This window comes from Colossoma macropomum, unplaced genomic scaffold, assembly GCF_904425465.1.
Source record: "Colossoma macropomum unplaced genomic scaffold, Colossoma_macropomum, whole genome shotgun sequence".
In the NCBI taxonomy this organism is placed as follows: Eukaryota; Metazoa; Chordata; class Actinopteri; order Characiformes; family Serrasalmidae; genus Colossoma; species Colossoma macropomum.
The window spans coordinates 10,885,205-11,173,562 of NW_023494805.1; the positions used below are offsets into that span (position 1 = coordinate 10,885,205).

General features: G+C 38.4%; 1 protein-coding gene and 1 pseudogene across 13 annotated transcripts; one reads left to right on the top strand and one right to left on the bottom strand.

Moving 5' to 3' along the window:
• Nucleotides 1-8,008: 8,008 nt before the first annotated feature.
• On the top strand, nucleotides 8,009-188,129 carry LOC118825694 (adhesion G protein-coupled receptor L2-like). 13 transcript variants are annotated; one of them, XM_036596447.1, is made up of 23 exons: nucleotides 8,009-8,607; nucleotides 10,485-10,533; nucleotides 48,191-48,420; nucleotides 80,873-81,086; nucleotides 90,430-90,539; nucleotides 98,772-99,572; nucleotides 117,986-118,288; nucleotides 119,212-119,315; nucleotides 120,113-120,298; nucleotides 124,469-124,507; nucleotides 128,881-129,064; nucleotides 138,062-138,184; nucleotides 139,376-139,581; nucleotides 141,293-141,466; nucleotides 146,094-146,303; nucleotides 147,598-147,818; nucleotides 149,622-149,688; nucleotides 159,958-160,049; nucleotides 162,335-162,500; nucleotides 164,084-164,212; nucleotides 167,283-167,379; nucleotides 173,296-173,424; nucleotides 184,449-185,374. In XM_036596447.1, exons 3-23 carry the CDS (start codon nucleotides 48,348-48,350, stop codon nucleotides 185,372-185,374), a joined length of 4,554 nt encoding a protein of 1,517 aa, XP_036452340.1. In that variant the 5' UTR covers nucleotides 8,009-8,607; nucleotides 10,485-10,533; nucleotides 48,191-48,347. The 13 variants fall into 13 exon arrangements, with proteins under 13 accessions (XP_036452340.1, XP_036452344.1, XP_036452347.1 ...); XM_036596451.1 differs by lacking the exon at nucleotides 10,485-10,533 and adding an exon at nucleotides 182,073-182,126 and having other exon boundaries at nucleotides 184,449-184,552; XM_036596454.1 differs by lacking the exon at nucleotides 10,485-10,533 and adding an exon at nucleotides 182,076-182,126 and having other exon boundaries at nucleotides 184,449-184,552.
• A 99,114-nt stretch (nucleotides 188,130-287,243) lies between these two features.
• LOC118826158 overlaps nucleotides 287,244-288,358 on the bottom strand; it is a 2,730-nt pseudogene continuing 1,615 nt past the window's right edge.

Below are 288,358 nucleotides of genomic sequence, written 5' to 3' on the forward strand. Positions count from 1 at the left end.
TTCTGTAAGTCATGTAAGTCAGAAAACTACAACTCAAGGTTTCATGGGTTTGGTCCTACCTGTTGGCTACTATGTAATTAACACTAATTTATGTTACCACTACTGTTCCAGCAGCTCTTCAATGTAAGTTGCTCTTGGGCTAAAGCGTGAGGTCAGAAAACTACAACTCACGAGGTCATAGTTTTGGTCCACCTGTTGGCTCAACACTATTTTACTCTTGGGCAACTGTTCCAGAAGTTCTTTAACCTAAATTGCTTTAGGCCAAGCATCCGGTCAGAAAATTACAACTCAGGAGGTCATGAGTTTGGTTCACTTATTGACTGCTGCGCTTTTAGCACCAGTTTTTATATCTTAGAAAACCATTTCAGCAGCATTTCAATGTATGTTGCTTTAAGCTAAAGCGTCAGGTCAGAAAGCTACAACTCAAGAAGTCACAGGTTTGATCCACCTGTTGGCTCAACACTATTTTACTCTTGGGCAACTGTTCCAGCAGTTCTTTAACCTAAATTGCTTTAGGCCAAGCATCCAGTCAGAAAATTACAACTCAGGAGGTCATGGATTTGGTCCTACCTGTTGGCTACTGTGTCTTTACCACTGATTAACATTACCACTACTGTTCGAGCAGCTCTTCAGTGTAAGTTGCTCTTGACCTAAAGCGTGAGGTTGGAAAACTACAACTGAAGAGATCATGGTTTTGGTCCACTTGTTGGCTTAACACCATTTCACTCTTGGGCTAGCAGTTCCAGTAGTTCTTTAACCTAAATTGCTTTAGGCAAAGCATCAGGGCAGACAACTACAACCCAGTAGGTCATGGGTTTGGTCCACCTGTTGGCTACTATGTCATTAACACTAATTTATGTTACCACTACTGCTCGAGCAGCTCTTCAATGTAAGTTGCTCTTGGGCTAAGTGTCAGATTGGAAAACTACAACTCCAGAGATCATGGGTTTGGTCCTATCTGCTGGCTTAACACCAATTTACTCCTGGGCTTCTGTTCCAGCAGCCCTTTAACATAAGATCCCTTAGGCTAAAGTAGAGAATTACAACTCAAAAGGTCATGGGTTTGGTCCTACCTATTGGCTACTGGGGCTTTAACACCAATTTATGCTCACACTACTGTTGCAGGCATTCTGTAACGTACATTGCTTTGGGCTAAAGCTTCGGCTAAATGACTAAATGATTAAATGCAAGCTTAACTGTGACAGTCCAGGGGCTAAATGTCAGTGACTGACCCCGAAATGCACTCAAAATTCCTCAACCCTCTAAAACCATAACAAAGAATCCCAGCCCCTGTGTTTCGACGCACTGTTAATCCGAGGTTTTCATCTTGCTTTGGGCGTAATTTCCCTTTTTAACTCAGGGTTAAGACCGTTGGAGCGCTGAGGTGTATTTTCATTTCAATTTCGCCCTTAAGATTAAGGGCATTATGGAATCATTCGCATCGACTTACATGGATCAATCGTGGCAGGGCCGCCTGGGTTAAAGCTAACTTAATTCCAGCTTCATCACCATTTTCAGGCCCTCACGTCCTCCCGAAGGCCTGATGAGGCCAGGCTCAATAAGGAGACAAAGGGGTCAGCTGCCAGCAAGAGTTATGAGAGATGCATTGCGGTATGACGATCACACCGTGCTCACTTCATTTCTCATGGAAAGCTGTGGAAATGTGTTTCATTACGGATTTCTGACAGAATGTCATTTCTAAGACAGCCGGAGACTGGTCACCCCCACAAGCCAGCACCACCCCCCACCCTCGCCTTTGTTTTTTGTTTTTTTTTCCAACAAAAAGTCCTATTTCTCATTCTCTGGCTTGGGATGGCCTTTGAATATGTCTCGTCTGAATTTAATAAGCACAACCACCGAATAATGACTAAAGACATATTTCACCACAACACTCTCAAGGACCCTCTTATTAGCTGCATGAGGCTCTTCTGAACTTCTCTGTGAGGTTTTTCCTCATGCAGAGAACAACATATTTGAGAGAAAAGCACTTGTATGGGAAAAGAGAGAACAAAGCTGTGGCTGGTAAGGGTGGTAAAGTGTTGGGGGGGGTGTCTTTTTTTCCCTTCTGAAAAATTCCTTAAACACTTAAACTTAAACACGCTTCTGACGCTCCAGGAAAGAAGCTGTCATGTTTTTAATGAGCGTTTTCACACACAGTCACATCCCACACAGAAATATCTTTTAAAAGGTAAGTTTTTATCATTTTTTTTTCATGTTCCAAGCCTAGTAGCGCGCTTTGCTCTTATGCAGCTTGACATTTAGCCTCTTTGCTGCTCAAGCAGATGTCAGTGTTGTGAAGTACAGTGCAATCGCCTACAGCTCTACTTACATGACTTGGCTAAGAAAGCACCTCTTCTGTCGGGCACAAATCTATATGTAAGTGAACTGACCCTACCAAACTTACTTTTCTACTTCAAAATGCTAATCTAGTTCAAAGATCTATTCCAAGAGCAAGTATCTAAGAAACGGAACATGTTCTTCTGAAGTTCTCAGGCCATTTTTTTGCAGTTTGTGTTTTCCACATTAAAGGGGACAATGTAAATGCATGTTCTTGAGATAAAACAATGTACAATTTCTCATAAAGCTGTCCTTTATTTTAATATTTAAAAATCTAAATAAGCAAACAAGCGACCAGAGTCCAGACTTTTTAGAGTCCTACAACAGTTGAACCCCTTGAAGTCCCAGGCTTATTACATCCTCAGGCCGAAAGGCTTATTATTCAGTTTTTACATGGAATACAGTGCAAACTGACAGGGAGTTATTCTTGGACCCACCTGTCAATTAAAAGGGTTATATTTCACTGCAGTATGGTTCTGTATCCAAAACAAACAAACAAAAAAGCATGTAAAGACAGCAATACACCAAATAACTAACAAGAAAGATCACACCAAGGCCTTTTGTCAAAAATGTCAGGCTGATTATGACATTTGGAGAACAGCTCAGTGTTACAGTGTAACACATTACACCTCTGAGAATCATTGTTGGGCATAACACAGCCCAAAGTAAAGTCTTACAAAAAGGTAATGTACTTTTACCTGTAACGAGGTACTGTAGTGCTTTACAGTATAAACTCCTGTAATTATGTTAGTTACTGACTTTGTATTAATTTTGTTACTTGTGTTAGTCATATGTCTCTGACAGAGCAATATTAATTTTGTACAATGCACATAAAACATGAATTATCTCCATGCCCATTCTTGTACATTGCTTCCTGCAAATGATGACTGTATTACTTTGATTTGACCGCATGGCAGTAAACTTGGTGAGCAATCTCATCACACTAATATGAAACTGATGTATGAAGACACCATACTGAAAAAAGAAACATTCAACTTCACCTAAACAGACCAGCCTTAACATATTTTTTCATTCAGATTTTTTTACTCATAAAACGTTTTTGGGAAGCAGCTGTTTTTGTACTATTTTTACTGGCTAGTTTCTACAGTTTTTAAACAGCATTAGCTGTTAATAATTTTATTCAAGTGTAACTGGCTGTCTTGTTAAATGGTGACAGACCTTTTAAATGATGTTTTATTGGCTGTTTCTTTCTTAAAAAGGACTGAAAGGATTATGTTTTTTCCCTTTTACTTTCCAGCTGGATTTTAGAGAGCACCTTAGAAGTAAAGTAATGAGTTGTTAGGTTACTTTTCCAGGAGGTAACAAGTTTGAGAGATGTAATTAGTGATTTGAATGGATTTTTTGAGTAACTACCCCAACATTGCTGAGAATTGAAGAAAAGTGTTTTGTTCACAAATGCTGTATTTCTATTTGTAACAATGTTGGATACAGCAAGTTTTTTAAAGGCTAACAGCTCATGTATTATGAAAAATCAATTTTTATTTCTCTAATAAAGATTATACGAATCATAATATAGCACTCCCAACAACATATACCATGAAGAAAATTCATGAAAGTAATCTTTAATGCATTTTGAAACAAAACACCTTCAAATTTTCATAGAGGAAATAATCCATCTATGATGTTTTGCCTCCAAATCTTGCAGATGATCCTTTACACACAGCAGTAATAAGTGCAGTAGAAACTGATTGAACTTCTACTACATGGAAGCCATCAATATGATATTTTGTTTGTTGGACTATACAAGTTACCACAGACCTGCACATAAGTACGGTCTTAAGATGATTAACTGAATAGCAGGCCTGCAGGTTAAGGGGTTATTAAAGTGGGCGAGTTCTTATTGCGACATGTATGGAGAGAGAGATAGAGCATGGAAAAGAGTGAACGAAGGCCAGTCTGTCCCCTGCCCTGACCGGTCAGCCTGAATAAAGCCTTCACACCTCTCCCTGTTCCTGCTGCCTGGTGCATAAACATTTTTTGTGTCTCCCACTATGAGAACGTGTTGGTGGATTACCTGTGTTACATCTGTTTTCACTTACTCTGCTATTCTTTATTATGTAAAATTATGCCTCCGAATACATGAGCGCTCTCTGCTAATCCCCCCCTCTTTCCACCTGGTGAATTTGACCCCAATTCGTGTTTCCCTCCATCACAGCTCTAGAGACTGCTTTTTTTTCACCTTCCTTTTCTTTCTCCTTTTTTTCGTTATTGAAGCCACGTGTAAGAGAGCCCACTGACCTGGCAGCCTACTTGGGCCAGTGGAAAAAAGGGAATGAGTGGAAATTAATCTTCTGACAATAACAGTTTGAAACGGGCTTGTTTTTGTATTTGTGTAAGCGTGGTAGTGTAGAGAATGGCGGTTGGAATGGAGAAATATGGCGTGTCGGTGGTGTATGTACTTAACCCGGTTGAGGCAATCAAGACTGGGCTCTTTGAAGCTCTTTGAAACAAAGAGGGAACGTTAAGAGCGGGATAGGCCCAACTACAGCCCCCGCTTACCCACCACCCCTCAATGTTTTCTACTCACATTCCTTTTCTTCTGCATCTCCTCAAAGGAAACGTCGCACTCCTGACAACTGAAGTTCAAGAGCTTTTCCGCATCAGAATCTTCAAACTGAAAACTGTAGCGCTGCCTTTGTTTTCTATGAGGCTCACTATAGCTGAAGGTGTTCTCCTGCCAAACAGACCTTTTTTTCCTGAGGCCCTTCAAAAGCCTCGACTGGTCTTCCCTACCACATTTGATGTTTCTGCTTTTCACCTCACTTAATCCTGTTGCTTCCCGGAATTATCAGCAGGCCTGTGTTGCGGAGGTATGTCTTAGTGGGGGATAGCGGCCTGCATAAACATTTTTTTCGGCCCGAGGTGTTGAAATGGCAGCTCGGGGTTCGGATTGCAGTGCAGCCTGTGGCTCAGTTCCCTTTGTACCTCTCTCGATCCCTTTTTCTCCTTTTCCAGCTCTCCTCTGGACTTTCCTTAGCGTCTTTGTACTTTCCTCCTGCTGATTTTGTCCCTCTATTTGTAGTTCAGTTCATACATTTCAACCCTTAAATATTGAGAGTTATAACTGCCATTTTACTACAGTAGTTACCCATAATTTGTAATTACACATGTAATTACTTAGTAGCTCGTAATAATAACATTTACATTGCATTTACATTGTATATGGACACCTCTGAGTTTGCATTTCTGTCTTTTTTCTGTGTATTTCAATGTAAAGCAATGACAAAAAAAAAACAAACGAGACTTAACAATAACTTAAATCATAATAAAATGTCTCCCACAATTGAATGATTAGAATATGCACTTGTAACAGATTTTTTCTTCTTGTTTTTATGAGTTACACTGTAAAGAGTTTGCATAAATTTACAGTGGAAACACTGCAGCAATCTACTGTATTTTTAAATAAAGCAGATTGCTGTAAAATGATGCTCTCTGGGAGAAACTTGTCATGTTTCTTGCCAATGAAGTTAAAATGTTGAATTTTACAGTAAGTAACTGTTATTTGCTAAGCAAGTTGGGAAAGTGACAGTACTTTTTGTGGTCTTGAGCAGCCAGTCTCTGAACACTGTAGTGACAGGGATGGATCCTCTACAGTTCATTCCCTTTTTTTTTGTTTTTATTCTTTATACAAAGAGACTATGGCAGCTTTTGCTTCCTCCGTGCTGCAGAAGGGACTGTACAGCTATGGTATGTAAAGGTGCACCATGCGCTCTGTCCCCCCTACTGGAAAGAGACGTTAAATATTTTTGTTTAATGTTGTTGATGTTGTTGTTCTTCAGTTTAAAGTCTGCACATGTGTTATTTGTGTTTTGTTGTGTTTGGGTTTAGATAGTGTGGGCTAGTTGGCCACTGTAAATAGAACGGCTATAAGTGGCCTCCCTGCTGTTCAGGCTGGTTGATGTTGGCTTTTTCTGCTGGTTCTAATAAAGAACAAATTTCCATGAGCAAAAATGATGGCCTCACCTGACTCATCTTCTGCACAATGCCACAATATGTTTGAACAATATGTTATTCTAACCATGATGATGTTTGTGTTTCAGTTACTAGTTTGTCCTGTAATGTTATAATTAACAGATATTCGATTATTTTGTAGTCTTAATGATGGCATCAGTGCAGTAACTGCGGTAATGTGATGTTTAGTTCATGGTGTGATTGATAAACAGAACTATGCTGTGGTATCATGATATATCTCTCTAAAGCTGACCTTAAACAGCTGGGGGTTCACTTTAGAGCACAGATAATCTGTACCATAGAAATATAGGAATGCACTTAGAAATATAGTCCAGACTACTGTGAGTACAATAAATAAACAGTAAATTACTGTAATTGTACTGTTTTAAGTGTGCTACACTCTCAGAAATAAAGGTACGAAACTGTCACTGGGGCAGTGCCCCTCTTGTCACTAGGGTGGTACCCTCAAGGGTACATCTTTGGTCAGGGAACATAATTGTACCATAATCCACTGAAATTATATTTCCTAAGTTGTACTGACTCCACACACCCCGTCTCGTCTCCAGGCTTTTTATTTTATTGTTCTGTTTTAAAATATTAGGTTGTGAAAAGGTACAAATATGTATTTTTCACCTGGAAAAACTTATTTAAGGTTCACAATTGGACCCTAAAACCACTGTTGTACCTTTGAGGGTACATTTATATTGTTTATCTTGATAAACGAAAAATGTACCTGCACTTTATTCCTAACCGTGTAGAGAGATATAGTTTAACAAAATGTAAGAAAACGTGTGCTGAGGTGTGAACAATACAGGAACCAAAGAAGACCAAAATTCTTTGGCTGTGTGTAATATATCCACTAGTAAAATACTCCTAGTCATGCTTTTAAGACCTATTGTTTCTCTATTGCTGACACCTCCGTGAATGGTTTGTGGTGTCTTTTGTATTTCATCTTGTGTAGTGGCCTGTTTCACTCTTATTGTTTTTTTTTTCTTTTATATACTTGTTTTGGCACTAATTTAGCATTCCTGCCTCCTTATCCATGTAATCAATATTACATGTCACTTGTTTATATTATGAGTCATTGTACAGCATAATATCCCACATTTGCTGATTCTAAATGTTCTTCATAAATAAATTTATCATGACTCAACCTCAAGTCCACCAAAAAGCGTCCAACAATGGTTGTCTGAAACTGGATCCAGTGTGGACAGAGGCTGGGCCTAATGTTATATCATCACCCACTGGACATTTCTCTTTTTTCCCCCAAAAATAATCCCCCCCAATTATTGAGAAAAGGCGTTATGGATTTTCAGCCTCCACCACACAAGGTGTCTAATGAGACTGCACTATTAGACCAATGGGACTTCTTGTACGCCAATGTGGGCCGTATTACGTATGCATGCAATGTACTGTACATGTTGCATGCCTTAGCACATGTTCCTGTGCTGAGCTGCAGGATCAGATTGCTGCCTCGTGCATGCGTGCGTGCGCGTGTGCGCGCGCGTTTGGCGTGTAAACTAATGAAGTTGGGAGCGTGTGACTCGAGCTCCAGGTCCCGCTGCCTACTCCTTTCCAGGTTTTGTGGCAGGTTTTATCTCAGGCAGCTGCTGCGGAGAGACTTCAGCCACGGCACTGTACCCCTTTTTCACTCAAAATCCAGCCCAGTCTGCTCCGCTCGAGCTCGGTGCGACTGGGATTTCCTCAACTTGCAGCAAAACGCGCGCTCTCGCGCACGCATAGGCTCTCAGATAGAGACTGTTGGCGAGCCACGTCCGAGCTCGGGTCCTCTCCTCAGTCCCTCCACCCCTCACACACACACACATACACAAACACTCTCATTCGCGCACACACTCCGGCACTCCGTCTGCGGCTGCCTTTCTCTTTTTTCCCCCTCTCTCTCTCTCTCTCGCTCTCTCTCCTCCGCGCAGCGATGGCAAGACGACGCTTGATTTTGCCTCGCGCCTGAACGCGTGAACGCGTCTCCTTCGCTTTTTTGCACCTTACTGCCTTTTTCAACCCTCTCCGGTTCTCACTCTCGAGCCCGATAGCGCGGACATGGTGCGTTAGGGGGGCTCGTTTTCGTTTTCTACGCCCCTCTCTTCTTCTCCGCGCGCTCGGCTTTGGGCTTTGGGATGGAGTTTATGCGAGGAGCTCGTGCTGGAAGAGCAATGCAGCAGCGCGCAGGGCTTTGCGCCGCACATCGAGACTGAAGCACCACCAAAAAGACCACGACCACCAACAAGAACAGCAACAAAAGAAGAAGAAAGCACCAGAAACACACAGCTGGGACACTCGGTGAGTAAGCAGGCCTCCTGCTCTCTCTGTTTCCCTCACTTGAGCACATGCGATGCAGACAGGAGTTCTCCACTGTTGTCTTTTTGCAGCATTGTTTTCCGCCCGATTCGTTGCTGCTTCGTAATCTCACCATCTATCGGTGCAACAGGGCATCGGGCGCTTTGGCCGAATAGCGCACCCGCACACGCTGAACTGGATAAATGCGTCGGCAGTTGGGAATAAACGCATAGGATACGAGGCTGAAGTTGCAGGTCTCGAGGCTCCAGTCAGCCAGTCAGGTCTGGTGTAGCACGGCCGTGCTGTCCCGTTGGCTGCTTGACCAAAACAAGGACGTTTGACGTTTTTTTAAGCGTCTTTTTTTATTATTAAGTTTAAACACAGTTAAGAGGGCAGCAGGTTTTAATTCAGCAAATGAGCCCTGCCTTCCAGAGCAGGATGCCAGATGTGGCTTGACTGGGGCTGCTTAATCTCGCTTTGGATTAGATAGATGAGGAATTATAGATGAAGCATTCAATCAATGGAGGCCGTGTGTGATAGAATACACCAGCCAAAACATCATCTCTATCACCTATGTCTTGTTTTTTAGGGCATCTAGGACAGTGTGATATTTCCCTGCATTTTACATTTGTTTGTGTTTATATATATATATATATATATATATATATATATATATATATATATATATATGTATGTATATAACTTTACTCTTAAACAGAGAGTGTATCTAAACGAATCAATACCTGGCTGGATGAAAGAAAGTGATCGAGATTGTGTAGAGATGTTCACCATGAGCTCTACTGCTGCGGCAGAAATTAGATCATTTTACTGCACATGCATAATTCACTCAGCTATGAGCTGCCCATGTCCAGACGTGTGTGTTGTGACACACACACACACACACACACACACACACACACACACACACACACCGCTGTTTAGGCTAGCCTAAGTGCATGAATCAAAACAACGAACCATACCAAAGCAAACAAGGGCTATTTCTCCTATGTTGAGCACGGATAATGAGAAAAGCAGCCATTTCATATTCAAAATAAAGCCTAGACAAGTGGGCAGCACAAAAACAGAGCCAGAGCCCCTTCAAAAGCAAAGTAGAGTGGAGATTAGTAGTATTATTCTTTTTTTTCACTTGGAAAAACTTGCTGTTGGTCTATTTCGAGGGTAGACTTAAACACTTTGGTGACATTTTTCCTCTGTAGGCCAAAAAAAGTACATTATTTTTGTGTAATTTGGCCTTTGATCGGCCAAAGGCAGCCCACTGCTCAGTCAGTCGTGCTTTCATTCACTCATTCATTTCACCCTTTCTAACTGACAGAAAGGAATTCTCAACAAATGGGCCGTTGTTGGAGCTCCCAACTCCACCCGTGCTCGGCCATGCCCCGCCCACCTTTGCTGGGATTGGCTAGTAGTTCGCACTCACGAGCAGTTCACCCAATGTGAACTACGAACCAATCCTAGCGCAGGTGGGCGGGGCTGCTCCCAATACAGGTGGGGAAAAAAGAGAACCCTTCCATTTGTTCTGCTCTTCTTCATGAAAACCTTTTCGAGTTTGGTGTGATTTCTTGCGGGTTTCTTTTTGTTTGCCTAGTCGTCCATTTACATATCAAAAGTAGCTCCAAAAGTTGGGCTACCATCCCCCCCTCCCACCCCCAACACTTCAGTTAAGCCAGAGAGGTTTTCACATTTCTGTTAACACAGGAGGGAGACTAAAGATTTCATCTGTTTTGTTGTTGTTGTTGCTGTTGTTGTTTTTTGTTTTGAGACCCTCTCCCAGGGTCAGTTACAAAGACAAAAAAACAGAAAAGAATGCAGCCTATAAAAGTGATATTTAGACCTGTTTGTTTTTCTGTTCTGGGTGAAAGAGCTCGAGAGAGCTGGCTGGCCGTGAAAAGGGACTGAAAAGGCTGGCAGGTAAATTATTCCTTTGCACAGAATGTAAAAAGCAGCCTTTGTGCAATTTTAATAGCTCGTACCAGTACTGATGTTTCTTTCCCTCAAAATGTAGCACATTATGAAAGCACATATACATAAAACATTGATTTAGTACATACTATACTATATACTATATGCTATAACTTTTAAGCTGACTGTTAACATATTCCATGCATTTTTCATCAAGCTCAAATGATAGCATATGTGGTTTATTGATTGAAATATTTTTTAAGTAACTCACTATTTATTTATTTTAACTCTCAGTTTATTGATGTATTTTTTTAGTCGTTTACTCTTGCGGATTTGCACACATCACGTAAAACCCTCCCACGCTCGGCAAGCTGTGGTCCAGCCTTACCTCTATTAGTTTTACTACCTTTTCCTCTTTCATCTCTTCAATACAGTCTTATTAGCAGGTGATATAAATGTATCACCGCCAAATTTCTGACACTTAGAGTGGGCACTGCTGTGAAGACCGTTTAAACAGCACAGTTGTTTTAAAAGAGTGGTCCTCTTAGAGATCTGTCGTATTGGATGTTACTAATTGGGTTGTCCTGTCGCTATGAAGAGGAGTGCATGAAATGGCAGAGAGAGAGAGAGAGAGAGAGAGAGAGAGAGACATAGAGAAAGAGATTGTCTGTGGTTTCTTCTCAGTAAGCCAAATTCTGCCAGGTGCTCAAGGGGCGATTAGGTGAGTCGTTGAAACTACTTGGACGCTGTTGGGTTTGCAGAATGAGTCCACGAGCATAAGAGAGAGAGAAAGAGAGAGAAAGAGAAAGAGATGGATTTTCTGCATTTAAGACTAGAGCTGCACGTTCAAAAGCTTGTCCTTAATTTTTTTGCATCATTTGAAAACTGAAGTTACTCTTAAAATATCATGATGAACAGACCAGTAGAGATGGTTCAAAATTACTTGAAAAAATATTGTTATATTGACCATTATTTTTTTCTTCTCCTGTAAAGTTACTATTTTTTCAAAAATTAGGTTTTGTTCTAACAGCACCGATATTGTGATTTGAATATGATTTGGTCTATTCAACCACTTTGGCTATAAATACAATATTTGCAATATATTTAATACATTCAGTATATTGCCATATTTTGAAAATTGGGGTGGGTAAAATGACAATATTTCATTATCATGATAAATTATGTTACATTTGTCATCATATTGTCACATTTAGAACCTTGTATCTCTGTTTTTGCTGTTTTTTGTATATATTTTTGCAGAATTTGAAAACACCAGCTGCTTTTTACAGTCTCCTAACATTTCATGATAATTGAACCAATAGAAATACTTGGAAAAACCTTCTTACATTAACTTCCATTCAAATTTAAGAACTTTTTTCCTTCTCTGGTAAAGTTACAATATTGGAGATACAAGGTTTTCTCGCAACAATTACTGTGTGCTTTTCTGAGCATATTGTGGATTTTCTTAAATGTGTCTGAATTTTTTTGACTTGTTAGATGTCTTGCATATCGACAAATGTATAAATAGCTGCCATTATTTACTTAATTCCTTATTCAGTTCCTTACTCAACACCTTATAGTTTGTCTTAACTAGAATTATTTTTTACTTATTAGCAAAATTGTCATTATTTCTGGCTGTTGTTTTAAGAGATATTCTTGTTATTGATTGGCATACATTGTTTTGCTCAATAGAAGACTCTTAATTATAACTTTCTGGTTCACTCTCAGATCTTATGACTGATTTTAACCATCAAAGCTGTAAATATAGGCGCATTGAGATCGCCTGATGTAAATTTGAATCTTTTTACTCTGTTGAAGGCCGAAACATTGGCATTTTGACTTATCATTGACATGGCTTAATAAATTCATGTGTGTTTAAAGATATGATTAGTGCTTAACCTTATAATGAAGTAAGTGCTCCTCTTCATGTACTGTTGTGTTTTTTGTTTATATTGAATTGAGGAGTTAATATCTTTCAAATGTGGCACTACTGGTTCTTTTTCATCTTATAAAACCTCAGAAAGCATAAATATTGTGATGCATATTGAGAAAATGTCTTGGAGTATTGAAATATAACATTATTTTGCATTATGGCCTAATTCAGATGCATTGGCAAACCCATAATGCGACGTTTAAGATTTGGCCATCATTATTTTGACCAAAATTATGCACCTTTGTTGGGAATGTGAATGCCCCAATTCCTCAAACGCCACAATAAAACATTTAGCGATTGGATAGGGGCTCATTTGCATATTGTGGCCTCTGCATTATCAGCATTGCGAAGGTCGTTATTGTGATAGTGATTATTTTGTGCAGCTGTAATTCAGAGTCAGTCCAGTGTGAAGTGTGAGGGAACCGTTGCACTAGCGTGTGAGCCCCACCTGCCTGCCTCACTCACCGCATGGCACTTTGACAGCTGTCGCTCTGGTCCAGGGACACACGTCCAAAGGCCAAAAAGGGAGTGGTGTGTTGATGACTCGGCCGTCTGTTAAATGCAGATGTTATAGTGGTGTCAGTAGTGTTGAATCAGTTAGAAGTCAAACCCCCACAGGATATCTGGACTCGTGGACTTTGCCCTTTCTTATCCATTCAGTCTCAGCATAGGGGCGCAACTGCTACTCCTAATTCCACAAATGTTGACTTGCCTCTATGGTGTCTGTTGAATGTAGAGCAATCCTGGTGATAATGGGAGAAAATAAGGTTAAGATTGGGCATAAAACATTCTTTGCCTGGCAGACATAGCATATAAAGTTATTTAGCGCTTTCAAAATGAGCAAACAGTGTTTATGTAGAGTCAGTATTTATGCTTAAATAAAAAGCATAATTAATGAACACTTGCATGGTGTAATTTTATATTAATTATCTCTCTCTTGTAGCTTGGTGAACCAAGCAGAGAATATCTAAAAGTGAAAATTCTATGCTTTCAGTTGATGCCACATCCGTATTAGTAAAAAGAACAGATATTATATTATGAATTACATTTAATTGAACTTATCTTGCATGCAGTCTAGTTTTTCTTGTTGTTTTTCCTGGAGTCATTTTTTATATTGAAATTGCAATTTAAATTATTTTAATTTCAGTTTTAATAGTATTTAAGTTTTAGGTAGAGAAATTTAACATAGCATGGAGCTTGTGAAGTGGCAGTCTGGCACACTATATTCAGTATTCAACCCTGAAAAAATTAATGTGGTCGTCTTGCTGGTGGAAAAAAAAAAGTCCTTGAGCTTTATTTAAAGAAAATACTCACTGTTACATCTCAAAAGAGGTCTGAAAAATCCCAGTTCCATATTTTTCCCAAATCGTTCAGCCCTAGTTTGTCATTTTTGTGTGCAAATTCAAATGTGTTGACATAGAATGTAAATTGGATGTAAATATTTCTTATGTAATGTATTGTAATTATTCTTTAATTATTGTGTAATTACATTTGAATAGTGCAGCAAAATGACAGCAATTACTCTTGCAAATCCACTCGATTGATATTTAAGTTTACTTTATTACTGAAATTTTCTTATTTACATTTTGTAAAGTTTTAAATTAACCGTGGGCCGTAGGCGGTATTGCTCATTATAGTGTGTTTCACCTGTCAGTACATTTCCCACCTTTTTCCGGTGATCGTAGTGCCTAAGTGTAATCACAGAATATGAGGGGATGTTTTTGTCAGAGTAAACTGGAGTTGTATCGATTTGTTATCATACGCGCCTATTGATTTGCTACCAATGTGGAAATAATGGATAAACAACAAATAAACCAACAATGTCAAAAACTAGGAGAAAGTGCTGCAACACAGAGTGAGTTTTGGGCAGAAAGCGTGCGCGTTTTGCTCATGGAAACAAAGAGTGTGTGGGAGGACGCTGCTGTTGTAGTCAGCAGTTTTTGCGTGGTTTTTTAGCTCCTCGGTGGGCTCCTGCTGGGTGCGTAACTGCTGCCATTAAAGCGGACGCCGAGAGCTGCGAAAAAATGGCCACAGCAAATGTAACTACAGCTGACATTTTGGAGAGTGATAAAAAGAAAAAACCCTCGCATTTTCAGATAGATGTAGAGAGACCCATTTCAAAAGGCCTTCTCTCCATTTTGATACTACACCTCTATTGACTGCCATTCTTTCTCTTCTGTTCCCCTGCAGCCTCTGGGAGGTAACAAACGTGGCTGAGAACACTGTTAGGATTGTGTTAGTGTGCGTTAGAGGAGAGTCTGATGGAATCTTCCTGGTGCCGATTACCATGGAAACGCTTTACAAAAGTTTCTGTCAAAGTTTGGGTTCCCTTGAGGGCAAATGATGTTATATACATTAAATAATTCACACTGGTTGCTTAGTTGATGCGCCCACTTTTCTTCCTCTCTTCAGTTACAGCCACAGCGATGTCAGCTTATGATGCCCCAGTGCTAAATATAATGGGACAAATAGGCAAACCAAGGCAGTTATGATTTCTTGACACATTTATATGCCTAGAAATCATAATTGCATCTCTGACTCACAGGAACATTTGCAAAGACGTGAAATTGTCTAGCTGTGCTTGTGTTTAAAAAAATCTAAAAGTCTCCACCTGAATGTGTTATTGCTTTAGGCTTTAGTGCTTTCCTTTGCCAGTTCTGCTCCTGTTCCTCTGGTGTACGGAAGCATTATGCAATGTTTGCATTTTAACAAGACATTATGCAAGCACATTTAATACCAAATTGGTAAGACTCATTCATGAAAATCACTGGAAATGTGGGATATGTAATAGGATAACATCAAACTGAACCTGAAGCTACATTAAAAGTTAGGGAATAGTACAATTCAAGCAAGGAGGATTCCTCTGATTTTTCCAAATTGCTGCATAATTCAGTTGTTGCATTTCTTTACAGTGGTAGTGATAGGAACCAGGAGACTTGATGTCTATAACACAAATATAGCCATCTTATTCACTATCCAAACAACCAGTGAACCTGGCTTCTGAGGTTTTATATGTTATGTTGATAACAGCAAATTAGTGGTAAGTTTTCTTTGGGGACTATTTTGCCTTATAATGCTCTGCATGTACCATGAATATATTTAAAATAAGTATGATTTAAGCCAAAAGTTTCTCACAAAGCTGTTGTAACACAATATGTCAGACATCTGGCCGCATAATCAGAACCATTTTGTGTAATAACTTTCAGTAAGGCAGATTTTAGAGACATTAAAAGTTTCTGACGTCTGGTTCCTATCACACTTGACTTGGTTGAGACTTGGTTTCTCTACAATGAACCACATCGAACCACATTGACTAAACAATTAAATAAATACTATATAATTTAAATATGCAGAAATATTAAAATATGATACATAGAATAGGAGGAGATAATGTGAAATTAAATCTCTTAAAGTTTACTATATACTATACAAGTTTCAAGCAAATTAAAAAAAATAAAAATTTTACCGTTTCTGAAAAAACTTCAGCATAATTCAACCATTCAGATGCACACAAAGTCAATCGGAGTGGTTTGATCTGAAATGCTGTCTTCTTTGGAGACAGTTTTGCGTTAGAATGTCTCTTCACTGTACATGCACTTAAAAACTACACTTTAGGCCAAAAGTTCATTGCAAAACTACCTTTAAAAATGTCTCAGATACCATTTAATGTATTGCTATCCATGCTGCGTAAAACCTTTATGTGAGGGAGCTTTCAGAGGCATTAAATACATCAGATGTCTGGTTCCTATCACCACCACAATGAACCATTTGTGGGTGGTAAGTTTCTCTAGAAGAAAGCAATTCACATCAGACCGCTCTAAATGACTTTACATGGTAACAATTTGACTATGCAGAAAGAAAAAATGGTGCAATTCCCTTTAACACGAGACTCATTCACAAAAAGTTGTGCAGATCTGAGTTATGTAGCAATCTAATGTTACATTTAATTTCACTTACGCAAAAAGTTGATGTGGAGCTGGAACTAAAAATGGTAGACGTTCCTTCTATAAGTGTTTGTGTAGGTGTGGGTTTGTGTGTGTGTGTGTGTGTGTGTGCGCGTCTGGGCATTTGAGGCACAACAATACGCGCACACACTATCTGACGGCTGTCAGTGGACGAAGGTTTGTTTCCGTGATCAATCCTGCCCCCCCATTTTTAGAGAAGAAAAAGGGTCCAAACAGGCCCTGTTGGAGCTGTCAGTTTTGAGTGATGGATAGCTGGACGTCTTTTCGCTTCCTTATTAACCCCTGTGTGTCCACGCAGGACTCTCGGCTGGAGCTGCCGAAATGGTGCTTGATGGATAGCCAAAGGTCTCGGCACTCCATATATCAGGGGATTAGCGCAGGACGCCTCCGCCGGCCCCTGGGCTCCTTCAGCACAACAAATGGCTACTATTAGCATAGAGAGAGACTGCAGGATCTACAGAGGCCCGGGTGATAATATACTCCATCCCTCTGTGGGGGTTTCTGTTTTCACACCACTTTCAGCCAGTGGTGCGCACACACACACACACACACACACACACACACACACACACACATATACATACACCTAGCATGGTAGGACATGTCAGATATCTGTCAGCAGTACCACTAAAAAAACTACTGCGTGTAATGATATGTCACATCACAGTGTTGTCAGTATACTGTGATATACAGAGATCCAAAAGTCTTTACATTTTTTCTGATATAACACAAGGTTTTTTATTTTTCATGCAAATTATATTATATGCATAATGATTTGAGTGAATAGTAAAATCTTTGAAATTGGTACTGTATGTCCCTCTTTTCATTTAATGACAGTGTAGACTCTGATGAGCAGATCAAATCCACCTGAGAGCCATGTGAACATGTGCTTCAGAGGAAGGGATATCACTGAAGAACGTCTTTTTGTAGAAAGCCGCTGGTCACAAATGTCACGAATGTGCTTATATTTGACTAGTGACTGAGAAATAGCGCAGGATCTCGAATATTTCTTCTTCATTTTATTTGTCATTTTATTTCTCATAACTTTTCTTTGCTTTAAACTTATCAAAATCTGTGCTTTATGTATAGCTGTGTCCAAACGCTTTGGTCAAATGACACGTTTTGTTGATTTTCTCAGTGAAGGACACGTGAACACGTTCTCTACAGAGAACAAACTTTTTTTTTTCTGCAAATTTTTATTTATTTGCATAAATTTAACATATTGGAAACAAATAAAACAAAATATAAAATATGCCTTAAGTTTTGCACATGCTACATTTTATGTCCACAACCTGCCCCCCCCCTGACCCCCCCCCCACCCCAAATCCCCAAAACCATATATCTTCAAAATGATAACTTTACAAGAAAAGGCAAAAAAAACATCTTAACTTTTAATGTAAATTCATGGAAAAATATTTCATTCCGAAGTAATACTGGAGCATTTCTGTTGGTCCATTCATTATGAGATGTGCACCTTATGAAATGCAATGTAAAGGGCAGCTGCTGTGCTCAAATGGTGTAGAAAAATACAAATGGGAAAAAAAATGGACATGGAGGAGTTTTTTATGGGCAGCAATGATACACTGTACAAAGTGGCTCGTCAGATCAACCTAAAAATATCACTTCATGTAGTAACAAGCAATTGAACTCAAAAAATTACTTTGATTAAGAGAATTGGTCATTTAAAGCATTTATTTAGGTTGAAGAAAACCAGTTCATTTACTTGTTACCGCAATTTTTAAGTTGATCTGACAAATCATTTTTCACAGTATATATATATATATATATATATTATATATATATATATATATATATATATATATATATGTCAGGACTGTTAATATGTTAATGTGTTAAAGCAATAAATTATTAGTGCCACTACTATTTTTAACAGATTTCTTTGTGCATTTTCTGTTTTCTGGACCATGTGAACCATCTGTAGTAGTTGAAAGTTACTATGAATCTGCACTTGTGGCACCACCCTCGCTCAAACACAGCTTTAAAATGTCTTTCAAAGCGATACCTTCCATAGGCTACACTGGACGGGCTCGGGCGCTGTCTATGGATGAATCTATGAGCAGCAAACTGACCTAAAAAAGTAGAACGTTTCAGTTCCATGCACTGCAAAAAGAATCAACAAGCTGTAAGAACGAGAGTGAGAAGCTCTAATCACAGAGCCGTTGGAACCCTTGGCTGTATAGATGATATATGGTGTAGTAATATATGATTGTGATGGAAACTGTGTTCACCCTATAGAAATCACATGATTACCATTAGCAGGTTAAAAGAAGTTTTGAAACAATATACTGGCCAGTCGAATCAAAAGTAATTATAAATTAATGATGAAATGACTGTTTTTTGTACAACACAGCAATATCGGCCTATTTTTTTTAAAGAAATAATTAAGCCACTTGCTGACAACACAGACAAAAATATTCACTGTTCCTTATAGTGTGAAAGCAGCACCAAATGCAGTAATTAGAACAATAATTAGTTTGCCTTTTTTATAGGTGGGTCAATGTGTGCAAGCGTTTTACAGGCAGTGATGTCAGCAGTCTGCGAAAATAGCATTAAAGAACAACACTGGAGCAGCATTGCGGTTTGATTGTGCCCTTGTGTAGCGGGCAGAAAGGCTAATCCCTCTCAGACTGCAGCTCATATCACTGATCCTGAAGCCCCACTGCGTTCTCATGTGCAATCATTTCGAATAGGAGCTCATGTGATAGCAGGACGGTCCTATCTAACAGTGTCCCCCTCTCATCATACTGAGCAGCTGTGGATAATCTACTGAGAATGGTCACGCTATTTACCTGAGCCTTCCGCAGTGGGACGGTGGGAGATTATATGGACATCCCTGTCTGATCGGAAGGGAAATCAGTATTGGGGTCGATCAAGGCATATTTTAATGGATCGGTGTCAGCTATATTAAGCTCTTTATTGAAGCTATTTTACCACTGTGCACTATGTTTAAACCACTGTCGTAGAGGTGATATACAAGGACATTATCCAAAGGCACATTTTCAGAAGTGGCTTAAATGTCTGCAAAGTGAGGAAAATGAAAGCAGCCAGTTGTAATAACATTTTCATGGCTATTTCTTTGGTTGTTGTTAAAAGAAATGGAGTTAAAACTTTTAAAAGAAAGCTGTGCTGCAGGCTATTTATTCTTAATTTTTTATTTAAGCCATTTGCATGTCAATTATATCTTGCCTTTGGTTTTACTAAGTTTAATGTATCTTAAGTGTTCACTGTCCAGCTGTGTTATCAATAAAAACACATATCAGATCGGGATTAATGAAAATAGTAGTTTGGCCAAATTTCTAATTTACACATTTTTTTTCTAATCAGCCTAAACGTAGCTGATTAGCCAATGTTAGACATGTTTGGTGTACAAAGTCTGCTTCTTTAGATTGGTTTATGTAAAATAAATAGCATCTTAGCATCATTTTAAACTGCATCCCTACTTGCTTATGTGTTTTGTCACTGTATGACAAGTATGACAAAATTCAGACTTCAAGACATCAGCTGTCACTGTTTTTAGCTATGCTATGTAGTTTTGCCAAAAAAACTTGATCAGGACATCCCTAGTAGATTAGTCCAGCATGCACACGCCAGTCCTTCCTGCTATTGAGCGGCTGGCAGCCCGTGCTCCAGCAGGGGAGCCATTAGCGGTGAATGGGCTGCCCTTTTAACGAGCTAGATAAGGCAGGCCTGTTGTCCGGCCGTCCGGCGGTTTTTAGAGGGCCCTCGCTCTTGGCCCGGCGGATAATGTGTCAGTGGGGATGGAGCTGTGATGGATATCAGGTGGTTAAGGGGACGCATGCAGCCTCCCGGAGGAGCATTGATCACCTCCATAACTCAAACTCCCTCTGATGCATGCGCTCCAGTGTTCGGCGGCAGGCCATAGTAGCGCAAGGTCCTTGAATGGTCCTTGGGCCTTGCGGGCCAACGAAACTCAGGAGGGCGGCGCGAGATCGAGGTGCTGCTGTAAGGCCGTGAGGACGAGGGCAGTCACATCGTATAAATGTTTTTCCCTAGTAGGCATTAAAAGCACGTCCGTGGTACTATGTTACATGTAGGTATCGGGTTTTGTGAGTGTGTTGACATAGCAACACTCCAGTATTTCATACTTCAGCATCTTAAGGACACAAAGAAGACAGAGGTAAAATATTTCTGCCTGGTCTGCACTGCCTGTGTGTTGTTGGGGAATATCAGGCTCTTCTTAGTCAGATGTCAGACATCACATGCTTTTAAATTTCTTAGTCTCTCTCATAAGTAAACTGAGTCATTCTTAAATTATCACTGTCAGATTCGTGTTAATGTTCAAATCAAAATGCTATAATGTGATTATGTTCTAGACCAGGGCTGCACAAAGTGTGGCCCACAGGCCGGAGCTGGCCTATGAGGACGTTTGATTTGGCCAGGAAAGTTGCTTTAATCCCATTTCTTCACCAAATAATCTACATCATTTAAGCACAGTAGCTGCCCTTTACAGTGTGTGAAAATGTTAAAATCTTTTTAAAAGTAAAGAACCATTTTATTTTTGGAGATTTTTTTTGGAAAGAAAATCTTCTATGTTCAAAATCGTTTAGTAACAAAATACATCCTAATAAAAAACTAGTATAAAATTGCAGTAATTTACTGGAAGCAGTTTATCCAGTATACTGTTTATAGTATAGTTTATAGTATACTGTTTACTTATTCATTCATACTGTATTATACAATTAAAATACTTTTCAGTATTTTAAATATGGCTGATCACTGTATTCATAGAGTTTTTCCTGCTTTCTTTTATTTCCAATATACAGCTCAAATTTGCTCTAATGTGAACACACAGCTGTCTGAGGACCTTCAGACTGAACTGGCTACATTATACAGTAAACACCACAAATTTTCTATATAGCTTCTGGCAGATGTTTGTGCTGGTTTATTATATCATAAACCAAACACCACATTACAGCAGCTACATGCACATATACCATTAGATTACAAGGACTGCAGAATATCTATTAATATATCTATTAAGTATAGCAATACAGAATAAACAAGTTACTGAAACACAAAATGCCATCATGGTTAGAATAACAAAACATATAAAATGCATTCAAATATGTTTTTTGGGTAAGAAGAACATTAAAAAACAAAACAAATTAACAAAAACTAATATACTTTGCAAATAACAGCTAATTACTGTAAAATGCATTTTAACTTCTTTGAGAAGATGATAGATCTTACAAAATGCATTTAAAAAACTCAATTCAAAACCTGTCTGCCTTCTTTATTTGTATATGTCTTTTTGTCTCTTGGCCCACCACAAATATTGTACCTTGGCTCCCCAAGAAAAAATGTCTGGGCACCCATGTTCTAGATTGAAATAATACGTTTAGGTTGATAAAACCTGTGAGTAGTGAGTAGCCTAATACAGAATAGGCAAAACATTTCTTTCCAACTTGAGTTCATTTTCCCTAGTCGGAGGTGGTTTGATGCAAGAGTGAATGATGCTGATTGGAGGTTTCTTACATTCATAACTACATCACTTCATAACTAATTACTTCATTCATACATATGTCAGCCACAAGTCATGTTTATTTACAGAACACACAGAATTACCTGAAATTCTTTCCTATGTTTAGTAATGTTTTGTAACAGTGGGCAACAGTATAAACTTTGTGATTGTAATGTTCTAAGTGTAATCATAGAACATAGGAATGTAGTTTGCATGGTGCTAATTAGTGGTTTGAACATTCCTAGCTACAATAGCCTCACAGCTTTAGTATAAATCTAGGGAAGCAAAACTTCGGACCGCTAACATCTTGGTTGATGAGCAAGATTTTTTTTTGCCAAACTATTCCTTTAACGGCACAAAGTAAATACTGATGTTTATTTTATGTGTGTTTTCACAAGCACTTCAAATTTCAGGGAATACAGCAGAATTGTGAGAAATTCTGTGATATTCTAGTGTCTTATGCAAAGGTTTAGGCACCACTGGTCAAATTAGTGGTCAAGTTTAGCTGATTTTCTAATTCAAATAAGCGAAAAAACACTCTACAGTTAACTTAAATATAGCATTTTGTTCAGATTTTAGCATACAATGTCTGTTTATTGGCTAAATTTAACATACTGGGGAAAAACATCATCAATTGTAGCCCAAACTTTGGAACATGCCACGTTATATAAGGAACCTACTCCAGCGTTCATCGCGGAAGGCAGGAAACGCCCTGGACAGGCCGCCAATCCATCACAGTGCAGACACACAGACATACACACTCAGGGCCAATTTAGCATCTCCAATTGGCCTGACTGCATGTTTTTGGACTGTGGGAGGAAACCGGAGCACCCGGAGGAAGCCCATGCAGACACGGGAAGAACAGGCAGACTCCCCGGCTGGGGAATTGAACCCAGGCCCTTTTTGCTGTCAGGCAATAGTGCAACCCATCATACTGCCCTAACTCATGTTTTGTTTTTTGCAAATTAGTTAAACCAATATACAGCACCTGTGCACCAAAATTTGTTGTCCTCAGAGACTGTTTAACTTATGTGCAACTGGAAAATCAGCAATACATGTACTTTGACCAGGGGTGCCTAAATGTCTGCACAAGACTGTAAATAGCAGTGAAACACTGTTTTGAATGCATGGGTATAGGAGTGTTTTTCTGCCTGAGCGATCAATGCTGCCATTTCTCATCATCTGATGAACAGACACTGTTTGAGTGAGTGCAAATTTCACGGGGATTCTGTGTACAATCTTCCAATCATTCTCTTCTGCTGATACCTCATGCATACGATCTGTAGATCGCAGGATATGTGTAAAGTCACACTTAATGGAAAGCGCCATATGGGGTCTATAGCCCGCACAGTACACAAAAAGAGCGAAGAATATTTTCCTACAGTGCTGCAAAGCGCTGCCCTTCAGCTTTTGCGTGTCTGAGAATGCCATCCTCAGAGGCGAGGCTCCAGAGGTAAGCCGTATTTTATTGTTGTGGTAAGGCAGGGTAGCAGGGAGAGAACGCACTGATGCGCAAGCGTTCTGGATCCAGCGCCAACAAACCGTCTTCAGAAGCCGCTGATGCTAACCACAATACCTGAGTCAGAACAGGTAACTTTTTGATGTTGTTTAAATTGTGAGGAAATGACTGTCGAACATAAAGGTGCGCAGTAAGCTGGCTCTAACCGCCGCCGCAATTGTGGCTTTATCTGTGTTTATGGTGAAGGATTTTCCCAGGCAGTGTGAAGGGTTGGCATTTGATGCTAAATGCCTGGAGCAAATACCAAGCAGTTATGAATCACGGTTGCAGGCACAGTCACTTTGAGGTTCCTTCCAATGCCCTCGTTCCAGACCGGTTACGAGTGCAGATAGACTTGGAGTGGTGTGTGGCACTGATTGTGCTAATGCCCGAGAGCCATGATTTTCTGTTTTTAATCTCTGTGCTCTCTCCAGATGCACGCAACAAGTTTTATTTTAGCGTCCTTTACACTCAACCAGAGTTTATTTTGCAACTGACACACTTGTGAAAAAACACACCTGTGGAACAGTGAAGCGTGATTTTCTCCTCTGTATCGAAGATGACTGTTTATCTGATGGTGTCAGTTTTGGTGGTCTACCAGGTCTTGCATGGTTGGACAGTTTTAGGAACACCTGTTTTTTTTTTTTCTCTTTTTTCCTTTGACCGTTCTTTATGCATTAATGCCTTATTTCACATCTCAGAAAAATCTCGACTTTTGAAATAGATAAGTAAGGGAAGTGTACATGTTTTGTTGGTTGTCTAGGCAAAAATAAAATAAACATGTGAAACAAATCCTCTGATACAAACAAAGTTTATTAAACAGTTACTGTGTATTTGCTGAATTTAGCATGTATTTGCACAGGCCACATTTTAGGCTGTATTTTCTCTTACCAATATCTTAAATTCAGCCAATAAACAGTTCAGGTTTTCTCCCTGTAGAGCAGGGGGCAGGGCCATTTAAAAAAATCTCAACAAATCCATGGGCCAGCTATGTTTTTATTTCATTTTTTCTTAACATTTTGCTATGAACCAAACTGCCAATTGTTTATTCAAAGTATAGAAAAACTGCAACAGCAAAATAGGCACTGAATACTTGAACTATTCGCAGACAACTTTAAATAAAAGCAAATTGTTTTATATAAAAGAATCGGCTGCATTTTCTTCAGATAACTGTTATCTTTAATGTCCCCAGGTGGTAGTTTTTTAAAACTGCCTATTTGCTTGAACAGGACACCAGGCATCTTTTAGTTTTGTGTAACCACTGGCCCATAGAAGGGGGTCAGAGCGCACATTATGTTGCAATGCATGCTGGGAATTGCAGTGCAGCTTATGGTGAAATAGGCTAATATTAATAAAAAAAAAATAATAATAATTTTGCAGCTGAATAGGATTGTGCCACAGGCCTAACTTGGCCCATGGGCCGTGTGGGCTGTAGAGGATGTGTTAACTTATTTGCAATTAGAAAATCAATAAAACATGTACACTGTAAGAAGTGGAAGAGAGCAAAAGTAGATTTGAGGTTTGATTCGAGTAAATCATCATTTTGTTCATTTAACCTTTCTACTTTGCTTTGCATTGTTTCATTTTAAGTATTTTATTCAAATTGCTTTGAATAACATCGACATGATATTTTTAGGATGAACTGACGCAACATTTTTTACAGTGTAAGCTGATTATGACTGCCCAATTTTTTGCAAGTCTTTCCACTTGAATCCCAACACATCTTCTGACTTATAGTGGCCATGACTTCTTTTTTCTCCCTGTAGCTGCATGCAGGTTTTATTCTCCTGCTCTTCACACATTCCACAACTGAGGCAAATGCATCAGTTTAGATAAACAAATAATTTTTCCACTTGAAGTCCAACTGAAAAAAGTTTCAACAGAGAAAAGGGTTGTTTCAAGATGCATGCACGTTTTGTTCTGGCGTCCTTCACCCTGCACCTTTGTTCTGAATTGAAGAAAATCCATAAGTTTACTATTTGTAGATAAAATAAATAAACATTTCTTTCCACTTGCACCCACCAGAGAAAAGTTAGTGTTTTTCCACTTGAATTCTGTGGAAAAGGGTAAAACTTAATACAAGTTTCATTCTCATTCCCTTCACACCTCACCTGTTTATTTCACAACTGAAGCAAATGCAGTCAGTTTACTAGCTGTAGATAAACAAATAAGGTTTCTTTTCCACTTGAAGTCCAACTGAGAGTGGAGAAAAGTGAACTCTCTCCAGATGCATGCATGTTTTGTTACCAGTGTCCTTCACACTGTACCTTTGTTTATCTTAAAGTTGAAGAAAATAAATCAGTCTACTATTTGTTGCTTAAAAAATCATGTTTTTCCAAAATTCTGACAAACATCCAGGATCTTTTTACCCATTTTAGATGCCAGAATTTGCACTGTGCTGTTAAATGAACATGTACCAGTTTACCATTCGTAGGTAAAAGAATCTTGTTTTTCCACTTAGCCTTGCATTCCACGAGAAGTTACCAAGGCTGTGATTTCCGCTATTTATTTATTTTTATCATGCCCCCCATTCCAAGAAAACGTCTTGCTGTTAGGGTCTTATTGACACCCATTTTTTGTGTGTTTGGATATTTTCAGCACAGGAATAATAGCCGAGCTCCGTTTCTCTCCATGTTTGTGCTGAAAAAAGGTTTGCAGAATGATAACAAAAGAGCAGGATGAAATATTATAGTGTAACACGCAGCAGCGCTCTGGCTCATGGTGGGGGTGAAACGAGAGCCGCTAATTCAGCCACTCGCTCTGATTGCTGCTGATTGGTTCCGTTTGTAAAGGGCCTGTGACGGGGGAGCTGTGGCCGTCTGGGCTTGGAGAGAGAGAGAGAGAGAGAGAGAGAGAGAGAGAGAGAGAGAGAGAGAGAGAGAGAGAGAGAGAGCCTGCTCTCGCTTGACAAAATTGTATCTTGAATGATGTTTGGCAAGAGGGATTATGATTGCTGATTGCTCTGGGTTTTAATTATGGAAATCATGAGATGCTCCTTGCATCTCCACATGGCTAAGTCTTAAACACGCTCAAGGGAGTGGGCCATTATTGCGCTAATAGCTGAAGTCATAAAAACGGGAAGGAGAGGTGTGCTTTTTTTTGAATAACACACTCCAATTAGATGAAGTATGTTCCGTTCAGTCAGGATGGTAAACAGTGACATGGCTTCCACTTGGAACAATGTTAGTGGGTGTTAAGGCAGTGACTCCTTAGAGTTTGTACTGTGTCACTGTTGTTCCGATGGTGACACTTAATACCTACTTCAGTCTACGAATGATGGCTACACAGTCTAGAAACAGCAAACACATGGTGTCATTTTAGATGAATAACTCATGTCTCACTGAAACAAGTGGATATTCTGTAAAAGTGCAGACTATAAACTTTCAATCAGTACTTTATTTGTGTTTGTAAGAAGAAAAAGCATTTTCTATGAGAGTCATATGCTAAAGTTTGAATAATCCTGCTCAATATACGTTTTGTTAATTTGATCTGAATTTGATGTTGAAAAAAATAAAACATAAAATATAGAATGCGCCATAACTTTTGCACAGCCGTTTTATATTTTATTTGTTTTCCCCAATAGATTAAACTTGGCAAATAAACTTATGACTGTAACTCATTCACACTTTATTGTAATTCTGATTAAACAAATGAATGACTGAATGTCCAAATTGCACTCCAAATGAGCTTGCACACCTCAGGTAAAAAACAAACAAACAAACAAATAAACAACAAACAAATAAACAAACTTTTCAGAATTTGGTACATTTAACAATAGATAGAAAGCCTCTTGCATCTTTTACACAGTGATAGGAAACATTATTATTATTATTTAACCAGGAAAGAAACAATTCGAAAGGAAAAGTCTCTTTTCAGGAGTGTCCTGGACAAGGCAACAACACATAGCAAAATGTTCCTGCACAGCAAAATTACCCATTATAAACATAAAACAGAAAAATCAGTGATCAACAACCCATAATTAATCATTTAAAACACTGATCGTTTTACCTCCACTGTTTGAAGAATGTTTCAAAACTATTGAATGAAAAAAGTCCTTGAAGTTTTATGTCTTTCTATAACAAAGTCCATTCAGACGGTGGGGCATAACTAAAAGCTTGTTTTCCAAATTTGGCACGCATGATCGAAATCTTAAGACGATACACATTTTGACAGTGCCAACCATAAGTCCTGGTTCTTTTTTGATATATAAAATGACAAAGATAAGAAGGTCATAAACCAAGTATAGATCTATAAATTTAAGTATACCACTGAACCAGTCTGCATGTAATCAATGAGGACAAAGCTACTCTTTCTTGAAGACCACAGTGGTGAGTAAACGACTGACAGTTGGTAATAAATATAAAAGCACCATGATAAACAGTGTCAAATGTGTGTAAACAGTACAAAGGCGCATGCAAGTGCCGTCTCTGTAATCAATTGCTGGTAAAAAATAGCACAAATAGCACAAGTTTCTTTTTAGCTTTAAAGGATAAATAAGACTACACATGATGTAAGTCCTCTGGTGGCAGATTTAAATGAGCACCTTTCTTTATTTTAGCTTCAGTAAAAATGTCCCCATTCGTTGCAATATTTTGTATATCAGCTCAAAGTATGCAAAAGCCAGCTTCTTATAATCACTTCATATTTTCCCTTTCACTTTTGTTTAGCAAAGGCAAGTGGAAAGCACCAGATATCCTCATACATGAACATGTATGGGGGGTGGGGGATTGTGGGGTTGGGGATGGGGAAGGTGGGGGTTTATGCAATAATCCATGTTGTAGCAGCCCCGGAGCAACTTGGGGTTAAGTGTTTTTGCTCAGGGCCACAACAGCAGCGGCTGGAGGACGCGAGGGACAGAAGAACCTGTGGGAGTAAATCAAGGTTGGGCTGCTATGACACTTCATTTATCCAGGCCCGCTCCTGAGTCAATACCCTGCTATATGGTCTTATTATGGAGCTTTGGGGGAGTCGCGTGGTGCTTAACGGCTGAAAATTGCGGCTTTGGAGTTAATTCTCCTTATAACGGGTCATAGGTGAAGGGATCGCGCGGAATTCATTTCTAGATTCAAGTCAACAAAATATTGTGATTATAGAGTGTATTGTGAGGCCATAATGTTAAGGAGTGTATTTTGGGAATCTTTTTTTCTGATATTGCACAGCAGAATAAACACTACATGCACTAATGGTATTTCAGTATGCGATCTCAGGGGCAAAGAATTCGTTCTTGGATTCAAGCCAGCAAAATATTGTGGTTATAGAGTGAAAAAGTATTGCAAAGGCCTCATATTAGAGAACCAAATAAATACTACATATCATCAATGTCCAAAAAGGAGAAAGCGATAACATTCTTAACTTTTAATGGAAGTTAATGTAAAGTCATGTAATATAAGTTAATGTAAAGTAATGTAAAGTAAATGTAAGGTTGTGAAGCATTTCTGTTGGTTTGTTCATCATGGGTTTTTCACAATCTGAAGGAAAGCTGCTGTGCTCAAGTGATGTAGAAAAATAAATATGTGATATGTGTCGCAATAAATATTGTGATAAGTCACAATATGCTTTCCTGGGTGTGTCATCATTATAACAATAGGAAATCCGAACACTCTAGAACACTAAACAACTGCATGTTTCATAAAAAGACATACTTAGACCAATTATAGAGCCTGTAAACAACAACAACCAGTAAAGAGTCACTAAATAAACCACATAGTAACACGTAGCTGATTTTAGCCTGTTGTGATGTCATGTTATATTATATTATTTATTTATTTATTTTTATCAAATTGTTGAATTTTTTCTTGTCCTTCTTAAACTGTTTACTGTGGTCACAGTTGTTCAGCCTTTTTTATATGGGCGCGGCTCTTTTGCTGATGGATTTTATGTGTTGCAATTTGTTCACAAAAGTCCAAACTAAAGTAAATACCCTGAAACACATTGTGCATCGCAATAATGTCTTCGAGTGTCGTGATGCTGTATTTTTACCCTGTGTAGAAAGCATATTTCTGCAAACTGCATTATACTATTGAAAGCATTACTGAAATTTAGGCTGCCTAAATTTTTGCCTGCAACTGCAGCCTAGTATACATGGTAGTACACATGGTCTTATACAAAAGATATACAGTCATGTACAAAAGTTTGAACACCACTGCTCACATTATGTGTTCTCTAAGAGAAAATAAGTTAACACATCTTCTAATTATGATATTTTTCTGCAAAATTTAATACACAGTTTCTATTTATTTGCAGAGTTCAAAATATTGAAAAAAAATAATACATCACATATAGAATGTGTCAAAACGTTTGCACAGGCCACATTTTGTGTTTTATTTTTTCCAATATTATCAGCAAATTAACAGTAAATGTGCATTGAAATGTGCAGCGTGTTCCCTGTAGAGGATGTGTACTTATTTCACAAATCAACAAAATATGTCATTAGCCCAGGGCGCCCAAATTTTTGCATGCGACAGTGGTATACATGGTAGAACACACGGTCTAGTGATACAGTATATCTGATATCTGTTTCACCATAACAGTAGTTAATCTACAAGAGCCTAAATACAGGACAATTTGCAAATCTGAAGTTCATCCGAGGTACGGTATGCAAATTAGCTGAATGTCAGTTAGTTATCTCTTGCACTCTGCTGATGGAAATGTGCCTGGTTTTGTAGTAGAGATGAATTCAGTGAGCATGTAGAATAAATTGGTATTGTGCTGTGACAGTTTCTTGTAAATATCCAATTTTATATCTGTGAAGAAAAAAAAAGCAGAAATACTCCAGGTATTAGAGTAAGCTTCACAGCTCAGAGGTTGTATTAATGTTTTACTGCTTATTCTTTGTTTCCTAGCATGCGATCTCTCATGAATAGCAACAAGCAATAGGTTGGAAATCCACTGGTAGTGGTAGATCAGGAGCGGCCTGTAGTGTTATGAAAAACCACTTCTGTGACGTCTCCAGCGCACCAGTTCTGGGCGTTTTCGGGATACTTGCCAAGCCTAATTCCTTGGTGTCCTCACTGTTATTATCACCAACATCTCTTCACTATCTTAGCACTTTGCTGCTGGTGCCCCGCTTACCAGTTTACACAAAACCTGTGGTGCTCTCCACACGGGGGACCGCTGTCCTTGAGTTTACCAAACAACATGTTTTCAAATATTTGTCCAGTGTCCCTGCCGCTAGTCAGCGGCGTACGCTGTTGCCGAGCAGGTTGGGACGTAATTGCTAAGGAGGCACGTGCACATAAAAATGCCATTGCTTTGCATTGCTAAGCATGAAAAAGCCCTTGAATCAGGGCTTGCAGGTGGGAATACAGATAGTGGGCTGGTTTAATTTCACTCCGCGGCTCACTGTCTTCAGTTCAAAGACCTTTAGTCAGACATTTTAATTACTTTGGAATTGGATCTAATTGATCTTGGCTTAGATGGACTTCTCTTACTTCCACACTTGGTGCAGCGTTTCTCCCAGTGGAGATGAGCTTGGTGGTTAACTACTGTCCTCTGTCCTCCTCTCTTCTTCTTCCTCCTTTTTTTCTCAAATAAAAACTGGGCTAAGAATAGAATAAAAGAGGGAATGGATTTCAGTGCGCCTGGGCCCTGCGAGTTCATTGTATTAATAAAAATCTGTAGAGTGCTCAATTATCAATGAAGTTGAGTCAATTGTACTTGGTGTCAGAGTTAAGAGTCATATAAATAGCTGTCCTGTCTTGTCATTGTGACAGACATTGTGACATCTTCATATCAAATCACCATTAAGTTAATGCTTTTCATAATTTTGCCAATTTGGAGAAGATACAATGAGATTCAGTGGAACATGTGTAAATGTAATAGTGGGAGACATTACATAATGTCAAGGCATTTTTTACAGGGTTTTTCACAATTGCCAATACATGCCCTGTTAAAAATAACAGTGTCTGTCTAAGGCTAGCTTCCACTGTAATGAATGGGCATCTACTACCTTTCATCCCAAAAAGGCTTAAAAAGGCTTTGGATCAATGCAAGGATGATAACTAGAGATGCCATGATACCACTTTTTGTTTTCCAATACTGATACTGAAGCCTTGTGTATTGGCTGATACTGAGACTGAGCTGATATTTCTTTCTTCTTCTCTCAAAATTTTGAAAGCTTATTGAAAACCAAGCCTTAACTCCTTAAAACCCCAGGCTTATTATATACTAAGGCTTATTATTCAGTAACTAGAGGGACTTCAATGCAAACTGGCTGAGCTATTCTTAGATTATAGAAGTGTGTAATAAAACTTTGGGCCCACTGATGGACCCTGGCCATTATATTTCATATAATATACATATACCATATTCAGACTACCCACATATATCTCTAAGACCCCTTATTAGTATGTGACTTATATTACTTCTCCTTATGGTTTGCAGTCCAACAAGCATTTCTGTGCTGTTGAAGGCTCTTGTGTTGAAAACCCTATTAAATACATAGTGGTCTGCAAATGTGTGAACACCACTGTCAAATGATGGTTTGTTGACTTTCTACATGAAAATAAGTTAACACGTCCTCTACAGCAGGTGTCTCAAACTGAAATTATGTGGGGTCATTAGCCAGGTGGTCTTCTTCAAGGGGTGCTGGATGGAAAAATACAGGGGAAAAAAGAGTTCATTTTAAATGCATAAAATATATATTTACTTAGTCAATGTTTATTGTAGACTCTTCTGTCACTACAAACTACAACTACTGCTAACTATGACTACCAGTACAAAAAACATTATTAATAATAATAATAATAATAATAATAATAGTGATTATTATTATTATTATTATTATTATTATTATTATTATTGTTACTATTATTGTTACTATTATTATTATTATTATTATTATTATTATTATCTGAACATGAGTGAAGTTACTGCGAATGAAATGGTGGCAAAACAGTTCAGTCTGCTTTATCAGTGGATTTGTTTGGTAATGTCATTCATTCTGTGATGCTTTATCTACCACTTAGTCATTAATGAATCCACAAAGGCAGATTTAACTATCAGTTTAAATGGGAATAATAGCTAAGTTAGTTAAAGCTAAATTACAGCCTTGACCACATGTGCAGCTTTCATGCTGCATCAGTTTTTCATTTGAATGGCTCCTCTTTCATGTAGCACTCTATTTTTGCTTTTAACATCGTAAGCATCAGCCTAAGCTGAGTGTATATAGCTTGTGTTAGGTTACCAGCCACGGTTTCTGGTGAAGCAAATCTACTCATCAGATCTCAATATTTATCTGCAGAAAAATGAAATAAAGGATAGCCATATGAAACTGTCCAACGGGCTGGTAGTGTGAGAACCCTGCTCTACTTTCTGAGTTTAACAAATTGGGGAAAAAAAACCCATAAAATATAAAACTATGTGTCATAACGTTTGTTCAGGCCTCATTTCATGTTTTATTTTTTCCAATATGTTGAATTCAGCTAATAAACAGCATTTGTGCATTAAAACATGCAACAAGAGAGAGCAGCTATATGAGCAAAGATAAAATGTTATGCTACCATTTTGATCATCTAGGCTACATCCAGCACCCCTGTTTGAATGGCACGTAATCATTTAATAAGAAATCGCAAAGTGGGGCTAGCTAAAGTTTTGACATAAAGGCAGTTTATAATATTATATAATGTCCAAGGACCTTGACAGCCCTACTTAAATAAAAGATCAGAAATGTAGCTGTCTGTACACTTTAATATTGCAGGAGTTTTGGAGTAAAGGGAACATATTGCGCTTTACACTCCTGTGGAAAAATGGAGCTAATTTTTGTTTCATCCTCTCTTCAACTAATTTGCATCTGTTGTGAAAGCTTTTGTCACCCAGACGATCCTTTTTCATGCCACCCCCACCCCCACCCCCACCCCTCCTCTGATCCTGCGTTGTCACCAACCATGCTAAAAATTTTATCTGGCTGTTAGATAATGCTTCCCCGTGATGGTGAATTATTGAAGGCCTTGTTCTTGTGAGTGGGACAGGGGCGCGCTTTTAACTCCCTGTACTGCCGTGTCTTCTATCCAGTAACTAAGAGACGCTACACAAACAGCAGAAGGAGCGCAGCGGAGCAGGGGACTGGGGGGCCGAGAAGGAAATGAAAAGAGAAGCGGAGTCTGGCTGACTAGTGGGCCGGCCTGCAGAATGAGGCGAGCCAGAAAAAGAGCTGGGAAGCATTGAGAGGCACTCTGCGTGTGTGTGTGTGTGTGTGCGTGTGTGTTTTCTGCTGTGCTTATTTTACAGTGCATCAAACCAGTTCATGTTTTTTTACTTCTCGCTACTGTACCTCATAAAAAGGCTGTCTTTTTTAATTATACATCTGTTTAATAGACATAAACAAACTGACTATATGCTGGAAAAGCTTATTATAAGTTAATTAGTTAAGCTGATATGTAATTGGCAGAGGAGTCTAAAAGAAAACATGTGCACTTCATAAATCACCTCTGTTCTTCATAATAGGGAAACACTGATAAGAGAATTTTTGGCAGATATTTTTTATGTACATATCTTTTAGGGATGTGCGTGGGTACTTGAGTACTCGGTTAACCATTTAAGGTGCCAGTATTTGAATACTGAAATCACTATGTGCATATTTGTTGTTTCATTACGAGAAGATATAAAAATATGCAGACTATCAAGTCAATGAAACGTTGATGTTATGTTTCAACCATAAAATATAACAGTTTTGCTCATGTTTGTTAGTAAGTATGCATGTCATATTATACTTTACTACAGAAGTGAGTGCATTAAGATGGAGGGGTGGAGATAGCACAGCCAGCTCTGGCGCCTTTTATGCTAAGTAGGCTAACTGCTGATGTTAGCTAGGCTCAGAAACAGTGGAAAGACATTTCTGTCGCAAACTAACACATTGAGACATTGTCCACTGAAGAGAAAAGACCTCCTGTAGAAGACATCGAATCAACGTTACATCAGCATCCAACACTGTACTTAGAAGCTGTGGCGTCAGCTCTTTAGCTCATTTGAAGAGGCAGCCTTGACAGTAAAAACAAATGATTTCCCTTGGCTATTTTTGAATAGTAAAACATATTTTCAAATGTATTCTTCTGTGTGCTGCTAAACGTTTGTGCTACTGAATTTTGTAGCCTCTAAACACCAGTGCTACAGCCTAAAAAGTAAGCCTACCACCCCATGTTAACTACAACGTTTATTGATTGATTGATTGATTAATTGGTTGCATTTTCTTTCCTTGCAGTAACCGAATATTAACCAAATATTAAATCTCAAATTTCAAAATTACTCAGAATGCACCTCCCTATTATATTTCGCCAACACCAATGCTGGTACACACAATTTTATACGATGTTGAAATCGGGATAGGCTCCACCTGGGTTAGCATTACAGATAAGCAACACAATGGCTTAATAACGTCAGCTCATATAATCAGTTGTAAACATTATGTCTTCACTATAGAACTAGTTATGTTACTTTCTTCAAATAATGGGCTGAAACACACATTGCACTGACATTTCTTTTCAAATAGCGAAATGTTATTGTCTTTTCCCACATTTCTCTCCATCATTGAGCTGAGATGGAAAGTAGTTAAGGTTAGAACTAAACCCTGTAGATACTCACCCTGAGGCAATATATCAGAAATGCGAAATGTCGAAATGGAAAGCAAAATAAAAACAAATGTTTATCCAATACAGTTGTCGGTAAACCAATAGGGCAGTTAGTTTCGTCATTGCTGTGTGCTCATATTTGTTTTCGGCAGTGGTGCTTAATGCTGCTCGATTACGCCTGAGCAGTTTGAAGCGTGGAGCTCAGGTGCAGGAGCGAATATGACCACATCAGCATGTAAACAAACCTTAACCTTGCCTAGGGGTGGAGATCACGGCTCGGGGCCCGAGCAGAGAGCCCACACTGTTGATTTTTTGCTCTTCCCTCCGTTTCTTGTGGAGTGTTCTCCATTCTGTTGCGCTCCCCCCAAAAGACTGATGGCAAACATTGCTGCCTGTTCTGACAGTGGTAAACATAAGTGAGGTTGTCAAGCCAACCACGGTTTCTCTCCAACGCGGTGTGAATTGAGAAGGATCGAGTGAAGGCTGCGAGAAGGAAGGGTTAGCGTGTGTTGTGCACAGTTTGAATGAGCAGAATGGGCAAAGGGCAGAGGAGAAAATTCTTTCTTTTAGTCCATTGGGAAGAAAAAAACCTTGAGAAATCGAAGCATTCAGACGAGCGCCTCAGCAGCAAAGAGAAAAATTACAGCAGCGCCGAGGTGATTATTTAAAAAGAGCTGATTGATTCCATGTCTGTTAATACAGTGCATATACTGATATATACCCTAATGAATATGAATATATGTTAATATATGAATGTAAGCTAACATATATATGAATATCAACTGGTCAAAAGTTTGTAAACACCTTCTTATTCAGGTTTCTCCTCTGAAATCAGGGATATTAATAAGGAATTTGCTGCAGTAAGAGCCTCTACTCTTCTAAGAAGACTTCACTAGATAGATTTGTAACGTTGCTGTGAGGATTTGATTGCATTCAGCCACAAGAGCATAAGTGAGTTCTGTTATGGATGATTAGTTCTAGATCACAAACTCCAACTTAAGGTGGTGCACTCTTAGAAAAAAAGGCACTATACTGTGACTGGGGCAGTACCCCTCTTGTCACTGGGGTGGTACCCTCAAGGGTACATCTCAGTACCTTTAGTCAGGGAACATAATTGTACCGTAATCCATTGAAATTATATTTTCTAAGTTGTATTGACTCCACACACCCCGTCTCATCTCCAGGCTTTTTATTTTGTTGTTCTGTTTTAAAACATTAGGTTATGAAAAGGTGCAAATACATACTTTTCTCTTGGTAGAACTTATTTAAGGTAGACAGTTGGACCTTAAACCACTGTTTACCTTTATTTGTACCTTGATAGATGAAAACTGTACCTGCACAGCACCTTTATTTCTAACAGTGTGGATGGAGCTGCATCACTCCAGTGAACACAGTTCCAGTGCTCCACAACCTAATACTGTGGAGCTTTATACCCCTCTAGCTGGCATTGGGAAGAGAGTAAAACTGCTCCAAAGCATTCTTTCATTCCAGTAGCAATGTTTTTCTATGGAGATTGTATCTGCAGTGGGTGCACCCAAGTATCTGAATTCACTAGTGTATCCTCTTGGATATAAAATATAAATATGATAATTTTTAGCATTCATATTTTGACTCAGTATTGATTGAGCATTCTGGTCTTAAAAGGATAATAAAAGAAATGGTTGTCATGGCCATTTTTGTTCTGCTGTGTTTCTAAACATGGTATGGTACCAGTGAGTCACATTTCATTTATGTTGGCCTCAAGGACGTTCATGTCGAATATGGTGGTACTGGGAACACAAGGACACATGAATTCGACATTTCGTGCAAAAAGACAAAAGCTGTACTCATGTACACTGTATGTACATTATATGTGTAGGGGACTGGGCTCGGAGCCATGGCGCTATAAATCCTACCTGAAGAACAGTTCAAATATTTGCCAAGTGCTGCTTTTAGCTGCTTTATACCCTACCATGCTGTATTATTTTAACTATTTTTAATCATCTCTGCAAAGCTGCATATTATTAACCATATAGCTGACTATGCTACTTGTTACATGGAATTAAGGCAGGGATTATGACTCAGCTGCTAAAACCTTGAATATTAATAATACTGCACATATTATATTAGTAGGCTTTCACTTTCCATATGTGATCGTGACCTCTGTCTGACAACTGTAAGTTAAGGGATGGTGACCTAAAGCATTTATATGGGCCTGATAGACTAAATACTGTATGCCTTTTACAGAAAAAGATACCCCACTGGATTGCCGTCATGAAACAGGCAAAGCTCCCAGAAGAGAGCCAGTTTTTGCCTGCCAGCATGTTGAGATTTATTCTATAAAAGGCAACATGGAATATGATTAGCATGGAATATGATTTGCTAACCATGGCTTGCTAGTAGCAATGTTGACAGTTTTGCCTGTAATGCTAAATTTCAGATTATTAGCCTAATGAGGTAAATCATGTTTCTAGATAATCCTAAATCAATCTGTCCAAGCAAGATAAATACAGTTAATGATAGCAGTGTAAAATGTTAAATAAAGTACATTTAAGCTGTCTTTCATGTGGTGCATTGAGATTGTTTGCACTCTGATTACGTGTAAACTGCACTGATAAAATTCAAAGATGTATAATTCATGCCTGATTTGTACAGTAAACTGTAATTAATTGAATATAAAGCATAATATGAGCCACATTTCATTGCACTTGTGGTGGGTTGATATGTTTGCTGTCTGGGTGTGTTCAAGCAACTTCTTTCATTTCAAACTGTTGAAAATGAAAAAAAGGTGTTTGATAAGTGCAATGACACTCTCAAGGGTGCATGTACTACGTGTCTTATGGCACCATGGCGATGTGTGGTATATACAGTAAGAGCTGCTCTCTTATGTATTATTGCTTACATATGCTTACATCATGATATTCGGTCTCGGATGTTTGGACGTCTTTGTCATGTCTGTGAAGGCTTTAATAAATGCCTTTAGAACCTTCAGTGTAGAATGAAGTATCAGTAAAGCTACAGTATCAGGCAAAGAGAAGCATCTTTCTCTGTAAATGAATGTGACATTTAAATCATTTCCATTTTGGCCCATTCGTAGCAAATACTGAGATTATTGCCCAGAATGCATTAAGCCCTCATTAAGATCCCGTAACCTTTACAAATCAGTTCTGCACAAGGGCTACAGGAGAGTGTGACCTCGCCGAGTTAACGCCGGACAATTTCAGATCATCCCTTGTCATTAGGGAAAGCAATGTTAACAGGTAATAATGAGAAGGAGGTGATAACAAATATGACAGCTATGGCTCAGCTCGGCGTGAACGGGCCTCGAGAAGAAAAAAGAAAAAAAATTGGCAAGCGGGGAGCCTGATTGCTATTTAATCAGCCTTTAGAGAGAAAGGAACGGCGCCAATTAATTCCAAATATTCTGAGGTGTCTCCACGCATACATCATTCCAAGTAAGACTCAGCGCTCCGGTGATTGGCGACAAGCTTTGAGATGCGCCCCTCCCGAGCCGGCTTCCTCCCCTTCCACCTCGTACCTGCAGCTCAGTGACTTTTGGCAGCGTTGTCTCCCCTCTCAGCGCCCCGATGATGACAAGTTTTCTGCAACATCGCCGGAGCCAAGAAAATGACATTACATCCTTGAGGGGGAGGCACCGTCTGCCTTAGGCTCGTCAAGCACTGTCAAAGACAAAGTGCAAAGCAGTGCCTCCGGAAGGTCCCAGACGGGAATGCTGGGTGTATCCAAGGAGATCCGCTCCACTCCTGCCCCACCTCCCGTGACTCTTTTGTGTTGTGGATAATCATCCTCTGCTCTTTACTGACAGCACATCCTCTTCTTTAAATTGGTGGTGCCAGAATTCCTCGAGCGTCCCAACTCTTGCTGAGACGTCCGTTTGAATCGCTGCATCCTTAAAACTCTGAAGTTATATCGGTTAGGCAAGTTTGGCTCAGGGATCAGGTTAGTTTATTTTATTTTACACATTGGCAATACATTCAGAGACTCTGGCTCTATTTGTTAAAATCTGTCCCCAGAGTAGTTGGGCCACATTTGACCATAGTGAAAGAGATCAGCATACAGAGAGTTTCCTATCGCACAGTGACGCCTTTGTTGTTGCGATAAGAAAGTAAATAATACACAAAAGAAATCTACAAATGAGTTTTGTTAGATCATGTTCCTCACTGATCAAAATAAGTACAACAGCATGGAGCAAGAAGAAGAGATTCAAAGGCAGAAATAGCTGCTTCTTTTCCTTGGTGTTGACAGGTTAAACAGAAGAACTGTGAAGTTGCAGGCACTACAGAATGCAGGCCCACGTCTCCATTTCAGCTGTGTTTGAGCTTACACTTAAATTTCCTTTTTTCTTCCAGCCTCATTTGATATGCATGTATGTATGCATGCTTTATTTTTTCCTTGCAGGCTCAGACAATTGAAAATAAATTAACATTCCGGCTCTTTATGTTTCTCTTCTTTAAGCCGGTGGAGAATACTTGGAGGCGAACCCCTCAGAGGTCAAGCGATACTCAGGAGCTGTCAATCTTTCTCAGCGAGCCTCCCGCCCCCTTTCTTTCTCTCTCAATCCATTCTTTTCTCCCCCTTTCTTTTTCTCCCCCATTCTTTCAGTTCCTCTCCATCTTAGAAACAGGGACTGCTTCTTCTTGGCCATTCTTACACTGCTCGCCTGCCCAGATTGAGAGAGGCGACCAAGGCCTTTGTAAGACTCTCACGTCCATTCACGCTCCTGTCACAAACACGCTCATATTTCATGCCAAAGAGTGCTGGCTGTCTTTTTTTTTCCCTTCAATTTATTTGAATAATAATTTAATTGCATGATTTTCTGCCATTTTGCCATTCTTTTCACCCCATAGATTCATTATAGTAGTATAATAGTCATTTAATAGATGAGCAGAGGCTGTTGCTGCTGTCTTTTCAACTACATCTTGCATAACAAGACAGCAAAAACAGAATAAAAGGACTATAATTATATTAAGTATAACATATTTTGAATGCACTGCCGCTTTACAGCTTTAATAGGTTTTGTAACTAATCCAAATCTATTAACACAAGGACTTTTTACGAAGCACTGTGTGGATCTAGCTGTTGAGATTTTAGCCAAGTAGGATGCATGCAGAAAAGCAAGTGCCCATCCCTCAGGTATCAAGAGCATGGCCTTACGCAGCTTATAAAGTTTATCTCATTTGCCTACTTAAATCGTTTCATGCTTGGAGAAGTGAACCGTCTCTTCCCTCCCCCCCTTTCCTCCCCTTCCACCATCTAAAATTATGATGCGACCATCAGGAATGGTGCAAAGCTTCTTAATGCTAATCGGCTAATCCTTTTATTTCGAGTCGGACCAAATCCAGTCCGAAATCTGCCAAACAAAACGGTGTTTAGGGGGATGATAATGCTTGGCTCCTGCGCTTAAGCTTCGCAGACATGAAGTGAGTGTGTTTCTCGGTGGGGTGACGTCTTCAGCTCTTCAATGAGGATACAAATCACACCCCTGTTGCACACACACACTCCACCTCACCCCCCTCCCTGTGGCCTGCTGGGACCAGGGGTCTCAGCTGGCGCAGCAGGGAACGGGATTTTCCCGCAGCTTTCCGTGCATTTGTGTCGACTGCTGAGTGCTCCCAGCTTGAGGAATCCTGTCTGGCAATTACATCCCATTCTGGTTTAGAAGAAGAGAGATGGCTTGGGCTATATGTGATCACATCCGAGATTGCCTTGGCCTTCTTGGAGCACCTCATTTTTTGTGATGTGTTGCGTACTTGTCAAATTAAGACAATATGCATATTCTAGACCATCATTCATTTACATCCTTACAGTGCAGCAGCTGCTCATGGGATCTGTTGCATTGTCCTACTTCAGAGTTGCTAGTTGTTTAAGAGATTCTGAAGAATTCCCAAAGTCAGAATGCCTCCCGAATGTTCACACCTTGTTCACTCAGTGTGTTTTGCAAGCCTTCATGGAATTGTTTGGCAAAAAAGAAAGAAAAGAAAATTACACAGTTTTCCCCTTACCCCAAATGTAGTCGATCTGCCAAGACATGTTTGGTGTCCAAAATGTGCTTCTTTAAGGTTGGCTGGGGCTACAAGGCTGATGTTATCTGTTAAAATGGACAAAAGTAAGGGAAAAAATCTAACTATAAACTTTAAGATGGCTGAGACTACTATTGCTTACTATGCAAAAGTCAGAGACCACCATTTGGTTTCATTTCCATTATTCATTGGTTTTAAAGTAATTAATTTCCAGAAACACATATTTAAAAGAAAATCACATGGAAGCCTCCAACGTTAAGTGTAATCTAATCAAATCTATCAGTACTTCATTTGTTTACTATTTACTATTGAACACTCTGTCACTGTACGTTTTTCATCTTTTCAATCTTAAAACTAATGAATTAGAGTTGTGTCCTCCCAACAAAAGCTGCTCACAAAGCTCTCACTGACATTATGTTCCCCTTCAAAGAGACATTCACACAAGCAACTACCCAAACTCACCTCAGCTGCCTCATAGATTTCTTTCTCATGTGCATCTGAAATGGCTAAAAGAGATATGTCTGAAGAGATTAGATATAAAATAACAGTCTTGCATAAGGAAGAGGAATGTCAAAAGAAAATTAGGGAAAAAAAAACAAATTTCTTCCTAACAACAGTGCAAAATCAGTTTTGGTAGACCACCGAAACTGATCAACAAGACCACCATCAGATAAACAGTACAAAAGATTTCATCTTCAGCTATGGGTCTGAAAGGATGTATAGCTGTCAAAAAACCCTTACTGTCAAAAGGAAATAGACAAAAAACATTTGCACTAGAACTCTAAAACTGGACATCTGAGATTATCTGGATCATAAGAAGCAGAAAATGCAACGAACTTCTGACTCGGAACTTTGGAGGAACTGTGGAGGTGTGAAAGAATATCCCTATGTATTTCTTTGAAAGCAAGAAAGCAAGTCTCCTGTAAACACTGGAAGCTGTAATTAAGGTAAAGAGTGGACACACCATACTGAAGAAAAATGATATTATATTTAGTTGTTGAGGCTTCTGTGTAATTTTCTGATCTGATGCTGAAAAATGAATAAGCCTCTCTGACTTTTGCACAGTTCTTTTGTCTATTTTTATAGATACGAGTTTGTCAGACAGCATCAGAATCCACATAAGCAAGAGAATACCAATAGCATTGTTGGTAGGTATTCTCTTGCTTATGTGGATTCTGCTGCTGTCTGACAAACTCTTAGCTCAACTCATAGCTCTACTTTGCTAAAGAAACAAATTTCACACACAAACAGTTTTTAATCAGGGGTGAAACTGTGTAAAAGAGATTTTTACTAAACTGTCCTTTTAACAGGAGTTTTAATAGAGAATAGCAAAATGGTCTCGGCCTGTAAAGTTCTTGGGGTCACACATTCTTAGGAGAAAAAACATTTTCACAGAATATTGCTGTAACATTTGTGTGCTGTCATATCTGCTATTGCTAATATGATAACTGTTTTCTTTTTTTAAGAAACTAATTATTATTCTTAGAGGATTTCACAGTTTTTTGTTTTGTGTGTTCGCATTTGTCACATTTGATGAATCTGGCACGAGAGCTCAGCGCCTGCATTTAGAAATAACTGGATGAGCTATGGTGACAGACATTGGTTAATAATTGTAATTTATCACCTTTTTTATGAAGATCCTATGCAGATCATAATACAACCATACATTTAAACTTGAAAACTAGCCGCTTTAAAGTCTTGATTTCTGTTATCGAGTCAGAGTTTTTTTGGCTCCATCAATTAGTCATAATTCAGAACATGAATATTTTAGCCTGTGTGTTTTCAATAACCTCAGCAAATTTTAGAATTTTTGATACTTGACTCCACTTTTCTTCTAAATCTTTGGCTCTGTTCTTCTGCAATGTGGCCAGTGCTGACATTACATAGAGAGTAACCCCACAGTTCTCAGCTGTCTTTGTCCTACATTTTAAATACCTTTGGAAACAAAGGAAACCTCCTCCCGCCAGGCACTTAAGGAGCGAATTCATTACGGCAATTTGAATTCAGTCTGCTGTATGCTAATGCCCAAAGCTCCTTGTGTTTTGGTTCCAACTTTATCCCTCCCTCCTTTATCCTTTTTCTTTTTTATGTTCATTGTCTAAAAATATCTCTCTGCATTGAGAGTGATCTGGGCAGAGTGCATATTTAGGCTCATTATGAAATAATCAGGATGGTTGATGAGGGGGGGAGCTCATCAGAGGAGGAGTTGTGGGAAGTTTTTTTTTATTTTTTATGACTCACTTCAAAGTGTGAATGTGAGCGGGCGAGCAGGATGATTCTGCGGCCCACGGACTACCTGCACTCTCAGCAGCTACACGGAGGAGGAGTGGAAGGAGAATTGGGAGGGACGAGCTTGCTTTGGGTTTTGCGAGATGAAAGAATAATTTGGTTCGTGGGTGGATGCTTGTGTGTTTATATATATATATATACACACACACATGCACACACACACACACACATCTATAGCTATGTATCTACATATCTATATATCTATATGTGTGTGTGGGGGGTAAACACTATTAAGAAGTGTCTCAAAAATATGCAGAAAACATATTGTCACTGTCCAAAGAAAAACAAGTATCTCCAAATCGGCAACTTTTGAGGAGAGGGCAAAAACATTCTTTACTTCTAATGTACATTAATATAAAGAAATTTTATTCAAAGCAGTTTTGGAGCATTTATGTTGGTCTATTCATCATGAAACTTTTATACAATGTATAGGACAGATACTGTACTCAGTTGATGTAGAAAAATCAAAATCTAAAAAATGGAGATTTATATGCTTTTTTTGGACAGTGATGATATACTAAGAATAAACAAAATAATTAGTAGATAATAAGAAATATCTCCTGGAAAATTAGTAAAATTAGTAGCTCGTTCTTAATGGCCATTTTACTGGAAATTAAATAAATGCTGTCATAATCAATCCTTACATCTGTTACTTTAATGGAAGAATCAAAGTGTCATCAGTTTATCATGAGCTCCACTTACCATATAGGAGCACTTTGTAGATCTACAATTACTGACTGTAGTCCATGTGTTGGTCAGGACCCCCACAGGACCACCACAGAGCAGGTATTATTTGGGTGGTGGATCATTCTTAGCACTGCAGTAACACTGATGTGGTGGTGGTGTGTTAGTATATGTTGTGCTGGTACAAGTGGATCAGACACAGCAGTGCTGCTATAGTTTTTAAACACTGCATCCACTCACTGTCCACTCTATTAAACACTCCTACCTTGTTTTTCCACCTTGTATATCTAAACTCATATCTATAACTATATCTAAACTAAAATTTGTGTTGGTCATCCTCTAGTCCTTCATCAGTGGTCACAGGACGCTGCCCACAGGAAGCTGTTGGCTGGATATTTTTGGTTGGTGGACTATTCTCAGTCCAGCAGTGACACTGAGGCATTTAAAACAACTCATACCAGCGCAACACTCCACTGCAGTGCTGAGAATGATCCACTACCCAAATAATACCTGCTCTAACTTGGTCCTGTGGGGGTCCTGACCACTGAAGAACAGGGTGAAAGGGGGCTAACAAAGTATGCAGAGAAACAGATGGACTACAGTCTGTAATAGTAAACATGTAAAATGAGGGCAGATACAAGGAGGTGCACTTAATAAAGTGTCTGGTTGGTGTGTATAAATATATGCTCTTTCTTTGTCCACAATCACCAAAGATATGTTTGGAGAAAAGGGGCAGCATTTGATTAAAGAACACCTTGCCAAGTATTAGAGGAGTAGTTGAGCTTGCACAGTTTTTCACTTTCCACGAATGTGGTTGATTGACTGAGACATGTTTGGATACACTGAGATGTTATTTTTAATGTATTTAATTTATTCATGTTTTATATATTGAAACAAAATAAAACATTAACTATAGAACTTTTACACAGGCCACATTTTAGGTTCAATTATTTCCACACTATGTTAGATTCAGCAAGTAAACAGTAATTGTGCCTCAAAGTGTGCAGAAGTGTGTCTCTGTAGAGGATGTTAAATTATTTTTTCTTAGAAAATCAACAAAACATGATTTGATCAGGGTCACACAAGCTTTTGCATGCAATTGTATATACATATTTTGTTGCTTTCATAAACAAACCTTCATCTCAGAAATGAGAACTTTATAAGAGAAGTAAAAATATTCAGAATTTCACTTTAATGTCAATGTATCAAGATTTCATTCCTTGTAATTTTGGGCCAGTTCTATTGGTCCATTCATCATGCATGCAGCATATATGTTTGTGTATGTGTGAGTGTGTGTGTGTGTGTGTTGTGAACATGTTTGCGTCTGTGTATAAGCGCGTGTATGTCAGTGACTATGAATGCTCAGGACGAGTGAGGCTGACACGCCATCCATCTTCAGTATTTGACATATGTTATAACGAGGCCCCGCTTCCCCTGGGCCTCAGATGGTAACCTTTGCCAAACGCAGACAAAGCAGCGTGGGTTTGTTTGAGCTTCCCCTCGAGACGCGGGATGAGACGAAAGCGGAAAAATAAAAAAATCTCGCACATACACACACACAAAGAGAAGTGTTCATGCGGCCTTTTCATGTTACTACACAGAGGCCCTGTGTCCACCCAGTTGTGTCATCTCCGCCAACAAGTTCAGTTGTTAGATAGACAACAACAGGCTGCCCAGTAGCAGCTTGGCGTGCAACCTAATTAGCTTGGCAACATAGAGGAGACTGTGTTTGCAGCAGGTGAACTCAAAGTGCGCAAAAAGTACTTGCTTTTTTGACAATTTCGCTTGGCAGCCCACGAGAGAACGCTAAGCAGAGAGGGGCAGAGCTGCCAGCTGAACGCTGATGAATAAGAGAAAGTGTGGATTACATTGGCAGCGGAGCAAATCATCTGAGGTGGTCATGTTTGTATGGAAAAATATAATCATCTCATAAAAATGCTCAAATGCGCTTTGCTTGGTTTCACTGGTAGTCTGTGGATCTCTTTCTCAATCGATCTGCCACTTGGATTCATGATCGGGGGTCACCTACATGTTCGTTTTCACTATAAACTTGTAGTGAACAGTGGAAGGCAAAGCATATGACTCATATAGTTAGAAGTAACTGCGCCTGATTTGTCTGGGCCTGTTGCTTTCTGTATTCTAGCATACACTGCATAAACTTTCCAAAGGACCGAGCTATATGACATGTTTACACCCATTAAATGGCCAGGAGCCATTCATAATAATAGCATATACATCCAAAAGCTGATTATTCAGTATCATATTCCAGGCAGTTATTAGGTAATTGATGTAATAAGCCTGAGATTAAAAGGGTTTAACTTAAAACTCTTATTCTAATTGATATTCTGTAAGACAGTTGCTTTTACAAAATAAATGTACAGTAGCGGCCAAAAGTTGACCTGATTGAATACATGCTTTGATCAGGCTTACAATCATACACAAAAGCTTGGGCACCCCGGTCAAATCACATTTATTGAAGGGAAAATAAGTTACACATCCTCTACAGAGAACAATCATCTACACGTTTTAATGCACAGTTACTGTTTTTTTGATGAGCTTAACAAATTGGGAAAAAATAAAACACAAAATGTGGCCTGGGCAAAAATTATGGCACATTTATATATATTTTTTTCTAACAGGTCAAACTTAAAAATAGAACAATAGTGAAACAAAACAAAAAATAGGCATTTAAGTGTGCAGAAATTGCCATAACTAGGTTTGTTCTCTGTAGCATGTAACTGTTTGTGTACCTGGTTAAAATTAGCTTCTAAGAAAAGTTTTCTTTTTTTTATATATTAAAAAATGAATAGGCCTCAGCATATGTTTATCTTCTTCAATCCTTTTGTAAAAGCGTCTCCAGTGGCTCCACATGAAGCTGCGTGAGAGAATGCAAGGAGTGTGCAGAGAAACAAGATGTCAAGAAGTCAAAAGATGGAGGAGCTCATTTAAAGAGTTTAAAACGGAAGACAGAAGTTTTGATTCGGTTAACACTTTTTTGATCCCTGCGAAATGCAGAGATGAGTACACTGTAAAAGTGAGTATAAAAATACAGTAATTTTTATTGGCAGCAATTTCTCCAATAATTTGTACAGTTCATCAGGCAACAGTTCATGATGAACAATCATGCTATTTTTCACAGCAGCGTTGGACTGTTGATCAGTCTCGGCATGATCTGACTACCACTTTACAGCAGTTACTGCACTGATACCATCATTAAGACTACAAAGACTGCAGTAATCAAATATCTATTAATATGTAAAACATTAAAGGATGAACTAGTTACTGAAACACAAACACTATCGTGGTGGAAACAACAAAACACTACTATATTCAGAAACAGACTGCGCAAACTACTGGCTACTTTCCCAATATGCTTTGCAAATAAACGCTAATTACTGTAAAAGCTGACACTTTTTACTTTCTTTAAAAAGAAGCTGGGCCTGTTTCTACAAGAATGCTTACATTTTTGCAGCAATCTGCTGTATGTAAGGATTTCAATACATTACTGCAGTGTTTCTGATCATTTCTTTACAGTGTAGGTGTAACTGGTATTGTATTTTGGCATCCATTCCATTGCAATCCATGAAGATTTTGCTGTGGCTCTTTGGCTGAGGAACCAACAGCTGATTGTTTAATATTTTTAGACCAATGTGGAGAAACCGTGTAATCCACATAAGCTAACCCAGTTTTCCTACCAGAACCACACTTTATGACCTGTATGCTTTTTAACAGATGCTCGACATCGTATCTTAAATGACACCCGAATGGCTTCAGTTTAATCTTACTCTTTACTCGATACAGATGTTGCTCATGAGTGTCTTGTACGTGACTATGCAGTACAGAATATTAAAGGCTGAGAGCAAAGGGCCCATCAGATAGCAGGCCATTATCCACAATTTGGCCAAAACAACCCATTGCCTGTTTGCTTTTATTGTGCACAGACAAAATACGTCTCATTCTCTGATTTAAACACATCCTCTTCCTCTGCCTGCTGTTAGCGTTAAGGGACTCTCTCTGGCCTGAATGTCTTGATGGCTCTCCTCTTTCATGTTTTATAGTGTCAGGGAATAAAGTGATAATTGTGAGAGATTAATGTTGTGGAATGTGGTCATGTGGGGGTAAAACGCAGATGAAATGCAGATAACCTTTGCAGCTGGCTGACGCGAATTCCCACGCCGCTGATAATCGTCCTCTTTCCATGTGTTTGCAGATGAAAGATGACCGGTGAGGATCCTCAGCCCATGACCGATCGCTGACGCTCACCAGGCCTGGATACGTGCTTGTTTTTTGTTTTTTTTTGTTTTTGCTCATCCTCGTGATTATCCAAACCGTTGTCATCGTCCAGCATCTGGAGGCTGAGGAAGAAAATGACCTCTTCAGTGTGCAAATGCCTCCTAAAAGGCCTCCTGTTCGCTCTGGCCTTTTACCAGTGCTCCGAAGGTAAGGTCATCTCCTTTGCTCTTTTCTCCGTATGGACACATGTATTTACCTTAGCGCTTTCTCTGTGAGAATTTCTGTCGTTGCTATCCTGTGACACATCTTTGACATCGTTATGTGGACAATGGTATGTGGACACCTGCTAATCACACCTATATGCGCTTGTTGGACATCCCATTCCAAAACCATGAACATTAATATGGAGTTGCTTCGCTCTTTGCAGCTATAACAGCCTCCACTCTTCTGGGATGGCTTTCCACAAGATTCTTCAAGCTTCTTTGTTGGCGCTATGAATTCTGGTCGATAGCATTCCCCTTGTATCCACTAAACCCAGATTCGTCCATCAGATCGTCAGATAGCGAAGTGTGAATCTACCCTAGAGAACACGTTTCCGTTGCTCCACAGTTGTGTTGGCGTGCCCTTCCATTTGACAATAATAGCACTTACGGTTGACCAGGGCAGATCTAGCAGGGCAAAGGTGGCCTCCTATGGCAGTGCCACATTTAAAGAGCTCTTCAGTACAGCCCATTCTGCTGAGATTGCATTGCTATGTGCTTATTTTATACAACTGTTAACAATAAGTGGGCTAAAACACCTGATTTCAATAATTATGAAGAGTGTCCACATACTTTTGGCCATGTAGCATATCATATATGAAAACTCACATTGATTTTTTTTTTCTTTTTTCCCCCGACTTGTCACTTGTCACTCAAGTGAATCTTCTCACACTTGTACCATTAATGTGTTCAGATGTTGTTAAGGCGATTAAGGTCGAATTTCTAGACCGTTTTTTCCAAATTATCTGCAATCACACAGGGCCTTGAGGACTAAACCGGTTAAATCATGCAGATTAACTCAGAGGAATTGTCGTTATGGAGGATGAAGATGAGTTTGAAATGCGAGCGGCATCATTTTTCCCCTCATATCCTCACCCCACCCCCCCTTGCACCTGAGTGAACGAAATGTGTGATTTGGCTGCCTGCCAGAGTGACGACTTTGCGAGGTGAAAGGAATGTTTGTAATAATCTGCTAAGAAAACACAAGTCTTAATTCATTTTCTCCGTGACTCTTCGACTTTGATTAGCATGTTTGGTTGTAATTACAAGTGTAGCCACAGAATACATCACCCCCCCCCCCCAAACCCCTCACCCTGCTCACACACACCCCATCAAAAATGACTCATATGGACGTTTTTGTGGAACAACAATTATTTCTCTCTTTGCTCTTTCCCAGTCTCTTTTTTCCTCCGCTATTTTTTAGAACAAAGTTGATTTAATCATACACTTGTGTGCCAAACATTGATTACTGCAAAACACAAGTAAGAGAGGCTTTCTTTATAGTTGTGCTGTTTTTTTTTTTTTCTTGTTGTTGTACACTGCTGCGGCTTCCTGTTTTAGCTGGCATTTACCAGGGCAGTGGAAAATGGGTTTGTTTTCAATTGGTATAGGGTAATTAGCATATTTCCAGATATTTTAGATTTTCGGTTGGATGTAAGCTTAACCCTTTAGACCCCAGCAGGATTTTACAACACTCACGTGGATTCCTGCCAATGTTCAGAGTTAGAGGCTTTTTTTAAACACTGTTTTAAGCAAAAAGTTTTTTTTTAAAAAAAAAAAAAACAGCTCTCCTGAGGGAGAAAATGGTCTCCAACCATCATGCCAAATACAAGTGTACACATAATGAATAAGAACTTAGAAAGAACCGACTACACCAATGATGTTCAGGACCCTTTCTTAAAGAAGGACATGATATTAGGCTTTTAAAAAATCATATCATTCCCTTGTGATTTTATCTAAAGGCTGAACACAGCCCACTCTGTCTCCCACATACAAATTCACCAGATAAGTTAAGAAAATATGTTGACATGATGCACAACTTTCTAGCAAATACACCTTAATTTGTTTGCATGTAGTTTTGACTGTTGAACTAAATTCAGACAGGGAAAGCGAGCGCTTTCAGCCATTTGTTTAGCTGCTACAGAGCTGAGAGATGGAGACAAACAGTGATAGCAGGCTAGCTAATCAATTTAGATGATTCCTTTATGATGAGATACGTCCATAAATCTAAATGAACTTAGTATAAAGCATTGATCCCTTAAAATCTCAGGCTAATTACATACTAAGGCTATACATACTTCAAGGTAAACTGGTTGAGCTATAAAAAACAGGCCATTTACGGGGTTAAAATAACCTTCCAAGCCTGTCAAAGTCCCATTTCACTCATGACTGAGCTTGAATTTGGACTACCAAGTAAGCAATGGAATATTAACTTGACTGTCCATTCAAACAAGCTAAACTGACTATGAAAACAAGTCAATAAATAAAGATTTTTAAAAAATTACATCTTGAACTTTGTTCTGTGTCATCGCTGCTATCCAGGTATGCAAAAATCCAGTTAGACTCTTTTTTATCATAATATGACACAAAATTACAGCACATCTGAACAGTATTCTGGCATCTTTGGGACGTCCATCGAAAACAGAGATTTGTCACAAACAAAAAACTGGAATATTTTGGTTCAAAACAAAACATATAACTATCTAAGTAGAGCTTGTGAAGACAGTCACTGTAGTTATTCTGTTTTCTGTCAGAATTCACCGTCTGCAGCCATTACAGTCAAATGCAGAGCTGCTGTGGGGTCTGGAGGGTTAAGAAAAATTCTCAGTTCTTCACTGTTGGAAAAGCTCAATATAAGAGTCACATGCAAGTCCGGCTCAAGCCTTTCGTCTCGTTTTTTGAGGTACTTCCCTTGGTATGCAGCGAGTTAGGAAGCTAAGGTTTTCGGTTTCACTCGAAGTGAAGGCTTCCAGCTCCATGAATGATCATTCACCCATCCATCAGTGGTGGAATGTGTGTGGGTTTCTCACAAAACAATGTCTTATCCATCCACAAGCCATTTACCTTCTCCCAACTCCCTTGCAAGACTTGCATTTTTCTTTTTTTCTAAAATGAACCACAATCCTTTGGAGGCCTTCACAGAAAGGGCCTCTCAGTAATTGCTTCTTGCTCTGTGGTTGATGATCGTCTTTGTGATCCGTTGCACAAAAACGTACCAGACGTGCTTTGAAATCTCCAACGAAGTTCTCCAAAACCTCTCTGCTTTTGTTCCATTATACGTTCTCCTGGTAGCAGAACAGTCTTTAGCGTTTTAGATGGCATATCAGTATAACTTTAACTATAAGCAGGTTCTTCCACTGATTTTTCAAAATTTCAGTTCAATAATTGAGATGCAGTCATTCCTATTAGTGTAATGTGAAATTGTAGAGAAAATGACCAGTTTTCTTAACAGTGGTGGTGATAGGAACTATCGAAAATGACCAGTGAACCTACATGCCTTCTGAGTTTTATATGTAATGTTTATAATTGCAAAATATTGATAAATGTGAAAAAATAAGTTTTGTTTGAGACTATTTTGCCTTTCAACACCCTGCATGTATCTCTCCACCATTAAAAATGTGTCTTATGCCAGAATTTTCTCAAAAGTATTGTAAAACAATATCCCAAGCATCTGACAACATGCTCATGAATATATTGGATGTCTGGTTCCTCTCACCACCACTGTGAACAATTCTGACTTGTTAAGTTTGTCTAAAATGGCTCCAGATGACTTTGTTTAAATCCTAGTGATTTGATTATGGCCTTTTATACCCTTTAAGGTGTCAGCGCTGAGCATCTCAGTGGTCCGTCTGAACTGCGTTTCTCTTGGCCTCCATATGGCTGAATCACAGCTAGTGATCCTTTGTATTTTGAAATGAAAATATGAAAGAATCCGCTGCTACCTGATGCGTTACCCCCTGCCTATATCAGGAATGTTGCTTTCGGAATATTTTAAAGTTCTAGAGAATGCTAAGCACTGGCCTTGCTATACGCACCCCCCTGTTTTCTAATGCCTGCACTAATCCCTATCATACTTATTCACGTCTTTTGTCATCACGTCCTGCTGGCAGCAAACTTAAGAATGCCTTAAGGAGCCTTGTGACAGAGGGGGTCTTGTGTTCCTCGTGGGTGGGTGGGCTAGTCCATGGCTGGAGAGATTTACATTACAACGAGACAAAGGAGAAGCATCCACAAAGGTGTGACTCCATCACTGCCCTGCTACCTACCACGCCGGCATAAATACACGTAATTACGGCCTTCAAAGTGCCACAGAAGGTGCGGGAAGGCATATTTACGCCTTTATACTGTGTTTTATTTAGACATATGAACATGTTGTTCTTTAAATGCCGAGCTGAATGGGCCGATAACAAGGCTGTGTAAGACATAAAGACGGATTAAATGATCTGTGTCATCTTGGCGTAGACAAGAATCAGCATTAAGTCCCGGAACCACTGTTTGTTATGTGTTTTTAAAAATGTTTGGCTTGCGGACAGGAGGGCTGCGAGCCGTGTCTCAGCTTGAGTTCTGTTTGTTTGCCAAATGCATTTAAGTAGCGGGGAAGCAGGAGGTGTTAATGTATTGTGGAAATGAAGTAGCTTCGGAATGAAATTGCAGAAGTGTAATTGGGTAGAACACGTCTGCCCCTTGTGACACTGAGGTATTTCCTGGCCGATTTAGGGACGGCGAGACAGTGCGTTTCTTCTTAATCAGCTGCACCCAGCCACACTGAAAATCTCATTAGAGGTTTTGGTGTTTAATCGGAAAAGGCGTTGTGCTACGGAGCCAAAATCACAAGACGCATCCAGGCAAAAAAGACCTAAATCCTATCAAACACAAGCAAGAGAAGCCAAAATATGCACATACTTTATTGGTCACCGCCAATGGAACAGGTTCTTGGAATTGCATCAGATAAACTTTGTGAACTTTGGGTTTTAAATGCATTTGAAGAAAGCGCATTTATATGGAGCATCGTTTGGGTAGAGCTCCATCATGAGCTGCAGGGGTTTCTGGTTCACGTCCTGAGACTCTGACTTACTACAAGATGACTGTAGGTTCTAATAACCCTGGCTTTATTCTGCTGCTTGGCCATGAAGAAGCTCTGTTAAGGCAATACTTCTGGAAAAAAAAAAATCATATTCAAGACCACCGCTTTATAATACACAAGCAGGGCAACGTCCAAGAATTCAGAACCATTGTTTTTAATGAAGATACACACAGGGTTGCTGCTCTGCAACTTCACAGCACTGCTCAATGTCTCTGCTTGCCACTCAGCGTTTTTCTGTTGCTTCATTAAACTAAAATCACAACAAGACCGAAAAATGATAATAGACTATGTGGTTTGAAATTTACTCTGAGAAAGGCAGTCTAATATGTTTAAGATAACTAGACAAATGCTAATGGTGTGTTACCTCAATGAATATTGCTAGCCTAGTCTTTTTTCACCACATCTTTTGGCTTGAAAACAGCGAGTCAGTTAGCTGAAACTGAAGGTGATAAATTCACCGAATTATTTCACCAAATAATTATTAAATCTGTAAGTAGAGTGTAAAATGAACTTGAGCTTGATGTTTATTGGTGCTCTTACTGCAATGCACCTTATGTGGCATAATTACGCTTTGTGCTACTTGCTACGTGATGCTATGCAATGTTATGCTATGCAGTGCTATGCAGTGCTATGCTGTGTGGCGCTATGTTATGTAGTGTGCAGTGGCCTTTACATTGTTTTTACCCTTAGCCCAAATAATGGTCTAATGATCTTTTTTCAGCAGGGATGTTTAATGTCTGTAGTTTTGCACTGAAGCTACAAGGCTAATGTAACTACCCCAATAATTCCCTGCCAAAAAAGCCCATTAGAACAATTAGAATTAAAACCTGATGGTCTTGCTTCATGGGAATTGGCTTATTGGTTACCATTAGAGGCCTCTAGTTTCCTGTAGAGTACCTTTAGATCTCATTAGAAAACCATCAAATGCATCTAGAATCAGTCCCAGAACACCTGTTAAACCATAAGAATCCTTTAGAAAACACAAAATACCATCACTGACTATTGGACACCAGCAGGAACCAATAGATACTCTTAACATTTCTGTGACTCTTTCCAGCAGAGTTAGGATTGAGCAAACTGCATAATTCATCACAAACCTGCCTCTTGAAAGTTCTTAAGACTTTCAAAGACTTCCTTGTGTAATTTCTGATACTGTTTGATATGCAGTTATCTGTAAAAATGAATAAAAAAGAGGCGAGGCTTTGAGGCGTGCAGTTTGCAGGATGCTAATTCATGGCTATAAGCTGCCATTACTTGTTAGCTACATAGCCTTGTAGTTTCAGTGTAAAACTAGGGAAACAAAACTTGGACACCAAGCATGTCCTGGCAGATCAACATAAGGGGAAAGTGGTTCTAAAACTGTATAGCAAACTATTATTTATAAAAATGGACCAACAGACATTGCATAGCTAACAACATCCATAAATTTGTCCACTTTCTGTAGATAACAGTACGTCACAGTGCACTAATTGGTGCAGTCTTGGCTGATCAGCATAAGAGGATAACTGAGTATGTTTGACTTTTCTCCAAACTACTGCTTTAACCTCAAGATGCTCCAGAGTGCTGCAGCTTGGCACGTCTATCCCCCTTACCTCTTACAGATCGATGGCTTTAGCGTTATTAAATAAAGGTTTTTAAAAATCGAAGAGAGAAGTCCAGGCCTGTAAATCCACTGCCCTGAGACGGTTTCTTCTGAGGGTGGCTTATGGCTCACCGAAGCTTAACAAGCAGCAGGGCGATATTTCCAGTTCTCGTCGCCAAAAAGAGTGAGTCGGATTGTCATTAAGCGCGAGCCGTACAGCTGTCCTCCACCATAAACGTTCCCTCTGTCATCTTGCTTTCACGCTCGGGTTGCCTTTGTTTTGTTTCAGCCCCTTTTGTCGCTCATGTCTGAATCATAGGGGTACGTGACAAGGCTATCATGAATTATCGCCACATTGCCATGGGAGATTCGCCGGCGAGTGATGCGCCAGCGAGCCCAGAACAAACACGCGCACACCCACAAAAAAAGATATGACTTATCCATCTCGCTCGCCATTCTGGCCAAGTGGAAATCATCCATGAAACAAGAAGGGTCCTATCTGCAGCGCTGCAGTCTGCCCATGACGGACGCGTTAGCGGCGGCATTTCTTCAGTGCTGCTGCAAGGAGGGTTCCAGCCAGCACCTCTTGATGTTAAAATGCAGATTGCGTTCGTGTCAGAGAAAGCTTATTCATAACAAGCCACCCAAGAAAGATCTTGTTCTCGATGAGCTCCTTTCTTTTCTCTTTTCACAGCTTTCCAAAGAAACCTCGGCATCGGCAAACGTCTCTCTGATCTCGCTGTTGACGTTAAACAGAGAGATTATCTCCTCTCCCAGCTGGAATTAAAGGAGATCTCTCCTGCTAAAAGACCCTGATTATAACTCATCTATGCTATCAGTTGTGTGATCAGTGGCATTGGTGTTCTTTTTCATATTTCTGTGCTGTCTTTTGTTTTTTTTTATATAATCTAAATGAGAGCACAGGCCTAGATTTGCAACACTTAATTTCCTAGCAAGAGCACAGCAAAAGGAGGCACTGCTTCGGAAAACAAGGCCGCTAAGCACACCAACTGACGTGCATTAAAAAAAACACACAGAGAGTGATCCTCAGCAGTCGGATCCTTTTGGTTGATGGATGCGTTGGATCGTCTGATGCTGTATTTTTTTCGTGTCTTGGAATAAAACAGCCTGGAGAATAAACTTCGTACTGATGCATTGCAAACAAAACCATATGACATTTGGAAACAGTGCTGTCCGAAGAAGCCATGAGAAAGCCATGAGAGGAAATTGTGAATCCTTTCAGGAAAACTCTGCAATGTAACATCGCCTCGTATGCGGTCAAGCACGATCTAGTTAGGAGCGGGCTTGGGTAAACTGAAATCAGCAAACATTCTCCGGTAAGCCCCGAGGATTTAAGGGCCTCAAGGGTTCCTTGCCTCGATGCAGCTTTATTGTCTATTTACATCTGATTGTGAAACGTCCCCATTTCTTTTTTACGCCCAGGTGTTAAAACAGGCACTGCGTCTAAATAGGCAGGGAGCCATAGCTCTTGGCAGTTTGATTTCGGGGGACTTAGGCCGGCCTTAAATCTTAACCTCGCTGACATCATCAGCGCGTCTTGGGCCGTTCTTACCCTCGAGCCTGAAGATTACCACCTACTTAAGCTTTCCCCATGAATTGCAGGGCCTCCTTCAAGACCTCCTCTGGTCCTTCAAGGAGCTGCTTCTCTTTACATTTCTGCTGTCTGCTTTTGTACGAGCAGATAAAGAGCAGATAAAGCACAGAAGAGCAGATGGATATAAAAGAACACTTTGGCCTAATGTAAGCTCCCCGAGTCGCTTTCTTCCATTCTGCGGTCGGCTTCCTTGACAGCTGTTATGACAAAGCTGTATTTTTAATCTATAGAAGAAGCTTTTAACTTTAATCAAGTTGTCAGGATCGGCTTGCAACAGTGGGGAATAACTCTGCGCTTGTAAACCAATATTTACCCAACAAAGAGAGCAAGGCAGCCGAGAATATCTGCCTTGATTTTGCTCATTTAATAAATGCCTCTCTTATTAAGGTGGTTTTATTAAACCTGCACTGTAGAAGGCCTAAGCGTGGAATTAGAGTAGAACAAACTGCTACAAATCTATAAAAAAGCTCATAACGAAAATAGGCAATATATATTCTTTTCTGTTGCTGGATACCCAGTCTGCAGAGAGCATACTGAAGATGGTGGTGAAATGAGAGACTGTACTGTATTGAAACAATGAAATTAGAATGGTTTTCCAATTTGACCACATTTGCTGCAAGACCTGGTCTTCATTTACATAATGAAATTATGTCTGATCTAACCAACTGGAATAGGAAATTGTGTATATATATATATATATATATATATATATATATATAGTATATATATATATATAAATATATATATTGCCAATTGTATATGAAAAGCCCATTATATATGAAAAACTCTGAACACTCATGTAGATTCACTGGTCATTTTGTACAGTAAAATGGCCTTATTTGTATAGACATTGTGACCCCTGGTTCCTGTCTCCGCCACTGTAAAGAAATCTGACTCTACAAGTTTCTCTACAATGAACGATTTCACATCACACCACTCTGAATGACTTTGTTTACATCTTAACCATTAAATTATGCAGAAACAAAATAGTTGGAATTCTCCATGAACAGCTTGATGCAGTTTGTACTTGCCTCATACTGGAGCCTCATAGCTCCAGTGCAGAATTAAAGAACCAGACTTTGACCACCAAACATGTCCTGGCTGATCAGCTAGCTGTATTAAAATATGCAAATGGAATACATTAATTACTAGAGAAGTCACAATTGTGAACAAAACACCTCAGTGTAATAAGTGTAAAAGCAACAGTGTAATAACAATGGTATGCTAATTGGATAGAGATGAGGTTTCAAGGCCAGGTTAGCCCCTGCATTGTACATCACACTGTACTTATAATCCATGTGGGCTGCAGTCAGGCATGATGTCTTTCTTTTCTGAGCGGGGGTGGAATAAAGGGTCACATGAGTAAGGGTCACCTGTGAACAAAAGAGTCAGTGGGGCTGATGTTCAGGTATGTACAGTGCCAGATAACCCCCACACTCCCAGTGCGGCTCAGGAAATTCAATGAGTGCAGTTTGAAAGGGGTAGTGTTGGGGGGGGGTCATGAAAAATGTGCTCAAAAAAAAAGGACACACAAAGAGCACTCTTGTTTGCTTTTCGCTATCACTGTTGACCCCTCTGTGTAGCATATTCTAGAGTGAGTGGTTGGGTCAGGGAAGCTGATGGAGGGGGAGGCTGTGTTATCAGAGCTCCAGCCTGTTCCTCTCAGTGATGGCTGAAGGTGGGGATTGTGCGGTGGGGTCACATGTGGAGTGGTGGCAGGGGTTGGTGGGGGCTGAAATCGGGGGGAGGGGGCAAAAAATCAAATGTATACAATTTTCTCTACATTACACATGCTGTTGATCAGCCAAGGCATGTTTGGTGCCCAAATTTTGCTTGTTTAGTTTTGCACCAGATCCACACACACAGAAATGACTCCGTAATAATTCATGAACTCATTTATGTATTTATGTTGGTACAGGTTGTGCTAGGGAATCTAGCATGATATTCGATAGCTAGTTAGAGTTTACCTGCACAATACCCTTCCTTGACAGTGTATTATAAGCTTCTGTGATCCATAAGCCACCACCACCCTCAGAAGGAACTGTCTCCGTGCAGTGGATTTACAGGCCTGGACTTTTCTATTCGATTTTTGAAAAACCTATACTTAATAACACTAAAGCCATCAATATCTAAGAGGTAAGAGAGATAGATATGCCACACTGCAGCACTCTGGAGTTGATGATCAGCCAAAACATTGTGTGGTGTCTTCTTTAGTTTCACCCTGGTGCTACAAAACTAGTATGACACGCAATGTCAGACAGTTTGGTGGAGGATAGCAAATGGTAGTGAGTTTTGCACAATGCTAATTGTTTGAACAATAAAGCTTCCATTACTTGTTTGCTACATTCTCCTCAATGCATGACTAAAGACTAAAGCTCTAAGCAATTCAAAATCAAGGATGTTCACAGAGATAACCAGGCCTGCTGGAATGCATCTGGATTTCACCCCCCCATTCCAACCTCCCTCCTCGAACCACTTGCGTGCTGAAAGGAAAACAGTGAGGGACACTTTTAGCATCCCCAGTAAATCACGCTCGTGTCCTGCTGACATTTAAATCCCAGCTAAGTCTCGTCTGGCTCCTGTGTGCAGCTCTAACTCACCCTGATTTAGATGTTCTTCTATCAGTAACATGCAGAGAAGCTTCGGTCACGTGCCAAAAGAGATTCAGAGAAATCCCCCTAAAACTTGGTTCATTATAACGTTCACACTTACAGGCTTTAATTTTTGTGTCCGTGGAAATTGGGTGATCAGCAGCGTTCATCTCGCCGGCCTTATCTGCTTTTTAACGCTAATAAAGCAGACTGTTACCTCGACCGTAGATGATTAACTTACTTAAGGAATGCAGCAATTTATGCAATGCGTGCTTTAGTCCGTATGTCAGTTTGGAGTCACGGTTCGATTAATTTTTGGCGCAGTGGAAAAAGCTATGTAGGAGGGAAGAAAGTGCTCATTGTTTATTTACTAATCTGTAAGCTATCGTGCATGGAGAATACACTGGCTCTCAAAAGACTGGGGATACCTTTAAATAATGCTTTAAATAAATTTGAATTTTCTCTCAGTTGAGTAAGAAAATACTATAAACATAAACATAAGACAGCTCTTTGCTAATTGCTTTGATTATATTTCTCAACACACATCAAAATGTCTTCCTTGGTATGAAGTGCAGGTTTATACCTAAATAACAGTTATTAAAAGCATAAATCAAAAAGCTTTTGGGCCAAAAGTTTCAAAGCTGAAAGGTTTGACTGCTGGTGAGTGCTGACATCATAACAAGAGGATAAAATGTGTGGGTTTTGGCATCATTCCTGAGGTGGGACTACCACAAGCGCTGTCACAAATATTTACATGTGTGGTATTGTTTTGCTCTAATGCTGCATTCGGGTGCTCGTTGGGAGGTTCCAGATGGTTAACTAGTAAATACTTCACTCCATTTGGATGCTTGTTGAAAGATACGCCCACCATACGGAAAAAGAAAGCATGGAGGTCCAGAGAATATCTGCTTTTTCTTTGCTGTATTAAACAAAACATAGACACAGGTCACACGCACAACGTTGGGGGATATGAAATTTTAAGCAGCACATGTGTGATGATGTCATGTCAAATTGTAAGCCAACAGAATGAGTCATAATTTGCTATAATGTGGCATGAGACAACAGTACACACATATATCTGACACACCAAACTGTGCATGCAAATCCTGCTCTCTGTCATTCTGGACAAACTTTATGCAAATGAGCTGAACAGCGACTAAGCTGATTGTTGATATGTGGCACTGTAACCAATTGGGTCACATCCACGGTCAACACACTCCACTTGTTTCATACACATGCCGATACTCATCAGTACACACCGAAGCAGAAATACAATGAATGAAAAAATAAATCAATATATTCAAATATACCTCACTTTCTATATCACAGACGCACAGAAGATAATTTTTCACTGCTGAGTTTACCATTTTTCACTGATGGAAAAGATGAAGGGTCATGATCTACAGTTGGATGCTGAAGTTTGTGCACTCCTGGTCAAATTACATGCTTTGTTGATTTGCTAAGTGAAAGTATGTTAATTTATCCTCTACATAGAACACACTTCTGTACACTTTAATGCATAATTACTGTTTATTTACTGAATAAAACTTGTTACATTTTGTATTTTATGTTTTTTTCCGATATGTGAAACAGAAATCAACAGAAATGTTGTGTATTACATAGAATATCAAGTTTGCCCACTTGCCAGCTGTTTGAGTGCAACTTACTAGTTAGAAAATGAGTATTTCCTGGTTTCCAACGTCACTCAAATACAGCATATACAGTTGTATGCAAAAGTTTGAATACCCCAGGTCAAATTACATTTATTGAATTTTCTAAGTGATTTTCAAAACTTAAATATGGCATTTTTTGGCAATCATCAGTGCATAATTTCTATTTATATGCTGAATTGTTAAATATAAAATGTGCCATAACTTTTGCACAGGTCACATTGAATGTTTTGTTTGTTTTCCAGTATGTTAAGTTCAGTAAATAAACATTATTGTTGGTTCATTTTGTTAGTCAGCAACGTTGTGTTCTTCTGTGTGCTTGGTAGGCATTGTGTGTAATCTTTTAGTTCTGGGGAAGTTGATGGGTTGCAAACCTCAAACCATATTTTTGGAGGGTTGTGGCCCAATAGAATATTGTAGTATAATATGAAATAACATTATAATTGATCCACAAGACATTAAGTATATGGGTCATTAACGTGACATGCAGTTTTTGCGTCCAAAAATAATTAAATAAATACATATATAGCCATATATCAAATTATTCAACATTACCTAAAATGTGCAGACGTTCTCTGTAGAGGATGTACTAACTTAGAAAACAAATAAAACAATAATTTGACCAGGGGTGCCCAAACCTGCTTTGTCTTCAACGTAAGGTAATTGCAAATATGTGTATTAAGAACATGTTAAAAAGCTTGATGGACAGTGCATAAACCACTGTCTACTGCCAGTTCTTCCTTACTAACATCCTTTCAGTATTGCAGTTTTGCTAATGTTGCGACTGTAATGGCACTGGTTATATTCTGACAGTATGTTTTTTCAATACTGGAAGCCCAAAGGTTTTCATCACCCATTCATGAGCTGTGAACCATCATAACTACAGATTTAATGTGTTAATAATGCTCTAAAAATATAGACGTAGTTCAGCTCCAAAAACGCTATACTTATGTTGTAGTATCTGGAGGGCGTGAATCTTCACACTAACTTTGTGATATGTATCTGGTGTAACATAAAGAGAGCCATTCGTCGTATGTTTGTGTTTTAATTTTATACTGTGGCACCGCGGGGGCTGTCATTCAGCACATCTGTGTTACATCCTGCAGAGTGTTAATTAAAATCTGTTTTCTACAGACAAACTGGAGAACATCTCAGTTAACAGGATGTCATTCAATGCCATTAATGCTAACTTCCGTTTTTTAATATTTATTCATGGTTATCAATTAACAAAGCTGCAAATACTGCAGATGAATCTAAATTAGATCAGCATAATTTGTTAATTAAAGCTAAATGCAGATAGTTGTTGTTCCATTTTCTTAGTCAGCAATGCCGTGTTCTTCCATGTGTTTGGATGTGTTTGGTAGCCATCGTGTGTAATCGTGTGAAATTTTTCTTTATTTTTTTTCTGGGGAAGTTGATGGGTTGCAAACGTCAAACCACATTTTTGGAGGGTTGTGGCTCAACAGAATATTGTAATACATGATATAATAATTGAGTCACAAGGCATTATATGGGTCAATTGATATGCATCTTTTCATTCCAACAATTTAATAATACATGCCATATATCAAATTATTCAACAATAACTCTTTTATGTCAAACAATTTTCAGAGCATCCATATAAAATTCATTTTAGTTTCTTCTAGCCTTCAAAGTCTAAAAATGTCAGGTGGTGCAACCATCCAACCACATATGTTGATTAAGTAAACTTTTAAAAAAGGTAATTTCATTTATTTAATATATTAATTTACCCATTTAAAAACATGTCAGTATAAACTAAAGTTCAAGGACAAAGTTTTTTTTTGTTTTTTTTTACAAATGTCTAAGTAGATGCCTGTTTAATTTGAAATTAGTCTGAAAAGTCAGGTGGCACAGACAACCCTAACCCTAACAGAAGTAGGCAGTTAAAAGCCCTGATATAGATAAAAATGGAAATTTATATGCAAATCTAAAAATGGATGTCATGTCTGTTTTAATAAGATTTAAAAAAAAAATAGTCATTTGAAAACATAATTTGTCATTGACCCATATGACAATATATAAAACAATATAGACTTACATCAGGGTCTCTGCCCTTTTTTGTTAAAGCTGAAGAATAAAACGCTGCAATTCTGCAAGTTGCCAACAAGAGTACTTTTGATTGAGTGCTGCAAATAAGGCCTGGCCTCTCTGTTCAGCCCAGGCATTTTCATTACAGCCTTTATCATTAACGCTTTGATAGAACACCAGGAATTCACTTATTCAAAACAGTTTAATTGCAACTTAAACCTTAGTCCTTAAATCTATTTGTTTGTTTGTTTGTTTTTTAAAAGATACCATTTATGTGGAGAGAAGGGAAATTACTCTGGAAGAAGAAAGTGTCTGGAAAATAAACCAACTCTGACTCTTTGCAGGTTTAAAAACAACACTAATCTGGTTTATAAATTCAGAGATGTAGACACTTTCTAAAAATTAAACAGCGTCACATGAAAAACATCTCCTAAAGGTTAATGGCACTAAATCAAGCTTTCCAACAAGGCAAGGCAAATCATCAAACACTTGCCAAAACAACCATTATTGCAACCGAAATACTGAACTACCTCTTTCTTAATGTGATCTAGACTGTCAAAATGTGCAGTTACTTTCACCTTAGTTGACTTTATATTTAGATACTTAGCTCATAATGAATGGCTAGTTAGCTCAGTATTAGTCATTACCTTTCACTCAAATGTTCAAATATAAACATCAAAACATACCAATGATATCGAGTAGACTAGATATCCAAAGGAATGGCACCAAGGTTTGAGAAATTGACAAATTTTATTACCCATTGTGGAGTTTCTTGGCTGCTTTCACCGTCCAATCCATGGCGTACTGACAGGCCTTACTATGGAGATGGGGTGGCTGGACCTTGCTTTGATGTTCCTTTGGCTGAGAGAGCTGTAGACTGGACTTGAGTTTGTTTCAGCAGATACGTTGCTTCATGCACACACTTTATTTTACAAAGTAAAACAACTATATGCAGTTTGATTTGTGAGGGAACAGCCAATTTTGCACCCTTATCAAGAAGACCAATCTTAACCCATATCACCTCATTGATTTACCAATACATTTTTAATGTATTTCAGGGTATATCATGCTTGCAATCTATTTGCAGTATCAGTATTTTGTCCACATTGTTCAGCTGTATCGTAAATGTCATATTATTAATTTACGTGGGTTTTTCTGTCCTCTGTCTGCATTAATAGATGATCCCTGACTGTTCTGCTGTCTAAAAGAAGCCCTGCTGGAGACTGCTGGGACAGTCAGCATTTCCATAGTTCACTTGTCTCCTGCTGTTGAAATGTGCCTCTGTTGTTGATAATTCATTGCAGTTTCCTTTGGCAATAGCTCGCTCACTTGCCTTTTCTTCAGAACTCTTTCTTTTTGAGCCTCCTTGACCACATGGATTAGGCAGCGATTGCGCTATCATTATTATGAGAGGAGTTCAAGTGATATGCAAAACATATTGTTACCCCTTATATAACACTGCCAACTCCCACTGTGACTCAGCAAAGCCAGCTGAATAAGAATTTAGAAGAAAGAAGAAGAAAAGCAGTTACATTTTAAAGATGCAAAGCTTTAAACCTTTACAGCTTTGCTTGAAGAACTGATAGGAACAAAAAGATATATTTCTGTTGTAAAATAGTTTATTAGGACGTTATGAAAACCTTTGCTTTGAATTATGGCTGTTCCACCATTTTTGGCCTCAGGTGAAGAACCTTGATGCATTTTTCTGCACGGAGAAGCCGATACAATAAGGTAGAGCCATCTCATTTCCTGGAAGACTTCTAATGATTGTAAATTCTATGGGGTTTTGTGATGAGTCTTATTATGGATTACCTTTGTAATCCTCTGAGGATTATGAGCGTATGGTTCATTATGATTCATCCTCTGCTCAGAAAAGAGCTCCCGGTGATGCTGGTGGTGATGATGGTGAGGAAAGGTTAAAGGTCACGTGCCCTATTAATAGAGAAACGCGCCACAGATTATGGCGGCGTGCGATGCTGGCATAAGGGCCACCATATTGATCGCTTTTCGGAAGCCAGCATGGGTCGGCACCTAATCATATGCAGCACATGGCCTCCTTTTGATACACCAGATGTTGGTGGAGTTGGTTCTGGATGACGTGTTTAAGGTTGGGGATTTGAACATAAGGAAGGTTTGTTGACTAGCAAATTTGCAGTGTCCTAGTTGGACTTTTCCCTCTGGTGTTTCGTAATTTGCATACCACTAAAAATGACAGCCCCTCCTCCATTCTTTGATTGAATCACATATATCTTGTTTCCCAAGTGTGGGATGTCAACTATAACCACAAAGCAGTTGCCAGGATATTGTGTGTTATTATTGTCATATCTTTGCATTACTTGGTTTTTAAAAGGTTCCAATCTGCAAATGAGCCCCTAATCAATCACAGTCTTTCCTCACAGTGTGCTGTGAGCATCCTGAACAGTCATAGTTCTATGAGTGTTTCTATAGGTGTTTAGTTAAACCAAGCAAGCTGTGCAGTCCAATAGAAGTAAATGGTTTGGGAAATAGCATGCATACATTTATACAAGTAACTTTTTGAATAAACTGTACTTGAAAAAATGAGTTTTACTTAGATATGTTCATCTACATTCTTCCTGTTACATTTTTAAAGCGTTTTAATTCAAAATACACTCTATTTTGTTCTTACAGCGATTCTTCTTTCTGATTGGTGCTGTTGTTGGTTAGCCACACCACCACACGTATGTCCCATCATAATGAGCTCACATTTTACATCACTCTGTTTTGCTAGCAGTTGAAATCATGCTGTAAAAGTGAAGTATTGATTCCATAATATAACAGGATGACTGAAACAGGCGGCAGTTCTGCCAAAGGAGATCAATCCTGGCATCATATTCAAGATATGCTTCAATATAAGCTACCAAAACCAACAGTCACATGAGTGTTTGAATCAAAGGGAGCCAGGAAGAGCTTATCTGCCTGAAATAGACTTGAGCTCCCTCAGAAACAATCATATCAGAAGTTTGAGGGGTTGCAGATAACGAACATTGTATTATCTAATCAATATCTTATTTATTATAACACATTTCTGCCCTGTCTATCGTACAAGAAGGCACTAGTGTTGCTTATTGAATGTAAAATAAACATTGCACATGATAGAACACAAAATAAAGGCGTTTGATTCTAAGTTCCCCTCATAAGCTTGCTTTTTTCTGTCCTGTGGTTTATTTTGTTTGCTTAAAGGCAGGAAAATATTAGCTCCCATCCCTCTGGTGTTTACATGGATGTGTTAGGTGGTACACTGTGTTGTTTGTTGTTGCTCTATGGTCAGTCCTATTGTTAAGATGTGGTTATTGCCTTTAAATTTCATTTTAGAATGATGGCACCTGCTCACATTTGTCCTGTGTTGTAACTCGCTACTTGTGAGGTCTTTTCACTAAATACTTTCTTATTCTTTCTCAAGTAATTATTTACATGTGTACTTTTACATAACATTGAATATTATTTCTAAGTAATACTTGTCCTTGAGTACAAGTTTTGACTAGAATATGCATTTTTATGTTGCAAGGCCTATTCTTTGCTTTTATTGGGGCACATGATGCCATCTGACCGGCATGCATTCCTATTCATAACATGTGTATGTGTTCATAATGTGTTTTTTGTGGTAAGACAGCTGTGACCACAAAGCAGCTGTTAGTTGGTAGGAGAAGTATGTGAAACTTTTCACTTGTAGAAGAAGAATAGAAGTTTGTTAGACAGAGGCTAGTCTTTGCAGGCCCCCTTCACATTTACCTGTGAGCTGGAGGGCAGAATCAGGAGGGTAGATTCTTGGAGGGACCTTCCAGTGGCAGGACCTACATCCGCGCTGGCAGGACCTACCTGAGCGTTCTTCTCTATCACGCTTAGTTTGAGCCAGACAAGCAAAAGGGAAGTAAAAAAAAAAGAAAAAAACACCCAAAGAATACCTACTTCCCATTCTGGAGACACGAATCAACACGCACAGCATGACCCACTCTGGCTGTCTTGCAGGAGTTGGTTTGCAGAAGTGTGCATGGAAGCTATATGAAGAGAAAAGCCTTTGTCATGAATACAAATCAACGGTGACTGGAACCTGAGCCGAAGCCATTGTTAGTGGCACATAAGCCCGGCTGGAGGAAGATCAGCCTGGGGAAAATGGACTCTGGCTGCAGATGGAGCGCCCGCGTTTTTCCCCTCGCGCTATTTCCGAACGCATATATCGGAATTTCAGACTTCTCAATAGCACCTCGCCGGGAAAGGCTGGTTTTAGCCTTCAGGGTTAGTCATCTCGTCTCTCTGCTTCCTCCAGTAACTACTTACCACAAGGTAGTGCAAGGTGGCATGAATGTTACATGAGATGGCAGGGCAGTGGCATTGTTCTTCCAACACAGCCTGACCACGGTCAGGCATTTCCTCAGTTATAATTCCACTTTCCTGCTGACAACTGCCTTCACAAATCCAGCCTGTTCTCAACTATTATGTGATAGCGACTTGCCCAAATAACACAGATTTACGCCATATCTTATTAGCCGTATGGTTGAAATTGTTTTGGTAATGTGCTTTCCTTATCAAAAGTGCACAGTTGCCATCATTTGAAACGAGGTATATTGGAGATTTGAACATTAACTTTTCCAGCTTTGTTTATGTAGATACTTCTAGATATGTTGAAGTGTTTCGTTTCTGGCAAAAGACATTTTGTTTTGCAAAAAATCAGTTTGAGGTTTGTTTGTGAGGTACATAATACTTGTATTCTTCTTTTTTTTTAATGTTTAATTACTTGCTGTATGGCAAGCAGTTGTGCTAAGCGCTAAATCTAGTCGCTGAAGATGAAAGGAGCTGGGAAACAAAGCATTGTTGTGCATTGTTCTTGCATGAGAAGCGGCTGAAACATGCTCTTGATTTCGCCCCCCTTTTCTCTAAATCCCTTGGAAAAATTTTGACTTTGTCTCTGGCAGCATACAGTGCCGTAAGCTGTGCTTTTGCAGGGACGCTGGATTATGAAGGCATGAGCCCGATGGGGGCAGTGCTTAACTCTCGGGGTCTTCTTTTCTTCCCGAGATGTTCCTGGCTGGTAATATTCAGAATGAAATGACAAAAAAAAAGACTAACAGTCATGAGGGCTCTCCTGCTGAGCCCATGGTGGGGGCCTCTCATCCTCACCCTCCCTCTCTTTCTCTCTGTCCCTCTCTGTCTCTCCCTCCCTCTCTCCCTCCTTTCCCCTGAGAAACGTCCCCAGCAGAGGCTGAAGTCCCAGGACAATGGGAGAAGGTCCCGGGGGGTGGAAGGGGCGGCGGCCGAGAGATTTGCATGCAGCTGTTTGCCGTTTCCACGGCCACAAAGGCCAATCAAAGCAGCGTTAATGGAGGATGACAAGCGTCGCCCCACGCCTGGACCCCCTGTCTGGGCCGACCCTCGCCCACTCTGTTTAGCCAAGAGCAGCAGGCCGGACTTTTCTCAACCTCCCAGAGCTCTGCTGCGCACTGGGACTTAAAGCAATGGTTCAGCCAAAAATCTGTTTTCCCCTTATGCCACATGTTGTCAATCAGCCAAGACATGTTTGGTGCCCGAAGTTTGCTTCTTTAGTTTTATATTGGACTAATGTTGATGACAAGTAGTACAAACTTATAGCCCACCAGTTAGCATTGAACAAACTCTGTACCTAAGTGATCACACACTTATCTCAAATTGCGTGGAGTAGTTTGTTGTATGACTTCCTGTCTGTTATAATAATGGACATTTCGAAGTCTGAATTAGGCACAATACTTGTGTCCGTTTTTATAGATGACACTATGTTATATAATATGATGATGAACCACATAAGGGAGTCTGTTTGAAATTTGACTTGACACAGTTAGAGGCAGTTTGCATGTTGCTAATCGTGGGGGCTGTAAGCTTCCATTACTTGGTAGCTACATTAGCCTTCAGTGCAAAACTAGAACCATACGTCTTGGCTGAGTGACTGTGTTTGGTGATAAGGAGGACAATTGCAAACATTTGATGTTTGGCCAAACTCTGTTATTCCGGAGGTGAAGCTTGAAGGAAGCTTCAGAGGTCAGAGGCCACTTAACATTTGTGTCTTAATGACCAAGCGGCACACCACTGAACGAGACATGCTGAGGCCGGCCAAGAGACGGGTCAGCGTTAGCTCGTTACTGACCGCTGGCTTGGAAGATGCAAAGCAGTGTGTGGACATGTTCAGCCTTAAGATCCTGAGAATGTGACGGTGCAGCCCTGCCTGCGCCCGTTGTAATTTTTCTCTCTCTGTTGTTTTTCTCCCTTCCTTTTTTTCCCTTTCCAAATGCATTCATCTGAGCTCCAGTGCCACATCCAATTTCAAGGGTGTTGATAGAAAACAAAATTTGTATTATAGTGGGAGTTCTTACCCGTAAATTATGGTCCATGGACCGAAAGAAAAAAAAGGGAGGTGGCCAGAGTGCGCTTCATTGTGTGACTGTATTGGCTGCCGGGCTCAATAGGCAGCTTAGAGAGCGGGGCCAGAGGAGTCATAAGAAAGGCTGCGTTTTCCCAGCCACTGACCAGAATGCCTGATAAGGCTCCGTGTCAACAAGGCCAAGAGAAGTGGGAGATCACAGCCAATTACGTCACGGCCAGGGTAGATGCCATAGCAAATTGGATTGAGCATTCCACGTAATATATTATTTACTGCCTAGGATACCCCCTTAACATGATTTAATCTAAAACAGAGAGAAATAAATAGAGAGAGCAGCACTGTCTGGCTCACTTGCAAGCACCAGTGCTTCTTCTTCTTTCTTCCTTTTCTTCTTTATCTTCAATTTTGACTGCTACTGGCAATGTGCTGCTCGAGACTTGGCTGTGCTTGTAGAACCATGCAGGTGCTTGGAATTAAATAGAGTCAGAAATCAGCCTAGACTATTCCCAGTCTTCTTACAAAAGGAATATGGTAGCATATACGGATATATAAGGATATACAGCTACGAGTAAAGCTACACTCATTCTAACTGTCTTAGCTCCACAGGGTTTTTTTCTTTGGCTATTTTTAAAGTTGAATTCTGGGCTTTTGTACAACAAAGTGGTGACCTTGCCACTTCATTTATTATAAGGCTGAAAGCAGGAGGTGGAGGCCTGTTGCACCCCTCTGATTTACTGACGGAGCTCTGGATGTAAGAATCGATAGTCAGGAACCTAAAGAAACATGTTTTGAAGCTCAAGCTGTTTTGTGCTCTCTATATGGGGTCTAAGAAGCGTCTTATTTTGGCAGGTTTGACTGACTAAGAAAGTTGCCGTGAGCTTCTGAAGCATCGTCTTACAGAATTCCATGTAAGTTGATGTGAGTTAAGCTACTTCAAAAATCCCTGCGATGTTAAGATTTAGTGAGATGTGCTCTCAGAGGCAGCGGAGTGTTTTTGAGCTTGCTGCTTGTGGATTACGTTAACCTGCGGGTCTGACTTGATAAACTGACTGCCTGATTCTGAATGGCATTGTAATTAGTTGTCAGAGATAGGTTCCCAGGTTAGTCTAGATACTCCCCTGTCCCTGTTATTGATTTAACTTTTGTTTCTTGCCTCCGGGCCCCGGAGACATGCATCTTGCACGGGGGAGGCTCGTACTCCAGCACCGGGCTTCATCAATTCCTGGGCCTTCTGTTGACAGCTGTTTGCGATCAGACCCCATGCGCTTGATGGATGCGGGTAGCCTTTCTGCTGAAGGAGTTGGAGACGGTGGGGGAGTCGCAGTGACGGGTGGTCCCGCACAAAGGCAATATGTGCGGCTTGTTTTTATCTCTTCGGAGTTTTGAAAAGCCATGAAACGCACAGTCCCTCTCTCTGCACAGCGTTAAAGAGTGATAAACCTGTCACGCCCCACCATGAGGAACGAGCATCCAGCTATTCATCAGTCTTTGTGGTGAAGCAAGGGAGGGGCCTGGGTTAGCTCAGGCTCTATTCTCGACAGCTCTTTATTGCAGTTATGGATAGCTGTAGTCAGCTGGGGCAGCAACCAAAACGGTGGACCATTTTCTTTGTTTGGTTCGGTCACATATGCAGTGGACCGGAGGTGTAGCAAATGTAAACTTTGAAAAATTCACTATGAAATACATTACAGAGAGTGATGTCTAACTTTTGTTTTACCTGTACCTCAAGGAAACAAGCAGCGAGATTCTGTCAAAATTTCAGATGCCAAAATTTCAATCAATACCACATTCGTGTTCATAGGTAGAGGAGATATATGAATTTGAAAAGTTGTTTTTGTGTACTGGTTTAGGGAAAGAAACACCATACTTTATATTTTGGCCATGTTTTAGCCATTTTTGCTAAGTCTGAAGGGCATATTTACACTTCCCAATACAGAATGTAAAATTAATGTACATTTGCTTCATTATGTAACTAACAATATAATTCAGTTAGAGTTTATCTATGTAATAACTATGTAATTATATGTAATTGTGTATGAATAATGATTTAATTCATTTAATAAAACGTAGAGGAAAAATAACAATAACTGTAACTCTAGCCTCTCTGAGGATTAATATGTCTTTTGAAGGGATATTGCTTTCCTACAGAGATGTCAACCTTTCTACAGTGCTACTTTATCTGGGTTATTTTTCTCAGACTGCGCTTCTCTCTGACCTCTGCTGTGGTCTTCCAGTAGAGTGTTTGGCTTAGACAATCTGAAGCCTGCAGAAAGTGGTACATTACAGTACAGTGAGCTCTGTTTTCAAAGCCAATGTGCCAGTCATTCTCACAAGTGGACTTCATGCATTTCATGCTTATTAGGTGCTCATGAGGCATTCACTTCTAAAATGGACATATCACACAAAACATCCCGAATGCTCACGTCGGTTTTGAGGCTTTCAAAAAGCCACATAAAATGACTAAAGTATAGCTGTCGTGTTTACAGTGATACAGTAGAGTAACAGTGCGGCAAAATGCATTTTCTTCCTGTTAAAGGAAAAATCTGGCCAATAATCAAACTTAAACAACTTTCCACTCTAGTCAATTGTAGTTGATCACCCAAGACATATTTGCTGTCCAAACCTTTCTTCTTTGGTTTTGATATTGAGTTGTAAGGCTAGTGTAAAAATAGACAAAAGAATGTCACGTTCCTAAAAACAGGGTCCCACTATCTGGCAAAAATGTTTGATTCTCAACAGCATTAGGATTGGGATTAAGATTAATAGCTAGCTTAAGGACCAGGGTAAGAGTTAAGTTAGGGTTTAAGGTAGGGGTAGGGTTCAGGAAAATTGAACTGAATAGATTTTTATTTGAACGATATAGAGTTCAAGAAAATTTTACTGAACTTTTAGTTGAAATGCATCTATCGTGATGCTATTCACAAGAACACATGAGCTCAAGTGTTCTATTCCTTTTATACAACAGATCTACAAAATAAAGAAAGAAGTGAAGTAAAGAAGCCTGAAATTCAATTAGAAACTGCTTTAGTATTGGTAAAATTTGTGGCCCTCTGCTTTATGGATAAAGTGTGAAAATCTGTAAAACTGTGGCAATCTCAGGTTCAGCTCAGCTTTTTCAGTATTAGTCAGATTTACCTGTATAATGTTTTGTCCCAGCCAGTCTATGATCCATTTCATCTTGTTTGCCAGTTGTATTCTGTTCATTTCTGGCTAATTCCAATTTGTTTAGCTATTCTGCCATCACAGCTGCTGACTGAAAAGCTTTCTAAGGGGTAGCCATAGGTTCGGAATTTGATGTACTCCTGCTGCCACCCTCCTTCAGAATTTGACTAATGGGCTGCAGGTCATATATTATTGAATGTTTCATGTCCAGTTTTGTATGTGCTAGAGAATAAACACAGCTGTAGTAAAGAGAGTCACCAATGGTCAGTGGAATGATATATTGGTTGTGAAAAAAATATGCTGTTAGTTACAGCACTTCTCAACCAATTTAATTGTGCCATTGTAACTAACTGTTGTATAATCATAGATAACAATATGTTACATAGTGTCAGAAACTACATTAGAATCTATTTGTGTTAACTACTTAGTGTTAAGTTAAAACAATGCTAATTCATGACTATAAGCTTTTATTACTTATTATTAGCCTCATAGCTCCAGTGCAAAATAAACAAATCAAACTTCGAACACAGGTCTTGGCTAATTTACTAAGGAACCTCAGTAGGACGGACCTATGAAGACTCCTCTTTAGTAGCCTATTGGTCACACAAACGGAACAGTCTTAATGATGCTGAGGGTCCTGCTTCTTGCAATTGTGGCACAAAACTTGTGAGGGAACTGGTGAGCGAAAATGGAGCCTGTTGCATTGTATTTGTTCCTTTTTCATTTCTTCACAGCAGTGGAAGAGATGTTCTTATGTAGTACGATATACTACATTAGGGGTGCGGGAAAAAAACGATTCTTAGATGCATCGCGATGCGGACATGTACGATTCTGAATCGATTCACAAATGTCAAAAATCGATTTTCTAAATATTTAATTTATAACGTAAAGTTGACGGAACGCAAAAGGCGGAATTTGGAAGCGCGGAAGTGCAGCGCCTGCACAGTCTGTAGTGGCACATAACAAAAAACACTACTGGGTAAGCGAGAAATCTGACCGGCTCCCTCTGCTTTAAAGCCAGCTTAGGTCAGAAGTCACAACACAAATGATAAGAAGAGCCATTTTGTCGTTGCGAAACAGGGCTTTCTCGCTATGTTGCACATGCCCCGTCTCAAAGATACTTCACTGACACAGCGACCCCCCCCCCCGTCTCTACAACTAGACCAAAACTGAAGTGATAAAACCACTGAAGAAAACGGGTGGAATAGCTGTAACGTGCTGCGTGGTCATCATTAGCACTGGATATTATTTCACCATAACTGTGCATTTTATCACAGATGAGTGGCAGCAGCATCTCATGCACTCCAATCAAAAGCGGTGCCACATCACTTCCATTTGACTTATTAATAAAAGATATTGGAAGTAAATTCATTATGGATCATTACAAATACTTTGCTTTAACATTACCAAGTCCTCAGACGGTAAGAAAATAGAAATGCTGTATAGAAAAATAAGATGCATCGAGATGCATCGATAATCATTTTATAATCGCATCGCAGCCCTCTGAATCGTAATCGAATCGAAACGAATCGTGAGGTGCCTAGAGATTCCCACCCCTATACCACATATATACAAATACTTCTAAATAAATATGATGTATGGACAATATATGATATATAGACGAATGCTTTAATTAATTAGTCACTTTATGCTTTATAAGGCAATGAAGACATTCAAGGACATGAACAACTTACAATTTTAAAATAAGCTCTGCTCCTATGGCTTCATTTTCCGTCATTTTCGTGGTGCTATTTTTTTTTCTTTCTTGTCGTTCATGCGCACAGAACTGTGGGTAACCGAAGGCCTGGAAGGATACATCTGTTGCATCTTCGAAATCACTCAGAACGTAGGCTGTATTTCTAGGCTGTATACAAAGGGTCCTTCACTTTGGATCAGCTTTCTATAGCAGCTGAGAAGTGTAGCCTACCTTAGCTGCAGCCTAGGCTTTGGAACACTGCTAGTCTAAGTGTGATTTTTGTTGAATTCCTCCTTTAAGTAAATATGATGTGTTCAGTGCTACTTAAACAAAGATGCACGTAGTTGCTCATGATGTAATTGTTAAGCCCATAAGCCCAGCCTTGAAAAACACAATCTAAGTCTAAGGCTAATTTGCATCTGGAAAGTGAGTCTGTTTATTCCTGAAACACAATAAAAAACAGCTCATGCAGGATAAATTGAGTTGTTCAGCATCTCCATGGCCACAGCAGAGGAGATCAGAGCGGTCATTTCATGATGCTGCGCTCATCAGCGTGGTGAGCGATGGTCAGCTGTTGCGCTGTGTGTGAATCTGTGCGTATTTGTATGTGCATGCGTTCACGCAGTGCGAGCAGCGTGTCGGGTCTGCACTGTACTGAACTGGGGTAATTAGAGGCAGGGCGCTAAGTGAGTTGGTTTACATGGCAGGCCTGGAGAATGAATGGCTCGTTGAAAAAGAGCAGTGCGTTTTTCTCTTTTCTTTTTTTTCCACCGAGGCAACAGGCTGAGAGGAGGCTAATTGGGGAGCACGGAGCAGAAAACACAAATGGCAGCTGCCCCCCTCGGGACTGAGGGTTGCCGCTAACAACTGTGATTATTGACAGTTCATTCAGTCTCCTTATGCTTTCTGAAGCGGAGGCGAACTGCAGCACCTTCCTGTGTTTTCAGCTTCATATCAAACCTGCACTGCGCTGCATATGGTGCTGTAATCTGAACGCACTGAGAGTTCCTTTCTGAGTCTTTGTTCTTTCTTTCACTCTTTACCTGTCTCCTCTTCTGCATTTTAGCTAGTAGCCACCACTTAGCAAACCTGCGCTGTAGAGAGCACCGTACAAGATGGTGCAAGTGTCTTTCTTTCTTGCTTTCTTTCTTTCTTTCTCTTGTGCATTTATGTGCTACTTGTATTAGCCATATTTGCTACTTGAATTAGTCACTGCTTTGCACATGTGCCCTGCACACTACACTGCATATGAAGATTTTTTTTCTTGTACATCTTTTGATATTTGAATTATCCACTGTTCAGCATACCCAAACTGCAAACTGCACAGCATACGGCTCTGCATGTTTTCTTTCTTTCTTTCTTTCTTTCTTTCTTTCTCTTTATTTGCTACCCCAATTAGCCATAGTTGCTATCTGAATTAGCCACTGCTTTGCAAACCTGCCCTGCAAACCTACACTGCATATGAAGCTTTCTTTCTTTCTTACTTTCTTTCTTTCTTGCTTTCTTTCTTTCTACGTCTTGTGCAGTTTTTGATATCTGAGTTAGCCACTGTTTAGCATACCTGAACTGCAAACTCAACAGCAGCACAGCATACGGCTCTGCAAGCTTGCTTTCTTTCTTTCTTTCTTTCTTTCTTTCTTTCTTTCTTTCCTTTACCTTCCTTCTGTTCCTTTACCTGAAGTAGTCAGTGTTTGGCATGTTATTGCTTCACAAAAACTGAAGAAAAAAATGACTTTTTCAAATCATTTGTTGAAGGCGAACACAATTGAGCAAAATAGTTAATTTTCCTCTAAGCACGGCTGTTTGGCTGCACTCACGGCTGCGCAGCGCAGCGTATAGATTTTTCCTCCTATGTGGACTCCAGACAGTCCCTCCTTCGATCGGCACGACTGTAAAATAGATTAAATTACACTTCATGCGGCTAGGATTCATGTTCTCCCTCCCTCTCTCTCTCTCTGTCCACCCCAGTTTTCTTTCCCTTTCACATAACTCTTCCTCTATCTCACACACTTTTGTACTCTAGTGGTAGAAAATTACATACAGTAAAAACCTGTAAGCAACAATGAAAGATGTATTACACTTGGAAGCTTTCAGCATTTTCAGCTGCCATTGCTTATGAAGACTGGTGCTGGTTTGGACAGAAGGTGGCCTTTTTTCATTACTGGTGTACACTGTTTCTATCCATGATACAGGTTCAATAGTAATATGATATTCTGATTATATTAGCAATAGTAAGTATCATTGTGGTCCAAAAAGGCTGGACAAAACTACTATGCTGTACTATTGCAATTGCGCCTTATCTTGCTATATATTAAAACACATTAAAACAAGCTTAAAGTGAAATTCTGTTGATTTTTCTAAATCTCTAAATGATTCAACAGAGGAGAGAAAGTCATTCAGAATGGTTTGATATGAAATTGTTAATTGTGGAGAAACATAATTCTTTACAGTGGTGGTGATAGTAACCAGGTGTCAATCTCTACAACACAGATATATCTGTTCTATTTACTGCACAAAACCTCCAGTGAACCTACACGTGTCTTCTGAGTTAAATGTAATACTAATATGGTAGTGTAGTGGTAAATTCAAAAATACAAGTCTTCTTTGGGTACTATGTTGCTTTTACATACCCTGCATATACTCCTCCTATATGTTATCTCAAAACATATGAAACAATGTCCAAAACAGGCAGGTATTCAGAAATGTTTTGTGTAATAATGTTCTGTAAGGGATCTTTTATAGGCATTAAATTCTTCAGAGGTCTGGTTCCTGTCACCAGTTCACACTCCAAATTACTGACCACTTTATTATGCAGAAATTTTGAGAAACTGGTGAAATTCTTCTATATCAATACTGCCAGGGATTATTTTAGCCAAAGCTATATATTACTGTTGCATAATATGTTGGTCTTCATTTGTCCAAGCTTTTGTGGAACATCTGACATTGTTTAGAACACTCAGAACATTGAAACTAGCTGGTGACACTTTATTTTGAGTGGTGCTTTATAGATGACATAAACACTCAACAGACTCTGAGTAACACATCAACAACATATCGATGATAGCAGCAGTGAATACGTTTAGTATATTATCAAGAGACTTGGAATGAACTGCGTAAATAAACTTTGTTTATAATCTACTGAATTCAGTTGTTTTCCATTTTATCTGTTACATGTAACAGGTCAAATACAGACCATCTTAACATACTCAACGGGCTGTTATAGACACACCGCTGATACCATTCTGTAACTGTACCTTAACTAGATTAGGCTTTGGTTAAGGTTAGGATTAGAATTAGGACCATCTTGAGGGTTAGTATTGGGTTTTGTCTTGAGGTTAAGGACTTGGTGAAGGTTAGGTTTTGGGTAAGTCTGAGTAAGTTTAGATTTTGCTTAAAGGAAATAACATAAAATCTACTACATGTAACAGATCAACAACACATCTACTTAATGTAAGTAATGTATCAACAGTACATCTTCAAGATATTTACTTCAGTGAATTCAGATGCTTCACTACAGCTACTTCACTGATATGTTGTTAATGTGTTACTGATACTCTGTTAAGAGTTTATTAATCATCTACAAAGGACCACATCAAATAAAGTGTTACCAAATAGCCTCATTGCAAATTGCAATATGAGTATTGCAAAAGCTATTATTGTGATAATGATTCAACAGCAATATATGGTGCAGCAAGTTATTGCATTTTTTGCAATTCCTTTATTATTATAAATAATCTGGCATTAAATGAATGATTGTTAGGTAATTGAGAGTATTTGCTGAAGGTTGTGATATTGTAGTATTATTTCCATTCCAGTTATTAGCTCAGTCTTTGTCTTATGAACCTGTTTGAAGCTTTGGTCCTTCACGATTTATATTTTTCGACGCTGTGTTCCTCGAAGCTTCTACTTCTTCCTTTTTTTTTCCGAAGGAAATATGTAAATGTGTGCTTCCAGCGTTAATTTGACTGATTTGATTGATTCTCACATCTTCAAAGTGCCTGTCTCGTAGTGTACGTCTGCAGCGTGACCTTTCAAGAAAAAAAAAATAAAAATGATGCAGTCTTTCATCTTCATCAGAAAACTAGGCAAACGGGGTTATGCGCTTTGTCTGTTGCTCAAGGAGATTTTTTTTTTCCTTCGCTTTAACTTTTCAACAACATCCCCTTCTCTGTTTTTCTCGTTCAGATTGGGTAAGCATGGCCAAGACTTTCATTTTGTCCAAAATCGCAGCCGTAGCAGAACACAACCTTAGTGCATTACATTATCTCCATGGCCAGTTTGAAAGAGATACTGTTTGTGCTAGTGAGCTGACCATGAAGGACGCTCACTAACGTCTATTTAATTGTCTGTCTGTGTGAAATCCATGTGGACAGAAACAACTGCACATCACACGCGCCTCCGTATCGGTTTCAGACACAAATTAAGATGCATGTTCATGATGTCGCTGAGGTGAAACGACTATGAAGTCATTGATGGGCAAATGAAAAAGTATGTTTCGCTGGACGACAGTCGGCGGTGTCTTGTTTCTTTTCTTCTGACATTGTTATTGTTACCATTTTGTTAACAGTGTTGAGAGTCAGACTTTGGATACTCACATTACGTTTTTATGGTAACGGGTAAGGTAACATGCTCATTTCTCAATGTCAATAAACCATTAAATACCCTTACTCATGGTGAAAGCATTACACACAGTACACTGATAACATTTTTCTTTCCAGGTAGTGTTGGTGATGTGCCTTGGGGAGCTCAGAATGCCATACCTTTTCAAATAATATGAGGACAATGTTCTCAAGAGTGGAAAATAATCTTTGCTTACGATTTTTATTGGCGTCTAAGGATATTTCCATAGCTAAATGAAGAAAAGTAGAATTTCCAGCCATGGATTGTTTTTACTTTTAACAGCTCGAGTATGTATCTTGTCCGAAAAGCTTATACAGCTCATTTGATAAAGACTAAATAGCTTATTTGATGGGCAGTAAGGAAAGTGAGAAGTGTTCTGAGTTACTTTTCCAGTCCTTGTAACTAGATAATGTAAAAAATGAAGTGAAAGGAAAACATAATCAGTGTTGATTTTGTGTCCTACTTCATTGTTTTTTCATCTTGTATTGAAGCAGTGGAGGTAGAGCTATAGCTTATTGCCAGGTGCAGAAGGATGAGTAAACATTACTGTAGTCAGTCTAGCATCTACCTATAAAGTAGATGTGGAACTGTGGAATTGTTGGGACATCTCAAAATGCATACTGTATATTGAAGTAACAGTGTTTTATCATTGGATTGTCTGTTGTTTACTTGGCAATTGGCATGTATTGTGATGGACGTAATCGTTGTGTTTATCTGTTCAGCAAACAAATTATATTCAAAAGATGTTATTCGGCAACATTTTATGCACTCAGAAAATGATGCTGAAAAGGATGCTTTGAAATGATGCTACCTTTGGTAACCTTAAGTTCCTGGTATTAACCAGATGAAATACAAGCTGCAAAGCAATTATTTGGGGTAACATGATGATAAATTCCAAGACAGCCTGGCTAAATTACTCTGAAATGCCCAGCAGGTTCTAAGTTTTAATTGGGTAAGTATGTGGTACAAACTCCACTGTACTGTGTATTTTTTGGGGGGTAAAAATACCAGGTAGATATATGTTGTACAGAGATTGCACACAAATAAAGTGCATAGAGTTTTATGTACCTGTCTGTTAGCTGTAAGTGATATTGAATCTGGGCTGTAAAAGAAAGCAAATATTCACTGGTTTGACTGAGACATTACAATTTACTTTACTTGTCTTTTTGTGCCAGTTCTACATCATTTTCAATTTACTTTCCTGCACAAATACATGATGTTGAAATTTATTGTGTTTGTACTTAACATCGTACTACTCCGAATAATAATGACGTATTGTACTACATCCTTTATCAGCTTAATATCTAGAACCTTTTAGTCAATTCAGTCTAGTTTAGTCTGGGTACTGACTATCATTTTACTCAACAATAATTCCACAGCACTTTGGAATTTGGACCACACACTAATTCACTTAATATCTAGAACCTGTTGAAGATTTCATTGTAAACTTTATTTACACACTTACTATCATGTAACCCAAAATTACCTAGTACTTTGGACTTTGTACCTCACACTTAATGAGGTTAATACCTAAACTTATGAGGACCGTAAAAGAAAATGCCACTGAATCTTTCAAAGAATGGTTCTTCAAAGATATTTGAGATGAAATGTGTGTGAAGAACCTTAATGTAAAGGTTCTAAACCAATTACAGGTTTTCATAGAACTGTACGTCCAAGCCAAAAACCATTTAAAACCCTCTTTTTTAGAGAATATGTGATCGAAAGGTGCACAGGCATGAATGTATGCTCTTTATCAGTTCTTTAGTAAAGGCAAAGGTTCAGTATGGAAACATGAACACTCAAAGAACCATTTCAATACATAAATGGTTCTTTGGATGGACAAATAGGTCTTCTCTATGATGAAAAATGTATATGGTTATTTAAAGAATGCTTTTTAAAATGGTTTTGGAAAGCACCAAAAGAGTTCCACTATTATTTTCAAAGAACCCTTTTTCAGTACTGTACATCTTAACAAATACTATTTAACAGATGTACAACAACATAGTATAATGTACCATGTACAATGAAGCAGTTGGAAAAAAGTCAAAGTGATCTGACAAAAAAAGACCTGACAGAACTGATTAGCTGGTGATTTGACAGTTTCAGATATACACTGTTCTGCTCTGATCACTGTTCTACAGTTCCACCTTCGCTAACCTCTGCGCCCGTGCTCTGTTTTGCAGCGTTCAGTCGAGCGGCGCTGCCGTTTGGCCTGGTTCGCAGAGAGCTGTCGTGCGAGGGTTACCCCATTGACCTTCGCTGCCCAGGGAGCGATGTCATTATGATCGAGACGGCAAACTACGGCCGCACGGACGACAAGATCTGTGACGCTGACCCTTTCCAGATGGAAAACATCAACTGCTACCTCCCAGATGCCTACAAAATCATATCTCAAAGGTAAAGGCTGCGTGCCAAGCATCACTCAGAGTGCAAATGTGGACTCCATTTCCTGACTTCAGATTTGTTCCTAGATAGAGCGTTATTCTGAACCTCTTTAAGTATGGCAGGGCTTTTTTTTCATTCGCTGGTAGTCAGTATGGTACTTGCTGCTAAGGGTAACGTAAACAAACCTGAATTCCGCTATTAAGGCTCACTCACTGATCACTAAAAGGTTCTTTCACCAGGTGCACCTGACCACATTCATTTCAAAGAATATATAGGGTAGGAAGCTTCCAGAACAGTCCTTAAGACATGTATAATAGAGGTAAAAATGAGAGCTGGGTGATTAACCAGGGAAACAAAATGAATGTCGTCCCAATTAGTGGAGTATATTGAGGTATTAGAGGCCTTTTGAGCTTCAGAGGTCACAGTTATTGCAGCTGATAATGAAAGTGTTGTGTAATTTGATATGAATTATTTCTCACTCGTGGCTTGGTGAACCAAGCAGAGAAATTCTGTTAAATGTGCAGATTGTAAGCTTTCAAATTCTACCACATTTGTGTTTGTAAGTAGAAGATGTGATATTTTATTATGGTTTGAGTTTGATGAAAAATTATCCTTGTGTTCTGTCTTGTTTCACAGAAAGAAAAAATAAGCCATACATTTTTTTGCTATGCGTTTGTCATCTGTTGACATTGAAACTAACAGAAGAAAGTCAGACATGCAGGCTTGAACCTGTAGACCTAGAATATACATTGAATACTATTGCTATTATTTACTATGTAATTATGTCATTAAATTTAAGTAATATGCAGTTTACTTATTGAATGTATAACAGAATTATTCTAGTTTTAGTAAAAGTTTGATTAGTGATGTTAACTAATGTTACAATAATTTAAATTAAATTTTAAGTCAGAAATGCAGACTCAAACCAGACAATGAAGATTTGAAAATCTAATTTATGTTGCATAACCATATAATTACAAATGTAGTTGCATAATTAAATTTGAATAGTATAGCAAAACAACAGCAATAACCCAAATTTAATTGCATAATAATATTTGAATATTAGGACAAAACAACATTAATGACGTTCAAGGGCTTTTTTCTAAGGGTTGACTAAACATTTCGTTAGTGAAGTTATAACAATTCAAAATCAATGTTATTTATATAGCAGTTTACACAACATTGTCCCAAATCAGCTTTACAGGAATGCATGTCAAAGTTTGTCATTTATTTACATCAAAACATACAGAAAAAGTTCAGAAGTGCAGACTCAAACCAGACAATACAGATTGTAAATTAAATTTACAGTGCGTACCTATGTAATTATCTATGTAATTACATAATTATAAAAGAAAATTAAAGTAAAACATTAATAACACTACCTGTTTTTTTTTCTAAAGGTTGACTAAACGTTTGATAAATAAAGTTATAACGATTCATATTCAATTTTATTCATATAGCAGTTTATTTTATTTTTGCAACATTGTTTCAAATCAGCTTTGAAGGAATGCAGGTCCAAGTTTTCCTTCATTTGTTTGCATCAAAACATACAGAGAAATTCAGAAGTGCAGACTAAAACTAGACAATACAGATTATATATCAAATTCATGTTGCATAACTTTGTAATTAACTATGTAATTACATAATTATATATGAATTTTGGCACAAAACAACATTAGTAACTCTAAGGAGTTTTTTAAGGTTTGACTAAATATCCAATTAGTAAAGTTGTAACTAATGCTATAATAATTCAAATTCAATTTTATTTGTATAGCAGTTTGCAACATTGTTTCAATTCAGCTTTACAGGAATGCAGGTCCATGTTTCTTTGTTAACATCAAAACAGCAGAAAAATTCAGACATGCAGATTCAAACCAGCAAATTCATACTGTAAATGGAATTTACACTGCATAACTATGTAATTATATATGTACATGCATGGTTAAATATGAATAGCAAAACAACAGCAATAACTCATACCTAACCAAAGGTGTACAGGTTCTACTGCTGTACATCTTTCTAAAAAAAATAGCTGGAATTCATCACTTTAACGTTAACTCTACATAGGACTCATGCAGCCGTTTCCTGAGCTATTTCCTTACAGATTGAAAAGCTGCTTTTCTTTGTTCAGAGCTGCGTTCTCAGCGGCAGTGGCACAGGCTGCAGCCCTGAGTAATGCTCTCCTCTCAAACCATTTATATTTGTGACACTTGTGCTTGCTCCTACTCTCTCAGGACATTCTTGTGTTGCTGCCAGACTACACACACACACACACACACACACACACATGCACACACACACTCACACACTCATGCACACATTCACAGCACTGGGAACTCTCTGCTGCTGCTAGCTGTGATGGTGTATATTTAAAGCACCCCAGATATTAACATTTCATAAGGCACGGCCGACGCTGCTCGTCTGGTGAAAAAGCAGTGCTAACCCGCAGTGTAGCTACTGCCTTCCGGTTAAAGCCCAATGCCATGAATTGTCTGATGCAGGCAAAGCCCCTATTTTAGGCCATAGTTAAACGCCTGGAAATGTGACATTGTAGCTGGTTTTTAGAGGACTTTGAGGAATAGACGCTTCCTTAATGCCTGGTTTTACATCCACAGCAAAAGATATATCAGATGATCTAGAACTGCAACTGTGTTCAGGCTAAAGCGGACCTGTTGATTATTAGGAAAAACATTAGCTGACCTGATTTTCAAGCTTTTCCTTTTCAAAGAAAAGACACATGCTTTTTGCATTTGCCATTGAGGATTAGCAGTTCCACCCCAGTCAGTACGCGTCTGTGAAACATTACCATACAATGAAGTCAGATGGACGTTTAACAGTCCCGCTCTTACATCAGTCCTTGGCATTAATATTCATTGCCTGTCCTTCTTAGAGGAGACAAATGAAAGCCTGTAAATGTGTGTCCTCTCATTGGTTGTTTCTTTGTTCAAATACTGTGTACCGTACATGTTCCCATGGGCAGTTTTAGGTTATAATTGACACTTTGTGGCAGCTCCACCCACTGTTGGTTTCGGAGGTTTCCGCTGCTCACAATTAAGCTCGTTTTTATTTTTTTTTCCTCAAGACTATGGAGCGTTTACTGACTTGGGAAAGACTTGAGGAGCGGGGCTATAACAACAGCAGTTTAATATAGTGGTAACAAAAGCAAGGTGTGATTTGGTGTTAATTATTCCTTAATCCTAGCTCAACAAGCAGAAGAATCAAGAGGGAAGTTTTGTAAGAAGTACACATTTTGAACTTTAAGTTGTGTTTGTACCTAGAAAACAATTTGACATAGAAAGCAGTTTGACAAGATGTTTTATGAAGTAAATGACATGTATCAAAATAAGGTGACTTAACCTTAAGCAACAGACTTTTGTTCAATTTATAACACTGTTATGATGCATCATTCGGAAGGAAAGGAACTTATAAGGTAGAGACTTACACAGCAAAAAACATTTTCAATGTCAGAGTAAAATTTAAGATATGAAATTTACATGTCCGTGCCTTTTTTAAAGGTTAAATACATGTAAAGACATACACATATTTTATTTTAACACTGTTGTATTCATTTACAAAAATAGAATGTTTTGGTCACCTTCATTTTACAGACATTTGGTTTATTTTAATGGTTGTTACTGTTATGTTTGTGGTAAAATACTGTATGTCAGAATAACTAGTTGTAATAGTAGTTATAGTAGTAATAGCAGCAGTAATAACTAGCGAAACTGTTAAATTCTTTACATCATGTCTCAAAACATAAATGTACATCACTTTTCAATGGCTTTTATGTCAGTACAATGTCTTTCACTTCATAATGCATCAAATGGCATCTAATTAATGATTAATGGCTTAAGCTGTTTATAAATACTCAAGTATTGCTTTATAAATGTGTTATACACTGCTTATGCATGTGTCAAATTCTAACACTCAAAAAACTTAATTCATTTATGCCAAACATTTTCATTCATCCAGATAGGCTTGAGCCTGTATACATAGACTTTCTTAGGTTAATATAAAGCTTAATTTTGTGTGGAACAAAATTGGAACAATTGGAGAAATTTATATGGGTTTCATTGGAATAAAATTTTCTTTGGAAATAAACATTTTTATTCATTTAAATGTACTGTCATTCATTTTTGTCCTTTTTATGAAAACCAGTTACTTAAAGACAACACAATTCACTGATTTAATGTCAACATATTTTCAATTTTGTCAGTCAAACAACCCCTCTGGTTATTTTTGAGTGTGCAAACTTACCCTTCAAAAAAACTGTTACTGGTATTTTATTATGATGGGAATTTGATGAAAAGGTATTGTTGTGTGGATTGTCTTTCAGAGATTATATCTTTTGTTTTTATCATTACTGACATCAGAACAAATGCTGTTTATTTTTAGTTATTTCTGTCATTTTGAATAGTAAAATAGTAAAAAAAAAAATAAAAACAAAAGTAATGTCTCTCAACTTGTAAGAGTTAAACTCAATCAAAGTTGGGTCTCAAATGAGGCTAGACAAGTTCGGAAGTTATGTTCGGCTGAAATAAAGCTGCACTTGAGAGAAAACCCTCTTTGTGCCCATAATTATTCGCTAATGCACTTTCATACCTCAAGTACATGAGGGACTCACCCTGATATCAATTTAGCCATTTAGAATAAGCCAGCTGTCTCATCCTATATGATTCCGCCACTTGACTCAGAGCTTCTGTGCGCACTGACATTGCCAGTGCCAAGGTCAGCACTCCGACTGCACGATGGTCATTCAGCATCTCTCCAAAGAGTCCTCCAACACAGACTGTTAGCCAACGCATGCTAACATAAAAAATAAGCTCCTCTTCAGCCGCCGCGCCGTCTCATCTGGCTTAAGTGCCTTCCTGTCGCCCACTTTCAGCATGTCATTGGTGACATAAGGGGAAATGAAATCGGCGATGGAAACAAATTAACGTAGACATATTTTTTGTGTCGCATCGTGATTTCGGAAGAGCGAGTCCTCTGGGCTTAGTTAGCCCCTCTCCTCTGTTTTATCTTTCCCCTCAGAATAACTTGAAGTTCTGGCCCTGGGCGAGGGATAATGAAATTTCTCTTAATTAATATTTTCAGTATGGAGCTCTTGGGTAGCCCAAAGCCACAATCGTCTCACAACCAGCATCCTGTACGTGAGAGAGCATGGAACAGATCAGCATGCCCCTTTAGATGATATGCCAGATGATGCAAGAAAGAGGCAACTTTTTTTTTTTTTAAGGGCAGAGAAGATGACACACTGTAATAAAGGGTTATGTTAAGATCCAAACACTTTTTTTGCCAGACACAAAACAAGCGAAGATGTTTGGGGAAAGGTCATTGAAGTGGTTGCGCAGTAGAAGACAGACTTGGAATTTAAAGGCGTTCTTGCATGTGGGTTGGGAGAAAACTGGTCGGCTTTGCTTGTGTAATTAAGACACCACAGTAGGCGCTTAACTATAAGGCCCTGTTGCTGCTGAGCCTTTGTCAGCAGTCACTTTACAGAAAAGATAAAAAAGTGCTAGTTAAAGTTTTGTTGACAAGTTTATGGAGCTGTTTAACAAGTCTCATTTCCATTTCCCATTAACTCTTTTGAAGAACGGCGTCATGCCATAAACCTTAAGTGTCACAGTTAACATAGGTGGTGAGAAATGCGTGCTGATTTTATATGCAAATTATTTCTCACCTATAGCTCATCGAAACAAGTGGAGAGGCTCTGTCAAAAGTGCGGACATTGCAGTTGAAGCCACAGTACAATGTTAATGGTAAAATTGTACTTTGCAGTTATTTTCAGTCTGCTTATTTTACAAAAACTAATATTTTAGAAGTTTTCAGAGAGTAGACTTAACTTAAAATTAATCAGAAAGCGCCAGACACTGGCTCATCTGGCTTAAATGCCACGGCACCAAGCTGAACGTTCCTGTGCATTGGCTAGGTACAGTAAAAAAGGGTTCCATGTTTTGAAAAATTTTCGAAGACTACCAGAAAGCTCATATCTGAGCCTTCCAATATACAGCATATTCACAACCTCTTTGAGATACATTTTAAACCTAGGTGAGGTGTCTGATTTCCATAACCTTGAAATGATCTTCTTAGCAAATATCATATGTGTCAGCTGTTTGTATACAGTTATCAAGGTACTGGAATGTCATTGAAAAGTCAAACAGAGCAATTTCTCAGTCAGGGGATATTCTAAGATTATACACCCTTGGTTTGGGTAACGTCCGAATATAAATCACACCAGTAATTGTCAAGTTTTGGACACACCCAAAAAAGGGTTGGGAGAAAACCGATCAAAAAGGAACAAAAAATGCTACATGCTACATAAAAATGAGAATAAAATCATATATTTTTATGTAAACACAACACGTTTCAAGATTAACATAGAATGTAAATTGAATTTAAGTATAATTGATTGTGTCTAACCATGTAATTGATTATGTGGTTATATGACTATATTATAATTATGTCATATAAATGGAATTTACAGCAAAATGACAGTAACAACTCTAGACATCTAAAGGCTGACTAAATATTCCATGTGACATTACAACTTAAGTACATTCAGTACAGTTTCATTTACACATGACTTTTTACTACAAGTCAAAACTCTAAGAGCATGAGGAAGAACCACTGAGAGGAACCAGGAGTCAAAAGGGGAACCTCCCTAAGAGCATGTGAGAGAACCACTGAGAGGAACCAAGAATCAAATAGAGAAACTCTCTAGAAGACAAAAGACTGAGAGGAACCAAGAGTTAAAAGGAGAAACTCTCTAAAAGCATGAAGAAGAAACATTGACAGATACCAAGACTCAAAAGGAGAAACTCCCTAAGAGAGAAAACACTGAGGGGAACCAAGAGTCCAAAGGAAAACCCATCCTTCATCTAACACCAGATAATGAAGTTATGATACAAGTTTTACAGAGACATTACAGTCATACAGCAGATCCACAAGAGCTACCGATTATTGTTAAAAGTCATTCAAACAGGATGTTGGATATGAAGACTTTGTTGGTAAGGGCTTCAGTATGAGTGTTGGGCAGGATTACAATTTCCATTCTATAATAGTGACACTCAGTCATCTTCTAACAGCATCTGACAATCCAGCTCTCGGCACAATGTGTTTCCTGTGAAAGATTCTATACTTTTGGACGTGATCTCTTCTTTCTGACATTTATGGCACGTTTCCATTTGTCAAAGATACTCGTGTCTGTTCTGAGTAACTGCAAGAGCCACGCAAAGCTAAGGCACAGGCTTCTTCGTGCAGGCCCTCACAAAGCCTTTAAAATTCCCAAATATGTGCTTTCAAAACTGCAAAGTGCCAAGTTCTGCTCTGCACACTGTAAGATGGTGCACATGTGAAATAATTGCTTACTGTGGCTGTTTCACAGTATTATGTTCTGTATTTTGTTATAGGCTGAGCAATACAGCAAGAATTTATTTCTCTTATCGCTGCCCCACAACATGCATAAGCAAAATAGTTCCAACTGTGAGATAATCTTAGCCCACATGGTTTTCTCATCAAGTTGTCCGGTCTTAAATATTAATAAATGGCCGGAAGACGAGCGTGAGTGCATGTTTTTATAAATATTTAGGGCTTGCTGTTGTGGTAAATTACTGAATAGAGACGCAGCCACCCAATCATTGAAATGCGTGACTGGGCCAAACAACATGATGCCCTCCGTCTGATAAATACTGTAGCAATTTGGGTGAAAAAGACAGAAGCCGTCATTTAAGGTGTCCTTTTCCGGGATGCGTTTTTCACAAGATGACTTTGCTTTCCGTCTCCTGAAATATTTACAACCACTGATTGTCGAGAGGCACCGTTTTCCCTTCGTTTTTTACCAGAATGTCTGCCTTGTTTGCTTCCATTGTGTCACCAATCCCTCTGCATATAGAAGGCCTGATTGAAGTTTGGCTAATTTCATCATTTATTTACTCAAATTCATCCCATTATTCGCTCACATAGGTACGCACGTGCATGCTAACACGCAAACCCTTGTGTACACGCCCCCATTTTAATTCATGAAGATGTCTAACTTCATAGTCAAGGTCACTGCAAACTGTAAAGGAGCGAAATCTCCCAGCAGTCGCGCACAAGTGCACAAATTATTCTTGTTCGAAATACTTAAGGTGATTTATTCCGCCGAGAGCACAACAGACGAATGCATGATGAGTCGCGCGTCTTGAGAGGCGCAGCTGAATTTTTAAAGTTCACATACCGACAGTCACTCTGCCTCTTTGTCAATCAGTGTCTCTTCACTTAAGCTATTAAAGATTCCCAAAGGAGCAGCAATCTTACTTGCTGCACCTTAAAAAAAAGGCAGATCCATTTTGATCTGACAGTTCTTTGTGGAGACGGGGTAAAGGTGGTAAAAATGTACCAGGCTAATTTCGCTTGAAAAGTAAAGGAACCTGCCCCCTGTGCTGCTGTTGGAAATCTTGACTTTCGTTTAAATAACTGTTAAAAGGTAACAACGTTCTATAGACAAACCTTTGTCATATATTTTGCAATGTCATTGTTAAATATGGCTTCATGCTCTGCTTACACTTTACACATTCCACACATTTTTCTGTTTTTCTTGCTTTCCAGAAGTTTAACATCCTTGACCTTATTTTGTTGAGGATTGAGTTTGTAGTTTTGCACTTGCTGCTTTTTCATTCTTAGAACTACTTCACTCTCGCAAAGAAAGGGGTTCTTCAAGGGTTCTTTAGTAAGGCAATAGTTATTTATAGAACTGGGACAACTCAAGCAATCATTTGAATGGATACATGGTTCTTTGATAAATGATAAAAATAAACCTGTTGCATACTGTTCTTTAAGCAACCTTTTAAAATGCTTCTATGTAGCAGTAAAATGGGCCAAAGAACTTTTCTTTGGTACTATTGAGAACCCTTTTTGCTAAAAAAAAAAAAGTGTACTCTACAGTTATTATCGTTGTCTTGCTATGTAATTTTAATGTAATATGTAATTACATAGTAATTACATAGTTATGTAACCACAAGTCCTTTTTTCTGTCTGTTTTGAGTATAAAAGATAATAAGACAATGAAAATATTCCATCAAATTCAAATCATAATAAAATCTCTACTTACAAACAAAGTATCAATTGAAAGTTTGGAATCTGCACTTTCAACAGAGTTTCTACTTCTTTCAATAAACTGCGAGTCTGAAATATATAACATAAAATTCAACATGCTTTTATTATGGCCTGCAATAACTGTGACCTCCAAAGTTCAATCTTGGCCTCTCAGCTCTCATTTCCTTACACTGACACAGATTTGGTAGTATGTTTGTGTGGTGATGAGAGCCTCAGAGCTCTGTACTAACTCTCTGGCTCCTGATCTTGGTCTGTTTTGCAGATGTAACAACCGGACGCAATGCGTCGTTATCACCGGCTCCGAAGTCTTTCCAGATCCTTGTCCTGGGACGTACAAGTACCTAGAGGTCCAATATGAGTGTGTTCCATATAGTAAGTAGTTCTTCATTGTCTTTTTAAGCCACAAGTTAAAGTCATTTAGTCTGTTTCCGTCTTGAAGCAGTACAGTGAGCTGTATAAAGTACAACAGTATGAACTGATTAAACGTCACTGAGCTGATTTTTATTTTAACAATAACAAAACTGTGAGTTGGTTCGATGAGCATCAACTGCGCACCAAATAACCACTTTTCTGTCCCTTCTGCAAACCTGCCACAAGTTTCTGTAGAACATGGCTGCTTCAAAATGAATTTCTGAACATTTTTGCATTTTGACTGCAGTTACTTTTCCGCGATCTGGCAGCTTCAGCTACTGATGCCTCACTATTGATTTTTTTGTCTGTGCATATACAGTAGATCCTTCTCAGCAGCAGAAGTGGAGAAATATGTGAGCATTTAAAACCCCACCCCTTCACATCTGGACTATAGCTTAGAAAATGGGGCCTAACTTCAGTTTTAGGAAGGAGGAAAATGTTCGACTATGATTTACCCCAAAAACAGCAGTGCACTTTCACTGAATCTGATGCATTATGGAAGGGGCTGATTTAAGGAATCATGCAGCCAGTTTTAGTCTGTTTTAGGGTAGTCTGATGCCAGAGAAAAATGTGCGCTCATTAATAATCTGTGTCAAAATATGCCATGTGTGATGAATGATGTTAATGTGGCGTTACATGGGTAGTGTTGTTGAAGCTGCTACAACAATGTAGTTAACTAAGCTACCAGTTACTCCTCATTAAATTCTAGAGATTTTCCTCAGTAAAGTCTATTACAAGACAGGCTAACAGAAGTCAGTAACATTAAAACTACTCAAAAATGGGTTACTTTCAAGAGAAACATTCATTACTGAGTACATCTAGGTTTTCCCTCTTTGACTAAATGATGCAAAAAGTTCACTCACATAAATGGAAGTTTGACTCTTTGAAACTTAGTACACTACTGCTGTTAGTAGAAATAAGAGCAAAACATATAATTGCCGTCTCATTTTGGGGGGTTTAAATTGTGCATGTTTTTGCCAATTTACACTTTTTTCAAATTGTTTTCAATTTGAAAGACACATTTCATTGGTATGAATGCACGGTGTGTGTCTTGCGCTACTGTGTTTTCCAGGCACCCAAAATTGAAAGAAAATTCAAAGTGGTCAGTTAGCCTGCCACCCCCGACATCAGTCTTTCTGTGTTGACCAGTCAGATAAAAAGCAGTCCTGGCTGAAACATTCATTATAACTTCAGTGTTAATGGGCAGAACTAAACATCTGTAGGCCAAGTAGGTAAATAGACATAAATGTGTTGGTTCTCATGGCCTCCCAAAAATACTGAATTCCTGTTAGGCTTTTTTTTTAATCTCAGTTTTCAGAAACAGTTGAATGCAAAAGTTTGGGTAACACTTTATGTGGATGGTCCTCTGTAGATGCTTTGTAAATGCTCTGTATATGTTTAAGTAACATTCAAGTAAATATCCATTAAATGCAGGTGAACTTTAAGTAATGATAATGTTGTTGAAAATCAACTGAATATCACCAGAAAGTTTGTTAATAATTGAAATATATATTGAGCATCTATAGGGGACCATCCAAATAAAATGTGACTAAAGTTTGAACACCCAAGGTCAAATCACATGTTTTGTGGATTTTCTAAATAAAAATAAGTCTACACATCCTCTACAGAGGACATACTTGAATGTGGCATTTTTCTTCAAATTTATTGCACAATTTCTATTTTTTGGAAAATATATCAGGAAAAATACAACATAAAATGTAATTTTATGTTTTTCCCCCATATGTTGAATTCAGCAAATAAACAGTGATTTAACACTAAAATGTGCAGAAATGTGTCTTTATAGAGGATGTACAACAAATCATTTGAGCAGGGTTGTTCAAACTTTTGCATTTAACTGTTGAAAGATTGCTCACCAGCATAGCGTATTGAATGTTATTACACTGTTTTTGCTTTCAGCATTCAGAAGAAAACCCAATGTGATCTCCCTTATTAAATTCAAATGTTATTCCAAAAGTGGTTTGGATCAAGCCACATAGATGCAACAAAAACAATACATACATACATACATACATCATCTAAACTGCTTATCCTTCTGGGTCGCGGTGGGGTGCGATGGACTGGCGACCTGTCCAGGGTGTATTCTGCCTTCTGCCCAATGACAGCTGGGATAGGCTCCAGCACCCACAAAAACAATACTGCTTTAAAAATACATTATAGTGCAGTTAAGCACCCACAAACTGAGGAAAACTGGAAGCTTAGTTACTTTTAACTCACTAATCATCTGAGTGTTTTTTTCATTAGTATTCGCTTTGTGATTTAGAACAATTCCATGTTTGCAGCTGTCCTTTATGAAGATGGCGCCCTGCAGCATCCAAAAAGCCAAGTCTACTGCGTCATCTCCTCATTAATCTCTTCTCCAGACATGCTCTTTTTCACTCACATTTGGCTCTTTAAACCCTTTAGTTTTTCAGCACTGGCGCTGAATCGGAGCACATGGTCTACTGCATTTTGCCGGTGAATAGAGGTTATGAAAAAGCCTTTATGTATGGCTATGGTCATCAGCTATATCTCCAGTTCAATTGATTTTTGTCAAGAAAGAACACTTTTCCCTTCAGAAAAGTCGTCGGCAAAGAGAGACGTATTATAGAAGAAGCTGTCAAGGTTCTTTGCGAGCTAAAATGACTGCTTTTCTCTTTGCTGTGTGCTACCTTGAATGTTTATTGAAAGCGGTCTGACAGTCCACTTGTAGAGTTTTGTTCTGGCCAGAAAATGCTTGGGCTCTGCTTATCAAAACTGATTGCAAACATCAGCCATCTGTGTTCTTTGGTTTTTTTACTCACTATTCTCTCAGACGAACGGAAAAAAGTAATTCTATGTGTGAATTTTTCTTTGCGATTTTTTAAAGCAGTCAACATTACATTCAAATAACATCAACCCTGCTAACCTTCAAGAACGGTTACATAATTAATCTTTATATTTTGTTTGTTTCTCTCTCTCTCTCTGTCTCTCTCTCTCTCTCTCTCTTTCATTAATGATTAACACCTTTTCTTTGTGCTTAGGAATGAACTGATGTTCATAGCAACATCAAACATCATTCATAAACAGCGGTTCTCAAACACTATTTTTATCACAAATTATTCATTTAGGATGGGATAGTAGCACCAATATTAAGCCTTTCAAGTCTGCAGTTATTTTGCTATGCTTTGTAATGGTAATTACAGTGTTGTGCACAAGTCAGACACCACCCTTCATTTATTTAATTTTCAGTCAAAACAGCCAAGTTAATCATTTTCAAGGGATATAGTCAAAAGAAAATAAATAAAAACTGGAGCTCAAAAATGATCAAAACCTATAGAAATAATTGGAAAAAATGCAAACCAAACAAAGAACTGGTTTTCTTAGAACACTGGGCCTCATTCACCAATATCTTCATAAAACTTTGCTTAAACGTGTTTTTGAGAAAAGTCCTAAGAAAATGTTTACATCAGATTCACAACGTGTTCAGATTCACCACTTTGTTTGCACCTTTGTGCTCTTGAGTGTGTGTGTGGATTACTTAAGAACAATTCCTAAATAAGAAAACATTGATGAATGTCAGAATCTTCGTGAAGTGGGTTTTAAGAAAAACTTTCTTCTTAAGAACGCTTGGTGAATGAGACCCAATAAACTGACCATCCCAGAGTCCAGACCTCAACATCATTGAAAGTGTTGGGGATTATTCAGATCGTCGTGAGCAGCAGAAATTTCAGCCAACTTCTAAGGCTGCATTTACACTGGTCCTGTACATCGACAGATGTGAATGCATCCTCCCCCTTTAGTTGGCTGCATCTGTGCAAGTCAGCATTAATGCAAATAATGCTTTTATTCATTGCTTTAGTAATCAGAAAGTAAGTGTAGTAAGCATCACTTTACTAGTATTTTACAAAATGTTAAAAAAAAGTTATGCTTTCAGCTGCAGATAGAAAACCCCAGCTGGCTCCCGATTGGGTAGATGTGTCATGTTGGCTGGATTCATTTTCATGAAGTTCAGCTCTGCTCAATTTTTTGCACCCTTGCAGCTGCATCTGGTGGAACCGATGTTACCCACTGAAAAAGAATAGGATACATGTGGTGCATTGACTTGCCAGAGGAATGAAGCACAATGCAAAGATACAAAATATAAAATATCCCAGCAGATTTATTTAAAAAAAAGTTTTAGGCTTCTGTTTAATTTTCTGTTAAATATATGTTTTCTGTTTTTTTATGACCCTGAAACATGACAACTGGACTGGACTGGGCCGGAAATTGAATAAGTGAAAGATGGCCTCTGACTTTTGCACAGTAGTGTATATAATTTCATTAATAATAATAATAATAACAATTCTTATAAAATTAATTAATCCCAGCTTTTCCCAGATTTAGTCAATCACCCAAGACATGTTTGGTGTCTGAAGTTTTCTTAATTTGCCCTACATACAAGGCTAATGTAGTTAACAGCTGTCAGCACAGGCTCACTTATGTGGTTTCTGACACTATAGACAAACAGTGTCTGCCACCACATGGGCTGTACATAAGTCTACTTGAGGTTACTTAACAATCATCGCATTGAAAAAACGATGTTCCATGTCTTATAGCAGTACATGACCAACGGCAGCCTGCTGGTATGGAGCGTTGCCATAGTGACAGCATCATTGTTGAAAATAAATGATTATCAGAGGAGAGCTTAAGCAGCTTAAGCTGATTGTTTATTTAAGGTGGAAAAAGGCAGAAGCATGAGGTGCGCTTGAAATTCAACAGTGAGACTTCCAGCATTCATGGCTCCCGGAGTAATCTACATCCGGTTTATTCCAACTCTTAATGGAACATTCCGTTGATGGCTATGGTGTGCTGCCATTGCTGCTGGTGGCGGAATTTTCCATTGCTGCTCCAGTGAAATCAATGGAATATCTGATTTGCCATCTACCACCATAATATAAATGCATCATTACACGTGGCTAAAGTCTTGTAATTTAGCGAAGCAAACTTTGAACACCAAACATATTGGCTACAACTGGGTTAAGAAGAAGCTGGTGTAGACTTGAATTCTTGTCAGTCGGTCGATTTAATTACGTAGTTAATTACGTGATGAATTTCATTTCAATTCAGGTTCAAGTGTGTTTTCATTCTCTGTTTTATAATTAACTCATTTTGAAACTGGACAGTCCACAGTTTGGGAACCACTGCTCTCCAAGCACTGTAGCTTTGAGTGTATGACTAGATTTTGTCCTTCAGTGCATTTCTCTATGTATATAAATCTATCTGTGGACACTCTCTCTTATGTCCTCGCTCTAACTCTCTCTGTATAGATACACTGTACCTGTACCTTTTCTCTTTGACTCATGCTAATCTTTCTCTCCCTTGACACTCTTTCCACTTTTTTTCACTGCTCAATAGAAGTGGAGCAAAAAGGTAAATGACTGCTCTGGTTTTCGGTCCTCAGCTCCTTGTTCTGTGTTGTTTGGTTCTGAGCCTTCCACCCAGACCCTGCCCCTTTGCCCTCCCTGCCCTCCTGAACCCCCCCCCACCCCCTCGCCCCTGCTCCCGCCTTCCCTTATCCCCACATGATATCCAATATCCAGATCCTGAGATCTGCACGATCTCTGCCTCATTGACTCCAAATGAAATTACACTGAGCGTTCTTTTGGACAAGAAATCTCATCGTAATCAACGTCTTCACATTACTTTATCTTAGATATGCTTTGGTCTCACCGTGTCCAACTTGAAGTTCCTGGAGAAACTCTTGAGGCTTATAAGATTGCACAAAATCCATCATTTTTTTTTTTTCCAAAAATATAACTTCAGTACACAAGCATTTTTTTTCACTGTGATTACTCCATATACACTGCAAAAAATATATCTTGGCATGTGAAAGCATCTGACATTTAGGCAATATATCAAATATCTCTCATTATGAAGTTGTTGAAATTGTATTTCTAGATTCAAGTGGAATGGTCTCACTGCACTGCCAGATAATTTCACTTCCTTCAAAGATTATTTCTTAAAGTAAGTTAGATGATTTCACTTGATAAAATTACTAAACCAAGTCAAAATGTTTTGAAATAGATTGAATAATCTGTAAAAGCCTATTCCCACCAAGCAGAGGAGATTAAAATCACAGTTTTTCTTGTTCTCTGACTGTGACAGCAGTATTTCAAAATGTTGAAAAATCTTTATTTATTTTATCAAAATACTGACTTAATATCTTGAAATAATAACTTCTACAAAATTTTAACTTGTGGAAATAATGACTCATTTTCTCATATAATAAATCCTGAGATTGAGTTTAATAGTTAAGACTAAGATTAAGAGTTATTAAGATGTAATTCTGACATACTATGTCAAAATAATGAGCTAATTTTTTTTAGGAAATAATTATTTTTGACAGAGTAAGTCAGCATGTCAAGAAAGCAAGTCATTATTTTGAAATGTCAAAATGTTGAGAAAGTAAGTCTTCATTTCGAAACAGAAAGTCTCTTTATTTGAGAAGTTAAGTATTTATTTTGACATATCAAGTTGATATTTCAAGAAAACAAGTCATTGAGATGCTGCCAAAAACAGATAAGGCATGTTTTCTTTAGCCTGTGCCTGGTGGAAATGGGACTCTTAAAACACTCTCACAATGAGAAATATTAGATACATGTTAGATATATTAATTAGATGTTCTCACATGCCAGTATATCATTTTCTGCAGTGTACAATAAATTCTGGCTTGTCTATTTGGCTTTATTCCAACCGCCTGCCATGACACATCTTTGCCCACATGGTTGGTGATGGGCGAGAGAGGCCGCTGATTATTTTAGTCATCTGCATGTGATATGCTGTCCACCACAGAATGCACATACATTGCGTCAACGGCCGAGGGCCCAGAGATGGACGTGTTGTTTTATCTTTGGCAAGGCCTCCCTCACCCATTATCTTTTTAAAGTGATGCCAGTCCAGTCGCTTCTCTCTCCCTCTCTCTCTCTCTCTCTCTCTCTCTCTCTCTCCCTCTCTCTCTCTCACTCTCTCCCTCTCCCACTGTCTGTCATCCTATCTGTCCTGAGCAGCATTGACATTCTGCTCCACCGTCCTTCTCCTGCCTCTTCCCTCCTATCGCGTGTCATGTGTGTTGTTTGTTCTTTCCTCAGACATAATTCATGTATTTGTGTGTGTTTTATTTTCAAAGGTATGGCTTTTGCGCTGCTGGTAGAACCCTATATCCTAACCCCCCCACCAAGTTATCCAATACCAAGTACAGCTGGACAGTAAAAATAAGTAAAGAACGCCTACTTAGGGAGCAAGGCCGAAAGTCATCTCTGTCGTCTCCTTTCATTTGCAGGGGCTTCTTTTGTTGTTTGTTTGGTCCCCTTTTCCCTTTTTCAGTTACACTCGTGTTAAGCCATCTCAGGGAGCAAGGCCATAGCACACTCAGTCCACAGAAACTGGCCCTCGCTTTAACCTACTGAATTTCCTCTCAACTATGCATGCCTCACCTGATTCTAAACAGACAAAAATGAGTTTATGATGCTAAAGCCTCTGTAATCCATGTTTACAAGTGGCCACCATCTGCTCCTGGAGATGTATCTTACTGCGGTTTCACTTCTAGCCCAAGCCTAACATTCACCTACTCTTCAGAAGCTACTCTTCAGTTCTGGTATACTGTTCCAACTTAATTATGTTATTATACTTTAATGACATAGTTAATTATACACTAAATTGCGTTCGGTTTGCATCCCATATAAGGTTAACATTGGCATTTACATTTTTTCTCCATTTTTTAATGTCAAAAAAGACAAAAAAAATTGCAAAAATTGGTAATAACATATTTCCTCTTCTACCACGAAACACAAACGCGATATTGATTGAAAGTTTAGCATCAACACTTCTAACGGGATTTTGCTGTTTGTTTCAATGAGCTACGAATAAGAAATAATAAGTATTGAATTACACCATGCACTTTTTTGCCAGTGATAACTGTGATTTCTAAAGGTTAATCAAATACTTATGAAGGCTTATGTAGAATCGTTTGTTGGATCAGATGTGGTGGATTAAGACTGGAGATAAATATACATCTCCAGGAGCAGGGTTGGAGACCATTGTCTCACACACACACACACACAGACACCCACACACACACATCTCGGAGTCAAAGAATACCCGTAGAGAAAATCAATATAGAGTTCAGGAACATTTGCATTTCTAACCCTGTGTCTCGCTTTCCTGCCTTTGTTTCAGTTTTCATTTGCCCCGGGACACTGAAAGCAGTGGGGGAGCCCGCCTTCGTGTTCGAGGCAGAGCAGCAAGCGGGCGCCTGGTGCAAAGACCCCCTGCAGGCAGGCGACAAGATCTATTTCATGCCCTGGACCCCGTACCGCACGGACACCCTGATAGAGTACAGCTCTCTGGATGATTTCCGGAATGGCCGGCAGACGACCACATACAAGCTCCCTCACAGAGTGGACGGCACGGGCTTCGTGGCCTACGATGGCGCCGTCTTCTTCAACAAGGAGCGTACCAGGAACATTGTCAAGTTCGACCTGCGCACGCGCATCAAGAGCGGAGAGGCCATCGTGGCCAACGCTAACTACCACGATACCTCACCCTACCGCTGGGGAGGCAAGACAGACATTGACCTGGCGGTGGACGAGCGGGGGCTGTGGGTCATCTATGCCACCGAACAGAACAACGGCCGCATCGTCTTGAGTCAGCTGAACCCCTACACACTGCGCTTCGAGGCCACCTGGGAGACGACCTATGACAAGCGCTCGGCCTCCAACGCCTTCATGGTGTGTGGCGTGCTGCATGTGGTGCGGTCTACCTACGAGGAGAACGAGAGCGAGGCGGGCCGCAGCCACATCGACTACATCTACAACACCCGATTGGGCCAAGGGGAGCGCGCCGATATCCCCTTCCCCAACCAGTACCAGTACATTGCCGCCGTGGATTACAACCCGCGGGACAACCAGCTCTATGTGTGGAATAACTTTTTCGTCCTGAGATACGACCTGGAGTTTGGGCCACCTGACCCCGACGAAGGTAAGGCAGTCTTTGATTTATGGGACATCATCTCTGTCAACACGAAAGTCCGATTTTCTTTTCAAAACAGTTTCAAATCAGACCTCATCAAGGCTAAACTCACATTGTAGGCTTAAAGTGGTGCAAATCTGATTGTTTTGCCTAAATAAGACAGATCTGATTTTTTCATAGCTGTGTGAACACATAAATCTGATCTATTTCAATCAGATTTGAACCACTTTGGATGTGTTAAATTTCTTTGGCTTTCTTGCTCAATTGCGATTTTTTAAATCTATCCGCATATTTCATCATAAGTTAGCTGCTGCTGATATTAAATGATGACGACAATTATATACATGCACACTGAAGCGTGATGGTAAAAAAAACTCCTGAAATCATTTGAATGTGCTCAGTATGTAACTGCTTGATAGGATATGTGATATACATAGGAGCAGCATATATGAAAGTTGCTTAATTCTGATTTAAAGAGAATTTTGTGTTCACACAGCTCTGAAAGAATGTTGGTTTTAGGTTTGAAGTGGCTCAAGCTATTATCCTAATATGACAAGTATGAGCCACTTATATATAGAGTCATACATCAGATACATGTAAGATATGTGTTCATTATGAAAATGGTCAGGCTGGATTTTTTTTCATGTCAGCAATCATACATATAATATTATTGATTTGGAAAGTGTGCACATGTGAGTCCTATCAATAACAGACGTGTAATTTAGAAACATTAAAGTAAATTGTCAGGGCATAAAGACTGAATCTGAGCGAAAAATCAGAATTGAGCAATAAGGCTTGTTATGTGAACGCAGACCATGTTTGGACTTGCACTTGTACTTTTCAAGTGTGTACGCAAGTGTGAGCCTGTGCTGATTGTGCTTGAAGTGCAGGATATGTCAAAGATGACTGGGCTTTCATTTAGAATTGTGATACAAGTGCGACGTGGAGGAGATGTGGTCAGTACCGGTCCTCCGGAGAGGGTCCACTTGTAAACAAAAATGACAGACTTAAGAAACATAAGACATGGGCTGATTTCCACTGCTGTTATGAGCCGGGTCGCCCGCGAAGGGTGATTATCAGTGAGAAGAGCTGTGAGCTGGACGGCTTCACTCATAAAGAGGCTCCGACCTCATCAAGTGTCTAATCTCGGGGCCCTGCGCCCATCTATTATGAGCACGGCCCTGTTAACCTTCCCTTGGCTCTCATGCGGCCCGTTGCGATGTGAAATATGCTATCGCTATCTTGTGCAAATGCGCCGGGGGGCTAGAGATGACCGTCCCTCTCCTCCGGCTCTTTAACGGATTGTGATGCCCGTTGCCATGGCTACCTCATCAGCTGCTTGGGCGAATACAATTCGAAAGAGATTTGGACAATCCCCGACATCATTTGGCAAGTGCGAAAGGCAAACATATAGCCTGCGCCCGGCAAGGCCCACAAATCAGCGGCGGTGACAAGGTTGGAGGGATGACTGCGCGGTGAAGAAGAGCTCAATTATCGAGGGCCATTTGTTAGATGGATTTGAAATTCACCTCTTAAGAGCTGAGAGGAGCCAGATGTGTCACCAGACAGCGCTCCTCTATCAGCGGGATAATAGGCATAATTACCCAGCCACTCCTTCCCCTTCCAAAGCAGTAAACCCTGGCAGCCGCTTTCACTGCCGTCCACTCTGCCCCAGGGGCAGCATTACACTTCTCAAAAGTGGCAACCTTTCCGTGCATACATGCCAATATTACTCAAAGAACAGCAGTGTGCCGAAGAAGGCATGTCATGCAAATAACCTATTCCCTCATTTCATGTCAAATCAGTGAGCCCTGGAAACTACTGAATTAGGCCTTTGAACATTTGTAACACTAGTACAACTAAGGTTGGGGCAAATTTAAGTCATGGTTATAAAGCTATTGAGCGTTTAAAGGAAACATCTATAAAGAAAATAGCCAACATTTGCTGTCAGAGATTTACATACACCCAGCATACATTCTCAAGAGTGCTTTCGTCTCCAAGCTCCTTTACAGGTATCGCCCCTTTCTTCATGATTTGATGTGGAATTATGCTGTTTTGAATGGGCAGCCTACCCAGGCAATTCCGTCAAATGATGCATTCAGTTTCCACTGAAAATGTTAACTAACACGTTTGAGCAGAGTACAGAAATCAGAGGTCTGATGAAGGATGGTCACATCAAAAACAATACTCCTAATTAACTGTTAGGTGAAGTACAAACTTTAGACACACTGCAATTTTGTGTATTTCCAGTTATTTTTGGAACAGTACATGCACTCACAGTCTTCCTATGTGAAAGATGTGAAAGGTCAGTGATGTAAGCTTTTGTAGCGTCCAGCTCTCTCTGAGTTTTCCACTTGTGATTCTGACTTGGTCTGACCTTTAAATGAAACCGAGAGATTCATAAGTTACTGGATGTATTTCCCATCTGTTTACATCTGTCAGGGCTGCCAGCATTTTGTGCTTGGAGAGTTTCACTTCACATTCATCCGTTATCACTCAAGCCCCATGAGTGTCTTTCTCAGTCAAATGTCACATTCTGCTTTTCGAAAAAAAGCATAGTTAGCAAACAACTTAACGACCATTTGGCATCTGCCTGTAACACTGGCAGTGGTAGCAAGGCACATGTTGCGAGGCAATATCATTGGCGTAGCTGCCCTAAACTGTCCTAAATGGGAATATTTTAGGCATACATTTGAATTTCTGGGATATAAGCTTCTGGAACTTGTTAGAATGGACGTACTGATATGTGAATTACGGGCTGATGCTGATACACTGGAAAAACAGCACTTTGAATTTGCTTGATTAAAATGATTAAAAGCAAACTTAAGGATAGCAGTTATGTTGATATGACATATTTTGTTTGTTTGCAACCATTTAGCATATTTTAATTAAGATCCGTTTTATTTTTAATTTAGGAATGCATGAATTGTGGGCCAAGGTTGCTATCTAATGTTTTTCTGTTATGGGAATTGTGGGCTGATATCTGGAATTTTTTAATAAGGATACGCCAATATTGGAATTATGTGTCGATATCTACTGTTTTTCATAGGGATGCAGCTATATTGAAATTGTGGACTAATCTCAATATCTAATGCTTTTCATGTATGTATCTGCCAATGACAATCCTGAATCTACCTGAATTAACGTTACAGAGAAATACAGCATTTATATTTATTGGATTAAAAATATACTAAAAAGGAATAACATAGACATTTCACCACAGTAGTCCAGAGTCACCTGATCATTCTGCATTTCTACAGTACAACGCATATGTAATTAAATATTGATTTGAAATATCAATCAAATCTAAACATCTATACAATGCAGATCATTTTTTTGTGCTCCCATAACTTTTCATCTACCAATACTGATACATAAACATTTAAAAATGTAGAAATTGGGACTATATTACCTGGATTACATTACATGTAACTTTTATTTGTAAAGCTTTTCAAATTCTGTAAAATTACTAAAATGCAAAAATAGGCCTGTGTCACGTAACATTTTGCTCATCTAGATCACAGTAAATATATCACCAAATATCTGTTCGTAATACTGGTCAAACATCTGCCCAACATGGTTAATTATTCTAAGTAGTTATCTTCCAATACCAATATGATTCTGACATCATTGAGGATCCTCACAGCTCCTGTGAAAAATTAAAGAAGCAGGCTGATTGACTACTGGATTAACCTCTTAAGTCTTTAAAATCCTAGAAGTATTACATGCTAAGGCTTATTATTCACTAACTACAGGGACATGAATGCCAACTGGCTGAGCTATTCTTAGGTTATAGAAGTGTGTAATAAAACTTTGGTTCTTTCATTTGGCCCTGGCCATTTAAGGGGTTAAGGGAAAAATTGTGTAATTGGATTTTTTTATCAAACTACTCCTTTAAGTCATATTATCTTGGAAATTGCACCCGTGGAATTTTGTCTTATTTACAATAGTGGCCATTTCTGGGTTATTATGTACATGTAGGCCTTGTCATCATCTGTGTTCTGCTTCATCTTCCGCACTCACAGAGGTCTAGTCTGGGAGCAGCCTCCGACAAGCTGCAATTAAGTCGATCTAGACACTAGAATTTTAATGGGCCCACCATGCGTGAGGGGGAATGCATGCAAACAGCCCACTTTCGCTCTGACGCTTGCACGTATGTAAATGTGATTAACAACAGAATTATCATAATTACCATCCGCGGGTGATCACAGCGGCGTGACAAAGAACAGCCGAGATTGCCAAGCGTTTCCAATGACAAGCTTCAATTTTTTTCCTGTTTGCTTACACCTCAAGATGCCTCTCCAAGACGACCCTGCGATAGTTTAACAAGTGTCGGTGCGCTAAGTTCACACATGGTGAGACGTCTGTCAGGAGTTAGTGACACTTCATGAACTTATGCATGTGAAAGTTGTCTGTTTGCTATTCTCGAAAACAAGGAACCAAACCGAAATGTATGCTCTGCTGCCTTTGCCACAGGGGATGGGACTAATAAAAGAGATTCCAATTTAAAGTATTCCAGCTTTGCAGGGTGTTGGCTGATCAATTATATGGAGGCTCCAAAGCAGCCATTCCTCAGCGTATAAATGGAATTAATTGGTTAATGTTTACAAGGTTAGCGTGCTTTGCACCTCCAGCTACTTAAACTGTAAATGTTATTATGTTTTATTGCCGCTTTCACTATAGATCGTAATAAAGTGGCTCGTTCTGAAAGGGAATCTAATGGCACTGAAATAATGTGTCTTTCCCTGAAAATGAAAAGCGTTCAAGGCATAGATAAAACTGATAGTTGCCCATTAAGGTTCACTAAGCAAAAGTTCATGGTTAAGTCCTTCAACAATGCCTGCGCACAAAGCACTGACTGAATGCCATGAAAAAAGACTTTAGGCGTAGAATTAGATAGTTTCTATGTATTTCATGGATTTATGAATAAGCATTAGGCTGGGTACAGTAATGTTGACTCAAATATTGCTGAATAGTGTAACATGATACAATAAAGCCATTGTTATATTGAGTCATGAAATTGCTGCTGTGGCTGGGTTTAAAACTTTGACAGAAACGTATTGACTTGATCCTGCAGCTCGGGCCACTATTATTCATGCTGTGTTTTGAACAGTTTCTCGTGCTGTTTTTAATATGCAGTCAATAAGAAAGCTTAACCTTCACGACTGCTGTGCATAGTGAATATTGAATATTGTGGGAATATTGTAATGTGATGCCTCTATCTGGATACAAAGAGTGTTGTGTTTATAGCGAATATTGAATGTTGCGGGAATATTGTAACATGATATTGCATCATGAGTGCTGCAGGCTGAGTTTCCGTTTCATGCCTAATTATAAGGCGTCCAGTAAAATGCTGCTTGGTCCTGCTCCAAAGGCTAATTTGTCCACAAGTTTCTTTGACATTCAACAATAAAAAGCAAAAAAAAAATATTACAACATTAAAAAGCAAAACTCCACTAATGCTTACGCCCTTCTAGCTTCGGTGGCACTTTCTTTTAAAGTACCCTGAGTTCCAGGTATTAACCAGGTATGTGTGATGCACAAACTCAAAAGTATTTCAGTGCTGTGTCACAGTTATTTAATTTCCAGGAAAAATGGCCATTAAGTAGAAGTTATTCATTTTTCAGTGTCAGGAAAAAAAGCAGAAAACAGATACTTAACAGAACATTACACAAAAGCCTCAACTGAAAATTTCTGAACTAACATTTTTGAGTATTTAGTGTGTCCACCTTTAGCCTTTATTACAGCTTCCGTTCTTTTTTGGAATACTTGAGAGTTTCATTCAAAGAAATCAGCTGGGATATTCTTCCACACCTCCAAAGTTCATTCTTAGATGTTGGTTTCATGTTGAGCTTCTAATGATCCAAATAATCCCAAACACATTCAGTGATGTTGAGGCCTGGACTCTGGGGTGGTCAGTCCATTGTGTGAGAACAACAGCAGCTTTTTTTTTAGCAAGATTTGTGCATTTTCATCTTTTATATGTCCTTTTCTCAGTGAGGGCTTCTTGTCAGCTTAACATCCTTTCAGACTCATAGAGTTGAGTTGTCTTCTAACAGTGGAAGGATGGACAGAAACACTTTTTTTGGACTTTGAAGCAAAAGTAGAGCTTGATTTTCTCCTCTCTCTCAAAGATGAAACCTTTAGGTACTGTTTATATGATGGGGGCAGTTTTGGTGGTCTTTCAGATGTTGCACACCCCATTTTATGTATAACTTTTAATCATTTCTTGAACTCCAGTTGTGGAAACTCCCATTTTACATTGACTTTCCTGTTGCTTATGCAAGTAGATTATCTTATATCTAATTGCATCAGATATATTTCTGAAAAATGGATAATGTACTTTATTACCATTTTGACTGGAAATTAAACAAATGAAGGGTCTTTTCTGGGGCTTTTGGACAGGCATTGTAGATCATTTTTTGAGTAACATGATATTTCAAAATTACAATGAAGAGCCTAACAGGTTCTAACTTTTAAGCAGATAAAGGGCATAAAAAATATCTCATAATTTGATTATTATTTAGTACTAAGGTGGTAACTACAAACATGCTTATACTTACAGCCCAAGTAAGAGGTAACAGGTAAATACTATGTAAGACTTGTATGTCTTTGTAATACCTTTTTACCACATATTTACCTACCCGATACTCCAGTGTACTTTCATATGACATTACAGAGAAATTTCATGTGAGTATGTTTGTACTTACCACCTTGTTACTCCAAATAATCATCCAAATATGACATATTTTACCATGTGCTTAATCTTAATAGCTGGACCCGGTTGGCACTTCGACCTGTAAAAGAAAGTGTTACCCTACCTTTAATCCCAATCAAAGTCCTAGTTCTGTAACACATAAGCAAAAAATGGTGTTAGTGTGAAAATGGCGCTGTCCATAGGCTTCCTTTGATAATTCTGATGTTCCTCAGGGGTGAATACTGATATAGAATGGCTCCTGAGTCATTAGGGTAATTTATACACCACACACTCACAATCACAACCACACACACACACACAAAAGGGAACATGCACCTTATTGCCACTGGGCACTGGTCCTTTTTTATCCATGTAACGATTTAGCTCTGATGCTAACGCCTGTCCCTCAAAGGAAAATGCTAATGTAACATATGTGACAAGAATCCGTCTGAAGCCTTTATCTCCCGGTGTGGTATTGAAGACCAGCTCTCAAGCTCGCAGCGTGCAGGGCCTCTTGTAGCTGTGACGGTAACAGTGCCGGATGGGGAGGTTGTTAAACTTGGCATGGAACCGGAGCTGTGTCACAATACACATGTCTTTTGACACTGGCAAAGCAAAAGCAATAGCGCTGGAGTTCTCTTTACGCAGAATAGAATTTTTGGAATGTGGCTCGGAGACTTGGATTACATTTCACTGGCCGTCGCCTGGCCGTGAACAGCTGAGACATGCGTTAATGGATTATGAGTGCTGTACTGTAGTTCCTCTCAATGTCAGGAACCATGATAATTAAGTAATCTTTTTTTTCTGTGCTGCAATCTGCTACACTTCATGGTACATCATTGAGGCTCATTCCATAGTCTTACACTACTAGCACTGTATATATATATACACTCCAGAAAGAGGATTTACAAGAAGATTGTGATTTCACCATCAAAAAAGTCTAGGCCTTCTTAGTAATTTATGCAGTGTTAGCTGTTTCCAGATTTTGGCTGGAAAGCCAAATGCTTCAAGAAGACATCCACTAAAACAAAAGCAGTACTTTTGCCATACTGGCTGTCAGCACACATTGTTGGGGTTTGGAAGTGTTCTTTGCCAAACCACGGCCTGAAAAAGAAATAATAGGAATTGCTTATCTTCTAAGGACATTTCTACTAGAAGACTGCCAATAAAACATGTACTGATAATTATTTAATCTTTTTTTCCTGAAGTCAGCTTCACATTGTACATCACTGTGGCCCATTCCATTGTACATAACACTGAGATGACCATGCCTTAAATATGTCATGACAGATGCCATAATGTATGATATCATGATAACTTATGTTGCATGCTAGTTTTTTGATGAGTGCGCATTAGTTAGCTGTCAAGGCATCAAATATTATGATGTATGTCATGACAATTACGAGTAATGGAAACATGACACTGTTATATTACTGGACATATCTGTCATGGCAATTCCTGACAGGATATAACTTCTAGCATGACATGTTTATGGCATGGTTAGGTCAGCATTACGTAGCAGGGTTCAAGTACAGTGTTACCCCATATTCTTACACTTCTTGCGCCAAGAAAGAAGATCTACAAAGATGTTGGAATTTCACTGTGAAATAAAGTCTCATGTTGTTCTAGGCCTCCTCAGTAATCTGTGCAGTCTTAGTTGTTAATACTTAGTATACAGACACAAAAGCATTTGCTCACTAAAACAAAAGCACATTCTGAGTCAGTGGCAGGCATTGTTGTCTTTCACTAGGGTTTGGAATTGTTGTCTGATTGCTTGAAGAGGAATGAATCCATAGCTTAAAAAGGAGATCAGAACAATAGCTTATATTCTTAAGGCATTCGTACTCGGAGCCTGCCAATAAAACATGTACCAATAATTAACTATTCTCTTTTTTCTGTGCTGCAATCTGCTACACTCCATTTTTGCAGCTTGTTCTACAGTCTTACACCATGTTTACTCAAGAGGACAGATTTATAAAGAGAGTGATTTAAAAAATAAAAAATTAATAATAAAAATAAAAAAAAATAAAAAAAATATTGCATCAAAAAACAGTCTCATATCTCTCCAGGACTTTATAGTAATGTACGCAATCAGATTTGTTGATACCTAGTATAAAACATTTGGCTGATTCGGGAAGGCATCTGGTAAAACCAAAGCGGTACTTTCCCCACACTGGTTGTTAGCACATTCTGAGCCAGTGGTAGGCATTATTGTCCCTTGCTGGGGTTTGGAATTGTTGTCTTATTGCCTGGACAGGAATGAAAAGATAGCCTAAAAAAAAGGAATCACAACGATGGCTTATCTTCTGAGGGCATTTCTAGCAGAAGGCTGCCAATAAAATGCATGCCTAAGTACCAATGAATGAAAAAGCTCACAGTGACACTTCAAAGTGTCCGTCTGGAACGCACGAACACACAGCCTTACCTTGGCCCGAAGAATTAAAGAGCTGTAATCACAGGCGCCAATAATTTCCAGGAGCATTTTCAAATTAATGCGAGGTGTATAGAGAAAATGAATTTGCCTCGGAGGCAGTATTGATCTTACAGCCAAAGAATGAAATCGTAAAATTAATTAATTTCATCAGTAAGTAGAGGGCCTCATACAGGCCTAGTAGAATTCAGTCACTGACTGACATCCTGCCACGTCCTGCTTTGTTTGCGCAATCACTGAGTCCGTTGGTGAATGAACGACAACAAAGCGCATCTTGGTATGTGTCACTCACACATTTAGAGCCATTATTGTGCCCCGTAAGTGAGTCAGCTAAGGTCATAGGTTGCGGCCCTGAGGGGAGAGCCTCGCGAGGAAGGGCTGCCAGGTCCGTTGCCGTGGCGTCAGAGCGTGAGAGGCATTTGGAGTGGAAATGAAACATTCAGAGAAAACAACCAGCAGAACACAATGCAGCCTGAAAAAGAAACAGACATTATGCTTATTCTGCCTTTCTCTCTAGGCTCCGTTTCTTTTTTCCTCTCTCAGCCTCGCCTCCCTGTTTGCCTTCGCTCTCTCTGTCTCACCCACTTTGTGTTTGTCTAGAGGCAGAGCGTCAGCTCCATGGTTAATAAGCTGCGTCTTGGCCTTGTAAATCAGTTTTTTTTTTCCGAAGACCGGCTGGCACCAGTGCACCAGACTTGTATTTGCCTTTGGTCTTTTCAAAGCCTGCGACAGGAGCATAGCAGTCCGTCTGTTAATTGCTCACATTTGGTAGTTGAGGAGCAGCAAACACCTGTTAGTGTGAAGTGATTACAGAATGAGTGTCTGTTTTATAGGACTGGCAGAAACATATAGCAGTATTATTTGATTATTCCTACAGAGTAACAAATTACATGAAATCACAAGGACTTGTTATATATATATATATATATATGTATATATATATATATGATATATATATATATATATATATATATATATAGTGGCAAGAGTTGGGGCCTTCAAATTTTACTATTGGCACTATGTATTCTGTCATATTCGTCCATCAGACTGCCAGATAGTGAAGTGTGGTTCATAACTACAGAGAAAACATTTCCACTGCTCCAGAGTCCAGTGGCGGTCGTGCTTTACACCACTCCAGCTGACGCTTGCCATTGCACATTAAGGTCTTGGGCTTATGTGCAACTGCTCGGCTATTGAAACCAATTTCATGAAGCTCCTGAGGCGCAGTTATTGTGCTGCTGTTGCTTCCAGAGGCAGTTTAGAACTAGATTTTTGTGCATTATGTGCTTCGGCACTCGGCTGCCCTGCTCTGTGAGTTTGCATGGTCTACTGCTTCGTGGCAAAGCTGTTGCTGTTCCTAGAAGCTTCTGTTTGACAGTATTAGTACTTAGAGTTGACCTGGGAGAAATATCAGGACAGAAATTTCACAAGCTGACTTTTGGCAAAGGTGGCATCCTCTGACAGTGCCATGTTTACAGTTACTGAGCTCTTTAATACGACTCATTCCACTGCCATTGTTTGTTTGTGGAGATTGTATGGCTATGTGCTTGCCTAGCAATGGTTATGGTTGAAACTGAACTCAGTACTTAGGAGGAGTGTCCACATACTTTTATATGTATGTACATATGTCAACAAAATAAGCAGAGGATGAGACAGCCCTTTTTCAAAGATCGGTTGTATCCTCAAAGCTGTTCATTTTGAATCCTAAATGTGTCGTTCTCTGAAGACCTTTTATGAGCAGCAGTAGTCAATAAGATAGAAATTAATGAGTGTAGCGAGGAGCGATTTCCAGTCTATAATTATCTTTTACGAGGAAAACAGTGGTGGAAGCTGTGAGACAAATGCCCATCTGTATTCAGTTAAGATCCTGTAGTAATCACTCTGAGAGGTAGATCAACAAAAACAGTTCCACGCCACTGGGGTTGTCACTTGAGTAACAAAGTCTGCATCATTAATATGAATCATTACTAGTATGTTCGTTTTTTATAGCTCTGTGTTTGGATTTGTTCCAGATTGAGTTTACACGTTCCTTCACACTGTAATGGCTCAGAAATGCATGTACTTGTTTATTCTTGAAACTGTATTATTCTTAGTATGGTAAAGAGGTGAGACAAGGTTTTGTTATAAAAATGTCTTTTTATTATCATTGTCTGTGATCTGAGAGAAAGGTATTTTATATAATTTGCTAATTATACTGACCTAGTAATATTTTTCCTGAGTAAACTGAATTTTTAAATGGTAAAAAATATCACTTTCAATACCGCAAGAATTTTTTAATCACAAATACCTTAAGTGTAATAATTTCGATCAGCTTTAAGAAATGGAATTTAAAACTGTATCACATGTGCACCTCTCAGGCCTCCTCCAAGCCTCTTCCATTTATTGTTTTTTGTGGACTTGATCTAAACTAGTTATCTAGGTGCCTCCTATCAAAGTAAAGTGGGCTCCTGCTTTTCTGAAGAGCTTGTGACTTTCAACGTTTATTATGTTAGAGATTTTGATAAAATGCCAAACTGATTGATGTAGCATGTAATCATTATCAAATTATCTATAGACAATCAATAGAACGAAGACATTTTAACACATAAAGTGTTGAAAATCAAATTGAATTTTGACCTCAAAAAGTGTATTGACCCTGAAAATGTATGTATTATTACACCGTTAAACTGTCTGGTAACCAGCCAGTAATTATTGAGTTTTAGCTAAGATGTTACTGAACTGATACATAGTGTTGACATTGGGCTAAAATCAGAGAAAAATACTGGTTTGGATTTTTTAGAGGACAAAATAAATCTGATTAGATTCTGTTAAAAACCTAGACTGAAATATAATGCAATTACTTGCAACTCAGCTCAACGTAAAGTGAAGTAATGTACATTACACGAAAATAGTAGCAGCCACATGTAGCATTAACACAAGATACTAGCTAAGTATTGCTAGTATCTAGCTAAGTATTGTACAGTATTGCAGTTCTGCTTTATTTTGCACACATACAAATGATACAGCGTAGATTTTGGTTTTTTTTTTGTTTTTTTTGTGAAAGTGCTTTTGGTATCAGCCAATGGTCAAGGTTTCACTATCAGTACAGTATCTCGAAGGAAAAGCTGGTATCATATCAGCTCTAGCTTCACCTGAATTTTTATTTTAGCAGATGGAGTTTTATTGGTGCTGTTTTTGGTCTTCGGTTCACTGCAGGTTCGGTACTTTTGAACCTTGGCCAACTTTTCTGCTCCTAAGTTCACTTTCTCGGTAGCACAGGTAGCATTGGGTACTGAGTAGAGTAATTAGGGAATGATTCATCCCCCCAAAAAAAGGAAAACAGGTGTCTCTCATCACACCTCTATATTGCATGCTGTCAGCTACTGGTGGAAGTGCTGCTTGCTTGCTCTGGTGCAAGTGGCTGCTAACAACCAAAGGTGTGGGTGGCAGGTGTTAGCGGAGGTCGACTGTATCAGCTGACTTCAACTCTGCCGTTGTAAACGGAGGGCAAGAATGGGCCCCGGAGTCGTTTCAGGAGACAGCTGGCAAAACAAACGCTAGGTAAAACACACATCCATCTCAATCATGGTTTGATTTAAGCTCGGGATCCACAAGGAAACAGTCATAAATGACTTCAGCTACCGGGTCACATGATCGATAGCAGGGGTGAAGAGTGGCTGATAAATTGTCCCCCAAGGACTATTTATTCACTGCAGTAGAGCGAGACATGGTTTGGGCTGTATTGATGTCACATATTTACTGAGCACATGTTGTCTATGTTTTATATTCAGTCTATGTGACAAGCACTTAATTTCCAGTATTGAAACAAATAAGATGACAAAATCTCTTGGAACCATTGATGTTTTCTTGGCTGTGGTCTTTTTTCTTTTACAAGGGGAACCAGAGAGACGAAAGGACATTTAAGAGAGAGGTATTTTTCCTGTTATGTGAATCAAAATGGGTTCTTTCCATTTATAATGATATCTAATCCTGGAGCCCAAAACGTATTAAAAGTTGGAATTCAACTTAGAGCCTAAAACCCATTAAAAGTTGGAGCGTAGCCTCGCCATGTGTTGTTTTTCTGGTTAATGCCCATTCACGCAGGCTGGTGTAGCAAAGCAAGCAATGTCAAATAATTCAAGAGGTAGAAGTGTGCAAGTCTGATATAAATCCAACCCAAACCTTTCCTTACCCTAAAAGAAGTCTTGCCACACTGCTGTGCTTGGAAGCCTTTCAGGAACTTTTCAAATGTGACAGTTTCTCTTGCCTGTTTTGAGGCCACCTATTTTCTCGTGACAGGAAAAAAAATCCACTTCCGCTGAAATCTGGTAGCTGCTTAAGGAACTCGGGCATCATTTGCTTCATCCAGACTAAACATACACACACTGATCCCTCCTTTATTATCCTGTTGTCTCGCAGCCAGCCTGTTTCCACACACATTTAATAACTTGCTTTTGTGCCTTCCTTCACAAGGCAGCCATCTGGGAACTCGAGATGGAAGGAACTTTCGGACAAACAGAGTGGGCAAATGAAATTTGCATTTTGTGTATAGGAACTCGCTTCGAGCCCAAAGAAATCGAGCGAGAACTCGGATGTTATTTTAGCGCTAACAGTGGTTTGACAGTGTTGTTTTTGCTTCAGCCTTTGGTAAGTCCGCTTAAGCTTTTATGCAGATGAATGATAACCTATATGCCCTGCTCAGTGCTCCACCTTTACTTGCTTTCATTCCACTCGTCAGCGCAGCATGCGGCGTGCCTACTCACCCCGCTGCTCGTGTTATTGCTAATGTTCGTCTGTTGCTGAGTGGTCTTTGCCTCTGATGGACTATATGTCCTTGATTTCTGATTCTTCCACGGAGAGTGACTTCACCAGCTCTTGAAATGACAGCTAATTGAGCCTCGTTTTCTGGCGGAGTGCTGCTAGATGACGCCCTAAGATTCCTCCTTTCTGCCCGCCTGTGAAATTGTTCGGCATAATCAAAAGAAAATTGTAGAGCTGCGAGACAGGAGATGTCAAAAGAAACAGTGAGGCAGGCTAGGTCACTGACAGGCGCTTTACCTCGCTTGCTTGGCCACCCCCTGCTCCCCCCACTACTTCTTTTTTTCCCTTTTCCTCAGGCTTTAGGGCTGAAGTAGACCATTTAAGTAGACAACGCAAAGAGAAAATTCAATGGAAGCTGAGAAGAAGGGCCAGAGGTGGCTTTGGGTTTGAGAGGCGTTCCGTGATCTTCATTTGGATTGGCTGAAAGGGTCAGATAGGCGCATGACAGGTCATTCAATGATATTAATGTTTGCTTGTCAGCGAGTTGTCTGCGGTATCTGCTGCTCTCACAGGAGAATAGGACTTTTTGTTTGTGCTCACAAGGTGATGGTCAGTCAGGTGTTTGTTTGAGATGTTGTAAGGTTATAAATGGCCTCATGTTCAAGCCTGCAGTGGGACATTGCCGGATAGTGCCCCTGAGTTGTTGTCTGTTTGGACAAGCGATGGGAATATGGAAGATGTAGTTATGCCAGATGGAGATCAGGAGATTTTAGTATACTAGATTAGCATTGGTGAGCCTCTGAAGCAGTGTTTTTCAATGTAGTCCCTGAGGGCCACCAGATTTTTGCTCTTTTCCAGCTCCCAAAGCGCCTGTATCAAGCCATTAAGAACACTGAACTGAACCTAGTACAGGAGTGCTGGGAGCTAGGTTAGAGGAAAAATGTGAACCATCTGGTGGGTCCCAAAGACTGGGTTGAGAAACACTATTCATGAGAGACTGTGACACAGGCTCTGTTCCTTTCATCTAGTCTTGAGTCCAATGTGGATTTTCAGACCTTTCCAAACATATTTGCTATTGTATAGGTTATGAGTTTGGCCCATACCACATGCTTGTAGAATGAAAAGAGACTATAAACTAGGGGCAGAGAACTCTAAGAACTTGAGCTAGAGTTCTGGGCATGTTCTTCTATAACCTATAAGGCTGGCCTTTTTATGAAAACAGGTCTATTCTAAGGGACTGAAAGTGAAGATGAGAACTTCACAGTAAACAAAAATTAGAGATTGGAAGTGGGAGGAACTTTCCTTTTTGATCCTCTTCCCAAAATTTTGTTATTTTTTAACTCAATTTTCTGAATGCTAGCGACTAGAGATGGGGACTTGTCACATTTTGACTGACTCGAAATTTAAGTAGGACTCGCCCTTACTTGACTTGCAACTTGACTCGGACTTGAGACTTAAGACTCATGAAATTTCAGCCTCAGTCATTACTACAATGCCGTCTTCCTGCATCTCACAGTGGAATTGAGCGGTTTGATACAGCTTCAAATAATTAGCCTTTCATTACAGAAAAAGCCTTCAGTTGGATAGACAGAATGAAGCTCTACTTGCATTAAATGCAGCTTTTACAGGAAAGAGAACAACTGGAAATAGTTGGTTAGCTTGGATGGCAAGTATACTAGCTAGCACAGTAACCACTGTAGCTGTTGTAGCTAATTTAGCTGAAGTTTTAGTAAGTTGCAGATCACATTTCTTTAAAACATACTAAAACTTTAGCTAGATTAACTATTACACTAGCAAACTAGCATCATTGCTATACGAACTACAGCCTAAACTATTTCAAGCTGTTTTGCCAAACCTTGTCAGGTTGTTAGTAAGGGTTTATTTTTGTACAGTGCAATACCTGCAACAAATAACGAGACTAAAGCCAGATTCTCTACTAAAGACGAGACTCGACCTACACTCGAACCTCACTGACTCGAGGCTTGACTTGGGCTCACATGAAGCCACTTGATAACATCTTTGTTTGATGAATTTGTGCTTTGTATCATTTGTGATTGTTTTGGAAAGCTGAGATGCAGGAAAGGATTTTGTGCAACACCATTACTAGGTTTAAAAGCACATTACAATGCATTTTTATCCCACACACAGCTTATGTTTATGCTTATTCTCTTTTTATATGGACTTTGCTATAGCTTTGCATGTTACATTCAGTGGTGAGTTCAGCAGGTTACCGTTGGCAGTTGATATAGCAGAGTATGCATACTCCAAAGTGGACAGACATCGATTGTCATCCACTGATGTTAAGAATGTGAAATGTGTAATGCTGTTTCTGTCCGAGAAGACAAGATGGTGAGTATGGAGAGAGGAAGGGACTGATTAAGTGAAGGGAGTGCATGAATGAGTATCTACCTACTGTTTCAGTCTTACTTGGTTGCACTAATCACTCAAATAATCAGTAGAGTGTCAGGATGTTACAAGCAGTAACTGTTTCAGCCCAGTGGGTCACTGTGTTCCAGCTTACTTTCCATTTTCAGGCAAAAAAAGTGGAGCTGCTGCAGGGGTGATAGGGAGGGAAGATGGGGGAGGGACTTGGGGGGCATAATGAACTGCATATTTGGCCGGAATAAAGGAACAAAAGAAAAGATGTTCCAGATTGGCGGCTTGGACGCTGGCCCAGCGTGTGCATTGGCTCGGAGGAAATGGAGATCCGTGTCCGATGATGGGTTGCCGTAAATGCGAAACGGCCCTTCCCTCCAAAATCGCTCCCCGCCTTCCACAGCGAGTTATCCATTCCGTTGGCCCTCACTGCGCTTTAGCCAGCATGATCTGAGTGATCAAGTGGCTTTAGCTGCAATCAGCCAACCCACAAACACATTTACACTTCTGCTGGCATTATCCTAGCAGCGTGCTTCAGCACGGTTAACGTCCCCAACAGAAGTGTTCTCTCAAACACTCAAACATACATGAACGAAGCAAACATGGCTTGGCGCCCAGCTGCGTGGAGCCATTTCCTTTTCTTTCTTTTCTTTGAGAAGAGACGGGTTTGAGGGTGCATGTGTGTGTGTTATTTGAAATATAAGCTGCACACTTCATCACAAATTCTCTTAAATATGTCAGACTGAACGGCGTCAAAACCTTCTTATCTCTGCTGTGATGCGCAGGATTTTTTCCCAAGGACTTTGCATTTTTAGCTTCCTCAGATTCACTTTATCAAAGAATTTGGCTGAGGGGGGTGATGGAGGGAAGGAGAGATGGAGGGAGAGAGGAGAAGAGATGGAATTGGAGAAAAATAAAATAAAAGCTTGGTTTTGTCTCTCGCCACTGACATTCAGAGAACCAAATGGCTCCAGAGAAGGGAATGATGTCCAAGCAGAATAAGGCTTCAGAATTTCATGTCCCTTTCCTGAGTTCTGGGCACAATGTGGTACAGGGGATGAAAGGCTGGTGTAGTTAAATATTTGCATGGCCATCAGCTTTGTGGTGGAGACAAAAAGAAACAGCGCGTTCTGGACAGTGGCAATGCCATTCTGCTTTGAATTAGCGCAACATCTGAGAAAGGAACGGCCACATGAAGACCTCCAGTGCAGTTTACACAAATCATTATCAAAAGGGAAGTTTGCCATCATCAGAGAACAAGACACAGTGGTTTATACACTAAACATTTGTTGACTTGATATATTTCAGAAGAAAGGCTGAGGACGTCAGTGTTTCATGGGAAAAGAAAAAAGAAAAAGCTCTGATTGTCTTTTGCAGAGGCCTTTAAATCCAGACATTAAAATCTAGTTTGGGTTCCTATATTTTGTAATCAGTGGTAGGCATGGCACTTGGTGGCCATTTAGTTAAATCAACAGTTAGTTAACTATGAGCGATTACAAAATCTAGGACTGGAAACTGGATTCAAGGCCTGGATTTGAAGACCTTTGGTCTATTACAACGGGCAAGTGCTTCTCAATGGCACTAATTTGCTGCAAACTGTGTGAAAACAGTAGTGTTATATGTTCATAGCATTTCACTGTGCAAGATGATTCTTTGCCAAATTCCACAGCAGACTGTGGGCTATCATGTATGCTCACTTGTGCTACATGCAAGAATATGCAAAGATTTTCTGACAGTGGGTCTACTATGCCAGAAAATGACTGCTTTCTGCTAGTGTCATCCATCAGCTTCACTTTCACTATCACCATAGCCACTGCCATCTACTTGCATTTGGCACAAGCTGTGCGTCTTCCCATGATGCACTGCTGTTGGAGCAGCACTCACATTTTAGCCAGATATTTTAGGCACCTAAAAATAAGACAAATGGTTTATCTTAGTTTTTGTATTCTCTGCATTTTGAAATCATTAAAAACTAGCAAATAGCTCATAAGGAATTTAGTAACCACAAAAAGTGCTAAACAAATCTTATATTTTAGATTCTTTAAAATTGCCCCCCTTTACCTTGATGCACACGTTTGGCATGCCTGAAGGTGTGTTCTGACCATGCTAACTTTTAAGTTGTATGTGAACAGTTATTAACAGTGAATAACAGTGATTGCTAACACTCTTGTCTTGCAGTGTCGACGGTGCCAGACAATGTGGTGTCCACCATGTTCCCCAGACGGACCACAACTACTATCAGCAGCACCACCAGCAGCACACATCGGGGCAATGCTGATGTGACAGCCACAGCGGACCCCAGGCAGGGCAAGGGGGTGTTGGATCCGGTCATGGAGCATCCCGGGACCATGGACCCCACAATTTCCAGCCTTCCCCCCTCCAGCAGACGCTTCTGTGAGAGCACAGAGATCAGGGACATCGTCTGGCCACAGACACACAGGGGGGTGACTGTGGAGCGACCATGTCCAAAAGGAACCAAAGGTGTGTATGTGTGTGTGTGTGAGAGAGAGAGACTTATGTAAGAAGAAATGTGAAAAAAAATGTTACATTTACTTCTTCTGATTTCACTTGAGGCCACCATATACCACCGAGGCTGGAATTAGCTTCGCAGGTGTCCATTTAACACTGTAGGACTTCATTTAACACTAGTGATTTGCTGTGTTTTTGTCCAGGCTAGAGTGGGGGGTTTGTATGTTGCTGTGACAGCTTGTCAGTAGATTAGGCTAGTGTTTCTCAATTCTTGGCACCCCCCCCTGCACACTGTGCAGTTTTGTATTTTCCTGCACCTGTTCTTCAGTGGCCTAACTGTCTAAGACAGAGGCTTTAAATTTCAGACCTTTCAGTCCAGTTTCCAGTCCTGGATTTTGAAATCACTCGTAGTTAACTAAACTGTGGCTAATTGGCCACCTAGTGTCATATCTATCAGTGAATACAAATTCCAGGACCCCAGAGATGCCATGGTCAAAAAGGTTGTCAACTATTTGAGCATTATCGGCAACATTTCTAGGGGTTAGTATAGCGCAACAGCTATTGGATAACACTGAAAATTACTAATGCTTGTGCATAAATCTGTAACATGATTAATTTGTAAAGTACTCTCAATACAAGCGTCTACCAAATGTATAAATGTAATGCAAATGAAATGTAATGACAGTAACTAATAATCAAGTCACTGAGTTAAACAGGTTAGAACAGGAAGACTGTCCAGTGCTGAGTAGACTCTATGGCTGGAGCTGGGAAACACTGGATTGCATGATGCACCTTTGACTGTTCATTTGATTTCAACGGACATTTTTTGGAGGGGATTGGCTTTGAAACAGTAGTTTAGACGGTGGGTTTGGACAGTGACTGTGTTATTTTTGCTCCTCTTCACCCTCTCTCTCTCTCTGCTTCTTCATGGTCAGGTATTGCCTCGTTCCTCTGCACAGCCACAAGTGGCACCTGGAACCCAAAAGGGCCAGATCTCAGCAACTGCACTTCCCACTGGGTCACTCAGGTGGCACAAAAGGTCAGTAACGTTTTTTTTTTTCTGTGCATCTTTCATGTAGTAATATTTAAAAAATTTTTAAATGATTTTTTAAAATATTGATACCAGTTATATTGTTTTTCTATTCTGCATTTATGGCATTTTCCTTTGGTTTCAATGTCAAAAAAGAACAAAAATGGTTTTTGAAAAGAATTTTGACAAGAATTGGCAAAGAATTGAACTACAAGTCAGAAATAATAAGTACAAAATCACAGCTAGTTTTGTTATTGTTATTGAGTTATAGGGCTAAACCCCACCAGTGCACTTGCAAACATTGAGTATTTCTCTAAACACAGCATTCCTATCAAAATGTTGTTTAGGTAATGATGTAGACTGTGGAATCTACATTATATAATGCAAAATTCATATGGACATATAACCTACATATAGTCATATTCATATAAAATTACAGTCTGCTTTAACAACCAATGAATTGAAAATTGTAAAAGGATTTAATATTGCCTATAATGACATGTATTAAACATATTATTTGTATTTATGCATAAAACAGCAAGGTTTCCTTTTGCAACAGCTTTTTAAAAACATTTAATTCAGGCATTCTAAATGGGAGCTTGCTCTGTTATTTGACGCCAACAAGTATTTATTTAACCTTCAGTCTGTTACACACCAGAGATTTACTCCTCAGGCCAAGTTTGTGTTGCAAATTGTCACAAAGTTTATCAACATGGCTTCCCACTTCCCCCGTTCCAAACCCCCTCATTTACCCAACCTGTAATTTGTGTCCCCGTAATCACACATTTGGTTCTAAATTGGGTCAGATCCGGAGTGGAGAGAACGCGGCAAATCTGGCCAATGAACTGGCCCGACACACACAGGGCCCCGTGTTCGCGGGAGATGTCAGCTCTTCCGTCCGGCTCATGGAGCAGCTGGTGGACATTCTGGATGCTCAGCTTCAGGAGCTCAGGCCCAGCGAGAAGGACTCGGCCGGACGCAGCTTTAACAAGGTACACAAGCATAATTGCAACAAAACAACCTACAGCCTATGGGTTTTATGAATAAGTGAAAATGTTCCGCGTTGTCCTTGTACAATAATGTTAAAGGGTATCTAGTCATATTATGACTATATGACTATTTCCCATATTTCAGCCTCTCTTAGTATTACTTGTAGATGCATTTCATTGCAGTTTTATAGTTTTGAGTTCTGCTAATTTTATTTTCAGTGTTCAAATGTTTTTTGGGCATTGATGATGGACCTTAAGTTACTATATAGAGGAATTTCTGTTTAAGTATTAAAATTTTGGGGACAACTTGCTTTCTAAAATGCCTTTGATAGAAATGAATGATTTTTCACACATGTAAGTATCTGTGGTAGTAATAGTGACAGTACTATTTCAGGAATAATGCCAAACCTGGTGTGTTTTATGCCCTTGTTGTGATGTCAGCACTCATCAGTACTCAAACCTTCCAGGTTTTTGGGCCATATTTGGGACAATTTGAATTTTTACGTTTAACAATAGTTTGGAAAAGAAAGCTGTCAAATCATTATTTTGGGCAAAATACCAAGCAAGAATACACCCAAAGGATAGCTGTTATATGTTAACAAATCCTTCCCAATTCAACTGAATCCAGGTGAATCCAATTGAAAAGTCAATTTTAAATCAAATTTGTACATTTCAAAAAAGTGCGTTGGCTCCCCATGCGCTTCTGCATGGTAGCGTGATGTTTGGGTGCAGAACAGTTCCTGCTTGCCTCTGTGTGGCTAAGCCCCATTCACAACACCTACCAACCCTTATGGAACCCTGGAGCCCTATACAATTCGGAATTTGTGGATTTCCTGATCCCAATTGCCCCTGCGGTTCCCAAAGCTCATTTTCCTGCCACTGCGGAATTCAGCCAGGCCGCCTGGATTCCCTGAACAATGACCCAACCCGTGCTTGTTTGACTTTTTCAGAAAAAAGCAGAATCCCTTTTCTTCTCTCTCTTTTGAGAAGGCTTTCTTTCTCTTTCCACTGGAGAAGACCACTCCCTCTTGCCTGCCTCTGCCTGTAGGAATTATAGCAGGCCCCTGTGGCCCCAGGGCTTCTTCTTCTTCAAGCCCCCCACTGATTCTGCTCCAGCTCACCTCCCCTGTAATTACAGCGTTAGCGCATCCGACTCACCTGCTGCCGCAGATGTAAAAAGCTGCCCGCTAATGGCCAGGAACCGTCTTAAAAAAAGCAGAGGGAAGGAGCGGCGGCCCCTTCAGGAGCATAATTGCCCTCCTGGACGCGGCTCTGGCCGGGCTGTGTGGCAGAGGGAGATATTTTCACAGGAGAAGCTCTACAGGAGCCCAAGAGGCCACAGATATCCAACATGAAGGATTGGATGGTGGTGGGCTTAGCAGAGAATGGGAAAAAAAAATGACAGACTCATACGGCCTCAAGGCCGGCTCTCAGTGCTCCGCTCTCACTGCTGAAAGCGCCGGTCTGGAGTAAAGGAAATGAAGTAGGTGTAATTTTGTGAAGGAATTTTTTTTTCAAAGGCAGGGCAAGTTTTCCTTTCTTCTTCTGCACACCGCACCTCTGCAGGATTGGTCTGGAGTGAACCTATTAGCCAGTGAATGTCCTTATACTTGCAAAATCTATAGAAAGAAAGAGAGAGAGACAGAAAGTCAGAGAGAGAGAGAGAGAGAGAGAGAGGAAAAAAGAGAAGGGCACTTTGTTTTGATGGAGCGAGCCCGAAAACGATCATATCGCCAGATAGCACAATTATCCTGACCATCAAATACAAATGACCTCCTCCAGCTCAATGGATTGAGTTTAATGGATTTTCGGGCTTCATTTGAATGCACGGTCCACTACTTGCATCTCCGTGTTTTTTTTTTCCTTGCTCTCTCTCTCCGTGTGCGATTCAGCAGTGCTGGTGTTTTAGTTATGTAAGCTGGTGATGTATTCCAAAGACACTTTTAATTGAAGCGGGGGAAATGGGCTGGCCAGGCTGCTTCCATTTCTGCTCGGCTTCGGCCGGCCGTGCTGATGCTCTGATTACACACTCCAAACCACACGAGTGTGTGCCGGAATGTGGCACCTTGATGTTCCTTTGATGATGCAGCCGCCGGTTTCATACGCTCTTATGTCTTATAACTGTGTGTGTGTATGTGAGGAAGGGTGGTATGTATGTATGTGTGTGTTTGTGTGTGTATTATTCTTGGTCTTTTCTGTTTCTCTGTACTTGTTTGTGTGCGTGTGGGCTTTTATCTTTGGATCCAAGCATCAAAACATGAGAAAAGATGCACTGTGCCTATGTGAACCCTTCTAACGCAGTCTGTGTATGCGTGTGTGCTTTTGTTTTCTAAATAAGTGTCAAAAGAAGGAAACACATTCAGGACCTGTATAAACTCTACTAACCTCTAATTTCTAACCTTGTGTGTCTGTGTGTGAGGACATCATACGATTTTGTATAAGGACCTTTTTGCTGGTCTTTACTTGGGCATGTGCCGTTTTCACCATGAATTCATTTTTTTGGAAAATCTGAAAGAGCACAACGATTGCCTTTTGAAGAATGAGGTTAAGCTTAGGGTTTAGGTGTTGGTGTAGTATTTCTTGGCTACAGTTATACAAAAATCAATGGAAGTCCTCACATGTAATGTAAGACAAACTTGTGTGTGTAAATGTGTGTGGATGAGGATGAGTGTGAACATCACGGCCTGACTGATAGGAAAATTATGCCACCAATACTGATATTAAGGAGCTAAAACTTCTGAAAACTGATAATAACAGCCATATCATATTTAAAAATAAAACAGACAATAGTTTCTAGGGAAGCACCAAAATTGCAAGTATCGGAAATTTTTGGCCAAAAATGGTCCAAAGTGGCACTTGAAAGATAAAAACAACTGAAAATATTTGGACCAAAGAAACAATAAAGTGTCAAAATTTAAGATATTACAAATAATTTAACAATAGTAATGAAAATGAGAAATGATGATTCAAGATGCTGTTTGTTTCTTTCATTCTTGCATTTAGCATGTTCAAACAGTTTGAGCAGCAGCAGATCAACAGTGAAAATGTCAGCATGGAGCTATATAGTTAAATGATTCCTTGCGGCCTGACTGACTTTTATATATATATATATACTATAAGAATTGATTAGCCAAACCAGTTACTAGATGATGACTACAATTCATACTGGCCTTAAGTAAAGCTGTTTTTGTAGGTTAACAGTGACTTATTATTCTGAAAGTTCCTTAACTTTTTAATATATATTTTTTTACAAGTTTTACTGAAACATCCCTGGCTAGCCAGGCTAACCTAGCATATTTTGCACTGTTTGAATGTTGCAGTATCTGTGCTAATTTTGAACATGCTGGTCATGACCACTAATCATTTAAGACAAATTTTAATAGGATGTATAGGATGAACTGGTATACTGTCCAGTACTAGTTGTGAAATAAGGTCAAATATGACTGTTAATGCTCACTTGTCACATGTATTAAACTTAAACAGCAGACACTCTCAAAGTATTAAAAAACATAAATATTACATCACAGAAGGCGGAGCTTCTCGTAGTTCTTAGTGTTTTTTGTGAATTAGCTCTGTTAGTTTCTCATCTTTGATTAGGTCTTTTCACATAAAGGTACTTGTGTTATATTGTGTTATTGTTATGCAGTCAATAACATAGTTCTGTTGTTTTAACCATGATGGTGATTTGTGTTCAGATTAATCAGTTTTAATCTGTAACTAAAGTAAACCATCTATAGATAGTCATATGCAAAGGTTTGAGCGCCCCTGGTCAAATTATGTTATGTTTGTTTTCTAAGTGAGAATAAGTTACACATCCACACAGGATAGAATAAAATGTGGCCTGTGCAAATAGTTATGGCACATTTTATGTTTTATGTTTAATTTTTTTCAATATGTTTGGAATTGAGCACTAAAATTTGCAGAAAATGTCATATTTAAGTTTGTTCCTTATAGAGGACATGAACCATCTGGGTAAAGGCAACCCAGACTTTTTCATAAGACATTACAGGCATCTTATTATTACTATATAAAACAGGATGCTGCATTTGTTGACAATATCGATATATCCATGGCCAGTTTTAGCCTCCAGCAATGTATCTGTCAGGCCTCAGAGTGTATCCTGACCTTTCCTCTTTCTCTGTATGTGTGTGTGCTCTTGTTTCTCTAAATAAGCGTCAAAAGCGAGAGAAGACATGCAGGGCCTATATGAAGGTACATACACGCTGCATCCTGCTTCCTGTTACCCCGCTTCGCTGCATGCAGCTTCTCCGTCTGTCTGGTTGTCTGTCTGGCCGGCTGTGTGTCTGTCTGTGTTTCTGTCTGCGTGTCTGCGGGACGCTCTCTGCTGGATTCTGACTAATTCTTTAGGCACTTGTTAGCGTCTCTGCCTTTGTCTGCCTGGCTGCTGCTCTTTTCTTTTCCCTTCCCCACTGCCTCCCTCTCTCCCTCTCTCCTTCTCTCTCTCTCTCTCTCTCTCTCTCTCTCGCTCACTCTCTCTCTACTCCCTTGCATGCTCTTCCTCCTTTACCTTTCATCTCTTTCCCCTCCCCCCCATGCCTTCGCGCTCTCCTCACTACTTTCATACTCTAGCTCTTTCTTCACTCTCTCTCCTCTCTCTCTGTGTCTCTCTGTATTTCTCGCCCTCTTGCTTCTCTTACAGTCTCCCTAATTTTCTATATCTCCCCGCTCTCTCTGTGCTCACCTGTTTTTCTTCCTTCTTTCTCATGCATTCTCCTCCTTCTCTTGCTCCCTCTCCTACTTTTCTCCTCCTTTGCACCTCCTCCGTCCCTCAGCACTTGAGTATTGTATGAGTAATTGCCTTTCCTACAGATGTAATTGCACCCCCCCTTTTGAGTGCCAGTGGTTTGATCAAAGCGGCTCACTTTTTCACCTTCGTCAACTTCCACCACTCCTACCTCCCGGATGCTGGAGGTCACACGCCATCGTGTGATGGAGTCATTTTCTCCATTAGTGCATTTGTGTTTATATCCGATATATGTCCCTCCCTCAAATACCTGTTTTGCACCAGGGTGCATTCTTTTCAACACACTCTGCTGGAAAACTCCCAGCCTGCTGCCACGTGAGGCTCTTTTTTGACTGGGGTTTATTTATGTGATAAAGCGTTTTTTTTTTCTTCTTTTTTTTACCTCCTCCTTTTTGTCTGCCAAGAGAAATAGGCCAACGTCGGGCTGTTTCACGTGCCAACTTCCTCGAGTGTGCGCTATGATCCGCCTTTTTCAAAGTCCCTCTCCATTCAAACGCCTGTTTTAGCATTGACAAAACCAGTCTCAAATTAAGAACGCCCTGAGCGCTCAGTTCTCATGCAGAATATCCAGCTCGTCTGCCACAGGTGTGCTTAAATTCAGAGCAGTCTTTAATGACCTCTGCCCAGAAATGAACTTTAGAGTTATTGTCAATTTGCTATACATTAGATTTATATCATATCACCTATTTAAATGTTACACTTTATATGGATAGCCCCCTGTAGATGTTTAGTAGATGCGTACCACACCTTTAACTTGCATTTAAGCTCCTCAGCTTTTTCTATCCACAGACCTAACATTCACTCTAATCTTATTCTCAACCCAGAACCTAGTCCTAACCCTAACCCTGGTCCTAACCCTAACCCTAACCCTAACACTTTTTGTCAATATCTGTAGCGTATTTATGGGGACTATTCAAATAAAATAGGACCAAATGTATTTACATTACATTACATTACATAAGTTATATTCTTTATCAGTAGATTTTTTTTTTGCTTGTTTTGATGTCAAGAAATGGCAAAAATGATGAAAAAAACATGTAAAGGATGATTTTCCTTCCACACAAACTGTACACAGCAGTAACTTTTCATCAGACTGAAGTCATAATAAAATCTCTTTGTCTACTTAAAAACACAAACATGATACAGAAAGTTTAGAATCTGCATTTCAATGTAATCTCCCCACTTGTTTCAATGAGAAATAGTTAATATAAGATTACACTATGCTTTTGTTATTGCAAGCAATTCCTTTGACTTGAGAGCGCTATTCAGAGCACAGTTTAATCATGCAGTTTAATCAACAGCTAGATTGGTCATGCCCACCACTACCAAAATAAATAAAGCCATGGCTGGGTCTAGAGTGCACAGTCGATGGTTTGTATTGTTTTGCCAGATGATACTAAAACACAGTTAGCTCATTACCGCTGTGGCTACTGTTACATTGTGCTGACGGTATAAAAGTGCTGGTGTGACTTTTTGTTTGTCAACAGTGCAGTTGCTGCTGTTAGTGATAGTGCAGTACAGGTTGTTTTCTGGTGCAGATCCAGGGAATACAGTATCAAACTGCACAGCAGTGTTTCTCCCAGCTTCAATGTATTTGATTCAACCCGTAAAGAGCTTAAAGATGAACTAATGTGAAACAGTTACAGAACCACTCAAAGGTCTGGATACACTGTGACAGGGTTTTCTATATTTTTATTATTATTACACAAAGAATAATAGAGAAATCATCAGATATAGAACAACGCATATGAAATTATCTAGTGACCATTTAGCCCTATTTGCCATGATGCAGCTTTACATCAGTGAAGAACCATGACTATTAGAGCGTGGCCTTTATTGTTAGAGACATAAACATTGAAACAGTCAAAGAAATGAGAAAAAAACACCTGTGCACCCCTATTGGATTTCTAATATTATGTTTGTGCTAAGCTAACTCTGGTGCACATAAATCTTTTTGGCCATTCTAGATTACACATGGACATTTATAGCCTGTAAATGACATTTAAACCTTTACATGTCACATTTTTACAGTAATTCTTTCAGTAAAGAGCCCTACTATACAGCTCTCACAACTGTTTTCAACAACTGAATGGAACCTGGTTAAAGTGCAGCTCGTATTCGCCGTCAGTAAGGACAGTTTTTTCCCAAGAAATGAATCCCACCCCTTTCAAATCAATATGTGATTGTTTGATTCCACTGTCAGTTCCTAATTATGTCAGTAGTTGATCTAACCTGTAAGGTCTTCTGTCCAGATCCTGAAGTCCAGTAGGTGAGCTTTCTTGACTGTCTGCCTAGATACCACAGGGGTAAAAAAAATTCTGACTGGGCAGATTCCACTGGGCATTTCAAGATCTTAATCATTTTCTTTCCCACCAAAAATGAATAATGAAATAAAAAATAATACCTCAATTCTTGCAGTCCTTAAATACAACAAGCATGAAGATTCTATAAAATCAGAATGAGCTAAAAATGACATGTATTTTTTCGTTCTTAGAAATCACTAGGCCTTTTCTAAAGGCCGAGAAGGCCCTAAGAGTTCCCCACTGCTTGAGATTCTTTCAAGCAGCTTCATGACGAACCACCTGAAATGTTTTTTTTTCCAACAAGCTTAAAGAAGTTTCACAAACGTTTATATCTTACTGACCGCAGAAAACTGTTTGTTTTTACTCTCAACATAAATTTGTACATAGACATCAACTTCACAGTTCATTTTGTCTTAGAAACAAATATTTAAATGTCTTTAAGGTTATGAAAAATAGATATCCAATCAGGTGTCCAAACTTTTGACTGGTATTGTATTCCAGGGAAAGCGCTAAAGTGGTCCGATCAGTGGCGGAAGGTTAATCTGAGTCGTCTCTAGGTTATGGTGGGCACATTGCAGCTGAGAGCGGAAATAAAAAGCGGTAAAGTGGCAAGCGTTATTGTGCTTATTGGCGGTGACAGAGCGGTGGAAGAGCTTGCCGTCACCATGACATAGCTAATCTTGACTTGTGTGTATCTCAATTCTGTTTTATCTCCAGTAGATCGAGGCCCACTCAGTGGAAACTCGGCAGGCTATCTTCTTTTCTTCTTTAATAGCGAGTCTGGAGTGACACCGTGCAATAAGGACCCACTGTATGGTGTAGCGAGCTGGTCTACAGTGTTTAAATAAGGTTGGGAATGGCCCTGGAACTGTTTAATTCAGTTAGCACTCGCTCCAGGCCTCAGGAAATGAAAGGATTGTGATTAGGAGCGGGAAAGGGAACGTGAACGTCTCCGTCATTTTTTTTTCCCCCCTCCAGTCCGCCGGGCTTCTGCGAACAGATCCCGCCGCCCGATAAGCCCTTTCCCCCTCGCAGGAAAAAGCATACATTCTGAGGGCATTGCGGTCAGATCCTGTTATGGAATGTAATCATAATTGTTCCTTGGAAAACAGGCCGCTTTGTAGGAATAGGCCCACTTTGGCCTAGTGAATGGCAGAAGAATGCCCCATTTATTTGGAAAAGTATTGGGCTAGTTTCCCGCCGCAATTTGCAATAACAATCCCTGTGATGGTTAAATGACAAAGGTAACACACAACACACACACATACACAAACACACGTGCAATTCCAGGCACAAAACCAAGCCCTGTTTGGGCCAAAGACCCACTCTTCAACCCCCTCCCCCCGTTCCGACCCCCAATCATGGTTTTACTTGCTTGTCATGACTTTCATTTGCTCTCGTTACCCCCTCATGTGCCTCATGTATGAAGTCTTTTTCCTTTTTTCTTTTTTTGATCTCCACAAAGGGAAACGGCAAATATCAAGTGCCTGTCATTTCTCTTGTTTCCACGGTTACAGGCCATCGTGGACACGGTGGACAACCTCCTGAGGCCGGAAGCCCTGAAGTCCTGGCAAGACATGAATTCCACGGAGCAAACGCACGCCGCCACCATGTTACTGGATACCCTGGAGGAAGGGGCCTTTGTCCTCGCAGACAACCTGATTGAGCCCGCCGTGGTCAAAGTGCCCGCCGATAATATAAGTGAGTCATTTCATCAGGCATACTGAAGGGAAAAAAGTCGGTGACAAGGCTTTATGTGTGAGATTTGAGACACCTATCAAAGCGTGGTCTGAAAGCTCTTTTACATACAGGTTACAATGTTCTCTCTCGAGCTCATTTCAAAAGAACATGAAACCAAAACCATGTAGATTTGGCAGTTTCACCCTTTAGAGCCAAAGCAAATCTTTTTTAATCTACTTTTCTTCATTAATAACAGGATTCTCCAAAGCTGTTGTTGCATTTATTTAGATACACAAAGAAATAACCATAACTTTGTAAATTTTTAGTTTTGTGTCATAAGCAAACATTTTGAACTTTCAAATGAACACTTTGGTCAGATTTTACGGTTATGCACAAAACTAAACATCAATGCCACTCTTCTTTGAATGAACCCTTTTTCACAGTAGCCATAAAATACAATTTCATTTGTATTTTATTACAAGATTTTTTTTTTCTTTAATAAAGTGAATAAAACATGTCTCATTGGTAATTTATAAAGCTAAAATGAACTAGATTTTCAACTTCATAGGTGAGCAATCAGTTCAACATTTAGAAAAGTATTTTATTGTGGTTGAACACTATTTTTATGGTGTCAGGTATTGCAGGACTGTTTGATATGAGGAAATCTGCAGTTGTGTCATCAGTTTTATCTCAGTTTAACTATCTTTGTGGCAAGGTATGAATCGTTTTCACAGCAAGGGGTTCTCACCCCTCCTCTTTCACCCCTCACTGCTCACTAGCAGCTCAACACAACATTTCACACAGAAGAGCCAACAGTGGCCAGTCCATTTAATTATGTTAATTAAAAAATTCCCAAGTTAATTTCCATTCCACCAGTGAAGTGGCCACAATGGGACTGCAGAAAGAGGTTAAAAAGGTTTTATTAGATGGTGGCTATGGATAAAAAAAAAAATGCACTTTTATTGTTGCTGTGATTTAACAAGTCAGTAATACGCATTTCCACAGTGATTTGAATTACGTTCTGAGTGTTTATGCACTCTCTCTCAGAAACTAACACAGTGCATCCAACAATAAAAGCACCATGAAGCTTATTGGTACAGTTATAGAAAACATAGTAGCTCCAATTTCATAGCTGTTTACCAAATATGGAAGAGATTACCATAAAGGTGAATGCACAGCTAATTGATGAGTTACTTATTAGCTCCATTAGCCTTGTAGCTCCAGTGCAAAGCTAAAGAAGTAAACTTCAGACACCGAACATGTCTTGGCTGATCGCCTACTCTTGGGTTAAGAGGAAAATTGTGTAAATTTGTTTGTTGGCTGAGCCACTGCTTTAATATTCAACGCCTCTCTTTTAGAAGGCTGTGACCCCTTGGACTCTTGTTCTGACCCACCATTGCATCTGAGATATTGTAGATGTTCATTAAAAGTCTGCTGTCAAAGTGCATAAACCCAAATATGACCCTTTCAGAAAGTTCCACGGAATCAGAGGTTGGAGCAAATGATGTTTGCGCTTGTTTTGCAGCTGCCTGTGATGTGAACAGCAGATTTCTCCCGAGTGGTCCAATGCCTCCAGCTTCCAAATTAGCTGGCTTCATTTTATAGTTTTTCACTTTGAATTTGACTTTGAAGCTAACCTCAAGACAGGCTTCTAATCTAGTGTAAACATTTCTCTCTATTACAAATTCAAATAATGTTTTGTCATCATTTGAAGCATTCGCAAGTGTGTAGGAGTAGGTATTCAACGTTGGTGGCAAACAAAGACAATTATTCAGCCTGCAAAGATCTGCACTGTATAGAGACTATAGTCACACTGCTCAGAGTACGCCAGCATTTCTCGAGAGATGCCACATTGGTCACATTAGAGTGGTGGTCACTATTGGTTATATATTAGTGATAATTAAGCAATTATTTTAACCCTTAATTGAGTAATCAAGAGTGTTTAAAAAAGGCCAAGCAATGTAAGTAGACTTAACCAAACAATACAAAAGCATGCAGAGAGGGTGCTTTGTCCAGTGCACATTCAAAAACAAGAACTGACCCATACAAAAACAAACCTAACCCACAGTTCTAGTTCTAGTTCATTTTTCTACCTGCTTGAGAGACGACTGGAACCATCACAGTAATTGTGAGGATGTTTGGTCATTTTATGCTGCTCTAATGTGTCTAATTTGGCTAGTTAGATAGTTAGCTTGGCTTATTGGCTGATATGAAATGATATACTGCACTTTTTAGTTTTTTTTACAAAAAAGTTTATATTTTTGTGTGAAAATGAGCAACAACAGTCATTCTGTCAAGGCTATAGCATACATGTGAATGATGTTAGTGATAGCTTCCCATCTTATATTACCTTAGCAAACTCTTTGCACAGCAATAATTCTGAAAATAGCAATTGACAAATCAACACACCATTCTAGTTTACATTCTTGTGCATGCATCGGTCGTGGTGTAGTGGTTGGTAACTTTACCTTCACCCGGAAGAGTAAAGAATTGGCTAAAATGTTGGCTTCAGCTGCAAAGACAGAAAAGAACACCTCTGAGTACCATTAAGTCTTGATTGTTCTAGCTTTAAGCACCTAAAAATCATAGAACTGGAACTTTCAGTTGGCCAATGGGAACAAGACAGTTCCAGTTTTCTGATGTCTAAGATTCTGGTACTTTCCACAGTGGAGAAGCGTCCAAAGATTTCAAAATATTTTGCTGGGTAAAGAAAAAGTAAGAAGTATTTAAAAGACTTCCTTCAAAGCACTATGTGGGAAAATGTGCATATAAATGAATATGTCCATCACATTCTTACTGTAAAGAGACTTTTATAAGAACCTTTAAAATGCTAATATGTTTGTTTTTTCCGTCGTGCATAAAGTCAGAAGGCATTTAGGCACTCAAAGGGCACAAATCTTTTAATATGTGAATATTTGGTGTATTTTCTTTGCTGTATTGTTTTATGGAGTATAGCAGCTGGATTCTGGTTATGGGAATATTGCTGATTTTCAGTAAATGACAATTGAAAAGTATAAAAAAAAATAACTGAATGTTTATGAAGGAAACTTGGGAGTAAAAGTGTTTGTCTGGGTGTCGTCAGCTTTGCTAGCAGTTTGGAGATTTTTTTTTTTTTTTGCAATCAGTCAAATAATCACGCGTGTTAAAGTAATTAGCCTGACAAATGCTTAATTATTTTGCAAATATCACTCTCTTTTTTTGTTTTGTTTCCTCAGAGGGAGAAAGAGAGAGGGAAAAAGCATTTAGTCAAACCTTTTTGCAGAAGTTAAACCAACATAAAACTGAGTATTCATACATGCAGGGCTGCGAGTGTGATGTCTGTTTAGTTTCAGTCGTCACTAATACATCTGAGTGAGCTGAGAGCAGACTGGAGGGCGAAGGAAGCTGTGCAGCAGTTGTTTTATGGATGTGCTGGAAAAAAAAGGAGTCTTTTTCGGAGGAGGGTTTATTCAGTAGAGGGAGAGGGAGTGAGAGAGAGTGAGAGAGAGAGGGAGAGGGGGGATTTTGAAAGAGAGCGGATTTGCCCGATCCTCAGCGCGCCGGCGGTTTGATTTCTCTACCCCGTTCAGAGAAAAGCCGACACAGGCCTGTGCCAGTAGACTTTATTAGTGATGTGAGCTCATTCATATTAGTCAGCTTTGCGCACTCGACTGTCATTTTGCTGCACAGGCCTTTGGGTTGCCATGGTTCTGCCTTCAACCTTTTCCCTCAATGGCCTTCCAGCCCTTTGATTCCAGAGTCAGCTGCGTGGAAACTCTCATCAAACTCGCATTGAGATCGTGCACCTGTTTTACCCTGGTTTCAATCAGGTCTTTTGAGTCGCGATTGAATATTAAAGCAAGGATAGGGCTAGCAGATATCAGAATTTCAAAACCAGACGCAGACGCTCTATTTGAAAAGCAGATGTGAGGAAAGAGTTACTATCCTCTCGAGTAACGTAGAAATGGATTATCAAAAATCTCTTTATACTTGTTTTTTTAGCTCAAGTATCTCCATATTTTATAATTTATGTGAAATATTTCCCTTGCAATACGTTTTATTTATTATTTAAAAATATATATTTATTTTAGAATTATTGCATTATTAAGTTTTTAAATGTTATTTATCTTAGAAATAATTCAATAGTATTCATTTTAAATGTATGTATATTTATAAATTTGATATATTATTACATGTATTAAATATTTTTATAATTATTATATAATCATATAGAAAAAATGGTTTTAAACATGTAAATTGTATTTATATTTATTTTAGTTTTACTAAGTTAGTAAGTTGTATATTTTATTTATTATTTTAAAAGTAAACAAATTAATATTTATATTTATTTTATTTATATTTATATTTTTTTTATATTTATATTTATTTTATTTATTTATTATATTTATTTTAGTTCTTTAGGGTCCAAACATGGTTTAAACTTCAGTTACTTGTATAGCTGTTTATCATGATTTCATAGTGTTTACTACATAATTCATAGTAGTTGCTGAATAATAAGTCTCAAGATTTATAACATCATAGTACATTTAGGACCTAAGGCATTGTTTATTTAATAAATTCACCTTCTTTTCAGAATTTGCACCAAAGGAATGCAACTGTATGACCATTTCGGCCAATTGTTTTTTTACAGATGACTCATGAAACTTTTTGGGTTTATTACACATTTATGAGCACATAGTAATATTAAAAAAATCAAACACCCCCAGTCAAACTACATACTTTGGCTGATTTTCCAAGGAAATAAGAAAATAAAATAACACATCCTCTACAGAGAACACACTAGTACTCTAAAAGAGATCAAACTGATCAAACCGTCCATTTGCTAAGTTTAACATGTCTGCACAGGTCTCATTTTATTTCACTGGGGTGTGTTAACTTATTTTTACTTGCAAAATCAACACAACATGTAATTAGAGTAGGAGCACCAAAACTTGCATACGGCTTTATCTGCATTCCAGTGTGTGATTGTAGTACATTACATGTTTTTGTTGTAGCCCAACAAAACCCACACCTGATTGAACTACAAAAACAGTAATTAGACCTTAAATAGAGATGAATCACATGTGCCTCTTGGCAGGAATGCAAAAAGAACTTGTATCAGTGCATCTGCTCAGGACAGGAGTCAGGAAACACTTGTTAGATAATAGAACAACTGTTTTGTAACATGCACTGTACTTTAATGGTGCGTTGCTTTATTGTCCAGCCAAGTGCCTGAAAACAGTATTCATTCCTCCTAATAACGCACCCTTCTTGATGGTCTAAACTTTAAGGACCTGTCTAGACAAACTCTTTAATGTTGAGGCAAAAAAGTGGTCTTTTAATCTACTCTTCCCCTCAGAAGTGGGCAGTAACTAGTTTCTCTTTGCTTGAGTTTGATTTTTGTTGGATTTGTACTTTCCTAAGTTTTATCAATGCATATTTTTACTTGAAACCTTTTTTTAAATTACTTTAAGAATAATATATGTAAATTAACTCTTTTTTGATTGGCTACCCTACACACTTAAGAAAGATGGTTCTTCAAGGGTTGTTTGGGAAAGGCAATAGTTCTATACAGAAACATGAAAACTGCTTTGCATGATTGAAGGGTTCTTTGCATCATGAAAGGGTTCTTTAGATTGATGGAGAATGTGCTGTAGATGGTTCTATATAGGACCTTTTGGAAAATGTTATGAACATGCTATATAAAAAGGTGCTATATAGAACTATAGAACACATTCTCCATCGATCTGAAGAATCCTTTCATGATGCAAAGAACCCTTTAATTATGCAAAGGTTTCTATAAAGAACCACTGTCTGTGCTAAAGAACCCTTCAAGAGCGATTTTTTTTTAAGTGTGTTTATTTTACTCAGAAAGCAGCCCAGACAGAAAAATGCCTTATAACTTCAACATGAATGGATGCAGTTAACCTGCAGGCTAAATAGGTGGATATATGCAAATGATATTTTTGTGACATCATGTTTTCGCAGATTAATTTCCATATATGAACTGTATGGACTGGGGGATTCTTCTTTTAAACAGCGTTTACCTATTACATTACTTTTTTTTTTAATGCCATTTTTTCCCGATATAGGCTCTTTAAGATTAATAACTACATAAAAAACGTACAGTTTGAGAGGTTGATTTACTCTACTTCCTCTTCTACTCACTTTTTCTGCCTCCATCTTCACCCATCCATGTCCCTCCACTCCACACACACCTCAAACACATACCACACACTCCTACTTGCCTTTTCTGTCTCTCTCCACTTCTTCATTTGAGGAGCGTAAGATGTGGTAACAATGCAGGCTGGTGCCCGCTGGCTGTACGGCTGACAGAATGTGCCCTGGAGCGCATTAGGGAACTTTTTCTTTTTTTCAAGCCATCCACTCTGTCTCTCTTTTTTTCTTCCCTTCCTTCTTTCTTTCTACTTTCTCTCGCCCCTCTCTCCCTCCCTTCCTCCCTCATTCTTCCTGTGTCTCTCAATGGCAATTAGCATAATTTAGCTCCAACCACAACACAAGGTAAGCGCTCAAGGACTGACTGAAGCGGGTGCCTAAAGAAAAGCGAGAGTGAAGAAGCAAAAGGCAAAAAAATCCCTTATTTCTAACTGCCGAAAAATAGCAGGCTGGAGAGAGAGAGCGAGAGAGAGAGAAAGAGAGAAAGAGAGAGAGACAGCGAGTGTGAACTGTCTGGAGGAGAGAGGAGGGAGCTAGCGCTAATGCTAGCGCCTGACCTCGCTATATTTTCATACATCAAAGGGAGAGTGAAGTGTGAATGGTCTGGAGCGGCGCTCCGTCTGGGCCTCAATCAGCTCAGGCTGAAGCCACAAACTTATCGGCAGCCACAGGGGGAAGCGCAGTAAAAGTGTAGTGATAGGTTTGATCTCGGCTATATTTGACATTCACACGCTAGCAGGTACTCTGGGTATACGTTTGGGTGTGTGAATGTGTGTGTGTGTGTATGTTTTCTTCCAGCGGCTACTCTCCCTGGATAAGTAAACGCTCTGTATCTTTCTTTTCAGCACACAGTGGTGGATGCAGTTATATCCGAGTAATGCTTTACAGGGATTGTGCCTGAAAAAGAGAGTAGGTCAGCATAGCTGTCTCCAAACCTTTCAGGATTGCATTAACAGAAATATATATAATGTATAAATAGATCATTTTATCAACATTCTTGCAACCATGGGACCTCAAATACAGTAAAGGGCAGCTGTCAGGGCAGAGATTAAACCTACGAGTGATTTTCAATGGAGAATCCTCACTAAGACTCACATAATGTGTGTTTACAACCTTAAAATGGATTGATGTTTTCATGGCTTGTCAGTAAACAAGTAGTAAATGTGATTTGCATTCAAATGGTGACACAGTAATCTACAAATATGACAATTTGGTCAAAACAATTAGAAAAAACTCACTTTCACAGTAATGCCAATTTCTGCTAGGGCACCTATGGCATTTCTAGTAGTATGTTAGCACTAAGCCAATGCAATGCACATTTTTGGCTGTATAAATTAGACAGTTCAAGCTTGTAGTAGACATGTCATGTCATACTTGAAGCTTGTAACAGACTTTAACATATATTTTACCTTGTATCTTTCGGTAAAGAGCCTTGTCCTAAAGCTACTCACTCTTTTTCTATTTATAACAACTAACTAAAACCTGTCTGGTGTTCACAGTCAGCGAGTGTTTAGGACCTAGATTGATGTTTTTTTCCTAATGGTCTCACCCATTGTAAATCAAAACATGTTTTGTTGATTCCTAATTTTGTTGGTATTACATTAGACCTTCAGGTCAGCTCCTGATGTCTTAACCAGTGGGAGAGGTACCTTAAGGTACCACATAATGATTCTATTCAAGAAAAATAAGGTACAAATTATAGACATATATTTTTTTAGTTCCCAGAAATCATTAGACCTTTTCTAAAAGTCTAGAAGGCCCTATAGGGTTCTCTTCTAGTAAACACATAAAATATGAATCTTAGGTTGTCACGGTCATTAGTAAATAAATAACAACCAGGTGCCATTTGAGAGTTCACTTCACCTCAAACTTACTTTGCACTGAAAATCAGTGCTCCACTTTAAACTGCCTGCAGTTTCAAACAAGAAAATAAAAATAATCATTTTATTTCACAAAATAAAAGTGTATGTATATTAAATGTAGGTTTGCTTTTCAGTTATGAAGCCTAAGACATGTTATTCAGTATCTATTAGAAAAGTACTATGTAAAGTATGTAGTTGAGAGCAGGGGACTAAGGTATGGACTTGAGATCTGCACTAGTATGAAATTGCACATGCAGCTATAGGACCTAACCCGGCAAAGCCTGACTGGTACTGCTTAATTTGAAAAACCCCTCCCGAACCTGCTTGCGCTGCTGCCGAATGTCTGCATGTATGGCCAGTGTGTCACTGATGAAATGACATGCCAGTCCTCCTGCTATCATAGGTCAAAATACAGTATTGCAAGCATTGTCTTGTACCTGTCTAGTGTGCTTTTTATCTGATGACCAGGTCATAATGTTTCCACAATGAAGACATCCCTAACTAATTTGAAATTTTAAACAGTTCCCCTTAGGCAGGCTTTCTTTTTATTTCTACCGTGGAAAAAGGTCAGCAGTACTTTGTGCATATAGGCAATGCTGAAGAGAGAGAGAGAAGCACGCAGGAGAGAGTGAGCGGAATTTATGTAGGCATATTCTTTCAAATAACACCATATCTACTGCATAATACAGTCATTCATTACAAAACGAACCCTAGCCTGACCTAAGCACGAAGTTGGACGCTAAAACGTCGGCCAGAACCTGGCCTGAATCCCAGATTTTATCAGGCCCCTTTGGGCTTAGCTCAGGTAAATGACCTCTAATGTGAGCTCTTAGAGTCTAGTGGGTTAAACACCATTTAAAAATAACCTCAATATAAACACTCTATCAGCTCCATGGTTCTGCATCTTTGTCTACTAATCAGATTTCCTTTTAAATACTGTAGATTTTGACCTCACTAGATGACCTTGCTTGTCTCTCCTTTATTCTCCCACTTCTTGCAGTGTTGGACGTGTACGTGCTGAGCACTGACGGCCACGTTCAAGACTTCAAGTTCCCACAGAGCAGCAAAGGAGGAGCCACTATCCAGCTCTCCGCCAACACCGTCAAACTCAACAGCAAGAACGGTGAGTGAGGGAATAATGAGGTTTCAGAGGCTTAGTGAAAGGACCTTTTGAAAGGCAACAACTGGTTTAACATGAACTTCAGCTCACAGGATTAGGGGGTGATGCCGTAGCCTACGTCTTTGACTTCATCTTTTGTGTTTTGAGCTCTATCCCACAAAGTAGGGATTATGTATTTGTTTTTCCTTGATGTCTTTAAAAATAATAATATGTCAGCAGTTGTAACTTTAGAGGAGAAGGAAGAAAATGGTCTAAATTTCAGTGTACTGTCAAGATCAATTCAATAAGTGTAGCAAAATGTCAGCATAATTCAAGTGTTAAGTCATGAAGAGTGGTTTGAGGTGAAATGTTCCATTATAGAGAAACTTACAGACTCAGTTGTGGTGATAGGAACCAGACATCTATAGCACTTAATCCTTCTAAAAACTTCACCACAGAAAGTTATTACATGAAATGGTTATGGACGTTGAAGACATTGTTTTGCGATAGTTTTGAGAAGCTTTTTGGCATAAAATTTTAAATATATGTGTGGTGGAGAAGTACTTGCAAGGTGTTGTAAGGCAAAATAGTCCCCAAAGAAAGTTTGTTTTTAAACATCATCAACATACACAATCTCAAAAGGCATGTGCAGGTTCACTGGTGGTTTTGGATACTAAATAAAATGGCTATGTTTGTGCTGGAGACATCTCATCCCCTGATTCCTATCACCACTGTAGAGAAACCATTGTGAAGAAGTGGAATTCCCCTTGAATGTACTTAGATTTTACTCCACATCTGACCCATTTCTTTTGGCCCGTTCAGTGTGAAAGTTCACATAACATAAATGGCAGTTAGCATTTTTCAAATAAAAATGGAATAAGTTCTCACATGACAGAAACAGTGTTTGTGAACATTTCTTTGAAAAAACCACAGCTGCACAGGATTGTCTGAAATATCACACCTATGACAAGCAGCTCGGGGGCTATGAGTGCTTTACTGCTCAATTAACTCGACAAAAGTACAACCAGTCTAGGTGCTTTCTTTAAGACCATAATTTACATGCATGACCCTGCAGTGCTTGTAGTATTAGCAGGCATTAAAGTGGATTAAGATCCTTTCAGTGAAAAGACCTCTTTGCTCTCAGGGATCATCTATATGTTCATTGAGCCTCTGTCTTTTCTTTCTGATTGGTGGTTTCCTCTTGTTGTGCCGCAGGTGTTGCGAAGCTGGTCTTTGTGCTGTATAAGCACCTGGGCCGCTTCTTGACTACGGAGAACGCCACCCTGAGGCTGGTGGGTGAGGGTGGGGTCAGGAACCACACCCTGACGGTCAACTCCCATATCCTGTCCGCCTCCATCAACAAAGAGTCCAGCCGCGTCTTTGTGTCCGAGCCGGTCATCTTCACCCTGGAACATCTTGATGTAAGTGTGATAGTGGTGCTGTAGTTGTGCTGCTGATACTTGTATTACTGCTGACAGTTAGGGATGGGATGGTCAACGGCTTTAATGACATACCTCAAATTTTACCAAATTTTAGCTATTCTGATGATCACATACAGGATGATTATCATCTTTTTTAAAAAATCACAATGGAAGTACATAGCCTAGAGGCTGCTACAGACTCCCACTGAGTAATAAACATTGTAGTGCTGGTGATAATTTCTTATGTATTTATATTGTAGTTGATTTTTGCCGTTATAAGAAACTAAATTGATTCAATAAAAGATTTTTCAGTACAATACTTGTGGTGAAATGATTTTAGTATATAGTTTGTTTAAAATAGTTTTTAAACAATTTCAGTTTATAATACTTAAATAATGTCTGTGATCACTTTGATCTCTGATATCACGATAGGGAGTTTGATTTTATTATTTTTTTCCCAAGTTTCCCAATTTGAATGACCAAAGCTATATTCATAAACAATGTTTTTCCTCAGCTTTTATCTTTCTTATAATCTGTATACAGTTGTCTGACGTTTACACAGAGAATGACAGCCAGTATTTTAAATACACAGAAATGCTAATGTTCGGTTACCTCAGCTTTACAGCTGAGGTACAACTTGAACTTGACATTTACCAGCTGTCCCAGTCGATATTCTTTAGTAGCGCTGTACTATGTGATGCTGCATGGCTTTGTGCGGCAAGATGCCACGCGATGCATCTGCTGTGCGTCCGTGTGCCCTCGATGGTGCCCACTGAGACACTGAAAATGAAACTTATCAGACTCTCTCAACTCTCAGGAGAAATGTTATTAAAAAGAGCAGCTCTGTACAGTGTGTTTACTGCCTGCTGCTCATCATACAGCAAAACCACCACCACAGCCATGGACCACTTTTGTATTTTTTCTCGGTCTTCATCCCTGCACTTTACAAAACATTACACCCATGTGTACAGCTATACTAAGCTGACTTAAGCCTCACTCAAGCAACTATGTTCTATGCTCTGTTTATGACACTGGGAAATAAAAGGACAGACCAAGGACAGCGTTTATTAGAGATATGCATGCATTCATTTGAATGTTGGGCCATCAAATTCAGTAAGAATGTGAGGAAATCTCTGCTTAAGTCAGTAGCATGAATCAATTCACGTACATCTGTGATGGTATAAAAACCCGGGGCATGTTGTTGCCTTGTGATTATGGATGCCAGTACTCATTAATTACCATAGCTAGACTTTTTACCTGAGGCCATAGAGGCAGATGTGACTGAAAACTCAGGCACATCAAGATTTCATTGTGCGGTACCCAGCATAAACTGTGTACACTAATAAATATACATGTGCAGTCTGACCATAGTCACACTTGCTGTTAGAAGCATATTTAAGGTCTCGGTTGGTGTTTTTAGTTTAAAACGAGCTTTAAGGATTACTTAATTAATTATTTAAGGATTATGTGATTAACAAGTAATAGAAATACATTTCAACCAACTAATAATGTGCAAATTGAATAACTTAATCATCACACACTTGCTTCACATCACACTGAGTTGCTTATGCTCATGTGGTTTCTGACACTGTATCATACACTATTATCTGTAAACATGGACAAAATTCAACATGACTGCTATTTCTTTTTGTAGCTCTACAGTGCACTTTTGTCTCTTACTGATAAAATGTTCCTCTGATTGTCTTTTCAGACGGAGAACTACTTCAACCCAAACTGCTCCTTCTGGAACTACTCTGAGAGGAGCATGATGGGATACTGGTCCACTCAGGGCTGCAAACTGCTGGGCACGAATAAAACTCATACCACCTGCTCCTGCAGTCACCTCACCAACTTTGCCATCCTCATGGCCCACCGAGGACACGTGGTGAGCAACCTTTGCTTTACCTAGTTACTGAGTTTACTGGTTCACCTAGTTACCATGCATCATGCAACATATGACCGAGTCTTCTTCTAGGTAGTGTAGGCCCCATTAAAAGGGGTCCTTCCAGGGTACCTTTAGTAAAGGCGATGACTAAATATAGAACATTGACGACTCAAGGTTAAATGATTCCTCTCTATGATGGAAACCTGTTGTGTGTACAGTTCTTCGAGGAACCATTTAAAAAAAAATGGTTCTGCATAGTACCAAAAAGCATTAGTTATTTCAATGCAATTACATTTTTTTAGTTAAACACATAGTAATAAACTGAATTACATTTACATTTGAATTTCATTCTGATTTAAAAGGTTCAGTTCTGCATTTATCATTTTTTCAAAGTCAAGAAATGACAAAATCATGGCAAAAATGTTGTGGATGTTTTTTTTGCTGCAAAATAAGCCAATGCACAGCAATATCTAAATCATAATATAATATTTTCTCTCCTACTTGCAAACACAAATGTGGTATTAATTGAATGTGTAGGTTCTGGACATTCAGCAGAATTTCTCCACTTATTTCAAAGAGCTATGAGTAAGTAATAAATAATATAACATAACTTCATGCTTTTGTATCGCTAATCATAACTGCATCTTTTAAGGGTTTTCTCAACTGCTTCCCTCCAAGGGTCATGTCAAACTATCCACATGTTCATAATGATCAGATTATCAACAACAAACTGATGAAGGAGGTTCAGCGAGATGACTTTCAACAGATGCTGGCAGAGTTTAAACATTTTTGGATGAAATGGGGAATGGGTAGCATTAAAAACTCATTGAAACAAGTTGTGTTTACAGCTTGTGGCTGAAAGCCAGCAAGGACACATGTTCCTGAACATGAAACTCACCCAGTGAACAGCAACATACATAGCCGTTCAACCCAGACCTGGCTAAGTACGCCGGGGACTGCGTTTATGAGAGCAATACAATTACGGCACGATTACATGATTAATATCATAAGCAGCTAGCATTTAGCCAGTAATGAATGTGGAAACATGGGGTTTGTGGTGAAGGTAATTATATGTCTTGCCCCATGAACTCTACCCCATCCATCGCTTGATGCTAGCAGTAACATTAACCACAATTATAATCCCGCCTTTTGAAAGCGTGGGCCGCAAACACATCACCCCCGTGCTGACCTCAAAACTGCTCGGGCTTGCCATGACACAAATTTAATCAAGGAGTAAAAGCCAGATTTGCGTTTCAGCTCGAGTCTGCACTGTGCAGTAATTCAAGAATGAAATAAGCTGGAATGAAATCAGCTTTGAGTAATGAATTAACTCAGCTCATGAAATTCTGGACCCCTCTTCAAATGCTTTGAAACTTTAGTTTTGCATTGTAATAATTACCTTCTGTTCTATTGTGCTCAGTTTTTCCTTTGTACTATTTCCACCACAGTATCTGTTTCAACTAAAGTCACTACACTTATTCAATTGAGTTAAAACGGCACAGCATTTAGTTGTTGCGTTCTGGCAACGTGACTTTTTCAACTTGAAAAGAATGTTGAGTCAGTCTTTGCTGGTCACCGGGTAGTTTGATCACGTCATGGTAAATGAACATCACTGATGGTGAATAATTGTAAATGACTGAAAACAGCAGTCTGTGCCGTCATGCTAAATTTTCAGCCGTATTCACCCATAATTTCCTGACTGGTGCTTGGAAAGTTGGTGTTAGTGGTTATGTAGTGAAATAGGGATTTTAACCCATAGAGCTCTAGAGTTATTATTGGCATTTTGCTGTACAGCATGAATGTAATAACACTACTGTTCAAAAGTTCAAAGTTTTCAAAGATAAAATAACAGAATGGTGGGAGATAGATGGAAATAACGTAAAGTGACTCTAATATACTGGTTCTGTGCAAGTTTTTATAACTATACACACTTAGTAAGAAGGTGTAAGTAAGCAAGCAAGTAAGTAAATAAATAAAAGTCCAGTATAATGAACAGAACTATAGATGATGTAAAAAAATGCTACAAATAGATCATTTCAGTATATTGTTTATCCTTGGATAATCTCTTGTTGTTTCCAAAATACAGTTGTATGCAAATGTTTTGGCACCCCAGTCAAATTACATTTTGTTGCTTGACTGTGTGAAACCAAGCCTGAACACAACCTCCACAGAGAATACAAGTCTACACATTCTAATGCACAATTACTGATAATTTGCTGAATTTAACATGTTAAAAAATCACCTTTGCAAAATTTATGAAAGATATTTTATGTTTTATGTTATATTTTTCCACAATGTTAAACTCAGCAAATAAAAAGATATTTGTGCACTACAATAGAAAATGCCATATTTAAGTGTGTTCTCTGTAGAGGATGTGTTATCTTATTTTCTCTTAGAAAATCAACAAAGCATGTCGTTTTGGTGTTAAAACTTGTGCACATGACTTGAAATATTGAAAATGACATGTAAAAGTATATATTGTTGTTGACAGATTATTTAATTATAAAATGGTAGATAACACGTAATTTTCTAATTACTTTGGTGTTTTTATAATGAATTATGTTTGCATTTGATGTTCGTACATCACCAACAGATTCAAGACCAATAGAATGATAGAAATGTGAACAACAGAATCTTTTCACAAAAATGTGAAAGATGTTTAGTCTTTCAACAACAATAACTCTTCATCATAAAAAGTCTCCTCTTCTTTTCTCTGCTTGTTTCAATGAGCTACAAATAAAAAATAATTAATGTAAAATTACAACATGCTTTTGTGATTGACAGAGGCTTTTAAGGGTTAACAGTTTCAGTACAGAATGTAGATGTTAGCAGTGAAGGAGTGTAATATGGGTGATAACAGTGATGCTAATGATGGGGTTGAATGTGGCTGTTTGCAGTGAAGGTATGGACAGTGTCTGATTTAATGGTGAGAGTCATTAGCTGACTGTCAGTACGAGCATTATCCCTGAGTCTGTGATGCTAGTGGAAGTGTTAACAGTTAGCACTGAAGGAGCGTGTGTGTGTGTGTGTGTGTGTGTGTGTGTGTGTGTGCGTGTATGAAGGGGAACACGTACCTGCAAATGCTGATAGCATAGCTAGGGTTAGTGTTGAGCCTGTACCAGTAACATGTATTAATGTGGTGGTGCAGGATTCAGGGGCATTAGTGATGACGGTGCAGAGAATGTCACAGTGAATATAGGGCAATGGAGCACTGAGGCAGTGAGTGTGCACTTTAGTAGTGGTTGTGAATACAGTGCAGTCTGGAAATGAACGGCTGTCTATACATTGTAATATTACTAAACATGACAATTATATTTATGAGTAATGTTTTTACTGATAGCTGTGACCTGGTCAGAGTCCAGATTTAAAACCTAAAGAGAACATTTGGTCTTACATTAAGCATAAACTAACTTGGCAATGTTTGAAGCCATCAGTGATGAAGAGAAAAATACTGACTCTTCTTTCTATAAAAAGTTGTCTCCAAATTAACACACAAAGCATAAACATTTAAAGAAATCAAAGGGAATGGCTGTCCCATACTAACTTGCTTTATTTGTAATGATTTGTTGCTAAGAACATTAAAAGTACATGTCCTATATATATATATATATATATATATATATATATATATATATATATATATATACAAATTGTCCCCAAAATAGCAAAACATTAAAAGCTTATCATTACAAATAAAGCAAGTTAGTATGTTGTTGACTATGTATGAAAAAGGCTGTGATTCCTATATACAGTACCAGTCAAAACATTTCCTACTCGTAAAGGGTTTTTCCTTATATTTACTTAAGTGAATACATAACTAGGACATTATGCAATAAGCAAAAAATGGTCAGTCAAAACTGTCCTTTATTTCAGATTACTCAAAGTAGCCCCTTCTCTGTATTCTCTCAAGCAGCTTCATAAGGAGCCACCTGAGACGTTTTCCCAACAGATTTGAAGAGTTTCACATATGCTGAGACCTTGCTGAATACTGAAAACTGCTTGTTAGAAACAGAGTTCAAGCACTTAAGCACAAGTCTTTAGATTTAAATGTCAAGATAATGAGAAAGTACATTTCCTTAAGAGAGTGCATAGTGATCTCCCATGTGGCTGCTAGGGTGTTAGTAGACAGTTGCTATGGTGTTCAAGGTGGTCATTAGGATATTACTAGCTAATATAGTATCTCTGGTTGTTGTTAGGTTGTTGATAATTGGTTGCTATAATGTCTCTGGTGGTTGCTATGGTGTTCCAAGTGGTTGCCACTGTGTTCTAAGTGGCTGCTATGAGGTCTCTGGTGGTTGCTAATGTGTTCCAAGTTACTACCATGGTGTTGCTAAGTGGTTACTGTGGTACATAGGGTGGTTGCTATGGTGTTCCAGGTGGTTGCTAGGCTATTATTAGGCCATTGCTATGGTATCTTAGGTGGTTGCTAAGGTATAAGGTGATAAGGTACATCATGCTTTTCTAATACGCAAATAAAAATGACAGAGCAAACAAGAATAACCAGATAATACAAAACAAAATACCAGACATATACATGCACACATAGCCAGTTTGTGTACAATACCATTGTGAGAGTGAATCTGCAATGTGAGCATTTATGATGATGTTTGCTGTGTGTGTGTTTCAGGGTGATGTAAGTGTCCATGAGCTGCTGCTGAATGTGATCAAGCGGATGGGCATCGCCGTCTCCCTCGTCTGTCTGGCCATTAGCATCTTCACCTTCTGTTTCTTCCGTGGCCTGCAGTGTGACCGCAACACCATCCACAAGAACCTGTGCATTAATCTCTTCATCGCTGAGCTCTTCTTCCTCGTGGGCATCGACATGACTGGAGCTCCGGTAGGCAAACAAAGCTGTGAATGCGGTTTAGTAACGTCGTGATTCAATTTGTGCAGGACATAAAAAGAAACATGACTGATTCATATTGTTACTGCCAAAAGAAAAACATCTCCATTTTCCTTTTCTTTTTGAAGCTCAGCAGTTGTCCCATCATGTGAAAATTTGATGAGGAATGAATCGATAGAAATCTTCCAAAAACCACTTTGAATCTCTGTACATTAACTTACAACTTAAGTCAGGAACAATTTTGCCTTTTCTTGTTAGTGTTACTGTTTTGGAGACATTTTTCTTTGGGCAGCAACAATTGGCACAATTTGTACAATTTGGACAATTTGTAGACAGAACAGATGCCAAAAATCTGAATAAACAGGACTATTTTTCCACACCTGCAAAGTTCAGTCTTAGTTAGTTGCATGTTCTGTTGGTCACAATCCAAGAAATCCCAGACACATTCAGTGATGTTGAAGTCTGGACTCTGATTTGCAATTTTTTGACAGATTTGGTGGTCTGGGAGGTGGTCTTGCATGGTAGTTAGTTTCCAGTTTGGAAACTTATTTCCACTGATATTTCTTAGACTATTTTCTTTTCCTATGAAAGTGGATTGACTTATGTATAATGTTCTTAGAAATCTTCTGAAATCAAGGATATTAAGAGGAAATCTCCCCATTGCTGCAGTAACAGCCTCTACTTTTCTTAGAAGGCTTTACACTAGATGTTGGAACATTGCTGTGAGGATTTGATTGCATTCAGTCACAAGAGCAGTAGGGAGGTCAGGTACTGATTACTATAATACTATACATTAATAAAATAATAGAATTTCATATTATGTCTTTTTAAGATACAAGCAGTTGTTCAGTGTTCTAGAATTGCTGAATGTATGAGGATAACAATAAAATATTCTATAGTACACACTGCTGTAGATAATGTTCACTATGTATGAGGCTCTTTTTTCATAATCTGACAGCATCTATTAATGTTGATGTTAACATTCATCTGAGTTGAGAAGGTCGGCTCATCGAAATCCAAACATATTGACAATGTTTTGAATCAGAATCACAGGAAAGAAGAAAAACTACATTGATAATGAACACAGATCTAGGCAAAAACTCTTGTGGATAAATTCACTGTCCAACTATGCAAATTGAAACAGTATGTTATGAAAATGTGGACATGTGTCTGTGTGATAAACTCCTTGGAACAGCGCTGGCTTTCTGTAACTGATGTTTTTCCTTTCCTTTTTTTGTTTAACAATATTTCTGCCTGTCGGTCTTGTTTTTTCTCTCTGTGCAAGCAGATTGTGTGTTCGGTCGTTGCTGGAGTGCTGCATTTCTTTTTCCTGGCGGCGTTCGCTTGGTTGTGTCTGGAGAGTGTGCAGCTCTACCTCATGCTGGTGGAAGTGTTTGAGAGCGAGTTCTCGCGCAGGAAGTATTACTACGCCTCCGGATACCTCTTCCCAGCCGTGGTGGTGGGCATTTCGACAGCCATCGACTACCGGAGCTACGGGACCGCCACAGCGTGAGTGACCTTTTCCTCCGTGTTCATGCAGACATTCGCAATAGGGGTGCGAATCTGTGACCTCACAATGCTTCAGCTCAGTTATGATTACTTAAGAAACAGTTCAGTACTTATGAAATCTCAAACTTCACTACAATTCGATATCAATTCAATATACTCCGTGTCCATTTTATCAGCTCCACTTACATATAGGTGCACTTTGTGGTTCTACAATTACAGACTGTAGTCCATCTGATTCTGTGCATGTTGGTTAACCCCCTTTCACCCTGTTCTTCAATGGTCAGGACCCCCACAGGACCACCACAGAGTAGGCATTATTTGGGTGGTGGATTATTCTCAGCACTGCAGTGACACTAACATGGTGGTGGCGTGTTTGTGTGTGTTGCACTCGTGTGAGTGGATCAGACACAGCAGTGCTGTGCTGAGAATGATCCACCACCCAAATTTTACCTGCTCTGTGATGGTCTTGTGGGGGTCCTGACCATTGAAGAGCAGGCTAAAAGGGGAGAATGCACAATTTTGTTTCACTTTAATTTTTGAATCGAACACATTGGAAATAGCAATTATGTACTACAATTTGCAGAAAGATGTTATTTTTCTAATTTTATATTTACATTTGAATGAATGCTTTTTTATATAAAGTGCAATACAGGGCAGACAATCAGAACAGAGCCTATTTACATACATCAGTCTTAAAAGCCTTAAAAACACAGGTAAATTGTTTTGCCTGTTATAAAAACAGCTCATTTAATTGTAAGGGATAAAGAGAGGGTGGAAAATGTTCATATAAATATAAATGAACACAAAAACCCAACATTAATTGGAAAAATAACATACAATGAAAATTTTAGTATCCCTTTAGAGAACAGAATAATTAGTCATCTTTAATTGGATTTATGTAGTATGAAAAACATTGAATAGAAATCATTGTATTTGTAGATTTGGTGGTATTTTTTAATTGTGACACTAGTGGTTCTTTTTTGTCTGTTCCAGCTTCAATCAAATATCACCCGCCCCATTCACCCACTATTTGTAGTTACTGAATAATTCATAACAGCACATGCAAAATACATTTTAAAATTAATATCTGTTTAATAAGCTCAGAGTTTAAGGGAGTAAATACGCTATTTGTTACAACTGAGGGACATCCAGAGTAATGAGGCTCCAGCTGCTTTTCTAATTCCATTTTTTGGATGCTAAACCTTTTTATACCGGGGCTTTTATAAGGCCACCGGTATAAAAGCTGAGCCACTAGCTGAGAAGAAACAGTTTCTCTCAGCTCAAACCTGTGTACGTGTGTTAATGAGACAGACAGAGCATATTTTGTCGCTCCCTCCTGGCAAATCTCCACTCCGACGCGGGGAAGAGAAACAAGCTCTAAGCAAACTGTGACTGTAATGATTTTGCGTGCCGACTCAGCTCCTTTCCAAAGGCACCTGATTGAGATCGGGTTCTAAATTGCTTTACTTGTTCATCTCTTTTTCTGAAAGAATCCCTTGTGATGTACAGTTTCGCATCAGGCTGGATTCAAATGCAGATAGCATCTGTAATACACACATAAATCATTCCTTACTCGGTATGAATTCTTAATCAGAGCTGCATAGGTGCGTATGTGGAGCAGACACTGCAAGCTTAGCTCAGTCTCAAAAGAAGAGTGAAGATGAAGAGAGGGATTCGTATTGATGCGGGTTTTGTTCTTTTGCTTTTGCTTGCCTGTTATCAAAGAGTCTGTTTATCTGTTAGGAGAAAGTTCTGAAGCTGAATTGCATCAGCAATGACTGATTTGCATCTATTGTTTTGCAGCTGTTGGCTGAGGGTTGATAACCACTTCATTTGGAGCTTCATCGGCCCTGTTGCCTTCATTATAATGGTAAGTGTTTTTAACCACCAAACATCGTAAAGCTCGCTGCAGAGAACTTATAGTGATAGCACACTTTCTAAAAGCTAAATAATTGTTGAAATAACTCTTGATTAGGTGTTGTTTTGTAACAAACAGGAGGTACAGGCAATAGGATGTAGCTGGGAGTCAAGGTTATTTGCCTTTGCCAGGAATTGTGGTCATAATTCAGAACAGAGGTCAAATCGCAGGCAGTCACGGTCAGTATCGGCAAGTCCAAATCCAAAAATAAGAAGGTTATAGAGGTCAAAACCAGGAACTCCTGGAAAAACAATACAAGGAAATAGAAGCTACAAACTAGGGATGCAATAAAGTCAACACACAGCAAGAACAAACCTAGTGCTTTTAATACATACAGAACTAACAAGACACAGGCGACTACAGTGATGAAAGGGCAGAGCTACAAAGCCATGACAGAGTTTCTGTGACTTACATTATAAGAGAAAATTCATTGCATATTTGAGAAAATACTCAAAGATCATGTCATCTATCCCAGCATGCCAGACACTATCTGAGAAACGCAATGAAGTTGAGCTCAACTTAACTTTATGCAAATAAGCAATGATGTGGTACAGTGATAACCAGTACCAAAAGATATTCTCCAGTCCCAGTGCTACATTGACCTTGGTTCTTTGATTTCTATGATGAGCATGATACTGAACCTTTTACCTTACTAGCAAACTGATAGCTTTGCCTAATCATGAGCTATAGCTGCAGGCTATAGGTTAACTGTTTTTCATCAATGCATTGATAATGCAATATGGGGGCTCCCAAGCAGTACACCCATCTAAGCATTGGCCCTATCATCAGGAAATCGTGAGTTCGATCCCTATTGATGCTACAGCTGTCCGTGGCCAGGAGTCCAACAAAGCACAGTTGGCTTTGCTCTCTCTGGGTGGGTAGGATGCCCTGCCTCGTTTACCCCATCACTCAGTGCAGGCATCTGTTAGCTGACATAACAGAACTGGCGGTTGGCACTTTCTTTCGAGCACATTCAGCTGTCCATGACGTTGCAATAGTGGCAGTTCGAAAAGATGCGGTGGCGCTTCACATGTCTCAGAGGAAGCCTGTGCTAGCTTTCGCCCTCCTAGCACTGGTGGTATCATGTGATTTGGGGAATCCTAACCAGAAGCTGGAATTAAATGCATCTAATTTGGGGAAAAAAATTGGGAAAACAGGTAATGTAGTATGTGTGGAAAATGCTTTCAGAAATCTGTTTAGAAAGTGATGTTTACAATTTGAGATTAAGAACAAATTAAGTGTACGCCCCCTCGTCAGACAGAGCATGCATTTCAAAGAAAAAAATGAAAGAAGATCGATATTATCAATTTGTGTCATGTGGTGAATGAATATAGCCTGTGTAGGCTGACTGCTAGTTTATATTAGTTCCTGTTCTTTTAAAATACCCATTAAAAAGTAATTTTCATTCAGTCAAGCTTGCTGCATGCATGAGCTTGGTGTGGAAGGCCCACCAGCAACCAATCACTTGCTGGACAGGTGTTGCCAAGTTATTGAATCAGCAGTGGTGTGCATGCAGGGTAACATTACAGTTGAATCAAAGCAGTATATGGTCAAATTCTACCAGATTTATTCAACTCAGAGCTGAACGATGTTATATTCTGGTGCAGTCATATCAGCAAATAATCACATGCTGATAATGTGTTTGACCTTAAGACTGTACATGGCTGACATTCATGACTAATTTTCTTAAAACTTTCACAAATTAACCCATTTTAAAATCTCTTTTCAACCAGAGAAGCTGAGCTTTCACTGATACCAGTCACGGTGTGATTTTTCTATGGAAGACTTATATTATACATGGTGTTTTTTAGAGAGGTGGTGGTGTCAGTGTTTTTACTCCATTAAAGGTGAACGCACCTTATTTTCGTGTTTATAATTGCATTCAGAATTACATGACACCTGAGAAGTCTTAAATGTTTGTGATAAATCAGAGCATGTCAGTCATCAGGTGATATACCAAGTTCGTCCAACTTTATGCCACTTTTCAATGTAGGCTTAAAGGGGTAAACCCACAAATCTGAGCTAGAAAACATTGAGTATTTCCCCTTCTGTGCTCATAGCAGAAGATTCTTTGGCTAGTGATGTAGGCTGTGAATGCCATGTCCCTTTATGAAACTCTCCTATGGCTGTATGATGATTCAGAGGGAGTTCAAAGAAGACTTCATGTCCCTGTAGACTGCAGCAGCAGCAACACAGCCAGCTACAGGGACAGAGAGAGAGCAAGAGAGAGAGAGAGAGAGAGAGAGAGAGAGAGAGAGAAAGAGTGAGAGAGAGACTGACTGCCCGTTTCTCTGACTCATGCCTGAATGTCACTCCATCCCAAAAGAGAGAGAAATTGGGTGAGGAGGAGGGGTGTAAAGGTAAAAGGAAAGATACGCCACCATTAGCAGAGCTGGACTCTACAGCTCACTGACAGCAGCTGAGACTGACACTATTGTGTGGACTCGCTGTCTGAGACTGAGTACATTTCTGATGGACACACACACACGCACACACACACACACACACGCACATGCATACACACACACACACACAGACAGATATACAGTACTGCACATAGGTCAGAGACTGCCTTCCATTCATTTAATTTCCAGGCAAACAACCATTAATTAGAAGTTATTAATTTTTCAATGAATAAATAAAAAGGTATATTTAACAGAAAAGCACAACTAGGGATAACATTATATTTTATTCATATATTTTTGAAAGGCATCTTTAGCTTTAGTACAGCTTCTGTTCTTTTCAGGAGACTTGATTTTAGTTTTTCAAAGAGGTCTGCAGGGATAATTTAACACCTCAAATGTTGGGTCTTAAGCCCTATTTGACCTGGGTTAGTTCTCCCAGAGGAGCTCTGATAATGTAATTTGTGCATGATTTGACTGGCCAGTTCATGACGGATCTGTGTAATTTCCCCAAATCATCATTTTTTTTCTATATAGCACCAGAAAGCATTCTTCTATTGTTACAATGTCAAGCTTGTAATAATAGAAGGTTATCACAAAAAGGTTAATCTATTGCACATTCTCCGAGAACCCTTTTACGATGCAAAGAACTCTTCAATCATACAAAGGTTTCTTCGAGTGTTCATGGTTGTATATAGGACCATTTCTTTACTAAAGAAATGAAAAAATATCATTTTGTTGTGTGGTTGTAATATTAAAGTCTCATGTGTATTATATTTACATAACTACCTAAGCCTAACCTTAAGCTCCGTACCAAAAAGAAATGGTATTGACGCATCTATTAAAAATGAAACGTAGCTTAATTTGCTGCATTTACAGAAGCTTTTCTGAGGATTTCTGACTAACTCATGCACGTAAACACCTGCAACCCACGCACAGACAAATGTACCTATGCACATATGCACTGAGACATAACAGTTTACTTTTTTAAGTCGCTCTGAATAAGATGTAAGTAGGTATGTCATCCAGGTTATGTTTAATATCAATCCTCATCACAGTCGTGTGTTAATTGAGGAAAAAAAAAACATATGGCACCCCCAAAAACGTGGTGCAACATTTAACACAAGTCAAGTCGGGTCAAGTTTATTTATAAAGCACATTTCAAAACAAGCATTGGCCAAAGAGCTGTACAGCAAGTTCAAACAAGTCCAAACAGATTCAATAACTTATATAAAATACAAATAACATAATAAACAATAGCTAAAGCAGTGCAAAAATAAAAATACAAACAAATAAAAGCATCAAAAACAGGTCTGCACAAATCAGACAACACATAATTATTATTTGGGACACCACAGACCTTAGACGGAAGCAAAAGCCATGAAGAAAAGATGAGTCTTCAAGCAGAATTTAAAATATCAAGAGTAGAGGAGGACCTGATAGAAAGTGGCAAACTGTTCCACACTGTAGGGGCCAAAACAGAGAAGGCCTCAATCTCAATCGGCCATGGAATATTTAAGACCTCAGTCTCGACTGTGGAAAATTTAAAAGCAACTGCTTAGATGATCTAAGAGACCTAAAGCCACAGGAGGCCTGAAATATAGTGAGGTGCCAAACCATGTAGTGCTTTAAAGTTGCCATATATAGTGAAAAACTTTTGATGCAGTATATAAACATTGTGAAAGTTTCAAAACATGCTGTTCACTCTACTGTCTATACAGTACATGTATAAAAGCTGCAGCAATACACCAGCTTGAATTCGCTGTTTTTGTGATGTCACAAAAACCAACACTTTTACAGTTATCCACAGATTCAGCCTGCAGCAGTTTAGCCTCACTCATTCAAGCTGAAGTTATAAGGAGTGTTTTTTGAATGCAGCGCAATGCAGAACAGCCAATAAGAACAGAGAATATTTACATATTTTACTTTTAAAGTAACAAAAACAGCTTGTTATTTTCTAAACAGAGGGCATCTAAGGGATATACAGAGTGTGGAAAACTATTATTAATTATTATTAACTATTATTATTAACCATTATTAATCAATTATATTTGTTTTTGGTACATAAATCCCACACAAACAATAAAGTACAAGAAAAAAAAAATGTGTATATATATATATATATATATATATATATATATATATATATATATATATATATATATATATATATATATACACACATACATACATACATATATACACATACATACATACATACATATATACATATATATGAACATAGCTGTCGTCGTATCTCCGAAATGAGAACTTTACAGGAGAAGGAAAAAACACACTCTATTTTAAATGTCAGTCAATGGAACCAGAATTTTTCCAAGGGATTTTGGGCCATTTCTGTTGGTCCAGTCATCATAAAATTTGCACACAATGTAAAGGACAATGGATACTTTCAAGTTACGTCAAAAACTGCAAAAAGACAAAAATGGAGATACGAGTGTTTGTTCTAACAGCAGCAATATATATGTACATACTCACTTTATTTAAATTTAAGAGGTAGCCAGTGAGAGGCCAGTATTGGGGAAATACTTTCTTCTTCCTGGTCAGTCAGAACCCCTGCAGCTGCATTCTGATCCAGTCAGAGATGAGAAATTGATGACTGACTGATTGTTATGAAAAGCGGCAGTTAATACATACAGATGCAACACAGTGTTAGCTATACACTGTACTGTAAACCGTATCACATTAACTACAGGACAGTAAACAATAAAACAGAGCAAATATACAGTCCTTTAAGAATTGCTCAACAGTGTAAACATAATTCTTAGCTGCTGTTAACACTGACGAGTAGAAACAACGTGAACAATAGAAGGAGGCCTGATCATATGACGGGGAATGTAATATCTATTCATGTGCTCTGCTGCATATATTCATTTCATACATGTAACACTATTCACAGAAAGCTGCATTTACAGAAATGGATTTCACACTAACCTCTGCACTCACACAGAGGAGAAACACTCTGCCAGAACACTCTGCTGGCTCACTTTGAATGTCCTCTCTGCCCAGCCGTTTTTTTTTGCCCCAGACTGTTTTTGATGTTACTGTACTGTTTGGTGGGGGTTCTATTTTTGGCAGGTGAGGGGTGATTCGGGGGGAGAGGAGGGAGGGGTGTGTGTGTGTGTGTGAGTGTGTGTGTGTGTGTGTGTGTATCGTGCCTAGTCCAGCCTGGCTGTCTCATCAGATCTGTGTCATCACTCCAGCTGTGTTAAGTGCATTTCCAGCCTCTGCTCCCACACTGGCCCCGGTGGCTCAGACTAAACTCAACAGCACTGCAATCTCTAATCTAAAAGCTCTCTCTCTGACTCTGCCTCTACCTCTCTCTCTCTCCACTGCTCCCTCTTTCCTTCTCTCTACTGCTCTCTCTCTTTCTCTCTCTCCACTGCTCTCTCTGACTCTACCTTTACCTCTCTCTCTCTCTCTCTCTCTCTCTACTGCTCTCTCTCTTTCTTTGCTGTTCTCTCTGACTCTACCTCTACTTCTACCTCTCTCTCTCTACTGTTCTCTCTCTACTGCTCTCTCTTTCTCTCTACATCTCTGTCTCTCTCCACTGTTCTCTCTGACTCTACCTCTACCTCTCCTTCTCTCTTTCTCTACTGTTCTCTCTCTACCTCTCTCTACCTCTCTTTCTCTAATTTTACCCCCTCTCTCCCTACTTGCTTTCTTTTTCAAAGAAACTCTCTCTCTCTCTCTCTCTCTCTCTCTCTCTCTCTCTCTCTTATTCTGCTCCTCTCCTCCACTATCTTTCTCTCTCTTGAACTACCTTCCTTCTCTCCCTCCCTCTCTCTCTCTCTCTCTTTCTCTCTCCCTCTCTTTTTCTCTGTCTCTCTTCCTCATCCTTCATAGAGTTTCTATAGACCATTCTTTCTTTCTTTCTTTCTTTCTTTCTTTCTTTCTTTCTTTCTTTCTTTCTCCCATGCATCTTTTTCACGCTTTTAGTTACTCTCCCTCCATCCCCCCACTCCCTCACTCCTTCTCTCTTTCTCTCTGTATCTCTCTCTCTCTCTGTCCCCCCTTGTTGTTCTCGCTCTCTCTCCCTCTCTTTCTCTCTCTTTCTTGCAGACCTTTCTTCGTCATCCTTTTTGAAGTTTCTTTCTTTCTTTCTTTCTTTCTTTCTTTCTTTCTTTCTTTCTTTCTTTCTCATATGCATTTTTTCACACTTTTGGTTGCTCTCCCTTTCGTCTCCCCCCCTCCCCCCTGCCTCTCTCACTCTCTCACTCTCTGTCTCTCTGTCTCTCCCTCTCTCTCTGTCTCTCCCTATCTCTCTCTCTCTCTGCTCCGTGCCTTGTCGGAGAGGTGGTTAGGTTGAACTCGTGTTGCTGATCGATGAAGCAAAGAATCCATTTGCTTTCTTTTCTGTTTTCTTTTCAAAGAACATTGACTCACTATCCTCTTCACCCACACCGGGGCTTTTTTTCAAGTGCGGAAATCCAGATGAGTTTTTGTGTTCTTTGTTGTGTGTGGAATTGATACGATTTTAATTAACAACTCCTGCTTCACTCTGTATGTTTTCTCTTTCTGAGCATAAGCCAGTGAAAATATACCACGTTAACGACTACGGACATGGTTATGCTTGTATTGTTTGCATGTCAATGTGTGTTGCACATTTTACCAAACGAAGGTTTGTTTTTTAGGATTGTTTTTTATCAGCGGGCCAAAAACACATGAATCAACCTCATTTCCAAAGCTGATGGACAAACGTTCAAAGAAAAAAGCTCGTACTGAAATAGTTGTGCTTTTTCATGCAGCCTTTCAAGCAGACTTGACTTGTTTGCCTCAGACTCCATTTGCTGGGCCTGTGTTTTGCTTTGTGCCTGTTCCAGAAAGGCAGAGGGGTATTGATGTTGCAGATCAGCTCCAGATTGCTCCGCGGCCGGGCTGCTTTCATAACTTTCGGCCGCTGTGATATTATTTCCGATAACCCCCCCTCCAGACTCGATGTTTTACTTATGGAGTACTTCTTCTTCTGGCAGGAAAACGGCCGCTGTGTTAGGGAAGGTTTTTCCATTTATTTCTGGGCCCCACTGAGAATTAGATGGGTGGCAGATTATGAAGAGCGAGCCTTTTAATAACATTTAGATCAGGATATTGATCCTCCACTGTTATGGAAGGACCTTTTTCAGGGCAGAATGCAGTTGGCTGAGAGCCAGAGTGACAGATCTTTACTTTCACTCCATCCTCAGCCTCTTAGTCTCTTTCAGAGTTACTTTGTGTCCCTGAAGCACCATTATATGACTCTCTATTACACTTACTGCAAAGATGTTGCACTTACACACTGTGAAAAACTAAATATTTCATGAAATTATCCAAGGTTAGGTCTGAAATCATGTGCTATGTACTGTATAGTGCACTGTTTTGGGGGTCTGTTTTGGTGATTGAAAACAATCCAGTGCACAATGCCGAATATAGTATATCGCTGCTGTCGGAAACAAAACCTCGTATCTCCAAAATGAGAACTTTACAGGAAAAGGAAAAAACTTACTTTACTTTGAATGGAAGGCAATGGAACCAGACACATTTCCAAGTAATTTTGGACCGTTTCTTTTGGCCCATTCATCATGAAATTTACAAACAAGGTAAAGGGCGAAAGATATTTTTAGATTATGTCAAAAACTGAAAAATGACAAAAATGGAGAAACAGGTTTTGTTCCAACAGCAGCGATATGTAATAGTGTACGGGCAATGGCTTTGACTGAAATGGATCCCTATTTGAGTTTTAGGGCACTGTTACATATGTTGGCTGGTATTCTCTTAGCGTCTGAATCATAAAATGGAATTCCAGCTTGATTTTGACAGCACTATTGTTTTTACAGCAGGGGCTTCTCTACTTTTCTTTGTTTTACCCCTCATTGCTCACTCAACTTTTTCACAGACAGATCCAATAATGCGTTTATTTAATCTGAAAAATATTTTCTTTGAATACATCTAAATATTCCATATCAGCAATATTCAAGTCAAATTCCTTTCTGCCAGCAGAATAGCCACTAAGAGGGCCTGCAGAAAGAAGCTACTGTGAAAGTTGTTGATTTTGAACTTTTCCCTTTATCCTGTATCAATTTTGGTGACACTTTATTTGGATAGTGCACTTTGGATGTTTTGTAGATACTTAATGTACTTTTAAATTTCATTCAACTAAATACTTAATTTACTGTAATTTTCTTTAATCCAAAACCTAAACCCAGTCCTCACCCTGCCCTAATCCTGGTCCAAATCTTAACCCTAATCCCACCACGGTGTAGAACCAAGTGAATTTCAACAGATAGTTTAACAATTTAAAAGTGTATGATCTGTAGTGTACTATCCAAATAAAGTGAGACCCATTTTTTGTTGCAGTCTACACAGTGTCACATCCTACAAACTTGACCACATTCATATACCATCAGCAATCATGCCAGCTAGCAATCATGTTCTGATATGTGTAAAATGTAAAAAATGCAGTAACACGTTTTAAGATCTGCTTCATAATGATCACTAAACTATTACCAAGCAATTAACAATACAAAATATAAACATTATTGCTTACTAATAGTTAATTAACTGTTAATAAGCAGACATTAAACTAGTGTTACCAACAAATGCATGAATGCATTTTAAAAATTCATAAAAATTAGTAAAAGGCCCCCAAAAAACAGAAAACTGTATTTGAGTCGTGCTGAAAAAATTCAGTAATCGAGCCAAAGTGACAAACCTCTCATTTCACTCTGTCCTCAGTCTATTATTCTCTTCCAGACAAACTTCTTGTTCTCATGTAAATGTTAGATTTTTCCTGAACAGTTGAAATAGTGGTCAGTTTTTTTTTTTCCTGGCCCTCATGTGCATTTCAACAGCTATCGCACAATCTAGCGATCAGTTTGGCCGTCCCATCGAAGTTATTTGTTTTTTAATTGGCGCTGTTGTTTTAGAGCCGTGTCCCAGTAGCCCTGTTCCGCCTCACTAGGATTTACTGTACGTTCCCATGTTTCGGGCGGCAAAGAAAAACACAAGCTCTTGGCAGCGAGCAGGCTTCTCCACGGCCCGTGTTCATGACTTACAGTCTGGGAAGGTGTCCGCGAGGCAGTACATCTCAAAACGGCTCCTGAACCTCAAATCAAGACCAACTGGTAGCACTTCAGGCTGTGGATGATAATGTGTGTGAACTAGCAGTGATCTTTCTCGCTATTGGCTGGAGGAGGGGGTTTATTTTAAGGTGTACCCATTGGATCCCATTATGTATAATAAAACGGTATCGTGGATGGGATCGGGATTTAAGACTTGGACCCCCGTTCCATTAATCACATTAAGAGTTTGTGAATATTTCAAACATGCAGGATACTGTTAGGATATTTGATCATTGCTTGTGTAGAAAGAGAGGCTCTTGTCTTCCCCAGTCGAGAAACATGACTAAGTTCTTGGGAGTTTCCAACAGATGTGATCCATTGCAGTGCTTTGACATGGCGACGTTAGCAGTCGCTCTCTGCGGAATGAGTTATTGAAAGCGTTTCGTTTTAGAACGTAACACACCACGGCCAACATAAACCATTTTTAGAGCACCGTGGTCCAACGGCTGAACTAATAGCGCAGTAATCATAGGGCTGTGAGTTCAAATCCCAGGTGGGACCCGCTGCCGCTTTGACCTCCGTCTCTTTTCCGCGGCTTGCCTGAGAAAACACCCTTGTGTAAAAGCATAAGTCTTTGGAATATGAAATGTGTCTGTTGCCTTCGATAAACATGTCATGCCAATGATTGAATGCAAATGTGGGATTCCAGGAAATTAAAGGCAGAGCTGTGTGGTCCGCTCACCGTGCTCTGAATGTTTTGACAGCTCAATCTGGTCTTCCTGGTTGTGACCATGTACAAGATGGTGAAACACTCCACCTCGGTGAAGCCCGACTCCAGCCGCTTGGAAAGCATCAGGTGAGTTTGCTTCTTTTACGTTTGTACTGTTCTTTCTTTTGTCCACCAAATTAGTCACCCTTCCTATTTGTTCCAAGATACATTTAGGCCTCGTTTTTTTATTCCACCCCATTTTCCATTTCATTCCACCGCACTTTGATTGCCATCTTAATTGCTTTTGCTTGCGACGTTCCGTATGGTCACGCTTTATGCCAAATGTCCACAATTGTAATAATTACAACGTGACAATTACTTTATATTAACTCAAATTAGTTTTATGGAAATGGATGTGTAATTTATGTCAAAAGTACGCAAGGCAGCGTTCCGGGTCAAAGGCTGAGGACGGGGTAAAGGTTGCATTCAAGCCAAATGTTAGCAGAGCTGCTAATTTGACTTTACGGCTATAATTAGGAAAACCATTAACCTCTGCACAGAGCGGTTAAGTTGTTCACTCGTTTTAGCATCACATGAGTGGTGTCACAGCCTCTTGTAAACACTGTCCTTGAAAAGCACGAACATATTTTAGAACTGTCATTGCGTTACGGCTCACGTTAAAACAGAGACGTTTTATAGGACACGCAGTCATAACTGCGCGCCGAGTAACAGGAGACGGACTCAAAAGAAAACGCTTCCCATGTCATGTAGCTGTAGCAGGCCACCATCCGTCCTGTCTAGCAAATGTGTCATTCGATCCATGTGAAGAGTTCCGGGAATCTCTGGAGAGAGAGGGAGAAAAAGTGCAGCATGCACACTCTCTCAAAACCCAGCCGGAGTGGAGTGAAATTCTGTCATCTAGAAATGCTCTCTGGGCATTCTTATCAAATTTCTCAGCCTGGGTTCCGAGTGGATTTGTGTCTGTGTTATTTATGGATCTTCTCAGGGCATTTAGCTATTGTGCTAATAAAACACGGACTGAAGCATGATTGCAGCAGTAGCGATTGTTTTTTGTGGTGCCAGTTTATGGCAAAACAGCTCCGTTCTTGCATTCATTCTGTCTTCTATCCAGGCAAATTATTTTCTCCTTATGTTTATTCCAGAGTCTTTGTTTTTGTAACATGTTCTTACATAGTAATAAATGTAGTAATTGTGGTAAATGTAATAAAGCATTGATATTTATGTTCTGCATTTTTACTCTGCCTGTCAACATTTTTTTGTCCTGCCTTCTTAGCTGGCAACTTGGTCTCTCATTGATTCCAGAGTTCTTACGTAGTAATAAATGTAGTAATTGTGGTAAATGTGATAAACTATTGCATTTTACTCTGCCTATCAATATTTAAGGACATCTTGCCTTTTTAGCAGGCAACATCTTCTCATTTATTTCATATTTGTTCCAGAGCTGTTTATTTCATGACATATAACATATATTACATATTACTATTGTCATAGTAATACTATTGTCGTAGTAAGTGTAGTAAATCATTGAGCTTTGCATTCTGCAATTTTACTCTTCTTCTCAAAGGTTTAGTAATATCTTTTTTTCTGCTATTATCTACTGCAGGGTTATTGTTTTTTTATAAGATGTTCTTACATAGTAATAAATGTAGTAATTGTGCTAAATGTAATAAATCATTGAAATTTACATTATGCCTTTTTTACTCTATCAACATTTTAAGGGTGTCTTGACATCTTAGCAGGCAGCTTCTTCTCATATTTATTCCATATTTATATTTTTAACATGTTATTACATAGTAATAAATGTAGTAAGTGTAGTAAATCATTGAACTTTGCATTCTGCAATTTTACTCTTCTCAAAAGTTTAAGATTATCTTGCTGTTTTATTTCTCCTTTTTTTATTGCAGATTGTTTATTTTTATACATTTTATACATTATTTCTTACATAGTAATAACTGTAGTAATTGTAGGAAACGTTGAAAATCGTTTGCATTATGCAGTTTTACTCCACCTGTCCAAAGTTGTGGACACACTGCCTCTTTAGAAATGTAAAATTTCTTGCTTTCACTTTTTAATTAAGTAAGAACAAATACCGGCAAAGAAATTGTTAACATAAAATGGCTAATTTGCTAATCCTTTGGTAAACTTAGCAGATTCATGTTAATCTAAGTGTCTTCCTTGGTGTTAAACTTTTGTTAAAAGCACACACTGAAACCCCATTTTAACCAAAGGTGATGAAGATGTTATTCCAATTACAAACAGCATCATCACAAATATTCACGTGTGATATTGTTTTCCTCTAAATAAACCTGCGTATGCTTTAATGTGTTGTTGCAAACGCTGACAGACAGTGTCCATGTGTTGTGCATGTAACGTGTGTATAAGACAGTAAGGCTGATTTGACTCTTTCTCAGGTCCTGGGTGCTGGGTGCATTCGCCCTGCTGTGTCTTCTCGGTCTGACGTGGTCATTTGGGTTGTTCTTCCTGAACGAGTCATCTATGATGGCTTACCTCTTCGCCATCTTCAACACCCTGCAAGGGCTGTTCATCTTTATCTTCCACTGCCTGCTGCAGAAGAAGGTAAGGACATATTCAGCACTCCTTCACAGAGCTTGAAATGTCTGTGCAAACCAAATAGGACCACAGTGTCTACATCTGGTGCCGGACCGGTTCACTTTTTCTTCCTCCGATATCACCCAGGCTCGAATCAGGTTTTCAGATTTTACATTACCATCTCCCAGTTTTAAGCAGTCCTGGTATGCATTTACTGGAGGTGTAAATATCTGACTTCATTTAAACTATAAGACAGTTATGAATTATCAATAACGGCCTAAAAATTTTACACAAGGCTTTTTTTATTATTATTTATACTTGTGAAAATAGCCTGAAAATATTATTCTGGCCAAGAAAATAATTCATAATTTATACAGAATGTTACTATAATCATTTAGCTCACTTAGTTTAATATAAATTTCCAAAATTGATGCCTCTGATTCACCACCTTCATCTAGGCACTGATTGATGAATAAAATTTGTTAAAGAGGAATTTAAATTTATTTATCAACAATTTGATGATGACTGTCATTGTCACTACGTTGTATTTTAACTATCATTAGGAATGTCCAGTTAAATTCAGGTGGTGGTTGAGTGGACAGAATTTTGGAGGCTGCTGTCAGGTTCAGACAAAAAAGTCAGGCCCTAATTAAAACTCTATTCCTTTGTGAAACTTATGCCATTCAGTTTGCTCCCATTTCATGTAGACATTTAGGACGGGGGGTCTGCTAATGCAGCTAAATGATCACCGCAGTCCGGGGATGCTGTTTTCTGGCTTTATTGTTTATTTGTCTAATTAAATTAAGTTGCAATCAAGCTTATGGCTGGTGATTAGCTGTCGTGATTGGGGAAATAACATTAGCCTCTGGGGACTATTAGCGAGTCGCTTACATATAATGATCAAGCGCTAACGTCAGTGATGCGTGGGGTGTGCTTTCACATTTAAAGACATTTCTTGCGCTATCTGTGAAGCTGAACTTTGATATGTACTTCTAGATTATTTACCAGACAGTATAAATAAAAGAAACTTGACGTTACAATGACTGCCGTGTTGCCGGCGGTGATGCGTAAATTAGCTGAGATCCGCCTGGGGGGGAAACTTTACGTCACCATTACTCAGTGTTATCCTTTCCTCTGTTTAATGTTTCAATTCATCAATGGTGTCAAAACAAGTGTTTGCCTGTCTGCTCCATTAGCTGTGTCCTCTCGAGGGTGAAATGAGTGTTTTTTGATGCTGGGCTGATATTGCACGGCTTCCTAAAAGACGCACCCTCTGGTAAGTGTTCAAGAAATGTCTGTGATCGCCAACAGCCTTCGCCGCCCTCGCTTTCTGTCTGTTGTCACAAAGCAAAAGAAACATCAGAACAGAACAATAATCATATACTCTAGTCTTTCGGTATCACTGGCCATTATCATGAGCTCTTGTCATAACCACAATGCTGCAGCTTGTCCCACACAAATGTAAACTCCTTGTTTATAATATCCTGCAATGTCCTCATAACGAATAGCGCACTTCCCCTCGAATGAACACAATGCAATCATGTGAGATGAGTTGTTCTCCTAAAAGGCCATTGTGTTCCAAAGAACTGACGTGCAGTTTGTCTCTGCAGGTGCGGAAAGAGTACAGCAAGTGTTTCCGTCAGTCTCAGTGCTGCGGGGGTCTACCATCCGAGGGGTCTCACAGCACAGGCAAAACTTCCACATCCCGCTCCACCGCCCGATACTCATCTGCTACTCAGGTGACACACCTAACATTGTCATAATTTATCAGTTATTACTGTCATTTTGATACACATTCAAGTTGCATTACATTGTTATTCAAATGTAATTACAAAATTATACATAGTGAATACAATTTGCATTCAGTTTACATACTGTATTATATTTGATTTTACACTTTCTGGTTATTGTGATGGCAAAAAATGAAAACCCATGGCAAAAACAAGACAATGCACAACAATATATTTGCATCGAATTGAAGTCATAATAAAATATCTCCTCTTCTACTTACAAATACAAATGTGGTATAGATTGAGAGTATAGAACCTGTACATTCTGCAGAATATCTCGTCTTGTTTAACTGAGCCATGAGTGGGAGATGAGTAATATAAAAATGACAGCATGCTTTTGTTATTGCTGGCTATAGCAATGGCTTAAAAAGAATTACAGCATGAATACATACATTTGTAGTCTTTTTCTTTCAGGCATGTCGGTTTTGACAAATATCAGCATAAAGGGTTGCCTGGCATATTATCACTCACAGAGGTGAACAAACACGCACAATCAAAAAGAGCTTATTGTATGGAGCTGATGCATAGAATCCTCAAATACTCTCACTTAAGAAAAAGATAAGCAACACATGAAGTACTACGTGAATAATTCTTAGCTAATGTTATGTAAACAAGTTACAACTGCATTCATTAATGTTGTTTTCACCTTAACTGTTGGCTAACAAACATTAACTAATGTATTTGTTAACATTAAATGCACATGAAATTCTAATAATAATGGTTAGCTAATATTAAGCACATATAACAATCACATTAATTGCATTAATGCATATTATTTTCATGTCTTTGTTGACATAATGCACAGATAAATTAACATTCAGTAAGCAGCTTAATTGGCTGTAATAGCACTAAAGCCATAGTGGGTAGTAACTACTCAGTTAAATGTACTCAAGTTACTTATTGTTACTGCAGTGAAATAATGACTGCAGTAAAAGCACCTTATAGAAGTACAAACATATCAAGTAACTTACAGAACTGCAGCGGAGCTTCTTAGAACATCCACCATCAGTACAGGAACGGACGTCTGTACACTCTCAGAAAAAAAGGTATGAAACTCTCACTGGGCCAGTACCCCTCTTGTCACTGGGGATGTCTTAGGACCTTTAGTCAGGGAGCATAAATGTACCATAATCCACTGAAATTATAATTATATATTTTTACTCCACACACCCCGTCTCATCTCCAGGCTTTTTATTTTATTGTTCTGTTTTAAAACATTAGGTTATAAAAAGGTACAAATATGTACTTTTCACCTGGAAAAACTTATTTAAGGTTTACAATTGGACCTTAAAACCACTTTTGTACCTTTGAGGAAACACTTTGTTTGTACCTTGATGAATGAAAAATCTTTATTTTTGGATCTTTTGGTCTAAAATAAAATGCTAAAGCTGTAAAGTGAGAGGAGTAATCAACAGTACACACAGAACAGGAGCTGAACCAATAAAAGAGAATGAAGCCCAAAAAAGTGAATTTTGAAATTTTACTTGAGTACATGTAAGTAGTTATAACCCGCAACTGTTTAAGTGTTATTACAGCCAATTAAGCTATTGTTTAACGCTGCTCATTGAGTCTTAACTCATCTATGCAGTATACATGGCCCAGCATGAGCAAAGAGATGAAAAAACATGAATGAATGCAATTGTTATTTGTTTACTTAATATTAGCTGACCAATATTAACATAGTATATCATGGTTTTAATGTTAACAAATACATGAATATTAGATACTCAACATAATGTGAAAACAACACCAATTTATCTTCTTGTTACCTGTTTACTTCATATTAGCTAACTATTATTATTGCAATATTTCATGTGTTGATCATGTTAACAAATGCATTAGTGCTAGTTAGTCAAGACCTATTTTAAAGTGATACCCAAAATAATATTCAGAGTGAAGTACACTAAGATTATATCAATATAGATTTATATACTGGCTATTGTGAGATGTGTTCAAGCAAACATTATGTGACAAGAAAATTCTTCGTTTCTGATATATGAGAGAGATTTCGGGCCCACTCTTGGACTAATCCATGTAATGCCCATGGTGAATCACACTTTTTGTTCTAGGGTTAGGCTTAATCTGGGTCTGGGAAAACTTTCAAGCCAAAGTGTCTTCTGCAAATGTGTGCAGAAGACACTGTTTATTTATGCTCCTCATTATTTGCACTCACAATTTCAGCTCATGCCAGATTTCTTCTCACGGATGCAATTCAGTGAACCCAAATTGTGGATGAAATTTAATTTCTCATCCAGATTAGATCTGATTTTGTCTGCACAACTGGAATGTAGTTGTGCAAACAGTAAAATCTGCTATTTAAATGAGATGGGCTGCAGCTGCTATCATGTACATAATTGTGGTTAGTGGGTTGCCAGCAACAGTAAATCAATTGCAAAAGTGGAATTTATTTTTTATCTGCAGACGCTAAATGAACTGCTCTGAATGGCACTCTTAGGGAATCAGGGCCTTTTTGTCATGGTTGGAATATCAGTGTCATCGGTGTGAATCCACTTCACAGCTGTAGTTCTCTTACTGCAGTTAATTAGCAGCCACATCATTTTAAAACCCCACGTGAAAAAAAAGTTTCCTGTCAAACCTCGGATTCTGCCGAATATAGCCCAGCATGTTTCGCATTACACTGCATTATTAATATCTTCTCATCCTCCGTAATGACACTATAAAGCGAATATTGTTATTGCTTTTTGCCAAAGTAGCGCTTCTAGCAATTACTTGTTACCACAGATGTTAATAAGGCAGCACCATGCTCCGAATATCATCCATAAATATGAATATGAATATGAATTTTTGTAATTCTTTGTGTGTAGTTGGGTTGCGTGTTGAGCTGGAGACGCAGTGATAATAGTAATGATAGATCTTACCTTCCACTGCACGTCACATTATTAGCATGTGCTTTTAACATGCTGTGTGCACCGCTAGCTAATGGGGTGTGTGCGCTGATGTGTGTGTGTGTGTGTGTGTGTGTGCGTGTGTGTGTGGGTGTGTGTGTGTGTTGCCGCAGAGCCGCATCAGGAGGATGTGGAACGACACGGTGAGGAAACAGTCCGAGTCGTCCTTCATCTCCGGAGACATCAACAGCACATCCACGTTAAACCAAGGTGAGGCCGGCGTACTACTGCATGCAGCGAGACAAAGCAAGTGAAAGAAATGAATGTAATGATGAGGTTCTTATGCTCTTCAATGTGGGGATAACATTTTACCTCTTCAATCCCCATCGTCCCATTGTCAAATGAATACTTGGCAATTGTTATATGAATAAAAAACAATGAATAAATAAATACTTATGGCACTTAACCCTTAAAAGCATTCATCAAATCGCTAGCAACCCATGAACTCATTCTCCCCACTGCTTCAGTTTTTAAGATAAAAAAAAAGAAAAATGAAAAGAAAAAAAAACATGTATCTCCATTTTTTGAGGTTTTTACTTTTCTACATCAGATTTCTACGGCAGTTTTTCTTTGGACAGTGACTATCTATCTATCTATCTATCTATCTATCTGTCTATATATATATACATATATGTATATATATATATATATATATATATATATATATGTATATTGATGTGTGTATATGTGTGTGTTAGAGACCACTCTTTGTTTCATAACAGCCCTTAAGTACAAGATATTATTTTTGTCAGTGTTGGAAAAAAACAATCTTTCAATATTTCATATTTGAGAGAAAATGAAGCTCTACAATTCAATAATCACTTCAATACTATGGGTTTGAGAGGATGTGTAGCTAATTAGAAGTTCTTACTGAGAAAAGGAAATGGACAAAAACACAAAACTAGAACATGAAACTGGACATCTGGGATGCAGAATAAGATTTTATGGACTGATGAGTCTAAATTTATACTTAGGTTTGCTAGAGTTGAGCGTGAGCAGAAAGTACAACCATCTTTTAAGACTGAACTTTGGAGATATAAAAAATATACCCACAGATTTCTTTATAAACCTGAAGTTCAAGTCTCCTGAAAAGAGTGGAAGCTGTAATAAAGGTAAAAAGTATACTCAATAAATACTGAAAAATTATATGTAGTTGTTAAGACTTCTGTGTAATTTTCTGTTAATACATTTTCTGTTTTTTTGTCTGACACTGACAAATAAATAACTTGTACTTTATGGCTGATTTGACTTGAAATTACATAAATGAAGGGCGGTGTGTGACTTTTGCACAGTACTGTACATTATTGCCAAAAATGCACTTACGCTGTCATGGAAGATCAATATGTGTTAGATGTTTTTACTTTCATATAAAAAACGTCATAACATTGCTTTTATTAGTTTATTTATTTTTAATGTATTATTGTTATTATTATTATTATTATCATTATTATTATTATTATTATTAGTAGTAGTAGTAGTAGTATTATTATTGTTATTTTAACAAACTGTTAGTCACAGTTAACTTGTGGCCATTTCCACCTGCTAGCTAGGTCTCCAGTATTGCATCATGCTACCAAGCTTGGAGGCTGAAGATTAGGACGTGCCTCCTTCGATCATATGAAGTGCAATGGCATCCTTTCAAATTGCCACTAATGCAGCATCATTGGACAGCTAAACATGCTTGGAGGAGAACAATAACTGGCAATTCTGTTAGATCAGCTAACATATGCCTGCATTGGTTGGCATCATGCTGAGTGATGGTGCGGAGAAGTAGGGCCATCCTACTTGCCCCAGTGAGTGAGGCCTATTAGTTATATGAAATTTACCAGCTGCTCTTACATTACATAAACAATTTTAATGAATGGAACAATTAAAAATGTAAAATTACTGTAAATTTACCATTTCAGATACAAAGTTTGGGACAGGTCAATAATACCCTGCTGTCTCTATGTACGATTAGCATACATGCAGGCATTTAAGGGTTAAATGCATAAATAAATATTTATTGTGTTGGTCAGTGATTGTTCCAGTGATGTAACCTAGAGACATTCACATGACAGTTACATGTGTTAATCTCGTTCTGTTCTGCTCAGTCCTGCTCCGAAACAAAAAGCACTCTGTGTACGATTTTACAGAATGAGCTCCTGAAAATGTTAGATTTTTTTTTATCTCACCTTGTAACCTAACAACGTCGAAACATGCCAGAAAGCGCAAAAAGCTCAAAACCATCAACAAACGCTGGAGACAAAACTCTTCATCTGATCAGTCTGGCATTCGCAGCGCTGCTTTCAGTTCCCCCACTGAAAAAGCTGTACTACCACCTGTCAGATTTTAAAAATGGACTGATCAATTATTTAGACTGAGCAAGAGTGTTGCTGATGAGAAGATGATGTTCAACTCTGCGCGACCCCCCGACTCGCAGCCCGCTGCTAGCAGAGCCTCTGAGTCACACACTGGCCCTTAAAACGGCCCACCAGGTATCGCTCACGCTCGGCTGATGGCAAAAGTTTGTCAGTCCTTTTCAAAAGTTCGGGCAGATCTGACGGCTGCTCCCTCGACAGAGGCTGAGAGTGTTTGCGTAATCGGTCCCTCAATCACTCGAAGGCGTTCGGAAGCACACAAAAGGCTCCTGTGTGTCGATGTCACAAGAAGAATGAGGTTGTGGAGCGTGAGAAACAGGGTTGTAAACACAGTGTGGAAGGATATTCTATCATGTTTTATGCAAATTGAACTTTGACGGATGAATGTCAAGCATTTTGCCCGACGTCACTGAATGCTCCACTCTGATTGGCTAGTGAGCAGCCAATATTTCTTGATTATTTCATGACCTCTGAATAATGACCTCTGAAGTACATCTTATCTTATCAAATTACTGTGAATCTAGTTATGTGAAAATGTGGCCCACTGAGATTTTACGATTGTTTGCTGTTTGCAAATTATGCTAATTAAGAGGTAGCCTTCGTTAGCTGTCTGTCAAGCTTAGTAGCGCAGTAATACCATATTCATAAAAAAGAGATTAATAATGTTGAAGTCGCCCTGACAATGCCAGTGCATGCAAAACAAACAAATCTTTTGTCCATTAATGTAAATGACCATTTAAAGGGCCAATATCATGAATAACCATATTTTCCTTGGTTTTTTAAATAAGGATACACTCTTAGCAAAATAAAGGAGAAAAGTTGTTTGACTCTAGAATCATTTAAAAACAACAATATAGAACTGTTTCCATCATAGAGAAGAAGCAGCAAAGATCCATTTAAAGAGTCCTTGAAGAACCAACTTTTTAAGAACGTATTTTGTTGCTGTAAAAAATTAATAATAATAATTTTAGCGGTTTTTAGTTTTGTACTGAATTTGAGTTCAGCAGCTGCTCATTACATTGTGTGAAAATTTCATCATGTATAAACCAATAGAAATGCTCCTAAATTGCTTGTAATAAAATTATTTAATGTTAATTTACATTTAAAGTAAAGAACATTTTTGCCGTCTCCTGTAAAGTTATTTTTGAGATACTTGTTTTTCTTTTGAAAGCAATGATATATGGATGTAATTTGTAAACATTCTTAAAATTTCAAAACATACCACTTACTATGCAAACTTAGCAGCAAAAACAGTTTTGAATTTTGTGATGTCATGAAAAATCTGTTCAGCCTAAGCAATTCAAACCCAACCATTTATATAAACGTTATGAAGAATGCTTTTTGGATATGACACGGAGCAGCCAATTACAGCAGAGGTCAATTACATAATTTAGTCCTATAGGCACAGTGACAAAAACAGCCTGTTTAATTCTAAGGGATAAAGAGAGGTTGGAAAATGGTCATGTAAAAATGATTTATGACTGGTTTTGGTACATAAGCCTAAACAAAACAAAAATGTAGGATATGGACCCTTAAATCACAATTATGATAGATTGCGTCCTCGCCTCCGAGCCAAGAATCGCTGCAATTGGCAGAGTTTTGGAGTTCAGCTTTTTAATAATACTTAAACACGTTGCAAATGTAGCGGTAATGTGCGTATTTATCACAGTCTCTGAGACAGCTGTGCTACTATTGGCTCCGTTTCTGATCGGGCCTTGAAGCCATTCTGCTTAAACGTTGCCATTCCTTTATAGAGGACATGTTTTCTCAATAGCAGGTGTTTATCACTGTAAGCGTGTGAAGAAGAGGAACATGGTCATCATCATCTGTGGTCAATTTAGTTTACTTACATCAACAGGATCCCATCATAAACCCTTATTCCCTCTGTGTTGACCTTGACACACTTGTAGTTCTAAAAAGAACGCACAAATATATCGTGTGAAATGCTGAAAACAACACAGTGGGTCAGATGTATGAGAACAAGCCCAGCGCAGAAATGTGCCTTGATGGGTACGCAGGGTTCGCACACAATGCAGCTGAATTTAATATTCAATTTGCTAAAACTACAGCTTTTCAATGCAAACTGCACAAAGCCCCGCCCACTTACTACATTTTAAGGTTTTGTAGCTGCGTATTTTGTGGTGCGGCTTCTCACATATTTACATCTATTCCTCAGAGTTTAAACAGTGTTATTCTGAAGGTAAACATTGGCTCAGCATGTGTTTCAGGCTTGCGCCTGCATCCAAGCACTGTCTCTGCAGCTGCTGTTAAATGAAGACAGTTAAATAAAGAAAAACACGTCTTTTGACACCCTAATGCAAATAAACGTGATTTTAAAAGGCAGATGAAACTTGACGGAAAACCAGTCAGTTGCTCAAATGTTTGCGCGGCCCTCATGTAAATGCATGAAAAAATAAAGGGCATTTACGTTTTTCCTCACTGTAAAAAAAGCAGCAGGAGCAACAGACAAAACCTATTAATGATGGCAAAAATCAGTCATTCAACTTCTTAGAAATACTGTCTTTTACTATAATTCAACAGTTTCATTAATTCAACTAGTCATTCTGATATACAGTTTTCACCTTATTAGCAACAACTATTAAAATAAACACAAATATCTGTGAAATTAGGGTGATCATTTGTTTTTATGATTTTGCATTCTCTCCAAATTAACAGCAGTGCTAAAATATGGCATATGTATGGTTTATTTACAAGCATTTAAACTACAAAAACAGGTACTGACCATAAAATTTTACAGTACTTTGACAGTGATTTTTTTTCTTTCTTTTTTTTTGTCTTTTTACACTGCATGCACACGACCTGTAAATTGCATGTTTAGGCTCATGCACCAGTTTCATACCAAACATACAGATAGACTGTGCACAATTTGTGCCTGACACTGGCCAGGAAATTGGGTACATTGAAACCAAAGTGTAGCATATTCTATATAAAGGATAAAGAAAGAATGTAAGAAATTTGGCTAACAGTCTTTTTTGTAGGGTGGTGTTCATAAGGCTACATAAACATTTATCAACACTTAATTCAATAGGCATCGTTTGTCATACTGTTTGCATTTGCTAACTTTGATGTCAACTTGACATAAAGTCTATGATTTCTTTTTAACTTTAAATTGAATCATGATTCTTTCTGGTGTGAAATGACACAGCTTGCCAGGCTGGTTGAACCATAGTGAGCATTTTGTGATCCTTAGCATTTAAGAATTATGTCATGTCATCAGCATTACATCACTGTGATGCACAAAGTCACTTAACATTTGACCCCAAAAATGCTGTGACACAACCCAATGTTGATGTCACCTGACATAGGTTTCATGTCATATTGACATCAAAGCTGACAAAAGCAGTCTTTATGACGGACGACCCCTGTTGGGATTAGAAATGCTAATGTGGGTTTATGTCTGTTGTCATGATGAGCTTATGTGTCATGTAGCCCGAACACTGTTCACACTGAAATTTGCATTGATTGTCTTCAGTATTCTGTGGTTGAACATTCATGTGTTCGTGTTTATTCTAGTCATCATTTTATTCTTGGTAGATCAAATATAATCCTGCTTTATAATTAGATGTTGGCAGGAAAACACTTTTGGAATTGCTGTTTAATCCTGACTGTGTAGGCGGACGGGCACTTTGTACTGCTATCTAAGAATTCCTTCCCTTTTTTAATTCCTTCTCTTTTTTCCCACCTTTCTCTTTTCGTCCTCCTCCCTCCCTCTCCTCCTCCTCCTCCTTTTTCTTTCTTCCTGCAGGAATGACTGGCAACTATCTGTTAACTAACCCCCTCCTCCGAGCACACGACACTAATAACCCCTATAATAACCTCCTGGCTGAAACCATCGTGTGTAACACACCCTCCCCGCCCGTCTTCCACTCACCAGGTGCCCCACGCTCTCCTCTTTCTGCATGGAAACGATGCTGTGGTGCCATGTGTGTGCGTGTTTAGGGGGTCTGGGTGGGGTTTTGTGTGGCTTCCTGCTTATATGGGGTTGGAAAAAACTCTTGGCTTTTTCAACTGAACTGTACTGGGTTTATTTTGTTTTTGCTTTTTTTTCCTCGTGGATCATGAACAGCATTGCAGGTTTTGTTGCAGTAGTTTTTTGCCTCCCTCTTCATCATCTTGTGTTTGCTTCCTTTGAAGTTTATCTTTGGAGACTGTGTCGAATTTTTATTTCAGGAAAATGCTGCATGAGCCCCATTCCACAGTCCCATCTCTCTACATTCTTTTATTTATCCTCTAGTTCTTGGAAAAAAAAAAAAGTTATAATGCCTAAGGCTTTAAATGAGTATTTACAAGTAATTAGTCAGTAACTACTATGCAATACGCAAAACATGCAACAATGCATATATACATATATATTTATATATATATATATATATATATATATATATATATATATATATATATATATATATTCTTTGCCAGAGACATGCTTTCAGTTTTTTAGAGAAATCTGCATGGATATTTTATAATATCAAACACTTTCAGTAGTATTGATTATATTTTATATAACATTAGAAAACATATGAATGCCATTAACACAGTAAGTAGGAATTTTAAGTATTTCAGTGTTTTCTTTTAACAGTTTCCAAACCTCTCTTCCCAATTTTAGCCCATTTTTATTTGCAGTTATGATTCGACATCTAGATTCAACACCTAGTTTGACTTGAATATACATATATATATATATATATATATATATATATATATATATATATATATATATATTGTACACAATGAAACAAAACAGCATTCCTCCAGGGCCATGGTGCAACACAGGAACACAAGTGCAAGACAATACAGTGCAATAAATACGAAAGACTTACAAATAAATACAAAACAGGACACAGGCAGTAACATACTATGACATATTAGCAGTTAGCCTAGCATCTATGAGCATGAGTATTTGGTTGATACAGTGTTCCAGCAGCCAATTTGTAAAGAAAGAAATGGGATATATTTACATATATAGTTAAAATGTAACATGCAGTTTTGCTTTTTTCAGTCCACTTCGATTCTGAACTGGAGTCAGTTTTTTTTTCTTTTTCTTTTTTCATGTCATGTTGCAATTTCCACGCCATGCTCATGCTAATGCACAGATGGGCTGTTATTTTTCTCTTGCCGCCTTGCATTGTTCCCGTGGCCGTAGCGGAGCCGTGACTGGCATTCGCCGAGGGGGGGTTTCTGCATAACGCTCGGCCTTCCCTCAAAAACCCAGCAGAAACAAACAGCTTTAACTGACGCTGAAATGTTCCATCAGCCGACGCTAACCTGACAGTCGCATCTGGCGGCGTCTCGCGATGAAATGATGGAGGGAGAGAGAAATGAAGAGATAGACGGGAGGAAAATAAAGGAGGTCATACGGAGAGAATGGATTTTAGTGAGTCCTGACAGACGGCGATTATGTTGCGGGCGTTTCGGAGTTTTTTTGGACATGCGGAATGTTGCGTATGTGTAATTAAGAGCACTCCTCTGGGCTCTTTGCATTTAGATTGCAAACAGAAAAGACACATGAAAGGAAAAAAAGAAGAAGGAAGAGAAAAAAGAAGCAGGATGCATCTGTGTATGTTTCATAAAGCAGTTTCCATCACGTCACTTGTCACGGACAGGCATGGAGCTAATCACCACTCTGAAAATAAGACATGCATATAGGCTAGCATGAATTTTTCTCACAAGGACAGACAGGGCTATTTTTCACCATGTGATGGAGCATTCACACTGCTCAATGGCTGCTGTCACTCACATCAGTCGTTAATGCACACTCAGGGGACGAAAAACAAGCATGCTAAAGCCTACCAAATTAACTTTGTGCCTTTTTTCAGATGAGTTCATGCCATAACAGAATTATTCAGTCTGCATGCCTTCAATGTGCTCTATGCTGTCTGATCTATGAAAAATTGACTGCAGGGATAAGGAGGATGCGAGCTACTCTCCATCTGTTGAGACTTTGTTTAAGTAAACCACTATTTGTTTAAGCTTTTAAGTGTATTTAGCTATAAAAGTCACCTTAACGTTCATCTGTCATTATTATATATCCAGATTTTGCATAAGTGATGATTTGCAAACTGCCTAGAAATGTCATAACACATTAATTAGCATTGAATAGGGTCCCTACCAAGCCATACTATATTCATAAACAGCTTATATCAATATTTGCAAGATGATATGAGATATTTTATGAAATAAATGAAATTATATTATGGCAGAAGGAAGAAAGAATACATAGACCACCATTAAAAGTTTGGAATCACTATTATATAATCAATTTTATATACAGTAATAACTTGAACAGTGCATTTCTAAATATTACAAACTATTCACCATAAAGCATTTTTGTGTTATATATTTGTGTGTATCTGTGCACAAGAAGTGCATAAAATGATAGACCTTATACTGTAAAAATATCTGTTTCCATTAAATTCATCTGCCTTGAGATTTGATCTCCACTTTTCCACTTATAGTCAATACTAGGTATTTTTTTTGTAACTTAATTCATGATCTTATACCACTTACTCTGCAAGTTTAGAAGCTTCTGTGGCTCAGCTGATGATTCTGAAACTATCTAGCATTTCAAAAACCTATTTACAGATTCTTATGAATTGTTTGCGCTAAATTAACATATTCGATTCACTTTGTCAGCCACCAAATTAACCTTAATATTTTTGAAAACAGTGATTCCAAACATTTGAATGGATCATGAACCATCACCAACACTGCCACAAATATTTACTCATATGAGAATGAATTTCCCTAGTCTTCGATATGTTATGTTGCTGCAGTCCAAAACAAAAAACAAAAAACATGTTAATTGTGTATCACAAACATTTGAGAAACATAGGTGTCCCCAAACTTTTGACTTTCAGCAGTGTACACAGAGTACTTAGGCAGTAGACATTGCAAAGCACATCCAGCCTCGCAGCGTTCTTCTTAACGTCACCGACGACAGCGAAGAAATGAGCAATAATCCTCGAACGCTCGTGTTAACTCAGTATGGGGCCCGAGCAATTTCGGCAGTTCATCGGTCCCACAGAGGAATCACAGGCAGAGATAAGAGGGGCTCGCCCTGTCAGAGAAACTAGCAGGTGGCAAAGCGCTTCTGCCGTTAGTGCGCTAATCAGACAAGAGTTTCATTCACTACGTTTGAGTCACTCATTATATTTGATTAAACCGCTTTCATGTTATTTCAAGTCATTTTAAATGCAGGCTGCAAAATAAATAGGTGCCTTTGACTTTCAAATCTTTGATCTTGAGATACTCAAGAAGGAAAAAGTTGAACGCCTTCTTGCAATAATTTAACAGTTAGCCTCTCCAGCTCAACATCACAGGTTTTGCAGCATATTGTGTCCAGTGATCATTGTGCATTGGGCAGAGTATGTGAGGGTGGGGAAGAGAGGGGCTGCTGTTAGAATTCCAGCCACATCTCCCCAGAGCTTTTACTCAAAGCAACCTGAGGAAGGCTTCCACGCATGCGTACTTAAAGCCCGACTCACTAGCACACTAATGGCCTCTGCAGTAGCTCACAGAGGCCTGAACAAAATGGAAATGTAGCATTTACCCACTGCACTCATGCAGTCCAGAGTATGAAGGGTGTGGTCAATAAAACAATACATAACAACTGGATAAATTGCTTTATCCAAAGCCTCAACCTGTTAATAGGCTGCCACTTTACAGCAGTGCACTAAATTAGAAGTTTACAATAGTGTGCTTTTTTTAAATCTACCACTTTATGATAGTACTCTGCTTTTGAAGTCCATCACTTTACAATAGTACACTATTTTTGAAGTCCATCACTTTAGAGTAATACACTACTTTTAAAATCCACCACTTTACAATAGTACACTACTTTTGAAACCCATCACTTTACAGCAGTACACTACTTTTGAAATCCACCACTTTAAAGTAATACACTACTTTTACAATCCACTACTTAGTACACTACTTTTGAAATCCATCACTTTACAGTAGTACACTACTTTGAAGTTCACCACTTTACAGAAATATGCTACTTTTACAGTCCAACACTTTACAGTAGTGCACTTTTTTTGAAGTCTGTCACTTTACAATATACAATAGTGAACTGCTTTTGAAGACTACTACTTTACAACAAGTCAAGTCAAGTCAAAGTTTCTTTATATAGTGCTTTTTTTACAACCAGTATTGTCAGAAAGCAGCTTTACTGCTGAATTTTTGAAGCTCGCCACTTTACAATAGTGATCTATTTTTGAAGCCTGGAACTTTACACTATTGTATTAGGAGGCCACTATTTTATACTCTTGTTGAGAAGCATACAGGAGAACCTCTACTTCTCTAAATCTTACTATGCACCACTCTCATCCAAACAAAGTAGATTAGCAGGCACAGCATAACTGTAATGCACTGTGGAGACAACACTATGCCCATACACATCTGATAGGTCAACTCAGAGCCTTACACATAGACAGGGCTAAATGCAATAAGTGTAGCTAATAGGCCAATTACCTTGTATAGTCTGGTCTATAAGTTGATGATGGCGATAGGCTAGCACATCAGAGCCTTCGTCTGTGAATAGTTGTCTTTTTCTGAGATATTGTCAGCAGCCGTATCAGAGTAAATAAAGCCACTATTTAAACCCTGTTAAATGGTCAAGGTGATTAGCAGGAGGTTTTCAATGGTGTGTAGGTGTAGGAATCTCACACCCCTCGCAGAATGATGAATAAACCATTTAGTGAAGGAAACTCTTTAGTTGAATCATGGCGCATTCTGTTCCCTATATTAGTGTGCCACATTTCTCCAATGTAGCAAATAGAGAGCAGGGTGCTATTTCGAAAATAACGGTCATTCAAAAGGCATTTCAGTGCTGTTTTTCAAAGCCAAAGGAGATGCAGTCTCAGTCACTGGAACTTTTATGTAAACATGCAAAGAAACACTGTGAACAGCAGCAACTATGCTAAGCCAATTACTGATAACTTAAAGCTAGTCGATTATATCCTAGTTTGAGGTTGTGTTATGATTAATTTTGTTGTTGTTTTAGAGGCTGTTGATTCTGTAGGTACAACCCTGCAGGTACAATCCTGCAGGTGGATGAAGGCCAAACAAAATAGCCAGAATGGCCATGAAAAGGATGAAAAGATGAGAGGATACTTAGACGTAGTCTCCAGAAATGCTACAGGGAGAAGATTAGCTTGATTAATCAAATAAATTAAGGCAATATACTTCAATATTTTGGTTAATATGCTTTAAAAAGGAGTTTGAAATCAAGTATTCCAAAGAAATGTGTTTTACGCCCTTTACTGGATCGATTATGGCTTTGTTAACAAACTGCCGATGTGCTGCCAAATTAATTTAAAGTTGCCTATCAAAATTGTGGCCGTGTGAATTGTGTGGCTGGCTTAACGTGCAATAGATATCAAACCTATTAATGTATATGTGGACAGAGCATCTGAGGCTGAGATTAGGTGGTATCCATTAGTCCATAGGTTCATTATACATGTTGGCATAGCAACATCACTTCCTTTTAGTACAAAACGGTGCAGTGTTTTAATATTTTGCACAGTAGCCAGGCACAATCTTGCATTATTAAGCTGAGCACACTGTGTATGCTTGATCATATTTAGTATTTATTAACTGGGACACAGCGAAGGCCTCTTGAGCAGTGACGCAGTGCCATTGTGGCATGAGCGGTAGGAAGTGACACGTCCACTTGCATTCTACACACATCCGTTAGGCTCTCCAGACAATACCTGTCTGGATTAGAACGATTGCTGATGCATAAACAAGTGCAAAATAATCCTGGCAGTAGCCATGTTTCACTGTCGATCGCTCCTCCTTCCTCACTCTTAGCCCTTTCCCCCCCACCCTCCCTCAGCTGAACTCGTTTGATGTCTGTTTTTAGTTTCTTCTCGCCGTCTACAAAGGAGACGTCTCTTATCTCGACTGCGGCGTGTCACACTACAACACCGATGGATTTTTTTGTTTTTGCTTTTTTCCTCCCCCCCTCCCCCCGTTGCTGCAATCTCACACCCATTTCTGTTCAAATTAGAGCGACTTAAATCCTATCCTATGCAGGGCGTGAAGTGGAGCAGGCAGTCGATACAGCGTGTGGCTTTCTCATCCTGCGCCTCGCTCGCCCTCTCAGCTTTCCTCCCTCCCTCTCTCTCCTCCTCTCATCCTCTCCTGCTTTTTTTTTTCCTTAACATACATTGCCTTTTTCATTCTCCATCACACAGACATGAGGATCCATAAATATGACTGTTTGAAATTCAATCTTTTTTTAAAACACTGCTCTGTGTGCTTTGTAATTGTAACCTGACTGTGGGTCGGTTTCTCACACATGGATTAAGCCTAGTGTTGGGTTAAATTCTGGTGTTACTGATGTTACACTATTAACCCTTAGAAGTCTGGCTAACACTTTACTGAAGAGCAGCGTTCATTAGGCTATATGACACCTCTATAAGCCTTTTATGGCTTTTTCCAATAGGTGTCAGCTGTCAATACATTTGCTGAGGTAAAATATGGATGTTAAAATGGACAAAGGCAGCCTTTAGGGCAACTGACAGTCGAATAAGCCTTTATGAAGGTTTATGTAGGTTTAGGTCAATTTAATGTAATGCTTATGTAGGTGTCCAATAGCCTTATTAATTCTATCTATCTATCTATCTATCTATCTATCTATCTAGTTACATTCACATGCAAAATTTGGGGACCTGTGGTCAAATAACATTTTGTTGCTGTTCTAAGTGAAAATAAACACACCCTCTACATAGAAAACTCTTCTGCACATTTTAATGCACAATTACAGTTTATTTGCTGAATCAAACATATCGGGGAAAAATAAAATGTGGCCTATGTGGCAAATTCTATGCTTCATTTTTTTCAAATATGTTGAACTCAATAAATAAATAGAAATTATGAACTAAACGTTGCAGAAAAATGCCATAGGGACAGATACGTAGAAAATTAGAAGCAATGATCTGATGTTGTATTTCATAACATTTATATTGATAATCTAATTTGCTATGTTTATCTCTTAATGGGTGTTTAATAAAGAAAAGACGAAAGTTAATTTCTTCTTCTTTCTTTATTTAAAGGTAATTATAAAAACTGTCTACTTAATAAGTACTACTTTATAATCATACTATTTGTGGGTAATGAAGTGTTAATGAAGTGTTAATACTGTTGTAATACATTGATTTAGTAATGTAATGAGATAATTTAATACACCTTAGTTATATAATGAATTAATTTCACATTGTCATTCAAAAGTTCATGTCATATTAATAATCATAGGTGTTGCACTTGTTATATTTAAATTAAATTTAGTGTAACTATTTATACATTATACTGTGATACAACGATCTTTGTCAACCTTTCTTTTTTTACAGCTTTATAAACATATAGAATAGTATAGTTACATATACATGTCTTCAACAAATTTGCTTTACATTATTGAAAACTTTTTTTTATTTCAGGATCAAGCTATAACACACATTCCCCCTCCATCCAAACAAAAAAAAAATTGCTGAAATCACAAACTGCTCAAATAATGAAGTAATAACTGTGACTTCTAAGGTTTAAAATTCTCCTTCGTCCTGGTCAAGGCTTAATCTGGGTCTGAGAAAGCGCTCATAGATGTTAAAACTCCCACCCAGACTGTTAGAGGGGCTGTTTTAGAGAGAGAGAGAGAGAGAGAGAGAGAGAGAGAGAGAGAGAGAGAGGCTGCGACTGCCTGCTGCTGTAGCCTTACACACGCCACATCCTGAATTCAGCCATCCGGCGCTCGTTAATTAAATGAACTAAGTGATGAGTAATGAAGGAAGTAATAATTACGGCACTGAAAGGGGGCTGCTCCACTCAGCTCCATATGGATCCATGTTTTATTGATCGTACTCTTCTCCATTCATTTGTTATGGGACGTGAGGGAACAAATTATTTGGATTTAAATGTGTTATTTATATTTGAGATTTGTGTCATTTATCCAGAAAATGTATTTTGTGTCCAGAAGGCCCATTAGGAATAGAATAATCCTGTTCATGTACAGAAATAACCTTTTTAAAAATAAAAAGCAGCAGAAAAAAAAACACATGCTGTACACAAATATGGTGAATATTTGACGCAACTGCTACTCCTACTAAGAACTCACATGTGGGCCCAGACTCTATTTTCTCACTGTGAGATCTGCATGAATTACATGTTTTATAGTAGTTCTCAAATCATAGAATCATTTAGAAACTATATGGAAATTCTGACTGACACATTTTTATCATTTCCTATTTTAAGTTCTTATTTTATCTTTATTACTAGATTTTCTTTTTGGTAGTAAAGCATTAGGAAGGTTTCAAGGGGTTTAAGAAGGGTAAAACAAAACATAAGCTTATGACTGTTGGTTGTTTCAGTGTGAAAAAGTGCATAAAATTGAAAGAATCAGTGAACTGGATGGACTGAATTCAGGGCCATAGAGTTTGAAAGCTTTCTTTTTGCTGTTTCTCACTTGTTTATCATTGCTGCGATTTTAAAAACGCCGTTGTTTCACTTTTCTTTTGGCACGGCCAGCAGTTCTCAGGCCAGCTAGCCTGAGCAGACACACATAATGTGAGTGGTGGCAAAGTGAGTTGTTGCACCTCACCTCACCTCACCCGCCCGCACGCCCGCATGCCTGCCTTCCTGAGAGTGTGTGTGCGTGTGTGGTGTGTGTGTGTGTGTGTGTGTGTGTGTGTGTGTGTGTGTATATGTATATGTAAGCCTGTATGTATGTGTGTGTGTGTGCTTGTGTGTGGTCTGGGTTGACTGGAGTCCCTGGGCTGAGATGGCTGTGAGTGCATCATGACAACGCTTTCATTTCTTCTCTGGATGGTTCATGAGCCATTTGCATTCTTCTTTGCCTCTTGTATTTTTTTCTGTCTGATGTTCATTTACAGTGGCAGCTTGCTTTTACATGTGACTACATGCATTATGTGTGTGCATTTTGAAGGTTTAATGGCTGCTCTTTTTCCCATTTACCTACTGTTAAGGACATTATAGTAAAGTAACAGTCATTAGCTGCAGGCCCGGTGTCAGTGGAGCGATGCCCCACCAACTCTATTTTCATAGCCAACTATGCTCTGAAAAATATAGGTGCCTCAAAGGATTCTTTGAGAGATGCCATAGAGCAGAGGTTTCCAATCCCAGTCCTGACAACCCCATGATCTGCACACTATTGTGTTTCCCTGCTCTATGCAGCTGACCCAGGCCATGAGGAGCTATTTCATTAGTTAATGGGTTAATTCAGGTTTTCTAGATGAGACAAAGAAGAAAGATGTGCACAGTGTAGAGTCGCCAGGACTGGGACTGGTAACCCTTGATATAGAACAAGCATTTTTTGTTCCCTAAAGCAGCAGTTCGCATTCCCCAGAGACCCCCAGACAGCCCAAACATAGGAACAAGGCAAAAATATGGACTGCTTGGGGGCCCTGATGTCTGATTTGAGAACCACTGCCTTATCAAACCATGTTTATAAAAGAGATTTGTGAGTGTGAAAAACCTTTTAAACATTTTAAGAACCTTTACATAATGTAAATGTTACAAATGTAAGGTTCCTTGCTAGAATCTTTGCATTATATGGAGGTTCTTCACACTCACACATAGTACTCTAAAGAACCACCTATTCAAAGGTTCTTTAGGGAACTAAAAGTGGTTCTTCTATGGCATTTCACAAAGAACTCATTTTGGCCCCTTTCTCTTTAAGATTGTAAATTTTGCTGATTTAATTGTTGATGATGATGATGATGATTGTCATGACGGCAATGATGATTATTACCAGACGGAGAATAGCAGGGTTCTTTAAGTCAAGTCTACAGTTTTGTGATTCTCCTGCTTAAATGCATCTACATTCCTAAAAACCAGGAGCCACAAAGGGTTCTTTGCGTGATGTCAAAGGAGAACCACTTTTGGTTCCCTAAAGAACCAGAGATCTGAGAGTGTGAAGAACCTCACTAATATAAGGGTTCTTTTTTAGAACCATTACATTATATTATTGTTCTTAAGCTTTAAAAAGGCTCTTTTCACTCACACATCTCATTGACAAGAATGGTCTCTCTTGAAAGGTTTTAGCAGCTTTAAGTTTAGTTCTTCTATGGCAGGGGTGTCCAATCTTACCACAAAGGTTCGGTGTGGCTTCAAGTTTTGACTCAAAACAAGCTGAAGCACACCTGATTCCACTTGTTTTATCAGTTGGTTTCAGTCTTCAAATTGCTGATCAGGTGAGCTCCTGCTTTGTTGGAGTGAAAACCTGCAGCCACACTGGCCCTGTGTGGTTAAGATTGGACACCCCTGTTCTATGGTATTGCACAAAGACCCTTTCCAGAATCTTTATGTAAACCTGGCAATTAACAGATGCGTTGAACCAGGTGTTTTCAAGCAGAGAAATCACTAAACTGTGCCAGACGCTGGCCCTCCAGGACCGGATTTGAAGAACGCTGGAGTAAGATAACTATCCATAAGCACCACTGATGCATGACTGTATATTTGATAACATCATCATCATGGAGATCTAAAAGTATTGGAAATGTCAGCTGGATTAGCATAGCATGGTGTGGCATCGCTACTGTACAGATATACAGTAATTTATAGTATGTTTTTCTTCATTTTTAATTTTCTGTATGGATGCGCAGCCCCTGTTGTGGTTTTCATAATTTAGATCTGATGCCGGGCCTGTTTATTCATATTTGCCACTGGGGTAATAATAAATTTGGTGCAAAAATAAGAAATTACTGATTGTTTTTGCAGTTCTATATTGTCGTAGATGCCAGAAATAGGTAGAAAAAGTACATTATATGTCCTCAACAGTGCTCCATGCTTTTATTTACTTGTTTGTTTCTGATTTAACTGTGCATATTGCATATATATATATATATATGGGTCCTGAACGTCTTTTTTGTGCCTTGTTTGCAGGCCAGCACTCTTTGAGCAACAGCCGGGACGTCAGCGCCATGGACACGCTGCCGCTCAATGGCAACTTCAACAACAGCTACTCTCTGCGGGATGAGGAGTGCGATGACCCTGTGCTGCGCTGCCCAGCCGAGTGCGCTCTGGGCCTGGACGATGCTGCCTTTGAGAAGATGATCATTTCTGAGCTGGTGCACAACAACCTGCGGCCACGGGGTGGGGGCGGGGCAGGGGGGCAGCCTCATCCTCCCCGGGGGCGGGACAGGGGGGGTCTGGTGGCAGCCCCCCGCCACGCTGTCCGGGGCAGTGGCTGCAGCAGCGGGAGTGAGGACGATGCCATCGTGGCCGACGCCCCTGCCCTGCCCACGTCCGCTACCGCTGACCACTCGACCCCGCTGGAGCTTCTTTTGCACCCGCACCACCGGGACGTCCTGGAGGCCCCGCTGCTACCCCAGCGGACTCACTCGCTGCTGTACGGCAACAGGCAGGCTGCCCGCAGGCCTGCCGGTTGCCACAGCGAACGAGGGGATCGAGGAGAGGAGGAGGAAAAAGAGGGGAAAAAAAAGGCAGGGCTAGAGGAGAGCGCGCAGTCGCCCAGTAATAACAGAGACTCGCTGTACACCAGCATGCCCAACCTCAGAGACTCATCTGCGGAGGACGAGCGCTCGCCAGTTTACCCGCCGGAAGGATTGGAGGATGAGGAGGATGAATGTTTACCCTCCTCTTCCTCCAGCCACAGCGAGGCTAACGACGAGCTGTGCCACAAAAGCATGCCGGACCTTGGCGACGGTGCCCAGCCGCTGTCCTATTACCACATTGGCCGGCGAGGCACTAGCGAGGGCTGCATCGGCCCCGGGACGCCCGAGGCCTGCCAGACAGCCGAGTCCGAGCCAGCCCATGATGGACAGATGCAGCTTATCACCAGCCTCTGAGCAATCCTTCTCTCCTTCCTTCCCTCTCTCAGCCCAGGAAGTCAGGGGCGCCATGACTTTTGTTTCACGCACCGGATTGAAAGCCCCACATTCACCCTTGAAGGAATACTCCCATGATTTTCCCAACATGTCCTTCTGCTGCATGTGTAGCATATGGTCAGTTACTATGGACAATAATTTAGAACATTTAGTGAAGGAATAGGAAAACTGTTGACTTGAAACAAAGCTCCAGCACCTGTCCATTGACTTCCATTATGAGTGTGCTTCAAGTCAAAGTGTTTTTTCTGCTCTTTTACAGAGTACAGGCATGGATCAAATAAAGAATTTTAAAAATAATAATTTTAGAAATTCTAAATTTTATTTAAAAATACATTTAAATGATGTGCATTTTTGTATCTGCAAGAATCTATTCAATGTGTTGTTTCATAGAACATAAATTCATTTTTTTCCACCCAGAAAATGTCAGGTGGTGCAACAACACGTTAATTAAAACACAAATAAACATACTTTTAATAATAACACATTTTCTTTGTTTTCCTGGGGTCGTACCATGTGACTCGGTAAACTGAATCAGCCTAACCACAACTCAAAAATGGCACTGTTTTCAATATTTGTGGAAGGACTACTGACCTTGGCATTGCACCATGGAGGTCACTTAGGGTCTTCTTTATGAGGCAATACTCTGCCCGGTCTTTCTTAAAAGCATGTCAGAATAAAAGGCCTTTGTTGTCTGTTGTGCCACATGACATTTGAAGGAATCTGAATATTTTCAAAGTTGCCCTAATTTGCAACGTTTTGTGATTTTTAGGTTTCAAACATGACACCATGGCAACCTTTTGTTTAGAGTTGTATGACACTAAATTACGTTTTTTAAAGTTTACTTAATCTACATATATTCTACATATATTGCTGATTGGCCACAGCACCTGACATCTTCAGACTTTGGGTGGCATGAATGACAAATTTTATTTTCATGCATTAAAAATGTATTTACATAAAGGAGGTATTGTAGGATAATGTGACATATGACATGTATTTATAAATAATCTCCTAAGAAATTATTGGATTTGGACACAAAAAGCACTTCACTTCACCCCTATAGTGGTCAACCACATGCTACAGATGCAACAGAAACCAGGTTGAAAAATGATGGAGTATTCCTGTAAGGCCAGAGCACACCAACCCATCAATCTCCAACTAACACCAACTAATGTTTGATTGGCGTGCCATACTTGAGTGTCGCTGTTGAGAGCTTTCTAAAAAGTTCTCCTCCATTCACACTATTCTAGAATGTTCTGCCCCATTCACAGTCGTTCATTTATCCATTCTTATTCTAGAGCAGTATTAAGCCAAATGCCAACACTTGAATGCCGGTGTTTGCGAGGTTATATTGGGTCAGTGTGCCATGGCCTTCATTTTTGTCCAGTTTCTTTGTTTTAAAGAGGACTATTCTTCACTCTGCCATAGGATGCTTTTAATGCCCACTTATGAGTGTGTATGTATGTGTGTGTATGGTTGGGGTTGACTGGAAACCATGTGCCCAGAATTGCACGAGATAGTGTGCATCATGACCACGCTTTCATTTCTTCATTTGATGGTCCATGACCCACAGACGCTCTTCTTCCTTTTTTCTCAATTTGATTGTTTTGTTTTGTTTTTTTTTAAGTGGACCGGCCATCTGCGTGGTTTAAATCACTCGTGGGATGGTGGCCGCTGAGGTGGGAAAAGCACACAGGCTGCTTGACGAGCAAAAAAAAAAAGTGTTTGTGAGAAAGGCTGGCGTTGTCCACGCTCCGGCCACCGCTTTGTATGATATACTGTACTGTTTGTACTGTTTCAACAAAACAAGACAAAAAGACATAAACTGAACCAATGCTAGTCTTTAGAACTCTGAGAACTGTCCTGGGACAACAGCAGAGGCAACGGACAGGCCCCTCGACCCCGTGAGTGCAGGGGGGGGGGTTGTCCGGCATCATGACACGGACTGAAACAAATTTAAAAAAGAAAGAATGAAAAAGAACCACTACTCCTGACTCAGGCCTTATATTTTCTCTATTGCACATGTAACAGTTGTAAGAATGACAGCTAAAGAAAATATATTTTGCTGTACCACAAGTGGAAAACAAGAAAAAAATAGACAAAAAAATGATCATTAGAAAAATAAAAAAGATTATGGCAACCATAATTGAAATTTCAAGACATTTTAGGGAAGGGGTTGCACTTTTTTTTGTTTGAAATGTGTGAAATCTTCTTACACTTTATTCATTGTAGAAGCTTTGAGGACATGAAAAGAAGCCCATTTTCACATTTCCACTTGTGAACAGTGTATTTGCTTTCATCAATTATGAATTTTGACAGTAAAATTCATTATTCCGCCAATGTACTTGTGCAGGGAAAAGCTTTTTTCTTTTTTTTTTTTCAACCTAAAAAAAAGTTCCGTCTTGCACAAATTTGGAGTGAATTGGACTTCTGTAATTTATTTTGGTGTAAAATGCTTGGCAGTGATTGTCAGGGATAAAGAACCTTTTTTGTGTCAACATAATGTCTTAAAAAACATATCTCAGCATTTGACACTAAATAATTTATTAGATGAAGTATGGAATATCAAGAAATAATAAAAAAAAGGTTGGAATGAAAGTGTGTGCGAGAATACAACATTGTTGTATTCATTTCAATCTTTTGTAGGTGCCCATTGTCAGACGCTGATGTAAATTCAACTCTTGTTTGATATCAAATAAATGTGACAATTTTTTTTCCTGTTTGCAAATGCATGTATGTTATTCTGCATTGTATCAAACTGACAGTGCTGTGTAAAAGTCAGAGACCACCATTCATTTCTTTAATTTCCAGTCAAAAAGACCATTAAGTTCAAGTTGTTTAGTTTTCTGGTGTGAAAAAAAGAAAACATAAATAGTAGAAAATTATACAGAAGCATCAACTTCAACTAAATATGATATAGGCTGCTATTACATATATATATATATATATATATATATATATATATATATATATATATGCTATAAAGGCTAAGCTGGTTGGATTTTCTGTAAGTATTCCCAAACACATTCACTGATATTGAGATCTGAACTCTGGGGTGGTCAGTCCAATTTTTGAGAACACCAGCAGTCTATTTCTTTTCTCAGTAAGGGCTTCTTGACCACTACACATCCTTTCAGACCCATAGCTCTGAGTCTTCTCACAGCGGAAGGATGGACAGAAACACCTATGGATTTTTTCAGATTTGAAGCTTGAGTGGAGCTTGATTTTCACACAAGTACTATTTGGACAGGATTAGTTTTGCACAGAGAGGTGGACTAATATAATTTAACCACAGTTTACCATCTGTAATGTCTCTGACCAGTTTGTACAGGATAAGAAATCTTTGTATAAGTGACAGAGTGGCTAATTGATTCACAGCTTTGAGTCCAGAAAAGAGTAGAAAACCTGTCAAAACTATTATGTTTACCTTAAGTCTCGCTGTCTCAAGTGAATGCACTGTGTTATTAGCAGTGTCATTAGATTAGGAATTCACAGCCAACAGTCAAAATCACTGCATAAAATCTTTTTTCAGTAAATTGTTTTGTTGACTTTTTCAGTAAATGTTTTAATGTTGACTGAAGTAAGGAAGGGCAGTAGGTATTGGCTTAATTGTGGCCACAGAGAATACAAGTAAACACTTCTTCAGCCCGCCATACTTGAGAAACTCCTTTTCCAAAGAAAATGATAGCATTTTTACTGATGTTAATTCACATGGAATTAATATAGCCTGATGAAAATTCTATGGTTTGTTTCACAGAAGGTAAAAGGTGCTGGAATCTGTATAGATGCAGGAGCGTGGTCGGTAAGAATGACTGACATGGCACATTCAGATGGGACTAAAATTGAGAAATGCACATAATAATAACATTACTCCACCTCCTCATGTAAGACTAATTATGTACAAAGAAAGCTTTTAAGTGCTGCTTATCTGATGGTGAGTTTTGGTTTTCCTCCAGGTCTTGCACGGTTGTTAGGAGTCCCATTTTCTCTGTATTTTTTCATATTTTTTCTTTGACTTTCTCCTTCCTTGTACAAGTAGACTATCTTCTACCTGATCCCCTCAGAAATCTCCTGAAAAATGAGCAACTTGAACTAAATGGCTGTTTTGCCTGGAAATTAAATAAATGACAGGTAGTCTCTGACTTTTTCACAGCACTGTAGGTTGACGGTTTCGCACAGAAATGGGAAATAAGAAAGAAATTACACTTCCTGCAACAGTTTATTAATGCTTTCCTGAGTTCGGCTCATCAATTCTTTACAGTTTAATTACAAAGTAACCTAATTAAGTCCATTAACTGGTAATTAATATGTTAATGCTTTCCAAAACAACATACACTGGAATAAATGAGCCGAAAAGCATTTAGTCAAACAATAGGCCCATTGAAGAGCGAGCTGTGGTGATTGCATACGGTCCCTTAAATGGGAACAGCCGATGGCGTTGATGAAGTGCTATTTGTATGACTTTTGCGCTACAAAAAATATTGATAGACCCATAATGCTCAAAAATAAACAGTAAATTGCATTGCTTTGGCCTGCATTCAGTCATGCCCATTCTACTACTGTAATTTATCACAGTATGCAGAGCCGCAGTGTTAAAAAAAGCTCAAAAGAGGAAGGGTGGGGTCATTAGAGGAATGAAACACATGGCTTCATACACAACTGCAATATTTGAACCAAAAATCATTTAGACAGAGCAGCAATGAATGAGCCACTGCACGTATGTGCAGCATATAATGACCACATTTGATTCCTTTATTAGAGGATTATTTCCATTTCTTTTGTCAACAATGACGCGTCATATTTTTTCACCCTCATTTTTTTACCCAGCAACAGCTTCCGCACTGCATCGCTCCCACTTCTGAATGCTTGAATGTGTGTTGGGGCAGAGATCTCAGAGATAACACACACACAAAGAGAGTGAGAGCGCAACGAGCTAGAACTGTGAGGAGGGGAGTTGGCCTACGGAGAAAAGACAGCAAAAACGAAAAAATTCACTCATTATTCATACAGTGAAATGTATCAGCCTTGAATTATTTTTTAACACTTTTGCAGGTTAGTGAGACAGAAGTTAAGCTAATAATTTACTTGGCTTTAATTCTTTTTTAGGTTTAGACTTATCATAATCATTTTGCTTTACAGTTTGTTTACATTACATAGTTATTGAAGTGTAATTACATTACAATAGCATCAGTAATGTAAATGCATACACTGTAAAAATGTCTCATCAGATCAACCTAAAGAATTCCTTCATGTGGTAAAAAGTTAATTAAGTAGTTTTATTCAACTCAAAAAAATTACATTGAAACAATTGATCATTTAAAGCGTTTATTGAGTTTGAATAAAACTAGTTCATTTACTTGTTACGACATGAAGTAATATTTTTATATTGATCTGATGACATTTTTTACATTGTATATATGACAAAAAATGACACTGCTGACACATTTTGCTTGTGTTGATGTTAGATATAAAAAAATGGCGCATATATGAAGTATGTCTTTATGAGACTGCACTGTAAAAATGTTCAATGTTTTTAAAAAAAAGTGAGTAACATGGTTGCCTTAAAATTTTGAGTTCATTTCATTTCTACACTGTTAGAAATAAAGGTGCTGTGCAGGTACATTTATCATTTATCAAGGTACAAACAATGTAATTGTACCATCAAAGGCATAACAGTGGTTTTAAGGTCCAACTGTGAACCTTAGTGAACTAAAAAAATAAGGCAACCAGATCATTTGCTTTTTTAAGGTAAAACATTAGATAATTTTTCACAGTGTGCAAACAGTATGAATGCCATCAAATTCAAATCATAGTAAAACCTCCTCCACTACTTATACAAATATGATATGGACTGAAAGGTTACATTTATTTTTTGCTTAACCCTCTTAGACCCCCCATGATATATACTTTCTGACATTTCCTACATTTTCTAATTTTATTTTGAACAAAATAATGTAATATCATAATATTTAATTATTTTGTTCATTGCTGATTAAAACAAGTGAATCTATCCTGAACTTTTCTACTTTTGGTAGACGAGGAGATATTTTATTATAGTTTGAATTTGATGAATAAAGCTATTGTTGTGTGTACAGTCGTGTTTTGATATCAGAAACTGATAACAATATAGCACATATGTGAAAGTTTTACTTTCCACAAAACAAGACTGTGCACACAGTGATTCTGCAGTGCAGCTCATGAACAGAGAGAATGAATATGAATTCGGGGCGGTTTATTGCTCGGCTGTCGTGGGTAGTAGAATAGTATCTGGAAGTGATACAGTTTCAGTGTGGAGGAGAACAGAGTGAGTGTGAGTGACTGGTTGGGTTAACTCTGTGTATGCTTGTGTGTTTGTGTGTGCGTGTGAGTGCATGTGTGTGTGTGTGTGTGTGTGTGTGTGTGTGTGTGTGTGTGTGTGATTTATTCCCGCCTCTTCACCTTCTCACACAGAAATATGGCTTTTCGTGGATTCCTTATTTTGATCCAAGAGTAGAAAATGCCTGACTGGGACTCCCACATTTAGACCAGAGTGAAGCTGATTCCAGTGTTCATTTAAGTAAATATATAAGCTTAGTGTTGCTGGGAAACTGACTGACCTGGTATCACATTAAAACAAAACAGTTTTTTAAGCCATAAATAAGCATAAAATAAAAGGCACACACACACACACACACACACACAGACACACACATATATATATATATATATATATATATATATATATATATATATATATATATATATATGTATCGCAGCTGTCAGAACAAAACCTTGTAGCTCCATTTTTGTCATTTTTTAGTTTTTGACATAATTTGAAAATGTCTGTTGCCCTTTACATTGTGTGTAAATTTCATTGATGAATGGACCAAAATAAAAAGCCCAAAAGTACTTGGAAAAACATCTGGTTCCATTGACTAACATTAAAAGTAAAGTAGGTTTTTCCTTCTTCTATAAACTTTTTTATACCATTTTTATACATTTTTGGAGATACAAGGTTTATATGTATATATATATATATATATATATATATATATATATATATAAAGCATTTTTAAACACACACCACACACACATATGTGTGTGTGTGTGTGTGTGTGTGTTTAAAAATGCTTTAAATACATACACTTGCATATGAAAGAAAACGAAAATATGACATTTTTAGCACTTAAGGTTATTATACAGTTTGTATGTATTAGCGATATGTAATAATATGTATTTTCCAATATGTTAAATTCTGCGATTAAAACACTTTATACAGAAATTGAATTACTGGAAAGCTAAAACATTATAGTTCATTTGAAATAACTGAACAATTACTATCAATATTATCCATTAACCCTTTAACACCCCCCCTAAAATCCATGTAAATGTCTTAATGGCTTTAGGGGCTAAAATGTGTGAACTGTATGACATTTAACTGATCAGCACTTGCAGTGAAATGTCCAGCACATGCTGGTGACTGGAACTGAAAATGGCCGAATACTGACAAATCTGTCTTTGTTGAGCTTACTTTGATGTGCGTATTTTCTGAATGGTGAGGCTTTTCTATCCTTCAGTCATCAGTATGGGGAAGGAGAAAAACTACTTTCAACCTTCTGAAAACATTCCTAGGGATTTGACATTCATAAATTTTGACCTTGTTGATGGATGAGGGCAAGGTGAAGTGAAGTTCAAAGTCAAAACTGATTGATTAAAGAAAATAAAGAAGCAGAATGCCTGGACTTTCATTCAGTTTCATGTAGGAATGCATACATATCAGTGCACTGGCAGCAAACCACCAACCACCACAAATTTGTTCTTTAATTAATGGCTTATTGGTTTATTTGGATCCTCATTAGCTCTGCCAAAGGCAACAACTGCTCTTCCTGAGGTCCACATTAACATAATAACAGAACAAAATATCACACATGGTTATGTACAGAAATGTACATGACTTGTTACAGTATATTATTGTAGCTGAGTGAACTATTAATAGCATAATATAAAACATTGAACTTAATGTAAATAAACAGCCTATTTCATTTTTCATTCACACTGTGCTCCGAGATATAACGTTATTATTATTATTAATATTTATTTATTTATATATATTTTTTTTAAATTAACATAGATTTATCAGGTACGACTAACCACTAAGGGTGTATATGTGGATCTATATCTCAGTTCCTCACTCTCATAACCAGTCACAGTGCTTCTTACTGTGCTTTAATGTGTTTCTGTGGGTCTTTTGATGAATGAAGGTGCTCACATGTATCAATTTCATTGCAATACTGGCATTATGTCAATAATCACACCAGTAGTTAATGAATCACAAATTTTAAGATTAATAACTGAATAATAATGGGGTAAGGTTCATTATACAGGTAGGCAGGGTGATCCATTCGACCATTACACTCTCAGAAATAAAGGCAGTAAACTGTCACTGGGGCAGTACCTCTCTTGTCACTGGGGTGGCACCCTCAGGGGGACATCTCAGTACCTTTAGTCAGGGAACATAATTGTTCCATAATCCACTGAAATTATATTTTCTAAGTTGTGTTGACTCCACATGCCCCGTCTCATCTCCAGGCTTTTTATTTTATTGTTCTGTTTTAAAACATTAGGATATGAAAATGTACAAATTTCACCTGGAAAAAACTTATTTAAGGTACACAATTGGACTTTAAAACCACTGTTGTACCTTTGAGGGAACATTTACATTGTTTGAACCTTGATGAACGAGAAATATACCTGCACAGAACCTTCTTTCATATTACGTCCTCATCCTATTACAACCTATCTTACATGTTACTTTTGATCCTAAGGTTAGTGTTTGTTATAAGGATAAAAACATTCACTGGTTCACACACTCTGGTACACACCAGATTTTCTAGTATTTAATGAACACTGTGAATTTTAAACTAAACACTTTCTCAGAGTTACATTTTTTTACTTTAATTGTTGGAATATGCTAGTTTATTCTGTAATGGATGTTATAATGTCACTCCAATCATAGTTGGAATAACATGTAAAAGGCATTTAAATGTAATCTTTGAGCTACACATTACAACAAACAACATTATAACAAAATGACGTGTGAAATGAACTGTAGCAGTGAACAAATACATAATAAAGACATAAATCATGTCACTGTAAAAAAAAAGTTATTGTTACTGTAATGCACAGTTACTGGCTTATTTAAAACACCATTTTTTCAATGGGCTAGATATTTAATCAACTTCTTGCAAGAATGTGGTGCCTGTACTCCCCTACACAAAAAGCCACTAAATCATCACTGGGGTGGGACCCTCATGGGTACATCTTCAATACCTTTAGTTAGGGAAAAAAAATGTACCACAATCCGTTGCAATTATATTTTGTAAGTCACATTGACTTTATTAACCTCATCTTGACTCCAGGCTTTTCTTTTTTTTTCTATTTTAAAACGTTAGGTTACATAAAAGTACAAATATATAAATGTAATGTATCTTTATAACTTATTTAAAGTACACAATGGAACCTTAAGACCATCACCATACCTTTGAAGGTACATTTGCATTGTTTGTACTTTGGTGAACAAAAATGTACCTTTTTTTCTGAAAAAAAGTAAAATATCTAGCTCTGAGTTTTATTAACACACATGAAAACATATACAGCATTGTGCAAAAGTTTTAACCACTTCAGAAAATTAGATTTAAAGCTATTTGATTGGGCAGGAAGCATTTACTCACTACAGAAAAACACGAATACTAGAGTAAATACAAATAACATTCATATAATAAGTAATGATTTTATAAATGCCAGTGGCTTTGATTTGTAATGTGATTCTGTGGTTAAAACTTTTGCACAGTACTGTATATAAAAGAACTGCAAAACTAAAACGTCTTTGCAATAAAAAGTAACTTAAAATGTACACATAAGTTTTGGCTGTAAACACTTTAAATTAACTGTGATGAGTAATTGGATGACTTCTTTACAGCTCGCCACACCAGGGGACCAAAATCTGCCGAGCAACATGGACTAAAATGCAAGCTGTTACTACATGTTCCACCATTTCGGCGGGACAATGGGACATTAACATTTTTCCGATACCTCAACTGGGACTGGAACATAACCCCCCAAAACAACATGGGACACGAAAGAGACATAACAGGAGCACCATGCACCGTGCTGAATATGAGAACAGGTCTGCGAGAGACAATACACAGCTTAATGAATCTCTTATCTCTTTCACTAAACCTTGGTATGGCATTATGCATACATATTGGCTCATTGTTGGTTTGGAGAACGACCTGTCCCGTTCTGTTCCTATGTAATTATCACCCTCAGGGCGGGGGATAAGGCGAATTAACTGCTGGATCCAGACTGCTGACGATGGCCTCGTCTTATCCATTTTGCATGATGACAGCGTTAGGGTTTTATGTAAGTTCTGATTACGACAATTTTGACAGCGGGGGGCTGTTGTCAGGGCCAGTTGAATGGAAATGGGGGAGGCTGATGTTGCCATGCATAGGGGAATAAAATGCTGGCACCTGTCTCCCTGTTTGCCAGCCTACGGTTTAACTAAGCTGGGTCTTCTACTCCGTGTTTCTTTAAAAGTGCAGGATTTTTTAAATGTAGTAGCAGGAGATCAGAGCGCACTGGTGGGAATTACTTAATGAGTATCACCAACCAAGATTTATTACCGTAGCCCTTGTTGATTTTAAATCAGCTTCAAGGAAGTGCTATTGTTAAAAACTGGATTCTGGAATCCAATTGGAATCTCTTTTATGCTCTATGTGGAGCAGCAGGTTACAAAAATGTCATCTGTTAGATGCTGTTCAGTCCAGTGTATACAGTACATAACACATTAGAGTGATTTAAAATGGCTGAACTTGGCACCTCAGGTTCAGATTTGTCATATTCTCAGCTTAGTGTCAGTAGCAGATTTGGTAGCTTGTTCTGGAAGCTTTCAAATCCATCTGTGTCCATTAAAAGCAAATTGTACTCTGAAATCCAATAAAAGTCAATGGCACACTGAAATCCATTAAACTTCAATGGCAAATTGATAGCCATTAGAAGTCAATAGCACACTGGTGTCCATTAAAAGTTATTGGCACATTGGTGTCCACTAAAATCATTGCAACACTGGTACCCATTAAAAGTAATTGGCAAATCGATATTGATCAAAAGTCATTAGCACTGCAATATCAACTCAACATCACTGGAAAACTGACTGATGTCTAAAAGTATGGCAAACTGAAATCCATTAAAAGTCAATAGTACACTGATATCTGTTAGACGTCACTGGCACATTGATGTCCACTAAAAGTTATTGATACATTGGTATTCATAAGTAGTCACTGTTTAGGTACTACGCCATTCAGTAGGTGTCAGTACTGCCAGAAATGCTCTGCAAGCTCCCTTTAAAGAAGGAAAATAGGCATGTTAAGTGCCCCCAGGTGTTAAAAGACCTCTCCAAACAATGCATCTCGCTCTCTCCCTCTGGCCTTTTTCTCATCAAGTGTTAGACCTCTAAGAGAACCCCTCCTCTGTTTGGCCTTTCTCTGTTGTCTGCACCGTGTGGACAATGAGACAAGGACAAAGAACCCAACAAACAAAACTAGTTCATCTTTTTTTTCAGATTAATCCAAACAATTGCAGCCTGAGCAGCTGATCATCATTCAAGAATACTCAATCTCTCAGTCAAGCCTGCAAAAGGTGGTCAGTGGCCTTATAAAGTGGAGCAATCAAGTCCTTCATTTGAAACTGCAGATGAGACTCTTTTCCCGGATGTAAGAGGATTCAACATATTCCCGGCAACCTGGACTTTCATCCTTCAAGGAACGGTGAAACGGTGAAACTCTGTGAAACTTGAACTGTACCTTGAGTACTTCGAGCTTCAAGTACAGCTCGACTTGACCTGTCATCCTTCAAGATACATGGAAGACAAGCATCAAGACTCGTCTCAATCCTGGCACCCAGGTAGTGGAATGAGCTCTCGCTTGCTGTCCAAACACAGACTGAAGACACATCTTTTTATACAGCACTTAAATGAGCACTGATATAAGTACTTGTAAATTGTAATGTATTGTATTGCACTATGTCTAATTCTGTTTCTTTTCTCTGGGTATCAATATAGGTTTTTGTTTTCTAGCAATATCTGAGCCCAGGAGTAGCTTTTACTCAAACCTATTTGTACTAGCAAAGATGCTTTCTCTGAGTAGACAACAAAGCACCTTCATAAGTTGCTCTGGATAAGATTGTCTGACATATGCTGTAAGTATAAACACACAGAACTACCATGAAGATGGCGAACTTTGGACATTTGGAAAATATCCATCACATGAGACTGAACCTGCTTTTCTAAATCACCTAAGCTCAGAGATTTATGTGCACAGCAAATTAGATCTCAGTCTCTCCTGTACTGACTAACCTCTGTGATATCTCTGCAGTATTCTATATTCATAAGGCTACATCGGAACAAAAACTTCGTTATTAAGTTGAGATAATTCTCAGCTCAGTGCACCAAAGTCCAGTAGAGTCTGGCTGCAGACATGCAGCCCCAGTGACGTCATGTGCACATGCACTCTCTGCCACAATGGCAGAAGCAGCCCAACGGCACGGTAACTTTTGGCTGCTGCTGCTTAGCGATATCATCACTTAATCCATTTTTCGTCCATGACACGGCTAGAGAGTTACATTTAATATACCTCCCTGCTGAAAAACATCATGGAAGTGTCTGCTGGTTCCTGGTGGTTTTCAGTAGTCGCTAATGGTATTCTGAGTTTTCCTGATGTGTTGATGTCACAGTTTAAAGGATTCAGGTCATTTAATCATGTTTTGTGACTGATTCCAAATACATTTGATCGTTTCCTAATGGCCTCTAATGGCAACCATCAAGCCAATTCCTGTTAGGAAGCAAAACCATCAGGTTTTATTCCTAACGGCGCTGCAAACACAGTTATGTTATGACAACGTAGTGTTTTAGTGCCCACAGCGTTGTCTGCTTGATGCTCTCTACATTGGCACAATGCTGAAATGTAATTCCTCAGAAAGTTATGAAGGTTGTCTGACAACTTTCTAGGTTGTGACAACATTGACGAGACAGCAAAAGTAATCCGTACTACGTTGACTGTATGTTGTCACAACCTCCTAGAATCCTTAATGAGTTCTATTTTAATCAATATTACAGTTTTTGATAACTGGTTCTAATAGTCTTCAGCATGGCTTTCATGAGTTTCAGTAGCCTTTTTGTTTTTTCTGTGAATAAACCCGACATTGATGTCATATAATCGTGGTATGTTTTATTTTGAAAGTTTCCATATTTAATTACCTTATTATCAGTATGGCAACGTTAATATACATTCAGTGTAACTCTGCCCAGCAGTACGTGATTCGCTGTTTTTCCTCATAAAACCGACAAAAACACTGTCGTGGCAGAGCATGCACTGACATCATTAATAGGCTGGTAATAGTGCATGTCAGGCTGAGAGTGCATGTCTGCAGCCAGATCCTTCTCCCAAAGTCATTTAAAGTCAGCCACTGTCTTTGTTGTAGATTGGACTTGATCTCCTTAACATACAAATCATTGATATTACTTTCATTAGTTAGAAATTTGAGACATTTATGGCTTAATGATTAATGTTTGAGTCATGGTATATTAATATTATGTAGCAAAACCCCAACAACTGCCACATTGATATTGATTAAAAACATTGGTGCACTCACATCCAATAAAAATCATTAGTATAATCATATCCATTAAAAAGTAAATGGCATATTGATTTCCATTTATTGGCACATTTATATTGAATAAAAGTCATAAGAAATGATGTCCATTAAAGGTCTTTAATATATTTATGTACATTAAAATTCACTGGCATCTTGATAACCATTAAAAGTCATTGACATGTTGATGTACATTAAAAGGTGTCTGTACTCTGATGCCAATTAAGAATCATGAACATACATGTATTAGTATCAGTTAACAGTCACTGGCATCTGGATATTAAATAACAGTCATTGGCATTGATGTCCACTGAAAGTCATTGGCATATGGATATACATTAAAAACCACAGGACACTGATATCAATTAAAAATCAGAAGCATATATGCTTTAGAAAAGTCAATTAACAGCCATTGGCATCTTCATATTAAATAATAGTCACTGGCACATTGATGTCCATTAAAAGTCATTGGCTTACTGATAACCAATGAAAGCCTTTAGCACAATTATATCTTATTTTAACTTAGTTTAACATAGTTAGAAGTCACTGGCACACTGGTAGCTTGTTCTGGAAGCTTTCAAATCTATCTGTGCCAATTAAAAGCAAATGGTGCTCTGAAATCCAATAAAAGTCAATGGCACACTGAAATCCATTAAACGTCAATGGCAAATTGATAGTCATTAGAAGTCAATACCACAATGGTGTCCATTACTTGCCATTAGCACATTAATGTCCATTAAAAGTCATTAACTTATTCACATGCATTACAAAAGTTTTGTTCAGTGCAACTATAACTTTTATTCTGAAGCTGCAAAGTAGTGACAAAAATCTGTAAAACTATTCTCACCTGGATGGATTTTTGCTGCATTCTTGGAGGATGAAAATGCATGTAGGAGTGATTTTGACTATTCATTTCTAGCTATGTAATGAAGGAGAGAGTTGTGCTACCTAACTGACAGCCATTACATTGACGCAGAATGGGCCCCCCAATGGGCCTAACCAGTGTGTAATTATAACCATTTCAGGAGAAGCTGCTCTCAGATCAGCGTAAGAGGACTGCCTCTAGAAATACTGAGTGGGTTTGAGCTGTCGGTGTGTCAGAATAATGCCTGCCAGTTGCAGCCGCTCTTCATCGCAGGCTTTAGCGGCTAAGCGTTATTACACCGTTCTGTCAAGTCAGCCTGTTTTGGCAGGCGGCGATGAGCTGTCAATCAATTTTGCATTTGCTCCGAGAATCCTGTGGCTCCCTGAAGTCAACGGGCCGCCGTCCCTCAAGTGTCTGTCAAGGACAGTCAATATGCAACTTTTCCCCCTATTGAGAGTTTAATGATTGATTGATGGAATTCCAAATTAACTCTCCTAAGAGTGGTTCAAATGAAGCGCCGCAATACCGCTTTGATCTCGGCGCTGGTGTGTGTTCCGCAGTGTTTTCTCTTCCTCCCCTCATTATTTCATGTCCATCTTCAAACAACATCAAACAAAATTCTTTACCCAAATCCACATCACAGAGATACGAAAACCACCGCGCGCCTCCTGTAAACGCTGTGCAGCACCATTACAGTGTGCATTAAACAAAAGGTGCTCACTGTAATGAGGATACCTGAATTTCTAACAGGAACGACACTCCCTGCCTGTCCATGGAATACAGAAACTGCATAATATATTATGAATGCTTGAATGGAGGCAGCAGAGAATTGCACACAATGCAGTCTCTCTCTTTCTCCCGCTCTCTCATGTGGGTTACATTGTGGAACATCGTACAGTAATTTCTCAAAAGCAAATTTACATCATATTTACTGCTGGTTTTTCCTATCAAAATTTGTAACATGATCTTGTTATTTTTATGTTGTTGCACTGAATTTGTCTCATTCAAATTCAATTTTGTCTGTTTACTTTTAGCAATCACTGTGTTGATGTAATATATTCCATTCATGTGGAAATGCTGTCCACATTTGGTTCAAGGAAATTCAATCCCATTTGTCAGTGTATTGATATTACAAATCAACCAAAACACAAATGTCATGAATTTTCATGGCTGGGTTTATGCACTACTTTGTATCCCTTCTGCATTCCCTTCTGTGTACATTCCAGATCAACACTATTTATATGTATGCTGTCTTCACTGTTGATGCCAATTATGTTATTTACTTTTTAGGGATGTCAATCTATTATAATAATTAATCCAAATTATTGACATTGTGTGTACTTTGTGTAGTTTAGCTCAAATTTGACTCTAAGGTGTAATGACTGAGCAGACGAGGCAGCTGGATACAAGTGCTGAGTCTGTTTAATAGAGCCCATATTAACATCCATGGGGAACATAGAGCAGCCAGACATGGTGAGTGCAGAAGGCTACATGAGAACAACAAACACAAAGCTAATATAAAGACAAGGCCATGAAAAACAAACTAATAAACTAATAAGAAAACAGACTGGAACAGCAAACATACATCCAAAATAACACATACAATGCAAGGCAATAAAAGAAGCAAACAAGGACATATACAATTACCAAGCACTTTATTAGGAACACTATACTAGCACTGGGTAGAGCCTCCCTTTGCTTTCAAAACATCCTCAATTCTTCATGTCATTGATTCCAGAAGATGTTGGAGACATTCCTTTGAGATTCTGGCCCATGTTGACATTACTGCATCATACAATTCCGGCATAATTTTCAGGTGCACTTTTATGTTGGAAATCTCCCATTCTACCACTTTCCAAGGTGTTCTACTGGATTCAGATCCAGTGACTGGGAAGGCCACTGAAGAACACTGTCATGTTCATAAAACTAGTTTGAGATTACTTTTGCTTTGTGCTGTGGTGCATTACCATGCTGGAAGTAGCCATTAAAAGATGGTAAATTGTGGCCAATAGGCATTCGAGCAATGATTGATTGGTATTAATGAGCTCACAGTTTGTCAAGAAAACATTCCGCACACCATTGTACACTTCCACAGTTAACGCCATGGGTTCGTGCTTTTGGTGCCAAATTCTGACCCTACCATCTGTGTGCCTTAGCAAAAATAGAGATTCATCAGACCAGGCTATGTTTTTCCAGTCTTCAGCTGTCCATTTTTGGTGAGTCTGTGCCCACTGCAGCCTCAGCTTTCTGTTCTTGGTTGACATAACTGGAACATGTTCTTCTGCTGTTGTAGCCCATCCACCTCAAAGTTGAACATGTTGTGAATACTAAGATGGTTTTCTTCTCACCATAGTTGTACAGAGTGATTATCTGAGTGACTATAGCCTTTCTATCAGCTTGAACCAGTCTGGCCACTTTCCCTTGACCTCTCATTAACAAGACATTTCCATCCACAGAACTGCCGCTCACTGGAAGTTTTTCTTCATTGCACCATTCTGAACTCTAGAGATTGTTGTGCATGAAAATCCCAGGAGACCAGCAGTATAGAAATACCAGCCCATCTGGCACCAACAATCATGCCACAGTCAGAATCACTGAGAGCACAATTTTTCACATTCTGATGGTTGATGTGAACATTAACTAAAGCTGCTGCATGGTTTTATGCACTGAATTGGTGGCACACAACTGGCTCATTAGATAATCTAGACAGAAAACGTGCACAGTGAGTGTGTAAGCATAAGAACTGACAAGGAGTTCCTGGTAAAGGGAGGGGCCATAAAGTAGACACAGGTGAGGAGGATCAGAGGGGTAAGACCTGGTAGGAGACAAAAACCAAAACAAACACATGAGCACATGACTAAATAGACATACTAGATAGGGCAGAAACAAGAAATGGAAAGAACGAAGAATGGACTGAGGAGATCATGTCAATGAAGAAAGATCTTCCCATAGAAAAGCATATATGATGCTGTATATATACACACAGCATCATCCAGCTCCATTCATGTCTCACTATGCATAACTGGGGTGACCAGAAGGGTGGCCAAACATCGCGGTGGGGCGGCCATCCCTGGCTGCCCCTTGGCAATGCACCTGGTTATAGCTATATGGGTGGACAAAAGAAGGTTCATCAGAATTTATTTATTGCATTAAGTAATGCGATAACATTAATGTGTAAACACAGGATTTACATGAGCCTGAACATAAAATTCACACAACTTCCATGAAGTAAACACAGTTTTCCATGCCAATAACATCTAGTGAGAGCAACAGTGGCTGCATGGACAAATCAATGAGTGAGTATTTCATGTATATGATATATACAGTGTTTGCACGTTATTACTCCTCTTTGATTGTAGCCTCTCATTCTCACTCTCATTCTTACAGCTTGTGGATTCTTGTTACAGTGGAGGCTCTTGAGAAGAACTGGAGTTTTCCAATTTGCTGTAGTTTACTGCTCATTGATTTTTCAATAGGCCTCATGCTAGCATGAGTCATTTTAAACAGCATTTAAAAGCTATATATATATGAATAAAAGGGCCTCAATCACAGATTCTATTATAGAAACGTACTGCACGCCAGCCACTTTGCTTCAGCCTGCACTACTATGGTGGGTCCAAGGGTCAAACTTGGAATATGCAATAATTGTGTTAATTCATCACTTTGACAGTCCTATTTTTTCCATTCATCTGTTGCACATGGCTGACAGTGGTTACTATTTAAAAACACTTCATGAGTGCCGACCAGGCCTTTTACATATAGTCCAATGTAACTGAAAACTTGGGCTAAAGTTCAGGGCAGATGCTGCTTTAAGGTAGAAGGCCAGATGCCGCTTGATGAACAGAGATCTCAGATGTGGATATGAGCCACTTCTGGAAAATATATAGCACTGCAAGCCCATGTCAGCACTGGCAAACTACATGTGAGCCAAAAGTGTCCCACATTACAAGATGCTTATTTGGCCCACATGTCTTAAAAAAGATCTGGGCCACTTCTGGCAGAGATATGGCAGTGTGTTGGCAGTATGTTGGCCTATGTAACATTTTTTTGTTAACTGAAAAAAAGTCTCAATCTGCCTCAATACTAGGAGCACTACTAAATATTATAGTTTGTGGGCCAGATGAATTGGGCCATTGGTTTGTGCTGTCAGTGACCTCAGGCTTAGCTCTGATGCACAAAATCTATTCTGGTCTTATTGGATCTTAGTGCAGCTTTTGATACCACTGATCATAAGATTCTAATCCTCCATCTTGAATACTGGGTCAGCCTCTCAGGCACCGCTTTATAATGGTTGAAACCATATTTAGTGAATAGACAGTTCTTGGTTTTACTGGGAAATCATTTTTCAAAAAAAAATTAACATTTCTTGCGGAGTCCCACAAGGTTAAGTGTTAGGGCCTTTGCTTTTCTCTTTATACGTTACCTCTAGGTGATGTTGTTAGGAAACATAATATCATTTTTTTATAGCTATGCCTATGCATGAAGACATGCAATTATACATTTCTATTCCTTCTGACAATCAAGACATCTTTCTACAGGCTTACCAGCTGTGTGTCAGATATTTCTCAGTGGAACTAAATCATGAACAAAGTGAAATACTGATCCTTGGTAGTAAAATTCAGAGAGAAATGATTTACAAGAAGCTCAGCTCTTTAGCTTCATATACCAAACCTGAAGTTCTTTCTATCTCAAAGTAACACAGCAAAATTTGTTCATGCATTTGTTACAAGCAGAGCTGATTATTGTAATGCTCTTCTTGCTGGGCTCCCTAAAAAACAATATATCCTCTACAACACATACAAAATACAGAAGCATGGATTATAACAAAAAGAAAATAGACAGCTCATATCACACTCCCATTCTGACAACTTCACTGGATACCTGTACCTTTCAGGAATGATAGTTTCTAAAGTTCTGCTGCTAGATTTTAAGGCTGTAAATGACCTTAAAGCACCGCTTACATCACAGAATATCTGTCTGTCAATGTTACAACACATGATCTCAGATCTACAGATACTGACCTTCTGCAAACACCTTCTGTAAAATATAGAAAATGTGTAGAGACTGATTCTGTTTTTCTGCTTCTAAACTGTGGAACTCAATTCCAGGTTTATTAGACAGTCTAGCTCAGTGCACATTTTTAAGAAACATTTAATATGTATTTCTTAAACTTGGCATTCAATTAAAATTTTACATCTTATTATTTTAATATTTTTTATCTGTGATTGATGTCATTTTCTTATATGACCTTAAATAAGTACTCATAATTTCTTGCATTAGTGTTAAGCCTTATTATCTGTCTGTAAAGCACTTTGAGCTGAAACCAGCATGAAAAAACTCTATAAATAAAAGTATTAAATAAATTATTATTATTATTATTATTATTATTATTATTATTATTATTATTATTATTATTATTGTAGATGAAGCTTACACGTTCCTACCCCTTTTCCTGTTTTTTTCCTCATGAACACTAGCATTAAAATGTTTGGAATAATTTTTTTCAATCACATAAAACCAGTTTCATAACAGATAAATATATCAATTGATAACCAATATGACCTGTGCAACTTCATTGGTTTCACATAATTAATAGGAGGAAAAAAGACATTTCAGTTGTATCCAGAGTGATAAACCAAAGCTGTCGATGATTCTAAAATGACTGTAGAACATTGAGAATAATTAAATTATTTTTAAAAAGTAGTGATTAAATTTCAAAGCTGAAATCCTGACTAAAATTACTATACATGGAAGATGAATTTAAATAATTCCTGTTGATCCTGAAATACTTGAAACATCAAATAAAACATTCAAAATATGTTCTGATATGCAGTTTATTACATTTAAAACTACATTGTGTAAGTTATTTTATGGAAATAACAAAAAATATTCAAGTGGTTCCAAATTTTTGAATGGCAATGTGCTCCAGTCTCACCAACATACAGTGCAGGAATATACTGGATCAACAAAGAACTCTTTTTTCTAGTTTGCTCTTCATTCCCTTTCTCTGCACATGAGAACTGAACTGTGTACAGGTCGACTCAGCTGAAGCTGGATTTCAGTTCAAACCTTTTAGACATGATTTCCTGTTTTTCTTTCATTTTTTTTTCCTAAATCAAACTGAAATGAAACAAATGTGTCTAACTGCAAACCTAAATTTGACAGAACACAAACATGGACACATTTGTGGTCTCAGAGGTCTTTTTTTTCTGTGGAAGGTGTTTTTACATATAAACTGTTATGTTACAGAATCACAGTGTTAGTAGAGAAAGAGAGCAGTGTGTAATTACATTAGAAGAGATGGTGAACAGAGGGAGTCCTACAGAACTGCTCCTCACACACACACACACACACACACACACACACACACACACACACACTTCTATATACAGCACACTATACTAAGGGTAAAGGGTAGAGAGAATGGTAGAGAAAAATGAAAAGTGAGTGAGCAGAAAAGTGAGTAGTAAAAGAGAGGGAAGGAGAAAGAATGAGGAAAAGAAACAGATGATTTGATGATTTCAAAAAAAGTGAAAAGAGAGAGAGACAAAGAAACAGAAAAAAGAAAGAAGTGAGAAGGGAGTGTGAGAAAGAGAGGGCTACAGAAGGATAGTAAAGAAGAGGGGGGAGAGAGATAGAAGGAGAGAGAAATATGAAAAGAGAAAAAGTGCAAAAGTAAAAGTGTAAAGAAAAAGAAAAAAGTATAGAAGAGAGGGGGGAGATAGCGAGGGAGGAAACAGAGGAAAGCAAAGAAAATAAGTGAGACAGAAAGAGAGAGAAAGAACAAGAAAGAGAGGCAGAGAGAGAAAGAGAGAGAAAGAGAATAAGAGAGAATGTGAGAGAGGGAGAGAAAGCCAGAGAAAACAAGGGTGGAGAAGAGAGTTATAAGAAAGGAGAAAGAGAAGGAAAAGAAGTGTGAGATAAAGAAAGATTGAGAGAGTAAACAAGAAACAGAGAGAAAGAAAAAAGATGCAAAAGAATGAAGAGAGAGAGAGGGGATGGAAAGAGAGGCAAGGAAATGGTGGAGAAGAAAGAATAAAAGAATGCAAAAAGAAAAAGAAAAAAGAAGAGAGAGAGAGAGAGAGAGAGAGAGAGAGAGAGAGAGAGAGAGAGAGAGAGATTTACTTTGCAGAGAACAGGGGGTTCTTCATGTGCTATTATGGAGATGAGGATTATATAAACAATACCACAAATTCCAGTTACCACAAAAACACATTTCTCACTGAGTGTGTGCTTCTGTGCTAGTGTGTGTGTATGTGTACCTGGTTTATGCCATGTTGTGAGGACCAAAACCTGTTTATACACTCACGTTGTGGGGATCTTTCTTCTTTATGGGACCAGCTTGTGTAAATCACTACATTTTAAGGTGAAAAGGTTGTAAGGTTAGGGTGAAGTTAAAGTTAGGGTTTGGGTGAATGGATGTCTACGTAATGTCCCTACAATTCACAGAAACAAACAAGTGTGTCTGTGTTTTGTGTGTGTGTGTGTGTTGTGGACAATGCAGTCAGTTCAGTCAGTGTGTTTATGTAAAGCCTCTATTGTGCCGTTTAAATTTGAAGGCGTATCATTTTTGTAGAGAAAGAAAGTCACCATAGCAGCACATTAAGGCAAAAAAATCATTCGTTCTTTGTTCAGATGCTGTTTTGTTCCTCAGTGCTTTATAAAACAATGTAGATGCTAATGTAGATGCTGCAGTTAAATCAGAACATCATGAAACAGTAAGTGAATAAAGGAGAGAGTGATTGTACAGATCAAATAAGTGTCTGACACTGTAGATCAGACTTTGTGTGTCTTGAAAGTGCTTTTTAAAATCTATAATGGACTGAGGGAAATGCAAGTCAGTAAAACAGTAATAAAAACAAATAAGGCCAGACAGTCTTTCTACCTCAGCCTGATGAATGACAGCACATGGTATTGACAGGTTCCTCTCTTGAGGAGCTGCTGCAGGCCTGAGTGACTCTGCAAGCTGAAGTAGCTTAAATGACAGTATTAGAACTCTTTAAGATCAGTTTCAATACTGGTGAAAGACACATACAGGTCTTATAGGCTTCTGTAGCAGAGATGCTTTTCAATGAAATAGTTTGAAGCTACCCTTGTACTTCTGATTGATTGCATTGCCTTGTAAGTAACATTTTCATGTATTTGTACTTTTCTGAGTATTTTCTAATAGTCAAGTACACTCTATGTCCGAAAAACGTTTCTATATCAGTTACTTTAATGTGCCCCACTGCATCTACAGCTCGTATGATCGCCATAGAAAAGCATTGGCCAATATAATTGGATGCTCTGTAGCAGGTGCCCACGAGCCTAGGTTTACCACAACCAATGCTAAATGTCAACTAGAGGGGTATTAAGCCCACCAGCATTAAGTTGTGGAGCAGTAAAACTGTGTTCTCTGGAGTGATAGAGCTCCATCCAGTACTTTTGGGATGAGTTATAGTGATCAAAAACTGATCATCCAACATCAGTACCTGACCTCACTAATGCTCCTGTCGCTGAATGCAATCAAATCCTCACAGCAATGTTCCAACATCTAGTGTAAAGCCTTTTTTGTTCTTTTTAAATTCCATCGTCTTCTGATTCATACTGCTTTGTGATTGATCATGTCATTGACTTTATCTTTTTATTTTAGACCACGAGTAATAAAAAGAGAAGAACAAAGCCCAACACATCACTTCTGCTGATAGATGCTGGATAAGCTAAGACGTTCCTCTGCAGTTTCTCAGTAGTTTTAGCACTTTTTAAGCTGCTACTTTTACTTCTATTGAGCCATTATTTCACTTTCATCATTACTTTGGGTTTAGGCTGCTCTGCTCAACTCGGCCTGTGAGAAAACTGGAAATCCAAAATGTTTGCATTCTAAACACTTTTCTGTGAACATTTTATCTTACAGGATTTAATTGAGCTGTTTCATTATTGAGAACCATTTAGGGCAAGGTTGACTTCAACAAGAAATAATGAATTAAATAATAGATTTAATTTAATACTGGTGTTAAGATAAAAATGTTAATATTGTACATGCAGTCTTGTTTTGCAAAAATATTTTTTTGTTTGACATCAAAGCAAATATGATGGAAGTGAAGACCCAAACTTGTTAATGCAGAATGTAAATTGTGTAAACTGCCCTGAATAAGAGCACCTGCTAAGTGAATAAATGTAAATGTTAATCAAATGTAAAAATAAGCTTACTATAATGAATTACAAAGAAAACCAAATAAATGATCATGGATGTGTGTAATAACATGAATGTTTGCATAGTTATATATTAATAATTACATAATTACAAATAAACAATTGTGTAATTACATATTACACTAATGAAATGTAATTAAATTGAATAAAATAGTAAATTAAATTTGAAAGTATAGCAAAATGACAATAATAACTAGACTTTGAAGTGTTAAACCCAATGTTTAGAAAATAGGAGCAGAAATCTGCTGCTTCTGGAGTTCACTACTGAAGTACACACTTAAACCCTGATTACTCATGGAGTTAATTAAACAACAAGCCTTTTTATCATCTCAATGACTTTTTTCAGTAGTACAATAGCAAATGTAAATTTATCAGTAAGAGAAATCATTCCTCGTTCTTTTATTCCCATTAGTATATTTTGTTTTTCATTATATATCTTTTTTTTTTTTTAATTCAGCTTGACTACAACTTATAATATAAGTTATAAACAACTTAAACAACTTATAAAATAAAGTTTTAAAGAAGGGAACACATATAATTATATGATAATCATATGGCATTTATGTTGAAAACAGTATTTAGATTATAAATGTATGATGTGTTCCACAGTTTTACAGTGTGAAAATCAAAATGCAATATGAAAATCTGTTTTATGTTTTTTTGTACATGCTCTAGTTTCACAGTTGATATCTTTATACTCTGAATTAAGCCTGGCAGCCAGACTGTCTGGTCTCAGTGTTACTGTTAAACTATGGATTATGTAGTTTATGTTTGGAAAATATCAACACCTTGAGCACAATGGATGTTTTTGTACAGTGTAACTGAATATGCATAAACATCTGTACACCCAGTCAGATCTGGACTCAGACTGGAGTCTAATTGCACTGAATTAAAACAGAATTTCAATTTCTGCTTCTCTCAAACATCGAACAACAGAGGTTCTGGATTTGATCTGTTCCTTTCACATCTGTTTGTGTGTGTATGTGTGTGTGTGTGTGTATGTGTGTGTGTGTGTGTGCGTGTGTGTGTGTGTGTGTGTGTCTGTGTGTGCGTGTGTGTTTGTATGTGTGTGCGTGTGTGTGTGTGTGTGTGTGTGTGTCTGTGTGTGCGTGTGTGTTTGTGTGTGTGTGCGTGTGTGTGTGTGTGTGCGCGTGTGTGTGTGTGTGCGTGCGTGTGTGTGTGTCTGTGCGTGTGTCTTCATGTTTGTTGTGTGTTTACTGAATGTACTGGTCCCACTCGCAGTAAAACCCCAGCACTACTACATCATCCTCAAACAAGCATCTTTTGATTACGACATCATTCATCTTCAATACCGAGATGTTTTCTCTAAATTACTGCAGACATGAAAGTGAATCTCTCGAGGGACGGAGCTGCGTTCAACACACCATTGGAACATTTTAGAAGAGAGCTCTGCACTTACAGACCTTCCACCCTCTCTCTTTCTCTCTATTCATCTCTGTCTTTCTGTCTCCCCTATCTCTCTTTCACCCTCTCTCCCTCTTTATCTCTCTCTGTTTCTCTCTCCTTCTCTCTTTTCCTCTCTCTCCCTTCCCCCTCTCTCTCACTCTGTTTCTCTCTCTCTTTTTCTCTCTTTCTCTGTGTCTCGCTTCCCATCTCTTTTTCTTTTTTCTCTTTCCCTTTCCCATCATTCTCTTTTTCTCCCCATCTCTCTTTCTCCCCTTTCTCTCTCTCTCTCTCTCTCTCTCTGTTTGTCTCCACTATCTCTCTGTTTTCTCTGCCCACTCTATTTATTTTTTCCTCACTCGCATCGCCGTCTTTTTCCCTCATTTCTCTATTTTCCTCTCTCATCCTTTTTTTAATCTTTTCCTTTTCTTTATTTCTCTACCTCTATCTTCTCTCTCTTCTCTCATATTCTTTCTCTACTGCTCTTCTTTACTCATCTATTCTTTTTCTCTACCTCTCCTCCCTATTTATCTCTTTTACGTCCTCTATCTTTCACTCCCTCTCTCTCCCGTATGCATGTCTTTCTTTCCTTTCTTCCTTTCTTTCTATCTCTTCTTTCTTTCTCTACCTCCCCTTTCTTCTCTTTCTCTACCTTTCTCATCTCTCTTTCTCTCTTTCTCTATCTCTCTCTCTCTCTCACTCACTCTCTCTCTCTCTCTCCAGGGTCATTAAGTATCTCTCGGCCCTGTGGCACGTTTGGCCAGGTGTCTTGACTAAGCTCCAAGGAAGATGTGTTCCATCCAACAATCCGCTGTATTTAATCATCTCTGAGCTGCTCCCAGGCCGACGCTCTGCTTAAATACAGCCTGATTGAAATACGTAAACTTCGGCCCCAGCTGGACTAAAGGTTGATCATTAGTGGAAGTGCTTTTTCAACACAGTCAGCTTATGATACATTATGATTACCGTATGATACATCATTAAAGAATATATTCCCTCTGACAGGCTGTGTGTGTGCATGTGTGCATCTGTGTGTGTGTGTGTGTGTGTGTGTGTGTACAGAATCCACCCTGCTTTCCAATAAGATGCTTTATAAGCCATTAATGTGTGAAAGAGTCCATGCTTTTTATCACAGCTAGCTTTGAAGTGAAGATTAGTATCTATTCACAGTAGCTGTGAAATGCACTTTCTGTCTGTTTTAGGGTGCCTCAGTTGATCTATGCCACTTTTTCTTCAAGAGTGTTGTTGGAGTGTATCTGTATGATGGAAATGTGTGATTTTAGAAAACTGGAAACAAACTGGATTTTAATAATGTAAGTAATGTAATAAGGTAAGAAAGCAAGTCAGTGTTTTCATTGTGTTTCAATGTTATTTTATTAGGACAGTTGTATTTGATTGTTTAATATGAGGAAAGCAGCTGTTGGTATTTTTGTTGTTTTTTTTTTCTCAGAAAGACAATTTCTGTGGGGAAATGTAAATGTTCACTCCTCATTGCTCCCTAGCAGCTCAACACAGAGTCACAGCATGTCACACACAAACAGCCAACCTTTCGGCCTTGGGTGTGCAAAAGCATGCCTTACACACTCAGTTCGAATTTTTGTTCTGCCACTTAGACTTCGGAGAAAGTGCAGTTCAGCAGCCTATCAGAGTAAGACATGATAATCATTTGCATAGCTTCTGAAATTCCTCAAACATTTGTGTTATTTCTGTGAACAGTCTTACCACTGCCGACACTGTGAGAAATAAAGGTTCTGTGCAGGTACAGTTTTCATTCATCAATGTACAAACAATGTAAATGTGCCCTGAAAGTACATATTTGTATCATTTCATATCCTAATGTTTTAAAACAGAACAATAAAATAAAAGCCTTGAGATGAGACAGGGGTGTGTGGAGTCAATACAACTTAGAAAATATAATTTCAGTGGATTATGGTACAATTATGTTCCCTGACTAAAGGTACTGAGACGTACCCTTGAGTGGGCCAACCAAGTGACAAGAGGGGTACTGCCCCAGTGACAGTTTAAGACCTTTTTTTTCTGAGAGTGTATAGTTAGCATACATAGCAGTTTTGGGCAACACAAGCGATCTCAAATCCATTTTTGAGACATTAGTGTGGCTATTAGCTTTGGGTTTAGAGGTCAATACTACTCTAATACTAACTATATAGGAACTTACCTGCCTGGGGGTGTGGCTAAAAATGGACAGTCAAACGTTGCTAGCAAGTACTGTCATGGATATATTTAGGTGGATGAAAAACTACCTGCATTTCCATTACCAACAGTAACAATCATGGCGTGTCTACATCACCAGATGAAGCTCAACATAAACAAGCCCTTGATCTATTATGCTCCACAGAGCTAACAGCACCTGCCCCACATCCCTGAGCTGTTTCCCTCTGCAGGTTTGCAGTTGAAAGCAACCTTGGTGATGAAGACCCTGTACAGGTGTATACTTGATGTCTGTAATCTACTTGATGAGTCTTTACAGTTAAATATGCACAGCTAGATCAGCATAACTGAATCTGGTCTTTGGTCTTTGCTCGTTTTTGTGGTCAAAATGTGTTTACACTGCTCCTGTATTATGAGTTGGTTTGTGTATGCATGAGGCAAATTCTGTTTAATGCATGCTGTGTAAAAGTGTGTACCCCCACTTATTCCCACTGCACCTTTAGTAATGTTGCTCTGGGCCCAGACCTATTCCTAGCTGATCTAATAACAGCTATATGGGGACAATATTTTAATTAAATATATCAAGTGTGATTTCCATTCAGCTGGCAGAATGGGCTCTCAGGGTCCTGCAGAAATAGGCTACGTCTAGAGAGGTCCTGAGGTGGCACCAGCCCCCACAGAAATGTGATTGGCCATCACTGGGTGCCCCCTGCTTACTGAAGGTGGTAGCTGATTTATTACTAAGTTGTCAATCCTGGACAGAATTGAATATCTTCTATTGCCTCTTTTAAGTGGTTGCATTTTCCATTTCTCATTTTCATATTTCCTCATTTTGATTCTCTGCATGTGTTTAGTTTCAAAATGCATGTCTTTTAACTCTACCAGTTAAAACGCACTGTTATTCACTCTGTTTCTGTGAATGAAAACGCTCTGGGAGGCTTTTGTGCATGCTTTTAGTGGCTTGACTGTCACGACAAGCAGCAAAAAAAACATACTTGCCCAGCCGGAATTAAAGGGGACAGTAACTGCTCTCTACATTAAAATGTAATTTTGTTGTTTAACTAAACAGCACATCCAGTCTATATCTAACAAATGAAACATCTTACCTCTAGCTTTGTGTTGAAGGCTCTATCAGCCAAGGCAGTACAATACAGCCAGGACCAGGAAATATTTTTTTCAAATGTTATTTACTTTACATTATTCTGTGTGAGAGGTTACTTAGGAAGGCTATTTACAATAAATACCATATACATCATGTATTTTCCTTTGCCTTGAATACTATAAAGGCAGTTTTTGGTCTGTAATTCATACACTTTTTTCAGCTTCTGTGAGTCTGGTGAGTGTGAGAGTGTATTGATCATTGGTTTTATTATTAGATGTACATGTTGTATTGTTTTATTCAACCTTGTAATCTTTTGGGAACATACAGAAGTTGTCAAAGGATAGCATACTGTAATTATCTGTTTATATTAGCTGAAGATTTTTTTGCCACATCTGAAAACCATTCTGGATGTTAATTTTACATCTATTTGCAAAGGTTTTGGCAGCTCCAAACTTTTTTTTTTTTTGTATGAAAACAATTACACATCCTCTACAGGGAACACTCTTCATCTTTTAATGCACAATTGCTGTTAATGTACAGAAATGAAGATACTGATTAAACATAAAATGTGAGCTGTGCAAAAGTTATGGCTTTTTTGCAGTGTTTAACTCAGCAAATAAATAGAAGTTGGGCACTAAAATTTACAGAAAAAGTCCCTTTAAGTGTATTCTCTCTAGAAAACAATAAACATGTATTTGACTGGGGGTGTTCAAAGTTTCGCATACCACAGTGTAATAGTATAAGAACTCTGATGTTATGCAGCTTAGCAAATCATTATGGAATCATCTAAAGCTCTGTTTATCAGTTATTACACTTGTTATTAAAATAAAAAAAATGAACAGATCACTTGTAAGTTTAATGTTAAGCATTGATAATGTTCACATTATAGACATATATTTATAAATATATATTTGTATACATTTACACACACACATATAGCCATCGCTAATGAATGGATTAACAGCTATGCTGCTGTGCACTGTATATGATTGCAGTAGCCTCACCCTTTAGCCAGGCCTTCACATTTACGACTTGAGCCCATCTTTGCTCTCACGTGCTTGAGGATTGAATACTGAAACATGCTGGCAGTCCTGACATCATGACGAGCCCAGAGACACCCCGATTATTTCCTGGCAAGTCAGAGATTTTTGTCCGGGACGTTCATGTGTGAACATTGCTGTGACATGAAATGACACGTCTCGTGACGACGGGGCGGGATTTGGGGAGACATCTTGGACAGTACGCGTCACGCATTCAGCAGGATCCTGGAATTAGATTGTGAAGCTCGGGGTCTCATGCCAGCTCATCACTGCATGATTGAGCACCCAACAAAACCCACCCATGCGCATCTGCACACTGAAACATTCGGGACAACCGAAAACATCCTGGTACTTATGATCAGTTTTCCAAACTTGCGGGACATTCCAGCACCATACAGCACCTTTACTACGCCATAAATATTCAATGACTACATGAACAGATTATGAAAAATAGATATAATTGGTGTTTAAAATGAAGTATTATGTCTGTTTTTGCTTGGTTTGGTTAATTTATGTGCCCTTCAGTGGTGGAAACATTAATTTGCATTATTAGTTTATTTTAAGTAATAATAATTATACACTTATGTTAAGTGTGAGTGTAGCCTTGTTACTGAAACCTATTTACCCTGCAGGGAAAATTACTCCTCTTGGCCGGGGGCTTGCTTTGTCTTGGCCATGCTGTTAGAAAGGCTCTCTCTTTTTGCAATTTCCTGTTGTGACTTATTGTTTTTTCTCCTCCTTTAGCGGCATAAATACGCTTCACTAACAAGGTGGCTCACACATTTGCTAGTGGGGCATAGCTGTAGTGTGCAATTTTTATGGCTTAGAATAAGCTTACAATGCAAATGAATGCCTACACCATTAAACTAAACCATACAAATATGAGTGCTAATCACAGGGGAAAGCCCCCAGTAAGCCCATCTGAATTTATTTAGACTTTTAGGGTTTTTTGTAATATATCTTAAAATCTCAACACATCTAATGAAATAAAATATGTATTTTTTATTTATTTACAACACATTAAACTCAGCAAATAAATAGAAATTGAGCACTAGAAGTTGCATTAAAAAAGCCACATTTATGTTAGTTTTCTATAGAGAATGTTTCAACTTATTTACACACAAAACATGTAATTTCACTGGGGGTTTGCAAACTTCTGCCCACAACTGTAAAATAATCAAGCAAATTTAATATTATTTATTTATTCATTTATTGTGTAAATGACAAAGACCAAAAAACGATGAGTTTGGACTACCTACTTGCAAGGCAGTTTCTTGCTACAAGCAGTATAAGCAGTATAAGCAATATAAGCAGTATATATATATATATATATATATAGAAAGAGAGAGAGAGAGAGAGAGAGAGAGATAGATAGATAGATCACTGGTTTCTTAAAATTGGGCAAGTGAGCATTTTTATACTTTTATGCAACAGAACTGCACATATCACATGCACATATTAAGAAGAGAGCTATAAATGTATGCTTTCACTATAGTGAATATTTACATATGATGTACAAATAATGTACAAATAAATGTAGGTATACATTATCCTCTTCATTTATTTAATTTCCAGTCAAAATGGCTGTTAAGTTTAAGCTGTTCATTCTCATGTGTCCAGTAAAAAAGCTGAACACATTTATTTAACAAAAAAAATTACACTTCAGATTCCTGAGAACACCAGTAGCTTTTTTGCTTGATTTGCAAATGTCCTTCTTTTTGTCCATTTCCACCATGGAAGGATGGACAGAAACACCTGTGGATGTTTTCAGATCTGAAGCAGCTTGATTTTCTCCTCTCTCTCAAAGATGAAAGCTTTAAGTGCTGTTTATCCGATGGGGTCATTTTTGTGGTCTACCAGGTATTGCACAGCTATTAGGTGGCCCATTTTCTCGAAATATTTTCACAATTATCCTCAGAAACGTCTCCTGGAAAAGGAATAACTTGTACTTGCTGTGTTGTAACTGCTGTTTCCACTGGAAATTAAATAAATGGTCTCTGAGTTTTGCACACAGTGATGAGCAAGTAGCAGCATTGCTAAAATTCCATTCACTCCATAGAGAACCATTCATTATGATTTTGTTATGCAAATCCAATGAGCTGCATTTTTTCATTTTATTACTCAAAGATGAGTTGTGCAGTTGTTCTGCTGCATGAAAACTCTATACAATCAGCTTTAATTACAATCAACTCCCTCAACGCGTTGCCACCAGCTGGCTGCCTCCATCGGGCGTGTTGGCAAAACTCGCTCTCGGCATGCTTTCGGAGGGGCCGTACACACTCTGGCTGATGCGAAACTCACAGCGCTGAAGGAAGACTGCTGTGGAAAGTCAGAGCGCAGTGCTCTCAGAGCGCTCAGAGCACACTCCCCATTACTGAGAGCCCTGCCAAGGCAAGCAAGGCCAGAACACTGTGGAACGGATAGTTATTTCAAATGGTTTGCATGTTGAACAGTTGGGGAACAGTTTTGATGGTCAGGTTTTGTGACAGTTAACCTCACCACCCCACCCCCCCACCACCCCCCCACACCTACACCCTATCCATCTTTTTCACATAAGTGACAAACTGAATATCAAGAAGTAGCCAATCATATTCTCTTTTAGTTCTATGAACCCCAGATAAGTTGTTATACATAGTATATTACACAATAATGTCACTGTAATTACATAATTACATTACTGATTGCTGAATAAACATGGACAGGTACATAAAGAATTATGTTTTCATTGAATTTACATTTATGTGTCAGGTTTGAGTCTGAACTTCCATATTTCAAATTTGTTTTAAAGACAAAAAAATGACAAAAAACATGAATCATAAAATATGAACAGACTGTTTTTCCACAAAACAAGACAATAATAACTTCATAACTTTAGACAGATAACTTAACTTACATAACTTTAATAACTAAATAATAACAAAATCAAATCATAAGAATACATTTCATCTTTCCAATCTGAAATTTCTCTATTCATGTCAATGAGCTATGAGTGAATAGATAACACAAATGTACACAATGCTTTATTTCACCAGCAATAACTGGTACACTTTATGTACTGTATATGCGTATATGTGTTTGTGTTTATAAATTCTCCAATCCTGAACAACGCGCCGAGGAGATTTCTCTGATTTCCCAAGAGTGAAGAGTGAAGAGTGAACATGTCCCTCGTCAGAGTGGAAAATTCTACCAGCACACACCGGGGACTTATCAGCCAAAAGTAGAAGAGAAATACAGAGCTAACACTTTAACATCGTAGCTAAACCTGACAAAAAACGTCATGATTATTAATAAGGGAAAATTAATAATAAGCCGAGCTACACTGGCCTTGCTTAGCTTATCTACTGAGGCACAAGGTAATTGAATTAATTAGCAAGATAATCAAAGTAGCCTTGGCTTTCACTTCACTTAATTCTGCATGTCCTACATGGTGCAAGTAAAAGTCTATCTGCCACTGGTTAGCTCTAGGGGATTGGGTAGAAATGTGTCTATGATTAAGAGCATTTAAATGGCCTGCACACATAATTTAACATCAACTAATCTGTATGAAAAGTGAGCAAACTGTTGAAACCTTGTAGGCATAAAGTAATGAATATGAAATCAAGGATGAAAAAAAAACAGCTAGTTATGAGCACAAACAGTTGTAGTCTTTGAGGGGTTTATTTGCTAATTTGATTAGACTCTAGATTAGACATTTGTGAGGCACTGGCAGGCTGACAGCAAAGTTTAATGGTAAACTGTAATTTTGGAATCAGAAAAGAAAGGTATCAGAGAGAAACAGAAAGAGCTGGCACAACATTTTTTGTGCAAAACTAGAGGATTTGAGTGCTGATTAAGATGAGTAAAGCTGAAATATTTGTCCAGTACAGACAGTACCGTGCAAAGGCCAGAGACCACCATTCATTAATTTAGTTTCCAGTCAAAATGGCCATTGAGTACAAGTTATTCATTTTCATCAGAAGTTTCTGGGACGAATAGTTGTACGATAAATCATTCATATGAAGAGAAGTCAAAGATAAATTGATGAAAGAGGAGTTTAGAAAATGGAGTCCACAAAATTATTAAAAGTGACAGAGAAAATGGGACGGCTAATATCCATGCAAGACCTGGTAGAGCACCAAAACTGTCACCATCTGTAATGTGACAGAATGAGCAAGATGCTCGTGCTTAAAACAAGAAATGAGGCTTTACCTATAAAGGATTTGACAAGATTCGTAGTTGGTGAACAGGCATACATGAAGTCCAAAAAAAGACAAAAAACAAAGGACAAACATAACAAAGAAGTGATCAGGCAACCAAATCCAAAAAGGGGAAAGGCAAAAAGTCAGAAAATCCAAACACATGGCCAGAACACAATGAGGCAAATTAGCACACAGGAAACGGTATGGGCTCTACTAGGAGAAGCAATACCTTGCAAACCATCTAGTCTAAAGCCTGGGCTTATAAACTAAACTAAGGCTAGACTAAGGTTAGTCCCATGATGAACAGAGCAGGTGAAACAGATTAGTATTCAGGAGACTGAGAACGATGACTCGTGGATTGTAGAGGTTCTACAGTCACTTGCTCTCCCAGGAGATTCTCAGAAATGGGGTCTTCGTGAGTCGGAGCCGGAGGGATGCATGACACCATCAGATCAACAGCACTGAAAGCTGTCATTTTTGGGAGACAGAAACAGAAAATGCAACCAACTTTGAGGACTAAACTTTAGAAATGTGGAGAAATATCCCTGCAGATTTCTTTAAAAAACTGAAAGCAAGACTCCAGGAAAGGATGCAAGCTGTAATAACGGCAAAGAGAGAAAGACTGAAATTTTAAATATTGTATTTAGTTCTTGAGGCTTTTAGTGTAATTTTCTGTTAAATCGTTTTATCTGCAGCTTTTCCTCATGCATAAATGAGTAACTTTGATTGGAAATGAAAGAAATGAAGAGCAGTCTTTGACTCAATAGTGTATTTTGCATAATATTTCACAATTAAAAATGGTTCTTCAAGTGTTCTTTATTAAACAAAATTGTTTTATATAGAACCATGAAAACTCAAAGAACCCTTTGCAGAATAAAGGTTTTTTTTTTTTTTTGCATTATGAAATAGTTCTTTAGACTGCTGAAGGATGGTGTTGTAGACGATGTTACATAGAACCTCTTTGAAAAAAGTTCTAAATAGCACCAAAAAAGCTTCTTTTTTGGTGCTATTACAAGCTTGACATCGTAACAATAGAAGAACCCTTTTTGGGTGCTATTTAGAACCCTTTCGAAAAAGTTTCTATATAGGAACCATCTACCATTCGACCATTCAATACCATTCTTCATCAGTCTAAAGAACCATTTCTGGATGGAAAGAACCTTAAATTATGCAAGAGCTTCTTTGAGTGTTCATGGTTCTATAGAACAATTTTCTTTACTAAAGAACCCTTGAAGAGCCATGTTTTTAAGAGTGTACCAAAAAAGGATTTGTATCTCCATTTCTGTCTTTTACATTGTGTATAATTTGAAAACTCTAGTGATCCTTTGCAGTGTTAAGATTTCAAGATGAACAGACCAATAGAAATGGTCCAAAATTACGTGAAAAAAAAATACATTAACTTACATTACAAGCAAAGACTGTTTTCCATCCCCAGTAAAGTTACCATTTTGGAGCTTTTGTCCTTACAGTGATGATAAGAATATATCTGTATAATAATATGCACTCACCATCCACTTTATTAGAACTCCATACCTTGTACTTTATAAGCTCCACCAAGCTTATAGTTCCACTACATAGGTGTACCATCTGTTCATGCCCATCTGTTATCATGCACAATTTGTCTACCACCCTCTACCCCATCAATCACTGCTCAGTTTCTGACCACTGTTGATCATATATTACTTAAGTGGTGGTCCATTCTTAGCACAGCAGTGACTATGAAATGAAGGTGTGTGTGTGGTCCTAGTATGAACATATCAGGCACAGCAGTGTCCAATTGGCATTTGCTTAAATTGTGTTTATCATTCTCTAGTCATTGCTGGTAAGTTTCTGACCACAGAGCTGCTCTTGTGCATCAACAGATCTCTAACTGTGCCCCAGTAAAGTGTATCTATAAGGAGGGTGTTTATAATGAGTAGGCCTCCACTAACTTCCGATGAAAGACAGAAACTGTGTGTCATGTGATTAGCTTAGAATTCTATAGTTTGTTACACTATGCTAGTGTAACAGGGTTGACATCTTGCAGCAGTACAAGTGCCGTCGGCCTTAGGGTCAAAAGCAGCAATGTCAGCTTTGGCCTCGGGAGTGCCTCGCATCATATTGGCTGAGTCTTTAGTGTTTTATCACTGTGGTTCAGGTGAAAGGTGTCGCAAGCTTAGGGCAACAGAGGAGGTGAAGGCGCTGAGTAAGGAGAATGAGTAATATTGCCCTACAGTCACACTGTTGACCTCCTTACAGCAAGCATCACCCTGGGGGCAGGTACAGCGCTGCATCCTCAGGGAAGAGTTTTTAATTTAATTTTTTTTTATTTTTTAATTTTACTTTTCAATCTAGGCCACTGGGAAGACACTACAGGCAGAAATTGGTCCCATCAATCATTTTTTCAGACTTTTTCAGATTGCATCTATAACATGTTTACGCCTAAACTGTAATCATAAAAATGTAAAAACTTCAACAGAAACGTGTCTATTTCAATGTTTAATTGCATCTGTCCATTTTCAGAAGGTTAGCCATTTTAATGGAGGCTTAGTTCCATGCACACTGGACACAACCATGCCAAAGCTTGTTTCGTGTACGATCTTACTAGAATATCCAAACATGTCTATTTCCTTTAGTAACAACAACAGTCACACAAATTGTGCATGTTTTCTGGGACCTCATCAGGTCGTGCGATTCTGAGGCCCATTTTAAAACTTTCAATATCATGAAAAACTAGATTTTTCTCTCTTATTGAGTTAAAAGAGTTTGATGCAGTATGTAAACCCTGATATACACTGCTTTCAAATGTAACATTCACTTATTAGTCCGTACAGTACATCCAGTCCATATAAAGAATTTAATATTGAACAAAATAGCACATTTTGAATTAACTGTTCTTGTGGTGACAGAAAAACCAACACATTTACAGATGACCACCAATTCAGTCAACAGCAGTTTAGCCCCACCCATTCACACTGAAGTTATAAGGAGTGTTTCAGCCTGGACTGCTTTTTGAATGAAACACAATACAGTACATCCAATCAAAACAGAGGTCCTTCACATATATCAGTCTTAAAAGTAAGAAAAACAACCCGTTTAATTTCAAAGGATAAAGACAGGGTAGAAAATGGTCATAGAAAATGAATTATGACAGTTTTTGACAGTTAAACCAACTCTGTATTCAGCACTTAAAAAAATCTGGTTATAGAATACCTGCATTCATGACATTTTACATGTTCATTCCTAACCATATTTTGAAGAATATTACATAAAAATTTCTTTTTTACTGCTACTATAAAAACATACTTATTAGTAATCCAAGCAATACATTCAACACAAATATGACTGTAGAAATTTGCACAGGAATGAAATACAGACATTAAAAAACACCACACCAAACTCAAGAGCACTATTTAGGTCAAAACATGATAGGAATGCATTCTAGTAATAACTGTTTTTTAAAAACGACCCTTTTCAGCTGTAGCATTTCGCTTTATGTGTCTCTGTTTATTGTAAGCTATGGGTTGAATTTGGCTTTGGTGAGTGGTCAAAAGCACAAACAATGGCTCTGCATGTGTGTGTGACAAGGAGACACAGAGAGAGCAAAAGAGAGAGGGGAGGGAATATATGAGTGTGTGGAGTGTGTCCTGGCCTGAAGCCCTGTAGATCTGCTCTTCTCATTAGGGAGTGAACGCTGCAGTGTTCCGGGTGGGCCTTTTCTCTGTTATTGGAAAACCATTCCCAAAAGACAGGAGAGCATATTAAAACTATTTCTATTAATCCTCTATTTCAGCACTAGGGAAAAGACCATCACTGAGAAAGAGAGGCAGAGAAAGGCAGAGACGGAGAAAGCGAGAGAGATGTAACATAGGTGGATTCTCTCTCTCTCCGAATAAAGTATCTGACGCAATCAAGCCAAAGCAGAAGTGATGGACTTTGATCTTTCGTCACATCATCAAACTCCAAAAAGACAAACAAGCTATCCCGCGAGCGTCGGGGTCAGGCAAACTCCTACGAACGAATGAACGCTCTCTGCTTCCTTCAGAATTTCTCCAGGGACGCAGCACAGGGCTGGAAAAAAATTCCAGCCGCTCGGCAGACGCCTCAATGAATTCTCCATCTCCAATTGCTCCCCACTGCTCGGAGGGCGTTGAGGGACCAAGGCCTTTGTGCGACACGCCGGGCGACATGGAGACTGAGCTAGATGAGCTAGCCAGAAACAGAGGGAGGCGATGAAATTGCAGGATATACAGTCCAGTGCAAAAGACTTAAGACCAGCCAAGAAAATGAATGAAAACTATTTTTCTGGGCAGTAACCGAAGGGTGGCTTTGCTTTGTAAAATGCTATGTTACATTAGAATAAATACAGATAAATATTTACACAATAATACCAGATACATCAATTTTCCAGTGTGAGTGAAGAAAGTGTTTTAATAACCAAGTATTTTAATATTCAATAAAGTATTCATTTTTACCAAAATAAAGTTCTTGGTGTGATGTTTTTTATTGCCTGCATTTCATACCTGTGTAAATTTCTACAGTCATGATTGTGTATTTACACTGTATTTAAAAAAAAATGTTTCTGAATTGTACCAAAATTGCAATAAAAGTTTTCCATGATGGACTGAATTTTTGCTTAAATAATCGTAATCAAATCAGACGTTTACACCCCAGATTAATACATTTATGAGGGGGAAAGAATTTTTTGTTTTCAGTAAATGTAATGCTGTGCTGTGAACTGTTTAGAAAGACACATGATCTACTTGGTTCCTCCTTTCCTTGATGCAGCTCTAGCCATTGCATGGATTTATCCCCCTTTTGCTTTTATTACAAGTTCCATTCTTTTTCAGGTGACTTGCTTTCCGTTTTTCAAGGAAATCTGCAAGGATATTTTTCAGCACCTCCAAATACAGTCTTAGACGTTGGTTGTATTTTCTGCCTCTCTCGTTCCAAGTATTCTGGTTTTGGTGTTCAAACAAGGATGGACAGAAACACAGATGTTTTCAGATCTCAAGCAAGAGTGGAGCTAGATTTTCTTCTCTCTCTCAAAGATGGAAGCTTTAAGTGTTGTTTATCTGATGGGGACAGTTTTGGCGGTCTAATATTTTCTCTGTATCTTTCAATTATTTTTTGATCTTTTTTTCCTACTTATTTTTCGTTGATGTCTCCCTTCCTTATCTAAGTGAACTATTTTATGTCTACCTCAGAAACATTTCCTTTATTGCCATTTTAGATACCATGAGAAAGACAATTGTAAGGCAGCTGAGATGAGTTTGGGTAGTTGAATGTGTAAATGTTAGTGTCTGTTTGAGGGGAAACAATGTCAGTGAGAGCTTTGGGAGCAGCTTTGGTTGGGAGGAGCTGAAATAGGTTAGTTTCACGATTGGAAGGATAGAAGAATTACAGTGGCAATAGATTACACAAAATAAACAGTGGACAAACTAAATTCTTTGTGTTGAAGGCTTCTGTGTAATCTACTCCAAAATACATGTTTTCTGCTTTTTCCTGATGCTGAAAAAGTGAATACCTTCTATTTAATGGCTGTTTGTGAGGGTTTGTTTCTGACTTTTGCACAGTACTCTAACAATAATCTTTAGGGTTGTATGGTGTCATAAAGTTTAAAAAGTTGACTCAATTAAGGACTCATTATACAAATGACAATCTCTTTGGCTAATCTGATGCTAACTGTGGATATCAGGTTGCCTGAAGGAGGGGTTTGGAAATGGTTAAGATCAAATGCCCTGACAGCGATGATTTTTGTGTATTTGTATTCTGATGTTCGTGTTTGTCCAAGGAAATAAATATTACTGCCCAGACGAAAAGCTTTTAATGTACATTTCTCTATAGGCCTTTAAACAGTACACTATCACAAAATGAGCTTAGCTTATTCAAACACTTAACCTGACGGGGCCACAGTTAAGGTAACAAGGACAGCACAGATAACAACTGTATGTAGCAATTTTATTGTAATAGCTTGTAGTTCATTTAAACAAACAGAAAAATTCTGTAGAAAGTGCAGATTCTGAGTTTTCAGTCTATTCCCTATTTGTGTTTGTAAGTAGAAGAGGAGATATTATGTTATGATTTCAAATTTGATGAAAATGTATAGTTTTGTAAAGTCTAGTTTTGTTAATAAAACATTTAACATGTAAGATTTTTGCAGGATTTTGTTTTTTTTCTGCTATTGAAACAGAGAATCAAAAATACAGACTTGAACCTGACTAGAAAGCATAAATGTAATTCCTTTTAAAACAATGTAATTACAAATATAATAACATAATTACATTTGAATAGTATGAAAACACAAAAGCAATAACTTTCAGGGTGTGAGAATTAAAAAAAACACATTTTGATATCAAAAGATTAAAATGAAGTAGCACAAAGACAAGTTCATCTAATCTTTATAAGAGGCTCTTGCGAGAATCTGATTAGCCAGCAGTTTCTGTGGACCGGGGAGAATAAGTGAGCAACTAGAACTGTATCCTTTTCTGTCTTTTTCTCCTCCCTTTCAGGCAATTATTTTTCCCTTTCAAGCAATTATATATTACTGCACTTTTTTGAATATTCCTGTTGGACGCTTTAATAACTCTGCTATAAGTAGCCTCTAGTCAAAATGATGTCTCATGCTTTGGCTGTTTGTCATCCCCCCCAAATGCAGTGATTGCGCACTGCACTGCAGCTTTCCACCCCAATGACTCTTTTTGTGCATAATTACAGGGCAAAGAAGCCTCCACTTCATGCATGGTATTCACCAAACCTTCCATTAACAAATACATGGACTTCTAATGTACTGTATCTACTATTGTTTCCCTTCTGATAAAGTAAAGGGAGCAAAAGGGAAAAGCATTAGAGTCGATGTGTAATTCTGAGTGTCGTTCACATGCAATACTTAAAAAAAAAAAACACGCCATAAGCTTCTTATGGGTTATTGAAGTGCTTTTTATCTATCAGACAGGACTCATAATGTTTCATAGTGGATTAAAATGTGGATAGGAAGTCATGGATTACTGCCCAGGCCCAGTTCTCGATAAGTGTAATATTGGAATATCTTTTTTTTTATTCCTACAGTGGATTATGCTGCTTCCACATTCCACAGAAAAATTATATTCGTTAGTGTTTTTTTAGCTTTTGAAGGATATTTGCCTTCATTTTGCCTCTACACTGAGAACTCATTCAGTATTAGATACTTAGGAGGTAATGTGTTGATTTTTGACAGTAGTTCACAGTCAGTACCAAAATGTTGCTTGCCAGCATACAATAAATTTAAATGTGAATATTTAAGCAGCCTATTCATGCTGTAACATCATTAAATAGAATGGAAAACACTCAGTCTTACATCTTTATTCATTTAAATGTGAAGATTTTTGCTTATTATCTCAAAATCCGTTTCAAACTCTAAGCTAGTATTGAGTTTTCTTTAATAAGGTCTTTAATTAGACAGAATCACTGGATTCTTTGAATATTTACATATATGTATACTATATGTACACACTTTTCACATTGCCAGTTCTCCAGAAGTTCTCAGTCTCTGAATAAAACTGGTCGGTCAACAAATCCTGACTAAAGTCAACATGAATTGGAAATCATAATGCATTTTCCTTCAGTACTGTGCTATATTTCTGAAACATGGTATCAGAGAGGGTCTGTAAACTAGCACAGCATTTTTTTTCTCAGTGGTAAGTGGATGTGGTGGGAGGGGAAGGTGAAACATGATAATATTGGTTATTTGATCCTTGGACTTTCCTTCTACTTGATGACTCTGCAGAATCATTTTCTACTCATCAAAACAGGACTTTAACAGGATCTTTACAGTCATCAAAAAGATTAAAAACCACTACCAACCCCAGGCCACCCCAGCAAATATAACCCAACAGCAACCAGTAAGATGCTACAAGAAGTCTCTTAGAACCCCAAATTTTCAATACAGGATCTGCAGGGAGCTCTTGCTACTTTGTACGTTGAAGTGCATGCATCTACCATTAGAACAAGTCTGCACAAATTTGACCTACATGAGAAGTGTACCAGGAGGAAAAACCAAAGACTGCATTTGATCAGAAGAACCTCAAACCAACTGTAAAGCATATAAAGCAATGGAAATGTTATGTTATGTTTTGGGGCTGACTTGCTGCCTCACGGTCTGGCTAACTTGCAGTTCTAAAGTCGTATATGAATTCTCTTTCTTACCAGAGAGTGCTTGAGGAGAATGTGAGGCCTTCTGCCAAAAAGTTGAAGCTAAAGAAGGGGACCTTCCAACATAATAATGATCCGAAACATACAAGTAAATTCACCAAGGAGTGGCTCAAAAGGAAGAAACGGCCTAGACAAAACCCAGATCTGAATCCTATTGAAATGCTGTGGGGGGATTTGAAATGGTCTGTACATGCAAGAAACCCCCTCAAACAGTTGCACACTTTAAATAATTCTGCATGTGGGAATGGGCAAAAATGTTAGTAAACTGTCAGAAACTGGTAGACAGTTATAGCATATGCTTTAATTTTTTTTTTCTATCAAAGGGGCAATACCAGTTACCAAAGTCACATTTCCTTTATTAATTTATTGTTTATGTCACAGAACATTTATCTATGCAGTTTAGCTGATGAGCAAATACTGATGTCCACATATGGAAGTACATGGGGTGTACTTACATTTTCACATGACTGTATGTCAATGCTCATCAAATATTTCTTGTTTCTATTATATAATTAATATAAAAGGGACCTATTTTTATTACATATAGATGCTTACATGTATATAATGCATTTAGGTAATAGTGTTATTATCTATAGATACTTACACAAACACAAAACATATAGGACATAATTTTATTACATATACTGTAATGATAACAGGTTTTCATATACAGTAAAAGTCTTAGCAAATAGTTTTAAACTGTTTATCTGGGTAGTAATCATGTTTCTGCTTGTAAAAACATCAAATTCAACATTAGAATGAATAAAAACAAACATTAATGCTGTGAAAATTAAGATGAATTTCTAGTTTTCTAAAAAGTAGCTGACTTCTTGTGAGTTGGTCAGAAGAACAGAGCTTTAGTTCCAGATTTCTCCTTGATGCCTCCAGTCATTGAATAACTTGTTCAGTTCTAGCATACCAACACACTCAATTGAACTCAATAGAAACATATTAAATATTGATTAACCAAACCAGGTCTTTGGTAATAACAGCATTTAATACTGCATTTAATACTGGGCAAACACATTTACATACATATATTTTTAATAGTATTTCTGAGCAATGAATACTTACTGCCCAATTTATAATGCTCTTATGAGTCTTTCCTTTCACAATTGAATGTTCCTCACTAATGGCTTGGTCACTAGTTGGTGAAATGAGTCAAGCATGTTGAAAGCAAAACGTGAATGTTCACATGTAACTGTACAAAGTCCTGAATCAGGGGCCAAACCTCATGCCTCTGTGCCTCTGTGTGGCAGCCTGATGTCACAGCGTCTCAGGCCAAGTCGCTATCCATCAATGACTAAGTATTAACGCCTTAAATCTTGTACCTCGTCAAAGGCAGAGCTGAAAAAAAGAGCATGGCTAATTGCAGGCGCAAATCGGCCACACGTAATTTGTAATCAAAGACATGTCGCCTCATGAATTATCGGAGGCCCGACAATAGACTTTTCTGTCCCTTATTCTCAGGCCTAATTCAGCGCTGAGGGATCAGGAGGGAAGTTCACAGCTATCGGACAGCGGGGTGTCTCGGATTAATGGAGGGCTCCCACTAGCACTTATTCATAGCTAATTTACTTATGCCACTGTTTCCGATGCACAGCGAGAGAGTGTGCTGAACAGGCCATTAAAGAAAAAAAAATGAAAGCCATCAAGGGCCATATGGAGATAATCAGAGGGCTATGAAAATCAATGCTACGGCGGGCGCGGGCCAGACTTTAAAACAGAGGTTCCTGAATCGGAGCTGGTGGGCTGGCAGATCAAGGTGACAGCGCATGAGGTCACTTACATTAAGAGCAAAAACTGTAACCAAAAGTCTGGCCCCTTGCTCATCTACGGTTTTGTGGCTTTAAGCCCTACTTGGAGCTTGTTTAGACATGACTGAGCGCTTGTTTATATGTGCTTTTGACATCTCGGCTACGATTAACCACTTCAACTTTAAAGACCCATCCAGACCACCATTCTTCTTACACAGTGCTTTCATGGTTGCAGAGGAATTCTCAGTAGATCCTGGATAATAAATCACAACATAATACTGCTGAATTTTTAAACTAAACTCTCTGTCTTTGTCTTTCTCTAGCTGAATCTATATCATACCATCGATTACCATGAACAATAATTTTGAAACATTTCAGTGTACATTAAAAAGAGCCATAAACTTGTTCTCTCAAAGCTTTCTTATAACAGAATGCATTGGGCAGTTGCTGAATTCTGTGAATAGGGGCTTAAAGCTCAACTATATAACGCAAGTTTGAAAAATATCTGTTATACTCAACACAGGTCTTAAAAGCAGACAGACAGACTTATCAATTTCACAGATTTTTTGGACTGCATAATTGAATTTTTGAGCTGTTAACATAGTCATCCAGAGTGGTTTGATGTGAAATGGAGCATCATAGAAAAACTTACTGCCTCAGATTTCTGTACAGTGGTGGTGATAGGAACCAGAGATCTCAATGTCTAGAATACAAATACAGCCATTTAATATACATCTTCTGAGTTTTATGTGTAATACTGAAAATGGTCATATAGTGATAAAGAAAATATGTGTATTTTCTTTGGGTACTGTGTTGTCTTCCATGTACCTCTCTGCTGTTAGCACATTTCAAAAATGCATTTTATAGGCCAAAATAAAGTGTTCTCAGGCAGCGAATTCATAACTATTTCACATAATAGCTTTCTGTGATGGACAGTACTGTGCAGTACTATGTGGGACCACCCTTCATTTATTTCATTTCCAGTCAAACAGGCATTTAATTATTAATTTCTCAATAACTACAAACAAAATGACACACTTTTCAATACTTAGTGTGTCCACCTTTTTTCTTTATTAGCATAGGTAACCCTACTGTATAGCACCTTGAAACAAAAATGAACCTTGAAAAAAAAGATAACTGTACATAAATAAAAGCATTTTACTCACCCAAATTAATGTCAGAAGAGATATATGTCTAGATTAATGTCCAAGACTCATTTGACTTTCAAGGAAAATATTGTTTTAAATATGACATTTTTCTTTATTTTGACACTAATACTGCTAGAATGGACATCCTCCCACATCAGCCACCTCACTTCAGGGTTTCCGTAACTCATCTTTCTACTTAAAACAGCATATTGTGTTTATAATTGTAATGTAGGGGCTGAGGCAGGTTGCAAGTGTGAAGTGACTTTATTCGGGGCAGTCCAATACTCACGGTACATTAAACAGGCAGGGGTCAACACACAAGCAGGTAATAGCAAAGGCAGATCCATGTTAACAAATAGGAGACTAAGCAAGCAGTAAAAACACAAAGAAAACACAGCTTGGTACTCAGGTTAAGGTAACACAGAGACTTGACAAACTAACCGGGAAAACAAAAGGCTATATAAAGGAGTCTTAATAAGTCCAAGATCAGGTGCAGGTGTGTAAGTGGGAGGAGCCAGGGAGAGTCCAAATAGAGTCTCCCCAGAGGGGGGGTGGAGGACAAAACAACAAAAATATTATGATTGTCCCTGTGGGCACCTTCACTTTAGCTACCATGGCAGCAAACCTTTCACCTCAGATTGAAGAAAACTAACTGGCAAGATACTTTTTACACCAAGACAAATATTCATGGTGAAATGAAAATAGTGTGTAATAGCAGTTTTGTACACATGGAATTGCATCAAAAACATCATCATAGCGATGCTTAAATATCACTTTCAGAAGTTTTTTTCTACAATAATGAAGTTTAAATGCTATATTAATGTGGGAGCTTACATTTCTTTAATTTCTTCACAGCAATTGGTGAAGAAAGCGAAGGGAACTATGCATTACGCCGAAGTGGCTGAAACTGGGGGGGGCGGCCAGTTTTGCCAATGTTGGGGGGCATGATGTTACATCTTTTATTCTTTGTTGGAGGCTTCAGTCTTAGAAGTTGGTTGTATTTTCTGCTTCTTATAAACCAAGTAACCTCAAAGACAGTCAGTGGTGTTGAGGTCTGGAGGTGGTCAGTCTATTGTTCTGAGAAGACCAGCAGCTTCTTTGTTTGAAAAAAAAAGTTTTTTGTTTGTTTATTTGTTTCTTATTTTTTGTCTATTTCATGTTTGCCCATTTCCTTTTCTCTGTAGGGCTTCTTGACAGCTTTTTTTAGACCCATAAATTGTCTTCTCACAATGGAAGGATGGACAGAATTTTGGTTGATCTGGTTGGAATTAGCACTGTTAGGAATAATTCTGACTCTGCAAGTTTCTCTAGAATGGAGTATTTCACATCAAACAGTCTGAAAGACTTTGTTTATATCTTTACAGTTAAATTATGCAAAAATAATTGGAAACATCAATGGAATTTCCACCCCCACCACTATTACCACAAATTCCTCTGGAAAACCATTCCCCTCTCTAAAAGAACCAATTACACAGACTCACAGCTTAATTTACAAATACCTTGCATTAAAGAATCCATTAAAGTCACAGTGATCTGAATATATGAAAATGTACAGAATGCATGTTTTGCATAGATACTCACTGAAGGAATTCAGCTTCTGTTGTAAGTATATTTCCAGTCAACAGGTTTTCTGTTCACTTCTAAGCACAGCAAAGCACACTGAAATGCACTGAATGCAGTAGATGGAGACTTGTTGAAGAACACTGGAGTATTCATGTAAGATTATGAACAGAATATGAAGCCTACACACTGAAGAGATGGAACTGTTGACCATGAATGTAACTATAATGCCACACTTCAGGAGATCTGAACTCCACTAGATGGCCATGTAAAGGTCACATTTCTTCTTTCTTTTTTGCCCCCTACAGAGACAGCAATGTGATTTCAATCTTTCAACCTGAAGCACGCAGGCCCTCCACTCCTGCTGCATTGCCGAAGGAGCTGAAGAGCCGGCGTCGGCATCCACTCATGGGTTTCATTCCTGACCTTGACAAGAATCATCCGCCGCAGCCTTCTGCGAGATAAGGAGGTGCCTGGCAGGCGTTACCTGGCAACAGGTACCGTCAGAGCAGAGCTCTGGGGTAGCGTCACCTTTTCCAACGCTGCCATTAGATCTCCTCTGCTTGTGAGTGCGTTTATCGATTTATTCCCGGGCCGCTTCATTGAGACATTCCCACCTCACATTTTCCTCATTCGGATGACTTTGGCGCCTTCATCTCCATTCAGTACGGCACCCACAAGAACACATTATCGTAACCACAGTGATTTGGTCGTCATTACAAATGGCCTCCGTTGGGTTAATCATCTTTTGTGCCTGTCGATACATCTGATGAAAAGGAAATGAAACATTGAATGCTATTCTACGTATATAATAACACCTGTTACTTAACACGCTTATAGTGAAAGCACCCGGGGCGATTTCCTTTATTGCTCATGAATGAAACTTCCCACAGAATGCTCCCCAACCGTAAGCCTATACGAGCGGCTCTATCTTGCATGCTAAACCAGCCAGCGTGAGCTTTTAAGCCTCTGGCCGCTGCCACGAGGGGACGTTGGGAAACACACAGCATCTGGACTTTATTGGAAGTGTTATTGAAGAAATCGGATACTTATTACGCACCCAAACTCCACGTCCATCCCGTCGGTCTCTAGGCACAACCTGGCATTAGTGTCAAATTGAATATAATTTTAGGTTTTACAAGAGCAAAAGAGTTTAGCAACACAGGAGCAGAGCAGGAAGACAGTGAGGGGGATTTTTCTTTCCCACACTGAATCTTCCTTTGTTAACATGAACAAAACGGATAACATTCTGTCACAATGACTTACAGTGAGCTGCACACTGCACTCTGTAGAAAGACCAGATTGACCTCGCAGTTCATCAGCCTTTTCACAGCTGATAACTCTTTCTGGCAACCATCGACTCCATGCCCACAATAAAATTCTGCTTCTGTTTACCTTCTTTCCTGTTATCTTGACCTTGTGACATCTCGCCACAACAGGCAGCGAGAGCTGCATTTTGAATTCTCCGTTTTCAAAGTGCTTCTGCACGCGACCATCATTGTGTGGATTAGCAGTGTAAAGCTCACGTCCAAACCACCAAAGGCAAGGCAAGGACAACGGATATTGAGTTTTGAACAGAGAGAAAAAGGAATGGCTTATGGGTTCTGTTTTGTTTTTTCTGTGAACGGAATAAACCAACATTTTGCAGAGAAAGAGCTGTGCCTGTTTCCAAGAATCTTCTCTTAACCTGTTGGGGACAGTATTATATTTTTATTTGTGTAATATATATATATATATATATATATATATATACATATATTCACCTACACTCTTAAACAACAAAGGGTTCATAGGGCAATGCCATAGAAAAAACATTTTTGGTTCCCTAAGGACCCCTGTCTGAAAAAGATTTGTAAAAGTGAAGAAGCTTTAACCTTTATATAATTTAATTCAAAGGTTCTTCATATAACCTTTTCATTATATGGAGGTTCTTTGAATTTTGGAAAGTTCTTCACACTAACAAACTAATTTTTGCACCTCTTTTTCAAGAGTGTATCTTGTAAGTACTATGTGTGTTACACAGTTTATCAGCTTCCTTCTACCCCATTCATCATTGCTCTGATGTTGACTAGATATTATTTGGGGGTGGTTCATCCTCAGCAGAGCAGAGACACTGACATGGTATGGTAGTGTGTGTGTTGCTGGGACAAGAGTATCAGACACCGCAGTGTTGCTGGGGTTTTTATAAATGTAAGTGTAACATATATATAGTGTAACATATATATATATATATATATATATGTATATATATATTATATATATATATATATATATATAAATAGTGTTAATATGTTAATGTTTGCGCCATGCACACAGTTTGCATGCATGTAAATAGAACGTTTGATACCTGCTGTTCCGCCTGTCATAAAATGAACCCCGCACAAAAAAAAAAAACTTCTAATTGATTTAGAAAAAAGCTCAGTGGGTGTGGCTGCATGCGTAATCTAAGCCCTTCCCCCTCTTCAGTTCTCTCTGATAGGCTGCACTCAGATGGCTGTTTTTGACAGTTGTTTTTGATGAAAGATCCCTCGGAGGAGACAGCAGGGCATACTGGTGGTACAGTTTGAAATGTATATACGCAAAAGTTTGAACACTTCTGACCATTTTTTAAGGAGAAAATAGATTAACATTCTGTATAAGGAACAAAATATGTTGACATTAAATATGACATTTTAGTTCACAAAGGTTCAAAATAGGAAAAAATAGGAAAGAGGAAAATAAAATGTACCACAAATTTCACACTGAACACATTTTATATTTTATTAAGACTTGCATGCTGTAAATAATTTTAAATATATCAATACTACAAAGCTCATTAACTTGACTGATGTGAGTTCGGTGCTGGTGAGAGAAAAGCGTCGAGCCAGTCGCACTCTTCCTGTGTGAGTGCTGAGGTTCCTCACTCCGCTCCACTCAGCTTAGACCCTGGAATGCACTTTGTCTCTTTGGCCATCACTGAGTGAACAAAAAGCAAATGTGGCTGTGAACGCCACTTCAGGACGCAAGTGGTGCACGGCTGCTTTTGAATGTGTGCCTTTCTTTCAGAGCGCTCCTGGGAAGACATTGACCGCGTGGCCTCAGACGTGCCGGTGTCAGGCCGGAATGTGAGGGAGATGCTGCCTTTTTAATTCCTCTGTTTTGCACGCAAGGGCTGAGGAGCGGCATTTACATAAAGGAGAGAAAAAGAGGAGCAGGAGGAGGAGGAAGAAGAACAGCATCTTTCTCTTCTGCTGTCTTTCATGTCATTGAAAGTAACTGAAGGGTCACAGAAAGACTCCAATCAAGGCAGCATATATCCAATCTAAGGCCGCTTGGAGAGACTGTAAAGGCATGTCACAAATTACGGTCACTTTAACTGAAGTTTCCATGACTCATGAAGGCATAGCAGCTAAATTTACCTGAGCAAATATTCCATGTGGATAAGTTAATCAGTTTATTTCGCTTATTATAACTGAGGGTTTCTTGATGTCAATGAGAGATCACTTTGCAGCTTTTAGCAGTGAAAAATACATGATCACATTTTATCTGAAAAAGCAGATGAAGAGGCAAGGATAAAAGAAAACCCTGCATGCAGTAGCATTCATTCATGTGTGAATATTTAAAAAGGTGTAGAACACATTGCTGGATCTTTTATAAAAGAGAAAGAGAGATATGCAGAAAGATGGGCCAGAAATTGGACTCCTAACAACTGTAAAAGATCTAGCAGACCACAGAGTCTGGAATCCAGACCTCAAACTTACTATATGTGTTTGGGATTACTTGGATTGTGACAAGCAGAAAATGCAACCAACTTCTAAGACTGAACTTTGGAGGTGTGGAAAAATAACCCTGCAGATTTCTTTGCAAAACCGAAAGCAAGTCTATTGAAAAGAATGTAAGATGTAATGCCATGCCCCGCAACATGGGCAACACTGGCCACACCCAGTTTCATCCACTATTTCCCTAACTGAAAAATGAAAAACTTGTTCTTAATGGCCATTTTGACAGGAAATGAAACTAACAAAGGGTGGTCTTTTGCACAGTACTGTATTTACTACTGTATATCATCAGAGAGCACCATACATGTTCCAGCTCAGAATCTTGGAGTTTAATGAAATGTTACTTGGTGTTATGCTGTCAGTGAATTAATGCTTAACCCCGTTACTGTGTTAATCCATCTTATTCAGTGCTTCTGACACGTATGCTTTTTCCCTACGCTGATAAATGAATGCATTCATTCACATATCCAAGGTAAATGTAATGTAGGAACATCTTAATAGCATGTGTGAACATGATCGTAAGTGCAGTGGCCTGAACTTATAGTACATCTGTGTAAATAAAGATCACTTTTAAAAAATAAGATTCGGTATTTCTTCATTAAAATGCCTTCAGTTCAGAATCTGCTATGTGGAATCTATAGTGTGGCTTATATCTAGCAGCCCTATAGTGCATATATGAAATTAACCCCACATTACTGTACTGTACTCTACAGATACAATGCTGTGCAAAAGTCAATGACTGCACTTCATATATTTAACTTCCAGTCAAAATGGACGTAAGTGTAAGTTATTCATTTTTCAGCGTCAAGAGAAATAAATGGAAAATGTACACAATTGAGGCATAACATTATGACCACTCACAGAAAAATGCTGGTGATGGTTGGTTGGATGCTGCGTATGGGGCTGCATAACCACTGTCCATGGTTTAAAACGGCTACAATAAGCACACAAACATTGGAACTGGACAAAAATGTTGCCTCGTCCGATGAGTCCCCCGCTGGGTACATGTGCACCATTTACCCGGGGAAGTGATGACACCAGGATTCACTGGGGGAAGAAGCCAAGTCTGTAGAGGAGTGTGATGCTCTGGGCAATGTTCTGCTCTGAAACCCTGGGTCTGGGCATTCATGTGGATATCAGTTTGACACGTCACCTACCTAAACATCATTGTGGACCAGGTTCAACCCGTTCATGGCATTTGTATTCCCTGGTGGCAGTTGCCTCTTTCAGCAGGATAATGCACCCTGCCACACTGTACACATTGTTCTAGAATGGTTTAAGGAACATAACAAAGTGTTTAAGGTGTTGCATTGGCCTCCAAATTCCCCAGATCTCAATCTGATTAAGTGCATATGGGATGTGCTGGAACAAGAAGAACTGTGGAGGCTCCACCTTGCAACTTATAGGACTTGAAGGATCTGCTGCTAATTTCTTGGTGCTAGATACCAGGGTCCATGCCTCAGTGGGTTGAATTGTTTTGTCAGTACATGGAGGACCAACAGCATATTAGGCAGGTTTTCAATGTTTTGCCTCATCATGTATGTTTAACAGGAAATCACACAGAAGCAGTTAAATATGATGTCATACTTCTCAGCATTTAGTGTGTTCACTTTGTCTTTATTACCGCTTCCATTTTTTTTGTGCACATTTGCTTTCAGTTTTTCAAAGAAATTTGCAGGGATGTTTTTCCTCACCTCCAAAGTTCAGTCTTAGAAGTTGGTTGCATGAAGTTGGTTGCATTTTCTGTTTCTCACAGTCCAGCTAATCCAAAGCACATTAAATGATATTGAGGTCTGGACCCTGGGTTGGTCTGTCCATTGTTCTGAGAACACCAGAACACCAAGGTTGGCCAAGGTTGTTATCTTGCTGCACTGAAGCAACAAGGCTAAAAAAGTGCAATGAGTAAAAGTCATCATTTGTCATTGGTGTTCCAAAGTTAATGAAGTGGCATTCAAAAGAATATACTCAGAATCACGTATGATGTTTTTTTCGCTACTGATTTTCTGACTTCATTTAGGTGCCATTCAGTACACGATGTGTGTCAGAAAAGGTTAATTAAAATACAGTGATCAGTTTAGGAAAGGTAACAAGCATGACAAGCCAATGCAGGTGAACATATTTGCTTGCATTTATCTGTTCCACTCTTTCTCTTGCATGCTCTCTCACACTCACCGGCTCTCTGTCAGATAAATGAATTTACCTGCAGACAGCATACGCTGATGTTCGCTGCATTTGTAATGCAGCTAACCTCACAGAGGTGACCCCGGCCACTCTCTATGTGATTATAGAATGTTCTGTCTGGCAAACAGAATTGACAGGTGATCAATGGAGATAGAGGAATCACTGTCAGCAACAAGAGAGAAATGGCAAAAGCGAGGGATGGTGGGGGTTGGCGGTGTCCTTGACTCTCCTTTCATGTACTGGATGCGTTCCAGCTTGTCCCCAGTGGTTGCAAGAGCTCCTCCCAGCCCTTAAAGTAGCATTGAAGTACTCCTGCTTGGAAAAAACAGCACCAGAACGTATTTAACAACCTTGTAAAGTGCTCTTCCTGTCTCAGGGAGCGCGTTCATAAAGAACGGCGGAGCAGGAGCACAGATTTAGAACTTAGCTTTCCCATGCCCCGTGCCCCATACAAGCTGCAGTCACCAAGAAATAAAGCACCAAACGGATTCAGCCACAGCACTCCGAGGGATAGTTTTCCAGATACAAAAAAAATAAAAATTTTGGGCCTGGATGCAGTAGACTACGCCAGACTTTCAGCAGAGGATCTCTATTAGCATGCTAATTTATTCCAGGAGTGTGTATCCGGAGAAGTCTGAGTTGCTTTATGAATACTAACCCTGGGCATGCTGAAAGGAAAAAAAACAGCCATTAGGCTCCTCATCATTTCCCCATTTTTCTTAACATTCCGACAACAGTGTCCCCCGAGGGCATGCCCCGTTAACGTTGCTTAGCAGCACAGAGGCCCTCCTTATGGCCGAGATTCAGGTTCGAGTCCCAGCTTTGCCACGTGCTGTCCATCTCCGGGGGTCCCCAAGGACACAACCAGCTGCATTCTCAATGGATAGCCACATACAGTGAGGGGAAACAGGTATTCAGACACTTTTGGTTTTGTTATTTAATTTGCTGCCAGTACATATGGTACTTTGTACCTATGAGTATTAACAAAAATGTATGTATTCATGAGCAAAATTATGTTTAAAAGAGAAAATTAATTTCAGACACCACAAATAAAAAAAAAACAGTATTACTTTATTTCAAAGCTGTTGTAAGCAAAAACAGCTTTGAAACATCTACAATGAGAAGTAATTAGCCTTTTGCAGCACTGTGGTTCAATGATGGCCCACTCCTTCAATTCCCCAAGGTTACGAAGGTCTCTCTGATGGACTCACAATTTCAAAATACTCCATAAATGTTCAATTTGATTCAATTTATGAGACTGGCTAGGCAACGTAAACACCTTCACCTTCCTTTTAGAAACCAGCCTTGAGTTATTTTGTCTGTATGTTTGGGATCATTGTCTTGTTCAAAAATCCATCTTCCCCCCCAAGATTCAGTTTCTTGGCTGATGACATTAAACTCTGATATGTCCTGGAACATCCCTTCATTCATGTTTCCTTCAATGATGTGTAATACCCCAGTACCGTTTGCAGAAACGCAGCCTAAAATTATGATGCTCCCACCTTCATACTTCACTGTGGGTATAGTGTTCTTGGGATTTCTCCATTCTTTCTTGTTTCACTGTATTTCTTTTTTAGTAGAGGGGTTTTTCATGGGGTGGGGTGCAGTTCATTGCTTAATGTTCTCTGTGTAACTGTTGTTCCTGCTGTTTTCATGTCATCCTACAACTCTTATTGAATTCACTGGTGGCTTATTTCTTACCCTCCTGATCATTAGTCTGAGATTGCATTCTGAAATCTTGCATGGCGCACCTATCCAGAGGAGATTAATTGTGGTGCCATGAACTTTCCACCTGCAAATTATCAAACCAATTAAACTGAGAGGGATGTTTAAGGACTTTGCTTGGGCTTTTTATCTTTTTTCCATTTGAGCATTGTTTAATATTTTGTCCCTGAGAATTTTAGGAATCTTCAATATAATTGCCACTTGTTGTGAGAAATCTTCCAACCAATGGTGATATCTTTTTTAACGACACTGGGTGCAATGTCCACGAGAAGTTTTTTACAGCGTTACTAAATAGCACTTTTTTTTGTTTCTGCTTCTGAAGACATATTTCTTGTTCACGTCTATAAGTATAAAGTCAAAAGACATATGTGTGTAAATTTGTAGTGTATATATGCACTGAAAGAATATTAAATAGCAAAAACAAAAGAATACCTGCTTCGCTTTTATTTTGATCATTTTCAAAAGGACAAGTTGTGATTGTTCGCTAATCTGCTTAGAATGAACAAGTCAAAAATAATACAACATATACAGTAAGTTAGCTCAAAACTTGCCTTTCCACTTTTTGCAGAATCCATTTCTTTGCTACTGACATGTAAGAACATTGGAATATTGCAATGAAATATCTCCCAGGCTACAGGTTGCAAACGTACTATAGTGTCTTTATCCTAGGGATTTATGAGTCGTGGTAGTATTTATTATTTATTTAACCTTTATTTCGCTTGAGAAGTCCCACTGAGACCTGAGTGCCTTCTACAAGTGAAGTCTGTTTACAAAACCTTTCTGTAACAATGGAAGCAAAAATACACTCTTTCGAAACACCTATTCTTGGCAATCCAGCTTTTATCAAAATCTTTTAGGGCCAAGAGTTTTGTTGTTAGACTTTGTAGATGTTCTGAACTTATTTTGACTCTCATTTGTAGAATGAACTGTTAAAGGTGTGGAACTAGCTGTTCGAACAAGGTAGATAGATAGACAGATAGATAGATAGATAGATAGATAGATAGATAGATAGATAGACAGACAGACCATAGCACCAACCAGTATTACCTCATATTATACCATATTACTTCTTTAGAGTGGCATTTATCAAAATGTATTATTAAAAAAATATTCTAAGATATCAACCTCAGTCACTCTTACAATATCAAAAATGTTACTATCACATCAAAATATCTTGATTTCATTAACAGTGATTAAAGCCTTTTAAATAAGATTAGTTTCATAGGAACAGAGTATGGTATCACTGATTAACGCTGATTCTCACCAAAGCTGCTGAAATGTTAGTAACATGTTAAAAAACAAACAAACAAAAACCACAGCATATATGAGGGATCAAGTGGGTTAAGCCTGCTATGAGAAGATTTATGTGGAAACTGGGAGCAAGGCCTCAGCATGTGTTAGAAGGTCAAATAAATTACTTTTTTTCCCCCCCCAAAAAAAGGTGACGGCAGGATGAAGAGAAATATCCTCCTGTGTTCTTTACTCTCAGCATCAGCTGCCCCTGCTGCTCTACACTGAAACAAAATTCAACTTAAAAAAGTAATTGATTATGCTGGCTTAAAAATTTGAGCTTATTGAATTTTAAATAGTAAGTCAACAAAACTAACACAGAGATTTTAGCTCTGTTAACTAATCATCTATATCTAAAAAAGTCTGTATCTGAACTGTTTTGCATCATATTTTACTGGTATCTGGTAAAAATACCATGAATACAGAAAATATATATATATTTTGAATAAGATTCCACTTCCTTGATGTGGTGTTTCAACTAAAAAAGGTAGTTATTGGGCTGCCTTAAAATAACGAGATATTGATCTTATAATACTAAGTTATAATACTAAGTTATAACACTAAGTCAAATAGAATCTGTTGACTTACTGTTTGTTCTATTGAGTGACTATTTGAAGTTCATTTTTACAGTGCTTCACCATTAACTAACTTCACATACTTCATATATGTAATCAAGTTAAGTAGAAAATGTCAACATTGTGAATAAATGATTACATTCCACTACTATCGATTTCTAGTGGATAGTTCAAAGACTAACTTTTAGCATGTCAGTTTATCTTTTACAGACAGTCAAACAAATTTGTGTTATCAACTAAACAGCAAATGAAATGACTCACCCTTGAGGAAACATTGTTGTCTGTGTTAAACTGATAATGTGGTTTGTTAAGGTTTTTTTTTACATTTCTTTTTTTGCTTCAGAAGCAGTTAGAAAAGGACATCTTTCAGTATGTCAGGCTATCGGGGGTCCCGCAGGTGCATCTTATTCCCTTATCTTGAGCTTTCCATTCCAAATATATCCACAGGAAATGCTATCGTACTACTAAGGACCTAAAAATATGACAGAAGTAATGGTGGATAGTAATGATTGCTAAGCAGTAATTGGAAAGTTAAGTAAGACAGGGCTTTAGTTCAGCCTGTCAATGAAAGGGGTGGGGTTAAACATGCATAATTGATGGGAGTGGTGTGAGTGGGTGAAATATGATATAGTCAGTTAATTTTTTTTCTGCTGGTGCACTATTATCAAAAATCAGAATTTTCAAAGGTCTTAAAGGTGGAGCAAATTACACTTTGATTAAAGATCATAGTAAAAGAAAATTATTGTCCTTTAGATCATGTGATATGATGCTAAACGTGAGCAGACCAGATGAACTAACAAGACAAGAACGGTCACTTGTGATTTCAGGTTGACTGGAATGATGTATTTATTGACATAATTTTTGTGTTAAAAAATAGTGTGTAAGAGTTTAGTGGGCACACAGTCATATGCAAAAGGTCAAAGTACATGCTTTGGTGATTTTTTGAAAGTGAAAGTGAAAATAAGCTAAAACATCCTCTACAGAGAATACACTTAACTATGTACAATTTTCTGCAAATTTTAGTGCACAATTTCTAAAAAGTTTGGAATTTAACAAATAAAAATACAACATAAAATGTAAAATGTCATAATTTGCCACATTTTATGTTTTATTTGTTTTTTTTTAATTGTCAAATTCTGTAAGTTAACAGTAATTGTGCATTAAAATGTGCAGAGGTGTGCTCTGTAACTTCATTATAATTTAACACAGAATGCAGTGAAATCACTTTATAATTGTATAAATCACGTTATAATTCCCATGAATTTTTCATTAGACTGGATTGGCAATACGTGCTTGTTGTCTGTGTTATTTGTAGCACTTTCAAACACTATTAGCAAGACTTTTTCATTGTCACTCTCTCTGTCTCTCTCTCTCTCCCTCTTGCACACACACACACACACACACACACACAAACACTTATTTGGGTCTTTTTTTTTTGCGCCCGTCTCCCTGAATCATTGGATGTGACACTTGAATAAGCGGCACAAGCAGGAGTGCTGAGGTTCAGATAGGATCCGTGCCTCCGGGGCCTTTAGTGTCTAATAAGTTTATCATTAATTACTACCTCGGGGGACGTTTGTTCTTGAATTAATTAGTTAGCTGGGGGAGAGAAAAAAAATCCTGACCACTGGATCAAAAAGCAAGTGGAGCAGGACAACGTTTTATGTGGCACAGCGATGTCCCTGGGCACAAGCAAGCCCCAGCTGTTGCTCTGTCCTACAGACTGAGCCTGCTGTCTCCTCACTTCTCTGTTATACAGACAGCAGACAGCATGGAGCTCTGCTACAGAGGCTTCAGAACAGCTCTATCATGAGTGAATGAATTCAATTAATCCGCACTGAGACTAATGAAGTGTCAGATTGCACAGGGAGGCAGCACTGCTGCTTTTATAAATTGTATGTGTCACTTAACTCAGCTAAGTCCCACCTGTAGCTTCTGGGTTATTTTTGTTTTCATTAGCCCTATTTTAAATGGGTCTATAATAAACATTCAGGCAGACACATGATGCAGGGTTCAGCGCATGAAGCCACCCACATGATGGAAAGACCAACTGATCACAATGCAATTTTAGATAAGCTAGAAATGGTCATATATACCATGTTCCATTTTTACTTTTAATGGGTGTCAAATGAAAGCCTGAGATAAATTATCTAAAGATCTTATTCAACATGTATATTTTCCCATCATTGACATATAGATAGATAGATCTGGCTTATACTGACAAGTATGCGGAAAAGTTTGAGTATATTTGGCCTATACTTGTACTTATACATATGCTTGTATATAGATATACTTGTATGTACTTATTCATATACTTGTATACATTTGTGACCTGTACTTGTAATTATACTTATAGAATATAAATAAAATATATAATATAAAATATACTTTCAAGCTAAAAATGTGGGCTAGAAGTACCAAGTTCACTTATAAGTTCATTTATAGTGTATTTCACAGTATAGTTGAAGTACAAATAAAACAAATGTAAACTAGTTGTGTTCTCAAAGTTTACTACTTTTACACCTAAAGAATACTTAAAAATATACTTTTATAAACTAAAAATTGGGCCCATTTAGTCCCATAAAGTATTGAAATAGTACACAAATAAGTTTACTACTAGAACATTGATATAAGTACACTTACTACATAAAGTATACTTGAGAAATAGGCTTGAAACTTACTTAAGTTTACTTAATAAAATGAACTTTAAGTATACTTTTTTGTAAGGGTAGATACTCAGACAAAACATAATAAGCAATCTTACAACAAACCACACCATATTACTTCATTAGACTGACATTTAACCAAATGCATTATTAAAATTGTTTCAAGACATCATCAGTCAACCTTACATTATCAATAATGTTAGTATCAAGTTAAAAAAAGCAAACATGAGGGTTAAAGACAATGAAAAATGTTTGAAAACATTGTTTGAAAATGGTTGAAAATGAAGAGAAATATCCCAGCAAATACTCCACTCTCAGTGTAAAAATAAGAGTAATATAACATAAGCTGTCCCTTCAAGAACTTCAAATTGTACATCAATAGAATTTAAGGCACAGTTGTAGTTCTGTTATCTTTTTATCAGAAGTCCAATTAACTCAAAATATTAAGGAAGCCTAACTTCCTTAAACTTTTTTGGATTTTTTTTTTGTTGAAACACCACTTCAAGCACGTAGAATCTTATTTATTCAATTTTCAAGGTTTTTTTTATTAGATATTATATACAGTTAGATATTATGCTTAACTGAGCTCTGCAAGTACTGTAATATTCTTACTTCATTATTAAGTTTTGATTAGAAACAAAAGGATTCAAATCTTGACGAGAAAAATTGAAAAATTGACCAGATTGATTAGAATGTTTTTTTTTGGTATCTGTGTTGATACAGCCAAGCTACTTATACCACTAGTTATGCCTTCAGGAGCCAGACAGAAGGCCCTACACATTCAATTATTTACTAACAGAATTAGGATAAATCACTGTAAAACTGCATCATGTTATTGTATGTTACAAGTTATCAGTACATGAAGTCTTTTACAAACTTCAAATGTCTGTGTTTAATATAACAGCACAACTACTTTTAAAAATCTGCTAATGCAGAGACACAATATTCTTCAGTATTCTTCAATATTCTGTAATCTAAGAGGTACATAACATAACAATTTCATGCCTAAAATCACACCTAAAATGTTCATTCATAATTCAGATGATAGCTTGGAGAGTTTCTGTGCTTGTAATATTAGACCAATTTGAATCCAGTTCTACATCCCAGGGAAAACTATTTGAAGTCAATTTGATTACTTTACAAATCTCTTTAAAAAATACTCACATTTTATTTGAAATGCATGGAACTAAAAAAAAGTGGAGGAAATTCATTGGATGACTTCTTTAATGAATATTTCACTAAGTGTGACAGGACATCAGAGGCAGTGCTGTTGCCGGTGTGAATAAACCTCCTATCTCAGGAGAACATCAACTGGGTTTGGCCTAATTATCACAAACCTTCTCTGTGTTTAGAACTGATTATTTAGCTCCCAGAGGTGTGCAAAGCCTATGGGGCCTAAAGGAGAGAGTCATCTTTCAATTTATCCTTCAATAAAAAATGCATACTTGCATCATAAAAATAAGCTCACCGGTCGCATTTTTAGAAACACCATCCTAATACTGGGTAGACTCCACTTTGCTCTTAGAACAGCCTGAATTTTTTATAGCATGGATTCCATAAGATGCTTGAAACATTCCTTAGAGATTCTGGTCTATGCTGACATGACTGCATCATGTAATAGTTGCAAATTCATGCAGTGAATCTCTCATTCTACATCCCAAAGGTGCTCTATTGGAATTAGATCTGGTGACTGAGGAGGCCGCTGTGGAACACTGACCTCATTGGCATGTTCATGGAACCAGTTTGAAATGACTTGTGCTTTGCGACAAGTGAAGTAGCCATTAGAAAATGGGCAAACTGTGGGTATAAGGGGTTGCACATGGTCAGCAACAATACTCTGATGGGCTGTGACATTCAAATGATGTTTGATTGGTATTAGGGGGCCCAAGAAAACATTCCCCTCACCATTACACCAACACCACCAGTTAGAATGATTGACAGAAGAAAGGTTAAGTCCATGGATTTAAGAAATTCTGACACAACCATCTGCATGTAGCAGGAGAAATAAAGGTTCGTCAGGCCAGATGGCATTTTTCCAATCTTTAACTGTCTAGCCTTCCTTTTCTTGGCTGACAAGAATAGCATAATCTGATCCCATCTTTTGCTGTTGTAGCCCATCCACCTCAAGGTTCAGTGTGTTGTGCATTCAGAGATGCTTTTTGATCAACATTCTTACGAGCTCAAACAAGACTTGCCATTCTCCACTGACCTCTCTCATCAACAAATCTACAAGGTTTCCACCCACAGAACTACCTCTCACTGGATGTTTTTATTTTTCACACCATTATGTGACTCTAGAACACTCTCTATGTGAGAATCCCAGGAGATTAGCAGTTTCTGGAGTACTCAAAGCACCCTGTCTGGTACCAACAGTTATGTTACAGTCAAAGTCATCTTGGTCACATATTTTCCCCATTCAGGTGTGGATATTAATTGAAGTTCTTGACCCATGTCTGTATGATTTTATGCATTGCACTGCTGCCAAGTATTCCTAGTGAAGTATGCAGTTATCAGCTTATATGCTACCTACTTTAGCAATTGTTAGCTATCATTAATTTTTGTTTGCTGAGTGGACTTAAAATGTTAAATAGCCTGCACCTCATTTATGTTTGATAAAATGGGGTGACTGTTGCTTGTCGCCCCCAGTTTAAATTCATCATACAGTCCAGTGTTGAACTTTTGCTAATGGTACCATAAAGCTTATTTCTTGGAAGAGCTCATTTCTCAAAGAAGGTATCGTGCATTAGGAAAACCTATTTTGAAAAAAAAAAAATAAAAAATTGCAGTTTTGATCCATTCTAATTATGACAGTGCTCTTTCCACACTGTTGATGGACCCTGGACTGGCTGCTCAAGCACAAAGCACGTCTTTGCTGCTCTTGCGGTCCTTTAAGGAAGTGTCCAGCCAGCAAGGATGGAAGACGAGGGGTAGGGCAGCTTTGGCCATCAGCCCTTCTCTTGGAAGCTGTCCATCACTGTCCGTGTGAATCAGCGGAGCAGAACTCCTCTCTTCTCCTCTCTCTCCTGCTGGAGCCTCAGCTGGCCATGCGGCCAGAAGCAGACCGCTGACCCTAGCCACTCGCCTCCTTCCTCAATATCACTCATGTGCATGAAGCCTGCCTGCTGTTCCAGCTCAGTATGCTCACGGCCGCAGGAGTGCACCACATATCATCCCTCTGCTGCCTGCTGTGAGGGGATCCTGACATCCAGCTAAAGCGATGGTCTGGACAGAAATCAGATTTACCCCATTTTTGCCCTCACCCCAAATGTACCTTTAGACAAAAGGGTGTCATCATGTTAAAAATATCCAGCCAACAGCATCCTGTGGGCAGCATCCTGTGACCACTGATGAAGGACTAGAGGATGACCAACACAAACTGTACAGCAACAGGTGAGGCACTGTCTCTGATGTTATATCTACATGGTGGACCAAACATGTTAGGAGTGTCTAATAGAGTGGACAGTGAGTGGACACAGTATTTAAAAACTCCAGCAGCACTGCTGTGTGTGATACAACCATACCAGCACAACACACACTAACACACCACCACCACATCAGTGTTACTGCAGTGCTGAGAATGATCCACTGCCTAAATAATACCTGCTCTATGGTGGTCCTGTGGGAGTCCTGACCATTGAAGAACAGGGTAAAAGGGGGCTAACAAAGTATGCAGAGAAACAGATGAACTACAGTCTGTAATTGTAAAACAACTAAGTGCATCTATATGGTAAGTGGAGCTGATAAAATGGACAAAGAGTGTAGATGTGGGTGTACCTATTAAAGTGCTCAGTAAGTGTACATCACATTTAAAAAATGGCTCAGAAATGGTTCTTCTATGGCAGGAGGGCAAAACAGTGTTAAGCACAGTTTGGTTGCTTTAGTGCTTAAACACAACAGACTCAACTCATCAGTTAATTGTCAGGTTTAGTGTGTGTAGAGGAGCTTCTAAACTGTGCTGGGAACCAGTTTACCAGGACCAGAGTTGTGCATCCCTGTCCTGTGGCTTTGCTCCAAAGAACCTTTTTTGGCACATTTAAGACAAGTGAGTGATGATTTAGGCAAGCAGTGTGTGCCAACCATACGGTGACCAAACATTCTCTTCTTACAGGATGTGTCTTCTTTTTGGAACCTAACAATATTTAAATTAGATTTCTAAATTGCTTCATCATGTCCTTTTGTGGGAACTAAACATTTATTTAAATTAGATTGCCTGAATTAGATTGCCTGAAATGTCCAAGATTTGGTTTTGCTTTCCCAGTGTCCTCTTTCCTAGAAACCAAAATATGGCGACCCTAGTCTATGAGTTTCCATATTGTAAACATTATAACAAATAATGCACTGCACATTACAAATAACGTACAAATAATGCACAAATAATGCAACAATTATGTTATATATATATATATATATATATATATATATATATATACATTTTTTTTTACAAATAATGCACTGGAACCTTGGACTTTTTAGTACTGTACTTTTTGTACTGATAATTATGGTATAACCCTACAATTATCAATTATACAGTTATCACTTAATTAAGTCAAGTTGTTTGTACAGTCTGAAAGAAGTCGTTTATGTCTATTGAAAAAGTAAATACACCCTCGGCATCAGCAACTTTTACTGCCCTCTTTGGCAGAAACAACGTAATGTAGGTGTTTTCTGTGACTGTCTATTAGTTTCTGCCATGTAGAAATTTTTGGCCAGCATTCCGTTCAAGCTTCTTTCAACTGTGCAACTGTTTGAAGGGTTTCTTGCATGTACAACCCCTTTCAAATCCCCTCACAGCATTTCAATAGGATTTAGATCTGGGCTTTGACTAGACCATTTCAAAACCCTCTGTTTCATGTGACATCACTTGATGGATTTACTTGTATGTTTGGAATCATTATCCTGTTGAAGGATCTACTTTTTCAGCTTCAACTGTGACCAAACAACTGTTTCTTTGATTCCTCTGTCCAAAGCACATTGTTTCAAAAGTCCTAGTCCTTACCTAAATATTCATTAGAATACTTCAGTCTTGCCATCATCAATGTTACTTCTTCTATGTGCACCTCCTGGCGCAAATCCCATGATGAAACTTTGGGATTCTTAGAGACTTCTAGAGAGAGCATCTCACAGTCTGTTATCGGGTTAAATTTGCTGGGACGACCTGGCCTGGACATATTGGCAGTGGTTTTAAATCTTCTCCATGTAGATGAGCTTCTGGACAGTGGAATAATTGATTTCCAATATTTTGGATCTTCTTAAACCCCTTCCCAGACTTATTGGCATCTATAGCCTTCTTTCTGAAGGCCTCAGAGAGCTCTTTTGGTCTAGGCTTGACGATACAATGTGCTCCAATAACAAAGAGCAAATCAGACTAGATATCTGAGCTTAAAATAATACAAGTTCCTTGAAGATATTTTCTAACGGTTTTCTGAACATTATCACTTGATTCAATATGTCTGATTTCAATTTGACACGTTTGAAGTAGTGATATGTAGGGGTGTACTTACTTTTTCTTCATAAGAAAATTGCATTTACTGTTTGTCAATTGTATAAAGGAAAACAAAAATGTTTCTTCTAAGTGTCAATTGTTAAATTATATCAACTTTATCCATGAACATTGCTTAAATGAAGACTTGATATCTGTATCTCCAAATATGTAGAAAAAGACTAAACTTTTCTTGAGGTTTCATGACTGTAAATATATATGTCTGAGATAAAAACAAAGCTTATGAGGATAAAACCCTTAATTTTTGCTGCACAAGACCCTGAACATGAATGTTCCACAGTCTTATCAAATATACATACACTATGTAAACAGAGAGCTGCTCTTTTCATTCCAAAGCTTTGCTTAGCAGTGCAAATTTCCATGCAATTTCCTGCTTGGTCTGGAACCATCTCTCCAATTTTCCAGTTTTAACAACCTTAATCAGGAGATTTGTTCACATATGCCTTATAACTAAATGCATATGCGTTTACGGATCTCTCAGTGCCATTTATGAGCCGTTTGGGAAGTTGTTTCCACACTCAAGAACTGTAGCATTTTAAACTATATCACAAGCTATCACACTTTTGGAGCTGGGCCTTGACTGCAGCGTCAGTTTAGATAGTTCAGTGGAACAACCTTTAAATTTACTACAAAGATTACTCTGTGCCTATAAACTTTAATGATGATCCAGTGAAACCACTTCAAAAATCTATTTTATATAATTAAAATCTAACATCTGATGATTTATTGATAGAGCTCAAGTTATGAATGGTAATTAGTAATGCTTCACCAGATGAAATATGCAAAAAGTTTAAACCCACTTTCTGTGCTTCTGTGATAAAGCTATTCAATTATGCCATTGAGCAGCACATGGGACTGTTAATATATGTCTAATGTAAAATAAAAATACTGTGCATATACAGTATATAAATGAATGAATAAATAGTACTGTGCAAAGTTAGAGACCATCCGTTCTGTCATTTATGGAATTTACAGTCAAAACAGCCATTATGTACAAGTAATTCATTTTTCATTGTCAATGAAAAAAACATTGTTTCTTACAATTCAAGTAATCCCAAACACAGTAAATGATGGTGAGGTCTGGACTCTGGGGTGGTCAGCCCATTCCTCTGAGATCACCAGCAGCTTCTTTGTTTGATTTGCACATTGTCTTCTTTTTTGTCTGTTTCCTTTTCTCAGTAAGTGCCCTTTGACAGCTATATATTATTTCAGACTCAAACATATATTCATATTTATTCAGACACATATATATTCAGGGCTGAAAGATCTAGCAGAATAGCTGACATTCACAAACATGTTAAAGCACATTGTATTCAGTGTGTATCTCACTCAACAAGGGGTTAATTTCCCAAAAGTGTCAATAAACAACTACCATAGTTGAATGATAGAGAGACTATCATTTTGAACACTTTCTCTCCATGGTTACCCCCGGGCTTGCTCAACAACATTAGGGCTAGTAGTTCAGCTAAGTTTTGTGCATTCATTAAATTTGATATTGTTAATTCATTTGGTCCAACAAGAGAAGGGTCAATAGAACTATGGGATTATATGGAGATTTATAAGGCTGTGTCTAGGCCTAGTTATCAGGACAGTTGGGGTAGAATTTTGGGACCATATTGGAGATAAATAAGGCTGTGTCTAGGCCAGGTTAGCAGTACAGTTGGCATAGAACTATGGGATTATATTGGAGATAAATAAGGTTGTGCCTAGGCCTGGTTAGCTGGACAGTTGGTGTAGAACTATGGGATTATATTGGAGATGAACACGGCCGTGTCTAGGCCTGGTTATCTGGACAGTTGGTAAAGAACTATGGGATTATATTGGTGATCAATAAGACTGTGTCTAGGCCTAGTTATCAGGATGGTTGGTATAGAACTATGGGAATATATTGGGAGATTAATAAGGTTGTGTCTAGGCCTGGTTAGCAGGACAGAGATCAAGATAGCAGAGAACATAGTGACGGATATATACATACAAATAAGTCTGCAGTATATCTTCTGGTTTCGTCTGTATGGGGGTGTGGGTCTAAAATAAAGGTAAATTGCAAATTGTTTCAAGCAGATTAAAATTTCAGAGAGAGATATATACAAGCACGAAAGTAGAACAGATAGATTTAGAGCAGATAATCTATTCCTTCTAAATAATGTATTCGTATTCAGTTACATCCTTAATCTATATACATCAATAGAACAGATGCGCCAAGAAAAAGACACATAAATAAATTAAATAAGAACTTGGAGATCAAAAGTGACTCCTAGATAAATAATGGCTCTGGTATCCGATCACAATGAATAATCAAACATGATGGTGATTGCTCTATCCGTCTATTATAAAAAACATGAAAACGTCATACCAGCAGTAACATCAAAAGCCTGAAAAATGAGAGAATGAGGACTGATATCATCCTGACTGAGATCCCGCGATTCCATCACAATTACACAGGCCTCTGAAATCTAATTCATTGTGAATGCCAAGTGAGGATCAGCACAGAGCGCCATATTCATCCTGGCATTTAGCAGAGCTGCCTACAGTTTATTGAATGGGATTTGCATATTCGTTTTACACATGATTTGATTTTAAATCCATTTAAGTCGTAGTGCAGATACTATAATACCAGCTTATTGGCTGAGAGCTGATCGCGTCTTTTAGCTATTATTCAGACACCTGAATCATTCCACGAGTTCATCGCTGTCAGTGAGAAAGTGGTTTAGGCTGCTTTTGCTCGTCATAGAGCATGACCAAGACTTTAAAAGTTTAATATGTGGTTTTCCAGACGCAGATTTTCCAGACAGACGTTAAGACATGACAGAATGTTGCTTTATATCTGAGTTAATTAGCATTATATGAGCGCTGGAAAAGGGGTATGGGCCATGTGCATCTCAGGGATCATACCTTTAGTCCCAGGTTTTAGTTCAGCAAGCTGTGTGCTTAAGATGATTAAGGTATGACCTTGTTTGAGCCAAAACTTTCATTTATGAGTCTTTGTAGGAAAAATGGAGAGAAACAGGGGTAACCTTCACTGTCATGACTTTGTAAATTACTTTTTAATTAAAGCTACATGTTTCATTTCTTGCAACTGAAAGAGCAAATCCATTTCTTTTGGTTGCTAAGCATAAGGCAGGGTTAGGCTTAGAAAATCCTTATTAAATATAGGTACTTACACAAATTATTAACTGAAATACTTAGAGTTTTCTTTAAAAAAAAAAAGTTGGGAAACCAGTTGCCTCACTTTTAATAAGTAAATTAACAAATTAATTTCAAGTCTTCAAATATAGACAATTAAATTCCCAATTTGTTTTACAATAAGTAAACTTATTGTTACAACTTTTTTTTATTACTAATAAGTATACTGTTATCATTTGCAATGCTTATATAACATATATGGACCATGTGATTACTCATATGTAATTATATATTGGTTATTGCACACACATATTACACATGAACCATTATTTATATTACATAAAGATCCAAATGTAATACATATGAGACATTATTATTACACATAGGTAATTACATGTGTACAATACAGATGGGACACTACTACTGTATTTCTGTAATTACATGTTTAAAATACATCAAACATCAGTACCTGACCTCACTAATGCTTTTGTGGCTGAATGCAATCACATCCTCACAGCAATGTTCCAAGGTATAGTGTAAAGCCTTCCCAGACGAGTACAGGCTGTTACTGCAGAAAAAGCTTTTAATAACCTTCATTTCTGAAGAAACAGATGTCTAAAAACTTTTGGACATATAGAACATTACATATGGGACATATACACCATATGGACAAAAGTATTGAGACACCTCCTAATTATTGAGTACAGGTGTTTCAGCCACACCCATTGCTAACAGGTGAATAAAATTAAACACATAGCCTTGCAATCTAGTTAGACAAACATTGGCAGTAGAATGGGTCGTACTGATGAGCTCAGTGACTTTAAACATGGCTCTGTCGTAGGATGCCACCTCTGCCACAAGTCAGTTTGTGAAATGTCTGTACTGCTTGATCTGCCCCGGTCAACTGTAAGTGCTATTATTGTGAAATGGAAGCACCTAGGAGCAACAAAACCTTAGCCACGAAGCAGTAGACCATGCAAACTTACAGAAAAGGGCTGTCAAGTGCTGAAGCACACAGTGGCTGTCCTCTGTTGCCTCTGGAAGCAACATCAGCAAAAGAATTGCATGTTGGCCTAGGCCCCTTAGTTCCTTAGTGAAGGGAAATCTTAATGCTTCAGCATACTAAGACAACTGTACGCTTCCAACTTTGCAGGAACAGTTTGGGGAAGGACCTTTTCTGTTCCAGCATGACTGAGCCCCAGTGCACAAAGCATGGTCCATAAGTCTTTGCTGGGTGAGGTTGGTGTAGAAGAACTTGACTGGCCCACACAGAGCCCTGACCTCAACCCCATCGAACACCTTTGGGATGAACTAGAAGTCAAATTGTGAGCCAGGCCCTCTCATCCAACATCAGTGTCTGACCTTACAAATGCTCTTCTGGATGAATGGACAAAAAATTCCCACAGACACCCTTCAAAATCTTGTAGAAAGCTTCCCAGAAGAGTGGAAGTTGTTATAGCTGCAAACGGGGACCAACTCCATTTTAATGCCTATGGATTTAGAATGGGATGTCATAAAAGCTTCCTCGGGTGCAATGTGTAGGTGTCCCAATACTTTTGTTCATATTGTGCATGTGATCCCTGACATTGTATAAGAACAAATTTCTCTGCTAACTAGAAGAGAGACCTAACTTTTATACTAAGAATAAACGTTATGGAGGCAATGAAAAATGAGAGTAATGATTCATGGGACACAGACTGATGAGAGACACCATAATAATACATTCTATACCAGAGGTGGAAAGTAACAAGCTACATTTACTCTCATTACAGTACTTGAGTACATTTTCCTCCATAATGCTACTTTTTGGAGTAGATTTTACTTGATTTAATTTTAATAAAGTACTATTATGTCACTACTTTCATTTTTAGCGACAATTACAGAATGAAAAAAATGTGTTCTTCAGCTTGTAAACCTATTAAGAAAAAGCTGGGTTAAATTTAAAAGATTACCATTATTATTATTTTTTCCAATATGTTAAACTCAGCAAATCACTAGAAATTGTGCACCAATATTTAAAAAAACAAAAAAACCCTGTGGTGCATGCATCAACAAAACATGTAATTTGACTGGGGGTGTTAAAACTTTTGCATACCAGTACAGACAAGTTAACTTTGATATTTTGTGTGTGTGATTGTGGAAAAAAGTCACTCAAAGAAATTACTTAAGTGTTTTTCAATAGACAACTTATTTATTCTTAGTTGAGTAATTTCCTTTATTAACACCTTTATTTGTACTCAAGTAAATTATAAGTACAGTAACTGCACTCTTACTTAAGTAATAATTTTAAGTACTCTATTGACTCCCCATTTTTATACCACTTATTGAATCAGTTACTGCACTCGTTCATGCTTACATGTAAGATGATTTATACTGTTGTCAGTACTGATATCAGCAATTACAGTCATGGAAATATCGATCACCTGTAACTGCTCAGAATGTTCATCAGCACATCCTATAATTTCATGTGAGTAGCTGAGGAAATACCATCAGATTAACTGGGATATCTCTGCAATTTATGTGTTAGCAGGTCTGATCGATTAAGTCTTGCTGCAGCTATAACATTCACATTGACATTTTAAATGACCACTCACTGGAATTAGCGTTTTAATTAAACAAACTGAGAGAAAGTGGAGCACGATGGAGTTGAGTAGCTTCAGCTGCATGAAACCTGTGTGTGTGTTCACGTGTGCGTGACCTGCTCAGAGTGCGGTCAGTCTCAGAGTGGTGTGAGCATGTTACACATATTTTCTGCTGTTTTGCTTTTTTTCCGCATTCCATTTAAACCATTTTTCAAGTCTAATATATGTGTTTACAAGATCTTTACTACCCTTTATTTTTCCGCTATCTCCCTCACCAACTCTTAAAACTCGACTTAACTGTACTGTAGCTGCAGCCCAGCCTTACCTCAGTCTCTCAGTGGCTATAAATGCATGAATGAATCATTAAACAGCACACTGGGCCAAAATGTTTCCCAGGCTTACGTCTTCTTATTTATTTATTTATTTATTCATTTATTTATTTTTGGCTTTGGAGTTTTGCCTTCTTGCGACTGTAAAAGACAGAATGCTGTACAGCCCTTTCGGGCCAAGGCCTTTGCCGCTCTGCAGCTTCTCGGGGCCTCCCCCCTGAAGTTGTCCGTATTAAATATGGATGAGTGATTACAGGTGAACCTCGGCCCTGATGATTGGATTCAAAGCTGCGCTGGCAGCCACATCAAGAGGCCTTCTGGGCTATGCAGAGCCTGCCCTGCTGGCAGACTATTAAATTCTGCGAGTGGAGCCAAGCGAAGCGGGCTGAGGGGGCCTGAGGAGCCTCCTCCAGACCCCTCCAGCCTGGGACCCTGGAGGACTCGCAGGCAGGAGCTTCACTTCACATCTCTGTTCTGTTTTTCGCAGCTGTAGATAGCTCTGAGCTCCACTGCCTGTCTGAAGTTTGGGGACCGTACAAAAGAGCCAATTTTCTTTGACGGTTTGCCATAACTTAACACATTAACCCATTCACTTAATCCCACACTTCAATTCCAGCTCTCATAGCTAAATAGCTCACATGTTAGTTTTATAGTAGTTCATGAATAATTCATAGTAGTTACAGAAGAATACGCCCTAAGCTTAATAACGAGGGTGGGTACACTGGCTTACATAGGCAGCTCTTTAGATCTTGTGAATTTCTTTGCAAAAACTGCAAAACTTAGGGATCTGACAGAAGGCCAACTTTGGGAATTATGCCAAAACCAAAATGTTTTATCTTCTTTTTAAGGGGGGAATGCTTAGGCCTTTCTTTTCCTTCAGAGAAGGCCTGAGTCTTTTTGGAAACTAAGAAACACATGTCTGTAATTTTTAGTTCATTTTTATTTAATAAAGTCATCATATTTCATTCTTCAGTTTTGGCTGGAAACCAATTGTGATCCTTTTTTCCCCTCTATTGTATCTAGGAAAGTAAGCACTCATTTTAAAGCTGAAAAGAAGGCCTTAAATTAACCATCAAATTACTTAGAATCTAAGAGTGGACCCAACCAATCAAGTTCTGTTTACTATAGGTGTCCAGTTACGTAAAAAATGTTACTCTAGGCCTTCTGGAAGTTCTAGATATGTCAGTCACTGTAAACTTGAGTAGTAGTTTAAACAGATTTAGAACAGTTTGTTAGAAATGGAAAACAGCAGCTGTGTATCAGGGCTCATCACTGCTCGTCATGGCCACACCTCCTGCGCATCCATGACCAAATAAGCCAGTAGCAGGTCGCTACGACATAAAGTAAAATATATCTGTCACCAGCTTCAACGTAAAGTAACATAAACATTAATGTCGCTACAACATAAAAGTAAAATTTTGCCACAAGCTTCAAATATAAATATGGAATGTCTTTTATAATCTTAAAATCTAGATTGGCCAAAAATGTTTATGTGCGCCAGTGTTAGTTTAGTGCTAACATACTATCAGAAATCCCATACAGTTGCTAACAAAAATAGGCCAGAACTGAAGGCCAATCTCCAATAGTCACAGTTTGCCTAGTTGTGGTTATTAGCTCTCATCAGCACTGTTTAAACCAAAAAAAGTTTCAATATAACATCACTGTCAGAATTTTGTATCGCAAAAACGTTAACATGAGACAGAAAACATTCTTAACCTTGAAGGGAAGTTAATGTAACAAGAATTTGTTTGAAGTCATTTTGACCCATTTCTATTGGTCTGTTTGTCATGAAATTTTGCTATAAAAAAAATTACAAAAATGGAAACACAAGTTTTGTTCTGACAGAAGCAAGTTTGGAAAATAATTGTCAAATCATTATTTAAGCAAAACTCGTTCTTCATAAAAAGTTTGATGAGAGTTGTAAAATTCTATCCAATCTACTTTTTCTTGCTTATTTGAAAAGTAATATTAAAATAGAAATCACTTCTTAGAGATTTTGAAGAGAAGGAAAGTGCTCAAACTTTTGACAGACAGTGTACAAAATCTCATTTGGAGCCATTAGCCATTAGCGCTGTGGGCTGAGATGCTTATTTTCTTGTGCCACATCTCTCTTCCAGATAAATGAGTGCAGGTAGAGAGGCTCTTTTGAAGGTAATTTAGCGTGCCTGAGGGTGGGCTCCAGCAGACCGTATCTGTTGGTTCTGCTGTGCTCCAGTCATTTAAGGAGAAGTGTGTATTTGCATATGGTGTGTGTGTGTGTGGGATTAGTAGGGTGGCCTAGTCGTCAGCGAGGAAATCCAGATGGAGGTCACCGCCAGAGAATTCCACAGGCCTGATGTACCGGCCGACAGGGAGACAATGCCTTTTCCCCCACCGTGTAAATAACACAGGCTCTTTCCCTCCCACCTCATAAAAATCTGGATGTGTTTAGGCTCCGGACAGCTCGGAGAATGTGAAACGCATGTCTCCTCCGTTTCTCCTCTCTCCTCTCCCTGCACTCGCTCTCCAGGGACGGGGGGGCACAACAGCACAAATGAGTTTGACAGCAGCCATGCCGAAAAATGGGTCAGGAGGATGACATCCAAGAAACGGCAGGGAAGGCAGTGCACGGTGAAAGAAAAGTGCTGCTGGCATTCAGGGGCCATGCCAGTAACCTGAGGTTTCTTGGTAGTTTCCCTGACAAATTACAGAAAAAATATCACAACGTTTCCTTTGGCTTGACTTGGGGAAAGTTCTGGCAGGCCCGCAGCAGAAAGGCTGGGCGTTGCTGTTGCTGTGCACCGAGCTGCGGCTCGCTGTCATTTTTTCCCCCTCCGTCACTCCGTGTATATGTTTGGAACGGTACAAACAAGTTTTAAATCTTTCTGGTGTGGCAGGGCTCCACACCACCCTGCTACAGAAACTTAGTAGCACGCTTTTCATAGCACCATATGTTTTCAGAATGAGGGCTTTTTATAATAGAGCTGAATGGTGAGGTTACTTCACAGCAGTGGAATGCAAGGGACAGAGGAGTGAAGGACGGGCATCATCAGAGCCAACTGCACTGATTAAATAATTACACCTGAAGCTGCAAAGATATGAGGTGCTCAGGAGACTAGCCTATTATTATCTACTACAAAATGTGCAGTGAGAATTATTATTACTATCATTATTTCTGTGTAATAATACTATTATACATACTATTATTATTGTGATTATTAGTATTTTGTTTTTATTTTTCATATAATAATGATAATAATAATAATAATAATAATAATAATAATAATAATAACAACAATAACAACAACAGTACATTTTGATAAAAAAATAAAGCTGCCACAAAGAGCTCTTTGAGGCACAGCAGAGCACTTTTGGATGCCATAGAAAGAAACACTTTTGATGTCATAGAAAAAAAAACAAAACACTTTTGATACCATAGAAAAACACACTTTTTTTTTCACTGAAAAGAAAATTTTTTGATGCCATAGATAAAAAACAATTTAGATGCCATATAAAAAACCTTTTGATGCCATAAGAAAACACATTTGATGCCACAGAAGAACTGCTTTTGATGCCATAGAAAAAAAAACACATTTGATGCCATAAGAAAACACATTTGATGCCATAGAAGAACAGCTTTTGATGCCATAGATAAAAACCCTTTTGCATCAAAAAACACATTTGATGCCACAGAAGAACTGCTTTTGATGCCATAGGAAAAAAAACAAACATTTTTGATGCCATAGAAAAAAACAGTTTTGATGCCATAGAAAAAAGTTTTGATGCCATAGAAAAAAACCTTTTTGATGCCATAGAAAAAACACATTTGATGCCATAGAAGAACTTATTTTGATGCCATAGGATAAAAAATACACTTGTGATGTCATAGAAAAAACAGTTTTGATGCCATTGGAAAAGAACACCTCTGATGTCCAAAGAAAAAAACACTTTTGATGCCATAGAGAAAACACTTTTGATGCCATAGAACAATAAAAAATAGTTTTGATGCCATAGAGAAAGCACTTTTTATTCCGTAATGAACCTTGCTTAGAAAAAGAAGACATGTGAGTGTGAAAAATCCTTCAAAGGCTTAAAGAAACTTCACATACACACTTAGCAAAAAGGGTTCTATATAGTACCAAAAAGGGTTCTATGATTTATAACAATAGTGGAACTGTTGTTGGTGCTACATCAAACTTTTTAAAGATTCTTTAAAGAACCATGTACAACAGTTTTTTTTTTTTATTATTATTATTATAGAGAAAAAAAACATTTATGCAAAAAACAATTCAAATGAATCTTTGAGTTGTCCCATTACTATTTACCAAAGAGCTTTGGCAAACCTTTTTAAAGGGTATATACCAATTTAAGGGTTCTTTCTAGAACCTTCACTTTTTGTGCACTTAAAACAGGTTCTTCACACTCACACATCAGTTGAAAAAGTGGTTCTTCTATATTGCTCCAAAGAATTATTTTCAAGAGTGTAGTTTAGCATTCCTGACTTCTAGATGGACCTAAAAAATGCAACCAATTTTGTGGGATGAAGAAAAAGGAAAAAGATTAATTATTAGACAGAACAGATGAATTGTTAAAACGAATTGTCAGAATAGTCCTCACATCTTTTCCCAGTCGAAGAGACAGATACAGTAAAAAATATGGGCACATGAATTAAAGAACTGGAGCAGTCACGATGGGAAAATACGGAGCTGACAGAGATATTATGAACTCCTAAAGTAAGGATTAAGATACAGAGACTGGACTGAGATAGCACGCACTGAAAAATGGCGGTGAGGGGAAGAAGAAGAAGAAGAAAAAGTTGGGGGGAAAAAAAAGCAACACCTGCTTGGAATTAATATAGCTGACATGCAGCATCTCGAGTATGCTCGCCCCCGTCCAGCTGCTCCTCATCCATTCCTGTAATCGCAGCCCTGCTAGATACATCATTCCCTATTTCACTTTGGACATGTCTTCACCGTTCCCTCGTTCATTTCTCTGACATCCTCTCTCTTCATCGTACGGGGTGGCTTTTTTCCACCGCCGTCTTCAGAGGCCGCAAGGTGTGATCCTGCTCTGCTGGAACAAATGGTGTTTTATAGGGCCCATGGTGCGCTGCAGATATGGCCTTCAGTATGGCTGTCAGAAAGCTTCCACGTAAAAAAGCTTTTGTCCTAGCATGGCTCTTTGAGCACCGTTTTCTTAGATTGCGCCAAACGATTCCTTCTGTTGCTCCAACGTGTTTTACAAACCGTAAATGACAGTTAGCGCCAGATCAAAGACGGAATTGGTAAATCGAAGTTAAAAGAATGGCCAGTTAAACGTGGAAAGACGGTGCTGTATTTACTTTTAGTTAGTGTTCCAGGCAGCTGGGAGACGTGCTTCATTAGACTTCATTCACTTCAAGCTGTGGTACAGTACTAATGTCAGTACTATCACTGACAAATGTTGTTAGTGTACTGTAATTGTTGAGACATTACCCTCCAGAGACAGTACAATGCAGAAATTCTTAATATTATTATTATTATTATTATTATTACAACTACATGTATATAGTAGTCCCAGATGTGTGATTTGGCCCCTGTCTGGAAAACGTTGGCAGTGCTGTAGTTCACACTGACACAGTGTCACGCTGCATTTACATCAGAGGAATAGGTGGCCCACATTCTCACTTAGCTCACTCTCTCAAACGCTGACTGCCAGTGACACCAGAGAGGGAGCCATGGCCACTTCCTATTTCTCCCATTATCCCAAATAATGACTGCAAAATGCTAGAGGGCGCCCATGAGTGAGTTCTAAGTGAAACTGAGTGAATGGAGTTTAATTGACAAAAACTGTCAATTCTTCAACTTCTAGCTATATATATACATATATATATATATATATATATATATATATATATATATATATACACACACACACGTTTATATATACATATGTGTGTGTGTGTGTGTGTATGTGTGTGTGTGTGTGTGTGTGTGTGTGTGTGTGTATATTAACATACTACTTTTCTATAGCAAAAAAGGCGTTTAGGTGTGTGAATTCTGTGTTGCTGTCACTTTATATCAGTAACGTTTGTTTTGCTTGTGTTCTGTTTGTTCTTGTTTGTATGTTTTGATGTTACCGGTTGCCACCGCACTGACCAAGCTAATGGCCAAGAGTGACTTTCCCCATAAGTCAGAGACTTTCTGAGCTGACCACTTTAGTGGCTGCTTGATCGACTCAACACCACAGTTATGAGACTTCCTAGCCTGGTGTGACTGACTCTGCGCCACAGCTACGAGACTTCCTGTCCCAGCCACTTGACTGACTCTACACCACAGCAATGAGACTTTCTGGCCTGGCGGCTTGACTGACTGTACACCACAGCTACCAGGATCCCTGGCCCGGACACTTGATTGACTCTACACCACAGCTATAAGATTTCCTGGCCTGGCCGCACTATACTGACTCTACACCACAGCTACCAAGCTTTCTGGCCTGGCCACTTGACTGACTCTAGACCAAAGCCATGAAGCTTCTTGGCCCAGCCACTTGACTGACTCTACACCACACCTATGAGGCTTCCTGGCCTGGCCACTCGAGCGACTCTAAATTGCAGTTATGAAGCCATCTGAGCTTACTGCTTGTGTGACATTACACTGCAACTACAAGGATTCCTGCATGGGCTGCTTGAGCAATGCCGCACCACAGCTACGAGGCTGCCTGAACCAGCCATTTGAGTGCGACACTGTAATGTAATTCTGAAGCTCTGAAGAGGACCTTCCTCCATGGCTAAGGGCTACTACCAGGCCAGCTGAATGACTATACCATGGTGTGGGGAGTGTGTTTGTGTGCTGAGGTGTTGTTTTGTATATTGTTGATTATGTATTTTGTTACTTCCATTATATTCTAAAATAAGCTACATAAACTTCTTTTTAGGATAGCAGAATGGTAGGATTACAGCTACTGACTGCTAGTGAGCTGATCAGCTCATTAGCTAAGGAAAGTAGCACTCGCTGACTTCATAAATGTGCCTAGGGTCCAGTTAGAAATTTTCTTAAGCACTCAAAATATAACAGTGTTGAAACATTTTATGCAGTTCTATGGTGAAACAAGTGCATTTCTCTGTAACCTATTCATTCTGGACTTATCTGACAAACCCAGAGCAGAAATTCTCTTCACTAGAAATTCTCATATCCAGAATTTAATGCACAGAGTGACACATAGGGGGCATGACCACATAGAAGGGTGGAACCAACTAATTATAGGACAAGATGCATTTGCAGAATGTCTTCTCTGAATAATTGCATAAAATCTTTACTGTATTGGCTTCATTTTTGCTCTGCAGTCCCTAATACTGCAACTGAAACAATGACAAAATGTGCACCGACTGTTAAAACCATGATGTGAATAATGTTGTCAAGAAATCCATTCTGAACTACAATTTATAGAGTGCAATATAGAAACAGAGAGATTAGAACACTGTGGTGTCCCTCATGACTTGATGCTGCCTTAAAACTGCTGCCCTCCTCTTACACCTCCAACTCACTTCAACCTCTTCTGCCTCCACCTTAGTCTTTTCAGTTCACCACCTCTTAATCATCACCTCTGATAAGAAACCTGAGGATGTTTCCTTTTTCATCTGATTTGATCCTATATTACCCAGTACTGGCAGAGCCATTGGTAACTGACTACTCATGGAATTTAATCATGTCCATGCTGGCATAATGCAATTCATCAAGAGACCAAATATACTAAATATTGTAGTACTGTGATAGAAAATGGGTTTAAAACATTGTTAATTCGTTTAAGTGTAAATGCAGTCTATTACATTGAAAAACATAAGTAAAATACTGATAAAGTATAAATTAAATTAACAAAGAAAGAATTAAAAAAAATGTAAAACATGGTCTATTGCCATTTCAGCTTCAGAATCATATTGTATATAGAAAATTACAAATGTTGCATTTGTGTAGTTATTTTATTTCAATTATTAAATCACTCAAATGCCAATCTTTCTGTTGAGTCTATGACTGAAAAAAACAATGTTGGGACAAAATTTATTATTAAAATAAAATTATATTTATATAAAATGATTTTAAGACTTGGGACCAAAAATAATTTTGATGCATTAATTAAAATTTCAACTAAAAAACAAGCATAAAATTGTTGTTTCACCTAAAAAATAATACTTTCGCATCTATGACATCACTACTGTTTTTCATGCACAACATGAATAAAAATCGCTAAAATAAAAATGTAAAAATAAGAATTATAAAATTCTTTTGTTGGTAAATTTATACATAGAACGAAAACACAGACTTCAACTTTCTGTGGTTTATTGTTATTTTGAGCTCAGTTTTATAGCTTCAAAATTGCAGGACACAATATTCCACCACAGAGACCCAAAAATAAAATTAAATACTTTAAATTAAATGATAAATAATAAATAAATACTGCAATGCACTACTCACCTACATCCAAGAATGATATGATTCAAGAAGACACCTAACAAATATACATCATCACTGCTGGAACAAAACCTTGCATCTCTAAAAAACAAACTTTACAGAAAATGGAAACACATTAATAACTTTAAATGTAAGTTCACATGTAAATATATTATTGTTAGTGATTTTGGACCATTTCTATTGTCTGTTTGTCATGACATTTTGACACAATGTAAAGGGCAGCTTGTGTTGGCTTATTAGGAAGGAAGCTGCCACCCATGTAGCCAACTGCATGAGGGGATGTGTAGGTGTGCATAGGAGGGAGAGAGAGACAGAGAGAGAGACAGAGTGAGAGAGACAGAGAGGGAAAGGAAGCATGAGCAGTACCTGCCCAAATCTGCTGAACTATTTCTTGATGTTGTGAAATGAATACTGCCTCTTAAAAAGCCTTCACCACGTTCTCCACAGAAGCTCCAACCAATGGGCCACGCTACATTACCCCAAGTACCTGTACTGTCAGCTTCCTAACACCCTGCTGGGTCGGACATAGAACAATTTAATTGTATACTTGTCATGCTGTACTGCTAACCTGTCAGTAACACCGCATCTCGTAATAACGGTGAGTTTTACGAGAATGCGGCCCTTCAAGTGAACAAGACTCTAATTATGCTGCCTTGTGAAACTCCCTTAATGAGCTCTCTGAAGGCGCTCATGAAGGCGCCTTGCTAACGAGGCACACAGCGCATCAATATTACAGCAAGAGCTTCTTCTTAGCACCCTCTTTCAACCGGCTCTTGTGTACGTCTGCAGCGCTGGTATGTAGAGTAATTGGGTTACAGTCGTACGAGAACTCTTGATGCTATATGCTGTAGCGCATCTCCATGCTGAGATTTCACAGCGAAAACACCTTCGGGGTGAAAAAAGCACTGTAATGCTCTCCCAGTGGTGCCATTGAGGTGGTGAGTGTTCGCAGTGCAAAACTGCTGCTTTCCATACGTCTCTAGTTCCACTTAGCCTGCAGTTTTCCACCTTAACTGTTTAATTGCCCAAATGCAGTGCACTGTTACAGCTGTGTGTTGTGGTGTACACACTGACTGAACCATTGCTAGCACTGATTGAACCATAAAACATTGTGATAGAGTTTGTAAAAATGCCCACCAGGGTTGATCCCGTCATGTAGTTTTCTTGTATTTATTTAGCCTTGAGCACATCAGCTTCTCTGTTGGTTTGCAATTGGTGCTGACACTATGCAGAATGAGCTAATGTGATCATAATTTGTGTTGGGCTAGTCCCTCTGGCCTGCCAAAACACTACCCTTGTTCCCCAAGCTACATCCCCGCACATGACAAATTGATGGCTAATTAAATAGCGGTGGGTGTTCGGCTGAGCGGCTCTTGCGGTCGGCTCCACATATCTGAAGCGTTACCTTTATTTCCTGTTCAACGGTAAGCACCGCGACGGCCCACAAATGGGTTTAATTAGGCCAGCCCTAATGCAATTCAAACACATGCATTGTTAGCCAACACTTGGCAGGCCTCGGCCGTCTCTGCCTCATGTGGGCTTCGTGCTGCTTATCGGTCCTGGAGAAGCAGAGGGAAGACGAGAGCAGAGGAGAGGAGAAGAGAGGAGAGATGGATTCGATTTACTGCAGGTTCGTCTCAAGGAGCCAAAGAAACGACATATGGAGAAGCCCTTTCACTCCTCACTGGAAAATAAAGGAATGTATGGTGTACCGAATGCTGTGCAGAGTCAACATGGCGGTAGTGTGGAAGACAATAGCCCACTGCATGACCTGAATGCTATCAAGAGTTGAAACATTTGATTACAGCTTCACAAGAGGATCCTCTATGTATTATTTACGTTCAAGAGTTGATTTCTGGATTGATATGTGTTATATGACTACATATGATAGTGTATATGGAGTGTTTTACTGAATTAGTTCAAACTGCAGTACCAAAACAAAAAATTAAAAACAGTTAAGTATTCAGACCTGAAATATTTACAAAGATTATGATATGATCTATTTAAACATTAATTAAGACAATAATGAAGCTAAATATGTATGAAATCATCATTTATAGGGTACCTTCTATTGGGAGGTGGCTGACCCAAAAATTAAAACTTGTGAAAATAGTAGTACCTTTATTAAACCACTTTTCAATGTTTTTTTTTTCCTTAAGACCTATTTGATTTATATTAAAGTGAAGTTAAAATGTTTAGATTTATAATGAGTTTATTTTTTAAATTAAAAACTTTATTCAAGAAATGCTGTCCCATATTTTTGTCACTACCAAAACACACAAAGTTTTAGTCCATAAGTGGAGCCTTCTTTTAGCCACACCCTTGCATTTCAGAGCAGGAAGTGAGACTGCATCCCAGTCCCTCGTGGCCACATGATGAACAGTTAGATCCCATTGTTTGGAAGGAAATGTGTCCCAAAGTCTGAAAATCAGTGTGGAACATTAAGAATTATCACTACTAAAACATATATTTTCTGCAATTAAGTTTTGCATTTTAATGTAAAATATTATGATTTTATGTATGTACAACTGTTCAAAGCTGTATTAGTCATATACTGGAGTTCTGTACCTCCAAAATTGTCTGTATCACAACAATCATTACTGAATCATTTGGTAAAGTTTTGGTAGTGTTATGATTATTTTGGTAGTAAAAAATAAAATTAACATAACTAATGTATAGCGTCACTCAAACCAAAACATTTTTTTTCTAAAATCCAACTCAGTTATAAGGCTGAAATGTCATGAACTAACAGGGAAGAATGATTCATATCCTTTTATAACAAAGCTTTTGAAAAGGATAACAGCTGTTGTATAATGGAGAACACAGTTTAGTTCTCTAGTAAAGGTGGTGTTAGTTATAATATAGCACTGATATTTCCTTGTATGTGTGGACAGCTTACTCCCTACAATGTTTATCATGAAAAAAAGAAAAAAAAAGTGGTTTATTATACATTTTAAAACATATTCCTTCAAATCTAGTGGGCTCCACTATTGAAAATGATTCTATCTTGCATTCATTTCTGATGTAATATATTTTTAATTGCAAAAATATATTATTAGCATGAAAATGTTAGTGAAATTTTAATTACAAACTAGAATCTTGAATATTTCATCATTTTACTTTACATTTCTTTGTTTTCAACATTCTAAACCTTTTTTTTTAAATGTAATAATTACAGAGATTTTTGTTCCGTCCTAATCCACCATGTCACTTTTTTTGCAGACTGAGCCCTTCCACATCAAAAAAGATTCTGTCAGCTTTTACCTACCATAGAATTAACTGTAGAAATAACTCCAGGTTATAAGAATTTTGTGTGAATTGCCACACCATTAAATATTAATTTTGTAGTTTTCTTATATTTGAAGATATGGAGTTTTCTTATATATAGAGACATTTACTTCTCTGTAGCCCAAATCAAGCTGATATACTTTGTCCTACCAGCTTAGAACTTTAAAACCTATAACATAACAGCACAGCAACCGGAACTACAGGGGAGGGCTGGCATTTGACTCACCACTTTTCAAGGGACTGTGGCGACAGCCCACCATTTTTTTTTTTTGAGTTCAGGACCGCTGACCTATAGGCATGAACAGACAGAATGTCAAACTCAGAGCCTATCAAAATCTTCATTTCAGCTGAGGGGCGGGACATTTGCCAAACACCAAAACCTGATTTTGTGTTTAGTGAGGACTGCTTATGGTTTCTTTTTGTGGCATTACAAACAAGGAAATTGCCTCTTTCTATTGTAGAGTGAGAATTTCCCTGTAAACAGACACCAAATTCAACTTCTTATATCTCATTCATTTTAACCAGTGAACTGTCTCCTCTTCCTTTATAATGTAAGGACTTTGGCAGAACTCAGTGAACCTGTAGGTTCAAAACATACACAGACACAGACAACAAATAGGTTTATTGGGATTATTATATTATACACATATCTATTACATATGTTATTATTTCATAGCTATGACAAATGCAGTGTACTGAAAGTTAGTTCAAGTTAGTCAGATACTGATGCAACCGTCTAATCATTGGCCCTATCATCAGGAGGTTGCAAGTTTGATCCCTGGTGATGCTACAGCCATCTGTGGCCAGGAATCCAAGAGAGCACAATTGGCCTCGCTCTCTGGGTGGGTAGGATGGCCCCCCTCTCCCTCTACCACTCAGCACGATGCTAAGTCAGCACAGGCGTCTGTTAGCTGACGTAACAGATCTAGTGGCTGGCACTTTCCTCCAAGCACGTTCAGTTGTCCAATGGCGATGCATGAGTGACAGTTAGAAAAGACGTGGTGGCGCTTCACAGGTCTCGGAGGAAGCCTGTGTTAGCCTTCGCCATCCTAGCACTGATGGAATCGTGTGATTGGGGGAGTCCTAATTAGTTGGTGGAACTGGATACAACTAAGTTGGAGAGAAAAATGGGGGAAACAAAAGTCAGACAGTGGCTTAGTTGTCTTTTGTCAGCTATGGTTCAGGTAGCATGCTTTTTAAATTTTATTTAATTATAATATATTTCATGAACCAGGAAATTTGCTGGTGCCTCTTTTGAATAAAATAGTTTGACCCCAGGTTGTACATTCTCTCTCTAACGACGATGCCAGTGTCACACTGCATTCAGTTAAGAATGAAGTTAAGAAATGCAGTTATTGTTAGGGTAAATGAAATTACGATTAAATGAAATGTTTGGACATGTTTTCTACTTTTAAGCAGTTAAACTTATTGCATATGTAGAACTTTTTTTTTATGCATAGCTGAGTAGCCACTCCCACATCTGTAATTTATACCCAGATTTCTTATCCCATGCAAATCAGTTGTAAACATTACAGATGTCCTGTGGTAAAATTATGTTATCCCACCTCACCATGTGAAACTAAGCCCATCCAAACAGTCAATGCTCTCAGTGTGTTCTCAGACTTTTTTTCTACCAGCTTAGACAATTTCCATCAGCAGCCTAGCTGGAGAAAGAGTATGAAGCCCATCATGATATGCCTACATTGCTTTTACAGGCTGAGCCTGAATTCATTTTCTGAAACATGGACATGAACTTGTTTTCACGTCTGTGACATCGAGCAAACGATTGCCAGCACTTTTGGTCCAAAAGTGAGGCCATAGGCAGCAGACATCATAGTTTCCAACAGAGTTCTGACCTACTTGTTACAGCAGAACCACTCGCATGGCTCATTTTCCTTTACACGACTTGTCACACTTTCAAAGTAAATATCATATAAAGGGCCTGGGAATGTTGTTCCTGTTCACCAAACGTGCACATACACGAAGTAGACGCCAATGGCCCCCAAGACACAAGGGCTAAACCATGCCTTGCCTATCGCTAAGGTTAATTAAATATCTGGAAACCATTCTGTCCATGCCAAGTTTATGTCACCTCAGGTATGTCTCCATTTAAAACGTCTTCCGTTTTCCCTCCCTCTCTTTCTCTTACTAGGCTGCTGGCACAGAGTCAGGATGCTCTCATTCGCCGCATAATCCTGCTGACAGCACCGCAGACATGTTAATGAGAGCAGACAGCAGAGACGCACACTGCTCATCAGCTCGGGGAATCGGTGCATTAGCGCCCGTCGCTGGGCCCAGTGCGAGTGTTTAATGTTAACGCCGACGTGTGTGTTTTACAAGGAAGACCCGCCGGGGTCGTCACAGATGTTGGCTGTTGCTTTCCATGCTGAGAGAGACGGTGATATGATGAACCTGAAAATGTCTGTGTTCATTCATAAATGATCCAAGCTATCATCTCGCTGGCCTCGCCTGTTTGCATGTGCCCGGAAGGTGACTTAAACAAGAAACAATCATAACCTGTTACCCGTCATAAATTTCACTGTCACTGTCATTAATGGCCAATCATCGCAGTAGTGTTATTAAATTTATCATCTGCATCGAAGGTCCCTGGTTACATATCGCGGCTCAACTGGGCCAAGCTTTTTAAAAAGGAAATTACGCTGACTTTTCTACATTTTTCCATAATTCAGTCTTTGAAATTTAAAGAAAGTCAAGACTGGTTTAATTTGACATTATTCGTTGTAGCAAAAGGCACTGACTTCTTTACAGTGCTGGTGATAGGAAGGAGTCGTAATGTCTGCAATGCAAAGCCATTTTATTCACTCTGGAAAAAGACCCTCCATGTCAGTCCAGTGCACAAACATTTTGAGTGGCAGGGGCTCAAGGGGAAAATAAGGAAACATGAACATAAATGAAGTCACTACGGAGTGTTTGTTATAACTACTTAAGAGCTCCACAGAGTCTGGTAAAAACTTTGTGTTTTACAATGATGAAAACTTGCTGTAGCAAGTTATTCACACCCCTTATTGCCAATGTTGGCCTTTATTTATGAAAGTTGCTTAACAAAGAGCACAGACTTGACCACCTTTACTTCCATACGAACTGCTCTGAGTCTGATTTATGAAACATTCGTATGATGTGGAAATGAGCTGAGATTTGAGCACAAACAATGAATCAAATTCAGTGTGTGAAATCAAGCGCCAACCTACCAGTACCTCATTTACATATTGTTTGCCTTAAACATGGCCTAATTTATGCAGATGTTTCAGTAGTGAGCCAATAAACTGACAGCATTCAGCAGCTTGTGAGTCAATGCCAGTGCTTGTAGGCAGAGTTTGGGGTTGAGGTAGCCTGTGCACTGCTCCCCCTACTGACCAAACAAAACATGAAATAAACAAAATCTCTTCATTTTTTTATTAGTTTATTATTTAGTTTAAGTTGTTAAACTGTTACATTAAAATATCACACAATCATACCAGATGTAAGTTTGATCATACAGATATGGCAAAGATGAAGCTGATGAATGACAAAACTGTCGGTGAAATTTTAGACTATCATTTAAGATCACATTAGATAGTACACAATTTTGATAAATAAGGCCCAAATATGTTTGGTTGTAGTTCTTCCTTAAGGAGATTATTAGTGGGATTTCCAGCACTGTGGTGATGTGTAATGGGTGAGAGTTACTGAGGAGAACCACAGCCAGTCTTACTGCACCAGAGGGGGCACCCAAGAACAATAAATCTCATAGGACCCAAGTGAACAACAAGTTTTATTCATGATGCGACACTGAGCTTCATCTCGCTGAAACAGGTCGTAAAAATGGCGGAGAGAATGTAAAATACAGTTATTATACACACCAACCACAAAGGCTTTTGTATTGTCTGAGGACAAAAGAGTCATGACCTCAAACCCCCAAACCGAGCATGTGCACGTGCACGTACCTATTGCATATCTGCTGAGTTTTATATGTAATGTTGGTAATGGTACAAGAGTGATAAATCTAAAAAATATGTTCTTTGAGGACTATTTTGCCAAACAACACCCTGCATGTATCCATTCACCATGAGTAAATTAGAAAAAATATGTTTTAGGTCAAAATCCTATTTCAAAACTATTATAAGACAATGTCTCAAACCATCAGGCAGTGCATCTATAACCATTTCATGTGAGGTAGATTCTGAGCATTAAACTCTTCAAAACATCTGGTTCCTATGCTCACCACTGTGAATAATTCTGACTCTGTGCGTTTCTCAAGAACCAAGAATTTCAGATCAAACCACTCCAAACAACTTTATTTACATCCCAGCAATTTAATTATTCAGATTTTGTGGTATTCCCCTTTAAAGCGGAGCTGTTCTGGGCAGGACAGGCTGCAGTGTTGAGCGATGAATTATTAAACAGTCATTTAACCCTTTCCTCATCAGTACAGGTGCACAAATATGTTTTTATATCAGTAACAATCGCATTTGCATGGTCCGGTAGAACCTGCGTATTTCCAACAACGAACACATTCATGAGCGGAGAGGAATTCATTGCATTTTCCACAGCTGCCACGTTCATAATGTATGAGCGACAAAGACAGATACTGCACTGTGACTCCTGCAGACTCCTTTTACAGTGGTAATAATCCCCTCCGTTTTTCTCTCTCTTGTGCAACACTGGTCGGATTTGCACAAACAAAGCCCCCAACAGGCGTAATTGTATTACGTATCAAGAACGCTCAGTCACACGAGACATCACGGCGTTCATTTACATACAGATATGAGGAGTAGCAGCTCTAAATTCGATCCCCTGCACATTCCGTCTGCTACTGAACCCGGCAGCGTCCTCCTGCATGCGAACTGGAGTTATCTCAGCGTACGATTCATCAGAATACAGCATATTGCACATTCCCCCAGAGCCAGTCCCAGACACGACACCAACAAGGATTTAAGCTCACTGAAATATATTCTAACCAAGCATTGGACACCCCAATTTGTTTATATGTGATGAGATGCCATTGTCCATGCATGCTACAAGTATAACACAGTTGTTCTTTTTTGAGTAAGCTGTAATTTTTCCCTTTTAGAGGAGCTGAGAAAGTAAGAGCCAAGCAGGCAGCGAGGAAAGTTTGTTTATTACAGTCATAAAATTAAATAAAATCATCCAGCCGACAGATTATAGCTGAGAATAACTCAATTCCTTTTTTTCTTGCCTCTCGAAGGGGCAGAGGCAGGTCAGGGAAAATCATTTCGGTGAATTATCGAGCTATTTTATCGTATTAGAACTCTAAAAATCAAGTTTAGTAGATCCCATAAACTGGTGATGCATCCACACGATGTGACAATGGCCTTAAAAAATAGCCATTTGACTTTAATTATGAATGCCACTGTTATAGTATCTGAATATAGTACTGAACACAATGACTATAGAACTTCTAATCAGGCTCTAATGTACGCACTCCAATGCCTATATATAGTGCTCATGAATACTGTACTTACATGCCACTATTTTTAGATGCCTTTGGAATTTTTAAAAGCCCTCCTAGCTCTATCGCTCTCGTTTAGTAACTCGCTGGTAGAGCATTAAATTCTCAGCAAGCACCAAATGGTGGAGAACAAATTCTCTAATCTTCTCTAATTCTGTTTCTGGCCATGATAATGTATTAGCATTGAGTTTTCCATCCAGAACAAGGTTCCTCACTGTCAACGGCTTAATATGAGTCCAGAACACAAGGTTTAACAGACACTTCGACAGAGCTCTCCTGCAAAGCTTTATATCTAAACTGAAAAGCTGTTTCACATTAACCTGTAATTGCCGTGCGCTATATATTCCCTATGCGTCCACTGTTTAGTTACGAAGTCTTGCTGATTCATGATGCAGACCAAGCTGTGTTCCACCATCCGACTCAGTTCAATTCAGCAATTCAGTTCAATTTATTTATATAGAGCTTTTAACAGCAGTCATTGTCACAATGCAGCTTTCCAGAAATGTAGGTCGACAAGGTCACACTGATGAAGAAAGTGATGCACTGAATTTACTTGATTCATATGTGTACAGCATTTCCACAGAAATAAAATATGCTACATTAAAATGTGGCAGCAAGCATGTTTATTTAATATCATTTTTCATGTGGTTATGATGTATATATTAAAAAAAATACTGCAAAAATGGACACAAAGAAGATCCACTCAGGAGCTTTTTATTGATTTTTTTTTTAATAGGATGTGTAAAGTTTTTTTTTTTAAAGAGCCTTAACATAATGTGAAGGTTCTGTGGAAAACCCTTCAGTGTAAAAATATTTCACCATGCTCATGATCAACTTTAAACTTTACAAAGATTCTTCACACTTGCATCTCATCCATAGAAAGGTTTTTTACAGAACCAAAATTGGTTCTTCTGTGTGTAGCATGTGATAATTTGTGTAGTGATTCATTTATTAATTTTGCACTGACACCACTAAATGAATGACAGTTTGTAGGTTAGTTTTGTGTTTTAAAAGCCTGAAAGTGATGGATTGGTGCACTGCAGGAGGACAGTCAAGAATGCATTGGTGTGGACTGTATGGATAAATGGATAAACTGATTAATTCCCTTAACATCTCAGGCTTATGACATACTAAGGTTTATTATTCAGTAACTACAGAGACTTCAGTGCAAACTGGTTGAGCTACTCTTAGGCTATCTAAGTGTGCAATAAAACTTTGGCCATGTACACTGTTAGAAATAAAGGTGCTGTGCAGGTACATTTTTTGTTCATCAAGGTACAAAGAGTGTAAATGTAACCTCAAAGGTACAACAGTGGTTTTAAGGTCCAGTCGCGTACCTTAAATAAGTTTTACCAGGTGAAAAGTATGTATTTGTACCTTTGTATAATCAAATATTTTAAAACAGAACAATAAAATAGCCTGGAGATGAGACGGGGTGTGTGGAGTCAGTACAACTTAGAAAATACAATTTCAGTGGATTTAGGTACAATTATGTTCCCTGACTAAAGGTACCCTTGGATGTACCCTTATATATAATAAGGAGATGTACCCTTGAGGGTACCACCCCAGTGACAAAAGGGGTACTGCCCCAGTGACAGTTTCATACCTTATTTTTTTTTAAAGTGTGAGGGGTTAAACTAAAAGTTTGTTTAGAGTGTTTATCATATTGATAGGAAAAATGAACACCACTAAAATCACTAGTCCTATTTCATGTCAAATTGGTGAAATGATACATATCTTTGAGTTTTCTGATTTATCTCATGCTTTTATACTCCATCCTTGACTAATGCTACCACTTGCATGTGGGTTGGACCTGTTACATAAGGCATTAGGCCACAATACTCTTTTGGTTTCCTTATTTTTAAAACTGACGCCATCACTTTTTTAAGAAAAAAATAAAATGGAACAACCACCGACAGGAAACAAGACTCAAAATGAGAAACTCTTTAAGAGCCATGAGAAAGAAACATTGGGCCTCATTCACCAGTGTTTTATTATTTGGGATTTGTTCTTAGGTAAGAACAGAATCTACACACTCAAGAGCACAAAGGTGAGAACAATACTGCACTTTGAGAACACGTCATGAATCTGACGCAGACTTTTTCTTAGGATCTTTCTCAAGAACAAATTCAAGAAAAAACTTAGGAAGATATTGATGAATGAGGCTCAGTGAGAAACTGAAAAACTCAAGAGAAATTAATCCCTAGAGATCGACGAAGAACCACAGAGAGGAACCAAGACTCAGAAAGAGAAGCTCCTTAGGAGGCAGAAACACTGAAAGGAAGCGAGATGCCAAAGGAAAAATTCTGTGTTTGCATGAGAAAGAAATGTTGAGAGGAACCAAAACTCAGCAGGAGAAACTCCCTTAGAGCATGAGAAAGAAATACTGATAGGAACCAAGGGGAACCCACCCTCCTCTGGGCCATACTGGATTTTGGAATGGCAGTAAGAACAGCTTCTGCTTTGTCTCATTGTCCCTTGTTCCACAGGTGTGGAGCTCACAAGAGTAAAGCTGCTCAAGCAAGCAGACTCCCACATCCAAGTCCTCCATGAGTGGACCAGCTAATATAAAATGTGAAGGACTTTCATATCAGTAACACATAAAAACATCTGAACTCTGATGTATCATCAATTCATTGTGGGTGCTTCTCTTCTACATACATGAGCTATACGCTGCTGTCTCCACGCCTCACCGATACGTTATAGATGCGCTTTGCAGCTGTTCTACATCTGCCCCTCGCGTTCCAACGTGCATTTCATCACTCTAGCATCATATCATTTAGGGCAAGGATGTGCTCTTTTCCCCCTACTCCTCTATGTCTGCATTTAAAATGTGATATTTATGTTCCAAAAAGAAATGAAGAACAGACTGTTGGTTTCGCTCCCCAGGGACCAAAAGTCTTTTCCAGAAGAAAGTTCTGCATTCAGTGGATGCCAGCAATTTACATAAACACATGAATAATTCTGAGCTTTTTGAAAAAAAGGAGTTCTTTTTCAACACAAAGCCACAGCTGTGGACTGTTAGAGCATGCTGCACATAGGTAATAAGTGTGAAGGCAGAGTCTCGATTTCTCCTTTCCTCGTGTCCCCCCATCATGTGAAACATTCAAATGACCACCGACATGTTATTTCTGATTGTTGGTGATGAATAAATTGGTACCTCTGTGGCTGGGTGGGGTGGGGATGGGGGGGGGCTTGCCGTTTTTGAATCGACTATGAAATTGGACGGATCTTTCTTTTTTCGCTCTTTCTCCTTTTATTTCCTTTCCTTTTTCCCCCCTTTGCGTTGAGTGAATGTGCCATGTGAAGCATTAGCTATGCTGACTGCAGCGTCATAAATAAAATTCCAGAATGGCATGCGTGTGTACGTGGGTGTGTGTGTGTGTGTGTGTGTGTGTGTGTGTGTGGGTGTGTGTGTTAGTGTGACATCTGGGTTTGAATTCAGAGAGAAAAAGGCAAAACATGCTGCGCTCAGCTTATACAAGCCATGTGAGATGGAAAGGCCTCTATATGGATGAGGAATGCAAAACAACTTGAACGGATTAGCACAGTCTCTATCAGAGAGCTGCACTGGGAGAACGTTTGGCTTTCAGCTCACGGTGCTCATCAGTGTTCTGCGTGTCACTCCCGTAATTTAATTGAACCTGTGTATTATATTTCAGTACAGTGTTGTTATGAAGAGAAAATATGTAGCTTGAATGCTGGCCTACAACTCTGAACTGCAGTGCTGAACCGAGACTATTAGAACTAGGCCTTCGGTTCAGGCCATAAATGAAAATACTAGGTCAAAAATTGCATATAATGCTAATTTCTGCTGGCACCCCTGCAGGGACTCTAGTAGTATGTTAGTGCTAAGCTAATGCCCATTAGGATAAACATTTTTTTGATCAACACATTTAACATTTGAAGCTTATAAAATGCATTTCATGTTTTCTTTGAAGCTTGTGACATATGTTTTTCATGTATACTAGTGGCTTCTTCAGAAAAGTACTGGCATAGAGCAAGTGCTGTTTTTCATTCCAACTCACCAAAACTTCCAGAAGGCCTAGAGTGATGTTTTTTTCTCATAAAACTGGTCTCACCCATTAGAAAACAAAGCATGATTGGTTGATTCCACAGTTGATTCCATCAGTGCCTAATTGCTGGTGTTTCAGCCGATGCGTTAGGCCTTCAGTTGAGCTCCTGAAAGCCTAACCAATAAGAGAGCATGTTTGGCCGTGTCTACCTAGATACCACAGGGGAAAAACTTGAATGTTTCAAAAATTAAATCTTTTGTTTCCAAACAAAAATGATGAAATAAGAGTACTGTACAATACTTGTAGAGAAATCAACAGGCCTAGAAGACTCTGAGTGTCCCCCACAGCTAAAATGTCATGTGGCCCAAGACGTCAGCTTCTAGGTCAATCAATACAAAGTATTGAGGTTCAGTAGAAACACTGTAAATAAAATCTTCTTCACACACTAACTCTCTGTTTCTTTCTATGTGTTTGTGTACAAACCCTATTTATGTCCATGGCCTAAATGTAGCTGCTGAATTGACAGCTGGTATGCGCTCTGTATATGTGTTGGAGAAAACTTGTGTGTTTGTAATTCAAGATTTTTTCATTGCTCCATCATAGGCACAGTGGGACCTATTATCACTGCTCATTCTAATGAGGATCAACTGATAGGCCAAGGAGAGCAACAGAGGGAGACCGACAGCAAACAAAGTCAGAGAGTGACCCCTGGTGGTCAATCCTGGAATAGCAGTAAGCTCTTCATTCCTTTATGATTAATTATAATTTACACAGGCAGTCAAAAGACAATTGCTCAGATGCACATATGTCAGCCTGTCGAGTGTAACTGCCAACATGTTTGAAGTGATGTTACTTGTGCAATGCCATAGAAGAACCATATTTGGTTCCTTCAAGAAACATGTTTGAAAAAGACTTGAGGGTGAAGAACCTTTTAAAGATGTATATAATCTTCACATAATATAAGGTTATATACCAATATAAGGTTTATTTACATTACATGGAACTTGCTAGTTGGTCATCAAGGCTGAAAGGGGACCTGAGTTTCTACAATTGTGGTGGCAAACAGGGTATAAATGTTGATATGTAATCCAAATGTAAATATAGTCTGTAATATCGAAATGACATCAGTAAAGCTGTAACACCAATGAGAGTAATACCATCGACAAAAATGACTGAAATTGGAGCTTTTGTAAAATAAGTCTGCGCTTTAGTTTCAAACTCACATTATATGTGAAAAATTACAAATATTGCATCATGTTCTTTTTTTATTGCAATTTTAAAAATCAATTAGTGTTTTATGAGTAACGGCACTGACATATTTTACAAAACATGAAGCTGTCAGTATTTTATCCAAATTTATCAGAAATATGAAAAGGGATTTCACTAAATGTGGATTTGTCAGTTAGTCTTTCTTCCTTTAAGATATCTGTAGAAGAAATCATGTTTTGTTTTTTTTGACAGACATATTTAAAACAACTAACAAAAAATCTTAGAACAAGATTTTATTAAAATAAAATTATGTTCATGTATTTCAAATACGTTTTATAATAGTAAGAGACAATAATTTCAATGCCTTTTCAAATCAAATCAAATGTTGAAATATCAAATTTTTTTACATAGAAGAATACAACAGCATCTGTGAAGATCATTACAAAAACATTTGAGCCATTCTATCTATTTGACTGCTGGTGCACCATTCATGCCATTATCCTTTACTCTAAACATGTTAAACTCTAATCTTAAACTTTAAACTAAAACTCTAAACTAATGCAACGCTGTGCTATGATTGAAACATGAAAATAACTTGGCTTCTGATTGTTCTCTACCTTATTAAAAATAATGATAAAAGGATGATATTCTGATGTCTTTGGTAAAACAAACATGCCAAAAGTGAACTTAACTGTACATGTAAATATAGACATTCACATCAGTCTTAAACAGCCTTCCCAGTTTAAAACTGATCTGTGGCAGTTTGGTTATCTATGGTTTCCCATATAGTATTTATCTTTACAGTCAAATGTGCATTTCAATGTTTCTAATAACATTTATAAATTCCTTTTCATTTTTAGTTGCATGATTTTTCACACCATTAAAACCAGGTTGCCACAGAATCCATTGCGTCAGGGGCTTTGAATGAAAGTGCTCATCCTTGCAAACTTTAACCTTTTGTTAAACATATGATGGGCATCACTTTTATGCTCAACAAATCAGTGACCACCTGTGACCTGTTGATGTTAATAAGAAAAATAATATAAGAAGACAAATATTGATCATCTTGATAAAAATGTTGATATTAATAATTGATAGAGTTAATATTTGATAATATTTGATAAATAATAATTGATAAAGTTGACAAAATAATAGATCACTTGATTGTATGAATAGGGAACCACAGGATGAAAATCACAGCAGTATACTGACAGATGACACTGAACAATCCCAGCAATTTGTGAGCTCATAATATGATTGTTCTTTATTTATCAAAGATCAAAACAAACCGATAAAAAGAGATCCTACACAAAGATGAAAAAATGGAATCAACAAAACATGAATGTCTGAAAGGGAATATTCCCGTTAATTTACATCTCAGCATATATGCACGAGAAATTCCAGTTTCATGCATGAATAATCAAAAATATGTTTATGATAAGCAGTTTACAGATACAGGGGATTCAGAAAGTGGTCAGTGACTCACTGACTTTTTGCACAATTTAAATGTGTAATGGATTTGAATGTGAATGGATATAATTGTCATTTTTACCCATGAATCTACATTTAATTACCCATATTTGAAAAAGTGAAAACACATTTCTTTAGAGTCTTTAAAAATTAATTAAAATAAAAACTCAGACCCTTTGCTGTGGCACTCCAAATTGTGGTAAGGTGCATCCTGCTTGCTTTAATTATTGTGATAGACCTCAACTGGAGTCCACCTCTTTCAATTTACATTGGTTGGACATTGTTTGGAAAGCCGAGTCATGAAGTGCGAGGAACTGTCTGTGGACCTCCACAATCAAACTGTGACCAGGCATATATCAGGGCAAGGATTTAAAATGATATCTAAAGCTTTTAGTGTTCTTAACACCAAGGGGGCCTTAATAACTTTGAAATGGAAAAAGTTTGGCACAACCTTGAACATTCCTAGAGTTCACGGTCTGGCCGATTCTCTTGTCTGATGAGATGACAGGTCAAAATCCTTGAGCAGGACAGAAAACACTATGTCTGGCGAAATACAGTCACTACACATCACCTGCCTAATACCATCCCTACGGCAAAACATGGTGGTGGTAGCTTCATGCTATAGGGCTGCTTCTCAGTGGCAGAGACAGGGACATTGGTGAGAATTGAAGGATGGATGAACGCAGCCAAATGCAGAAACATTCTTGAAGAAAACCTCCTCCAGAGTGCACACAAACTCAAACTGGGGTGACAGTTTACCTTTTAATGACCTGAAGAATAATCCAGTGGCTTCAGGGCAAGTTCACAGATGCTTACCGTCCAATCATATGGATCTTGAGAGGATCTGCCATGAAGAATGGGATTAACTGCCCAAATCCAGGTGTGTAAAGCTTGTAGAGACTGTAATTGCTGCCAACGGGGCTCTTATAAAGTACTGAATAAAGAGTTTGAATGCATTTGTGAATAAAAGATTTCAGTGTCAGGAAACTCAAAAACATGTTTTCACTTTATCATCATTGGTGATCAAGTGTAGATTAAAAAAAAGCAATACAGTATACATTGCTCAAAAATTAGTAACATAGCAAGCTTTGGAATGGTAGTGAGGTAGTGTGGTCTGAGTGTGGTAGAAGAGTGTGTTTGTAGATGTGTTTAAAGAGTATTTTAAGCAGTTGAATGTAATGGTATACAGGGGATTCAGAAAGTATTCAGACCCCTTGATTTTTGCATGTGTATGTAAGTTTTGGGGGATTTGGAGACCTCTCTGGTGCAAATGTGTAGCTGCAAGGAATGTGTGGAGTACAGACAACCATTTTGTAATATTGTTTTGTAGAACGGGTGTTCAAAGAGAACTCAAAACAGCAAGTCAGAACTCAGTGCTTGGTGAAAAACATGTAGTCTGAGAATGTGAGTGAATTATCTCCTACTGTCATCATATGTTCATCACTAATGTTGATTTGTATTTGATCCTTTTTAATACATAAAGACGCATGAAGTGGTCTGAAAAACTGCCCACAAAATCCAACCCAACACCTCTGATATATTTTGTGATATATTTTCTCTGATATAATAATTTCAGGCTTTACTACGTGACTCGCAGCAGCACACAGTACAATATTTTAGCCTGTTTTTTCTCCGGACACAGTGATGCTAAATCTTTTAATTTTAACAAAACATCTTACATAGTACAGATTTAAGGACCAAAAGTCTTTTTTTAAGTGTTGAACAGATCAAGATTAAGAAGATATTTTGTTCTTTTGGTGTATTTTATGGTGTGACTAAAAACACTAAAGAGATTTCTTTATTCTTTATTCTGTCATCTTTGCTAGTTATCTATCTAGTTATCACCTTTTAATAGGGGTCTTTTCTTTCAGTAGCACACCTTTTATTTATAATTTCAATTAAAGAATGTATTAAACATAATTTAATGCATTTTGAATGCACACACTGTTACAACGGGGCCTTGTGACAGTATATTTATTTATCGGTCCTAAATTGTATCATGGGCTGTGGACCTTGTATCTTTGTTGTTACTGTTATACTACATAGCAAATATTAACTCTTAACATGGTGGATGGACTAGGAAAAACATTGGGAACAGACACTCTATGCTCAAAAGTATCTAGACACCCCTTGTGGTTAGTGAATTCAGCTACTTTAATGTGCACCAACTGCTGACACAGGCGTTCACACTCTGCAGCAGTTGCATATGAGCATAAGGTCACCATGTCCAATGCCAAGTGTGGGCTTGAGGGGTATAAAGTCCCCATCATTGGACTGTGTAGCAGTGGAACTGCATTCTCTGGAGTGATGGAGCTCCATCCGGTACCTCTGGAATGAGTTGGCCACCATTAGTACCTGACCTCACTAATGCCTTTGTGGCTGAATGCAATCAAATCCTCACAGCAATGTTTCAACAGCTAGAGTAAAGCCTTTTCAGAAGAGCACAGGCTGTTACTGCAGCAAAGGAGGACAAACTCCCTATTAATACACTTCATCTCAGAAGAGACACTGTAAAAGTAATACATAGGTATTTAGCATGAACCTTTAGACTTTTTTAACCATATGACAAATATGACTGTGGGTCACATAAAACTCATGGACAACAGTTGCATTCCTGAGAAATGTTGTGCAATTAAATGCTAATAAAATGCAAAAATATGGAAAAGGATATTTTGGAATTATGGAAAAGAGCCCATATCCTACATTTTTCATGTATTTTATTCTTTTCCCTGAGCACCACTGATGTTTGTTCTTTAACCCTTAGAATTAAACAGGCTGCACCTTTAAGACTGAAATATGTAAATGATCTCTCTTCTGATTGGCTTCTCTGTATTGTGCCTGATTCAAAAAGCAGTCTGGGTTAAAACACTCTCTGAATGGGCGAGTCTAAATAGTTCTAGGCCAAATAGGTGTATTTATGTAAATATAGTGTTATTCACAGTGGTGGACAGTAACTAAGTAAATGTAATTGGTTACTGTACTTAAGTAGTTTTTTTGTGTATCTGTGCTTTACTGAAGTATTTCCATTTTGGGTGACTTTTTACTTTCACTCCACTACAGTATGCGAAATCTGTTGTTCCTTTTGGTTTATGTGTGTATAAAAACGTAACGTAAAAACGAAAAAAGCGCGAAGCAAGAACACCAATTAGGGCACAGCGAGCATTTTGTTTTGAGCTTGTTTTGACCTGTTGGACATACTGACCCAGTGCAAGCATACGGTTCTACGTCAAGTTTGGGAGTGCCTGTTCCTACATAAATGATGGAAGAAACTCCTGGCTCTAACCAAACTTTGTGTAAAGAGACCACAATATAGAAATATGTATGCATACGCAGTTGTGACTGACGTGTCTTTTTTTCTACATTTATACAAACATTATTTCACTTTATAGTAAATTCATTTTGGCTAGTTTATGTTTATGAACAGAGACCTACAGATGCAATATAGTACAGAAAAACTCATTTGTGAATCTGTGTTTAAAGCAGGTTTTTGTTAAACTCAAACTTGTAACTAAGTTGCAAATAAATCTTAAACTGAAACTTTGCTTGTTTGCAAAAGGTTATTTCAGAGCCACTTGGTTCTACCTAATGGAAATGTCTTCATTGTTTTGTGCTTTTAATTGTTTTAATAGACATCAGTGTCAAACTAATTAATGACATTCTATTAAACGATTGGTGTCACAAGAGTGACACTAGAGTTCTCTTACCTAAAATGAGTTGACAAAGAATGAGTTTTGTTACAAAAATGATAATAGGACATCAGAGTCATAATTAATCTTTTAGTACTTTTACTTTCGATACTTAAGTACATTTGAAGGCAAATACGTTTGTACTTTTACTCAAGTGGAGGTCTAAAGGGAGGAACTTCTACTTTTACTGGAGTAATATTTTACCTTGGGTATCTCTACTTTAACTCAAGTACTCAAGTGGTTATTCATGACATAATCAAAACGCTAAATTCGAAAATGGGCTGTTTTTTCAGCTTAACTTCCAGATATGGATTGTATGGACTGTGGAGAGAATTGTGCATATTGAAACCATAACAATGTTTACCTACTACACTCAGGGTTTTTTCCTGATTAGATTTAAACAGTATGGAAAATATTTGGTCTCACATTAAAACCAAACTAGCTCAGTAATGTTTTTCAACTGTTTGAAGCCATCAGTGCTGAGTGGAACAATGCTGTCTCTTCTTTCTGTAAAAGGTTTTCTGCAAATTTACAAGACTTTAACATTTAAAGAAATCAAAGGGAATAACCATCCCATATAAAGTTGCTTTATATATGTTTCTCATGATTTGTTGTTAAGGCCACTGAAAGCTTAATGTTTTACCATTTTAGGCTTATTTTTCTTGCCGGAGAGCGTAAATGTTCCATGATACTGGCACTTTAAAAACAGTAAGACATTTTCAGCTGCCATCAACTACAGATGTGCAGACACAGTGCTGTGGTTCACCACTGTTCCAGGTTTTCTCTATTTGTGGATAAGGTCCCTTAGCAATGGCTTTATAACCCTTTCCAGACTGATAGAATTCAATGACTTTGTTTCACATCTGTATTTAAATCTCTTTAGGACTTGGTATCTTGAGCTGCTTTTTGAGACCTTCTAGCCTGCTTCACTTTGCCAGACAGGTTTTATTTAAGTGATGTTTAGATTCAGTAATCATGCCTGGGTGTGGCTGGTGAAATTGAACCTAATAATCAATTGAATTTTGTTAACTGGTTGATTTAGTAGCTAAGGGGCAATTACTTTTTCCACATGGGGCCAGGTAGGGCTGAACAGCATTTTTCCTTTATGAAATGAAATCATTATTTAAAAACAGCATTAAGTGTTTACTTGAGTTATCATTGTGTAGTTGTTTGATTTTCTTAAACATTCAAGTGTGATAAATACGCAAAGATAAAAGAAATTAGGAAGGGGCAAATACTTTTTCACAGCACTGTATGTAAAGAGGCAGGTATCTGTAACCATAAATGCGAGCGGCAGTGTAAGTCCAGCTTTAGCACACGTTATTCCTGCTCACTCAAAACCTTAGAAGTTGCATTTATTGCTAGTGATAATAAAAGCACATTTAATTTAATGTAAGTTATTTCACTCACAGCTCAGTGAAGAAAGCAGACAAATTCTGTTAAATTCTGTCAGAAGTGTGGATTGTAAACTTCTAATCAAGAGCATATTTGTGTTTTTATGAAATACAGGAGAGAGAGTATTTTAAGACTGATGGGCAGGAGGCAGAGGGGCAGATTAGCAGCAAAAAAAAAAGGTCAGAGAGAGCCCCCTTGTGGAATAAAATGGAAAAGCAGCAAGCCTTTAAGTAATATAATGTTGTTTTTTTTCTGCTGTTATAACTAAAAATGAAAAAAAAAAAAACATGACTTCCATGAAAAAAGGGATTGATAGTCAGATCTCTTTGGTTAAACTCACATGTTGAAAATCAACTTTACATTAACCACAAATACAGAAATTCATATCTGCAGCAATTTTCTCCAATTTAAGACATATAACACTTTAGTTATAATAAGCCAAAGTAGCTGTCATTACATTCATCTACGCTGCAAAAAAAATCTTGGAGAGTGAAAACATCTTAAATCTAGTCAACACATTTAACATTTCTCATTATGAGGTTGCTGTAAGAATATAATGATAATGATAAGATTATTCTAGGAATTTAGAGATGTTTTTAATTTTATCTAGAGATGTTTCCATTGTATTTCGCAGATAATTTTGCTTGTTTAGAGAAATAAAGAGAGCAAGACACTCACAAGATAAAAGGACTTAAAAACAAGTAAAATATTAGGTTATATAATATATAATGTTCTTAGATCTCATAATCAGACATATCAGACATACAGACTAGATTTAGGATGATTTCACTCGAAAAGATATTTGTAGTTTATACAGCAGCCAGTAATTTCTTTGTTGTGTTGTACTTAAACTGCTTATATTTTCAGATTGAGATATTTAAATCATTATTTATATCAGTAGTTGAATGTCTACAAATGTCCACAGCATAATTTTTCATAACATCTAATCCGATATGCCACCACATCCAGCATGGTTTATTGTCCCTACAGACAAAATACAATGAGTTTCATTCTCAACAAATCAATCAGTAACACACATGTATATTATATGTGTGTGTGTGCATATATATATATATATATATATATATATATATATATGAGAGAGAGAGAGAGAGAAAGAGAGAGAGAGAGAGAGAGAGAGAGAGAGAGAGAGAAAGAGAGAGAAAGAGAGAGAGAGAGAGAGAGAGAGAGAGAGCATACCCTACATCATGTCATATATCATGTGTGAATATTCAAGAGTATGTACCTTGTCTAGTAGTCGTGTACTGTGTGTACATTTCTATTCACTTTAAAAAGACTGGTAGAGATGTCAAACACAAAAAAATAACTAAAACAAAATCATGTTTTGGAGCAAAAAATGCAACCAACTTCTTAGACTTAAAGCAAGTGCCACAATCTCTGTGCTTTTGAGACAGATAAAATTCACTGTTTATTCTAGTGATCAGGAGATTTTAACATAAAGACCAACACAATACAAGTTTGATTAAAGCCAAAAAGTTTATATTCTTTTTTTCCTTTAAGTTTCATCATACCAACTGTCTCTATAGTACATGAGCATACAGTATGTCAATCAACATGACAAGAAAAAGATTAGATAGTTTCAGCGTGGGCTAAAGCAAAAACAACAAACAAAATCAAACTAACCACCTCACAATACTTCCTTTCCTAATCCAAAAGAAAAAATAAATAAAATACAAACATCTTCCCTAACTGCCTGTGTGCAAAACAGGAGAAAAGAGTTATCAAATAAAGAGCACCCACCCCTACAACACCAATAAGTCTTAGTTAAGATTAGTATAAGTACAGGCCACAGAGCTCATCTTCCAAAGACAGAAGCCAACTATCCTAGAAAAAAGGTCTATAAAGATTAAGGCAATCTTTCAGTAATTCTTAGTAGTCAGTTTAAATCCAAATGTCCAAATTTAAAATGCATTTATCCAAAAGATGGCAATTAATGACCTACTAGGCTATTAATCTAACAGATTACATAAAGCAATCAAAGGTCCAAATGGACATGGCCACACGATGTTGCCAGAGTGGAGCACCTTGGCCAGCCGCTGCTCCTTGGTTGAGGATTTTCAATGATACATTATAGTCGAAGACCAAGAAGCACGATCAAACTGATGGTGCATGCGTCATCCCAAAATCAGAAGGTCCACCTGGTAGAAAAATACTGAACAGAAGAAAAAAGAAAAAAGCAAAAAGGGGCAATACCTGACCACAATAATGGCATGTTTAAATTATTGAAGAATACATTCTGGTAAGTATCACAGGTTTTATGTAAAGATTGGAAGCTACAATAAAGAAAATAGGTGGACAGACTAAATACTACAGAAATCAATATTATATTTAGCTGTTGAGGCTTCTGTGTAATGTTCTGTTAAATGCATGTTTTCTTTATGCTTTTTTTATGTTGCTGAAAAATTAATAACAATCACAGTTTTAATAATAGATGTTTGGGTTCTGATTTCTGCACAGTACTGTTTGAATTATCAAAACATTCTACACTGGTGTGATGATATGAAATGACATCAAACTGTTTCTTTGGGTGGTTTAAATGTATTAACAAACACTATTTTGCCACATTCCACATTTATGGAATAACAATCAAATTACATCCTTTTTTTTAAATTGTCGTTTTTCAGTAATAGCAACTTCCTGACATCTTTTGATGAGCTGTTCAATCTTTTCATACACTGTTAATGAGACGTCACAAACCACCTCAGCTGACCTTTTCATTGCTTCAGTCAGAGTCTCTGCCCCCTCTACAGCATGATAACCTACAATTCCTCCTGCTGCTGCCCCTGCTGCTGGCCCAACTAGTGCTACTGGCCCAAACACACTAGGAGCTACATTTGGTGTCATTGCCCGTTCCACTGCATAAGACAGGTATAATGCTGCTCCAGTGCAAGCAGAGCACCTAGCAATGCTCCCACTGCCACCCCCACTAATCTCACTGAAAGTTTTGTATGCACTCTTTGTTTTGCTTGTTGTATTATGTTATTGTTGATATCTTGTAACTCTTTATTGTTCTCCCTGATAATGTTCTCACATTCTTCTTCTATTCGCTCTGTGGATCTCCTGCAGTATCTCATTACTGTAGTACTGTCGTCCAATCTTCCCTCACCATATCCTCTATGGTCTGTAGTAGCTTCTCTACCTGAACTCTGTTGCTCCTGTATCCATCCTGCTGCTGATTCCAGTATTTATTATCAATTACATGAACTCGACCTCCACACTTATCTACCAGACCCTGTAACTCTGTGCTCTGTTTCACAAAGTCTTCAATCGTCTGGTCTTCAGAGAGTTCATCACCATGGGTGAAGAGGACCACTGCATATTTTAAAGCTTCCTCTCCAAATGAAGCTGTTATTTCTTTCACAGTTTCCTTCTCATGCTTTGTGTACCTTGCAACTTTGAGCACAATCACGAAGGCGTGTGGTCCTGGTGCACACTCAACAATACATCTCAGTATTTCAGAATTTAATACTTCCTCAGGAAGACTTGTGTCAAAAAGTCCTGGTGTATCAACCACTGATATTTCCTTCTCATTGATGAGCTTTGTTCTAGACTCACATTTGCGAGTTTCTGAGTTGGGTGAATTTCCAGGGGGGAATACTTTGTTCATTTAGTATTGTATTTCCACAGCTGCTTTTTCCATCGCCTGTTTTCCCAAGAAGCACAATCCTCAGGTCATTCATAGTTCCTAGAAAGAGACACAGTGACTCTACAGAATTAGATGTGTTTTTTAGGATACTGTATTGTTTGCTTCAGCATATTTTCTGTAACATTGTTAAAATGATCAGATGTTTAAATACAATCAGCACAACAGTTTATACTGTCCAGCAAAATATTTCACCTGCAAACAGTCAGAACTCATGCAGAATAGTCATGCTTCAAAAATAAAGAAATAAATCCACCAATGAACAGAATGTCACCAAAGTGAAATGACCCTTTACTTATTATACATCAAGACTGTCAAC

Excerpts from the sequence above, each read along its gene's own strand:
- LOC118825694 (XM_036596446.1), top strand. The coding sequence starts at position 48,348 with ATGACCTCTTCAGTGTGCAAATGCCTCCTAAAAGGCCTCCTGTTCGCT. Across the intron at positions 99,573-117,985 it reads GCCACCTGACCCCGACGAAG|TGTCGACGGTGCCAGACAAT; the intron begins GTAAGGCAGTCT and ends CTTGTCTTGCAG. Across the intron at positions 167,380-173,295 it reads CACATCCACGTTAAACCAAG|GAATGACTGGCAACTATCTG; the intron begins GTGAGGCCGGCG and ends TTCTTCCTGCAG.